Here is a 256,890-nt window from a genome sequence, read left to right as displayed (position 1 = left end):
CATCCTGTGCCTCAAAGTGCAGGCAACTTGGGTGTTGGAGCCTCACCTGACTTGGAAAAAGCTCTGCACGTTGAAAAAAAAAATAAAAAAAAAAGGATTATGGGGAAAGCAGCAGGAGGATATGATTTTTGGATGGCTTTCCCTCAAAGAACAAACTTGCATGTTGGGAGCATTTGGGAAGCAAAAAGCCTGTCCCTGCCCGTGAGAGGCTCCAATGTTGCTGCTGTAACACATGTCCGAAAGTGCTGGGTCTTGCTCCCATCTCAGTTTCCAGGTCCCAGCTCCATCACCTGCCTGTGCTCGAGGTCTTTGCAGCGTGGAGGAGCTGTGCCCTTCTGCAGCCTGTCCTCAGGAGCCCAAAGCAGGCATCTGGAAAAAGCCTTTTTATTGTGGGGTGGGGGCACCCGTCCAGATCCTTCTCCTCATCCTCTGGGACAATGTCACCAAACCCTAGACAGAGAAAGGAGCATCCTACTCCTCTGCCTCCATCACTGAAACAGCTTACAACGAGCATTCTTCAGGGGGGAGCCTCACAAACATCTCAACCTCACAAACATCCTAATACTGTCCTGGGGGAAGTCCTGGGCAGTAGACACGGCTGAGCACCTGTGGGGCTGTGATACTTGTTGCTGGACATAGCACAAGAGCTCTGGCGTAGACCAGGTGGCTTTACCGAGTCCTGCTTTGTGCACATTCAAAAAAAAAGGTCTATGCAAGCCTGGGTGAGCCACAAATCATCCTGTCGGCATGGGGTATCATGCTTCCCCACCAGCACCCACCAGTTTATCTGGTACTGGGATGGTAGGCTTGAAAGTGGAGGTTGTTTTGTAACCTTGCCTGTACCTGTGCTGGTGGTGCACAGCATCACGTGGGCTGGCAACGTGGGCAGGGATGCTGGGATTAGCGTGGGACCTCAGCACATCAGTGTGGAGATGTGGGGAGCTTGTGCATGTTCGGAGACCAGCAGCGGGGAGCAGAGTGGTGCACAGCTCCAGGCGGGATCCAACCCAGGGTCCCCAAGGGTCCTGCAGCACCTCCTCATCCCTCCAGTACTGTCCTCTGCCAGGGATTCCCACTAACTGACATTAAACTAACTAAACTGACACTTCAGAATTTCCTTTTGACCTGCAAGAGCATCTTCAAGAGGAACAGACATCCTGCCATCATTGCAAGAGGAGGCTAGAATATTTCTCCTTCACCCTGGTCCCCTTCATCCTGGTCCCACCCTAACACCCATATACAGTCCTCCCATATGGATATGAGCCTCATGCTGCTCAAGACGGGAGTTTATTAGCAAGAAAGGCTACAGAGGTACCAGGGCTTTCAGCAAGGGGGTGGGTTCATTGCCTGTCCCTCAGAGCTGCTCAGGTGCTACCATCTCCTTGGTCAATGTTTCAGGTATTAAATACCCCGGGATCAACCCATGACCTGCAGCTGTGATGGTCTGCTGAGTAGGAGTCATCCAAAGGCTCCTCGAGCTCTTCAAATCCCACCTTCAAACCCAGAGATGCAGGCAGAGGAGCAGTTCCAGCCCCGTGTCCCTGGCAGAGCCTCCCTCGCTGCCTTTCCACACTCCCATGGGACATGCTGGGCACAAGAAAAGGCTGGACCTTTTCCAGGTGCATCGGATGTGGTCCAGAGGGAAGCAATTCCCAGGCACAGACAGCATCTGCCCTCGCATCCACACAGACCACATTGGCACATTGAGTAAGGCTTGAGGGAAACTGGGCATGTCCCCAGGTGGGCACAAATCATCTCTCTTGAGCTTAAAGTCAACCAAGTCTGTTCACAGCTGGTTTCTATGAGAGGGTTGGGCAGCTGCAGGGAGTTTCTAAGGGTTAGGAAAGGGTCAGGGTGGCCGTGGTGTGATTTCTCCCACATTTTGAGCAGAGTTTGGAGGAAGGAGGCCCCCTCTCATTGCTCCTTACTTCTGCAGCATCACCAAAAAAATTCAGCTCATCCTGGTCCCCAGGAGGGTTCCGTGCCCCTTGTTCCAAGGCAGAGCTTAGAAACATCTTGTGTTAACGCTGCTGCAAAAAAGGGCGTGTTTTGCACCACTCGGTAACTAAGATGCCGTGCTTTGTACCAAAGTAAGAAACCTCGGTGGTGTTTCATAGCACAGCTAAAAGCCAGCCCCACCTTTCCTAGCAGGAAGGAGAAAAGACACTAGCCCAGATTTGGGCAGGGAGTCACCAGGTCAGAATTAAGCTTCTAGGCAAAACCTCAGCTCTGAGTTTCCTGGTCCTCAAGTGTTTTTCTCTCCCAGTTCCCACATTTACAGGCGTAGGCTGGTGCATTCAAACCAGAATGCCTGACAGCACCTGTCCCCATCCCACAGGACCTCAATACGGTCCCTTGCGCACCCCTGAGACCTCTTTGCATGGAGAGAGGGATCCTCCCAGCCCCCGCCTTTGCCTGAGAAGCCGTCAGGACTCTGCACAGCGAGGACTTGAAAATGCAGCTTAAATCGCCGCAGGGCTCTTCGTGGGTACCGCGGTCGGGGGTGGACCCCAGGGATGCAGGAGGGGCGTTGAGGGATGCTTGGGGAGCGTGGTCCTCACGGTGTCCCCGGGCTGGAGGCATCACTCACACACTCACACACACACACACACACACGTCAGGGGCTGGCTGTATCCCGGCTCCGCCCCCGCTAAGAGGCTCAGCGGCGGGCAGGGGCAGGCGCTGCCCTCGCTCGGTGGCGGAGGCAGCGCGGCTCCGCGCCGGCCACCAGCGCTCCTTCCCCGGCCCCGGCCATGCCCCGCTAAGGTACGGCTGAACCCGGGAGGGAGCGGGCCGAGGGCTGGGGATGCTCCGGGTGGCGTGCGATGGGTGGCAATGGGGGTGCAGCGGGGCGGGGTGAGGTGCGATGGGGGTGGGATGGATGGGGTTCATTAAGGATGGCAGGGAACCGTCTCCTGCGCCCGGATCCAACCTGGGGAAGGGGCTGGGCTCGGTGGGAGGGAGAGAGGGAGGGAGGCAGCAAGACCGCAGACCTGCCAGAAATGCCCAGCGACCCTGAGCCAGCTCGGCTCCTGCAGCAGGGATTAGTGTCTCGGTAATTTCTAGCTGCTGCTTAATTTAGCTTAGGTCACCTAGCAGTGAGGTGGGGTGCGGGGTGGGGTGGGGGTATTTCCCTCCTGTGCTGCGGTATGCAGCCCCCCACCCCTTTGCTCCACAGCCCTTTCATATTCCGGGATATGTCTGAAAGTGCTTAGGGATGGGGAGAGGCTGTTGGGGATGTGCCTTCCGTATGGGCCCGCTGGTGGTGCCACATGACCCCAGGTGTCCCCCCATGGGGTCCTGGGACCACCTCACCTCTTGGGCAGCAGGTGCTGCTCTTCAGAGAGCACCAGGAATTTCCCCTAATTGCAGCATAGCACAGCTTGTGTCCAGGCTGTGTTTTGGTGGTGGTGTGTCCCCTCTGGCTCATACTGGTGCTGGTAATCATTGCCCAGGACCATTTAAATTATTAGGACCATCCCTGGGCGGGGACGGAGAGCCAGCACGGGACAGGCAAATCCCACAAAGCAGTTTGCGTTTTGCTGCCTGGTTTGGGAGTAGAATGTTGCGCGCGTGGGCTGTGCTGGACCAGCTGAGCACAGAATCAAAGAACACTCTCAGGCTTTGCTGTTTACGGCCAGGATATCCTAACAAAGGTGGAACCAGCATCTCTTGGTGTCTCTGGGAAGACTGGGGTGTACGGTGGAGGACCTGTCTTGTAGGCAACACGCAGGGAGAGTTTGAAAAGCAACAGGCCAGTGGGTCTAAGATTGCCTGGTTGCCCCTGGCTGCTAAATCCCCCCTGCAGAAGGGGCTGGCAGGAGGTGGAGGTGGTCTTCCCACAGTCCTGGGCTGTTGTGTTGGTGTGAGAGTGCTTCTGTCCATAGGCTGGGCAAAAGGATGTCAAGAACCAAAGTGGTTTGTTGGTTAAGCTTGATGCAAAGTACAGGTTAAGTGCTTTGTATCCAGATGTCGAGGACATGTCTTGTGTTGCAAGCTGAGTCCTTGCAATCCTTGGAGAAGGAGGGGAGCCTCCTTCTCCACTGTATGATGCTACGGTCTCATCTCTCTTCCCATGAGGTGAGGGACTGCAAGGTCCCAACAGTGGTGGTGTGAAGGTATGGGATGGTTTTGCAGCTTTGGACTGAGCTGTGCCAAAGCTTCAGGCAAAATCCGCATCCCTGTGAGACCCTGGGCAAATTTCCCCCCTACATTGTGTCTAAACTATCCCAAGGACAGCAGAAGAGGGACAAACAAGGGCAAAAACCAGGACAGCACTTCCCTCCTGTTTCTTGACGGTCAAAATTGTTTTCACCTGTGGCTTTGCAATCTCTGAGCTCTGCTGATTTCCAAATACATTTTGTCTTAAAGAGTGTTTAATGTTTAAGTTGTGGTGATGGGCTTTTTCTTGGGGAGACTGGAGTAACTTCATGAAGTTACAGTATCTCCCCACTGACACCAGCATTTATGAGATCTGAATCCAGCCCAGGGATGAACCCCTTTTCCAAAGCAGTTTTATTTCTAACTCATTTCCCCTCCTCAGAGCAGTCGATTCATCTTGCTCACTATTAAGTTTCCACGGACCAGGGGCTGCTGTACAGTGTTTCTGTCTTACGCTGGCTAACTTGTGACTTCGCAATCCTTGGGTTGCCATGGAAAGGATTATGCTGTGATTAATGAAGGCATTGTCAGCTCGTAGTTGGTTGGTTGCTTTTTTTCTCTTCTTTTTTTTTTTTTTTTTTTTTTCTTTCAAAGCCTTTCCTGGAGCTGCAGAGAAGAGCTTCCAAGCCTGGCAGAAAGGGGCTGCTGGGAGAGGTGGCTTCAGGCGCTCGCAAGTCCCGGGCATGTTTTTGGTTGTCTGCACTGACACCATGCTCTCGCTGCCTCTGCTTGCTGCCAGATCAGCTCTGCCAGTTCTTTTTTAGGGTAAGAGAGGAGAAACGTGGACTTCTGTTGTTCACTTGGGGCAGAGCCAGAGGTTTCTTGCTCCCGAAGCAGAGTGGGACGAGTGTCACTGTACCAAGGGGCTGGCAGGATGTGGAGACAGCGTGTCAAAGAGCTCTGCACCATGAAACGCTCCTCTCTGCTAGGCAACGTGCAAGGAGAACCTGATATGGGATGAGCTGGTGTGTTTGTGATGGTCTTCCAGCTTCCCCCAGCCGAGCTGCTATGTAGAGACAGAAAGCTTCTCAAGACAGGAATGCCCCAGCAGTGTCCATGCTTAGGTTGTCCATCCATCCCCAGGTAGCACCCCCAAAGCCCATGGCGCCCAGAGTTGAGCATAGAGCCCCTGCTGTGAAAAGCCCTTGCAGTCAGGACACTGGGAGAGAGCGAAGCGCGGTTTTTCCCCCTTCTCAAGGGGCGTGCAATGTGTGGCAATCCAATGAAAAACAGCCATTTGAAGTAGATTGAGTGCCAAATAAACATGCAAAAGCTCAAAATCCAAAGCCAAAAAATCCTGGGGGACCTCTTAATTTCTTGGCACTGTTGTCCCAGTCCTCCCCAGACCTGCCCAGCCTGAGCAGCTCAGTACCAAACCCCACTTCTGCCTGGCTGCATATGAAAATTGGGTGCTTGATCCCATTGGCAGTCTCGGAGCAATTGGAGAAAGGCATTGAGCTCTTGGACCTCCACCCTAGCAAGGTCCTTCCGCAGCATGTCAGTTCAGCTGCTGCCATCCCCTTTCCTGCGTTTAACCTGGTGTAATAACCTGCTGTTTGCCCAGGGTACAGATGACCCGAATACAGTTTCCACATGCATGAAAGAAGTTAGAACTTATGCTTTAGGTTGATTATAGACTTAGAGGCTGCCTTGGGTGGAGGTTTCCACTGCTGCTGTTGCTGCACAGGCAGCCTGGTCTCCGACTTTAAGATGTGGAGGAAGGAAGACTTGCGAGAGGACATGCCCGAGGTTCTGCTGAGTGTTGGGAGAACTGAGCCTCTGTGAGTCCTGGTCTAGCAAAAGTTGTCTTCTCTTCTTCTCTGACACTGCGTTGTACGGTGGGAGCTGTGCTGGGAGGGGGCGTCACCCCAAGGAGGCAAAGCTGTTCCTGACTTTGGAAATGGCAAGATAAATCTGGGATTGTCACAGAGCTGGAGGGAGGATGGGCACAACGTCAAGGTTGGCAAAGGAGGATAAATAGAAAATGGCAGGTGTCTACAGTGCCTGCATGAAGGCGGCCGTCAAGGGCACCATGTAAACGTAGAGACTTTTAGGAATATTATGGTTTAGTCTCATAGTGCTTGCAGGTTGCAGCTGTGAAATACCTTCCACATGAGGGAGGTTTGCAAATGCTAAGCAGGACTCACCTGCCCAAGACACTGAGGTATAGGGAAAAGGTGCTCTGAGCCCAACCTGGGCTGTGCCAGACTTAGGACCAGGACCCATCTCTTGGGACCAAGGCCTTCTGTGTTCCCCAGGGTATCTGTCATTGTCCAGAGAGCACGTTTCACTCCTCTGTTGACTTATTTCAAGTAACGCAAAACAAAAAAGGCCATTCTGGTCCCTCCATCCCCAAAACGATGTAGGCCAGCTGGGGAGGATTCAGAGAAAGGAAGGATGGTCAAGGATCTGGAACAGCTTCCACACCAGGAAGGATTGTTTAGACAAAGGCTCCAAGCTGAAAAGAGATGGGGGAAGATATGTTATAGATCCTGGAAGATCATGCTTGCACAGTGAAAGCAAAAGCGGGATTTTCCTTAGTTTTCCTTTGTAATATGAAAATTAGGGAGCAGCAAATAAAACTAACAGAGAATGCATTCAAAGCAAAAAAACATAAAATAATTCACACAACCTGGCATCTGTGGTACTCCTTACTCCAGGACCTGTGGATTCTGAAAGTATCGATGGGTTAAAAAAGCACTTGGACAAATTTGTTGATGAAAAACCTCTCAAAAGCTTCAAAATGTATATATTAAAGACAAAAGGTACCCTTCTTTGGCTCTAGAAGTTCTTGAGCTGCAATTTATTAGAGTCTGGGGGAGTGTTACGGAGTAGTGCCACTAAATCTTCACCCTGTTTTTATACTGCTCCCTGGGTATCCTCTGTTGTGCGCTGTCAGAGAAATACAATAGATGGGGAGGCCACAAGCTGTGTCCAGTTCGGGCTTTTTTATGTAGAGCTCATGCTTCTGCTCACCAAGAGTTGCTCATGCCCTGAGACTTGCCCCAAAACAGTTCTTCTGAGATATTTGTCTCGCTACACGTCTTAGTTGTCTTGGAGAAGATAAGGTCTCAGCCTCATCACTTCAGTAGCAGTGCCATGTATCATGTGGGTCGAGGAAAATAAAGCCTGTTCTTTTCCTTTTTTCGTGGAAAATACTTTCATGCTGGCGAATGCAGAGAGGAACTCAATGGGATTTTTTGCAGGTTCTATATCAGATATTTTGCAGGTCATTAAGTAACTCCCACAAGGATGGTTATCAGCTAGATCACTGCTAGAAAGGATGGGGTTTGAGGGTGGTTTCCTGTGAATCCCAGAGCTGACCCATGCTGTTGTGAGCTTGAGGTTTGCTGGGCAAGTCAACAAGCTCGTTTTCCCTGCCCAGTGTGTGATGACATGGGGGAGTTCGAACTCCTGCGGATGAGAGAGGCTGGGAGAAGAAAGTGCTTTGCCTCCCGGTAGCACCGAGTTCCCAGTCTGGGCAAAGGTCCCACTGAGCTCCTGTGGGACCAAAGAACTTCAACATAACCGGGGTTGTTTAGCCTGGAGAAAAGGAGGCTTATTGCTCTCTCCAGGTACCTGAAAGGAGGTTGTAGCGAGGGGGGGGTCAGACTCTTCTCCCAAGGAACAGGCGATACAACAAGAGGAAACGGCCTCAAGTTGCACCAGGGGAGGCTTAGACTGGATTTCAGGAAAATGTTTTACACTGAAAGGGTTATCAAGCATTGGAACAGGCTGCCCAGGGCAGTGGTGGAATCGTCATCCCTGGAGGTATCTAAAAGACAGGTAGACATAGTGCTTAGCAATATGATTTAGTGATGGTTTTTGTCAGAGTTAGGTTGATGGTTCGACTTGATGATCTGAAAGGTCCCTTCCAACTTAGGCAATTCTATAACAGTGGTGCTGAAAGGGAAGGAGGGGAGCACCCACAAACCATAAGACCTCCCATCATCAGTGATAGGGTCCTCTCGCCTGGCTGAAGCTGTCAGGAGGACATGCAGACCTCCTTCACGAGGACTGAGGGGTACAGTAAGTGCATATTGTAGTGAGCTGCAAGGAGCCTTGCAAGTCTCGCTAGAGTGCATCAAACCTCTGCCTCCTTCATCTGATCCTTTGGGTGTTTTCCAGCATTGGTGCTGGTTGCCATTACATTGTGCTGCCCCAGCTATTTCTGTCCTGCTTCCTCTCATACCTCAGCTTTGCTGGATCAGTGCCATCAAGGCCAGCAGATTTACCCTGGGCTGAGATGAACTCCAGAAACTACACACACGCCCCCTGGGTTTGTCTCTCCTACAGCCTGCAGAAGGCTTCTATCTGGAGCAATAAAGGGGGTGGTCATTTCATCTGTAACCTTTGTGCAAGTGCCTTCCTCAAGCCCATTGAGAAGTTGCACGCAGAGGAACGTCAGAGTGAAGAAGATGGTCCCCGTTTGCCTTTCAGTTCCTCTGCTTGGCTTCTTGGCTGCCTTTAATCCCGATGGAACAACAGAGCCAAGATAGCCCAGACTTCTGTGATTTGCCTTTGGAAGTAAAGCCCAGGAAAAGCTCAGGCATAGCTGGCTTTATGCGTGTTGTTCGTATGTTGGGGAGCTGCAAGAGCCCAAAGCGGTCTTTGGCACAGACATGAGAAAACGTTCTATTGCTGGAATTACTGAAAGTCCCAGTGAGCTGTCAACGGTGTTACTGATACACCTCCCAAACATGCCCCCACGCCGGGCTGGGGGTGCTGCAGCATCCTTGAGCCAAAATAAAAAAGGAGGGACAAAACTCTCCAACAGTCCTTTAGGATTTCCTTTCATTTCTGCAGGCTTTCAGAGCTGCCAACTATCTCAGAGCACTTGGGGTGGTGAGACACAGCCCGCCCAGGGATCGGGATCCGTCACAGGAACGATTAGACCTTTTATGTAATTCAGTAAAGCGGTACATGGAGACTGATAAACAATTAATGAGCAGGTCAGCCCAATCTGCTGTCACGCTGGGGAGGTGTCTCAGAGCAGGTATACTGCAAGGACATCGTCCCTCCCATGTAAGAAACTGCTGCTCTCCAGCACAACAGGGAGGAAGCTCTGCCTGGTGATGCCACCACTGCTTTTGGGTGGTGGAGCAGGTCCTTGTGCGCCAAGAAGGAGAAGTTTCTGGGAGTGCAGCTGGGTTACTCCAGCAAAGCACTGAGATGCTGCTTTCTCATCTGCTAAACGTCATGCCTGCACCCAAAGCATCACAGAGCACCCACTAACCTTGGCCAAATCGCTGTGAGAGCCATGTCATCTCGGGATACCATGATGGGGGCAAATGAAGACTGCTGTTCATTCAGGTTAATTGCAGCAGTACAGATTAGGGTGGCGGGTAACAGAGGGTGAAAGCTGTTTGAGCAACCTTATTGCTCTTAGAAATAACCCTCTGGATCTCCCCCACTGCTGTTATATCTGTGGTTTTTGCACGCAGCAGACTACTGTTCGCAGAAGCAAACCAGGTCCTCTCCTCCCAGCGCTGAGCTCAGCAGTCAGGGAAGATATTAAGTAAAAAGGACTGGAACAGAAGTCAAGCTTTTCAGGTGCGGCTGTGATGTTGAACTCAAGCCCAGGGAGTGAGACTTTTCCCCAGCAAACACCCATGTCTTATGTGTAGCTGAGAGCAAACCACAAATAGCAACAGCCACCCCTTTCCTTGGAGGAATATCTCAAAATACTGCAAACAAGGGTGGGAGCGGAGCAGCTTGTTAAAGCTGGAATAAATTAAGTGCCTGATTAAAGCTGCCTCGCTCGTCTAGTCTGATTTCCATAGGAAACAAGGCTTGTGTGGTCACACTGACTGTCTCTTTAGATGTGTCACCTAATCGCGGTAGTTTGTTGACCAAGTTCATCCCAAATTTGACAGAGCTGTAGCAAGGAAATGCGGTTCCTAGGCACTTCGTAAAAATACGCAGGCGGGCGTGGTGGAAAACTAGCACCCTGCAGCATGGTGCCACCTCCCATCGGACACCAGAGTGCCCAGGTGGGGTGAGAAGGCCATCCTGGATACCCCACCTGCAGGAAAGTCTTCTTGGGGTGGCTATGCCCTATTGGCCATCAAGAAATCTTATTATTTGGAGGTTTGTGGTTGTAAATGAGGCTTTTGTTAGCACTTCTGCTCACAGAGCGAATTCTGTCATTATTTCTGGCCCTGCTTTTTAGCAGGTGGGAACTTGGCATGGAGCAAAGTCACTTTACCTCCTGGAGTTCTTTTACTCATCCAGGCTGCTTGGAGATGCACTGACTTTTACTTTATACCTGTGCAACACCTAACATACCATAGAACCATAGAATGGTTTGAGTTGGAAGGGACCTTAAAGATCATCCAGTTCCAAAACCCTGCCCTGGGCAGGGACACCTCTCACCAGACCAGGTTGCTCAAAGCCCCGTCCAACCTGGCCTTGAACCCCTCCAGGGATGGAGCATCCTGTGGGCAAGCCTCACCACCCTCGCGGTAAAGAATTTCTTCCTAATATCTAATCCAAATCTACCCTTTTATATGTGCTTTAGTCTGACTCGGCTTCGGCAAAGACCTATAAGCATGTCTTCAGCTCAGCCAGACGATGCCCTTGAGAGCACAGAGCATCCCGTGTGCTGAAGAACACCCACCAAAATGTGAAGAGGGGTAGATAGAGCAGCAAACAGTCCCCGTGACTCAGTTTCCCCAGCTGCAAAATTAGTATAACATTTTGCATGTGCAGCCAATGAGTCAGGGAGTGTCTGTCCCCCTCTCGTCCAGGCTATTACAGGGCTGATGTCTCCCAGCACTGCCTCACGCTGCCCTGAGGGATGTGGTGGTGATTGCACCAAAGGCACCCTGGAAGGGCAGATCAGAGCCTCTACTTAATTTGTATAGTCCCTGTTCAAACAAAACACCCTCTGGAGTAATCAGGAATCTCAGCAGGATAAACCAGGGCTGGTATCTTCTGATTTGAACCCACTTAATCCTACTAGTCCCTGCATTTGGAGGCTGACCCCACCCTCTCTGAAGGGCTGTCCTGAATTTCTTCAGGACCGTGAGAGATAAGAGGATAGTGTTGGGGCAGGCAGAGGGAGGATTTCACCGAAAATCCCAGCAAAGGGGTTCCTGCTGAGAAAAAAAAACTCATGGGATTATAACAGCTTCCAGAAGCCCTGCTCCAGCCAGTACTAATAGCACTGAAAGGAGAGAGACCACACAGCTGAGGCCAGACCATTAGGGACCAGCAAGAGTAGAGGGTGAGACAGCTGCTTATTAGGACAATTTAAGGACAGAGAGGAGCAGGAGAGCTGCCTTCATTAAAGGTGTTTCGGTCTGGAGTCATAGGCACAGACTTGGGTGTCTGCAAGGGTGTCTACACCTTCCTGGTTCTCCTGCGTGACCCCGGGGAAAGCCACGTCCTCCCTCTGCGCCTCAGTTTCCCTCAGTGTGAAATGAGGATAGCATCATCCCCTCCTCCATAAGTAGGCTGGGATTCATGAGAGGGTAACAAAGCCTAAGAGCTCGCTGGAGTGATTACTAAAACAGTGGCTGCAGTAAAAACTCTCTTTAATGAACTTTTCTATAGCAAAAAAACCCCACAACCCAGCAGTGTGTTAGTAATTAAGTTATTGGACTGAGATTATCTGGCGTTCAGGTCTTACCTCTGCCATACGTTGTCTGGGTAGGGGCAGATCACCTAGAGATGGTTTTAAAATGGAGCATTTAATGGGACTTAGAAAGACCCCAAGTACCTAAATCCCTCTGAAACCACTTCAGGAACAAGCTCCAGTGGGACAAATCACCTGACTTTCATTCTGGGGTCCTGGTCCCAGCCTGCAATGGGTGCAGTGCTCCTTCTCCTGCCCTCTATCTTGGAGCAAGGCCTGCGGTCTTAGAGATTCATGAGATACAAAGCTGGGAGGGCCAAGAAGATGATCCAGTCCAAACTTCTTCATAACATGGCCCAGTTATTCCAAACTGGAGCCAGTAATAGTGCATTGGCCAGAGTATATATCTAGGGTATATATATATCATTCTATATAGGGTATATAGAGACATATACACACCTTCCCTTGATTCTTCATGGTGGTTCTTCATGGTTCTTCTTTGTAGCTGCCTGAGCAACACAACCAAAGGGTCAACCTGCATCTGAGCTAAGGGCTAATGGCTGTGGTTCAACTGCAGGGCTGGCAGAGCTCAGATGGCCGAGAAGGTTGCTGCCTCCTGCACCTGGCCCAAAACAGGACATGCCACGCAGGAATCTCCTCCAAAAATCATGCAGTAGTTGTAAAACACATCAGCCTGAAGTCAACCGGTCTCTGTGTATACCTTCCGCTGTCAATGGGGGGAGTTGAGCGGCCCATGAAGGAGGAGGTCCATGGCCACCTAACCAACACTTGTTGGTCTGCTCATCCCATGCTAGATGGGTTTTCCTGTGCGTGGGTGGGCAGAATCTGAGCTCTGATCTCGGTACAGTGCTGTGCGGACATCCCAGTGTGCTCAGAACCAGCAAGGGGAATTCCAGTACAGCCCAGCACTGCGCAGTACAACCCTGCGCCAAGGAGGAGAGTCTTGAGAGCATGTTCATGGGCTAAATAACCCTCAATTTCAAATATAGACTTCATTTCTAATTTGTTCTTGTCAAGTGTCAGACCCTGTGGGTAGACCCTAGCAAGACTGGGAGTTCATCTATGGATAAAGAGATGAAGATGGATTTCAAACACCGTTTGGCCAACTTGCAAGTGCAGCATTTTGCCTAGATCAGCTCAGCCTGCTAGGTCTGGATTATGCTGAAATTACACCTGACCGCTTTGCAAAAGGATACTTTATTTGATTAATTATTGTGGCTGTTGAAAAAATACTCAGTCGCCGGTAAAGGCTGGTGCACAAAGGGAAATTGCCCTCCTTGGGAGGCTGCGCCGAGCTGGGATCGGATGCCGCTGTGGTCCATTGTTCTTCTCTGGCTCCATGAAAGCTCAGGGAGGGAGAAAAGGTCAGGTCTTTTGTTCAGCTTCTCTACCTGCCGGGCTTTTCAGGGGGATTGAATGCAGGGCAAATCAATTGAACTTCCTGCTGGAGGCTTAAAAAATTGATGCTGGTTTCCTGACTACTCTCAGATGAACAGAGGCTGCGTATTGATTCTCTGACTTTCCAGAGGAGGCAGTTTTCTGTGGTTTCTTGCTCTAATGTAGCCTTTTTGGCTGGGACCCTTTCAGATGAGGTGTCTTTCTTGGTGGTACTGCTACCAAGACCTTTCAAATGGTCATTTGAGGGCCAAACCAGTCCTGTAGAGTCAGCTAAGTGGTCTTTTTGACATATTTCCAGCTGCTCAAGGAGCACAGGAATGGCATAAATAAGCGGACATCCATGTGAAACCAGTCACCTCAGGCTTCCTTGGTAGTCAATGGGGAGAAATAATGGTGGCTTCTCCAACAGACTGAGTGAATCGGTTCTTGGAAGCACTTGTTTGTCCCCATAGTCCTGGAGGTGGTCTTGGTTGACTGGATCAAATGCCGTGGATGCATCTGAGCAGCTCAGTCCCAGTTTGGGTGTCAGGTGGAACTTAGAGCACACAATAAAGATTGAGAACCACACAGTCACCTAAACGACAACACTATCACTGGTGAGAGGACAATGTGTGCCGATTTGGCACAGAAAGCCACAGCAGAGATGTGTAATAATGAACTCCCAATCTAGGATTTGCATGCTGCTGTCTTACTCTGTGGTCTCCAGGCTTATGTGGATAAACACTGGTGACACTGATGCTGACTCCCAGCTCTCTTGTGGTCTGTGCACGTGGCCAGGAGGAGGCAAGGAAATGCTCAGGCATTGCTTCGCACCATTCCTAGGTAGCAAGTGCATCACAGGACGGGCTCTAGGCTTTGTGGACTCTTTAGCTTGTGTCTTGGGCTCTGTTTAAAGTCACATCCTGATGTCTGCAGTGTTTTGGGGTTAGTTTTGTTTCCTTTAATACTGTGAGACCTGTCCCATGAAGATATGGGGTCAACCCAGAGCAATGCATTCTTGCACCCTCAGCATAGCTAAACACACACGCGGTGTCAGCCTCACTAGGGAATTGTCTATCTTGTCCTAATCTGAAATTTGGAAGAGTTTGGGTAACTCTGTTAGGAGATTGGTACTGACATGCAGAGAACCAACCAGGCTCTGAGATCCCGCAGCTGGAGTTGAGTCTCCGTGGTCCTTTCCCCTACCGGTGCGATGCTTTGCGAAGGCGAACAGGATGGCAGAGCCTGGAGCCGTCACCACGGACTGTGATTAATGCCTGCAGCTCCTGGCGGAGGAAGGCACGGGGGATCACATTCCTTTCACTTGCTGTCTTTTAACACCCTTCAAACCCAGTCTCCGGAGAGATCTCGGCGTTTCATGGCGCCCTGATTCTCAGCTTGTGGAAATCAGCGCAGTTGCACTGAAGCCAGTCGTTTCTCAATCGTTTCATACTGCTTGGGGTCTGGCCAGTTAGGTGTTTACATTTTTAGCTGATCCATAGTCAACCTGACCAATGGGGAGAGCTCAGGACATAGTTTAAGTGGTCAATTTACAGGGAGAAGCCAGATTTTTCAGAAGCTTTCTGTTCTACCTGAGGTCTGTTGAAAATCAGGCCCCAATTTGGGGTGATGAAGTCTTTGGCTGGAAACTCTACCTACTGCACAGCCCCTGACACCACTCTGTCACTCCTGTTGAGTAGATTACACCCTATTTATTGGTGGTTTCAGTTACGAGCATCATTTCCCTGGTTTCAGTTGCACTTGCAGGATGACAGACTGCAGTGTGCATCAGCACTGCACTTTCTTCCTTGAGGTACTTGCAGGAAAAAAGCCCTAATGTACAGAAATGCAAAGTATCTGGGTGTCTAATGCATCAAGGATACTTCTACCCTGGGCTGTTTTACTGCTGTAAGTCACCTTGGTGCCTGCAGCAGCCTTTTCTCCCTTTAGTTATTTGGCTAATTGATTAGCAGGTTGGCCACGTTCTTCTCTGTAGGAAAGGTTGTTTGTACTTCGAGTAGCTGGAATTTTCTGGGTTTGGAGATCACAGATCTGCAGGATGACTGGAACATCCCTTTTTGTGAAACAAAGCAAAACAAAACAAACAACAAAACCAAACATAACAACAACAAACTACCAGGTCTTGCCTGGAAACAGCATCCGCCCACCAGAAGGAGAAGCCTGATGGGAGTACCCTCAAATCTAATTAGTACCTAATCCTGTGGCTCTCATCACTGAAAGGCTGAACACTGCAGGAATAGCTAGAGAAAAATCTGCATGTTCCCTAAAACAGCCCTTGCAGGCTGTTGTTTAGTTGCACGGTGTTGCATCCTGGACTAGACACCGAGGAGCCTTTCTGAGGATCCAGGGCTTCACAATTGACCTTTACTCCCCACTATCACCTACACCTTTACGTGTCAGATTGCAGATCCACCTGAATCTCTCTTTTCCCCTCAGTTGTCCAGGCGGCTGAACCTGCAGCTGATGGCGAGGTAATTCTTTACACCAAAGAGCACAAGTCTTGTGAGGAGCAGCTGAGGGAGCTGAGGGTGTTCAGCCTGGAGAAAAGGAGGCTGAGGAGAGACCTTCTCGCTCTCTGCAATGCCCTGAAAGGAGGGGGTAGCCAGGGGGGGTCGGTCTCTTCTCCCAAGGAACAAGCAATAGGACAAGAGGGAACGGCCTCAGGTTGCAGCAAGGGAGGTTTGGGATGGACGTTAGGGAAAATTTCTTCACTGAAAGAGTTATCAAGCATTGGAACAGGCTGCCCAGGGAAGTGGTGGAAGCGCCATCCATGGTGGTGTTTAAAAGACGTGGTGCTGAGGGACATGGGTTAGTGGTGGTTTTGGCAGTGTTAGGTTGATGGTTGGACTCGATGATCTTAAAGGTCCCTTCCAACCTAGACCATTCTATGAAATGCACCTCTTTTTCAAACCAGCTATTCCTCTGTCTCCTGATACCAGCATTCGCTGGAAATCTGTTGGCGACTCAAGGTCTGATCCAAAGGCTATAGGAAAAGCTTTTCTTGACTTTCAGTGAACTTGGATTGGATTTTTTCTAGGAAAACATGCTCTGTGCTGGTCACCTCCCGGGGCTCTCATGTTTTCTGCAGCTTATTGCTGTTGTGACCTGCCTTGCTGAGGTGACGGCTTCCTCGCATTCCTCACGTCACCTGTCAGCATGACCTCAAGCTGATCCGTCCGTGCGGAGGCGGCAATTAAGGTATAAACAAGGGAACTTTCTCAGCGCGGTGGCAGGCAGCGTGCTGGACAGGTGGTGCTCACCGTGTCCCCGCGTCTCCATCATGAGAGTCTCGTACTTGTAAAAACTCGGGGAGTGCCCTGTCCCTGCATGGAAAAATCAGCAAATACTCCGGGTGAATTACTGTTGCCATTGAATTAAGGGCAATGCTGTTGCTTTTAATGGGAATGCATCTTTTTCCCCCTTCAAAAGAGGTGATGGGTAGCAAAATCAGAAATCTGGATTTTACTCTCCATGTAGTCCATCCTGGATGAGGGGATAGAGTGCACCCTCAGCAAGTTTGCTGATGACACAAAGCTGGGGGGGGTGGCTGACACACCAGAAGGCTGTGCCGCCATACAGAGAGACCCGGACAGGCTGGAGATCTGGGCAAAGAGGAACCTTATGAAATTCAACAAGGGCAAGTGTAGGGTGCTGCACCTGGGGAGGAATAACCCCATGCACCAGTACAGGTTGGGGCTGACCTGCTGGAGAGCAGCTCAGCTGAAAGAGGCCTGGGAGTCCTGGTGGACAACAGGATGACCATGAGCCAGCAATGTGCCCTCGTGGCCAAGAAGGCCAATGGCATCCTGGGGTGCATCAAGAAGAGTGTGGGCAGCAGGTGGAGGGAGGTCATCCTCCCCTTCTACTCTGCCTTGGTGAGGCCGCACCTGGAGCACTGGGTCCAGTTCTGGGCTCCCCAGTTCAAGAAGGACAGGGAACTGCTGGAGAGGGGACAGCAAAGGGCTATCAAGATGATGAGGGGACTGGAACACCTCTCTCATGAAGAAAGGCTGAGGGATTTGGGTCTCTTCAGTCTGGAAAAAATACGGCTGAGGGGGGACTTTATCAATGCTTATAAATACTTAAAGGGTGAGTGTCAAGAGGATGGGGACAGGCTCTTTTCAGTGGTGCCTGGGGACAGGACAAGAGGTAATGGGCACAAACTTGAGCATAGGAAGTTCCACCTAAACATGAGGAGGAACTTCTTTCCTGTGAGGGTGGCAGAGCACTGGAACGGGCTGCCCAGGGAGGTGGTGGAGTTTCCTTCTCTGGAGACATTCCAAACCCGCCTGGACGCGTTCCTGTGCCACCTGCTCTGGGTGACCCTGCTCTGGCAGGGGGTTGGACTGGATGGTCTCCAGAGGTCCCTTCCAACCCTATGATTCTATGATTCCAGTCTGCACTGGAGGAGTTAGAAATTATTATTTCTTCTTGTGAGGATGGAGATATTTGTGCCACGGGAAGGGAAGGTGTAAGTGAATGGCCATTACCATGAATGTTTCAGTCCAAAGCTCAGACAGGGGAGGTGCTCATGTTCTAAGCAACACCCCAGGAGCTAAGCACTCACCTAGCCAGACTCAAAGTCTGGGCTCTCCTCCACCAAGGTGGGGGTTTAACTCAAGATACCTACTTCTCAGCAAGTCCTGGACAGCCAACCTGCACATAGGCTTTGAGGGCAATCCTCAGCAGGTAGAACTCATTTTTAATGCAGAAAAGGAAGACAAATGGAAGGCTACAGCGGAAGGAGTCAGGGATGTCCCAGGCAGCACTGGATGGCAGGAGATCAGACATATCTAAGATTTATCCAAGATGGGCTCAGAAACCATGGCAAGTGGTCTGAAGTCCTTATTGTGAGTGTTCGGTTCGCTGAAAAGCACAGAACTGATGGGAGTAGGTTGTAAGTGCCTTCACGCGGAGCAGATACCAGACACTGAGGCTCTGACAAACCAGTAGACACAGGTCGCACCACGAAGAGGGCCCAGCCTGATATCAAAGCAAGGACACATGCCTCTTGCAAAGAGTTTCCCAGACACGGCCTATCATCCTGGCCTTGCTCCGCTCCATGCCCTGGTCACCACTCCAAGCCAGGTGGTGCACGGGACCCTAGCATGAGGGAAGTGGAGGTGCAGCAGCGGGCCAAAACCCTGCCATATGAGCCCATCTGTGGGGTCAGCTGTCATTGGTAAGATATGACTGGCCTCAGTTGGGGAGCTGAAGGCAAATGCAGATGAGGAGGAGATAAATGCTTCATATTAAACACCAAGAATTATTTGACCTCTGGAGCTAATTACCTAGAGAAGTAGTGGGTTGTCTCTGTTGAGAGCTTGCTTGTTGATCAAGCTATCAGGGAAGACACTTGTTAGCCAAGAAGAAGATGGATGGGTGCCATATTCAGACTAATATCTTCTGACCTCCAAGCCCTGGTTCTGATTCCAGGCTCTAGGAAGAATGCAAAAATACGAACTGTCATACCTTCCCAAGCATGCCGGCTTCCAGCAGGACAAAGAGTAGAAGGAGTAGTGTGTAGTGACATTGCCTTCCTCCTCCCTGATCGCTGTCATACACATTCAGCGTTTAGAGATCTCAAAGACGGGTTTGTTGGTTTAACTTCATTCAGGAGCCATTGTTTTTCTTCCTGATCTAAACCCTGTTTTTGGTAAGGACAGAGATACTTCTCTCCAAGGGCGTAGGTTTGACCTTTTTATTCACCATTTCTCAGATGAAGAGCAAAATACATTACAAGATCTTTAGTTCTTCTCAGATCCCTTGTTGGAGGGCAGGAGGTGAAAGCAGCAGTGTCCAAAGAGCATCGATGTGTTAAATCTCTTTGCTCAGCTAAGGTGATATGTTACATGTCTGCCATTCAAGTGAAGTAGACATAAGGCAGTGAATGAACAGCCACCTCTCTTGTTTTTTCGCGCTGTGAAGTGCCCAGGGTGTTCTCCAAAAGACAGACTCTACACCAAGCTGGGTGCAGAGGGGGACAGGCCGTCATCGAATGTGAATGCGCACACCCCGTAAATTAATTATTCATTTCCTTTGCTGCATTTGCAGACAGGAAAATCACGTGGGACGTGGAACTTAAGGAGACAGGAACAGAATTTGCATTTGGACTGAAATACCTGAATTTCTCCTAACCAACGCTTAATGAGCGTGTGCTCTGGAGGATTAGCACTGCGGAGCGATCCCCCAGGCACTATGGCCAGTCATGTGGTTGGACTCCAGTCCTGAATTGCCAACAAGGAGCACAGAAATGCCAGTTAAACAGATTAGAGTAGCAACCCCCTTCTTTGCGATTGCAGGATAATGGTTTTGTCCAGGCTCCTCTGGCTTTCTCCCTCCAGAGTCAAGCTCTGATGGGTTCCTCTTGCATTTGGGGTCTCTTCAGAACCAGCAAGAAAGCCATGGGGGAGGTTGCTGTGGTGGAGACCTTGTACTGAGGCACTGCTTGACTTCTGTTGACCGCTGCTTGCAAGCAAGTGGCATGTATCATTCCATGTCACACATCTCTTTGTCTTCACAAGTAGTTTAAGAGATATTTTAGCCCCCTCAGCCTTACCCCCCTGCCTCCCTCAGATCCTCTGTTCAGATGATGCTCAGTCAGTGATGCCCAGAAAGCTGCAACATGAACCAAATTTACAAAAAATATGCCTCCCAGAGGGGTGCTTTTTTGCTCTTGTGTCACATGCGAGTGATCTGGGAGAGGTGCTGGGTACATTTTGTTTAGCCCAGCTGGTTTCCCATAGCACAAGCAGCTGTAGAGCTTCACATAGGCGATGAAGGTGGGAGTGAAATCCCTTATGCTCACCTGCTGGCAAGGACTGGAGGGTCCAGATGGCCAGTTCATTCCACCAGTGTTCCCATGAATTAGCAGGCAGATGATCTCCCTGGTGCTCGGACAAGCCCAATCCTTCTTACTGATCCCTGCGGGAAGAACGGAGGGCTGTCTACTGCTTCCCCTGCCCTTCTGTTTCAGGGTTTTCTCTGCTGAGCAAGCGGTGGGGAAAGCTGGCTGCCCGTTGTGTACAACCTCCCTTACAACAGCATCACAAGGGGACTTACAAGGCTCTGAATGAGAGCAATCCTGGTGGCTTGGGCTGAAGAATAGGCCTTCAGAAAATTAAAAAAAAACAACAAACACAACAGGCTCTGGGTACCAAAGTCCTGTTTAAAAGCAGCGTGTGCTGGGTATGTAAATACTCTTCCAAGCCTGGAACAACACCTACTCAGCATCACCACAGGCCAGGCTGGGCATGATACCCCCCTTCCGGGCAGTTTTTATGCCAGGAGCCAGGCCAACCACGTGGCCATGCTTCAGCAGCAGAAGGATGAATGGCTGAAGGAGCAGTTCTGTGACTTGAATCTGGTGCTCTAGCCCAGTCTGCCGGAAGAGATCCCCCATGCATGGCTTTTGCAATGGACACCCAGTGGGACAAGCTCACCTAGGCCATTTGGCTGATTAACATGCAAATCAATAATGACTGGAATTCTTAGGAATGACTTAGGAACTCTCCTGTTGGGTGAGATCTCTGGTTTTTGAGAGGGAAACTGAGGCAAGGAACTATAAGATGATTTGTCCACTGCAGATGTCCGTCAGCCAAGAACTCAGGCTGCTACCCAACCCAGTGTTCATCACTGCCCCTACGATCGTCATGTTACAGACCTGGGAAGGACCTCTAGAGAACCTCACCCAGTGCCTGCTCTGAGCCAAGCCAAGATTTCACTGACTATTCCCGGTGGAGGAGGCTCTTCAGCATCCCTAGGCAGTCCACCTCAGGGCTCACTACTTGGCGGGGTTAGAAAGTTATTTTCAAGCCATATGAGTTAAGGAGAAGAGGAATAATTTAATGTGCTACAGAGAAGTTTCAAACTGAGTATTAGGAAAATTGCCTCACAGCCTTTCAGATATTAAAATGGGTACGTGATTTTCCAGCGACCATCTATCTTATAGAAAAAGAAAAATTAATTCATTAAATATGGTCTGTGCCCAGAATTTCTCTAGAGAGTATTTCCTAATGAACAGTGATGCCTTGGCTGCTATTAGGATCACCGGCTCCTTTTCCAGGCAGTGCAGAGGGATCACGGAGATGATTTCAACAGCTGGATGTTTTCATTAAGTTGGTGAAGGCACTTAGATGGCAAACTGCTACAACTTTCAGTGGGGTAGTTATCCGCCTTCAAATATATGGCTGGTAAAAATGTAGAGGTGGTGCAGGGTGATTCTACCCTTCTACTCCACTCTGGTGAGACCCCACCTGGAGTACTGCGTCCAGTTCTGGAGTCCTCAGCACAAGAAGGACATGGACCTGTTGGAACGGGTCTAGCAGAGGGCCACAAAGATGATCAGAGGGCTGGAGCCCCTCTGCTGTGAGGACAGGCTGAGAGAGTTGGGGGGGTTCAGCCTGGAGAAGAGAAGGCTCCGCGGAGACCTTATAGCAGCCTTCCAGTCCCTAAAGGGGGCCTACAGGAAAGCTGGGGAGGAACTCTTGATAGGACGAAGGGGAACCGTTTTAAACAGAAAGAAGGGAGATTTAGACTAGATGTTAGGAAGAAATTCTTTACTGTGAGGGTGGTGAGCCCCTGGCCCAGGTTGCCCAGAGAAGCTGTGGCTGCCCCATCCCTGGAGGGGTTCAAGGCCAGGTTGGACGGGGCTTGGAGCAACCTGGTCTGGTGGGAGGTGTCCCTGCCCAGGGCAAGGGGGGTGGGACTAGATGATCTTTAAGGTCCCTTCCAACCCAAACCATTCTAAGATTCTATGACTTGGAAATGCTGTTGAGCCTTTGCAGTCCCTGCAGGAGCTAATGGGGACAAATCCTGCCTTTCTAGCTAGGATGGGAACATCTGTGTTTCCCACTGTGACTGAGAAGCTACAGAAAATTCATGCCGCAGGATCAGCACCAAAGATTAAATCCTACACTACTGAATGGGATGAGTGCAGTTGCTGCTGGCGGGGAGGAGAGATCGCTCTCCTTGCCAACGAGGAAAGTGTGTTGGGACACTGGCACAGGGCGTTATCATTCCTTTTTTTTGCAAGACTCTTTCCCATGTTGGGAAAGGGACATCTTACCTGGAGACTGTTGAGGAGGGATGGAAAGACTTTACTATGCCCTCCTGTCCCCCCAAGAAACGTTGTCCTTTTAGTGGGAAAAGCAGAAAAATGAAAATTATGGCTAAAACATGAAACAAAATATTTGGGTTTTGGGGGGACTTGGGTCCAGACTTGGGATAAGTCTGGACCACTTTGTCACTGTGAAGGGAAATGTCTTGCATCCTGCAAGTTCATCTTTAATCAGCCTTCACATCTCCAGTGTCTTGTGGAGGTTATATCTCTCGGAGTGCCTTTTTGTTTGCTTTTTAAGGCATGAGATTTTTTACCATAATGGAAAACGTTCTACGTTATAAATATAAAGATTACTGATTGCCACGTAGCAAGGATGACTTTGGAGATTGAAAGCTGCAGAAACTCAGTTCCTTGAAAGCGTTTTTTCACTCATACACACCAAACCCATTTCATGCTGGGAGCAACGTTGAAATGGCACCGCGCAGCAGCAAGCACAAACCCGGGAGCAGCACGGGGCCTTCCCATAGGAAATCCATCTGTAAATCACACAAAGGTGCAATTTGCACAACAGGCAGGGGCGGAGTGTGGAGACACTCGGTCCAACCCAGGTATTAGTCGCAGGTTATGGCGGAGGGCTTGGAATTTTCTTTCCTCTCTGGAAAGCAGTTTTGATAGAAAGATGGTAACCCATCCAGTCTTGCGGGCTGTAAGGACAGGGCTCCCCTTCTCCATGTGCTTTAATTCATACCACGGGATCTGATGACACGTGTAATAAATCAGCATCAATCTGTTTGTTAGGATAATCCTTGCTTAACTTTCTAGGACTCAGTTTACAAAATATTACTTGCATAAGCAACCTCCAGTCCTGGTCTCATTCACCACGATGCAAGCATTAATTTGGATGTACTAGAGGGTTGTCTCTCCCTGTTTGGAATTAATATTATGAAAGCGTTGGGAGTTTGAGTGCTCCTAGCCCTCTCCCACACCTAGGGGCTGCGTCTGTCCCTTTGGGGTTGGGACAGTCCCTGCGTTGGGTCTATGAGTCAGGGTGTCAGTTCATTAATTGCTGATTTCTTCTGGTTTAGGTCCATTCCTGGTGATTGCTGATGTGTTTATACAGGAACCATGGTCATTCTACGACAGGTAAGTGAAGCATTCCTGTCTTCAGCGTTTCTAATTTTACTCCATCACCCCAAGGACTAATAAAAGTCTTTTTTGTGGTGGAAGGGTCAAGTCATGCTATTTTTATCCCATTCTGTTGCCCTAAAAGGACTGTTACAAGATGCAGAGATACTCATTAGCCTTAATCCTTGATTGGCTTAGAGGAAATCATTGATCTGTGTGTGTAGTCCAGATTAACCTCATGCAATGTTCCACTTCTATTTTCTCATCTGGGATGGGCCAGAAGCTGCACGTGAGTCCTAGATATGCAGAAGAATAAAACAGCTTCTTGCCTGCCTTGAATGATGTAGTCAAAAACTTGATTTTCACCTTCCAGGAACAGTGCTGCTTTGGTTGTGTAACAATGGAATCCTTTCACGCGTTTAAAAAGAAATTGAATTGAAGAATTAAGTTGTATGGCAGGTCTCATGTAGATTCTGAAATAATTTAGGGCTTCGAATTGTAGTGCTTTCCCTGTGTCTAGGCATAACATGTCTGTCTTGCTCTCGGCTTCTGGGTTGTCTCATTGCCGTGTCTTACCCGGGGAGGAACAGCAGTACTGCCACGCGTCCGGGGTTGGGGCTGCAGATTGAGACTCAAATATGTCAACACAGTCAAGCATTGAGGCGATGGAGCAAATCTACCCAACAGTTTTGTTTCAACTCTGTGTCTGCCTTGGCAAACATGCTTTTGGCTGCAACTGGGCAGAAAGCTCTGGACCTTTGAAGCTGCATGCAGGAACCCATGTGGTACCAGTTTACACCAGTGACAAGAAGAGCTGATGATAGCTTTGGGGGTGGAAGGAATGTCAAAGATCTCATGGAGCAACTGAAATGCTCTTTACGGTGTTGCCCTGACCTACCAGTAGCTGTGGCCCAACACAACCACGTTGTAGGGGAGATAAGGAGGTCGGTCCTCCTTCCAAAAGGCACAGAGGTGTTGCCCTCATGTCTCAAGCTCTGACTGATGCATTTTGTGATGTCAAGGAAAACAAGTGGGAAATTAAAACAAAGTAAATTAATATGCTGATTTGGAAGCTCAGAATAACAGTTGTGGCTTTAAGAAATACCCTATAACAACTCTGGCTAAGGTGGTACCACTCCAGGCTGCCTGTAATGTCTCTCTGCTGGAGGTTACCGCTCTGTGGTTCAGCTGCTAGTTCATAGTCTTCTGTGTTGGTCTGAATTCACCATTTGCAGAGCTTTAGTCAAATGGACCATCTTCCTAGTTACCTAAAAACAAGGTGTCTCATCTAGGCAGGGAAGTAGGGTGTTTCTGAAGACATTTCCTTCCTGCCTGTCTTAGGGTGGGATGGATCTCCTTTCTCTAAGTCTCAAGCAAGACTAGCTTAGGCATTTGACATTTAAATCGACCCAACTGTGGGTGGAGAGTTGTGGTGCAGGGACTTCATTCTTTTCTTCTGTCACCTCTGCTATCATGAAAGTACCTTACAGCAAAGGGGACAAGTAGATGGCTCCAATATCTTCATCAAAGCACTTTATGCCCTCCATCTAGACACTAATTAGCCAGTCCCAGGATCTAGTCTGGGATTTGGGTCCTCATGAAAAGCCCAGGATGTGGTTGGTCTGGTGTGAAAACGGGCCTGAATTCTTGGGCTTTTACCTCTCGTGTCTGCAGTGTCACAGCAGCAAACCTGGAGCCGAGCAGGAGTGTTGCTGCCCTTATGCTAGTGGATGAGGGGTTATTTCTAGGATGTTACAGTGGAAGGAAAAATGTAGTGGTTATTTCTGTACTGAAAACTGGATGCTGGAGAATAAACTTGGAGCCATTTGGGATTGATGTGTTTGTATCGCCCAAGTATTCAAAGCCCATCACCTCCAGGCAGGTGTTAAAAGAACCCTTACAGTGAAGCCTTAATATTTGGTGCGCAAGTTCAGCCTCCTGTAGGTTTTTTAGAGAAGATACCCAGTGGTTTTCCATACAAACATCATTAGTTCATAAGGACTGAGTGTGGACTATAAGGAATCTTCAAGTGGACTCCTAGAAGTTGTCAACGGTATTTGATACATTACTTTGGGATTAAAGCTTCTTATTATTAAACAAGAAAAAACCTGCAGTTTTCAAAAAGCTCTTCCATTTCTTGTTGTTCCCGATAGTTTTGAGATTAACTCTCCCTGTGGGTTCAGATGCTGAGCAGGTGCTGACAAATATCAGGGAAATAGGCTCGTGTGGAACTTGTTGCTTACTGCAGACATCTCTCTGCAGCATGGATAAGGTGAGCCAAGGACCCCTCCATAATAAAACGAGGGAGGACGGCCGCTTGATAGCAGATACAGGCTCTTTCTGAGGTCACTTTATATGAGTTTGCCCCATCTAAAGGTCCAGTCTGAGCCCCACTTGAACCATGTTGCTCTCTGTAGTCCAAAGAGCTGCCGTTTATGGTGGTGCTTAACTGCAAGTAGCAACAATATACGTATTTTGCCTCCTTCAGTTTTGCTGAAAGATTTTGGAAATACATCTACGCTGTTCCTGATTGGTCTGACTTTCTCGAGATTTTTCCCTCTGCCTTCTCGTCTTTTTCTTTTTTATTTTCATTCTTGAACATGCACAACATGCTTACAGTCCTCCCCTCCCACCCCTTTTCGCCTGAAAACTTTCTCCAAGAAGATCGACCGAAAGAGCAAACCATCGCTCAGGCAACATCAGCGCAGAGCCTTTGGCCGCTACAGCTTGGTTTTCCTGTCTTTACCCAGCTATAAATCCGGGAATTTTGAAGATGAGCTCGTGGCTTTGCACCCCTTTCCACTCTCCCATCAGAATGGTTCCCACTAGGATCTCCCTCAGAGGTTGGCTCCGGGCAGCTGAGCGTGGAGGGCACTGAATGGCTCAGAGCAAGGAGGAGAAAACGCGCAGAGCTCCTGCCCTGTGTCTTCCACCCAGTAATTCAGAAGAAAAGCCAATATTGTTCCCCAGCAGGGGCCTGCAGGGAGCCAAACTTATCAGCTTTAGTCACTAGCAAATTACTCATGGCAAGTCCATTTCCATGCACAAAGAAAGGGAAGAAGAAAAAGGAAGGCTTCCTAAATTCCTGCCTTGGCAGCCTGACAAGCTCGTTTGGCTCCGCCGCACAGCAGCAGCTCGTTCCCACTTGTTCTGTCTTTTATTTAAAGCAGAGATGTTTTTAGAGCCGGAGTGGAGACCAGGAGGATGTGGTGGCCCCGGCTGCAGATGACCACAGCCTGGCGAGGGGCACATCGCTGCTCCAAGGAGAGGGCTTTGCCAAGGCCACCGCTGTCCTGGTGGCAAATAACAAATAACAAATGCTCGCCACATGGCTGTTTCTGCCAACTACATCTTCTCACTCATGTTGGCAACCCTTGTATAACCTGATCTTAAAGACAATGTTTCCCAATGCTGCAAATTTCCTGCCGCTGGGCCGGACCGACAGAAATTGAAACCACTTATTCCACTGCTAGGGTATAAATTATGCTCACAAAATTTAAGCATGTCATGTAGGACCAAGTTCAGCACCCCACGAAGCTCATCCACTAAACTCGGCTTGGCAGAAGATTGTATCTGTATTGCTGTGTTCTCCTGACCATGTCCAGACCACCTGAGGAGCACTGCTGCTGGTGTGGGTTTCTGACAGCCTTAGTGGTCCCCCAACCTGCTCCTGGGGTTATAAGGAGAGCAGTAGAAATAGGAATGAAAAGAAACAGTGGAGAACTAAGCTAAGCAGATAAAAGAAACCAAAGCTCAGCCAGAAATTAAGGTCCTGAGGGATCAAGCGCTGTTGATGTCTCAAGCTATAAAGCTCTTTTTAGTTCAACACCAAAGCAAGGAAGGTGTCTCCAACTAGTCTGAAGCTTTGCAGGAGCCAAGATTTGGTCAGAGACTTCATCTCTGCTCTCCTGGCTCGGCAGTGCTGCTGGTGGGGTGACTCTTGGGGGCAATGCCAAAACCTCGCGGTTTCTCTGCAGCCATCCATTCTGCAATGGCTGTGCCAGCTCTGGCATTTCTTTGAATGGAAAACCCAACCCCCAATGCAGCTTTGGCTTTAAACCCCGCAAAACAAGTCTTACACGAACGAGTCTGTCCTTGGTATGTTCATATCTGTGTTTTCTGAGGGTATTTGTGGCTTCCTGTTCTTGTGCCAGGACTAGTTAAAATTGTCCTTTCCCTTTCTTGTCATTTCACAGGTATTTGTGTAGAGAGCAGTCGCTTTCCTTCCTAGCTTCGGAATTGACCAAAATCCTACAAAACCCTTTTTTTTCCCCCACATAAAACAAGTTCTGCAGCTCTCTCGTGATGATGGCAGCCCTTTCTGCACCTGCTCTAGCTTAATTTCGTCCTGCTAAGACCAGGATTGCACATTGCACTGCAGGTGAAAGGGATTTGTGCAGTTCATTAATGAGCAGGAATAGATTTTGTGACCGCTGGTGTTTACAGCGGCTTGGTTTGATGCTCCAGGAGATGTTTTCCCTTGGTGGGAGTAAGAATAGCAGAGACCAGATTTTCAAATCTTTTCAGTCTCTGCACAGACATCTCCCAGCTGGGCTCTGTGAACACTGGTTTTACCTGGAGCTGACATACGCTATTTGTGGTGTTATTGGATAACATGCATTCAGCTTTGCTAAGTGATTCATTGCGCTATATATTTTGGTAGCAAGGAGGAAGGGGCGGGGGAGAAAAATCAGCCTTATTGTAGGTCTTCTCAGGGCTGATCTGTAATCATGTTATTACAAAAAGCAAAGAGTAAGTCCACTGTTTGCATTCTCTTTCTCATAAACACTGAATAATTTAAGTCTTCTCCCATTTATGCCTTGTATCTGTCTGATCTATGAGTCTGAGGCTTCCCTGGATAGCTGTAACGCAGCAATGAAAAGTCCAGCAGAAGCCAACCAAAGGGCACATTTGCATATAGATTGAAACATGAATCGTTGGGAGCCATTCATTAGTTGCAGTGCTCAAGACATTTGGCATTTTAACAGCTCTCTGCATCAAATCCTTTCCATCAAATTTATGGGACAATTAAAGTGCTGGGGTAGCTGCGTGCAGAAGATGAAGCTGCAGGCTAGGGAGATGTTCGTGCAGTGCTATGGCTGCAGAATATAAATTGCATGATGCCAAATAAAGGTAGAGTGAGCAATCTCAGCCCTGGCGTGGAGATACCTTGCCTCTGAGAGAGCTTGTCTGAAATGCACTCGTTCCTGCTTTTCGATACCTTCAACAAGCTCTCAGGATCTGTCTTCCCCAAAGTATACGCACTCAAACCTTAATCTATCTGATCTCAAGGTAGGGAAGGCTTGGAGTAGGAGCTGTTGTATGTGTGGGTGAGTTTAGTTTTGCCTTTTTAAGGGGCAGGAGCAAAATACCCAGCTGGTGGGTCATTCATGTGAGGGCACAGGAAACTTCAAAGGACTCAATAGCAAAATTTACCTTGAATTAATCTTGGAACCTTAGGTTTCCCCAGGGAAAATCTACGTCCTTGTGCAATCTACTCTTGCACAGCAGTTCACATATCATCTCATCTTCTGTCTGTCAGAGCCCTTAAAGGTGAGATTTAACTTGCTGAGACCCGAAGTCTGGAACAAGAAGAGATAAATTCAGCCCCTCAAACTGCCTCTTTCTCTTAAACGCATACTCATCATGGCCTCAGGTTGCACCAGAGGAGGTTTAGACTGGATATTAGGAAAAATTTCTTCACTAAAAGGGTTATAAAATCATAGAATCACAGAACGGTTTGGGTTGGAAAGGACTATTAAAGGCCATTTAGTCCAACCCCACTGCAACAAGCAGGGACATCTTCAACTAGACCAGCTTGCTCAGAGCCCCGTCCAACGGGACCTGGGATGTTTCCAGGGATGGGGCATCTCCCACCTCTCTGGGCAACCTGGTCTCACCACCCTCAGTGTAAAAAATTTCTTCTTTACATCTAGTCTAAATCTTCCCTCTTTTAGTTTAAAGCCTTGCCCCTCATCCTATTGCAACAGGCCCTGCTAAAAATTTGATACCCGTCTTTCCTGTGGATCCCCCTAAAGTACTGAAAGGCCGCAATAAGGTCTCCTTGGAGCCTTCTCTTTTCGAGGCTGAATGACCCCACTGCTCTCAGCCTGCCCTCATAGCAGAGGTGCTCCAGCCCTCGGAGCATCTCCATGGCCTCCTCTGGACCCGCTCCAACTTGTCAGGCTGCCCAGGGAAGTGGTTGAGTCACCATCCCTGGAGGTATTTAGAAGACGTGTAGACATGGTGCTGAGGGACATGGTTTAGTGGTGGACTCGTCAGTGTTAGGTTAAGAGTTGGACTCGATGATCTTAAGGGCCTTTTCCAACCTAAATGATTCTATGATTCTATAACCTGACTGTGACGAAGTCTTGCTGTTTGTATACGCTTTCTGAAAAGAAAAAGCCTGTAATGAATGTTGAACCTCACATGGCCATTGTGCACCAGCTGGTGGAGCTGGGGCCTGCTGGCCCTTCTAGCAACCCCTTTGTAAGAGTAAGGCTCGGGGAGAGAGAGATCAGAAATCCTTCATTCTCACCCACCCCCCATCCCACCCTGTATCTTACCCAGCAGAAGGGTTGATTTCCCTTGGGCCTTGCTCCAGCCATTGAGCATTTTCATCCAAGCCGTGCAACACAGCAGAGAAAAGCATCTCCCATCCCATCCCCACCCTCACACACCCGCCTCCCTCTGTCTCCCCTTCTCTCCCTCCCAGATGTGTGATACAGCTGTTTCCTGGATCATGGTGTCCATAATTTCACCAAAATCATGGCTTATAAGTACTTTAAAAAACTATGAACGTAATTTATTATTTCTTACTTATTGCTGTTATTTTTACTCAGTTCTCAGATGGGATATAGGGAGTGGCAGTTGGAGGGATTTGGGTAAAGAGTGGACATTTAAGCCAACATGGCTGCTGTAAAAAAATGTTTATGATATGACGTCCTTAGTGTAGTGTTGGACCATGCTTTTAATCTGCTCCTTGTGAGAATGGATGTGCAAGCAGGCAGATGGCTCTCCCTGTTTGAGGCGACCTTCCTCTTCATCAAATTCCTCTTGCAAAACTGGAAAACATTCAACAGCAAGGAATTAAAAGGGAAACCCTCAACATTTCATGGATTTGGGGTCACAGGCACATCTGTGGAATGACCCTGATGTACACTAGTGAAAGATTTGGCCCTTATGGTGTAAAATTAATTCCTTTTTCAAGCCACAGCACCATTTGCTAACACAGTTTGGCAGCTGTTTTCCTAGAAAAAACCAACTTAGCTCTGGCTTTCTGCAGTCAGGTTCAAGAAGGTGTGCGCAGCTCCTGGGGCCCAGGGGAAGGAAAGCAATAACAGACTTTTTCAATAGCACAAATTGAAAAATGGCATTTCTTTCTCAGGAGAAAGCTGAGCTGGGAGTGCAGAGAATATCTGCTGAGATGTCATTGCCCGGTCAATAAATAAAATAATTTTATTGGAATTAAAAGCTGACTTTGAAGACAGAATTCCAATGAAAATGTCAAAACGATATGCTCCATGTCAGTCGTTAGCCCTACTCAAATGTTTTCATGAAAATATTTGTTTATGTGATTTTCTGGTTGCATTTTAGGTTTTGGTGAAATGGCATTCCTTAAGGAAGATTTCCAGTAAGAATTTTGGAGGAGTAAATCTATTTTTAGTTGTTTTATAAATGTGACGAAAACAGAGGGAGGATTTGGACGTTTGCTAGAATACACACGAGAAGCCTGTTCTGAAAGAAAAAAAAAAAAAAGGCAGTTTAAGAGCAGAGAAAATTCAATACTATGAGTGAGACAGCCCGAGACGCTGGTAAGCCAGCTGGCACTTTAGATACTTCTACTGGGGCTTTCAACAGTGGGGAAATTAGATGAATAAGCGTGAACTGGGACTTGGGAATTTGGATGCGGATGCTTTTGCATTTCCATTTTGCCACTGCTGGGTATATGTACAGACGGTCTAGTGGTCAGCAGCCTTGACCGGCTCACGCAGGGGTTGTGCATTAGACCGTTGCAATGTAAGGGAATTGCCTTTTCCCTGTCCACATCTATGGGGATGTGAGTTTTGCAAAAATGAGAAGGTGATAAGGTGGATCAGCCCTCCTCTCCTTCCCAAATCACCCTTGCTGCTATCTGCAAAAGGGAGGTGGCATTGGCCGAGGAATGCAGCTGCTTTCTTGCACTGGTCAATCTTAAAAGTTTACAAGGATTTCATCCTCCGTTAGGCAATTTTGTGAAAGGGGAAAACTTCACTGGCTATAAATTATGTGGACTTCTGTTCCTGAACAGAAATTATTATAAAATTCTGAACAGAGCTACAGCATGCTGAAGTTGGGAACATATATAAAATGACCGTATTTGTTCAGACCCAGGACTGTCCCATTTGGTATTCTGTATCCAGACGGTTGGTGAACACCAAGGGACAAGTAAGCATGCAGTGTAAGTGCCTCACAACATGTTCCTATCCTTCGGCTAATTTCCTGGCCTCCACCTATGAACTTTCAGTTTGGGGATCTCCCAAGCCTGATGTGATTTATTTGATTAACAGTCCCTAATGTAGCTCCCTTCCAAGAGCTTGTCCAGCTTCCTTACTTCTCCAGGTTTCCTATTCACCTCCATTGCTTTTTGCTGAACCTAGTCCTTGATGACTTCGGTTGGCGTCCTCTTACTTTTGGACTGGAAGGCTATTTTAAAGAAGTATCTCTACAGGCTTGTCCATTCTGCCCTGGGCATCCACATGGTGAAGATAGGATGCTACACTAGATGGTCCTTTGATGGGCCTTAACCTTGCACACACATTTTCATGTCAATGAGGCAATTCCACTCACATCCTCATTGCATTGCTCCCCCCCACACTCTTTTACCAAGAAGGAGATGTCCTCCATCCTTTCCCCAGACTCACTTCAGCAGAACCCAGGAGAAAAAGAGGTTGGCTTATTTTCCATGCGGAAGAAGAAAGAGCCAAATGCTGCTTTTTTTTAAAGATTGGGGAAAATGCCTATCTGGGACAGAGCCTTGCCAGTGATTTGCACACCACAGCTCAGAAACCTTTCGTGCAGCCATTGTGAATGCAAAATGAGCAATTTATGTGCATCTCCTACCAGCCAGCCAGACGTTTTATTGCCAGCGCCATTGCTGGCAAATGACTCCTAAGGTCACACACTGCGTTTTCATGATCTGCAAATCACATTGTAAAGGCCTTTTACTGCCCCTTAACCCTATAAAATTGCTAGATTTGGTGTAAGGCAGACAGGCAGCCCTTTCCCATTAAGTAGATGCTTGAAGATAAACAGCATTTGCATCCAGCAAAATGCAGTGGAGGCATTAACCATATTTCCGTGCTGATACTCTGTCAGCCCATTCCTTACAGAAACGTAAGCATAATTAATATATCTATGTGATAATACCCTCGCAGTCTCAAAATCAAGGCTATATGGCAATTATTGAATTCCTCAAAACCAGTATAAAGTTGATGAGCGTTCTTCACATGAATTCATTTCCCTTTACGTAATTTAGGTTTTCGTGTGAGCACCAACCAGCTGCCTGTTGCTGGACCAGGATCTCTGCCATGTGAGGCACCTTGCAAACCCACAACAAAACCCAAAGTTTGGTTCCAGGAGTAACACTTAACAAAATCCATTGGTAATGTAACCCTTTTTATCGTAAAGCAGATAAAATGTGAGACAAAACTGCTTTGGAGGCCACATCCCCCTACACAGACTGGGTGGCATATGCAGAATGGACTGTCCAGGTAATAAAATACCCATGAGGAAAACAAGAAGTCCCAAGAATACAGGAATTAGTTGCTGTCCTAAAAGCCTCCAGAGCTTATTTCTTTTATGGTTTTATTCTTCTAGCTACCAGAGCTCAGCACGACCATATGAAAGTGTAATCTCACTGGCAATCTTAGCAGCTACCATTCCTTGATAATGTCACGTAAGAAATAGGTCCAACTTGCTTTTTCAAGCTGTGGCTACTGCTTTGTTTTTAATTGGCTGGTGATTATTTGGCGAGACTTGGATTTTGAAGCAGGTTTCTGGGTTTGTGTTTGCAAAAAAGGACGGATGTTCAGGGTCTGGCTTCTGATCACGCTCTGAAAGACAAGTCTCTCCGGTATGTGCCCAACAAGCTATAAACCATTAGCTGTAAAAACCGTCCCGAGCTCACAGTTTGAAGGCATCCACAGTGCACATCTGTACCTGTGCTGTTCCAACAAGGCAACCGTCTTGGGTCTGCCAACTACAACTGTGATTTGAATAGTGATGATTGTCCCTATCTCTGTCATCTTGTGCCAACCTAAACACTCCACTCTTTCTCTTTTTGGAACTTCTAGGTTAGGGTTTGTCTAGCTGAACTTGCTGACTGGTTCCTTCAGACCCTTAATGAACGTGGTTGGCCTCTGGGCTTCTTCCACAGCCTTCTGGAATTTCACACCTTCCACAGCCCCGCTGTGATGGTGTGAAATTTGGGATTAAAATGCACACTCTGTCATTCCTCATTCTGCTTCAGGTACTATTAGCATGAAAGTTGAATTAAAACCCACGGAGAAATCATCAGAAACAAAACTCCTGATGCACTTGGTAGTTCCAGAGAGTTACAGCAGATGGGGCTGCTATGGTGCTGCCGGGAGCCCACGGCGCAGCTCTTCGGCTGGTTCACCTCCTCCCCCAGAGGGACCCACCACCAGCAATTTGGGAAGTTTTCCAAACATGGTAGGAAAAGGGGCTTGAATGATGCAGGCAAGTGGTTGCAATTACCAACCTGCTCTGGCTTTCCAGTTCAAGGGTGGTCTTGCATGGAGCCAACCCTTGAACTGGAAAGCCAGAGCAGGTTGGTAATTGACCAAACCCATGAAGCAAGCAATGAAATATGGATGATTTTGCTGGGTTTTAATAAATACGAGTAGGATTCTTTTTATTATCTGTTTCTGGATGATAAAAATGTCCAGGTTCTTCACGTTTTCAAGATTGTTTTGATGTCTGGGCGTATCTTTTCTCCTTTTGGAAGGACGCTACTTGTATTGCAGGATCTCTACATCCTCATCGCTGGCAACAAAAGAACAAAAACCAGTATCAAGATGTTTTGCATTACAAGCATTGCCGGCATGAATTTTTGGTTTTCCGTTATGCTTTCTCCTGCCATTCATTCCTCTCTGGAGCTGGCTTTTCAAACACAGCCCTGGAGCAGTCCACTTCTCCCTTAAGCAGTCATATCACAAACTCCCTCAAGATGCTATTGACTGAGCTGCAAACTAACCTTCCCCCAGACCCCCTCACCCTCCTCAGCAACCAAGACAACTCTCGGTGCGTAAGTGTGTAAAAAGGGCAGTGCTGCTCAGATCCAATGTGGCAGTAAAGGAAAAACAGCATTACCCCACCTTCATTCCATATTTCCAAAGATGAGACACGATATTTTAGGTGATAGGGCTTGTCTAGACATATCAGTGCCACTCTGGCTAATGCAGACCCTTAGCACAGACACGTTTCTGCTGAGGCAACTGCATTTACGGGAGTATAGACTACTCCTATGTAGGAAAAGAATACATTTTTACTAGTTCTAAGCACTTAGTACTATGTCTACATTCCTGTTCATGCAGGAATAGCTGTGCAGGTTGCAATAGTCCCACATCTATTTCGTACACAGGAACTCATTGCAGGCTGGATCTCAGTGAGGTTGTGAAAAGGCAGGGAGGAGGGAAGGAGGACTCTGAAGTAAAGAAACAAAAGAAAAAGGATCTTCCCAGAGCATGAAAGATGAAGCTGAAACTCTGAAAGAGAATTTGACAGGTTGCATATGAAAAGCAAAAGAGATTTTTATTGCAGGTGGTGGAAAAAATCCTGGTTTGTTTCCCCAGCAATAGCATCAGGTAAAACAATTGAATTCACGTGGTTGCTTTTACGCTTCTTTGAACAGCTTTTCTGAGCCAGGATGAAAAACTTCCCTTCCAATTTACATTTCTGTGTATGATCCTTTTTTTATTTCATTTATTTTTCCCCTTCATCAGTAACCGTACGTTGGAATTCAGACTGTGTCCTTTTTGTGAGTCGTTCTGATCATGAAAAGGCTGTATGCCTCAGAGGCAGAAAAATGTTGGGTGGAAACACCTGATTACCTCCATCTGTTGCATCGTTCCATAGCTCTGGTGCTCATCAACTGGGACTCTTCTTTCAGGAATCAAATCAAAGAGCTCTCTGCCTTCACCCCCGGGGAATAAAGCCTCTGTCAGCATCGCTCGGCAATGCCACAGCAGATACCTGCTCCGCTCCCCGGCCGCGCTGCCAGCTGCACGGTCCTGCTGCTCTCCCTGCTCCTTCACCGGGGCTTTGCTGGTTGCCAGATGAGGCAGTTCAGGGGGTAAGCCAGCAAAACGCTTTGCAAAAACACATGAAAGTGTTGCTGCTGGGTTGGCTCCCTGAATCGGTTCACCGTGGGATCAAATCAAAGAACGGGATGGCAGCACGCATCTTAGCCGTATCGTCCGGCCAGAGGGACCTGCTGGAACCATCATCCCTCCCAAATTGTGCTCAGAGAAGGCGATGGCATTCCCTTAATCCCATCTTCCTAAAGTTTAACATGCAGAACAATATGCATTTAAAGGAAAATGTCCAAAATCTTTGCTTCTGGGTGGCTTAGGGCAAGTGGTTTCCATCGTGCCTCCTACTGCAAACTAGGGATGTCTTAGCCACACTCCTAGTTGTCTGGGGGATGGGGGTGACTGGTTTTGGGAGATTTAGAGAGGATTTGAGGGCTCCCAGTCTGGTACCAGTGCAACCTCTCTACTCCCAGGGCCTGAAGGAGTATATCTTGGTCTAACAGTATTAAATTATACGCTTCCATCCTAAAGTGCTCCCCCTGGATTCCTCCTGGTTTTATTTTTTCCCTCTCTGCTTTCCCAGATTTGTATGTCTTATGACTCCTCCGTCGTCTTCCTTTGGATTTCCTCTATTTGCATTTAGGACAGGGCCCCACCATGGGGCTAAAAGGCTCAGTCTTCATTTCCTGTTCCACTTCTGCGTCTTAGCAGATTTTTCAATCACATCCCGAGCGGTGGCCATCAGCTTTTTGTGTGAGACCTGGCAGGAAGGGCTCTGGCACGGCGTTTGGGTGGGTGACGGCCGGGGCCAGCCTAATCTGCTTGAAACGTCAACAGATTGCCGGATTCTCCGCTTTGCCCGTGGCGGTAATGCCCTAGGAGTTGCGGATTAAATCTTCTATCTCCGTGTTTGTCTGCACGCTTAAAACCCGCTCCTTGAGCCGGGATGTCCCGAACAGTCAACAACAAGCTCCTTGCCAAAAGCCAGGGACGAGGTCAGACATTGCTGGGAGCTGAGCCTTGTTGCACCACACTGGATTGCCCCTCTGCAAACCCAATTAAAACCATCATTATTGCTCCTGGAGTCTTTGACTACCCCTCAGCGCCAAATGGGAAAATGCTGGGACGGGTGCCATGCTTGGTTTTTTCCTTCCTGTCAGTATCAAAGTTACAGGATGAGCAAGCGGCGCATTGATTATTGAATTATTTAACGATTCCTCTTGCATCTCTGCCTTTGCTTCAGAAAGCCTTTGTGTGTAGCACGTTACCTTGTCTGACAGCTGGTGCCTGATGTGCTACGAGAAATTGGGAAGAGAATCTTATTTATTTATGAAGCAGGAAAATTATTAGTGTTACTGACTACCAGCGTGTGTGTTTCTTGCACGATGGTTTGTTGTTAAGGAGAAATTCAAGCTTTTTCTTCCTTTCCCACCTTTTCTCGATGCCGGTGGCAACTGCGCAGCTAAAGATGAGCGCACAGAATAGAGATGAGCAGTCCTAATTCTCCCCTGGGTGTCACAGCTGGGCATCCAGGAGAAGCTCCATTAAACTGAGCAGGGTACACCCATGTAACCGAGAGCTGAACTGAGTCAGATAGGTGATATCTAGAGGTGATATGTGTTTTTAGTAGAGCACGGACATTATACTGCCCAAAGGATTCAGGTAACTGTTGGAAGTCTGCATTGGCATAATATGCTGTGCTGCACCAATACGTTTAGGTTTCAGTCTGCTCTCCAAATGGCATTGAAATGTGGAGCTGGGGGAGTGCCTGTGTTTGCGCTTGTGTCTGCATACTCGAAGGATTTTCTGCTTCGAAGACGAGCGGTAAGGAAGTAAAGGGCTCACCTTGGATCTGGCTCTCCGGAGACCTGGGTAGGTGATTGTGCCTGTTTCCAAACAAACAAACAAATGAACAAACAAAACCACGGCATAAAGAGGTCATTTTACATCAATTGTCAGAGGTATGGCCCACAGATGACGTTTGGCCCACATGGTGCATCGACAGCCATTCTGCAGGACACCATCTTTCCTATTTTGGAAGAGCAAGTTTAGTGCTGCCGGGACTAATCGGTGGAGCGCTGCTGACCTGAGTCCACCAACAGCCTCTGATAATCAGTGATTTTCCATATCCTTCAGCAATTTACCTGAATATCAGCCCTTAGGGCCCCCCACACTAGGGGTAGGAGCCACCTTGGCTAGCTTTGGACGCCTGTACTCTAGATTTCTACCACTAAACTGTCCTCTTCACACACCCTTTTAGGTCAGTATCATCTGCCCTAGTTTAAATAACTGCTTTATGGAGAGGTGACCGTAGAAGTGCCTCTTTCTTTCTCTTGAATGTAGAATAGAATAGAATAGAATAGAATAGAATAGAATAGAAGTATTTCAGTAGGAAGGGACCTACAATTTTCATCAAGCAAAGATGTGGATATCTGGCTCAGAGATGGACACATGCACTGGGTTGAGTCCCACCTTACCCATTTCCCTGAATAATTCAGCATTTCAGTGACAGCTGCAAAACAACCAGCTCAAGAACGCCTCCTCAGCCCTGGCGGTGTCTGGTGCATTTTTCTGGGGTCTGAAAAACAGGCTGGTGCAAAGAAACCCAAGCTTTCATTAAATTAGGGGGTTCACCTGCTGTGAGGGTGGTGGCATTTCACTTTTTTCTCCAGCAGTGAGGTCCACACCACCACGGCAGCACTTAATGTGAGCTCAGGTCTCTGCAACAGCATAAACCTATTGCCTGGGTCACATCAGTTCCTTAGGATAAGCATTTGCCCCTTACTATGTGCGTGCACGAAGCGTGTCGCAGCAGGACCTTGATCTCAGCTGTGCCTGCTGCTGCAGAGGCGTAGTAAATCATCAGATCAGGGTCCAGCATGGCTCTGCGGGCTCATACTTCTGTCTCTGCCGCGAAGAGTCTAATGTTACCCCGGGGAGCTGTAATCCACACCGGATGGCATTGCTGACGGGCTGCCGGCCAGCTAAAGGTTTGTTTTCCTCCACCATGTCCCTCCCCTTATTGTCCTAAGTGTGTTTATTTGTTTCCCACATACGGCATAGCACATTCCCTTAGAAAAAGCATGCTGATAGGAGGCTTAATGCCGTTGCTCTGCCCCTTGGTGCATAGAGAAGGGAGGCTGGTTTCCAAGCCAGGTCATCCCTTCAGAGAGATGGGGTTTCCCGTTTCCAGGAGGCAGCACGGCCGGGCCATTCAGACAGACAGCCCTGCAAACGCCAAGTGCTGACGCGCCTGACTCCGTCTAACGAGCCCCCCGAAAATCTGCTAGCAGAGGAGCAATGCAAAAAAAAAAAAAAAAAAAAAAAAAGGCAATGGAAACGTGGGGAATTACAGACCTTCAGCAGCCCCAGCAGCAGGGAAAAAAATTAGCACGCTCGTGTTATAGGACTGCAGAGGCTGGATTCAGCCCTCTGGGCTTCCATCTCTGCTTTGCTCCAAGGATAACCCGGGGCAAATCGTTCCACTCCTCTGCTCCTTAGTTTACTCTTTGGCAGCACACGGAGGTACGCAGCCTCGGAAATATGGTACAGGGTGTAGCTGAGCCGTGATCGTGGTAAATACAAAGTGAGATAAATACATTGGCTGCTCTTTCTCAGACCTGCTGCTCCCACACTGCTCCAGTTACCGTGGTATGGCAGTGAGGAAAGGTGTGCTGATGAGCAAAGAGCATCTGTAGGACCCAGCTCAAATCCAAAGAGCCCATCCCATGGGTCCCTTTACGTACGTTTATTTAGTCCTTCATTTCCACATGTATCCTCTCATTGATTATTAGCTTTGATTGGACACCTATCTTGTACTTTCTAGGGGAGCAAAAATGCAGTTGTTTACAGCACTGCGTGTTCGGGTCATGCTGGAGGTAGACATCTCCCATGAGATTGCTATATTTGGTCTGTGTCTCTTTCTCCCTACATTGCTGTGGCATTTCATGTACATTTTTACTTGCTCCTTTGGTGGACTGTAGACATCCATCTTATTAATTTCTAACTTGCCTTCTTATCCATGAGACTCGACCTCTTCCTTAAATTATCCACCCAGCTACAAGAAATATTGTTTCAGGGTTTTGTAATATGGCTTAAGCCTACCAAGTTATTAATCCATTATCTGACCCTGGGTGAGGATTGCCGCACTCTTGTCACTGCTGTTCACTGATGAGCAGAAGTAGCTCGGTGTGAATTTGATGTACCCATCATGTATGGTTGTCCTCGGTGACTGTGTCCCATCAAGGGGACCTATAAAGCCTTTGTTCTTCTAGATGACTTTCCACCAAGAATGCGCCCTCTGCATCATGGACAAATGGATCCAAAACCCCGTGGAATCAAGGCATCAGTAGAGTTTTGCATTAAGATAGTGATAAATGAGAATGGCGTGGAAAGCTTAGCAGCTGCACCGCTATCCACCACTAACTAGTCTCTGGTCTGTACAAACGATGGTCTGTACAAACGATTTCCATGGAAGAGACTGACACCCAGGTAGCATGGCCCTAAATTCTCTAAATAAGCCGAAAAGCCCTTCCTAGGTGAAAATGAGAAATCTTGAGTGTATCTGAGACAGGATAGGAAAAAGCAAATCTAGGGGGACTGTAAAATGTCTTGTGCTCTTATGGTTGGGCCAGCAGTCCTGATTAGTCCTTACAAGAACAGTCCTCCCTACATAGAAGGAGGGATTGCAGAAGTGGGTCTGTGGAGCAGTCAGTGCAACCTCGTTATCTCCGTGGTCCTCATATTTTAGCACGTTGTCATCCACAGCCCAAGTGCCCATCTCACCTATAGGCACAGAGGCTGTGCTGCTCTGAACACCTTCCACTCAATTATTTAAAATTCAGTTGCTATGGATCTACTCAAGGCGATCAGTTTAAAGAAAATGCAGATGGTCTCTGGTTTTGGGTTCCCGCTGCGCTTTGGTTAATTTGGTATGTAAAGGTATTAGGTTAATTAAATGCCATGTGTTGCATGGGGACTGACTGCATTTGTGGATTAATAAGTACCCGAGTGTGTTCTGTGCTGAAAGTCCCTCAAGCTGGCAGATGGTTAGTTCACTGAGAAAGGAAGGTAACGGAGAGAAGTCTTGGGGAAATGAAGAGGTTTCCAGTTAATGCTGCAGTCGTTTTTCCAGAACGGGCAGTTGCAGTGTCCTTCATGTCTCTGACCAAGTATCACCCCTTACTGGAGAGACTGGAAGAATTTAAGTGAAGAGAAGCAAAGTTGCTCAGTTTGCTTTGAGACTTCTGCAGCACCAGTTCTATGGAGCAAGCATGCTAGATGGCCAGTGGAGGACCATGGCTGGTGCATGGAAATTTTTCTGCTAGGAGAAGATCTTTACCAAGACCCATATTGTGAATCAGGTCAGAGGGTGTCCTGCAAGCAGCAGGCATGGTCACGCTGGAGGTCTAAAGCAAAGCGACCACAGCTTCCTGGCATTCATGGTGGAATACACATAGAAAGCAGAGAAAGGGACAAATACCACTGTGAGATTTTGGAAATGCTGAAGAAGAAGAAAGTCGTTTTCATGCAGCCATGCGCTGAGGTGGTGGAAGATCAGGAGAGAGACCAGGGCAAATGGACACTACTCCGCAATGTCAACCAGGCCCTGAAGCCCACAACCATTTTAGCGGTAAGATAGGGGGTCCCAAGCTCTGAACGTGGCTGGGAGCTTTGAGGCCACTTTGAAATTGGTCTTGCTGTTTGATGGGATCCTTATACTGCTTGTGCCAGCTTCTCTCTCCTTCCTCCTGAAGTCTTTGTTCCCTCCCAAGCACTGCAGCTCCCCTGTGGTGCAATCTTCTTGCTCTTTGCACTTGGAAGCTCCTCCTAAAGATCCTCTTCATGAATTGTGTTGATCTGTGTGTGCGCCCGTGGTGGTGTTTCCTCCTCTGGCACTGCTGTTTCGTTGTCACTGCCCATAGCTTGTGAGGTCCTGGGGGTCTGCCCCAGAGCATTTGGAAGGACACTAGCACCCAGCGGCTGCATTGAGGAGGAGGAATTGCACCATGTTGGTACTGTGAAGTGACTGGTGGTATTCTCACTTCTCCAGTACTCTGTCATGTGTCTTGGAAAATAAACTACATCAGTCTAGGCATGAGGCAGGTTATGCAACTGGTAAGCCAGTCTGCCCGAGCTGGCAAATACGTGAATCGCCCCCATTTGCCCTGAAATCCCCGATATATCTGCTGCTTTTGGGGCTGATCCGAAGGCGATTGCATCAGCGGAAGGAGTGTAACTGACTTCCATGGGTTTTATATCAAATTCATTCAAGTCAGGGAAGGAAATAGGTCGTCACTCTTAATAAGTGATGTTATTTTTTGACTCCCTAGACCTTTCTGAGCTTACCGGCTTAGCCCATCCCATAAGACTTGCTTTTTTCACCAGTATTAAGAACTGCACTTTAATGTCTTTAGAAAGAGCATTTTAAGGGGACGAGCACTCTGTGCACTAGGCAGGCAAAACACAGGGATTGTCTTAGTGGTAGTGCAGTATCAATTTACCTTGGGGGGAGCAGGCTGCCTTTTTATCTCAGCTGTGTGGTAACAGAACATGTGAAGCAGGCTGCTTTTACAGCTATTCAGAATTAGAGATTTAAAAGAATAAAAAAACAGCATCACAACTCCTGTTTTCTTGATCGAGAGCAATGTTTATGCAGCTGATGAGGTGTCAGAAGGGCTTTCTGCTGAGCAGGGACTGAGAAACCTGCCTCCTCTCTTGCTGACACCTTGATCGAGTTACCCACCCTGTGCGTGAATTTTCCCAGCTATGCAGCGAGGATCACAGTGCTGAACACTCCGAAATGCTGTGAGAGTCTTGGATCAAAGGAGCTAAGAAATAAATATTAATATGAGTGGATTTATAATGTACCTGTGCGTGACTTACTGCATTCATTAGTTGTTTTTTGTTTTTTTTTTCCTTTTTAACTGAGTTATGGGATGTGGGGGTAAGGCAGCTAATGAGAAAAGGATCTGAATATAATATTTTTATGAGATGGGGAAAGATACTTACAACAGTGCTGTAGCACAAGCCTCTGAGGAAAAGAAAACCCAAACTAAGGGGTGGATCCTCAACTCCATGTAAGCAGGATGACTTTGTTAATATCCTAGGTGAAACCTAGCAAGCAGCTGCCAAGGGTGGAGTCTACCGTAAAACAGCTGGGGTCTCCTCGTGTGTAGTATTTCTCCATGTGTGGGTCCCTGGGTGTAGCCTTACATCCCTGTGGCACTCATGGGTTGGTCTCTCTCAGAAGTCCTGCTGAGCAATGACTTGGATGGTGAACGTTTCACCACGTTTTATATTGCTAGATGTCTCCAGTTCCCACTGCCCGGAGCGGACCTGAAGTTTGTTCATCAGCCCATTGGGTCAAACCAAATCTATAAATGCTCTGTCCATAGAAATGGTCAATAGTGGATGCTCAGAAAGGGGTTATATCTCAGCACGTGCAAAGCGATCCCTCCTATTTTTCACTTTCTCTTCTCCCAGTGCTTTTTCAGGACTTCAGAAGGTAGATACTGCATTTGCGTTGTGCTTAACAGGTACAAGTGGAGCTGCCCACCAGGGTTGTGGCATTAGGTGGGGCTGCAAGTTCACAATATTAAACTCAGATGCATGAAAAAGTACATTATCTTGCTTGATGCAGCATGCCTGACAATAATTTAACTAGGTGACTCCCAATTTTAGCACCTCTTCACATTGAGATTAGGGGCGGAAAATAATTCTGCTTTGTTTCAAAGAGTGTGGGCCCCACTTTTGGGTTATTTTGGGGTTTATTTCTGTTTTGAGGAAAACAGCTTCTTTAATAGCCTTTTTGCATTCAAGTAATTTAATATCCACAGAGCTGATGAGCAGATAGTCCCTTGCCCAGCAGGACTGACAAGAGGTCTGTAGGATCACTAGTGACATGGAGTGAGTGGATAGGGGTCAACTGCTTGCTGTGTCTTCCAAAACAAAAACAAAGAGGTCTCAAATGAAAGAGGTGACACACTTGAAGCACGCAAAAGGGCACAGCTTTTCACACTAATTGTAGTTAAACGCTTCCTTTGAGATTATGGATGCTAAAACTTCGCACAGCTTCAGGAAGCAACTAGACATACGGTAAATAAAATCCACTGAGAAGAATTAAATGCAAAGAGCCCACCTACATATCACTGTAGCTGGGAGACCTCGGGGAGGAGTATACGTATCTACCTCTCTGGTATGTATTTAACCCTTCTTTAGTCATCCCCTTTTCACCAGTCTCCAAGATGGGGGAATGTATATTTGAAAGTGGTTATCTGCAAGGAAAAAATGTGCCGCAAGCCCCTAGACAAGGTTTTCCGGAGCTGAAACCCATCTCCTAAGTGTGACTTTGCAGGCTTGTACATTGAACAGGGGGAAACCTCTAGCTCAGTTTTTCTGCCGTTGTCAATGCTCTGTAACCTGCTTGCTGGATGCAGTCTGTGGCCAGCAACCACTCACGAGCTCATGAAACGGAGAGCTAGTGTGTGCTGTGCGGGGCATGCCCTACTGCTGTTACCTTGCAGGGGGTTTCCTGAGCATCTGTGAAAAAGGGATGGTTTCTGGTTTGCAAACGGAGTCATTTGAATTGTACCAATGACTTGGGTACAAAACATCAGCAAGTTGTATCGCAAGGGATGCTGAACCTGAGTGTAACTGCCCTCTCTTTGGTTCCAGGGGGATTATGTGTGGATGGACCTCAAAACTGGACGGGAATTCGACGTCCCCATTGGAGCGGTGGTTAAACTGTGTGACTCTGGACAGATCCAGGTTGTGGATGATGAAGGCAATGTACGTACAAAAGGTTGTGATGACCTTTCTTCAGCTCTATGGGCCTGGCTAGGCCACGACCCATAGGGTCATGATGACTGACTTTGTCACAGTCTTCTCATATGTCCTTTTGGAATCAACTGTGCCATAGTTTTCTATTTGTAAGGGCAAGATAATGTGTCCCTACTTTTGTGGTGGTATTGTGAGTGAGAGGTTGAGAAGCTTCTAGAGTACAATGATAACGGAGGCCTCCAAAGTACATTTAAATAGTGCTTTGAGCAAACCTACCTTGACCTGCTGTTCCTCTATTGTTTTCCAGTCCTTTCTGACCTCCTACTAATACAGGATGTGCCCAAACACTGGTTCTCCTTCAATTTCCGACCCCTACTTGTGTGCAGTGGTGGCTATTTTAGAGGAGCATCTATATCACAAGCAGAGGGTGACCAGAGGAGGTTCTCTGTCCTTTATAATTTTTTTTCCAGACTGAGATAATTGTGAATGCTCTTTTTCCCTTCAAGGATGGCAGAAAGAGATTTGTTTCAGGAGGGTCATGGTGTCCAATTTGTAGTGGCTTTTGAAGCCCTTTAGAAGTGATCAGTCTAAATGACACTCTGCCAATAAAGGTGTGCTTTTGCCACTCCTGTGCATCCCTCTCTCCTATTCTAAATCATCTTTTCTCTGCTCAGTGGTATTTTGTGGTAGAGAGTTAACCAGTGATGTGAAAATGTAGTTGTGTGAAGAGAAGAAGAAACCTGCTATTTGTTAAAAACAACCCTGATGTGCTGGATGATACTTCTATCAGGATGGCTCGTGCCTCATGTCTCTTGTTTCTACAGTAAACCAAAAGATATTTTCCTTCTTCTGCTAGGAATCTTTCAAATTAGTCACTGCCGCATCCCAGGAATAGAAGCTTTGACCTCTGGGCTGATGCTCTCCCGTGTACATTCTTCCATCTGGTTCTTCTGTTTGGGGTGGGCTGTTTCTGTCTCTCATACCAAATGAGACACCACCCCAGTGGTATCTCACTTGCCTTATCTTCCTCTGTCCTCACTCTGTTCCCAGGAGCACTGGATTTCCCCGCAGAATGCCAGCCACATCAAACCCATGCACCCCACCTCCATCCATGGAGTGGAGGACATGATCCGCCTGGGGGACCTGAACGAGGCAGGAATCCTCAGGAACCTGCTGATTCGCTATCGGGAGCACCTCATCTATGTAAGTGTCCTTGCCACCTCCACTTCTTGCTCTGTACTGCATCCCCTTCTCTCCTTAGCTCTGGGGAACCCCCATGGGTGAAACCCTAATTGAACTGAGCATCTGGGTTTCTACCTTCACCTGGACCCAAGTGCTGGAGGGCTTCTACACTGTAGAGGACACGTTGCAGGGTTCATGGGTGTTCCAGTGAAAGACCCCATGAGTTAGGTAATAAGTACAGTCCTTGCCACTCGCTGTGTAGCCCTTGTAGAAGTTTTGGGCACATGCATTAACTTTCTATACACGCAATAACCAGTTCAACCCAGGCCATGTGCATGCTGTAGTAATCCTAAAGCAAAAGCCTTTGACAACTGCATGCTGGATGTGGTCCTTCTCCCACTGAACTCATTCAGCCCAAGTGGGTGAAGACAACAATTGCCAGAGGTGCAAGGGGTGGAGGAAGGACGAGGAGGTGCATGCATGAAATAACTGGGAACAATGAAGTGAGCAACTTCCAGAACAGCTCTAAAGTATCTCCCCCATCTGTGTTTATGACTTATTAGCTCTGGGTTGCCTGGGATCCTGACAGCTGATGTCTGGGGACAGCAGTGTCCTTCCTTAGGTCAGCTCAGTCATGTCATGTCCGGTGGACCCAAGTGCAGCCTTGCCAACCCCACCACATATTCAGAAATTGAGGGTTTTACAGGAGCCAGCCAGAACTGCATCTCTTTTCTGCAATAACATCACAAAGGCCACCTCCCCAGCAGGGCAAGAGTCAGCATTCAAGTCTCACTGCTGGTTTTATCAGTATGCCGTGTGCTGACATAGTCTGGTGCACTTTCTTGGGGCAGCAGTGTGTGTGTGTTTGCCACTACCTGATGTACTCAAACAGACTTCGCAAATGTGGAAAATGTGGTATTGCTCTCAAATCCTACAGTTTTCAGGAACTCATCTGAGTGTCTGCTGTGCCTTTGAAGGCCTTTTCAAAGCCACCTGGCAATCTGATTTTCAAAAGGCTCTAAGACTACTAGAATTTCAGGCCAGAGGGTACTGCAGTACAGTCTGACTTCCCAGATAGCATAAGCTAAGAGACTGTATCCAGGATTTTATCTGTCAAGTCTGCTTGTTCTGCTTGATGTCCAGTACCTTTTGAAAGGATGGTTTTGGGTTAGAGCTGGGCAACGATGGAGAACAGACCACTCTGTTACATACGGCTGACAGCTCCCTGCCTCCAACTCTTGAAGATATCCATCTCTTCTTTCAGAGTTGGATTTCAATGCTAGAGAAAGGAGATACGGCTGCTGAAAAGGCATCTCTAATTCCCCAAATCTTGGAGGAGAATAGAAACCCCCGTATTCATCTCTCACCGAGGCACCTTATTTGTTGTGCGTGATGCTTACGTCAGTTTAGAGAAAAAGCCATGACCAGAAAATAAATCAGATGTTAGATGAACTGAGTTACTCCCTGGAGCTCTCTTTAGGGAGCCTCAGCATTTATAATGATAAACTAACAAAAGTTAGCAGGGCCAAATTCATACTTGAGGTGTCTCCATGTGCACTGAGCACCCACGGCAGTCACCAGAGTTATCAATAGTGCCAACAGAGCCAAGACTGCCTTTCAGCTGTGCAAAAATAGGTGCCTGTCAGATGAGGTGATTGCTTTTGAGCTGGCTTGAGCTTGCCTATCATTTAAGAGTTTGTGTTGGAAGGGAAGTTCACGTTGGAGGTCTATAGTCCAACCTCCTCCGGCTCAGAGCATGTCCATCTTCAAAGTTAGATGTAGCACTCGTGGATAACTGAATTCAAACAACCAAGAAGTACAAGTAGCCAATAATTTGTAGTTGATTGGATCATTCGTGGAACATTTATCCATTGAGCACTGCCCCTTTTTCTCCCGTTTGTGGGCACCCTGCAGTGGTACCAAGTGGATTCCTGCAGCTCTCTCTTGCTCTCTGAGAAAGCTGGTGTCATGTTGGGTATTTTTTCACTGGTGTCCACGTGTCTCTCCCAGGGTCCCTATGTCATCAGGCAAGGGCCTGTTGCCTCACTAAGTGAACAGAGGTCCTCAGATAAGATTTCATGGGTGCAATATCAGATTACCTGTGAATAAAACCAGCTCCTTCAGTAAAGCTCTGCCTCTGAGCTCCCTCACCAAGCTATTCACAGGCATGCAGGGAGACGATGAACATGAACGAGCACTTGGCAGGGAGTTGTTTGGCAGCATCGTACTAATGAGGGCTAATGCAAAGAGTAGCTGCTAACCTGGAGGTGAGTGTGGGTGGTGATTTGGGCTGAAGTGACTCGGTAACCGTGCGGTTTCTTTACGAGTTCTTCAGGTCTGGTGGTGACAGTGCCATGGGTCCTACAGAGCAAGTACATAAGGGGTGGCCCCATCCCACAAAGGGATTTGTATGTCAGAGCTTCCAGTTACTGTGCCTTGATTGCTCCACACCACTAATGGCTTTGGAGTGCCAGCCCATGATCCTGGGTACAACACAGCAATTAGTGCAATCTCAAAATTACGTACAGCACAGAGCTTGATGGAGAGGCGTGTAAACCACCTCTGTCTACATGTGTGTTGTTGGATGCTCAGGAACCCAACTTCAGGTCTCATCTTTTAAGAGTGGTGGCACTGGGAGGAGTAGATTTGTGCTGAATGCGGTAAATATTGATGGCAGTTTTGCAAAGCCAAAGAACCGTATGGATGCCATGTGGGTAGGGGATACCCAGTATCCTGAGGTGGCTTTTTCCAGGGTGTAGTTTGCTCTGTCTTAAAGATGGTGAAGCTCAGTGTGACTTTACCTTCACTGCCTGAAAGGATTTCTGAGCCTGCTGAGTAAAGGGTGACTTTTCCAATGGGACTTCAGTCCCCCTTGTTTCCTCATCTCCTTAGCTTGGTGGAGGGTGTAATTCTGCTCTAATAAAATATAATTTTCCTTTTTCTCCCCCCTCACATTTTACTCGTAAGACAAACTGCGGTGGGAGGGTAAGTATGACTCTTGGCGCTGTCATTTGTAATCGCTGTCATGCCTGCCACTGGATCACTTGTTTCTGTTCACCATTGTGGCGTTCTCATTTACTTTGCACCACCATTGCTGCTGCTTCACAAGTGCACTGAGAGCATCATCCCCTTTGCCGCAGAGCTTGGCCCTCACGGTGAAGTTGTGACACTTTCCCAGAGCTGGAAAGGCCCCAACCTGTGAATGCGGTTAAAGCTGTAAGTGCTTCTCCGTAATGACATTAGCTTGGAGGAAAGAAACTTCTGCAGCAAAATGAGGAAAACTTCAACAAGGGCTTGCTGCCCACGGTTTGGCTTGCATGCACTGAGAAGCCACGCTGTATAGAAAGAGCATCTGGTGGGGAGTTTGGACTCCTGAGTAAGGTTAGAACTCCTTCTCTGGAGACGAAACCATTGACTGCTGCTGCTCTCTAAGGGTAGCCAAGACGCAGTAATGTTTGGTCGAGTTTTAACCCCATAAAAATCCAGATGAAGTCAGCCACGGTGTTCTGGGTAGCGAGGGAAGCAGGCTCAGAAAGGATTTGTTTGGGGCTAATTAAGATGTAGGTCATGCAGGCAGTAATGAGTTTGCACTGAGATGTGGTTCCTGTGCTCAGCCATGGCAGAGCCCCAGCCTATCGGTAAAGCTTTATTTTCCCAAGACAGGAGGGCTTTGCTTTCACCCAGCAATAGAAACCAGAGAGAGAATATTGGTGCCCTTTGGCCCCTCATCAGCAAAGTGGACAAAGTTTTGCTTGCCTTCAGCCGTGAGAACTGGGCAAATGGTGAGTACTTATCAACTAGGGAAGACCTACAAAAACAAGCAATAGTACAAGAGTTCATGCTGACGAAGTGTTTTGTGGATCACAAGGGAAGGGTCAGTGAGAGCATCCAGAACGCATTCCTGCAACTAATGGTTAACTCCTTTAAAAGTCTTGCTGGCTACATTTGGGGCAGAGCAGACCAGCGTGGCTGAAACACAGGGATTTCTGCAAAGGGTCAGTCTTTTTTGAGAAGAGGCTCAAGGAAGATTAGAAATGTCCCTAAAATTGACTTGGTAATAAATTATGACAAGGAAAAGAGCCTTTCAAGCATCTCACACAGGAGATGCTCCCAGGAAGGAGACTTGGTGTCCCTTGGGGATCTTGGTGACATGATCCCATTCAGAAATTGAGCTCATTCCTTCTCTGAGCTCTAAGCTTACCTGCTCTGTCCCTGTTGAAGGCTGCTCTGGGACTTCTCCGCTTTCTTATTTCAATGCCTTCTTCTTTTAACATCCATTCTATGCGATTTCACAGCCAATTTCTACCCTTTGGATTTGTGACAACTTTGTTCTCGAGCTTAAAGAGCTTTTTTCCCTTACTGGCACGTAACCCACTATTACAGGGAAGGCTATCATATCCTTCCTTAGTTACCACTGTAAATTCAAACCTCACCTGGGACTGAAAAGAAAGTTGCTCTCTGGTATTGGCCATGAGGCTAGAAAGTGTTGAGTCCCTCAGGGCTTTCACCATCCCTACTATAGGACACAGTTGCCACCTACTGGCTGCCTTTCAGCAAGCCTGAGCTGGTGGGGAAGTGTTGCGTAGATGGTGGCAAACAAATTGTCATCTCACTCCAATCGAGCCCTTTCCATCATGATCGAGGGATGCTGGGCTTGATGGGAGGAACTCAACCTGGGGCTTGTGTCTCCCTTTCCACTGCTCTCCCCAGCAGTGGTAGTTATCTTGCTGCTGTCAGAAATGAGGAACATGTCAGAGTTTTTTATACATCAGCCAGTTTGCAATATTCACAAAAAGAGGAGCAGCCAGCAGAGCACAGAGAGTTTTTCTTCTCCGCTCACAAGCACCTTGCCTTTGCCACCTTGCTGCTTTGTGCCAAAGGCTTATTGTTGGGTTTAGGCCATGCAGATAAAAACCCATAAGGATTATTTTTACATTGAAATTGTATTTTTTTTTCCCCTGGAAAGAATATATGCAGCAGTGAGGGCACCTTCACATCTGGTCCCACCAGGGAAGAAAAGTGAGATTAATCCTGTAACTTTAGTTTCCAAAACTTAACCTAGAGAAGGCGTCTTGGCTCCTTTGAAGTCATGGAGTGAAAGTAGCCTTCATCTCATGCCCCTTGGTTAGTCTGAGATGGAGCCCTGTTGACTCACTTGCTCTAGATACTAACTTTTAGACAGCTGAAGTTGGCAAAGGAGATCCTGAATATCTGCCTTGAGCTTGGGATGTGGCCAAGCCTCCCAACCTCAGGGCTGTGTCTGAACAAGGTGACAGAGGTCATGAGTTCTTTGGTGAGAAGCTTGAGAGAAACAGCTTCTGGAAGGGCAGAAATTTAAAAGAAAGACACCACAAAGGAAGGGTTTTGCTGCCCAAGGCTCAGGACAGCTTTGCTCATTCAGTGCAACAGAGAGCATGGGATGGACAAAAAGCCGTTTCCCAAAATGACTCAGAAATAGCTGAGAAGGGGCATGTTGGGACTTTATGGACCATATCAATGTGCAAAGGTTTAAATTGCAGCATGGAGTAGTTTGGTTAGACATAGATGGTAGAGAAGAATGTGTTGCAGAGGGAGGCTTAGCAGCTCTGTCATGGATTTATAAAAACAGGTTAGACAGACGTCTGTCAGGAGTGGTTTGGTTCCAGCTGGTCCTGCTTTGAGATATGGCAATCGTCTTCAGGTTTCTTTCATCTCTCGTTTCTCATAATTTGTGCAATGCATAGGTATGTATGAATATGTGCTGGCTCTGGCGGTATTTTTGCAAATATGAGCTTGACTTGAAACTCTGAAGCTTAACTGAGGAGCATCTGAAATAGGAATTAAGGCTTGAATCCATGCTGTGCATGAGCAGGGCTGAGTATGAACTGATTTAGATAGTTTGGGATATTTGTTACAATTTTGCTTCAGGCTCCACCCTGCAACCATCTTTGACTTGAACACCATCTTTCATCCAGCCGTTGAAAAGCCTTGATTTTTCTGGCCTTTGCACTCCATCCAAGCTGCCAAAGCCTCTCAGCTACATCTCACCGTCCCCATAAACCTTCATGTGCTTCTCCTCCAGACATACACTGGTTCAATACTGGTGGCAGTGAACCCCTACCAGCTCCTACCCATCTACTCACCTGAGCAGATACGCCTGTACACCAACAAAAAGATTGGTGAGATGCCACCACACATCTTTGCAATTGCTGACAACTGCTACTTCAACATGCAGCGCAACAACAAGGACCAGTGTTGTATCATAAGGTGAGTTGATGAATTCCCAAGTGAGCCATATCCTGAAAACGGATGCTGAGCACCTGCAATGTGGTTGATAGGGAGCAGCTTATCAAGCAGAATCAGAAATTTGAATGACCTATTAGATCTTCCATCCACATATTCCCAGTGCAGAGGAGGTCTCTGTTTGCAGTCACTGTTCCTAGTAAAGATGCTTTATTTATCAATCCTTTGGTACTTACCCTGCAACCCAATAGATCACATATTCATTTTTAATTTCAAATTTAAATCTAAGCTCAATACTCCTACAGCCATCAAAGATGTAGAGATCTATACATTCTGCACAAGAAAGGGCCTGGGACAAGCTTGAGCACTGGACCTGTGGTTGTTCATACTGCTGAACTGGTGTCTCCCTGCATGGCTCTGCTCTGGACTGGTCAACCTTGGGCACCAAGAAGTGCCTGGTCACAGTTATGGGTACAATTCACTTCAGTGTCTGTCCCAAATGTTGGTTCCCTCAGCCCTCCAATGCTGTCCTATCAAGTTTTGAATCCCCGGGCAGTCTTGGTGCCTTCAGGGCACCACCTGTTTCCAAGACGTGCCTGCTCTAAGTTTCATTTGCATAAAAACATTACTCTGGAGCTCCCCATGCATGGTATTTCAGATTTCATTGCATAAAAACATTACTCTGGAGCTCCCCATGCACAGTATTTCAGATACGAGGGACTGAAAAGGCCATGCAGTAATGATTACCTTGCAGGGCTAAAATAACATCATATGGGGCCTAGAAGAGAATCAAGGACAGGCATAATGCAGTGTGCCAGTGGCCAGCCAACCCTGAGAAGTGAGGCAATTGGGCCACGGGGGCAGGGCGCAGTCCCTAGTGCTCTTTTATTTAGCACCAGGAAGGTCCATTTAAATCACTTATACTGGTTACTCCATGTATTGGACAGGCCATAGACTTACAGCAAGGGATTTCTGCCCAGCCCTTCCTCTTGTACCATCAGAGGGCCCGCGCTGAGTGTGGTGCCCTACTCCAGAACTGCCACCATCGGTGTGACAGCCTGCGTTCAGAACCTGCATGGCAGGGTGACATGGTCAGGGCTTAAACAAGGGCATGCAAGATAACAGGAGTCAGAGTTCGGTGGAGAGAAAGCTTTGAGGAGTAACTCTTGCTTCTTGCCCCATGATCTTCTCCTCTCCTATCTGCCCCTTAGTTGGACATGTCTAGGGGACCTGATAAAGTGCCTGCCTCTAAAAGGGAGTGTTTCACAGTCTGCCTTCTAGTGCATTTTGGCAGCTCAAGACTGATGATGAAGCTACTCTGTGGGACCAACCAGCTCTTGAACCACAGGCTCATGGTCTGGTGATCATACCTGGAAAAGCACTGTCTGAAAGTGCTTCCTGACCTTCTTAGCACTGATTGAATGATGCCATTTGTTGGAGAGACCCAAACCCAAGCAACAGCTTGGGACAAATGGACTGTAAAGCAAATCTGGACCTTGGCTGGATTTGTCTGGTACTGTGTCCTACCGTTTCTCCTACAGCCAGTCCATGGGATGCTGGAAACCCATCTTTAGTGGCCTCATCGTACCTGTGTTAACAGAGGAGGCACGGAGACAGCAGTCCCTGTGGAGACAGAGAGAATGACATTGGCAGGGGGGCAGCAGGGCTTTCACTGACCTCAATTCCTGGTGTCTTTGCAGCGGTGAATCCGGAGCAGGGAAGACAGAAAGCACAAAACTGATTCTGCAGTTCCTGGCTGCCATCAGCGGTCAGCACTCCTGGATCGAGCAGCAGGTCCTGGAGGCAAATCCCATCTTGGAAGGTGAGGCCTCACATGACGGAGGCATTTTTTTTGCTGACAAAAAAAAAATAAATCAGATTCAGGAACCACAAAATATGGCCAGATGTAAGTCATTCTGTTGTATTTTGAGTTTTAAAAAGTGACAAAATTAAAAAGTGTATCAAAAGCAATGATGTAAACAGTTGTTAAACAGCATATTTGGTTTCTTTCCATCTGAATTTATTTTTCACAAGACAAACATTCTCTGATTTGGGCTCTTAAATTTTCCATTATTATTTTTGACAGCTGTTTTTGAAAGTTACATATTTCAGCTGACCTGAAAATTTTTTCAATTGTTTTATTCACTTAAAATTGAAAAACATGTTTTATCCACTTAAATCAGTATGTTTTTCCCCCAGAATTTCAAAGCGGAAGCCTGACTTTTACCTAATTCTCTGTGTAGTCTGGGATTTTAAAAAATGCTGGTAACCAAATACACAAATCTCTTTTGAAAAATCTCACCACCTCTTCCAGAGCTGGAATTATAACTGTATGCAGAACACCAATATCCTGTAAATACTGCATTCAACTGATTTTTTTTGTTTTGTTTTATTTGACCATAGTTGCAAAAATCCTATTCCGATTCTTTGCTGATTCAGCAGATGATGAGATTAATTAGACCAGAGCTTCACAGAGTAAGCACCTTGCGCTGGCAATACACGATAGCAAACCCCACCATTTCCTTCCAAGATCAGCGAACGGCAGCAGAATGCAGAAAAAGAAATAGAGGTGGTTCAAGAAAGAGCCAGATAATGAGAACTGGCTCATGGCCTTAATAGATAACATTAGCAAGCTGTTACTGTGGATCAGCCCCGCTGTTTTAATTGGATGTCTGTAAATTAAATAAGGGATCTGACCCTCTGGCCCCAGCATGGTGCCAGATGGACCTTTTGCACTTATGCAGAAAAATAACATTTTCCTTAAAGAATAACAAGATTTTTACCTCTCCTGCTACTCACAGAGAGCAGTGTTTTTCTTGGTAAATAACCCCCTGGAAATCAACGGAAATGCAAATATCCCAACTGTTTTCCATGCATAATGTTAGCAGAGCAGATGAGAAAGTCGCCGGCCGAGCTTTCCTTCTCCGTGCTCTGTTGCAGCTTCCTTCAGTTGTGGTATGAAGATGCAACGAGGCTCTCGGGGCACCGCAGGGCTGCCTGACCGCTGGCCTTGGAAAGCATCATGGCACGCACATAGGGTGTTTTGGAACATGCACTTCATCACTGCCAGGACTGAGGGGGAGAAAGGTTCTGTGTTTCAAATGCATCTCCATCACCTGCCAGCCATCCTGGAGCCAGGGCGTGCTGGCCAAGGCTCTCGTGCCAGTGGTCCACACCTACACAAAGGATGGACATGGGTACCTTCCTCTGCACACAGCCAGTTTGCAGGGAGGAGTCTCCCTCTGGAGGCTGGCTTGGTTCTACGTATTTCCCTAAAGGATGAGCTCTTTCCTTCCCCTCTCAGTCACCAAAATCACTCACCAGCAGCTCTGTCATTTCCCGCGCAGCGTCACCTCGCGCTCTGCAGCATCCTCCTGCCAGCCTTGCTCAACCCTCCTGTATTTCATCCGCTGCTGCCAAAATCCTGCTGTCCTGGCCCTTCCTCCTGGATAAGGTCGCCCCGTTCCCATGCCTCCTTCTCTGTGCTCCTCTCTATTTCTGACAACAGCCACCTGCGGTAAATCCTGTTTCCCCACACTGAGATGAAACTGAGCCAGCCAAACTTAAAGGAAAAAGTTTGGGGCTGATTTTACCCTCTCAGGCCCCCTCTTTTGATTATTTTTTTGCCCGTGAGACCAAAGCCGTGATCCCCCGTGCATCAGGTCCTCTCTAAGCCACTGCAATTCTTCCCCACAGCTTTTGGGAATGCAAAGACCATCCGTAATGACAACTCCAGCCGATTTGGGAAGTACATCGACATCCACTTCAACAAAAGGGGAGCCATCGAGGGAGCGAAGATTGAACAGTACCTGCTGGAGAAGTCCCGGGTCTGCAGGCAGGTAAGGTGATATATATGCAAGGCGTGGGAGCGGGCACTCGGTCAGTCGACCTTTGCAGTGCCATTTCTCCTCGCAGAGCTAACACTTGCTCTTCTACTGCAGGCCCAGGACGAGAGGAATTACCACGTGTTTTACTGCATGCTGAGAGGAATGACGATGGAGCAGAAGAAGAAGCTGGGTCTTGGGAAAGCCACGGACTACAACTACCTTGCGATGGTGAGAGCACAGCGAAGCAGAGGTTTGGTGGGGTGATGTGGTGAGGGCTTCTTAGCAAAGGAGAGAGAAGTGAGAGGTACTTCCTCTGCAGCCCCAGAGTCTGGCCCCATCCTCTTGCCACCCACCCTTTAGCTCTTGCTGAGCATTGATAAGATCCCCTCTCAGCCTGCTCTTCTCCAGACTGAACAGCCCCAGGGCTCTCAGCCTTTCCTCAGCAGAGAGATGCTCCAGTCCCTTCATCATCTTTGTAGCCTCTGCTGGACCCTCTCCAGTCATTCTTTGTCTTTCTTGAACTGGGGGGCCCAGAACTGGACCCAGTACACCAGGTGTGGCCCCATCAAGGCAGAGCAGAGAGTGCACTACTCTGCACTGTTACCCCATGCGCTGTGCGACCTCTTCACCTCCCCAGGGTAACTGCACAACCTGCGATGGCAGAGATGATAGCAAGGAGTACGCCAACATCCGCTCTGCAATGAAGGTCCTTATGTTCACCGACACGGAGAACTGGGAGATCTCCAAGCTGCTGGCTGCCATCCTGCATATGGGGAACCTGCAATATGAAGGTAACAAGACAAAATACAGGGACGAGGTCCAGCGCACTTCTACTCCTTATTCTGCACGGTGAGAGGGAGCCAAGCTTAGGGATGGAGGGCTTTATTCAGATCACATACCATGGTGCCATGTCAGGGACTCCGGTGCTTATCGTGGCATGTAAGGACAAGAAAGGGGGAATAAATCCACCTGCCCGCTCTGCAGGGCTGCCAGATTCTCAGTGACATCCACCTTTCCTGAATGTGGGGAGGTGGAATATGGCCACAGGCCATTCAGCAGACTCAGGTTTTGCAAGGAGAGGCTAATGGAGCATTTGACAAGCGCCTGTGTGACTAGAAATGCCTCTGTAAAGGTACCAAACCGCCCTGCTGTCAGAAATGACACAGTTGTTTAAAAAGCCTCTTTGGAAGACAGAAGCCTAAAGCACTTATATGCTAGAAATGTTTTTACCCCGTCAGTCATTTCAGGTGACTGGCAGAGCAGAGAACAGGTCCTTTGCAGCCAGCAGCAGTTCTCCAGCAGTCACATGAACTTTTCTCTCGCTTCTAAGGGCCATATTTCACCTGGCCATCACAGGGAGCCACTGCAGAAAGACCCTTTCCCACTCCCCATCTAACTTCTGCAGAGCTGTGTCCCTTGCTGACTGCTCTCCCTCTGCCTTTCTCCCCCCAGCTCGGACCTATGACAACCTGGATGCCTGCGAGGTTGTTCAGTCGGCATCACTAATCACTGCGGCATCGTTGCTGGAGGTCAGTGGCTCTGCGGTGCTGCTTGTCCCCTTTCTGGCTCGTTCCCATATTCCTAGTGTTGTGGCAAAGCTTCGTCTGAGCCAGGCTCTTCTTGCACCACCAGCTCTAGGAGGCTGGAGGGGCCCGGGTAAGCCATGTCTTGCCCTGCACTGGCAGCATGAAGGTGGGTGTCTTCATCTCAGCTGGGTATCTGAGCTCTCCTTCACATCAGTGGTGAGAAACAGCTGCTTTGTTGGCAAGTCACCCTAAAAAAGACATCCAAAATATCTCAGTTCCTAAAATGGAGTGTTTCCCTCATTGATGTAGAGAGAGTTCATTACAGTAACTGAGACAGAGGTGTCATCTATATGTGACGGAGAGAAAAAGACTTCACTGAGAGGTTCAAATTAGCAATTTATTTGGACTTCACTCACAGGTCCGGTACACCACTATTGCAAGTTTTTATGGCTATAATGGAAGAATGCAGTATTGCAACTTAAGGAAAGAAAAAAAAACCACAATTCACAGAGCACACTAAAAAGCGATCCCAAAAAGTAACAACAGAAACCACCAGCGTGCTAGATATGAATACCTTAAAGGAGTGCACAGATCACGATCTTAAAGCATGCTAGACATCATACGTATGTTATTGAATCACTTACCCTCTCTCTCAGGTAAGGCCACTCAGTCCCGGGAAGTTACCTGGCACAGCATCCTGGGCAAGGGGAGAAGAATCTCCTACAGGCCAGCTGTATCTTTGGAAGACTCCCCATTTTCCTCCCCAAAACTTTGGACTTAAATATCCTGTTTCAGTGACTGGGCAGGATTGTGCCTGAATGGATTGCACTATCTGGGCTGGTCATCTCTGGTGATTTGATGGCCCCTTAGACAGTGGTGTTTATTTTGTGATGTCTGGCACTCACACTCACGGAATAGTGGTGGGATGTGACTCAGGGCATTTCGTTTGTTAAAGGCACCATTTGGGTGCCAGTTCTTATTGTAATGCAGTGTTGAGACCACCCCCACCCCGGGCTGAGCCATTTCCACAGCTCCCCCCAAGTTATCTCTGCATAGATAGGGATCCATAAGCATCCGTCAAGGTGAGATGGAGCCGAGTCAAATAACAACTCCCCGCACCTCACCATTTTGTGCTCTGAAACTGGTTTGGCTGCGTGATCCCGTTCACTACACTGTGTGTATCTGAAGTGAGGTGAGATGACCCTCACCCAAACCGTCCATGCAGTGGCTGGAGCATTCTTCCGTGGCCTCCCCAGCAGGTATCAGGACTCAGGGACACCATCTCATCTCCACAGGCTGGTCCCAGAGTGTGATCCATAGCTGCCTGCAGGCTGTTTTCATGTACTTCAGGGGGTGGCCATTTCCCTGGCTTGATCTCAGAAGTATGAAAAGGGGTGAAGGGGATGCAAAGCTACATTCATGCTGGTAGGATACAGCTTTGCAGGCTTTGCTTTTTCATCTTCTCTCCCCACACCTCATTAACATCTCACACCAAGTCCCAAGAACACTTTCCATAGTACAACACTGTATAAAAGTGTTAATTACTCTCTCTGAAAATGCCTGTGGCATCGTTTGAGATATTTGCTCTGCACAGATAAGAAAAGTCATTTACCTCCAGCCATGGAGGGCTGCACTGTTCCTCTCTGGCCATGCACATTCAGGCCAGTAGCTCAGGTCACTGTAAGGACTTCTTGTGTTGTAAAGTCAACAAGTGTTTGGTGGTATCTTTGCCAGGTTGACCCTCAGGATGTGATGAACTGCCTTACCAGCCGGACTATAATCACCAGGGGTGAGACTGTATCCACCCCTCTCAGCATGGAACAAGCGCTGGATGTGAGGGATGCTTTTGTAAAGGTAAATCATAGGGCATTCCTGTCTGCTTTTGTTGATAAACTGAAGAAATCTGCCAGTTTTGAGACCAGAGCATCCACTGCACAGGAAAAGTGTCTCGTTCGGTGCCCATGTGAGCTCAGATGAGCAGATGGCCTTGAAACTATGTTCTCATTGGCATGCACAAGGAATTGAGATGGAAGGAGTCTAGATAGCCTGGTCTTCAAGGTATTAGCAATCTGGACTTGAGACTATCTATACTCAAAGATGACCTGTGAAAGGAGCCAGCATTCTGAAATGACTTCACCTCAACTTCAGGAAAATATCTCGCCTTGGGCCCCAAGGTTACATCCTCAGCTGCTATAAATCAGAGCAGCTCTACCAACACCTGTAACACCCACACCTGAACTGCAGGATTTGGGCATGTCTGCAGCAGTAAATAAAAAGTAAAACATCACAGGAACAGGGATAGAGCAGTTCAGCAGCCATCAGAGCACTTAGAGAGAGCAACACCTGAGGCTCTGGGGTGATGGGGTGGGTGTATATCACTGCTGTGCTGCTTGCAGCCCCGTGTAAGGTTGCAAAACAAGCACTGGAGGCATACTTTGGCCAGCTTGGTCCCCCCACTCTATCTGTGGGGAACTGGTAGATCAAGCTAGTTGGTTTGATACCTAACTTGTCTGCAAATTCAGACAGTGACTTACTTACCTGGTGGTGATGGGCTTTTGAATCCTCCTGGTAGCACTGCTGTAGCTTATATAAATTAATAACACTGTAAAACTGGAGTTCTGGAATTACTGAAGCAGCAATGACTGCTCCATTAAATTGGCAAGTTCAGCCAGTGCTTCAACATTTAAGTCAGCACCTTGTCCAGGTGAGATGTCCTCGGCTTGCCTAGCAGCGTAACAAGGCTCTGCTGATCTGTAGAGAGAGATGTTTGGAAACCAAGAAAAGAACTGTCTGGCTTTAGAGCAAGCCCATAGATCCAAAATCTGGGGATTTTGCTTTCAGTTGTCTTTTATCTAGGCCTTCAGATCCATTTTTCTTGACCTACGTAAGAGCTCTTGAAGCTTTAAACCGTACCAAGAGTCTGGCATAAATGTTGGTGAACATGTCCTCAAGGACAGTCCAGTTGCTGGCCATGCTTTAGGGGAGCCTGTGCCATCTGAGTGGTGCTACAGACTAGCAAGGTGAACTGACAACACGTCTCGGTGAGCTCTACCTTTGGAATGTTGCAGGGAATTTACGGGAGGCTTTTTGTGTGGATCGTGGAGAAGATCAACGCTGCAATTTACAGACCTCCTTCCCAGGAACTCAAAAGTATCAGGAGATCCATTGGCCTCCTGGACATCTTTGGCTTTGAAAACTTCACTGTGAACAGGTATGGAGCCTGCAAAAGAAGAAACAGGTCTTAACCCTCGTTCACCACCCCAAAGTCAAGGTCTTGCAGTCCTTTCACCTTTCCTGAGGTGAGCAGGACCGGACTGGGTGAAGCTTTTTTCTATATGAGAGATTATCAGAACTAATCACTTTTATGTTGCAGCAGACAATGTATTTCCTTTAGTTGTTTAAGTATTGGCCACGTAATAGCCATAGGAGGTAACCTCCAATTGGTTTAGACTACACAGGTATAATGTCTATAACATCATTTTGGGGGAGAAAAACTGATTATCTGAACCAATAAGGAAATTCTCATCCAGCAGCAACCTTACGGAGTGGTTGACAAGGTCTGAGAGTACTGCTTCAATCATGGAGAGAGATGGACAAAGATAAAGCATGGTGGATCTAAAGTGGCCTTTCCTTGACCTTCCCTCCACAGTTTTGAGCAGCTCTGCATTAACTTTGCGAATGAGAACCTGCAGCAGTTCTTTGTGCGCCACGTCTTCAAACTAGAGCAGGAGGAGTACAACCTGGAGAACATCAACTGGCAGCACATCGAGTTCACTGATAACCAGGATGCCTTGGACATGATTGCCATCAAGCCCATGAACATCATCTCCCTCATTGACGAGGAAAGCAAGTTCCCCAAGGTGTGTTTTGGGCTCAGCCCTGCTGCGGGTGACTCTCCTGTTTTTACCCCCTTTGCACTTTGCATGCTGGCACCTGTGAGAGGGCTGATCAGCCCCAAGTGCACATCCACCACTGGGTTGCTTATTCATAGTTTTTATTGCTCTGTCACATTTTCTTCCATGAGTACCACAACCATGCTTAAAACAAGTTGGTATTTCTGATGGAAGAATATTCCTGCAAGAGGCTCAAGAACAGTCTTTGACAAAGTTTAAGAGAAAATAATGTTAAATGTATTCCCTTTGGAGTGCTATCTTGAATATAGCACAGCATACCGGTGATGTTTAATCAATTTCTTTAGTTTCTGCACTTGAGATATCCCTTCCAACACATCTCTTCTCAAAATAAATACACATTGTCACTCAAGACAAAAAAAGAAATGTACTGTTGATTGGAAAATTATTTTAGTAGGACAAACCCTGGTTAAACATCAGATCTTTTCCTGCGTGCACAGGGTACGGATGCCACCATGTTACACAAGCTGAACTCCCAGCACAAGCTTAACACCAACTATATTCCTCCAAAGAACAACTATGAAACACAGTTCGGCATTAACCACTTCGCTGGAATTGTTTACTACGAAACAAAAGGTATGGGGCAGCTCCTGGGGAACTGCAGGTGTGAGGGGATGCTGGGGGGAAGGCGAGCTGCTGCCGCATTGGAGCAGAGCAGGATGGTCGCCTGTAGTAGTGTCAGTATGTTCCTTTTCTGGCTGCAGTGACTTGGACCTTCAGTGGTGCCTGTGAACTGCAGATGTTGGTGCTCTTTCACTCCTGCATGCCCATGACAGAATTGCAGTGCTTTGCACCATGTGCACCTTGATCCAGTCTCAAGATGTGCCAGTGTCTTCCTTCTCTTTGTGCCCCTTTCTCTGCCCACTCATTACCCTCAGTACCTCCCCAAGAACCAGTTGCCAGTAGCCCAGCAATCCAGAGGCTGCTTGCAGGGCGCATCCCGGCCATGTTGCACTGTGTCATCTGTCTACGTGTTGTCCCGTTATTCCTCTAGGTTTCTTGGAGAAAAACAGGGACACGCTGCATGGAGACATCATTCAGCTGGTGCATTCCTCAAAAAACAAATTCATCAAGCAGATCTTCCAAGCAGATGTGGCAATGGTAATGCAGGCGAGAGAAGATCTTTATTCACGGGGGTTGTTCCTGGGAGGGGCAGAAGATTTGCAAAGAGTCATATTGCTCTGATGCTGTTTGGGCTGTTTCCAACACGTTAATGTGGGCCAACCATCAGAAAGCGTTCATGCGGTGTCACGGATACATCCACACTCACACCCCCAGTTCACTGCATTCAATTCATCAAATATTATTTTGTGCTGTGACTGCTCTTTTCATAATTGTGTAAGGATGGGGACAATAAGGTTTGTGATTGTAGAAATCTGAGAGAGAAAGAGCTACCCCCTGCAGTTGAGTAGTCCAGATCTGGGTATAACAGAGTGAGAAGTAAAAACCAAATACTTGTGGACAAGAGCAGAACTTGTGGACAATCTGGCTGGCCATTAAGCACCACAGCAGGGGTTGGAGAGACCAGCCAACAGTCGTGTTTTACTGTTACAAAAACAGAGGCAGGTGACCAGTTACGAAAGCTGAACTTTAAGGTTCCCCTATCTAGATCCCAGTACTCCAGGAAGGTGTGTGCTTACTCCTGTCTCAGTGTGGGAGAAGACCACGTGTGCTGAAGATTTGGAGAAAGGCACAATTATTGTTTTAAGTCTTCCCATCCCATTTGAGCATTTATTACTAGGATACCAGCTTAAATGCTGAGATTAGCGACTATTTCACCCATCTCTGGAGGGGTTCAAGGCCAGGTTGGATGGGGCTTTGAGCAACCTGGTCTAGTGGGAGGTGTCCCTGCCCTGGAACTAGGTGATCTTTAAGGTCCTTTCCAACCCAAACCATTCTAGGCTTCTAAATATATGATGTTTTCTTGAGTAAGTTGAATATCTACATCTCCCTACTAAGACATCATTAGCCCTGCTCCCCAAATTAAAGTAGAAACTGTTATAAAATATCAGCCTTGCAGAACCTGAAAGTCTACACAGGTAGGTCACTATGGCCAAATCCCCCAGTCTTTCCCCAGGCAAAGCCATGGGACTGCAGAGAGTGGGGAGAAAATTTTCCAAAGCAACCAAGTTTTTTTAGAAGTTGGGGGTCCTGTCTCCAGTTGCCTGCTGTTGCCACTGATGATCCAAGGGACTTAGGAACTTTCAGGAGTACCAAACAGATATAAGCGCTGAATTCCTTTGCCTCCTAAGGGAAAGAAATGTTTAAATTCCCAAGAAATTTCTTTAAATAGGCTACAGCCACTTTTGCAAGCCTTGTTCATAACCCTTAGCCACTTAGTTTTGCTTCTGCTGAAATGAACGATCAAGATCCTTTTGACTTCATTAAGAACAAGATAACATTTATCAGCCCCAATTCAGCTACCAATTGGCATGATTCTCCCAGTGGGCTCAGAGCTGTCCCCAGATGTGGACACTCCTGCTGAACTAGGCGCTAACTCCCTGAGCATCAGTGCTGCCTTTTACTTTGCTTTTTATTGCTTGCTCCTCAACGCTTTTTATTTTCGGTGCAAGCTTTGCAGTTCACCTTGGAAGTGATTTCTTGCTTGTTCGGGCAGAGGGGAGACACACTCTGGGGAATCAAAGAGAGAGAGCTCTCAGGTTTACACAATCATACAGACTTCTTCACAGGAACACCTACCAAGAATCTTTAAAAGATGCTGGAAGTATATAACAGCAAAATTGAGATGTCCACCTGGGCTTCGCCTAGGACATGAGAGTGGAGACCTTTTAAAGCATCAGAGCACTTTTCTTGAAATAAACCTGGTGGTCCCTGTGCTTTGATACTTTAATGATCTCTGCTTTTCTTATTTGAATGAGAGATTAGTAACCTGACTAGCTTGGAGCTGGAAGAGGAAGAAACATTGTGTGCCAGCTCCCCTAATCATGCGTAATGTTAGTGTGAACTAGGAGAGCACAGATCCCCTAAACACCAAGCAAACAGAACTGCTCAGATGAGTAGGATCCAACGTGGGGCGGTGATGATTTTGCCATTGCTTTCCACCAAAATTCAATGACCTTTGCAGGCCCTTTCTTAAAACACATTCCCCAAAAGAAGGGGCAGGTGAGCATGGGTCATGGGAATGGACTGCGTGTAGCAAAGAGCTGGGGCAAAGGCTCTTCTTGGAAGCGTGCACACCTTCCCTGAGCATCAGTGAGAGAATCTGTGGAGAAATCTTCCAGAGACACTCAAGCCAGGTCAGTCAAATCTGGCATCTTCCCTTAGAAGGAGACAAATGGCTGCTTTGCTAAGGGCTAAATCAAATAATGAGGCGTTTTGCTCAACAGCTTCCAACCTTTGGTCATCAGGAGCTTATTGATGAGTTTATGGGATTTTGTGAGTCGATGAAAAGCAAGTCCATATCTGCTGTACATGCAGTCTTTCAAATGGGATCCTTATATGCCAGGAACTTGAGAGCGCCACACCTCAGAGAAGTTTGAAAGCTAATCAAGGGTGTTTATGTGAATATTGTAATAACCGTTTGGTCCCCAAAAGACCTAATATTTGTGCACAGTGAAACCTGTGTGGTGAACTGGGTACTGCTGGAGCACACGGGGCTGTGCAGCCTGATTTATACGTGCCCATGATGGAGGAGGTCTCTCTGCATGTGTTTGCTGAATCGGAACAGTGCTTTGAGCGGTGAAATGGTGGATTCAGTGGGAATTGTACGCCATTCCTCTGAGGAACCAGCCAATATGGTCTGACAGCACTGGTTGCTCAAGGAACAGGTAGAAGGAGCAGTGGGGGATGGAAACCAGTGAAGGGAAAAGCAAAAATTTCAGTTCTGTAGAAACTATCTGATCAGTTGGATTAAAATTAGGGAGGAAGGGAGGGACTTATTTAGAATTTTAGTGAAAACTTGGGTTTTCCCTGGCATCTTCCGACCCGCTGTGCATTGAGAGCACCGGTCACAAGGGAGCAGGGATGTGTGAGGGAAAGGAGTGGGGGTGGCTGAAACTGGTTGGATAATGAGTGAGGTTCAAAGATGTAGAAGAGTTGTTTCCAAGAGGCAAGAGCTGTGCAGTGTCAGCTCCCTCAGCTTCAGGGAAGTGAACATGGAGACAAAGGGGAAAAACCAGGAGGGGGACAGACAAAAATTTAAGAATTAATGCATTTTGTTCATTAAATATTTTAACAGCCAGACCTCCAGGACTAACAATGTCAGGTTCCCGTTTCAGTTATTCCTTCTTTTCACTATTTGCTCTTCTCTGTCTCTGTTTTTGTTTTTTTGGTTTTTGTTTTTGTTTTTTTTTTTTACCTGTGCTTCATGTAGTTTCTCTGTGGCTATGCATCCAGTACATTTGGCCAGTCGCCCTCGCCCACACCCACACCAAAGGTAAACTGAATACATGAGTTCCTCTGTTGTATATTCACCTCTCCTTGGCAAGGATTGTGCTTTGCTCTTGTCAGTTTATTCCTCTTCCTGCACTATCTATAGAGGATCCATCTCAAGTGACCAATGTGATGGAGAGCATTTTTACGCCTTGTTGAATAGATGCAGCTGTATGACTGTGTCATTGATTTCTAGGATTTCACTCAGAAGAGCTTTGTAATGATGGAAATTCGGTTTGGATAAAATCAGAACCAGCCCGAGCCAAAGTTTTGTGTTTTTCCTCCTGATATTTGAATCATTTTAATTAATCCCATCTGTGGGATTTGGCTGTTGTTTGTCATGGTGCCACTATTGGCTTCAGTAGGACATTATTCCTCCATGCAACTGCAAATCTGTCCCTGTTTTGTCCTTTTTGAGGCAGGAGGAAGATGACAGTTTGTGTGCGAAGAGAGACTCCTGGATTGCATTTCTGGGTTGCTTGGAAATGCCATCATTCTCCGAGCGGGGTTACGTCTTGTTCAGGGGAGAGCTCAAATCCAAGCCTTCAAAGACAATTAATATTGAACTTTGCCATGATCATCCAAACAGGCTCTTGGCACCTTTTTTAGGTCTTTTCTGTTGCACCTCCTCTCCTGACTGGTTCTGATGGCTTCCCAAATCTTTCTTGCTAGATATTTGGTCATAGGGTAGCATACTGTGTGCTAAAGGTTTTTGTGACATTAGCTTTGCGACTCTGCTCACGTTTCCGTGACAATCTTTTGATAGTCAGAGGATTATGATAGAGATGGACCTGACTTTCAAAATTCAAATCCTTGCATGGGGCTGAATTTCAACACTTCTTACCTCTGCAGCGTCTCGGGGTGTTCGGACTTGGAATTCCAATGAGGGGGATCTGACCCAAAATGACCCAAAGTCATTCATTCCAAAGCTGGACTCCTTCCCCTCCGTGTATCATGGTTGCAAATTGTTTGGATTGCAACATCTCATGGGGCCCTGCTCTAGAGTTGTAGCAATGCCACACACCAAAAAAATAAAATCCTTCCTGAGTTAGGATATGGTAGGATTAAATCCAGGAGAGAATTGGATTTAATCGGTCTGAAATGCCCAGGCCAGTCTTTTTCTCTGAAGACAACAACAGGAGATACAGGGAAATGGGAGACATAATACTGATGATTTCCGTGAGTTTTGTTGTTGTCAGAGTTGTTCTAACATTATAGCCTTGTGTTTTGTAGGTTTTCTAATGAATAATAATTGATCGTATTTGTTAGGCACTGAGGCAAGGGTGGAACAGCCAAGCCAAAAAAAAGATTTTTCCAAACATATCAACATCAGTAAGTTTTATAAAATGAGGGCGCAGTTCAAAATAGTGATACTCGACACTGTTACGTAGCCTGTGTCAACTTTGCATCTGAAGGCACTTTCCAGACTGCACAGCCTCTAGGAGAGAGACTGTCTCTTCACTATATGTCACTGCAGAACCTGCTGTGAGGGGACCTCAGATTTCGATGGTCACCTGGAAGCCACCTCAGTGATACTTCATATAACAAAATATTCAAACAAAAAGCACCATTTTTGTCAGACTTCAGAAAAAAGGCTGAGAAACAGCGTGTCATATTGGCATGGCCCATTATAGTGACCTTATAATCCTAAAGAGATGGAAGGACAGTCCTTTGTCCAGAACCTTTCCCCAAAGTATTGCTGATGGTACATGCTTCTCTCTACTTCCCTGACTCACTAATTCATCTTTCTGCATTTCCACCAAAGCAGGTCACCATCTCCCCGGCAGTCCTAGCGCTGAGCATGGACATCCTGGTGCACCATTCAGCCTTCTCCTTAAAGTGGGAGGAGAAGGTGCAGAGGGAGGGGAGGAGTAACTCCTACCATTTCTGTCTCAGTGACATTCCTCCTTGTACTTGCCTTTCTCATTGCTTCTATTTACTTGGTTTGAATGTTACAAAGAAAAAAACCCCGGTGATTGCCCTAGCTGGAGCTCTGGGTCTGTATTAAGACCATCCTACTTAACATAATTTTGGGTCCATCTTAACCCATTGAACCCGCAGGGTGCAGATAGGTTGAACAGGTTATTGCATTTTCAGCCCTGGGCACATGATAATGTGTCCGAGACACCAAAGGAAAGAGTCTGAATAGGTCCCTAGAGACTTTACAGCTTCACAGAGGTGCTGGGAAATGTCCTGATGCTCCAGCTGTGCCACTGGGAATCTTAGGCACCCTATGTTGGCAGAACATCCCCTTGTGTCCTGATGATGATCTGCCTTGACTTTAATGTTACTGCAAGCAGCCACGCACATCTCTGAACCTCCAAAGCCAGATTGGCTTGAGGTGTCAGAAAGAGGTGGCATTGAAGCATGTCTGAATGTCATGTTGGTCTGCACATCTTTCTGAACTTCTCTTTTGAGATGGTGCTCCTCTGTAAATCATATAATTCTCTTATTATTATTTTTCTCTTCTGCTCTTCTTCCTTTGGTGCTGAGCACAGGTCTCAGCACCTGTGAGGCTACAGCACCTGTGAATCCTGCATGTCCTTCCCCATGACACCCAGGTCATGTCCTGTTCTAGACTCTGTATGGACACCAGTGAAGAGAGAGTCTGTGGCCCAAAGATGCTACAGTCTCAGTTTGAAAGTTAAGACATGTCTGGCCAGGAGAAAAGCAGAATATATTCAACTCTTTCTTCTTCAGGCTGTGGGGACTGTGTCTTGAGCTAAAAAATGCTCCTCGTCTGCAGTAAAACCTGTATTTTCAATGCCTCACTAGGCTGTGTTGGCAGGCTGCTCCACTCATTTTTTGAGGCCATTTTATTGGAATAAGGGAAGTGGTGTGATTCTCCCCATGCCGGTGCTGAGGTGGGAGGAACCACGATGACTTCAGTGGTGTCACCCTGTCCCTGCAGGAGGAGGCTGGTGCAAAGCGCTCGCCTGAGGTTTCGTTGTGTAGCTGAGAGCCTGGTTACTGCCCACGTGGCTGGTGCCCACCATCGAGGGGTCTGTGCACAAACGTCAGGCCAAGGAAGCATGTGAATGACTGGGATGGTGCAGTCTTGACAGGAGGAGCCCAGACCGCTCTGACAATTTGGATAGGAAGACACGCTGCTTTCTGGCTTCTGTCCCTTCCCTCCAGTCCTTCCCAGCAAAAGGCTCTCAGGTGTCAGGTTGGAGATGGCACCACTGCCATTTTTGCAGATCTGGATGCCTGCACGGAAGCAATGAAAGGCATCAGCAACCTAGAGAGGGAGGTTCTGCTCTCTGGGAGCAAACCACTTGTGTTCCCTTGTAGACCCTTGTACCAAGTCTTGCACCCTTCCTACCACCTCGCCTGAAAAAGACCTCTCCCAGGTCTTTTGACAAAGCCCAAATTGACAAACCTGGCTAACATGCAGTTGCTTCCAACTTCCAGCCCTGCTCCTGCATCTGTTGCTGCTTCTAGCCCCTGTGGCTGTCCTTTCGCATTACACAGAGGTGACCCCTTGCACGTAATTAGCAAAGTGATAAGAATACATTAATCAAAGCTATCCAGACCAGGATTCTTGCTGAAACAGCCTATTCCTCATCAAGTCTGTGACAGAATGTGAACACCAAACCCTACAGTGCTCTGTAGGTAGCAGCTGCATCCATTAATTACTCTAGATTTGTTAACCATTTGTCCTTTGGGGGAGGATTTTGCTGGGAGAGATCACTGATAGCCCTCCCCCCACCGCAAGCTCTCCTGGACAAGCGGGCCAGGTTTTTCTGGTGTGTGCATGAGCTGGGTTTTCTCTTGTTGGAATTCCATGATGACTTTGTGTTTGTGTTGATTGGGTTTGTCTCATTATCATACCCAACCTGAGCTGTGCAAATCCCCTGCTCATGGCAGGGAGGATTGGACTAGATGGTGTTTATGGTCCCTTCCAACCCAAACCATTCTGTGATTCTATGAAATTCCTCAATTTTGGGGGGCGGGGGATGTTATCTGATAGGTTATTAGTGCTATACGATGAAGTGCACATAAAGGTTTTAGCAAAAGTAGAAATAAAACCCACCACCTTGCAAAACGTTGCAGCAAAGTCAATGGTCAATGCAAATGGGGACTTTGTGGCTCCATGCATGGCTTGACCACCTGAAGAGAAGAGGATGCTTGGAGGAAACGTGCATTAAAATCCTGCTGGAATCCTCCCTTTGGGAAATCCCTGGCCCATCAGGTCATGTCACAGTTTGCCCTATTTTTTTATTGGGAGGGAGTTGCGTCCTGGTGCCCAACTCTTCCTCCAGCCCACCAGCAATACTCACTGCCCCACGAAGGCTCCCTGAACACCAGGACCCTACGAGACGCACAGCACCACTGTGGCTGATGTGTAATGAGCTCAGGCGATAGCGACTGACACCTACAATGTTAGGGGGGCTTCATTTCATTTGGAGCTGGTCTAACAAGGTTCTCCTGGGGCAGGGAGAAGGGGCTATTAAGGGAAAGCACTCCATTCTGCTTTAGAAACCCTTTCCCCAAACTGGAGACTGGATTATTAAATTAACCAAGGGAGCTGAAACAAGCAAAATACTCACAATAATCCTGATTCACCCCGAACCCCCACCTCGTTTGGTCTAGTTAATATTCTTTTCCAAACACAGCAACTCAGATCTTTCCAGTAGTACTGGCTGAGGAACATAGACCTTACCAGCAGTTTCTGGAGCTGTTTCAGAGTCACCCTGCAGTGAATGAGCCCCTGGCTTGTTTTTCACCCTACACGGGTCTCTGGTCCTACACCCTAGGCATCAGGAGAGGCTCAGCCTGAGATGAGGAACCACGACAGTGAGTTGGTGTGACCATGCTGCCTTGCATGGGGACAGGGAAGCCCAAGCCGTTCCCCAAGGAGCATCCCTGGGCAAATGCATCACCCCAAGCTGCAATACACAGATTTTTGGTGGCCCAGAAGGGGCTGTTTGCTCTCGTGGGCAGATTTTCCTTACGGCTCTGCATAGGGCAGTTGGGATTGTCAGTCACACAGGGAGGCTTTAGCAGGAGAAATTAAATTATGGCACTTTTCCTCCCTGGGTAGAAGAGTATGGAGTGGGTTGCCAGAGTCCGGCCATTGCCCACTGGCAAGCTCACCGGCTCTGCCCTTGCCCTGCCGAAAGGCTCCACCACCCCTGGCCCTGCTCCCCGCTCCGGCCCCCAGCTGCCGCGGGAGGTTCCCGGGGACGTGGCCGGAGGGGAAAGGCACTGTTATCCTTTCATTTCCTGAGCCCGCTCTGCTGCGGTTTTGCAGGGAGCGGAGACGAGGAAGCGCTCGCCGACGCTCAGCAGCCAGTTCAAGCGGTCCCTGGAGCTGTTGATGAGGACTCTCAGCGTGTGCCAGCCCTTTTTCGTCCGCTGCATCAAGCCCAATGAGTACAAGAAGCCCATGGTAAGTCTTGCTGTTCTCTTTTCGCACGGGAATGCCCGCAGGGTCACTCTGCCCTGGAGTCGACGGAGCCAGGATTGACCCGGTGTGCTTAGAAAACCAACCTGCAAGCAAGGGAGCCACCAAAGGGTTGGCAAAATCAGGCACTTGCCTTGTGATCCAACAGCACCCTGAAACTTTTTGCAGAGGGGAGGTCCTGCCCCGGCCTTTCTTCCCAAGGATGATGAGGAATTTGTCCTGCAGCCCTTTCTCCTATAGGAAATGCCTCTGAGTTTCCATAGGGGGTAGGTGCCTCCCTACCAGAGACTTAGGCTGAGCTGTAGGACCCTTGGTTCAGCCCGAAGGCAGGGTTCAATGTTTCCTAAAAGGGATCCCCTTCCCATAGGGTTTTCTACAAAATCCTTGCTTCCGAGGGATCTCATACAGTTTCACCCCTGTTAGATCCCTCCCAACTGCTTTTTTTGCGAAAAAGCACAATTTAAAAAAGCAGAGGGGAAAAAAAAAAGGCAAACTAGCGCAGAGGAAAGGTGAGAGCAACTGTTTGGCTCTGATTCCCAGAGAGTTGCTTCGAAAGAAACAAACACTCTGGGGACCAGCTTTAAGGAACAAATGAAAGGGAAGGAGATGGACGTAAATCCCCCCGGCCACAAACTGCTCACGGAGGGGAGTTTTGCAGCAAAAGGGAGATGATAAGGTGGGTGCTGAACACCCCGATCCCACTGGAGGATTGGACCCTGGTGCTGTTAGCAGTCACTGTTAGCTGCTCACCACTCTCAACAGTGATGCTGCTTGGGGCGGGCGAGGTTTATTTAATAATAATTTCAGCTATATTTTTCTGTGAGTCGTTTTGCCTGTGCCTTTGAACTTCAGTAGTGGTTGATCTAGACGGAGCTGGAGCTTTATCTAAAGTTAGCACCTGTTAGCAAAGCTCAAACGAGTGCAAAAAAAAGCATAAAATACTGAATTTCAGAGCTGTTGAGGACAAGGAGTGGTTTTTTGCAACTTATTTTTGATGTTCAGTGAATTTAATGTGATGCGGGGCAAAAAGTTTGGTGGCGCTCTCAGACCAGTTTACTGTGCCCTTACCCTGGATTTGGTGAGCATAAAAAGGCACCTAATAGCACATTAATGGAATATTTGGGGTTAATATTTAACAATATGTTTGATCTGAGATTATCATCTGAGCTGAGATCAAAACAAGACCTTCTTTAAGGTCTTTAAGAATATGGGTGATGCTGAGAAATAGATGTACACCCTGAACTGTTTTTAACAAGTTATTCCCAATGCCCTGACTTTGAGCTACTTTTATGCCTGGAAGTCTGCGATTTGGTCTGGCATTTTGTCCCCTGTGTAATACGTCTGTATTTCATCAGCTCTTGCAAGCTCTAAGTCCTTGTCCAACCCATTTATTTACAAAACTTTCAGTGGGACATAAGAAAAAAGCTATAAGTTTGAAAGAATCAGACAAAGATTAATTTATCTCCCCATCAAGGTAATGAGTGGGATGAGCTAACGCTGAATGAGGGACTGTAGTGCAGTAAGATATGACTACATTTATTTTTGGCCTTGGTTTAATAATACAAAGAGGGGAAAAACGTCCCAGATAATGGTACACAGAGCTGTGCAGGGTGACTGCAAAAGAGAACATTTTCTGGGAGTTCATTTTCTGTCCCTGGCTTTGAAGGAAAGTGTACTGATAGTGATAGGAAATGGGATAGTGGGAAGTGAAAGGTCAGTGGAAAGTCCTGTTTGTTACTTTATGTTATTTTAAAACTTTGCTTCCTTCTAAAATATGCTTTGGGGGGCGGGGGGGGGAATATTGTTTGCATCAGGCTGCTGGCTGGAGTTCTCTGTGTCCGTCATCCCATGCTGCTGTTTCTGAGCATTGCTCTGTTGTTCTGGTTAGTCTGAGAGAAACGCAAGGGATGAAACAGGTCAAAAAAACATGCAAAGAAAGTCCAAACTGTCTCCAGCCAGTCTGTGTGACACGGGTGCCTCGTCAGACCTTGATGCCAGGAAGCTCACCGTTTCCCATATGTGCAATGACCTAACCCGACAGACCCTTGAGGGTTGTTTACAACCCACAACTGCTCACCTACCCTTCTGCTTCATGGCTGGGGGGCAGAGAGGAACACACATCTCTTTCCTCTGTGCCTTTCTTGTCCCCACTCCCCAATACCCACTGTAGATAAGGACAGATTGAGACCAAATCTGGATGGTGCTACTTTCTGCCTTCTCCTCATTCATCTGTTGTCTTCTCCTGCGATCAGGATCTGTCTTACATCACTCCAGCCTTTTCATGGTTAAGTGGCTGCTACAAGCTAGTCAAAAAGCTCTCTCCAAGGATGGGGAGATGGATGTATCCACAGGGCAGATCCACCTGTCCCAGGAGGTGCATCTGAGATACAGCGATAACTGAGATACAGGGATAACTGAGATACAGGTACATACCCATCTCTCCTCCCACACTTCAGGGAAAGCCTAGGTGACTCCAATTTTAGATGCTCACATCTGTACGTGCACAGGTGCTCACATTTTAGACAACTGAAGGGAGGGCAGAAGAGTAACACCCTGGTGGTAATTCTTTGGCCCAGGCTGGGGTTTACTGCCCCAACTTTCTGGGGTGTGCCAGCAACACACCACGTCTGCCTTTATTTTACACTTGTGTTGAACACTTTTTTGGATGCACCCAGCAAACGACATCAGGCTGCAAGAGGGTGCACTCAGGAGCTCCAGGATCCTCCTCAACATGCTAAAACGCTGAGCCAGCAGCAGGGATTTTCTTGAACCTCCCTTCAGCAGATCTGCCCATCTAGCACCAACACTCGCTATTCACCCAGAGGTGCCCAAAACAAGGGAGAGCAGCCAGGTTTCTTAGCAAACATCTGCAAAGACTGCATTACCTAAGTCTGCTGTCTGGCCTTGAAGTTGTCCATGGCTTGTCAGGAGCAGACATGGACACTGGTCTGAGATTTGTCCTTTCCCTAAAACCCTCAGCTGGTCTCAGTTCTGACATTTTAAGCTCCTCAGGTGTCCTCCTGCTTACAGGCTGGTTTGATGATAACAGGCTTATCTCAGAGCCTCGGCATCTCCAAGGCTGCACTCTTCCTTTATGTAACTTTGGGGTGTCACCTATCCTTAAGATCAACTGGTGTAGGTACCCTAAGACCTTTGAGTGTCTGAGCCTTTGCTGATATGGTCTTCTGCAAAACAGTACTTCCCTGCCCGTACAGGAGTGCTCTGACCATGCCAGTAAAGCTCCGAGCAGTGGTCAGAAGTTAATGACCATGAGTGGTTATTGCAAGGGGGACTGTACAGTTTGACCCTTGTAGATGCAGCATTGCTGCCTGTTTTCGCAAGGTGATGTTCACCATTGCACTCTTCTCTCCAGTTCTCCCTTCAGTCCTTTGTGTAATGTGTAGGGCACATCCAGTCTTGCAAGTGGAAATTAAAGAAATGGAGTGAGTGAAACACACTCAGCAGTTCATAGGATCAGGCCCATGACAGCCAACAGTCCTGTGTCCTTGGGTCCACCAAGTGAAGGATTTGGGCTTGACTTGGTTGCCCCACACAATTCGGAGTCCCCACTCTCTCATGGCCAATCCAGGCCAAGATGTGCAATCAAACCACCGTGTCCCGTAACCTCCCCAGCTGTTTGATCGGGAGCTGTGCGTCCGTCAGCTGAGGTACTCGGGGATGATGGAGACCATCCGGATCCGCCGGGCTGGCTACCCCATCCGCTACACATTTGTGGAGTTCGTGGACCGGTACCGGGTTCTCATGCCTGGGGTGAAGCCAGCATACAAGCAGGTGAGCGTCTTCTTCCATGTGTAACATTTGCTCTCTGGTGGGCTCTCCGGAGACATTTATGGGATGTGTATCTTCTCCACAAGCAATTACGCAGCATTTGATCCCCAGGTGTTACAGCAGTGCTCTGAGATTTCCAAGCAAAGCAAAAATGGTTACGGGGCTGGCAGGGACAGGGAGCTCAGCACTCAAGGGGCCATATTCAGCCTATCCCTCTCGCTCACCTTAAATGTGATGACAGTAAAGGCCCGGGAACCTCATTAGCAGAAAACTGCTGGAACTGGGACCAGAAAGGGTCTTCGTTGGGTTTGGGAAGAGCAATGGGTGAGGCTGGTCCTGGTGAATCCCACCCCCTCTTCCACCAGGGCGACCTGCGTGGGACGTGCCAGCGCATTGCCGAAGCGGTGCTCGGGAAGGATGATGACTGGCAGATTGGCAAGACAAAGATATTCCTGAAGGTGGGTGGTTCTCCGCATCCCCCCTGCCACCTGGGACCCTTGCCTGTGAAGGGGTCTCCTACCATCCCCTTTTCATGGCCAGACATGACCCTTCCCCATGGTCTCTGGGCTGGCATGGCAGTGGGTAGAACCTGGGCCAAGGCAGGATATTTGGGGCTGGTTTAGGAAGCGGTGGGCAGGAGGAAGCCCTGACACTTCGCCAGCACTGATGCATGCACGTACCCATACGGATGCAGCACACATACAGCACACGACCTTTTCCCTCCTGCGCTGAGCCACTTGACCACATCTCCCACCTTCACCCAAAAAGCACGGCAGCAGGAGGGATGTCCATGCAAAGCCCTGCAGAGAGAGGGACCGAGAGCTAACGGGCTCACTTTACTTTCTCCACGTTCTCGCACAAGCCCAGACGTGCCCACAGCCTCCCTCTCTGCGTTGGCCCAGCTTTCAGGGAGCAGCCCAACGTTGCAGGTTTCCTTCAGCCCTGCTTGCACTCATCTGTCCTTACAAACCCGCTCCTGCATTGCTCCAGGGAGACGAGAGGCTGAGCTGGCCAGAAACCAGACTGGAAGCAAAGGCTCCTCTTGAGCAAAAGTCTCAGCGGTAAACCCTGACCACTTACATCTAAATTCACCCCCAACCTCTTCGCCACTGTGAACACCCCCATCGCCTCCCTGGAAGCTGTTCCCACTCGTCGCTCTTTCCAAAGCCTGTTATCAAGATCTCACAGCTGTCAGGGCAGGAAACAGAGAAATCGGGAGGCCCCGAGGGGCCATGTGAGGTCGAGCAAAGCAGGAAACGCATGGAGCTGCCTCTGCTGCACCCAGCGCCGCAGGGCTCAGCATGCCGCCTCCGGGAAAGAAAGCCGAGTTACCAACGCCATGGGAGAGATCAACAGAAAGCTTGGACTGGTGCATCTGAAAGCCTCAGAGCAAGGAAAGTCAGTGTTTCAGGGAGATGTTTTGTCCTTAGGGTAGGAGGTGTTGCAGCCTTGGCTGGAGGGACCAATGTGACCCAAGCAGTCTGGAGTTTGTTTCCAAACCTCCAACGCTCACAGGAACTGCTCCCATGGCTGATGGTACTAGCAGGGGACTCTGCATGGAAGGGAAACATAATTTGGTTGTTTTCAGACTATATGCAGTTTCTGGATGCTCTGGTTCATTTGGGAATGAAGGCAGTAGGTCACTAGGGTTTATGTTAGGATTTCCCCAGTGAGTAGGTGGGGTGATACTTAGGATGTAAAAAGTCCCAAGGATTTATTTTGGGCCTCGTACCACCCTTCCTGCCACATGTCAAGCAGATGGAGAGCTTGAGAAATGGGTGGTGTGTTGTTTCCTCCCTCAGGACCACCATGACATGCTGCTGGAGATTGAGAGAGACAAGGCCATCACAGACAAAGTCATCCTCATCCAGAAGGTGGTCCGTGGGTTTAAAGACAGGTAGGTGTGAGCCCCACTGCCAGACAGGAGGTGGGCTATGGGGGATGCTTCACCCAGCAAGTGGCTCCTGAGGGATGCATCACGCAGTGCTCCTCTGACCTGTCCTACCTGCAGCTGGGGAGAGGGGAGTGCTGATGTGTTGGCACTCACATGCAGCAAGTATTGGAAGAAAACAGTAGAGGAAACAAGAGGAAAACTGCATTATCTTCCTCAAACATGTCCCTGTTCACTGCTGTCTTCAGGGGAGCTGGTATTTATTATGGCAATGCAGCAGTGGGACCCTGAGCCTGCTGAACGCAATGCTAAGCCTCCAGACTGTGGGGATCCCCACAAGACTGCAGTGGGGCCATTGCATTGTCCACTGTGACTAATCTTACTCTTCCCAAAGCCCAAGGGGTTCAGGACTCTTCCCTTTGTAACGCAGTTGCCACAGACTTGGGAGGAGGACAGGTAGTCCATGGGGAGCTCATGGCACAGTTGTAGAGGCAAGGGGAAGCCACAGCTGAGGTCAAGCTTCAGCCACGGAGGAGGAACAGTTCTTGGGGCTTTGTGCTTTTTGATTCTCCGATCCATGGCTGTGACTCAGGTTGTGCCTTAGGTTTTGCAGAAGGGGCGCATGCCAAATAATTCAGTAATCCTTACCACAGTAATCCCGGTGAGACCCCCCAAGCCCTCCCAAAGCAATTGTCCCCAAGGTGTCTCTATGCAGGATCAGGCCAGGCTAAGGAGGATGGGAGGTGAGAAGGTGGTGTTGTTGAAATTTGCTCTTGATCATTTGGGTGAGATTGGTTCCATTCTTAGGTGGCTGGGATTGAAGCGAGGAGGGAAGGCAGGGAGGATATTTCAGATGAGAGAGGAGGGTGCAAAAGGGAGGAAGGGACCATCCCAGCATCTCCTCCTCTGCCCATTCCCATAACCTGATGGGATCAGCCTGCAGAGACCTATCAGAGAGAACCCCTACAGACCTTTTTATAGAAGCGAGGAGGGCTCGGGGAGGAGACATTTTCAGGCAAAAAAAATTTGCAGGGTTTACTCCACCTGGCTGCTCAGTTTCAAATCTCCAAAGAATGAGGCCCAGGAGATGATGACTCGCGGCCAAACTGCAGAGGCAAGTGATTGAAATGCCTTTGCAGGTCCAATTTCCTGAAAGTGAGAAATTCAGTCCTGATGATTCAGAGATACTGGCGTGGACATAACTGCAGGAAGAACTACGGTGCTGTAAGTAGGGGGGTGCTTCCTCACACCTCTGCCTTCCTACCTCTTTCAGCTGGGACATACGTAAGAGTTTCCTGGCTCAAAATGCCCCGCTGAGTATAGAAGGGGGTGGGGTTGACTTTTATCAGCTGGAGTGATGAATGAAGGTTTGCTCTTGCTTCTTTGCCTTCTCATTGAAGAGGCCACCTGACCACCTTCTAGCTGTCCTTTTCCCCTGAGTTGGATGTCCATTGCACCAACTGGTCACTTGGGGTTTTAAAAGTCTTCCCCTAGCTTCCAGGTGACTGAAAACTCAAGAGCAGCTTCCTCTGAAAAACAGACTCCATCTTCAGGTGGGTTTGTATTTGGGTTTCTCCTCAACCTGGTCCATGGCCCTCTTCTCTCCCTGTTCCAGCTGGTTCTGACCTAACTGCGGATTATTTGGGAGGTGTGTTGGAGTCTACAGTGACTCAATATCATCCTCCAAGACTGTGACTTAGTAGGAATAGCCACTTCCAGGCTGGTCAGGATGCTGCCTCCTGCCGTGGAACAGTACCTTGGCTGCCAGGCAGGAGGTCTGCAGATGCTGGACCTCCATGGGAGCAACCGTCATGGCCTCAGGTAGCCTCAGGGCTACCTTAAGATGACCAGCCAGACCTCATGAGGCCCCTCAAGGGCAGAAGCTCTGTAGGACTCAGTGGGGAAGAAACTGCTGTTGTCCTTCCTGGGCTTTGGATCAGTGCAGCAGCAGGGCTTAATTTTTCCCCCCCTCTTGCAGAACCTCTCTCCCAAAAGCTTGTTCCTGGTGGGGGCTGATTTCAGCGGCTCTTATTTACAGCCATGCAAGAAGGAGATTAGCGATGTAAATCTGCTTAGGATGGGCGAGCCCCTGGGCAGCGGGGTGGTTTCATCCTGCCCCCTCTTGCAGATGCGGATCGGCTTCCTGAGACTGCAGGCCCTCTACCGATCCCGCAAGCTCCACAAGCAGTACCACATGGCTCGCCGGCGGATCATCGAGTTTCAGGCACGATGCCGAGGCTACCTGGTCCGTAGGGCTTTCCGTCACCGCCTCTGGGCTGTCATCACCGTCCAGGCCTATGCCCGGGGCATGATCGCCCGAAGGCTGTATAAGCGCCTGCGGGGGGAAGTAAGTACCACAGAGGAGAGGTCGGTCGTGGGAAACGGAGGTGGGGAGAGGGGAAATCAACAGTGCTTCTGCGTCACGTGCTCGTGGGATCAGTATTTAAAGACCAAAAAAGAATTTCAAAAATAAGTAGATGCCTATTCAGAAGGGCTCTTGCATTTATTCCCCCAGTATCATCGACGCCTGGAAGCAGAGAAACTTCGGCTGGCAGAAGAGGAACGACTCCGAAAGGAGATGAGTGCCAAGAAAGCCAAAGAGGAAGCAGAAAAGAAGCATCAGGTACATGGGGACTGATCTCTTTCTGGGGTTCCGTCTCTGTTTTCCAGGGACTGGTTTTGCTCCTTTGAGGGGAAATGCCAAAAATATCTAAGGGATTTCTACCCTGCTTGAGCGGTTTGTATTTAATTCACTAAAGTACTCTATGCTCCAACTAGTTTGAAGCTGCTCCAGAATTTCTGATCTGCTGCACAGGAATGCCAGAGATTATGGTTATTATTCACTTGCTTTTGCTATTGTATAAAGGGGAACTGGGACACTCCGTGTCTGTGTGCACATACATGGTTGTATAAGAGAAAGAAATAAGGTCAGTGAGAATCTCTGTGCATGGACCAAACCCCCTAAACAGGCAGCAAGGAAGGAGAAAACGCTATTGCTTTGTCCTTCTGCAATTAGGAAACTAAGGCATGGACCTGTCAGTGATTTGGGCCAAGTCGTGACACTGGTGTAGTGCCCCAAGCACTGGGCGGTCTCCCTTTCTGAAGCCAGGTCCCGCAGAATTTAGTGCCAACTCTTTGGAGGGAGCAGTTCAGTCATTGTACTTGTCCTCTTGCAGGTACGCCTGGCCCAGCTGGCGCGGGAAGACGCAGAGAGAGAAGTAAAGGAGAAGGAGGAAGCACGTCGGAAGAAAGAGCTTTTGGAAAAAATGGAGAAAGCTCGCAACGAGCCAGTGAATGACTCAGAAATGGTGGACAAAATGTTTGGATTCCTGGGGACAACTTCATCTCTGCCTGGACAGGAAGGACAGGCACCCAATGGCTTTGAGGTACTGGAGGCATACACGAGCCTACATATCACATGAAAGGCTTTAGCAACACATTAAATTGTTGTGGGGAGAGTGGGGCAATCTACAAGGGGGTCTCTGAAGGCTTCCTTCAAGACCAGGCTCTCCTGTGTGGCAGTACCACTATAAGATCACTGAGGACTTCTGGCCTTTGAGATCTTTTTCTTCGTGGTTCATCACAGCTCATGGCATTTAGCTCTTGGACACCCTTTCCCCACGCTAGGAGTGGGACCATGCTTGTTGCTTCTCCTACTGCTCTGGGGACATTCCTGGGCACAGGCATGTCCTTCAGGACTTGGGCTTTGCATGGGCTCCAGAGTTATATTTCATGGTCTTCCCTCCATCTGGCTTTTCCTTTTGGGTGGAAATCAGATGGACAAAAAAGTCAGGCCCAAAGGGAAAGGGTAGTTCAGTATCCAAAGCCATGCTGAGTGCCTGACATGTCCTCCCCTGTCAGGATCTTGAGCGAGCCCAGAAGGAGCTGGAGGAAGAGGACCTGGATGCAGCATTGCCTCTCCCTGAGGAAGAGGAGGAAGATCTCTCAGAGTACAAATTTGCCAAGTTTGCCGCCACGTATTTCCAGGGCACGACGACACACACCTACATCCGCCGGCCTCTCAAGCAGCCTCTCTTGTACCATGAAGATGAAGGAGACCAGTTGGTGAGGCAGGGGATTTAAAAACTCAAGCAGGGTAGGGTGGGTTGGAGCAAGCCTGGGGAACCCTTCCCCCAAAGGGCACCAGCCGTTTCCCTTTAGGATACATTGGTGTGCTCATGGTTTGGTGGAGAGCACAGCCCTCATCTCTTGCACATGCGTCGGTAGACACTGTCCCGACAGCGTGCTTTGAGCACTGGTAACACAACAAACATTAGGGGGATGTAGCGGTGAGTCTGTACCTTCATCTCTGTACCTTCATATTTGTGTTAAGACAATTAATGAAGTGCTCTGGGCTCAGGGCATGGACAATGAAAATTATTGAGCAAGTACAGCTGGAAAAGTTGTTTCTTACCTTGTCATATGCACCAGTGCAGAGGTAGCAGGGAAGAAATGCTTTTCCTATAGCCAGCAGTACAAGAGCAAAATCCTACTGAACTTGCATGGCTGTAATGAACATCATGTTGGCCATGAACTTGCCTTCACTGTCGTTCTCCTTCCCCTCTGCAGTGGGTTAGGAGCAGCCAGTCACTGCCTCTCTATAAAGCTGGCATCTCCTAGCCAAGAAGAAACCCCCTTGTAGGGTGCACAAATGCACTCATGATGGTATGAACACAGAACCTGAATTTGTGATCCCCAGCCACCGGCCTGCCTGGCTTGCTCGGATGGGATGTATGCTGCGGGCAAGACTGTTATGTGCGATGCAGGAAAGTGTTTTATCTCCTGCAGGCGTACAGGGAGACCACAGTGGTGATGCTGGTGCATTCAGCACGGCTTGACCGTCCCCGCCACTGCCCTGGTGTGAGCTAATGGAGTTAATCTTTCCTTTCAAATAGGCAGCACTTGCTGTATGGATCACTGTCCTCCGTTTCATGGGAGACCTCCCTGAGCCGAAATATCACACAGCCATGAGTGATGGTGGCGAGAAGATACCAGTGATGACAAAAATCTATGAGACTCTTGGGAAAAAGACCTATAAGAAAGAACTGCAGGCTCTGCAGGGAGAAGGAGAGGTAACTGCTGCGGCTATAAAAGAGACGCTGTTATTAGGTGTTGGATATTGAAATGCGTTGGAAAGAAATTACTTGTGGGGTTTGCTGCAGACAATCAGTTTGTCGACTTTATTTGCAGTTATGCTATGAAGGGACAATTGCCCGTGTGTCAGGTGTTGATCCTGTCCCTTCTTCTTCACAGGGATACCTGAATGTCCCCCAGCAAGACAGTAAGGGAGGTGCCCTGATGTCCTCATGGGGCTTGGATGTCTCTTCTCCTCCTTGTAGGGCAGAAATACATGGGGGGAGCGCGATGTCCTGTGTCATCAATCTCTCATTTGGAGATTTCTTTTTGATCTGCCCTGGGTCAGAATAGACTAAATTTAAAATGTGCCCTTAATCTTGGAGCAGGAAATAAAGAGTTACCAGGTGATTAAGCTGTGGAAATCCAAAAAAAGAATCCGTATTGGATCCTCAGTGCATTCTGGGATGTCACTGGAGGACTTTGTCTTAGGACCCCTCCCAGATAAGACATTGCTGTGGATAAACCACTGTCCATAGCGCTGATATGCTTTCATCTTTGGCAATGGCTTTAGTTAATAGGACAAGATATTAACCAGTATTGGGATTTTCTAGATGGCACTGTTGCATTTTCAAGAAGTTTTCTGTAGTATCATCTGGATAAGCCCCTGCGGCATTTGCAGAGATAAATTAACAAATCTCCGAATTTTTAGAGAGAGTGATATCATTCAGCGCTTTCAGTGAATTACCTGAGAAGGAGAGTAGCCTTACCTGGATTGTAATTCCATGAAAATATACAGCAAGAATCACCTTTCATTCCTTCTACCTGTCATTTCTTGTTTGCTTATTACAAAAAGGCATACTTTGGCCAACTGAGACATAGGTAGTACAGAAGAGAAGGAAAATTTAAGCTGTCATTTTTGTCTGTGGTTACATCTGCTCTGCAGAGTGCACAATAGTGCAGAGAGATGCCTGAGATGACCCTGAGCATCATGATACGCAAATCCAGGTTTACAGTACCAACTTGGCTTTATAATGGATATAAATCACCACAGCTGCAGGTCTCAAAGTGTTGATCTGGTGTAAAATCAGTCTTTCCAAAGCTGTTTAAATGGGGAGAGGGTAACTGGGTCAAAAAGTGAAGTGATTGCCCATTGTAATCCCACCAGTGGCATAAAGTTGGTATAAAAGTAGAAAGCCAACAATAACTTAATGATATGTAGTCAGTGCCTGGGTCTGTCTCACATCAAATTTATTCTTCTGAGAAATCTGATAGAACACAGAGCTGGTTAACGGCGATGAAACCTGTCCCTGAATCCTTGGCTAGATAACTTGCAGCTCACGAACTTGCTGTGCAAATGGCTCATCTCAGAGCATGGTCTTGCTCCTCTCATTTGCGATGCAGGAGCAAACCTGAATGGGATACAGCAGCACTGGGTGGACATAAGTTGAATCAGCCACTTGTTCTCTAGGAATGGAATGGAATGGAATGGAATAGAATAGAATAGAATAGAATAGAATATTGTATGTCAGTTGGAAGGGACCTACAGCTATCATGTAGTCCAACTGCATGACATCTTCAGGGCTGACCAAAAGGTAAAGCAAATTATTAAGGGCATTTATTCAACATAATTTTTTTCAGATGTTCCCAATAGGTAGTTTTGAGCTGGGGGAGGCTCGTTGGTTAGAAAGTGTCTACAAAATTCAGAGTCAGACCAAGGTTATCGGGGGGCACAGCAATATGGGTCCACACTTGCGTTTCCCACCAGCCTCTGAAATATCTCACTCTGTGCCCAGGATTAATGGCCTTTTGCGGAAGCCCAGGGGAGGCAGGGTGAGCATGTACTCGGGCAGAGCCTCACCACATTGCACTCCACGCCTCTTGCTTTGCAGAGTACTCACATTGACGGGCACAAGAAGAACAGTGTGCGGCACAAACTGGTCTCCTTAACACTCAAGAAGAAATCCAAACTGACGGAGGAGGTGAGAGGAGACGCTTGGCCGCCTGGCAGCACAAGTGCCGTTGGATTGTCTGCAGCCCTCTCTGACTCTCTTCTGCTTTTCCCTAGACAACATAGAACCAGCCCTCCTCTGGGTTTGGCGCTACCTGTCTCTCTGCCTGAAAGATTTAAGGAGTGTTTAAGGGGAAAGGTTGGCTTCCCGTGTCTCCTTGAGTCATTCTGCACCTCACGCCGGCCTCCCCTTGGCTCCCGTTCTCCATCCATCCAGCACCTTCCCTTCCCTCTTTCACAGCCCTCCATCCAGCTGCCGATACCTCCCACCACTCTGTGATGGTCTGAATGTTATCCCTGCTTTTAGTTTCCTGCCCTCCACCATAGCGTAGGTAGCAGAGATGGGGGTCTCCAAAAGCGCTTACCCATCCTCTGCTCCTCTCCAGCGTCAGAGAAAAAAATCCCTGTGGGAGCAGTTAGCCTTATCTGAGAGCTTTTGGAAATCCCATTCTAAAAGAGAGGAGCCATAAATTGGAGGGGTTTTTTTTTTGGGGGGGCGGGGATGAAAGCAATGCAAAGGCATCTTACACACTACCTTGTCCACTTCCAGAGCAGGGAACATCTCACCTGGCTGTAGCTGCTTGAGAGTGTGAAGAGTGCTCTCTGAGATAGTCACCTTCCTTCCTTTAGGGTCAGTGGGGAGAAATGGGACCCAATCCAGATTACAAATCCAGTGAACTCACTCTAGAAATGCCCGGCTTTCTCCAGTGGCTCTAAAGGGAGACTGGATTGACTATCCGAGACAGAGAGTTGGTAGGCAGATGAATGCCATCCCTGTTCTCACGAACAGCACCATGCTTATGCGCTTTTGGCTGCATCATTAGCATGGGGAGCGGGTCCATTTTGCCAGTGTTTTAATGGTTTGGGTTTTTTTAATATGGCTGAGCTAAAGGGGGAGGTCCTACTTGGCAAAGAGCGGGTGTTATTCCAAAGATCCTTGGTGGCCCTTTCCCAGCTGCAGGACCAGCTCAGAGCTGGGATACAAGGGTGTCATTGTAGAAAGCCTGGGCAAAGATGGAGCAGGTGGGAGTGTGACTAAACAGGACTGTTTTCAGCTTCACCATACGTGGTTAAAGCCAACAAAGTCAAACCCTCCCATTGCTGTTAAACTGCTAGATTGAAGAACTTCTGAGCCCCCTCCTGGCTGGTGGAGGAGTCCTCCTGGGGGAGCACCACACATTTGGGATGGGGTGGAGGGGAGGCGGGGGGGACGTACTAACTGGCTGTACTGAAAGAGAGCAATGTGTCTGGTTGGCAGGTGACAAAGAGACTTCACGATGGTGAGTCTACGCTCCAGGGTAATAGCATGCTCGAAGACCGACCCACCTCCAACCTGGAGAAGCTCCATTTCATTATTGGTAATGGCATCCTCAGGCCAGCCTTAAGGTTAGAAATCAAGACAAAGGCATGAACATGCCATTCTTTTCATTCCTCCTTCTTTGAGCTATTCTTGAGCTAATCAAATGATTTTGCTACTGCGTGCAGCTTTACAAAGCTCTCGTTATATCATTTTTCTGTTTGTGTTGTATAGTATGGGCTGGGTCATGTTTCTTACTGTCCATACCAGGCCTGATGGAAGGACCGCGCAGAAGGACTCAAACACTTCGGAAAGTGCTAGTGACTACTGGATTGGTTTTTTACTGCTCACTCCTGTTGTTCGCTAACCTTTGTTTTCTATTTGACCGTTTAGATCTCTGTTGTTTGTGTGACCGTTCTTAATGGCATACTACTGAAAAAAACCTCATTTCAGTTGCTAGATTAAGCATTAAAAAGTTGGAAAACGCCAAAGTACGGCCAACTGCACATTTTTGGTTTAGCCCGTTTATGTGCGTGTGTGTGTTATAAACAGTCCTTGCTTACATAGTCTCACACCCTTACACCCTTTTACTTGCTCACTCCAGGAACAGGGTGGGCATCCTCATCTGATGACCAGCTTCTCTCATTTTCATTTGCCCCTCCCAGTTCACCATGAAACCCCTAGCATTACTTTTCTGCACAAAGTCTGCTCTGAAGGCAGACCTGGTAGTGTCCAGTGGGGTTTCCAGTGGGGTTTGTCAGTGTAATAGGTTGGCTAACATTTTTGTTGCCTCCCATGTAGATAAGGAAGTACTGTTGTCCCTCATTTTGCATGTAAAGAACTAAGGTTAAAGTCAAAAGTGGGCATTAAATCCCAAATTGAGATACCCATGACTGTACATGACTTGACCTCTGCTGGAGCTGATCCCAACACTTCCAGAAAGCAAGTTCAGTCCTCTCAAGAGGAACAGCCAGCAAATGAAGACTCCCAGTGGATGGCCCTCTATGAAAATTAGTTTAGGAGACTCTCTTGGTATCACTGGGAAGTCTTTATGAGAAACCAGGGTAGACTCCATCATCTAGAGGTGATATTCAGCTGCCTGAACCTTAAGACTCCCCTTTATTTCCCTTTTTCTCTAAGCAGTGTCAGTCAGCTGTGGGGAATCTCAGCTGGTGACGGACGGCATTTTAGAGACAGTGCAACGATCAGGGTGACCATCATTAGGGCAGTTAAATTAATATCCTTGCGATTCTAAAATGGACTTTTAACTGTCAAACACATGCAGATGGGGACTGGCTGTATGTTGAAAAACAACACCTCATTAAATCTAATGTTTTGTTTTGTTTTGTTTTGTTTTAATTCCTATTCCAGGGATGAAATCTACTGTCAAATCTGCAAGCAGCTGACCCAGAACCCATCCAAAAGCAGCCACGCCAGGGGCTGGATCCTGATGTCCCTCTGTGTGGGATGTTTTGCTCCTTCTGAGAAGTTTGTAAAGGTAAATTGTAGATGATATTTGTCTTGTGAATTATCTGCCAATACATTATTTTTTCCATCCATGGGACAAGCTTTTCTCTTGGGTTTCACAGTAGAGGGAATCCTGGTCTTTATCTTTCCCAGGAATATAAAGTAACATAAAGTTCCTAATCAGAAAGAAAAGTGTATGTGATCCCAAGCTCAATGTCTTCAGTGGATCATATGACTCACTCCTGAGAAGTGTCTCTCTTTCCTGTGACTCTTAAGGGAATGCAGACAACCAATCAACCTGCAGTATTGCATCCAGCCCCAGGGCCTCAGCACAGGAAAGATATGGACATGTTGGAGCAGGGCCAGAGGTGGCCCCGGAGATGCTGGGAGGGCTGGAGCCCCTCTGCTGTGAGGACAGGCTGAGAGAGTCGAGGGGGTTCAGCCTGGAGAAGAGAAGGCTCCAGGGAGACTTTATTGCGGCCATTCAATACTTAAAGGAGCCTACAAGAAAGATGGGGATGAAACTTTTAGCAGGGTCTGTTGCGATAGGACAAGGGCTAATAGTTTTAAACTAAAAGAGGGAAGATTTAGACTAGATATAAGAAAGAAATTTTTTACACTGAGGGTGTTGAAACACTGGCCCAGGTTGCCCAGAGAGGTGGGAGATGCCCCAGACCTGGAAACATTCCAGGTCAGGTTAGACGGGGCTCTGAGCAACCTGATCTAGATGAAGATGTCCCTGCTCATGGCCGGGGGGTTGGACTAGGTGGCCTTTAAAGGTCCTTTCCAACCCAAACCATTCTATGAATTCAGATGATGCCTCCCGCACTTAGATGTATGAAGATGTGATTAAGTGACTTCTGGCAGGAAACTTGGTTGTGGGAGGCTGCAAGTGGAATTTGGGCACCTGGAATGGCCCACATTTCTCCCCTGTTTCTCACATGCAGAGGTCTATGCATTCATTCAAGAATCTACTGGCTTTGACAGTATGACCTGAGGCATGTACTCTCACAAAATTGGCAAGGAATAGTACTACACAGCTAATTAAAAATATAACTTAATATAAAAAATTGTACATAGAAAGGGAAGGGTTTAATTTACCTGGAAGTATGTTTGCTTATAACTGCTTTCTGCATACTACAACTTGCCCCACCACGTGTCATACATACTGAAAACGTCCAACTCCAAATAGCCACATGAGAGGTGACATGTAATGTAACTTCAGAAGCACGGTGGATCAGCAGGACTGAAGTCGGTGGGAGATGCTAAGAGGCTAACACACTTGAAAATCAGGTGGTTCTTAAGGATTTTCTTTTCTTTCCTGGGCAAAGTCTCTGTTTTGTTGCCTAGATTTGAACAGCCTGCCTTCCAAATGAGTTACACACCTAGAGTCTGATTAACACCAATGGATTGCTCAAGTCAATCCCGTGCCTAAGAGATTGGCTGGGCAGAAGACTCAGCACTGTGTCTTTGCTTGGCCATGACATGACAAGACCTCCTTTGTCCCTCTCAGATCTTTGAGTGCTGGAGCCTGGACCTGCTCCCAAGCCTGCTGGAGATAAAGATGTTCCATTGATTTCCACAGATATCAGATCAGGAACTCAGTCCTCAGCACGGAAAGAGCTGAAGCCAAGAATAGAAATCCCTCCTTCATCCCCAGGCCTTGACAGTACGAAATCTAATAAAGCAGATAAATCACTGGCAAAGTGGCAGAAAATTAAATTATGTCTGGAAATGAGAGCTGAGAAAGTATGCCACAGGAGGTTGTGTGGGTTTAAATCTTTAATAGTGGAAGATTATTTTAGGTGAGTGAAACACTTCTCAGAAATAATTTATGGGTAGCTACGAAGACTCAGACCTCGATCCAAAGTTATGGTCCATGCTGAAATACGTGGCAATATTCCCAACAGCTTTGGAGAGGGTTTATGCTGATTCTGCCCTTATTCATCCTGGGCAGTAGATCAGCTCTATTGAACCTTGGGCAAATGGGGCTGTTGGAGATGAAAGGCGATATTCACACGGTCTGATTTCAGATGCTTGTCTCCTCTTTACAGGACAAGGAAAGAGTTGGGCTCCTCTAGAGGGCAATGCTGAGGCCATAAGCCAGGGTTCCACTCTGAATCTCCTTCCAGAGAGGTTTCTGTCCCCATAGGGACCCTGTGGTGACCGAGGCTCATCCAGTATGAGTGTGAACACCCCTTGCAGCAGCCCACACTGTGGTTACCCTTCAAGCCTTGCAAACAGCAACACACAGGCGGTGACTTGGACAATGTCTTGGAGCTCCTCTGAGGCCACTGTAGTTATCCACGGGAATATCTCTGACACCTTCCAGCTTACGTTTTGAGATAAAGCATTCTCATGATGAAATGTTAACTCTGGCCCCCAAATTCGTGTGTTCCCATTCAGACTCACTTTTTTTGTTTTGTGAAAAGGAGAGGAATATTGAAAGTTTGTTGGAGTTCAGTGAACACTTCTGTTTTGAAGCTACATTAACCCAGGCCACCTAGTCCAGTCTGTTCTGGGTTGGGAGGTAAACTCCATGTCAGTCCCAGACCTTACTCTCAGGCTCTTAATCTACTAATACCGTGTTTTCAGGAGTTAGTAGGCAGCCAAAATCTGATTTACTGTGATTTACTATCTGATTTGCTATTACTGCTTTAAGCATGCAATAGCTACCGTTGAATGTATGGTAGCCATGCATTAACTATCAGCCTGTTCGCTAGATTTAATTTTGTTAACCTCATGCTTTTTTCAAATGATGCCCTAACCTCTCATTTAGCAGTAATTATCCACCATTTTAATAAAAGAAAAAGCATACAAGGGTAAATATCTCTCAGCATTTCTTTCCTATATTCTTCCATGCAGTGAATGTTGTATCAAACTCCTGGTTACTTTTCTCCTAAAACTTCTAGGCTCTAACTTTAATACCAGCAATATTATGGAAAAAAAAGATAAGAAATTTCAGGAGATGGTTGTGCCTTGAAATTGTTTCACAACGTTCGGAAGCATCAGTTATGATGGAACATTTTGAGAAGGATTTAGCTGATAATGAGGCAGCCTTCCATAAGTTTTCCTGCTCCCAAAGATGAAGGCCACGCTTTGGATCCCATTAGACACCTTTATCGCATCATATGCTAAGCATGGGGTCAAGGCACATAAGCACCACTATTCTTTGTACCTTTCTTTCAACTAATAATGGACTTTGGTGGGAAGGTTCAGTCACAAGGAAGGAGAAAGACAAAAAATATGTAATTACGTAGTTCATTATTAACAGCATAATTAAAACTACACTTTTACGCAGCATCAGCTGCTTGCAATCTTTTGCAACAGCTCCCGTCCATGTCACCTGGCTGTATTACATACTTATTTCAGAGTATCTCTATATGTTATAATCGATAGAGATATCTGTCTCCCTACCCATGTTATTTATGGACTGACAGTGTTATAGAGCAGTCTGTGTTACTGCAGGAACAGCTACGCATTATCATTCAGAGAACTCTTTATCTATCTATAAAGTCTCTCTGAAGAATATGATTTACAGAACTATTAGTCTTAGCTACCTTTTTGGCCGAGATATTTATGTAATATTTTTAAATGTATTATCTTTCATATCGTGGAAGTCACTGGATTTTCAAGACCCGCCTGGATGCAGCCCTGAGGGATGTGCTTTAGGCAACCCTGCTCTAGCAGGGGAGTTGGACTAGATGATCTCTAGAGGTCCCTTCCAACTCTGAAGATTCCGTGATTCCGTGATTCCCTGATTCCGTGATTTCATTTTCTCTAGAATAATGTGGTTGTGTTCTTAACATGCAGTGGACGGCTTCAAATTCTGGTTTAGGATCGTCTAAAATGCAATTTAAAATCTGACTAGAGGAACATCTGTTCAAAGTAATTGTGAAAGATCTTTTGTACTGGCAGCTAAGTGTTCTGAGTGGCATTTGCCTACAGTTCCCGTGGTTCTTTTACATTCTTACACGTCTTTTTCATTCACTCACATCTTTTTGGCCAACGCTCAATAACATTTTGTAATATAACCTTAAATACAGAGATAGAAATCAGTGGCGGCAGTAGCAGGAACAGAAAAGTGTCTGCACTAGCTTCGATCAAAGCTCTTTCTAGGTTGGTATTTTATCTGCACCGAGGCCAGAAATGCACAGTATAAGGACAAGGCAAAGGTGCAGACTGTCCTACTCTCAGCTTCCAGACATGTGGTGTAGGAACATCCTGAGCTTGAGCGTTATCACTGCCGTTGACCGTCCCAGAGGGCTTTTCTCCAATAAATCGTTGCTTTTTAACCTTTGCAAATGCTTTGCCTCTAGAGCTGATGGTCTAACCCATGCATTCCCTGCTGCCAACAGTATTTAAGGAACTTCATCAACGGAGGCCCCCCGGGTTATGCTCCCTATTGCGAGGAGAGGCTGAGGCGGACGTTTGCCAACGGGACAAGGACGCAGCCACCCAGCTGGCTGGAGCTGCAGGTACGAGCCCCTCCATCCCCTCCGCAGCCAGCTGGGGCTCAGGGTTTGAGCCTTTCACTGTCATGGGAACCACATCTCTGGCAGGACACAAAGTCGTGTGACAAAATGCTTATTTCTCTCAAGAATTTTCAGTTATTTCCAAGCTATTGCATTCCTCAGGCATCCTGGCTTTGCTCCAGAGTATGCTGAAGATCAATCCCTTTGGCTACATCAATACTTGTAAATTAAATGTGTTCGAGAGTGCTCTCGGGCATTGAGGCCAGCTGGCACGGAGCAAGCCCCCATGTTTGCTAGGAAACTGTCTTCCAGATGAAGGTGCCTGCAGGCAAACTGCCTACTGGGAATGGTCCCCGGGATTTGTTCAGGGAAATCCATAGCTAGAAGACGCACAGTCTGTGCCATAATTGCTCATTTTCTATGCTGGTTTACTAGCATAGACAACTGTGCTCCAGTGCCTGGGAGCATTCCTGGGCATGCTTGGATTTACTGGATTAGACACTTTGATGACTGAATGTATTAAATAAAAAATCTGGGACTTCCAAGTGCTTTCAGTGGCTGACTGTACATTATCCTGTTGAGAAGTTTGTTATGGTAGTATTGAAAAGCAGCCACTCAGTGGAATCGGGAATTAGAAAATGGTTACCACAGTTGGGTGGAAGAGTGTGTAGGTAAAGAGTCTCAATGGGACTGAAATGCACATGCCTTTATAAAGTTTGACTTTAATCCATTAGGCAACCAAATCCAAGAAACCGATCATGCTGCCTGTCACATTTATGGATGGGACAACAAAAACCCTATTGACCGACTCTGCAACAACCGCTAAAGAGCTCTGTAATTCTTTGGCCGACAAAATCAGCCTGAAGGACCGATTTGGCTTTTCACTTTACATTGCACTTTTTGACAAGGTATGTCTTAAATTGGGTTCCTGACTAACCCTATAAAAGAAGAGGGAGGTTCTCCTTGCTGTCACGTATCTTCCAGAGGGCAGAAGGACCCCGTGCTCTGAGCAAGCAACCAGCTTCAAGGTCAGGAAGGAACATTTCTACAGTGCAGATGCCAGCATCGTTTTCACAATATGAGTAGCCAAACATTGGAGCAGGGTTGCAGAGACACCGTGAAATCTCCCTCCTTGGAGATATTCAGAATTTAACAGCAGAAGGCACAGAGCAACCTGATCAAAGGAGGACCTATTCTGACCAGTGGGCTGGACCAGAAACCTCCAGAAGTGCCTTTCCATCTACATTATTCCGTGATGCTACATTCTTACTCTCAGTCAAACTACTTCAAGTTGAATTTTCAGTAAAAAAAAAAATAACAGCCTAGATTTTTACGCAAGGGAGGAACTACATTTAATTGTAAAGCTGGTGGTTGAAATTAAGCTTCCAAAACAAGCTAAAATCCAAAGTCCCATACCTGCATTGGCATTTAACTTGATTTACTTAACCTAAAAACATACCTTTTTTTCAGAAATTCCATTAAAAATTCCATAAATAAAGGAAAATATACCTAGGATAAAACTTTGTCATGTGAGACGACAGCTGCAAGCCAGTGAAACAGAATTATTCCTAGAGCTGCTGTGTAAGAGGATGAAGTGTATTCACACCTCTGCATGTGGCCACCTCTGCCTGTGGGTGGAGAAGAAAATGGTTTATACTCTGTCTTCTTGGTCTTTTATGAGGAGATACTCATCCAGGGATGTGCATTCTGAGGAGACACAGTGCTTTAGGCCACCGTGAGAAGACACAGGTGCTACATCTTCTCTAACAGGACAGGCTGTTTATTCTGGGTTGCTCTGATGCTTAGCATGGTTGGATCCAAGCCCATGACTTTGAAACAGAGCGTTTGAAAGCACAGTATGAATTAACAATACTTTATAATGCGACTGTTGGCTTTGCTAGTTCACGTCGATGCCCTCTTTTCATTCTGGTTGGGAAACTGGGGCTCAAAACAAAACAGTTCACCCAGCGATGCTGTAGACCTATTCAGTCTTGGCTGGCTAGTAGACATAGATACTTTGATTTATTTTGATTAGAAAGGAAGTCTGGATGAGTGACTCAGAGATAGATAACTCTACCTAGAGAGGTCAGCATTTAGTATGGTGAATGCCACATTTCCCTCTGCCCTGACTAGGTGTCCTCGCTGGGGAGCGGCAATGACCATGTGATGGATGCTGTGTCTCAGTGCGAGCAGTACGCCAAAGAGCAGGGGGCGCAGGAGCGCAATGCGCCGTGGCGGCTCTTCTTCAGGAAGGAGATCTTCACTCCTTGGCACAACCCGAGCGAGGATAATGTGGCCACCAATCTCATTTACCAACAGATCGTGCGAGGGGTTAAGTTTGGGGAGTACCGGTGTGACAAGGTAAGTGTCCTCGGCAACCACTGGTCTCACCAGGTTTCATCAAAGGGGATGAGAAATCTTCCTCCCTGAACACCTGCTAGCTTAGGGATTATGGTATTCACTTGGGAAACCGGAGCTGCAGGAATCAGATCCTCTTGGCTGGGGAGAGACCAGGCACTCCCATGTGCCACATGAGCACTCTCTGTTGGTGAATTCTGGATGCAAGAGTGAACAGCCGTTTCATCCATCAGCCTCAAATTGGAGGGCCACAAGGACCCTGTAACTAGATCGCCAGATCAGGAGTACACAGCAGGATCCTGTTTGGTGAATCGTGCTAACCCTTAGACATGAGAGATGCTTTTTGGGATATCCGGACGTACGCTGAAGGGACATTGGCAGCAGAAACCTATGCCTCTAGAGTCTCTGGGAGCTTACAGAATTATTCCAGTGTCACTGAAACAAGCCTCTCAAGAGACATCAAAATCACTGACAATGTCTATCACATTCTGTTTTGCTTGTGTTTAAAATCATCCAGGTGTCAATTTGAAGATAACTCTCTTCCCCAACACCTAATCATTCTCCTGTGGTCTGGTAGAGTCCAGTCACCTTGGGAACTAAATCATCTTTTCCCATCTATATTGCATTAACTGCAGCTCTTTTATCCTATCAGAAATCCTGCCCTTTCTTCCTCCCCTTCTCTTGCTTCTGGTCTCCTTGTACTATTATCTTTTCAGTATCTCATTATCATTTCACCCCAAAGTGCTTGGAATGTAGCTGCACCAAAGGACATTTTACAGTTCTGCATTATGCACAAGGGCTTCAGCTGCTGGGCTTCTCAAGTATGAGAAATGATGGGTACATACAGTTTTCAATCATTAAACTCTGTCTACCATAGCAAAACCACCCACTGCTGACTGCAGGCATCAGAAGCAGACTGAACTACAAGGAAAGACTGGGACAAACACATTCACACACAATACCGGGTCGCATGGTGCTGGTCCCTGAACACGTTCATAGAATAATTTGGGTTGGAAAGACTGTTAAAGACCTTCCAGTTCCAACCCCCTACCCTGGGCAGGGACACCTCCCACCAGCCCAGGTTGCTCCAAGCCCCGTCCAACCTGGCCTTGAACCCCTCCAGGGATGGGGCAGCCACAGCTTCTCTGGGCAACCTGGGCCAGGGGCTCACCACCCTCACAGTAAACAATTTCTTCCTAATAAATCATCTAAATCTCCCCTCTTTCAGTTTAAAACTGTTACCCCTTGTCCTATTGCTCCACCCCCTGACCCAGTGTGCCCCCTCAGCTTTCCTGGAGCCCCTTGAGGGACTTGAAGGGGCTCAAATTCTCCCCGGAGCCTTCTCTTCTCCAGGCTGAACACCCCGAGCTCTCTCAGCCTGTCCTCACAGCAGAGGGGCTCCAGCCCTCCCAGCATCTATGTGGCCTCCTCTGGACCTGCTCCAACAGGTCCATGTCCTTCTTATGTTGGAGGCCCCAGAGCTGAAGGCAGCACTGCAGCTGAGTAGAGGGGCAGAATCACCTCCCTTGACCTGCTTGTCATGCTTCTTTTGATGCAAGCATTCTTTTGATGTTAAGTCTTAGTCATAGCTTTTAGTAGTCAATCTCCTAAACTTTGGATGTGCAAAAAGCACTGCTGAACTACTGCTGGAAGGAAGCATCCCCACACCATTCTGAAGCAGCAGTACATCCAGCCTCCACAAAGAGCTCCTTGAGTGATGGAGGATGTTTGTTGAGGTGATGGGCTGGTAACAGCATTAACTTGTCTTGTTTGGCTCCCACAGGAAGAAGACCTGGCAGAACTGGCTTCCCAGCAGTACTACGTGGATTACGGGTCAGAAATGGTACTAGAAAGGCTGCTAAATCTAATTCCATCCTACATTCCGGACAGGGAGATCACAGCTTCAAAAACAGTGGAAAAATGGGCTCAGCTCATTATAGCTGCACATAAAAAGGTGAGGACAATAGATTACCTGGCAGGACCAAGGCATGCTACAGTAGCTTTGTGTGTCTTTTAAACATACATCACACATCATAGCCTACTTCTTGGCCCAGCCTGAAGCTAAATCAAAGAGAAAGAGCAGGGTTTGTACTAGCCGTATCCAGCTTTACCACTGATTTTGAGGCAAGATCTGACAGAAGATGACAACCTGCAGAGATTCACCATGAGAAGCAAAAGGCTATCTCTACATCTCATTCCTGTTACACAGGATTGTGATGTTATTGGTTGTATTACAGTGGCAGGTCATGTCTTCAGGCAATGTCAAGATCTTATTGTGCCAGGCATTGCATAAAACCTCCCTGACTTCCATAAGAATATTTCTGACACCCTCACACAGCGACACATTCCATAACTCATTACCTCTAACTCATGACCAGCCACGAGGGTTGGTCAGCCAGGCATGAGAATCGGCATTCATTTAACAGCAGGAGCCAGCTTCAGATTAAGACCCCTAAAATGTAAGCATCTCCGTGTGTGTTAGGAGTCTCACCCACCATTACTGTCAATGGAGACCCAGGGATGCAATCCAGTTGGATCTTGCAGGTCCTCCGTCAGCCTGTCAACTACATACAGAAGTCTCAGGTATCTGAGGATGTCCTAAATAAAGCTAGATGCCTATGCTTAAGGGCTATTGAGTGTCTTTAGTTTCCAGCTAAAGGACTGTCAAGCTGAAAGCTAGACATCTACCTTAGGGAAACCCAAAGTTAGCTGAGATGAGTCCCACACAGCCTGGTCACTCTAGATGGTTGCCCAGCCTTCTCAGAGTTGAAGTAGGAACCAAAATTTTACCAGGACTTTGTCCAACCTATCGCTTGTTACTTTGGGACTTTGGCCCTTAGCCTCATTGAGATCTAAATTAATATTAGTTCCAAGACCTTCAGGTGATGTGAATTGGTTTTGTTTGATCGCTTCCTGGCTGTAACTGGGTTTGTGTTTCATGTTGGTTGTAATCTGCTTGGTCTGTAGGGAATTTATACTCAGAAGAGGACAGACCCAAAAAAAGTCAAGGAAGAGGTAGTGGATTTTGCACGTTTCAAGTGGCCTTTGCTGTTTTCTCGGTTTTACGAAGCCTTCAAATTCTCAGGTGAGTCAGTAGAGCACATCCCCCGAGCACAGAATGCTCCAAAGCCAAAAGAAGGAGAGATAGGGACTCCACAGATAAGAAGACTTAGTGGACCATCTAGCTGATCTTTTTTAGATACGTCACTTTTTGGTGCATCCTGATCAGCCATGGCTCAAGCTATGAATTTGCCACTATTTCTCTTAGTAAAAATAACACTGAATTTTTTTGATCATTGCATCCTCCTTTGAATACACATGTCCTAAGGCCCTAGACCCTAGATCCTAAGACCCTTCATGAACTGATTGCATGTCTTGTCTTCAACCCAGGGCCAAGCCTGCCTAAAAATGATGTGATTGTAGCTGTCAACTGGACAGGGGTGTACTTTGTGGATGAACAGGAGCAGGTTCTCTTAGAGCTCTCTTTCCCAGAGATCACAGCTGTGTCAAGCAGCAGGTAAGGAGGAACAGACTTAGCTGGTGATCTCACCGTAAACCAGTCTTTTTCTAGGCTTTGCCTCTTGATGCCATTATCTTTCCTGTTTATGTCTCCTATAAAAATATATCCCAGAGGGGGAAAGCTGCAAGGGCAGAGTTTCACCTTGGCCACCATTAAAGGTGATGAATACACGTTCACCTCCAACAATGCAGAGGATATCCGGGACCTGGTGGTGACCTTCCTTGAAGGACTAAGGAAAAGATCAAAGTATGTGGTCACTCTCCAAGACAACCCAAACCCTGGTAAGTAAATGGCCCAGCCCAGTGGTAGACATATAGATAGATTAATTAGTCCCAAGGGATTTGGAAAAAAAAAAATCAAACTAATGGGGTTTTTTCTTGCAGTGGGAGAAGAATCTGGGTTCCTCAGCTTCCTCAAAGGAGATCTCATAGTTCTGGACCAGGACACAGGAGAACATGTGATGAACTCAGGGTGGGCCAATGGGTTCAATGAACGGACCAAGCAAAGAGGGGATTTCCCAACAGATTCCGTCTACGTCTTGCCTACAGTCACCATGCCTCCGCTGGAGATTGTGGTAAGCTGTTTTACAAAATGGCGCAACTTGATACAAAGCCAGAGAAGGTCAAAGCCTTCCTGAAGAGCTTAGGTCTGGCCAGAGTCTCCCTGATGATAGGGTGGAAAACAAAGTGGTTGAGAGAGGTGATAAGTTGTCCAAGGCAGAAGTGATCTCAGCCTTTCTTCTGGTCTTGTCACTTTGAACATCGCAAACTTGTGACTTGGAATATCCATGAATCCTGCAACATCCCTCCAGCTGGCCAGATTACTTGAAGGTGTATTTGGGATTGGAGGGAACCACTACATTCATGTATGGAACTGTAGGATCCAAAGCACATTATCTTCATTAGGAAATGATCTGCACTATGCAAACATTTGTTGTTCCTTGCATTAGTAACTGAGAATAGCACAGAGAAATTACAATTGCACAGTTCTTGCAATTAATTGGAATTAATGAGTTATTCACTCACTGTTCTTTTCATTTTGTATCTGCTTCCTCTCTCTGAATACATCATATATTATACCAAATATGCTGGGTGACAGAGATGTTTTCATCCCACAGGCACTGGTCACGATGACCCCCGATCAACGACAAGATGTTATCAGAACCTCTCAGATGGCAATTTCAGACAGTGAAGAGAGAGTAAAGCCATACACCTTGGAGGAATTTTCCTATGATTATTTTAGGTGATTTTTTTAAACCATGCTCGGAAATTATAAGAATAGGAATCTATCTCCAGGTAGCCTGGGAATCAAAAAATTCTTGGCTACTGGAAAAGACTGAATATCCCCTGTGTGATTTTGTACAACTACAACCTCGAGTTTTGGTCATGGTGTCTGAACTGTAGGTTTTCCACAGACAAGGTTTTATGAAGTATTTCTTCAGATTGGCTCAGCACACATTAAGTGTTAAATTTAGTATTATGTGAGAGACCGTCCTTAGTGGTCTGACATTCCTGTCCTATGATCCCATACACAGGCTCAGACTGTATAGGCAGCATTTGAATTAGGTGCAGGCATTTTCATCTCAGCTCCAAAGATTTAAACATGTACCAGCGCTGAATGCAGCTGAGCAGACCCGTCCCAAAACTTGCACTCCTGTTCAGATGGTGTGGGAATCCAAACAGGCAGACCAGATCCTCTGGGATGTCTTCACCCTGTTAGGCTTGTTCTGCCAGGCAATATTCTTTCAGTGTTGCTGCCCTGATGATCCATCACTATCATCCTTCCTCTTGTGGTTAGAAGCTTTTTGGGTAGGGAAGTTGTTTTGGTGTCAGTACTTGGGTACAGGGACTTTTCTGAATTGTTATCTTTGGGCAGAACTGGAGCTGGATACTTGTGAAACTGTACAATAAACTCCCATTTATCGTAAGAGTTCATTACCCAGGTGCTCTGAGCAACATTCCCAGGTGAAACAATGGCCACAAGCTGTCCCTTTTATCCCTGTAACCTCTCCACCTTTCCTCTTGCTTTGCCTTTGCCATCAGGCCACCTCCCAAGCACACCCTGAGCCGGGTCATGATCACCAAGAGCCGCGGGAAGGACAAGCTGTGGTGTTACACCCGTGAGCCCATCAAACAGCCACTGCTCAAGAAGATCCTGGGCAGTGAGGAGCTGTCCCAAGAAGCCTGCATGGCCTTCATTGATATCCTTCCACTGCATGGGGGAGCCCTTGGGCAACAAGTCTGACAGGCAAAGGGCTGAGCAGGCCCTTTAGGGCCCCATGCAAAGCCCATGGAAAGGTTTGTGGTCCCTCTTTAGGGCTTTGGGACTATGTCACAGGCTTGGAGGTGGGTCTGATCCCGAAATCTGTACTTAAGCATCCTTGAGACCTGAGGGGTGTCTGCTTCTTAATAAATGAGGGACATTGAGTCCTGTTGGCCCGCACTGCTTAGTGGTTAACTCACCGGCTCTGTTCTGGCTTGCTTCAGCTGTGTGTTTTCAAAATCTGCTGTGGAAGCCTGTAGCCCTAATCAGTGTGGATGCAAACCAGTCCACATGGCCTCAGGGACAGGGTTTGATGCCTGAATATCCCTTACTTGGCAAAATGCACACAGCATGGAAGAGATGAGGTGAGTGTAGACATAGATCCAATCTGTTGAAGTAGCCTTTTTTTTTTTCTTTTTTGTGGGGCTTTGCTCTAGGATCCAAACTTCATGGTCTGAACAGTTCTGTTATAAGCCTGCTACTGATTAATATTATGCTATTGCTGCTACTACTGGTTTCCTCTTACTAGCAAATAATTACAGGAGGAGGAGTTAAAAGAACTGGCAAAAAAAAAGAAGAGGACATTTACAATTTTATCTTTTTCCTTTTGCTGTGTCATACATGTTAATTTAGAAAACGGTGACCTGTTCTCAGGCAGAATAGTTGCAATATGACATGGTGGTGAAAGTCGTCATTTGGTCTGTGTTACTGCAGCTCCACTGGTGTGTGACACCAGCTGAAAATCTGGTCTTTTGCAGTGGTACCTGTTATGTGTAATCACATAACACATGATCACACGCAGCTTGCTTAGATCCACGTATCCTGACCCCAAAACAATTCTTTCAACCTGAGGTGATGCATGATGATGGGAGAGAGCTTGCTGGACATCTCCTAAAGCAATTTAAAGCCTCTACCGTACACTGTGCCCCCTCCACCAAGTTGAAGCCACTTCTGTAATCATATGTAGGATGTCTTTAATCACATTGTCAACAGAAGGGCTTCCCCAAACATCCTGGTTAGCTGGTCCTTGACTCTTGCCTCCCACCAGTGCTGAAGTACATGGGTGACTACCCATCCAAAAGGACCCGCTCAGTCAATGAGCTGACAGACCAAATATTTGAAGGTGCCTTGAAAGCTGAACCCCTGAAGGATGAAATCTACTGCCAGACCCTCAAGCAGCTCACGGACAACCACATCAAGTAAAAGTCATTCATTGTCCTTGGCTCAAATGCACTAGCCTGCGTTGGGCAAAGCAGATCTGGAGCATCCATGCCATGAGTGATTTTTTTATGTTCTGTGTCTCTCCTCATGTAGGTACAGTGAAGAGAAAGGCTGGGAGCTGTTGTGGTTGTGTACAGGCCTTTTCCCTCCAAGTAACATCCTCCTGCCCCATGTCCAGAGGTTCCTGCAGTCCCGGAAACATCACCCCTTGGCGGCAGACTGCATCCAGAGACTCCAGAAAGCCCTGAGGTACGGCACCAAAACACCTCCTAGTCCTGACTGTGCCACAGCATTCAAAAAAGCATTAGAAAATACAAGTAGGAGATATTTTGGTGAGTGGGGAGACAGTGAAAGCTCAGCCTCTCTCTGCATTCAACCAAGCGGAATGAAAGGGACATCGAGTAGAAGACGTCACTAGTAAACTGTCTGGGGAAAAAACAGAGATTAATTAAGTTGACTTTGTTATGCCAGCTCTGTTTAAGTCACTTACAACCTAAGCAAATACATATTCCCCATTCCAATTTTTCTTTCTTCTTTTTAGGGGGGAAAAGCCCCTAATATTAAGAAATTAGCCAAAGTTACTCAAAACATAGTATGTATTACAATGTAAGATTAAAACAAAGGATTCTTGCTTTAGTGCTGTGACACTTGCCACCTCCCGTTTTGCAGGAATGGATCCAGGAAGTACCCGCCCCATCTGGTAGAAGTGGAAGCCATTCAACACAAAACTACCCAAATTTTCCACAAGGTTTACTTCCCTGATGACACCGATGAGGTAAAGGGGGGAGAAAGAAATTCTTCTTTTCTGTCAGGATGGCTGTGAATTTTCTTATTAAAATCTCAGGATAGGCTAATATTGGTTCTGATTCAGAAAAGCTCAGCCTGGACCAGAGCAGTGTAAGAAAAACCCATCCTTATCTACCCTGACCAGCTCAGGGTTTGATTTACCGCAACTCACATTTTTCAAGATGTAGGTGCTGTGCTGGTGTTCACTGGAGGCTTTATAGTGTGACCCCAGAAAGAAGGAAACCGGGTCGGTTCATCTCCGTTTGCTCACTGGTTCACAAGCCTTGCATATCCGTTATTTTAGCCTAGACCAACAGATATTGTCCACCCAGCTCTACCCGCTGGGGTATCATGATGGGGCTCCTTGGGGACTGGTCAGACTATGGCAGCACTGGCAAGTAGGAAACTGAAATTATACATTCTGACCTGAGATGACACAGAAATCATACCTGCACTCAGGAACGTCTCATTAAGCCTCTTACACACTAATAAGGCTGATAGTTATATTGACGCCAGAGCAGATACGCATGTCCCTGCAGATACTGCTGTCATGCTACTGATTAGTCTTCCTGTGAGGCTCGCATCTCTCTCTCCTCCCTCATGCCCTTGGGCACAAATAAATTCCTGTACTTCCAAGCGTGTTTATGTGCAAAGCAGTGCACACCTGTGGAAGGAAAATGATGATTCCTCTCCAGCAGCTGCGTGTGTCCTTGTTTATCTGTAATGGAGAGTTGAAAGAATTGCTGGGATTTCTCATCATTTTGAGTATTGTTTTCTGTGTGACCAGCAATAAGCATGACACTGCCTTATACACATGCATCTGTGTGAGAGCCAGTAGAAGGAGGCAGTGGGGACTTCTGCACTGGATGGGTTTGCTGTGATCACAGAATCACAGAATCACAGACTGGCAGGGGTTGGAAGGGACCTCTGGAGATCATCTAGTCCAACCCCCTGCCAGAGCAGGGTCACCCACAGCAGGTGGCACAGGAACGCGTCCAGGCGGGTTTGGAATGTCTCCAGAGACGGAGACTCCCCCACCTCTCTGGGCAGCCTGTGCCAGGGCTCTGCCACCCTCAGGGTAAAGAAGTGCCTCCTCATGTTGAGGTGGAACTTCCTATGTTCAAGTTTGTGCCCGTTACCTCTTGTCCTGTCCCCGGGCACCACTGAAAAGAGCCTGTCCCCATCCTCCTGACACCCACCCTTGAAGTATTCATAAGCACTGATAAGATCCCCCCTCACTCGTCTTTTTTCCAGACTGAAGAGACCCAAATCCCTCAGCCTTTCTTCCTAAGAGAGGTGTTCCAGTCCCCTCATCATCTTGATAGCCCTTTGCTGTCCCCTCTCCAGCAGTTCCCTGTCCTTCTCGAACCAGCAAGCCCTGAACTGGACCCAATGCTCCAGCTGCGCCCTCAGCAGGGCAGAGCAGAGAGGAGATCCTTATGGCTATGGCAGTCACAGAGGTGGACTGGCAGAGGAGCATCACCCCAGTACAACATGCACCTGCACCAAGGGGTTGCTGAATACCAGCAGCACTGAGCTCCAGGCCAGTCTCTTGTGGGATATGAAATATGAGTCATGGTGGTTTGGTGATTCAGGCTAACACAGTCATGCATGTCGTGGTCAGAAGCTTAAATTCCTTAAACTGCTATGAATTGAATCTCTTTATGTGGGCAGGGCAAAACTGAGGCGATATAAATGCTGAGCACAGCTCAAAAGGCAAAACAGGGGCTGGGACCTGCACGCAGGTGGGACAGTCCTTTAGATATCCTATCCACATGTAAAGCAGGAGTCATGTGCCCTCTCTTCAGCTACCCAGAATTAGGCATTTGTTCTAAACCAGGCATCTGACCTCCTCATCATCAGTGGAGAGACGGTTGGGACAAATCAGTCTTGGAGGTATCTCTCTCTCTCCCCTCCCTAGACAAATAGCTCTGAGACCTAACTGATAGATTAGAAAAATCTCTTGTGTTACCTGAGGAGCCCTGGAAAAGCCAGCACAGGATATAGATAGGACATCACAAAGCACAACCGTACAGGAGTAGCATGGCTGAGCTTCTGCAAACGTCCCTTCCCATGCCTACAGCCACAGTCCATAATGGCATTGATTTCATTTGTGGTGGGCACCTAAATCCCTTCATGTGTCTGAGCCTAGAGTTCCTCAAAGAGAACATAAAGTGAAAATTAACCTTGAGATAGCAGTGGTGAGGATATTGCTTTCTTTGTAGGCATTTGAGGTGGAGTCCAGCACGAAAGCCAAGGACTTCTGCCAGAACATCTCCAACAGGCTGCTTCTGAAGTCCTCGGAGGGCTTTAGCCTCTTCGTCAAAATCTCCGACAAGGTGAGTGACCCACGCAGAGGCTGGAGTAGCCCTGAGGCACTCGGGGTGACACATTGGTGGAGCCAGAGCTATCTGCACCCTCACAAATGCATTTCTCTGCAAGTAGTAGGGTGTTTCTAAGTCAGATCCAACCTGCTAGAGGTGAGATTTGCAGTCCCGCGGCCCGGACTTACAGTAATCATCCCAAAGGGCTTAAAACACAGACAGACTAAGCTGTTGCTGAGTCGAATTTCTAAGAAAGAACTAAGTAAGAAAAACAAGCGTGCAGCTCGGAGATGCCTCAGGCAACTAAGAGAAATCTATGGAGATAGTCATCACGAAGGGAAATTAACTGCTCCAGTGAAACAGGAAGCTGCCATAAGGAGTAATGAGTGAAACTAGAGACAGAGCCGGCAGCAAGGTGCTGGCAGTGGCTTCCTCATGTCAGCAGTTTGTTACACATCAGTGTTACCGGGACAAAGCAGTGAGCAGTGACTACAGGAGACGGGGTAATGGCCAGCCCTGCCTGTGGCCTCTTGCCACTTGCTCAGCCTTTGTAACCATGTGCTGTGTCCCCCAGGTCATCAGTGTGCCCGAGGGAGATTTCTTCTTTGACTTCGTCAGACACCTGACAGACTGGATAAAGAAAGCAAGACCGGCAAAAGATGGTAACAGTGACTTTTCTCCATTGTGGGTCACAGAAAGCCCTCCTAGAGCCCTTCAGCCCTTTCAAACAAGGTTGACCACACAGCCTGCCACATCTGTTGGGCCACACTACTGTGGGTGTGCTGTCTGCACCAGCCCTGGGGACATCACCTGGGAGATGATCTCTCCAGAAGCAGCAAGACCTCTGCTCCAGGGCTAGACCTGGCCCCTGTGAGGACCATCTGCTGGCAGGCTGCTCTCCAGGGCTAGACCTGGCCCCTGTGAGCTCCATCTGCTGGCAGGCTGCTCTCCAGGGCCAGCCCATGGGGAGGTTTCAGTGATGGGATTCATTTCACCTTGCTGGCCATATCCACAGGGGAGCTAGCTGCAGCTCTGCTGAACGTATCAGTGGCTGCAAGACACAGGTGCCTCCAGGGTGCAATTCTTCTGTCCTGCATTAGATATGAGCATTATCATTGAAGTACAGCCATGCAAATGAATCCAGACACTCTTTCCATTTTATTAAAGCTTTGCAAGGGAAAGATGTGGTTTTCTGTACAAGGTCAGAGCCCGTTTGGCCTTGCCAGTGCCCCTGTCCCTGAAGGTTGTGATGGCACATGGGCATCACTGGCTTGCCAGCTGGTAGTTACAGTGTTGGTCTTACATGTCTGCTCCCTGCTTCCCTTGCACAGGTATAGTGCCTTCCCTCACCTACCAAGTGTTCTTCATGAAAAAGCTGTGGACCAACACAACGCCTGGAAAAGACTCGATGGCAGACTCCATCTTCCACTATTACCAGGTACTCCGGGAGCAATAGAATGAGAGAGTTGGGAGGAATTAGGAATGGGCTACAAAGACTTTGTCCATCTGCAGATGGATGAAGTCTTGCATTAAATAGGAAGAACTCTTGCCTTAAACAGAGCACTACAAAGAGCGCTGTTGAGTTGCATGGCAAGGAGCAGCCTTCAGACACTTTAGGGTAGCCAGCTCAGTTGGGATTTGGGCTAGCTGCTCTTGGGTGGGCAGCAAGAAACAGAAGAGAGCGTGTCCTGCTGGCAGCCTCAGCAGGGAGACCGAATTCAGAAGCATCCTGAGGGTTTTCATCCACTTCCATTCATGGAGCTAGGCTGTTATGGTCCCAGCAGCCAGGGAAGAAGTTACAGTTCTTCTGTTCATGTTTTTTCTGGGATTGAAGGGTCCTAAAGTGCTTCATGTCCCAAAGTGCTTTTCCATGCACACATCCACTTCCTGTGTTGTTGCCTGGATAAAGTGGTGTTGTTTAATGCTTATTAGCCACTTGACACATTTTCAGACATGTACAGTAATTTTTAAAATTAAAAAAAAAAAAAAGGCAGAAAATCCATTCAATTCCAAGTGGCCATTAATAGGAGTAGATTTCCTGGGATGAGGGAGGGTGAACAAGGTAGTTTGATAGCTAACACAGGGACCTCCTTGTTCCACATAATAGAAGACTGTTCTAGACCAGAGAGGATCTTTAAACATCTAGTGTGGTCTCAGCTGAGCAGCTGCCTCTCCACCACACTCAACACAACTGCTATGAGTGTTAACCGGGGACTGGAGACCTCCACGAACTCCATTTAATGTCTGAGGAGGAAGGTCCATCGTCATACCCTCTGTCTCTGAATCGTTCTTTCCTCCATGCAGGAGTTACCAAAGTACCTGCGCGGCTACCACAAGTGCACACGGGAAGAGGTCCTGCAGCTTGCGGCTCTCATCTACCGGGTGAAGTTTGAGGATGACAAGTCCTATTTCCCCAGCATCCCCAAGCTCCTGAAGGAGCTGGTGCCTCAGGACCTTGTCCGTCAGCTCTCTCCAGATGACTGGAAAAGGGTAAAAACAGCAGCTTGGGTCATAAGCAAGGCCTGGCTGGGGTAAGCCCAGTCTCTCGGGTGACTTGTCTGACATTCAACATCAAAATGGAGCTGCCAGAATGAGTGACCCATGGTCGGTCCCTCTTGAGCCTTAGCAGAGCTGCAGCCTCCCCAACATCACCAAGAGGAGGAATTGTATATGCGTGTTCGTACACACATGCTTTGCAGTGGGTTTTCTTTGTGCTGCCTGTGGCTGTAGTGGTGGATGCGGCTCAGGAGAACAGTCTCATGTAAAGGTCTGTTGTTTAAGGCAGACTACTGATTAGAGGGGTAATTCTCCCTGCTTTACACAGGGAGAGCTGTGGCACAGGTACAGACAGGCCTAGAGCCATAAAATAACATAGGTGCCTCACTGCCAAAAAATAGTCTTGTAAGTCCTTGCTGTTTCCTGGACTTGAACTCAGCCATATGCCTGACCAGCAAGCTATCAGCTCCTCTGGTCTGAAGGTCTTTCAGTCTCCTCTGCTGCGTAAAACTTCTAATCCCTTTAATGGAGTCACCAGCACAGCTCATCTAAGGAAGAAGGACCTGCCTTGGTTCCAGGCCCTGCTCCAGTGACCAGCTGTCACTTTTGTGAAGGGTTCGTTGGAGCAGAGACTAGACCTGACCATCTTTGTAGGACTGATGCTCCTTCCCTGCAAGCACCCCTGGTGCTAGGTAGTGCAAACCCTCCAGCTCTGTTGTGTTCTCTGTTGCAGTCCATCGTGGCATACTACAACAAGCATGCGGGCAAAACAAGAGAAGAAGCCAAGCTTGCCTTCCTAAAGATTATCTTCAAGTGGCCTACATTTGGATCAGCATTCTTTGAAGTGAAGGTACCTGTCCTTCTTGGGAGTTCTCTGGCAGCTTTGAGCCAAGGTCAGGAGCCCCGTATCATAGAGGGGTTCCAGGCATGCAGGGTTGTCCCAGTGTCTGGACCAGACTAGGACAATCCTGATCAAGCAGGGAAAGAGTGTGAGACTCTCTGTCACACTCTCTGATACACTCATTTATTGCTGCCCTGCCTCTTTACACAGACAGAGGCACTGTAGAGCTTCAGCATATCTCAGTCATTGGGTCTGTACTCAAAGCAGCGCTGCTGAAGAGCCAAGAGCCATTCTCTGTTTTGCCAAGGCAAAGGCGAGCATGTGGTTTTCCAAGGGACATGTCTGCATGCACCACAAACCAAATCCAGACCACCCACCACAGCACCATCAAAGACAGTAGAGGCCAGTAGTAGTGAAGTCTCTCCAAGTATTCTGGACGCGTTATTGCAACTCCCTCTTCTCAATGACCACACAGTGAGACTGGGCTGGAAACAAGTTGCTGAAATTACTCATCAGTTCCTTGAACTTGGGCACTCCATTTTCTGTCATGTCCATCTTAGATGTCATAAGGGATCTGATTATAACCTGTGATTTTTCCACCAAAAGTGACTTGATAGCTAAGAAATCTGTGTCAGGGCCAGGAGCTGAGGCCCTATCCCCTGTGCCCTACCTCATCCATGGAACAAATTGAAGGTCCTCATGGCACAGGGCTGGGAGAAGGGTTTACCAGCAGGAACAAAACTGAATGTAAAGATCAGAAGGGGACAGAGCAGTGTAGTCTTGGCCTGGAGGTCCATAGCAGCAGGCATGAGGAGGAGCAGAGGGACTGGAGGGGAAAGGAGACATCTGGAGTTTGCCAGCTTGTCCCAGCTCTTCCTTGCCAATCACAAGGAACTCGATGCTGCCAGCAATTCACCTACTGGTTATCAGGCATTTAGGAGATCCATAGTTAACTAAACAGCCCTCACTGTTGCTGATGCCTTAATAGACTCTATATTTGTCTTTAAAGGATAAACTGGATAGCAGTTAATGGGACACCAAATGCTGGCAGGAGAAAACAGGGAGAGAGGAAATAGGAAGGGGTCTGATACGGCGTGACACTTCCCCTAACCAGTTCTTCTCATTTTCAACAGCAAACTACAGAGCCAAATTATCCAGAAATCCTTCTAATTGCCATCAATAAACATGGAGTCAGCCTCATCGATCCTAAAACCAAGGTAAGCAAAACTGAGGTCTTGGCCAGATGCTCCTGATCCCACTCCCCAACCCCTCAGAGAGGTCATCCCAAAGAGCATGTTGTTCAGAACTTCAGGAGTTCTCATTAAGCCTCGTTAGAAAGGCTGGAGAGCCGGAAAAGTTTCTGGAAGCAGAACTTCACTGTTGTACAGAGCCAGCCCAGCCCTTTTCAACAGGAGATGGATTGTGAGCATCAGCTGTTAGGGCTCTGTAACTGAAGGACACACACACTCCTTCCTTAATCCTTTCACAGATATTAGGACAGGAGCTAGTGTAAATGAACTCCTACTAGTTCCTTCCACCAGCCACAGGGTCATTCTAGTGCAGCAGTCCTCCACAAGCGCTGGAAGATTCACAGTCTTGCATCTCACTGCTATTCCCATGAGACCATAATACAGTCTTATCTCAGTAGACATCCTTGGTCTGCTTTGATTCAAAGCGAACGAGGAGATGAGGGGTCCCCACAGCCCGTCATGAAAGTCGAGGCTCTTGCGTGTTGATTGTCAGTCTTGTGTTTCCACCAGGATATTCTCATCACTCACCCCTTCACCAAGATCTCCAATTGGAGCAGTGGCAACACGTACTTCCATATTACCATCGGCAACCTGGTGAGAGGAAGCAAGCTGCTCTGTGAGACCTCCCTGGTAAGGGGCGATAAAGATTATTGGGCACACTTAGACCAAGTCCTGACTTTGGCGGGCAAAATTTAATGCTTCCAGCAAATTGTGTCTCAGGGATTCTCTGGGCTAAAAGTGGTCTCTTAGAAGAGCCCCTGCTGTTTTTTTTTTTCTTCTGGATTTCCCATAGCTCTGCTCAATGGATCAGGGCTCTCACTTGGTCCATCATCCAACTTAAGCAAGACTGAGGTGCACTGCTCCCTGTCACTGAACTGAAAAGCATATTAAAGCAGATGTGGGCTCAGGAGCCCTTTTACCGAGAGTCTTTGCCCAGCTTGTCCCTAGTAACAGTCACAGCAACAAACCTTCTCCTAGACTATCCCAAACCCAAAGCATGAAGGCTAAAAATTCCCACTGGATTAATTGTTATTAACCTGCAGCATTCAGTATTTTGTTGGACTTTTGAAAATCCAGGTCCCACACAAAGCTCCTTAGGTCCTTAGGCTCAGCAGCATCCTGGGACCGTGAGTTCCTGCATCTCAACACTGCAAATTGTGTTTGGACTGTGTTCCTTGTGGTGGTGTCATTTCACCCAAGGAGAATAGTGGAACAGGTCAAAATGTACCTGAAAACTTGAAAGTCAACAACTGGTAGTCAGTGTGTTCAAGAGGCACGAGCCACAGACTGTAAACTGTGCTCTAAAGGCAGGTAACACCTTCTCTCTCTCCTCAGGGGTACAAGATGGATGATCTTTTGACCTCATACATCAGCCAGATGCTTACAGCCATGAGCAAACAGAGGAGTGCAAAGGGTAGCAAGTGAACTGCAAGAAGCCACTGGCAGGTGGCCATGGGGCTGATTCACCAGCTGAAGCCTGTGGGATACCCATGCAGCTGGGGGAGCACCTTTGCCTCCCAGATGTGGAAGATGAGCCGAACACCATCAGGGAGTTCGCTGGACTCTGACCTTGAGGGCTCAAATCCCACCTCCCCTTCCAGCGAAGACGACTATCTCTGACCTCCCGTTCTCCTTCCCCACCCTGCACTCCGACTCCATCTTACACCTCAAAGATTTCCAGGGGACACCACCGCTCTCAGACAGTGACTGAGCAAAGACACTCCGGCAGGAGGTTTGCCTGAACCCAATGGTTGGCATCGCAAAGGCTCTTGGAAGAGGATTTGTCTGTGTGTGTGTCTGTGTGTGTGTGCATGTGCGTGTGTGTGGCTTGGTTTGGTTTGCTTTTTTCTTAAGTGAGAGCTCTCAGGATGCTAACGGCTTTTGGTGAGGTTATGGGCATTTCAGGTTTGAAGAGGAATAACAGAGCCCCAGCCTATGCTGGAAAGCTGTCCAGTGAACACTGAAGGGCTTATTTTTTTGACATTACAAAAGAACACATTCTGTTCTTAAGAAGGACAGAAAGAAAAAGCAAGCTGGGAGGAGCACATTTTAACTAGGAATCAGAATAAACAAACTACTGATCGAACAGGATAGAGTACTAAAGTGCGGTCCGTGCAATGCTGGAAATATTTAAAGAACAAATTTTAAAGTTTTGTTTCTTCTTCTATTTATTTTTAAAAATATTAAAAAGGAAAAAAAAAAATAACCTGCATTTTGTGCCGGTATCTGGATGCTGACTTGGGGCTGAGGGCGACCTGCAGGACAATCCCTTGCCCAGGGATTCCCCAAGAGCCGTGATTGCCGGAGGCTGAGTAAGGCACATCTTTCCCAACTTATGGACTCAGCTGGAAGTGAAGCTTGGAAGACTAATTATCTCCTTTTGCCCCCTGTGCTCAGGCAAATTAACCCTGGGACGATCTTTACTGCAAGCTTCAACATGGATGTAGGGGTTTTGAAGTCCCCATGCTTGGAGGACCGAGGCCAAGCCTGTGTTGAGCTATGATTCATACAGAGACTTGGACATCAGGGTTGGAAACAGCTAATGATTTTATTGTGCTTTTGTGTGTGTTGCTGTATAAAATGGCTCTTTGCAAGTCCCAGCTGGACCTGAAGCACTCACAGCGAGGGCAGGCCCTTGATTTCGGTGGGCTTTTCTCCATCTTTGGTTGGCTGTACTAATCTGCTGTCTGGTTGTTCCACATGACACCACGCAGTGCGGACCAGCCTCCTTTGAGCAGAGATGGGACCTGCCAGCACAGAGGAGGCTGAAGCCACGTTGTGTTTGGGAGGGAAGGAGGGGAAGGAGCCTGGGATGCCTTTCTAAAATCCAGGCTTCAAAGGAGGACGTTGCCTGGGTGTGTGGCAACACGAGGGGTGGGAATTGTCCACCAAGACCTGGTGCTGGTGTCACTAACACTGAGTGGAGCTCAGTAGATGTGGGAGACCTCTCTTGGTCCTGTGCATTGGGCTGAGTTTGGCTGCTTTCATAAAATTCCATATTGTAGGGTGTCGTGTGTTGTTCTGCTGCTCAGCTGGGCTCGGTCGCCCAACAGCATGGTGTGCCAGGCAGAGTCGGCAGCACTGCCTACCAGACTTCAGGGACCGTGACATCCGACTGGGATGTAGCAGTGACTTTGGACCTCGGTTGTTTCACCAAAGCCAACGAGGTACTGCACAGAGACACCCACCAGCCAGACAGGGCTGCTAGGGGATCTTCCTCCACCACTCCCCCGCCCAAGGCACTCTGGTGATGGGAGCGCGGTTACACCAGCCAAGGCTAGACTGGGAGCTGAGCTGCCTTCTCACCATCCCTCTCTGATGCATCTCTCCCCTCCCTAGCTGCCAGGACCCAGCTGTCCCAGGGATGCCACCTGTCCTTAGACACATGCCCATCATCCCCACCACCACCACTGCCTCTGTGAGCCTCCAGACATCCCTGCTTCCCACAGCAAGCTCAGTAGACAATGTGGCATAGCAATCTCTTCCAGCATTGTCCTGGGCCAGCTTGCCCGCGCCACCACCCTCGTCCCTCCACTCACAACTCTGTCAGCCTCCCACGCACCCCACCGTTTTGGGGGTGCCGGGACTCTGTGTGCGTGTGCCTGTGTGTCATATGTATTAGCGTCTGCTGCCCTCTTTGTATTCACACCAAGCAATGTAACATGAAAAACATATGTCCAAGCGAAATACTCTAATTAAAAAGCATCAAGTGGTTTGTGGGAGGCTGTTCTGCACTGCGCGGTTGTGGTGGTGTCTGCACAGGGAAGGGTGGGATCAGGGCTCCCAGGTCCTCATTGGGGACAGGACTTCTCCTTGCAGAGTGGGACTCTCTGGTGAGAGTATCCAGCAACGGGGAGCAAATCATCAGTGTGCCCGAAATGGAAATTAAGAGAAATCTTTTCTTTTTGGCTAAAAAACACTGGTGCTCGGGGAGTCTCCATTGCTCATTCTCTAAGACAAGGGCTGGTTCCTCCACAAAGGCCAGTTTTGAGCTGAATCCCTGGATGTTGGAAGTACTGGGTGAAAAGTTTGTGTGTGGGAGTCAGACTACCAGCCACGTGCTTAACGGCGTTGCCAGGCCCTGCTAGCTGGGAAGGAGCAAATTTATTAGCTGACATGTGACAGGGCGTAAGGCCTGTTGCCCTGAAAATGCACAGGTCTACGCTCAGGAATCTGAGTGCCTACAAGCTTCCCACCACTGTAAGGGACAACTTGGGGACAAGTATCACCAAATATCAGCGTGTAAAGAAAAGCAGCTGTTCGTAGACATCGGTGCTCCACTGAGAAGGATCATTTATGATGCAGGTCTCTCCAGACTGTAGCACAGTGGGATTGTGTGAAAGCAGGACATACAGATGTAGGGGAAAGGGCTCTGCCTCCCAAAACACAACTACAAAGGAATGTAAGCTGTGTCCCATCCAGCTACAAACACACCCTCTTTCCAGGATCACGCTGATCTGAAGCAGGATATAAGCTCAGCAGAGAATACGGATCAGCTTTTAAGTGCTTCTTGACACATTAGCCTCCTTTAATGGAATCCTACACCCAGCACATGATGAATAACCACGGGAGCGGTTCAGAGAGAAGCAAGCTTCTTATCGGCCCGCAAGCCTGCTGTCAATTTGCAGAAGCTTAAGCAAGCTTCGAGACAATTATTTTGAGGTTCCAGTCTCTCACACCACCCCGTGGCTCAAAGGTTGCTGTTGCTGTCTTCAAGGGTCCAAGGTGGTGTTGGAGGGAGAAGATAGTAAAGGTGGAAAAAAGCATTTGGTCACACAATTTTTACAGCCGAACACTTTGACTGGTACACTGCATGGATATATGTGACACCATCTGGTGATGGAGCAGCTACAAACTGCGTATTGCTTACAACGCACTGAATTAATTGTATTAAACACGTAACAATGCATGGTAAAAACGACGACATTGCTATACCACACAACATATAAAACAGGACATGCTTAACCCACGGGGCACCTGGAAGCCATGAGAAAGGATCAAATTCCCAACGTTTCCAGGTTTGAAAAGGGACATGGGCCAATTTTCTTATTCCAGAGGTTATTTGTTTAACAACTTGACCATTATCATCAATTTTTAAACAACAGTTCGAATCATTTAATTTACCACAAACACCTCCTTCCTCAGCTAGCAGGTAGTCGAGAACCATGCGGTGTTGCAAAATTGCGGTTTGCGTTTGCGTGGCCTGGGCTGCCAATAGATCCAGGGCGTGAGCAGTTTCATTAGGAATAAGTTCTAAAACAGCCTGGAGTCGAATTACACGGTTTCGGTTATAAATAGGTTCTCGAGCACCGCTAATCCTCTCATTGGGGTTCCGGGTGGCTGGCCTGTAATGTTCAATGGTTCGCTGGGGCGGGGGGCAGTCATCTTTCCCCCACTTTTGTCCACTTCCAGTGGTCAGACCTGTTTTAATAGATCGCTTGCTCCCTGTGAGATCATCGTACAGTTTAACGCCTGAATGATCACCACCATCTTCAGGCAGTAAGAAAAACAAGGGGCGAATTACTCCAGCATAACATACTCCAGTCCAATTTGCTGGTAACAGTGTGCGTGCATGCTGACCGCACACCCAGTAGTGGCCCTGTAAGGCTCGGGCACCACTTTGAAATAGACCAGTGGATGTCCACGGGGATTGGAAATAGGTCGAATTGTCTACTCCCAGAGGGTGGTACAAATCTCTAATTTGATCTCAGGTTAGGTCTATGACTTTACAAGACCAGGCACCAACACTAATTTTTCAGCTACATCTAATACTGATATTGTAAGGTACTTAATATTGGCTTGTGAGCAATCAACAGGCTTACAATCAGCAGTGAGGCAGTCATCTGGGTCCAAATTGCACTTACTGATTCCCATACAGACACCACCTTTTTGAGTTAGATTTAGGCAATATTGACCTTGAGCCAGATATTGGATTGGCCAGGGTGATGGTCTACTTTCTTCCCAATGGGTATCATTTTTGACTTTGCTGTAATTGCTTACTAGCCATTTAGGAGAGATGGGTCCATGGCCAGCTTTCCAGGACAAATGGTCCTCCACACACCCAACAATTAGTAAGGTTAAACATAGGGGCTACGGATTTCCCTAAGGTTACGAAGTCATTTTCCCATTTGAGGTTAGCGCTTAAGGAACTGAAGCTTCCCCAGGGATTAAGGGCAAAGAGAACGGTCACCCAAAACAATTTCTGCGGTGATATACAATACACCCTAAAAACACAAGCAGAGCAATTGTTACCAGTACAATGCAAAATATTGATATCCACATGTCTCTTCAGTATAGTCTGCGATGGAGTCTCCTCCAGCGGGCTGTTCCTAAAGAGACAAGAAAAAAGGAAAACTGCCCTTGGTTCAGGTCGGGAACCGGGTTTACTGTTAGTGAGTAGGAACCACAATTCCTTGTTCTTGTAAGTCTTCTAGCACTGAGGCCATTGCCACCCATGCCCCTATGGGTAATGGATAGGGGGGAAGTAACAGCGCAGTTTGTAAGAGCCTCATGTCTATCAGTGGGGCGCCAAAAGCCCAGCTTCCTCCCTTATCATCTATCAGAGAGAGTCAAGGCAGCTTGAGCGATAATGTTTCGGAAAAATGAGCATTTTTCTTCAGGATTAGAGGGATAACTCATCTTTGACAACATATCGCCACCACTAGATGACTCGGAGCCCCATACTTCCCTGCTGTCCAAGAACAAACTTTAGCTTCCCCTGAATTTAAATACAGCCACTGTGGGCATATCTTTGCTTGGGTTCAAGAAGAGACTGGAAAAATTCATCAAAGGGAAATCATCAAGAGAAATCACAGAAGCTGTAGCTGGCTCACACCCGCTTCTCCCATCCTCAGCAAGCAGGACCCTGCACCACAGACAGAGAGGCAGGGGGCTGCCCCATATAGCCCCCCAGACTATGAGAATGAGGGTCTGCAGGACAGAGCCCTGGACATCATGGCAGAGGTCGTGGGCAAGGCTGTGCTTGTGATCCAGCAGGACCTGGCACAAAGCACGGATGCGGCGAAAACGGCACCACCACCTGCAGCACCACAGGACAGTGAGTCTGCCTTGGCTGGAGAGCCTTGGGATAAGGCAGCACAGCCCCTCTCGTCCCAGTGGCACGTGAGCATGAAGAAAACCTGGCTTCTCCCATGGCTGAAGATGATGGCAAAGGGGCCAGCACAGCCATCGTCTCCCCAGAAGTGCATGAGGATGAAGTGGCTGCTTCAGTGGTTCAAAACGCTCTGGCACAAGCTGGCACACCCGACTTTGACCCCGCAGCACAGGCAGAGAGCCAGGCACCTGCCCCGCACGGCCCCACCGCCTCCGACAAGGCTCTGCACGACACAGCCCCGTACATTGTCATGGAGGTCGTGGGCAAGGCTGTGCTTGTCCGCCAGCGAGAGCGGGCACAAAGCATGGACACTGTGGCAGCAGCAACAACGCCTGCAGAACCTTGGGACACCGAGTCTGCCTTGGCTGGGGAGCCCCGGAGAGAGGCCAGCACAGCCCCTGTCACCCCAACAGCAAAAGATGAAGTAGACGCAGCAGCTTCTCCTGTGGCTTGGGACCCTCAGCACCAGGTGAGCCAGGCACTGGGCATCCTGAGGTGCCAGAGCCAGGCGCAGCACCCGGGCTCGGTGCGGCAGGGAGATGCCTGGTGCTCTCCGTGTCATCCCACCGACATCCCCTCCCACACCTGCCCGTGCTCTTGCTCTTCCCGTGCAGGTGCCCTCCGAGCCCAGCGATGAGGCACAGCCCTCCTGCAGCTGCAGGGACGTGCCCGAGGATGTCCCAGGTAGGTCCCCGAGTCAAGGGCAGGCCTGGCCTGGCCATCCCGGCGAGTGGCACCCAGGGCAGGCAACCAGGCAGCACTGTGGACATGGGGACTGGCCGTGCCCTGGCCAACCCTCCCTGGGAAAAGCCCTCGGTGGCAAGGGGCTGGCAAAAGCTTGCTCCTTGCCTGCCCAGCCCCTCGCCTACAACTCTCCTTCCCCCGCAGGCATCGCCACCCTCCAGCGCGCCCCGGCTCCAGAGCGACAGCCCTCCCTCTTCAAGAGGGCGCTCAAGGCTCCGCGCGGGGCTTTCCGCTGCTTCTGCATCACGGGAGAGAAGGAGCAGTAGCGTCCTGCGGCCAGTGCCCGGCGCGTCCCCGGAGATGGCGCCTGGCCCTGAGCCTGCGCAGCATCCAGAGGGAGCGGCACGGGCAGGCAAGCAAGGGATGGGTGCATGGACGGCACCCCAGGCATTCAGCTGCCCTGAGGACAGCGTGCTGCCAGCCTCCGCTCGGCTGTGGACGTTTTCTGAGGCCAATAAAAGATGATGATTTTACCCCAGTGCTCGTCTGTACCTGGTCCGTCGCAGGAGAAAGACTAGTGACCAACAACCCCAGGTCCTTTTCCACCAGGCAGCTCTCCAGCCACTCTTCGCCAGGCCTGGAGCGCTACATGGGCTTGTTGTGACACAATTGCAGGACCACAGCCTACGAGGCTCTGCAGGACGTGGCCCTGTGCATGGTGACAAAGGCTGTGGTCAGTGCTATGGCTGTCATCCAGCACAACCTGGCACAAAGGAAGGCTGCAGCAACAGCAGCAACACCACCTGCAGCACCACAGGACATCGAGTTGGCTTTGGCTGGGGAGCCTCGGGGAGAGGACATCACAGCCCCTCTTGTCCCAGTGGCACGTGAGCATGGAGAAAACCTGGCTTCTCCCATGTCTGAACACCACCACAGTGGGACCAGCACAGCCGCTATCTTCCCAGCAGCGCACGAGGATGAAGCGGCTGCTTCAGTGCCTGAAATCCCTCCGGCAGAAGCTGGCGCTCCCCACTTTGCCCCAGCAGCACAGGCAGAGAGCCAGGCACCTGCCCCGCGCAGCCCCACCGCCTACGAGGCTCTGCAGGACATGGCCCTGTGCATGGTGACAAAGGCTGTGGTCAGTGCTATGCTTGTCATCCAGCACAACCTGGCACAAAGCACCCAGGCTCTCAGAAGGGACACCTCCCACTAGACCAGGCTGGCCTTGAACACCTCCAGGGATGGGACATCCACAGCTTCTCTGGGCAACTTGTTCCAGTGCCTCACCACCCTCACAGCAAAGAATTTCTTCCTGATATCCTATCTAAACCTACCCTCTTTCAGTTTGAAACCATTACCCTGTGTCCTATCATTACACTCCCTGACAAAGAGTCCCTCCCCATCCTTCCTGTAGGCCCCTTTTAGGTACTGGAAGGCCACTATAAGGTCTCCGCGGAGCCTTCTCTTCTCCAGGCTGAACAAACCCAACTGTCTCAGCCTGTCCTCACAGCAGAGGGGCTCCAGCCCTCTGATCATCTTCCTGGCCCTCCGCTAGACCTGTTCCAACAGGTCCATGTCCTTCTTGTGCTGAGGACTCCAGAGCTGGACGCAGTACTCCAGGTGGAGTCTCACCAGAGCAGAGCAGAGGAATGGGAAGCTGTCTCTGCAGACGAGAAGCCCTGTCTCTCTGGGTGAGGAAGGATCCCTGTTAGTGGTCCTCAGCAGACTAGATCACCAAAATGTAACCCAGGGGCTGTATGTGTGACCAAAAGTATGAGAAACCCGTGTATTTGTGTGTGCTGCACCAGGTAGCTATGAAGCATTACATATTAAGAGCTATAAGACACCAAGATAGTCCTTAGGTGGATGGCAGTCAAGTGACTGAGCTACAGAAAAGGACGGACGAGAGAGAGAGACTAAAGAGGGAAGTGTCTGAATTGTAAAATTCTCTGGCCAACGCTGAGAGAGGGAGCTGTGGTGAGTTCTGGGCCCTTGGGTGCATGTCGCTTCTTTCTCAAATATAGTTGCATTATCGCAAATTAGCTTTCCAGTTTCAGTGCTAAGGTGCCCTCTTCACCTTTTCCCGTAATTGCTGCTACCGTAGATTGCACCCACAGTTGAGCTTGAATACGACTAAAAGATAGAGAAACATTATTTTGGGCTGCACCAAGTGCATCCACGATCAACTGGTGGTCCCTTTCATTAATTCTTTCCCACTGAGGCAATATATCACATAAGAGCCACTGGTTAGTTCCCGCTGCTGATAGGGAAGATTGCAGTGGATGTTCTGATTTGTGTAAATTACTAGTTGCTGAGCTTATTTTGTTTGCAAAAACTTTAGCACCCATGCTATTCAATACCCCCAATCTTGTTCCTAGGATACCAGCCACGTCTCTTCTTGAACGTTTTGGAGAGGTGAGGGTTCGTCCATGCAACCACACTAACTATGCAGCATAAGATGTAGTTAAGAATGGTGAGCAAGAGATATTAGTTGCAGAGATATTAACCTGCTTAGATAGTTCCACTCGTTTGAAGGGACCACGATGGGTTAAAGAACATTCGCTGTTGACCTGTATTTTTGATCAGATATGTCCCCATTTCAAAAATTTGTGGGGATAGAGTTTTCTTGTCCTTTATAATTGCTGTGGACATTAAGTGATGTGTGATAGATGTTGTTGTGCAAGGTTCAATCATGTCTATTTAAAATGTAAATGATAGTCCCATGCCAGGGCAAGCCCAAATACAGGCTACCAAAGCAGTTTGTACGAAGGTTAAATTGTGCCAACGTCTTGATTTTCTTTCAGTGGCACAGTGTGTTGTATCCCATTTTGTTGTTGGGTTTGATGTAGTGTTGTACGCAGAAATTTCGTATGCCTTTTCATGGGTGGACCCACTGATGATCTGGCACCCTACTTTAATTTCTTCCCCTGCTGTTCCCTGAAGTAGGGAAACTTTAACATAGGCTTCATCTTTGTACCGGCTCCACTCATTCTCTAAGAATACTTTAGTTCCACGCATGACCACGGTGGAAAGACTTAGGAGTTCCCTTACCACAGAGTGTTCCCATGGTCCCGGTATGCTTTCTATGAGCTGGAGACCATGGCCACTCTAGGGTTCTTTGACCACAGGTTAGGAAGAGTAGCATTGTTAGCGTTTGGGACAGTAACAGGAACACAGCATTTCCGTTTGCCATCCTGCGGGGCGCTTTAAGAGAAAATAGAGACTTGTTTCGGTGGGGAGTGTTTGAACAGGTTGCCCTGTTAAAAAGAAGGAAGAATCCATCGTGCATGAATTCTGTGTTTCCCACCGCTGCTAATGGTAGCTTCCCAGTCAAGCAGGCCACGAGGTTTAGTTAAGGTCACAGGCACAGTACCTGTGGGTGGTAAACCAACCATCACAGGCTGTCCTGGCTGTAATGTTGTTGGATATTCTCTTTTTCCAGTGGATGCAGTGCTGAGCTCAGTTTTTACAAAGAATGCTTAGCTTCCAGGGCTTCCAGTGGGCCCGTATTGATTATTTAATTGATGGAACAATTTGGGAAGTCTCCTATCCCATTGAGTCTCATGTGGTTTGAGATTCCTTTTCAATAAGCTATTAGCTCTTTCTACCATCTCCTTTCATTGAGGGTAGTATGGGGTGTGGAATACCCATTAAATTCTCTCTTGTTTTGCCCAGTATTACACTTCCTTACACGAAAAAATGTGAGCCATTATCACTTTGGACAACATCAGGAGTAGGTAGATTTGAGAACCAAAATGGTCGGCAGAGGAAGGAGGCTTCTTTCAGAGGCCAAGGTGATGAAGCAGAGTCCTTAATTGTTCCGTTTAATTTTCATCAGAGGGGAGCATGGTCACGGTGAGGGGCCTGGAGAGTATGGCTCAGACATACAGAACACAGTCCTGGATGGGGGAGCTGTCTGTTACGTTCGAGGATCTGAGAGCTCTCACGGACACTGCTGGACAGGCATTGGAGCCCGGTGCTTGGGTCGGACCGACCTGGCAGAACCATCCTGCCATCTGAAGTAACGCATACTTCTGTACTGAGATTTTAATAGCTCGGTCTGCATCACCTTTGGCTTTTGGTGGCTGTCACCAATCACCTTCTTATTTTCCATGTGCCTTAGCAGAGTTTCTAGGAGGATCTGCTCCAGGATCTTGCTAGGCACAGAGGTGAGACTGACCGGCCTGTAGTTCCCTGGGTCTTCCTCTTTCCCCTTTTTGAAAATGGGGGTCGTGTTTCCCCTTTTCCAGTCAGTGGGAACTTCACCAGACTGCCACAACTTTTCAAATACCATGGCTAGTGGCTTGGCAACTTCATCCACCAGTTTCCCCAGTACCTGTGGATGGATTTCATCAGGTCACATGGCGTTGTGCACCTTCAGGTTCCTTAGATGGTCTCAAACCTGATCTTCTCTTATAGTGGGCGGTTCTTCATTCTCATAGCCCCTGTTTTTGCCTTCTGTGACTTGACCATGTGGTTCGAGTCCCTGCCAGTGAAGACAGAGGTGAAAAAGTCATCCAGTATCTCAGCCTTCTCCATATCCTGGTTGGCCAGGTCTCCTGTCTCCTTCCTGAGAGGGCCTACGTCTTCCCTAGTCTTGCCTTTACCCCTGACATACTTATAGAAGTTTTTCTTGTTTTCCTTGATGTCCCTGGCCAGATTTAATTCTGTCTGGGCTTTAGTTTGGCTAATCTGGTTCCTTGCTGCTCGAATGCTTTCTCTGTCAGTATATAAGCGAGTGAGCTGCTTTGGGGGCCAAGAGCAGAATCCAGTTTGACCGGCTTTGCAGAGGAGGGTGGGAGGGCGTTGGGGGCTGCGGGGGGGAAAGCAGGGAGTGGGCAGGGTGTGTGGAGCCTCCGCAGAGGTGCGGGATCTGGTCCTGTTGGACCCTGAAGTTCAGGAGGCTGGCACACACTGGGCTGAACTCAATGTCTGAGGTGGTCTGTGGGGGGAAGGTGCTTTTCAGACCCTGCATGCCCACTTCAAGTCCAGCTCTTCTTTGGGCACTGCTTAGAATAGTTGTTAAGTAATTAGTCATACAAACTAATCAATATTTACGCCATGTACAGCACAGGAGCAGGATGCTGGGAAGCTCAGGAAGCGCAGCCAAGGCAATGGCCAAGTGCCATCCTGGGGATGGGCAGACATGGGCACCTTGGAGTGAGGCCAGAGGGGGCCTCGGCTGGTCAGGAGCTGGAGAGCCGGAGGCACGCGCCGAGGGTGTGGGCTCTGCTGGGCCTGGAGAAGAAGGAGCACGGGGCCAGAATGAAGACCCCATAATCCAAGGGGAAACAGCTAGCAACCTGTTGCATCACTTAAATGCACACAAGTCTACGGGGCCACATGGGATCCACCCGAGGGTACCAAGGAAGCTGGCAGAAGTGCTCACTAAGCCACTTTCCATCATTTATTGGCAGTCCTGGCTAACCGGGGAGGTCCCAGTTGGCTGGTGATTAGCAAATGTGACTCCCATCTACAAGGGCTAGAAGGAAGATCTGGGGAATGACAGGCCTGTCAGTCTGACCTCAGTGCCGAAGAAGGTTACAGAGCAGATCGTCTTGAGTGCCATCACGCAGCATATACTGGACAACCAGTTGATGAAGCCCGGTCAACATGGATTTATGAAAGGCAGGTCCTGCTTAACCAACCAGATCTTCTTCTATGACAAGGTGATCTACTTAGTGGATGAGGGAAAGGCTGTGGACGTTGTCTGCGTAGACTTTAGTAAAGCCTTTGGCATGGTTTCCCACAGCATTCTCCTGGAGAAACTGGCTCCACTGGAGCCACTTCGCTGCGTGGAAGGCCACCTGGGTGTCCGAGTGCAAAGAGTAGTGGTGAAAGGAGTGCAATACAGTTGGCGGCCGGTCACAAGCCGTGTTCCGCAGGGCTTGGTGTCGGGGCCAGTTCTGTTGCATGTCTTTATCAACAACCTGGAGGAAGGGATTGAGTGCGTCCTCAGTCAGTTTGCAGAGGACACCAAATTGAGCAGGAGTGTCGATCTGCTGGAGGGTCAGAAGGCTCTACAGAGCAATCTGGACAGGCTGGAGGGATAGGCCAAGGGCAACAGTATGAGGTTCAGCAAGGCTAAGTGCCGGGTCCTGCAGTTGGGTGACAACAACTCCATGCAGTGCTACCGGCTTGAGGAAGAGTAGCTGGAGAGCTGCCTGGCAGAAAAGGACTTGGGGGTGTTGGCCTTCTTCTAGAGATGGACCAAGCACAGATGAACATTGGGGCAAAAATCATCATCTTTTATTGGCCTCAGGATGGAGGTGCTCAGTGGGGGCCGACGAAGGCAGAGGTGACCCAAAGCTGACCACAGGGGTATTGCATCCCATGGGCATCGTGCTCAGTGTAAAAGCTGAGGGACCAACAGGTCAACCTCTTCCTTCAATGGCCGGCAGCCAAGGAGGACTCTGATGCTGGTTTTGCATATATTGTATTTTTCCCTTTTTTTCCTTATTAGTATGGTCATCTTTATTGTTACTGTTAAGATTTCATTAAAGTAGTTTAGTTTCTTTTCAACCCATAAACCTCTGTCTGCCACCTTCTCTCTCCCTTCTCTTCTGGGAGGGGAGAGAGGTTAAAGAGAGCGTGTGTTGTTCATGTAGTGCCCAGCCCAGCCCAGAGCACAGCAGGTTTTTACGCCTCTGTGCCTCTCCCCACCATGGTGCCCAGCATCGCCACGGCAGGGCCGGTGGTGGAGTTTCGTTCCACTGGGGCCGCGGGAGCCGCGCTGGGGTGCGTTGTGGGATCCCCCGGACAGAGCCTCAGGAGGCGGGTGCAGGCTCTGCCCTGCCCCATGGCGCACACCACCACTCAACTCACACACTCTCCACCTCCTGTTTTTGCTCCTCATATACCTCCACAGGAGTGGTACCCACAAAAAATTATGAATCAGCTACAGATGCAGGGCATGGGGATGGGATTTAACACCATCAGCAGCATCCTCTCCCCATGCTTCATAGATCTGGAGCTTCTCTACACCAACCTGTCAGCCCTTTATCCCTTTTTTAAAGGAGGCTGCTGCCTTTTTTTTGCATTTCTAGCCTCCAAAATACTCCAAAATTGCAACTTGAACAGGTTTGAGCGCCTCTCAGCACAGCTAATTCTGAAACCCAATGCTTCCCTGTCGCCATTCACTTGTGATTGTTTTATTTAGCAAAAACACAGAGCTGCATGAAGCTCATGTATAAGAAAATGTCTCTAGCATGATTTAGGTAGACTACTATTTTCTTCCCCTTTCCCAGTTTGCTGAAATAAGAACAAAACAGGATAGGAGAGCTAAAATGTATTTAAAACATCACTTGCAATTTACAAAAAATGTGTTCTTGTTATCCATTCAAGTAGAAATTTATGGCTTAAACCAGGGAGATGTTCACATCTCCCTTGCAGAGCAGGGCATAGACCCCCTTCTCCCTGTACACCAGCAGCCACTGGGAGAAATTAAAACCAGAATAAATCCCAGGGTGCAGAGCAGCTATACAGACCTTTCCAAGGGAAAACCAAACACGACACTTAGTGGGACCAATTCACATTCAGCTCAATCCTTCTGAAGAAAAGTGTTGCGTTACTAGTCATAGGTCCAGTAGCTACATGGCCAAGGCACCAGAAAGTCCTTCAGCACACGTGGGAAGAGATGCCCATACCCACAGCCAAGGGGAAGAGACTGTCCTGTTAGGGCCTATGGTGGGGCAAGAGTGGGGAGAAGGAAAACCTAAGATGCCTCTGCCTGTATTATAAGAAGGTACGGACCCTAGTGACCCAGCCAGCAGCACTTGACCATCATGGTGAGGCTGGTGCACTCTCAGGGATGGAGAAGACCTGCAAGGAGGGTGGGACTGTGTGGAGAAGAGGCTGGTCTGATGGGAGAAATGTGGGCAGCTGAGAATAAGGAGGACTGGAGGATGCTCAGATGTTTGCAGCATGTGTAAAACACAGCTGTGGAAGCAGAGGGCTTACACACGGCAGGAGGGATCACTGTGTCCTGTGGGATGACAGTGGTCTCAGAGGGAAATGGTGGCTCCCATGTGGTTGCTGCATCTCATCACGGTGCACAGCTGCTTCGTGGCTGCAACTCCATCCGTGCTGCCCTACACCCCAGGGATCCCTGCCAGGCACGGGATTGCAAGGAAAACTGTAGGAGAGGAAGCTCGGTGCTCATCTCCGGCAGGGTCATGGAGGCAAATGGCTCCTCCTCACCAGGTGGATCTGAGCCCTCCCAGCTGGCCCCCTCGGCAGGCTGGGGTTTGCCTTGCAGGAAGGGGCAGCAGGGGAGGTTCTGCTCTCCAGTCCTCATTGAGATGGCAGGTCCACATCCCATCCCTGCCTGCGTCAGGCCATGATGGCAGGCATGTCGCTGAGCTCTGGAAAAGAAGACACAGTGAGCTACCGAAATATCTGCAGTTGTTTTGCCAGCCGTCATGAGCAAACAGAACCTGGCTGAAAACGCGTGCAGCCCAGGTTGGGTCATTTTATCTGGATGACAGAGCTCCATGGGGACAGAAATGTGGTGGTTGGGAGGGTCCCCAGCCGATCCCACCCTGCCTTGCAGACCCAAGGTGGGTCTGCAAGAGGTGCTGAGGACCTCTGGGCTCTCTTTTCACAGCATCACAGAGTAATGCATAGAATCATAGAATCATTTAGGTTGGAAAAGACCCTTGGGATCATCGAGTCCAACCATCAACCCCACTCTACAAAGTTCTCCCCTAAACTGTTGGAGGGGATGTCTGGAGGTCTCTGTCCCAACCTCTGCTTGAAGCAGGGCTAATTACATCGGGATGCTCAGGGCTTCGAACATCTCTGAGGGCAGATATTCCCTACCTGGGCCCCTGTTCCAGTATCTGACCACCCTCACGGGGAAGATTTCTTTTTTTCCTCTTTATAGCTAGTCAAAATTTCCAAGGCCGCAGCTTGTGCTGTTGTTACTGCACATCCAAGAAACATCTGTCGTCTCTACACTGTCCCATTAGATGGTTGCAGACAGTGATAAGACACCCCTTGACCTTCTCTTTCACTGTGCAAACCCAGATTTCAAAAGTCTCCTCCAGCTCAGCAGCCCCATTGAGCTCACTCCCATTTGTTACAATCTGCTTGGTGCTGGGGAGTGGGAACTGGACCCAGTGCCTAGATGTGGCCTCACCACTGCTGAACAGAGAGGAGAAATCACTGCCGCCTGAGACTGAGACAACCCAAGATGCAGCCGTCCTTCACCACAGCATGGGCACCCATCACCAACCCATCCATGAGGACCCTGGTGCCTCCACGGAGATGGCCTAAGCAGGATGGGGCTCTTGGCTCTCCTTGCTCTACTTACCTGTCCTGAACTTGTTGTAGGTGCCGCTCTCCAGCACCGGGCCACCATCATGGGCACAGCAGGAGAAACTCCGCTCTCGCCACCTGCATGGGGCAAAGCACCTGGGTCAGGCCACCGCTTGCTGTGCTTCCCCTCGCAGCTCCCTGGTTCCCTGGACACCTTTTTTCTAATTTTTCAGGGCAGGAACTCCCCTGGTATGTTGGGACTTGCTCAGGTCCTTACCAAGAAGGGACTCCAGTGCGTGACTGATGTCTAAGCATCCACACTTCACATGCACAACAGCATTTTGAAGGCAAGCTTGTGACTAAGCCCTGTTTTCTAAGAAAAACTTAAGAGCTCAAAAGCCCCAGAAATGTTTGCAGCTGCTGGTTCCTAAGCAGCCAGGGAAATTTTAAAATTGTGATTTCAGTGCATTCACAAACCTGATAAACAAGACCAGGCAGGGCTCTCGGGCACCGCCGATGGCCCTTCACTTCCAGCAGGGCTGGGAATGCCCTTGCTGCAATGTCAACCCAGAAGAGGTTGTTATTTGACGGGATCAGAAGCATCTGCAGAGCCCTGGGAAATGCACGTACAAACGTGCCTGTACAGCCGCTAGTTCATCACCTGGCCATACTGCAGCTACTTCATTTCTCCATCCTCACAGCACAAAATTAGAGCTGCCACCCTCTCCTATGTCAAAGCAAGTCACGGTTGCAAGCAACCCAGACTGCTCACCCACGAGCTTCCCAAACTTTCCTCTTGCTGTCACCTGCAGCACAGTTGTGCTGCCAGCACCCCTACAGAAAACACCCCTGGGCTGGGTGGTCTGGTCCTTCCACCCATCCACAGCTGGCCAGCTGAAGTGCTGAGCCCAGCATCTCCTGCTTTCCTCAGTCACCACCGGGATAAGAGCACAGGCAAGTTCCTCATCCAACCATGGTAGAGCAGAGCATCCAGCAGCCCAACTCAACCTGCTATAGTGAGCCTGTCCCGTGAATCACAGATTTCCCAATTATTAAACAAAGGCAATGTCTTTGACAGCATGGGAGGAAACAAAATGTGGTGTCTGTGACACACTCAGACATTTTCACATCTGGGAGGACGCATTTCCTCAGGGGCTCTGGCATATGCAGACAGAGAGACACGGGGTGCTCAAATATTTAACAACATTGAGAGCTTTCCTCCTAAGTCAGTCCAATGCAACAGTGTCTACACAGTACTAATAGAAAAATCAGTTCCTTTCTCATCATCTTGAGAAAAGGTGATGAGCCCATCATCTTTTTGGTTGGCTTTTAGCCAACAGCTGAAAGCCCATCAGCTTTGATAACTGGTCTATGTTGCTATTGTAAATCCACCAGGTCTCCACTGAATCCTGAGGGTAGGTGACGCCTGAGCTGCCAAAATGGAAAGGGAAAATGAGAACAAGCAGGAGAAGCAGAGAGCTTTTTGGAGACTTTCAGGGGTTTCTTCTAGTTCCTGAAGGAAAAGGTAATATTCTCAAGAGTAGTTTTAACCCTTCAGATCACCGGAAAGCATCCCTCCTTCCCCCCACCTGGCGCAAAAGATCGGGTTAGGATGGCCATTAGCAATTTGGTAGTTACCAGTGCAGAGCAAAGATGAGTGAGATGAGGAGCACAGAGGTCAGATCTGTCAGGATCCACATGATGTTGTACTGCTGCGGAGTCTGGAAGAGAACAACAGAGGATGTGTCCACCACCAAGGACCCCGAAATATGCAAAAAAACTTGCCCAAGCTCTTTGTTGCTGCTCAAATATGCCCATTTGGCTGCCTGGTTTGCATGTGCAGTAACATCCCTCAGGTGTTTAAAGCATTTGGTGGCATTTCAAAGTGGCCACTCACTAGTGGGTGTTGGTGCCAAATCATCACCCTTCATTAAAACAGGGCTGTTGTGTGTCCAAGATGATTGTACCACATCACAATAAATATAACAGGGAACTCTTGTTTGTACAGGCAGACCCTTTAGTTCCCTCTGTTTCCCTCTAACATTAATGTCAACTGGTGGCATCTCATTTTCCCTGGCAAAACTGTCCTTTAGTGAACACCGCGGAGGGTCTGGGGTGGCTCCTGCTTTAGGTCTAAGAGCATCTGAAGATTCATCCTTAGGCTGGACCTCCACCCACCCTCAGAATGGACTAAAACACTGTAGCTGTCTGGATGGGAGCACCGTAAAATCTACTTCAAGAGTGTGAAACCAGTTATTCAAAGTAGTAAACTTTAGACTCTGGTGGGAACAGTGCCCCAGGTGGTCCTTAACCCCACTGGTTGTCCAAGGTAGACTAGGGAATAGACAAATCATGTGAAAAAAAATCCTCCTAGCAAGGAAGGGTTATTTCTATGGTTGTTTCCCTCGGGCTTGTGGAACGAGACCAAATTTGAGAAGGGCAGTGGGAAGCCCTGAGAAATGAAGAACAACTGACATCAATAAGGTGTTTCAAAAGCTCAGAAGTGTAAATCCTCGTGCATCAATTTGTGCCCGGAAAGGCACTTCCTTTCTCCCCACACAAGTCTGACTTCTTTAACCTCATCTCAAGCCCTAAGTTGCAAATCCTAATAAGCAGTGTACTTCTACCTCAGCCAAGAGAAAAGAGGAGAAGGGTATGGTGATACCTGGAGTGGCTCAGAGATTCCAGGTAAGCCAGGTTTCCACTCAGGCCCTTTTCATGCAAAGGGCCTTTTATCCATGTATGAACTGGCTCATGGTCTCCAAAGATAACCATGAACATCCCAACTCTAGTTCCTACTCCGGGAGGTGGATGATTTTCACTTACCATAAGGAATAGTGGCTGGCTGAGGTTCTTCAGCGTGTGGACGGCATTGGTGGTCACAGAGTGTGCCCCAGAGCACCACGCCAAGGAGAAAAGCCATGGCTCATTTACCACATAGAGGTTGGTGGTGATGTTTACCTTAGCATATGTCCTTTAAAAGACCAAAAAGCAATAGGCTTCATTAAGAAAGGCAAGGAGGTTAGTACTTCCTTTGCGCTGAATCAAGGAGAGACAGCAATTTTCTGCAGGAAATGCTTGCTTTGGGACCTAGGTAAGGAATAGAAAGGAAAGTCAACCAGCCAATAATCGATAGTTCACAACTGGCCAATGCAGAATAGCTGATCTGCTAGAAGCAAATGCAGTTAAAATGTCCAAAAGGTCAAAACTTTGTTTACCCTTCTACCATACAGATCAGTGTGATGATGCGTTTGTAATCTCCCAATAGTGTGTTCAAAACCACCTCGAAGCTAGCTACTCGTTTGTTATTTTTGCTACATCAACTGATCATTTTTCAAGTTCTTATAAACTATTGAAACTTAATATGAAGTAAGCTCATACTCTATATACTGGAAAAGGAATGTATCATCAATATCAGCATTTGCAAATCTACCCAGGATCTACCCAAATGGATCTACCTAGGATTTTACATCCTGAAAGAATTATCATTGAGAAAGCATGAATACTACTGTCATCCAAAGGATTAAACTTTTTCTTTTCTTTTTTTTTTTTAGTTAGATTTCATTGTTTTTGTGCACGGGAAAGAGCAAAAAATTCTATTTATAAAAGGACAGTTGGACAGGTAAGACTGGTTTTTCTTTTTTTTTTTCTTTTTTTTTTTCCTTTTTTTTTTATATGAGAGAATCATTTTGAAAACTTCTGCAATAAATGTGGAGCCTTCCACTGGAGAGATGACATTTTCAGCATGTCACAAGCTACAGAGTACTGGCAGTGACAGAGACAAGAAATGAAGTCTCCAAAACACCAGCTACAGGAGGGTGATGGTCTCACCACAGCACTATGCACTCACACTGATGGTTGTCAAAAGCCATGGGATGTTAAATAATTGTTCGTTGTCCATGGTTCGGTGTTGGTAGAACTGGGGATGGCATGAACAGAAAGACAAGAAATCAGGAGACAGCTGTGTTCTTTATTCAGAAGACCCTTAGATCCTGGTCAAGTAAATATGGACTTGGGGGCAAGGGGGTGATACCTCTCAGCCACACACATGGTCAACAGTAGGAGTGAACTGCAGTCCTGCACCCCCAAAATGCAACAGGAGTGGCCACTTGATCTAAAGGGGCTCTTCTCAAAATGCTATAGATCCTGGAGCTGGTCACTGGAGGGAGACATTGCCACACGTATGAGGCAAACAGACTCCAGATGCAGTCCACTGACTACTTGAGGCTGAAACTGCAACCTACCGGATATCCTCACTGGACATTTCAGTGTAGGCCAGATTGAGTTTGACAATATTATCCATCAATAGGTCTTCAACTGGGGCCTTACTGCCCATTGTCTGCTGAAACCCAGGAGCAACAGACTGAACAAAGGACCTCATGTCGTTCTCCAGCCATAGGACCTGCAGGCAACAAGAGGACCCAGTGAATTCCCAACGGACTTACTAATATGCCTTGCCCTTCACACAAACCCAGTAAAGATAATGTCTTGAGGGGCTTAACCCAGCCTGTCACATGACATGCTTCTTTCAATGATCAAAGAACATCAGGATGCAGGGTTAAAACTTGCAAGTCACTTTGATCAAGAAATAAATATTCACTGTTCCTTGCTTATCAACTTAAAATCAGTGAATATGTTTCACCCAGCCTGACAAAAGATGCGGTGTTTGAAATGAATGAAAAGACAGCTTTGGGTTATGGGAAAGGCAACAGAAAATATTCTGTTCTCTCATTGTCCCAGCATGGGGGAAGAGATCTTCAGCAGACACAGATCACCATAACTCCCCGGACATCAACGGGTACAGAACCTGATCCACATGAGTTTTGCATTCATCCATTGCCAGGGGAAGGAGGAAGGCAAAGAAGGCTCCCGACTCCATGTATTTTAATTTAAGCCAGGAGTTTCTCTGCACTGTATAAAATAAGCACGGGTGGCAGGGAATAGGCTGCCAATTATTACAATGATGAAAGGATGCTGTTTGGGGGGCTAAGGCATTAGCTGGTATATACGCTGACTTATTTCCCTGTGCTGCTGTAGCGTTATACCATTTTGTACCTCCTGAGGTACCAAAGGTAGGAAGATACTCCAAATGATGCCTCTTAAGCGAAACACAAGGGACAGGACTTTACGCAGGTGAAATCATGCAGGGTATGACCCCAAAGTCCCAATTCAGAGAGCAAGAAAAAGGGATATGGAGGAGTGATGCCACCCTACCAGATGGGGTCTAATCCCCGACTCATTGAGGATGACTTCCAGGGTTCTGTTGATCCATGAGTTCCTGTAAGGATGTTTCTCTGGAGGGCGGTAGAGATCAAATATCACAAGTTTATTCTGACTGTCTGCGAGGCGCAAGAAATTACTTAGCTTGTAAATTGACTGATTCATTGCCTGGTTTTGATCTGCCCTTGACAGTGAGCCCATGCATGAAAATGGTTTGTCCTAGAAATAAACAGATATAAAACAGGAAATCAATCAGGCATTCACCTCTGGGAGTCGGCTGCATGCAAAAAGCTCGTATCTCTGAGAGGGAAAAAGTTTGACATCAGCCCTCAGCAGGTGACGATATTTTTTTTTGCTTAGCTCTGCTACCTGAGAAACAGAGGAAATTAACCCAGGCTGTGACGACACTGCTTCTGGGACCCAAATTGCATAGTTCACAGCTAGCTCTGCTGTGCTTCTCTGTCCCACCGGGTTATCTGTGACTATTACACACAGCATCTTGCATAAGTAGCTCTTGTCTTCTTCCCTCAGCCCATGTGTTCTGCTGCTGCCATGATAAGGAGCCACAAGAACACCCAGCAGCCAATTCTTATAGGTCTCCTAAGCCTAACGGACAACTGGACAAAGCAAGGAGACCCCAGCTGAAGAATTTCTTTGAGTTTTGGCTCAACCAGTAGTTCCTCTCCTAACATTCACGCTATTAAGTAGCAGACAGCCTGTGTCTCTTCCACATCCAGTTGATGATAGTCCTTTATGGCGCTCACCTTAAGGAACCACGTTCCAGCATTCAACTCCTGCAGAGTATCCCAGGAAAATAACGCGGCATTTTGAGCAGTGTCATTGGGGTAGACCTCCTTGATGTTAGTTGTCCTCCTCAAGGTGCTGTCATGCATGAGGAAAGGAACCCCATCATAGCTGTTGGAGAGCAAGAGTTCAGGTCACCTGGCGTGCAGGTTTGTTCATGGCATGAGCAGATTCATGCCAGGTCAGAAGAATATGTGGGCCACCGTGAATTCAGCCGTAAGGCCTCCCTCAGCACAGAGGGTGGAATAGGGAGGAAGGCTGAAGCTCAAGACACCAGGTTATTTCCAGCTTAAATATTGCTGGATGACCTTGGAGAAGTCATGCCTATCTGTGCCTCAGTTTCCTCAGGGGCAAACTGGAGATGGTGGCATTTATGCCTGCCAGCACCCCCCCAAAATAGATAATAACTTATGGTTGAAATCTTTTTTTGCTGACACCAAAGTGGTTCTATGGCTTTCAGAGGACTGAAGTCTAAATGGCTAGTGATGGAAAGGCAAAATTCTCTCCTCTACATTAGTAGAACATCTAAGCACTAGTATTTTTCTCATTCAGTGCCTGGAGACTGCGCAGCCTGCACAGCATATTAGCAATTCATGGCAATGAGTCCCTGAAACAAAGGGAATTAAAGATCTAATAATTAGGACAATGCTGTCACAAGCCTGAACACAATTTTGTGTTGGTTTGTAGGCCTCATATGACCCTCTCGTCAGACTAGGGTAGAGACTTGTCTTTATAGTGGAAGTCAGACTAGGGTAGGGACTTGTCTTTATACTCTGCAAAGCATTTAAAATATACTGTAGAAATAATGATTGTTAGATCAATAGCTACAGCTTATCGACTTGCCTGAGAACAGCCATGCCCTCCAGCCTCTATCATTGGACGTCAACGGAGGGACCCTGACCCAGTCATCAGTAAAACCTAGTTGCCTGGAATTGCATGTCTCCAAAGGCAACTCTTAGAAGAAGAACGTATATTCTGTGAGATGCGATGTTTTCTCCTTACCTAATGGTGACATCTGTTTCAAGACCATCCGCACCATGTTCAATTGTCTTCTGAAATGACATCTCAGTGTTTTCTGGTGCCAGCTGAAAAAAAAAAAAAAAGCACATGAGCAGATCACTTTCAACCACGCTCTGGACGACTCTATAAGTACTTTCTGTCTTTTTGTAACACCTCTGGTTTTTATTAAGGGAATTGTTCCCTTACAGTCTAACAGTCTAACGATAGACTGTTGTTAAAGTCTACTCATTGTTTTTTTCCACTTTAGCCACCAAGCCCATCTTGCCCCTCAGGAACAGCGCTATGCTTGTTAGCAACCCATGCAGTGATGCCTTTGGCACGCAGCTCCGGATGGAAATGTCTCCCCTTCCACCCTCCACAGATTTCATGGAAAAAACCCCAAGATGATGATGAAGGCAGCAAGATGCAGGAGGAAGGAATGATGTAAAATAACTTCTCCAGACCTACCATTGGTGCTCCACGGTGTCCAATGAGGGCTGGCTTTGGTCCGAGTGTCCCCGTCTCTCTGATGCAAGGAGAGTACATCCCCAGAGGTATCAAGAAAAGAAAGAGAAGGATAGCCAGGTATGGACCAACAATTATCACCTGAACAACTGAAAGAATTTGAAGGAGGAAGGCTAGAGTTAATTCACGTGGTAATGTACGGGTTTGCCTTGCGGCTTGACTTTTAATACAGCCCTCCAGCTAAGTAGCTGCTGGGCTTTGTCCCATCCCTTTTTCCATCCCTTCTTCCCCTAATTTTCACTTTCTCTCCAAACAATGCAATCCAGGAAAACAAACTAGTCACTAGTCAAAGCCAGGACATGGGCTAAGTCAGTACTGCAGGTTTTGTGCTTTAATTACATCCCACTATGCCTTACAGCAAAACACGGCCTTAATTTCTTTTTCTTTAGAGCTGGTGCGAAGAAATATCTCCCATCTCTAGAAAAACAGTGCTCAACAGAAGGACGCTAATTTTTTCTTACTTAGATAAGAACAAGCAGTGTTTTGAAGTTTCATTCACAGTGAGGAAGAGGACGAGCCTTTCTCCTTCAACTATATTACATCCTCTTAAGGTGAATACTTTCCTAGTTCATTCAGATTGCTGTCAGTGACCTTCTGTGTGTGACCTACAGAATCCTACAGACTCTGACTGCATGGGCATTGCATCTCAGAAACTTGCCAACTCATTACCTATGGTCTTCTCTGGAGTCTGTTGACACATTGCCCAAGAGCCCCAGTGAGCCTTCACCTCAGAGAACAAAACAGTTCTTCTGAGAAATCAGCATCTATGTACCAATACCTCATTCTTAAATGGGTACCATCACCCCTCTGCACCTTGTGCCAGTGGCTCTGAAGGAACTTGGGCTTACACCGAGCCGATGGATTGAGCTGAGTCCATTCGGTATAGGGGACTGCAATGTCTAGGTTCCCAGCATATTCCCCCCCGCCAACCTCCCCAGATGTAGTTCAGTAAGAAAAATCCTGGCCAGAGAAAATATGCTTTCACCAGCCCATTCTGCCTTTGATTTTTATTACAAATCAACATCTGCAGATGAAAGTCATGTAGATAATTCTAGCCACGTGGCGACAGTAGGTCAGAGCAAAACAGCCAGTCCCAGAGCCAGGCTCTGCTGCAGTTGTTCCTGGCATCTGGCCTTGTCCTTACACTACTTGGTCATTCTTCTCAGGGGTGGACAGGAGCTTCCCATGAGATAACACTAGGAACTGTGATCAAAATGCTCTTTCCCCTATCTCAGATGGCTTCTCCTGAGATGCACTAGTCTGAAGTGGATTGACTGGACTGGAGGTCCCTTCTGAGACAGCGAAGCTGAGTGTAGCAAGCAAAGGTCAGCCAAGAGAGCTGCCACCTGCTGCTTTCTCCCACAGAGGACTGAACAAACTTCCATGCATGACTCAGAACATGGGTACTCCTGCTAATCTCCTCTGTCTCAAGGCAGGTCACCACCTTGGTATAGGCTGAAACTCTGCAAGGGAGCATGCAAACCAGTAACACACCTGGACAGCCACAGGACAGTGCACAGAAAAGCCCCAGACCCACTAATTTCCCTGGGATACACAGAAGTTAAAAGTCTCCTCCAGCCGGAGTGCAGGTGTGGGAGGAACGGGCTCCTGCACACCTGTTTTCCCACACTCGTATGCATCTTTTGTCATACAAGGAGCAGAAAGCAGAGCTACTGTACCTTTCTTATCTGCTCTGATGGCATGAAGAGCCACGGGCCAGGACAGGAGGACCATGATGGTTATTGCCCCAATGTGGAGATAGGGAGCTGTGATCTGGCAAGGAGAGAAAAGGATTTTAGTCAAAGGATGAAGTGTAAAGACAGATGGAAACAAACCCCAACACAGCTACAGCCTTCCACCTGGATGGGCTCCTGCTGCAGATACCAGCAGTTCAACCTTCCTCCCACACCTGTGCTGGATCCACCAAACTTCTCTGGAGTTGGAGGAGAGATACATACGCCCGGCCAGCCAGGCTGAGGAGGGCTCCTCACTGCACTACACACCTCCCCTTTCTCCTAAGTCAGCTGAAGGGGACATGGCTGTCCCCATCCATACACGATTGCCGTAACTGCTGTGCCATAATCTGAGAACATTTTCCAGGGACCAACCCCTGTAATCCAATCTAACCCAATCCATTCCTACCCAGGTAATAGTCAACTCCATACCACACTGCAGCTAAATCATAAACTGGTGTCAACAAACCTGAGTAATAAAATCTGTTGTTTATATCCGTATGGAACTAACTATTGTGGTAGAAGAGAAGTAGTTCACCTGGTACATGTGTGATCATGAACTTTACGAGATTCATGTGCACCCTGCAGTACCTAGTTTCACACATTATTGATATATTCCAGAAAAATCATTCATTTTCGCTTATTTCAGAGCATTTAATTCCCTTGCATTAGGGCTAATTGCATTTTTTCTCCTTTTTTTTTTTACTTCTAACTCAATGTGTAGATATTTTTCTTGATTTACTGACAGAAAACAATATATTAATTTAATGCTTATGATGTATTAGATAATACCCACTTCTGGACAGATATAGTAATTGGACTTGATTTCTTTCATACTAAAGATTAAACAAGATCAGAAGCTAAGAATTGCTTCTGTGCTTATCATGAATGCATGAGTAGAGATGGAAACCAAGCAGAAATAGTTTGTCACTTGTAAAGACACTGAATGAATGTTGGTATGACACACTTTTCATAAAACTAGGCAAATCTGTGTCAAGGAAACCAGCTCATCATTCCCTCATGCTGAACAGAGCCCCGTGGCTTCTGTTCCAGCTGGAAGTGAGAGTTATTTAGGTATGTGCTTGGAAAAAAGCTATCCAGATGCAAGCCTTTCCTATTGCTTAGTCCATGCCTGATTGTGTAAGCTGGAAGGGTTGAAGAAAGCATCAGTCACCGAGAGATGTTACTGCATGTGATGCTGTCTGCCCTGGACACTTGATGCCAACATCTTTCAATCAGAAGTGGGATTCAGTTGCGTAAATAGAGGTGCCATCTGAGATGTCCAGGATATTTGAGATAGATAGCTTTGCAGGGCTAATGGACAGGACACAGGATCTACAAGAGACTCATGTCCATGTGAAATGTCTCAAAGGGCATAAACACCCAAAACAGCATCTGTGGGGAACCCAAGGAGACACATCTTGTGTCTCCTGCTCCTCATCCACCTCCCCTGAGGTCTGTAAGGGGCAGGAGAAGCTGATGGTTTCTCATTACCCTTGCCAGTGCTTAGCCCAATGGTTACCAAATTCTGTAGAGCAGGAACATGCAATTAACCACACCCTACAAACACCACAACTGTGATTCCTCTTCCAGTCCATATGCATTGCTTTCCCAACATTCGCAAGCAGTAAGCCACGTGGGCGAGATTTGATAGGCCAAAATAAGATCTGCAAGGCAGCTGTGTAGTCAAAGGCTACCTAATTTTTTTATCAAGCATTGGAACAAGCTGCCCAGGGAAATGGTTGAGTCACCATCCCTGGAGGTATTTAAAAGATGGGTAGACGTAGTGCTTAGAGATATGGTTTAGTGATGGGTTTTGTCAGAGTTAGGTTGATGGTTGGACTAGATGATCTGAAATGTCCCTTCCAACCTAGGCGACTCTATGATTCTCCGATTCTACTTCTTCCTTCCCAGTATATGTGGGGACCTAGATGCTCAGACACTGAACATCACTGGGCAGCTCTTGCCTCCATCTTCAGATCTGGTGAGAGCTGAGGAGGCCAGCAGACCATGCACTCTGACCTTCTGCAGCCCACAGGTTGTCCCACCTGACTGACACCAGCTTTCCCCACGTTCTCCCCAGAAGCTCAGTGCTCTCCTGCCCTCAGGAGATGAAGCTCTTCTGAGTCACACAAGAATGAAATTGTGCTAATGCTAAAGCTGCTGAACTGGCAGGAGCCGACTCGGGAGAAAGTTCTCGCTCCAGCACCCTGCCAGCCAAAGGGCTATGATTTACCTGCCCTGGGCACCTGGAAATTAACAGTACACCTACAGCATTTTTGCCGAAAAAAAGATGTGATTTCCAAAATTGAGACATGTAACATCAAACAGATAGCTTGAAATTCAGCCTCAGGTTTTGGCTTCCTTTCTCCCAACAGAAATTAAATCATAATAGAAGTTTATTCAAAACCACATACCCTGCCAGGAAAACCCATGTGAAAAACACCCATCATATGGAATATTTTCTACGAATTACCACAAATTACTTCTATAAGCAAGTTGTTCTTTTAAACATATCTCCCATCCCCTTTTACCTGGAATGACAGGCGGACAGTTTTCCATTGATCTCCCCAGAGTATCGATAATATGAAGAGAGCTGTGATAGAGAAGCCCAGGACAAGAAAAGTCCCAATCTGGCAGGACAAAGAAGACATAAATCAGCTTCAACAATCCTGCACAGGGTGTGCCATCCACTTGTCTCACAGGCTTATTTAATTAAACAGCTTGAACTTGATCAGTTTGGGATGCATGAACTTGACTATGTCAGTTCAGAGACAGAGAGAGATAATGGGACTAAAACCAGACCAACAGGGCTATCGATTGGCTTTTCTGTATGGCAAGCCTGATCTTGTCGGGGACCCAACTAAGTCAGCCCTCAGGGCTCCTTCTCTAATCACTGGAGAACAAGAGGAATTTCCAGAGGTGATCCATTCCCTCTTGCTTTATGATGGAAGATGCCTTTCTCTCTCTCTGTTGATTGTAGACGGAGCCTAGAGGATCAGCTTACATTAAATCGCGAACCTGCAGATGGCTAAATTCAGAACTGATGAATTCCACCCAAAAGAGACAGCAACACAGCTTCCTTATGCTAGGAGCTGCTTTGCAACAGGCTTCAGCAACTGCAAACTCTCCCATAATTAGGAGATGAGAGTTCACTTTTTAACCAAAAAAGTGAGGAGGCAGCTCAGTCTGTTCTTCGGCCTCTTGCTCAGTCTGGTACCACCACAGCGGTGATGGCAAGCTCTTCTCGGACATCATCTGTCTGCTGAGAACTAAGTGCCAAGTAAAAAGGGGACGAAGGGCCTAAGCATTCTTCAGGGGGATCCTACAGATCAACACCTCAATAATCCATCCCTAACCTCTTCCACCCAAGGATGCAGTCTCATGCAGTCCCAATTTTTTTAATTGTTCTACATCTTTCTGGTTCTTCTGGAAGCCAATTTTCCATAGTAATGATGACTGTGTTTCCATTGCTTAAATGACGAAACACAGGATAAAGTATGTGCACATTCAACGATTCCACTGCAAGATTTGCAATCACTTTACATTCTCCCCTAAACTGTATGGATAGAAACTATTTTTGAAACGCCTCATGTAACCTCAAGAATTTCTTAAGGAAGGTGATTCTGATGCATCATTTTGCAGCAAGAAGTCTCTGAGGATTTCTTTCTGCACCTTCAAAACTCCAGGTGGCATTTCCCAAGCCATCCAAAGACCAAAAGGCATAAGGCACCGGGATGCCTTGGAAAAGCCAGATTTCTCTTCTGCAGAGATAGCGGACACTTTTTTTACTGCTGCTGGAGCCTGCTACAGAAAATTACACCGTGTTTTTCATGGAAACTTTGCTTTTGTCTTCATGTTACCACATGTAGACGTGTCAAATATAGACACCTTCACCTGAATGAGTCACTGCAGGCTCCTTTTAGAGTCACTGGGGAAAAAAGGTACTTTAGGTGTGATTCATCTCATCTTAATTTAGATGTCTATGACCAGCTGGAAGAATTTGCATCCTCACAGGATTCTTTTCCCTCCACTGACTGCAAAGGGAGTTTAGGTGATCAGCTCAGGTGGAGACATCATCCTCATGGTGTCTAAAGTCTCCTAAGATTAGGCTCTTCCCTCTCTTCCTTCTCTCCCAGAACACAATTTTTCATGCAGAGAAACACCACAGATTCAATTGTTTTAAAGCATGGATTGGAGTTACCAGAGAGCCCTGAATCTCCCACCTTGTGACTCCAGTGTAGGTACAGCTGCTGACCTTCTGCAAGCAAACACATCGCTAGGACCTGGGAAATCAAGGAGAGATTGTTTGCATCCTGGTAGAAGATGGCGAGGTGTGGTCAGTGAGGTACTTCTGGAATTACCTTTGCACTTTACACTAGGTCTTCCTGCACAACATCAAGGCTGTTAGCAGGACAGCTGCATGGAGAGAAGTGTTTATTGCTACAGTGAAAACGCTTCTGAAATGGCCAAGCACATATTAAGGCTGCCCTGCAGGATCAAAACCCTTTCATGGGTAACAAATAATGAGGCATTTTGGGGTACACACTTTTAATGACTTTTCTTTGTTAATACAAATTCTGAAAGATAAATGATGGCCAGGGTCAAGTGCTATGGTATGAACCAATACAGTACTCATCTTGCCTATTTTCTGTGCATTTTGTGTGATTAGAGGCATACCAACCGTGGGAGAGAGGTTGGAGGCTACAAAAATGCCTCCAAAGTGCCATAAAAATACAGAGCAGACAGTAAAGGAGACAATGCTTCCTTAGCAATCACAGGAAATGCAAGAGACGAGCACGTCTCAGAACAGCAAAAACTGTCTTGGAGATTTAAAAACTCTACTTTTCAGTGGCTGGCACTTTGCTTCCCCTCGACGGCAAGTAGGAAACCTTGGGGAGGGCACAAAGCAAACCCCAGCCAGGGCAGGGGACAAACCAAGAAGCTGTGAACACCAAGAAGACAAGGATAAGGAAAGCCAGTCTATAGCTCCGATGAAGAGTTTCTTCAAGTTGTCCTTGACCGAAGCAACTGATGCACCTGGTGATGAATTTCACCAGAAGTACCTTGCTGCGTGAAAATGCACAGGTCTACGCTCAGGAATCTGAGTGCCTACAAGCTTCCTACCACTGTAAGGGACAACTTGGGGACCAGTATCACCAAATATCAGGGTGTAAAGTAGCTGTTCGTAGACATCGATGCTCCACTGAGAAGGATCATTTATGATGCAGGTCTCTCCAGACTGTAGCACAGTGGGATTGTGTGAAAGCAGGACATACAGATGTAGGGGAAGGGGCTCTGCCTCCCAAAACACAACTACAAAGGAATGTAAGCTGTGTCCCATCCAGCTACAAACACACCTTTCCAGGATCACGCTGATCTGAAGCAGGATATAAGCTCAGCAGAGAATACGGATCAGCTTTTAAGTGCTTCTTGACACACTATCCTCCTTTAATGGAATCCTACACCCAGCACATGATGAATAACCATGGGAGCGGTTCAGAGATAATTGAATTCCTGCGGAAGATCTTAAGCCAGCCCCATTTAAATAAGGAATTTCACAAAAAAGAAGAAAAAAGACACTTTGCCCCCTTTCTGCAAGAAATGTTACAAAGACCCATTCCTTGCCTAAGGTACAGCCAAACACTTATTTCACAGGCCATGCTCAACCTGACCCTCCCCTGCTACCGCAGTACAACTTTTGTATGGATGATACATCACACCAGGGAATGCCATCGGAGGGTGAGCTCATTTTTATGGATGGAAACAACATCTCCTTATCAGCTTACAAGAAGAATAATCGACAGGTTTCATCCTCAGAGGGTGAAGAAGGAGCTATTGTAGTTGTACCACCGGTCACCGCAGAGGGGTACATCTTGCTGGACCCATGAGGTGACATGATGTGGACAAGGTCTATCCTCTGTCTGCTCTGGCACAGCCAGCTTGAGTTTTCTTTGCTTTCCATGAAGCTCTGAAGCTTAACATCTCATGCCACAATAACCTAGCTTCATCCTGCTCCTCAAAAGATACTTCAGGACCTGTCCAATATGCCCTTCCATGGAGAGCAGCTGCCTTTAGCAATGTCCCACAAGCTTGCACTTAGAGCAGGACTTCCTCAGGCAAAGGGACAACCAGCTCCACCTTCCACACTTATCCTGGGATTGTCTAGTACAAGTACACAGACATGTGGGTTTAGGCTAGAGCTAAGGTCCCTCTCGCCAGCCCCATCATCTCCCTGAATCTTACAGTTTCCAACACTTGCATTCTTCTCTTTAGTATGAGGTGTGGAAGTGTCTCCCTCCCACCATTTACCTGCAAAGTGGTAATTAAGGGATGCTTCCGTGTAGCAAGAGAGATGGATTTGCTGCAAGGGGAATTGCACCTCTGTCTCCCTCTTTTTGTGTGGACCAAAAAAAAGCACTGACGATAAGGTTATGCTGCGAAAAGGATGGACAACAGACCCTTAACCCCACTCTGCTTCAGCATGGGAATGACCTTGTGCTGATTTCAATACTGCTGGTGAGGTTTGGGCAGGCTCTGAACAAACCACCACAAGGACACTGAGGCAGACACTTAGACGCTCGGCTCACCTAAAACATCTGCTCACTTGGATGTTCACAACAGCAGAATTCGGCTCTCTACATTCACTTTCTGGCAAAAATGCAGAACTCAGAACGTCTCTGCTACCATAGTCTCTTAGGGATGGGGGTTTGAGATCCCTTTTTGAACTTCGGTGCCAATGTACTATTGTGAGTTCTTTCTTAGCCTACAAATGCAGAGGCCACAAAACATCTGAACTTCTTTATATCGTGCAGTCACAAGTCGCCTCCTCAAAATCCTTGGAACAAACACGGTTGAACCGCAGAGAGAAAAATATTATGTTGGTGTTTAAAGACTGAACAAGAAAATTTTTTTCTTCTCCACTGAACATGTGCAATTAGACCCCCAGCTTAACCTTTTATCTCTAATGGGGATGAGAAAATTGTCTTGCAGAGTGATAACAATTGAATTAATTGAAACTGATTGTCTGAAAAAATTACAATGATGCATGTGGACGGAGAGCGTCTTTGCGCAGACAGCAAGTGCTTTGTTGAGCAGCCTTTTTTTCAGCCGCCGGTGGCTGGTGGGCAGAAGAGTGTTTGCTTCAGTGGTTCACAATAATGTCAGGGAAGCAGGCATGCAGGCTCCAGTTGGGTGCCATCATTAAGGAATAGGGCATGGCGCTCACAGACAAAACTAGACCAGCCACTGGTTGCTGTAAAATCTCTCTGCTCCAACAAGGGCATCAGCGTGCTCAGTTTTCTGATATGACGGGCTGCCGATGCAAAACATCACAAGGAAGCATTGCCTGGGTGAAGGTCTCCAGTCCTTCCTGCGACATGTGGGAGGATAGTCTCTATCCAACACTGTTCAACCAGAACACAGAATGTAATTCATTATGGGGGCAACCCATTTGGCCATCGATTGTCCAAAATGTATTAGAGTGATCCAGCTATCGTATAGTACCCACAATAATAGATTTTTTTAGATGTGGAAGAGCTGAGTTGCACTTATTAACCTGTGAAACTCCTAGTGTTTTGCTGGGTGGTTCATCAAAGGCTACAGTGAAAGGTCAGACACTGTGAAGCTCTGCAAACAGCGATGGCAGATTCCTGGCTGAGAATGAGCTTCCCTGCTGGGATGAGCACGACCAAGCCACAGTTGTCATCACAAAACCCCGCGTGCAGGCGTGTGACCTCTGTGAGGCCTTGCGTGCTTTGAGATAGTAGGAGCATGAATGGTGGTGTTGATTACTTCCCTTGCTCCTCTTTCCTTCGAGACCTAATCCTGTTTAGGCAAAGGTCTGACATTGTGGGACCCCACTGCTCAGCAGAGCTGCATGCAGCAACCTTGCCAAATGAGACACGATGATGTGGTGGTGCAATGAAGCAAGGCAAGTGCCCTTCAAAATACCCAATAGCTTTGGGTGGGTCACTTAACAGCTTCATGAAAGCAAGGAGCAAATGGACCTTCACTGCAGGGGCTGTCCCCAGAGCAGAGGCACCTCTGAAGTGTTTCTCTTGTAGGACTTGTCTGACAGTGTCCAAACTCCTTGTATTCTTTCAGGTTTACCTGTGTTCCAGCCTCTTGAGGAAGGCAAGTGCTGTTAGCTTCATCAGATAGAACTGAGACACTGAGAGGAGGAGGACATATCTTCACAATGAAGAGTGGGACGAAGACTGAACTGAACCATGCAGGATACCGATTTCATTTTGTATATTCCATCTACCTTTCTGACTTCCCTTTGCCCACCACTTGCAGCCACCACATCCATGCTGCCAAAGACATGAAACTCCTCTAAGAAAGTCCACTGCTTGGACACTGGCTGATGTTTGGATCCAGACAGAGCACGACCAAGCTGACACATTGGCCCCAGGGGTCTTCCGGCTCCTCAAGCCCAGAAAATCATATAAAGTCCATTTCTAGCATGTCCATGATGGATTAATCTGATTCTGAGGTGACCTCAGATCCACAGCCTGATGAGGTATGAACTCAGAGGTATCCATGTCACACGGGCATCTGTGGCAAATCTCTGACTTGACCAAAGTAGCACTGTAACCACCAAACCACCCACACTGTCCCACAGCCACTGGGAAAGCCAGGTAGGCTTTGCTGAATAATAGACGCTGAGCCCTACAGCCACCAGGGTGTCACAAAATATCCTTGTAATTAAATATTGTTATTTGTCCTACTCAGAGTCCACAGCATTTATGATGCTATTGATCACTGTGGGCATGGCCAAGCAGCTGTCCTATTTATCACTTTGACATTTTATTGCTAGCACTAAAATAAAATCACTATTTATTTGTACTTCTGCAGGGACAAAGGACCCCAGAAACCTATTGTGCTAGGCACTGCATGAACAAAGCAATAAGAGATTTCCTGCCATGAGCGATTTACAGGCTGACTACATGATGACACATCAGGGAATGGGTAAGAACAGCAGGAACTGATAAAAGCTGGTTGTCTTGGTCACAGAGCTGAGTCAAAGCCATAACCTCACGCCCAGCACCTGGCATTTCAAAATGAAAGTTGGAGCAGGCATGAGACTGCACGTGGACTCCAGTCCCTGGAGCTAAAGCGATTTCTTAGTGTATAGCTCTGGATGTAGAGGGTGGAACCATAGACATGGATATGTCTTTATTTGGAGGGTCCCTATGAGAGAAAGGACAGGGAAAAAGGATAACTAGGTAGAAATTTTAGGAAATGCTTGCTTTTTGGTATGTTTCCAGTAACCAAAGCAGACAGCAGATCAGAAATTTAGAGAAAAATCCACAGGATTTGGAAAAGTGAAGTTTTCAGGAACATTTTTTTGGGGCGTAAACTTCAGGAGCATTTTGTGACCACATCTGCAATCTCTACCTGGAGAGGAACCCTCCAGCAAAACAGAGAGAGTCAAGGCAGCTTCAGTGATGATGTTGCAGAAAAAATGAGCATTTTTCCTCAGGATTAGAGGAATAACTCATCTTTGATAACATACCACCACCACTAGATGACTCGGAGCCCCATACTTCCCTGCTATCAGAAGAACAAACCTTAGGTTCCCCTGCATCTAAAGCCAGACACTGCTGGCACATCTTTGTTTAGGCTCAAGAAGCAACTGGAAAAATTCATCAAAGGGAAATCATCAGGAGAAATCACAGAAGCTGTATCTGGCTCATACAGCCCCGAGCTGAAATTGGTCATCCGCAGCTGGACATGGGGAGAAGGTACCATAAACACTCATCATGTTCCCAGTCTTGCCCAGGTAGCCACTGTCTTGGGATCACCCATGGGGCCAGGCTGAACTTTGGTCTGACACGTTAAAATCATCCCTGTGTTTACTTTCTAGGACTATAAATCGTGGTCAGCTTACGAGGAGCGTTACTTACCAATAACAGCGTGATGTACATGAACAAAATTGCAGCTACGATCAGCAGAACGAGAGACCAGAGAAACCAGAATCCCAGGTTCCCATAGTTATACCTAAAAAGCAATAAAATATTGTAATAGCGTTTGAGTTTTGCACATGGACTGGAAGGGAACAGCAGCCCTGTTCCTTGAAATTTTGAAAGCAATAAAACAAAGAGGGCGGGAGGAATAACCTACCCTGTAACATGCAAAAGTGGTTAAGAGCCTCCTTCCCCAAATCTGGGATTGCATTAGCCACCAGAGTAATACCCCAATGTGCCGGGGTAGTAAAATACAGGACCACATTGATGGTCTTGCTCCAAAGAGTTCCCGATCTGACTGTAAGACACAGCACCTTGCTGCAGACAAGGCAGCCTGGAGAAACTGCAAGATAACGTGACTCCAGCCAACAGCCCACCTTGTCTGCCTGTAGTTGTGTAGGGCAATGCAGCAAAAAGGGGATCCGAGTCAGGTTTTGAAGGAGAAAACACCAGCAAGCTGGAGGAGTTGCAGAGGGGTTGTCCAAGGAGAGAGAGACAGAGAAGGAAGTTTTACGCTTTACCCAAAGGCTCAATAACGATGAATAGTATTATTACACCTTTCCTCCCCATAATATTTGAGCTGTTTCAATTTAGTTTTAGGGGCTAGATTTGCATAGCTTTTACCTACATACTGCAGAAGGAGAGGAAATCCCTGCCAGTTACTTCTTACTTCCGAGCCTGGGAACTGCCATTCTCTTTGCAGTGAGATAGCTGGTGCAACACCTCTGATGGCAGCCACCACATTTCTTCAGAGGGAACGGAAAGGGGGAAAAAAGACTCAGAGAAGGAAAGGGAAGAGCTATTTAGTCCCTTTCACTCACAATTTTTGTGATGATGACTCTCACCTTTCTCCCAAATTCTCATTTACACCTGAAAATTGTAGCCAAGCAAAGGGCAGAGCCTTAGCACCTCTGAAGTGCCTGGGCATTCCATTTGGATGTTGCAACAAAGATTTTAAGGAGCCAAATCTTTGGCTCAAGGCTAAAGTGCACTTCTGCAGCACAGCTGCTGGGGAGGGTGGACATCTCTGCCCAGACACCCTGGGGACCTGGAGAGGAGGAAAAGCTGGTACTTACCAGTCAAAGTTATTGTAGTCATTTTTCGCTTCACCCCACATGTACAGAAAGACGAGAGAAAAGCAGAAAGCTCCAACAAGCAATGGGAAAAACACGCATTCCCGCTGGAGAGGGAGAGGAAGGACAAGTGGTTAGAGCCTTGTCTACCCCGCAGCAAGCAGAGCAAACGGCAGATGCTTTTAGGCTGCCCCTAAAACACATGGTTTGGTGTGGGACATCCTGAAGTAGACATGGAGAGGACTTCCCTCCCTGTACGCTGTGACCAGGAGAATATCCTCAAAAGCGTACTTGTCAGTATTTATTTTCAGGGAAAACGGATCTCCTGACTTCACAAATTAACAGGATTTTAACCACCTCACATGAGAGGGAATTCCAGCCCTCTTTGCAATCCTTACTGCACACCCATTCCAAATTTTACTTCTTTTAATTTGATCCTATGGGTTTGAGATGGTTCGCTGGCCAGGAGGGTTTGGTGCAAGGTCCCTTCTTTGACACCACGCCTTTGTTAGCTGTGTGGTGGCACGGACAAACTGAGCCTGCCATGGAAACACGGCAATATATCGATCAGAGACAAAACCCAACAACCCAACAGATCTCAGTGGGCTCCAAAGGATGCTGGGCAAGGGATGCCTTCAGCCCAGGACATCAACCACTTGTCAGCTTGTGCCGATCTATCCCTACACAGAAATCAATGTTTGTGCTGATTTTGAGCTAATTTACCGTCTTGCAGCAGCATTTCCCAGGCTCAGTCTTTCTGCGCTGGTACCGCTTCCATCGGCAGCTGTAGAAACCAGCCAGGCAGGAGATGAAGGGCTGATGCTCATACCTCTGTAGCAAGCGCCGACGTACCACCTTCAGCTTCCCAAACTTGAGCCTCTTGAGGCTGGTGGAGCTGGCCTCCATCTGAGTGGCTTTATCTCATCTTCCTCCTGAAACAAGACCACAAGTTTTATGGGGAGACTGTGACCTTCCTTTTGGGTCTTTCTTTTGGGTAAACTTGTCATATCAGAAAAAAGAAGAGAGGAAGTTTTCTCAAGAGGATGCTGCAACCAGCAGGGAAGTGTGCTGAGGACAGCCCACCCGATTTTATATACCTAAGTGAGAGGTCTAACAGAAAAGTGTGGTCATTGCAAGTTCCCTCAGCAGTCAGTGGTTCTCCTGGTTGCAACTTAGGTGCTCTGGATCCCCTCTGAGGGAACCTGTGCTTCCTTTTGACTACAAAGGGAGCTCTGGGCAACGAAATCGCTTGCTTAAGCACTCTGTGCAGATTCTCAAATTATCTCAGGTGAACCTGAGCTTAGCCATGGGAATTAATTCAACATCACCGTGACCTGTCTGCAACCTGCTACCAATTTAACTAGTTCTTGTAGGAAAGGGACTAAAACTCTCCAGGTACACAGGTGTCTTGGTCTGGCAAAACTGCATCACGGCAGAGACCAATCCCTTAAGAAAAAAATATCTCCTGATCAAAATAGCACAATAAACAAGCAAAACTTGGTACTGTTTTTCAAGGGTAGAAAGAGTAGCCGTAAAAACGTACACGTGGGAGATCTGTTCATAATCAAGATTTTAAAGAAAGAATTTGGTGGTAAAATGCAACCGCTGTAGTTAACAGCGAAGCAAATAGCACAGGGGGCTGTGCCAGCAAAGAGCCATTCACGCAGCAGGGAACTATCAAGACCGCAAGGAAAGATTTAGAAAAGTCTTGCATTGGCATAAAAAGAAGCACCATAATCCAGCATGTCTTTAGAGTACAGAGATAGCCAGAGATATTTTTCTGTTGCATTAAAAAGTGCCACGTCCAAATTCAGGCACATCTGCTGCAAAGTCCTGGCTTAGGACTCCAATTTCCCTGATTTATCTGATGTAACAGCAGTCATTCAAGAACAAGAATGAACAACTTGCTGCACTATACACACGGATGAAAAACGCACACATAAATTGTTTGCAAATAACTCGGAGCCCGGTGTTTCTTTGCAGAAAACAGTGGATAAATCCTTGCAAACCGACACTTCCAAAAAAAACTGATCAGTTTGTAGAAGGCGCAAGTAAAACAGAGACACAAGACACAAGTTAAGTCTGAAACGACGCATCCCTGGTGCCCTTTCCAAATATCCCAGCCTATTGGCAGCTGGAGTGCAAGGAGCGAGGACGGAAATGAAACAAAAGGGGGTTCGGTTTGGACAACTACAAACTGAGCAATGTCCAAGCATGCCATGCCCTGAATGCCTTCCTGAGACAGACGTGTCTGCCTAGCCAGGACAGGCACAGGGAATCACACACCCTTGGGCATGGTGGGGTCAAGCCATCCCTAGAAGCTCAGCAGTGTCGGATCCTGACACCAGCAGGTCACCCCATGGTGAAAAATTGATGCCAATCTCATGTGGCAAGATGGTGACCCTGGTCTTGTATTACTCAGAGCACAGACGGGGGGATGTGGGCATGATGCCACTGGCAAGTGGTGCAGACGACAGCTGATCCTGCTGTCTTCATCAGCTGGCCTAGAGTACACCTGGCACAAACCCAGCAATTACCAAGTTACCCCAGACACTTCTTTTGGATATATTTGAACTTTCTGAGGTCTTACCAGAAGGCTGTCGTGTGCCATGGGGTTGTTACCTCCTACAAGGACCCCTAAACCATGAGTTTCCCTATCACCAACCCACAGCATCTGTTCTTCCCCAGCCCTTCTCCTTCAGCAACAGGAACTCAGGACACCAGATCGAAATCAGCAGTTTTGCTGGCAGAGGCCATGAGGTTTGCTATTCACATTCCTGGTGCGGGCACAAGGCTCACATATCAATATTCACCTAGGATCACACAGGATTTGATAGGAAAACAGAGATTACAGAGACCTCAAAGTAGTGTCCCCTCCATCTGGCTGGCTACAGCAGCACGTCAGGTGTTAAATCTCAGCGTCAGTCTACCCCTCATAAAAGTTGTCAGTGATGGAGATCCCACCAGCTCCCAAGACAGGCTAATTCAGTCCTAACTAGCTTTACTATTAAAAGTTGGGGGCCTTTTTCCCAACACCTAGTCTCCTGAAGTACAGTTGAAGCACGTTACTTCATGCCCTGTTCATGGTGGATATAGAGAACAGCTTAAACTTTTCCTCTGTTACGTATTTCACGTATTTACATTTGGATGTCTCCCCTTAAGCCTTCTCTAGCCTGAACAATCCCAGTTTTTCCAGTCTTTCCTCGTAGTTCATGTTTTCTCCTCTTCAGAATACGCTTGTATGGAGTCCACAGCCACCTGCTATTTGGGATTTTCCTTGCACTTCCCATGGGTTTTGGCACATGGTAGGCATAACAGGACATGGCGAACAACCCACAGCCTCTCCAGGGCAGACTGTTGGTGTGCCCATAGCACGAGCTACTCAACGCTGGCAGCATTCAGCTTCTCTCATGTATCAAGCGCATCACCTGGCCTCGGTCATCCGAATGCTTAAATAATTCATCCTGAACTCTGCTGAGGAACGAAGCACAGGAGATGCTTGGGACATCAGACAAAAAGGGATGGTTGTGTGTAGATGCAAAGGAAAGAGTTTACAGGCATAAGGAACATCAGAGACAACTCACCAAGTATATGGGCTACTTCGCTCTGAAGGCAGTGACTCCTAAGAAGAGCTCGTCTCCCTCAGCAGCTCTGTGGGATGCCAATATCTGTGATATATTTACACTGTGCTGTCGCTGGTAGCAGCAAACGCTACAGTGGCGACTCCAGGAGAAGTCCAGGAGAAACCCCTCTTAGTGGTGACAAGTCCCATGTGAGGAGGAGGAAGACAAAGGCAAACACAAGGGCAGCCAGAAAGGTTCTTCTCAGCTTATAATGTACTCAGATCTCCAGGCACCCCTTTCTTCCCTTTATCTGTGACCTTCCACACAGGCAACACTCCTTCCTTTTTACCTCCACTCCTTCTCCCAGGTTCCTGCTCTCCGATGCACCTCCATGCAATCAAATATTGTGATTAATTTAATGCAGGGTCCCTCTTTACACCTCAGCTGCCCTTCAGGTTCTCCATGAGCCTCCATCCCACAGTTTCATCCTTCCTCACAAATTACCAGCCTGCTGTTAACAGCTGCGGTGGGGCTTCCAGAAGCCATAACACCACCTCTCCCAAGGTCTGGCTGAATCTGCCATGCCTCAGACCCCATCAAACGTTGAAGCACTTGAATTCACAAGCATCTGATCCTAACGATGGCAATATCCCAGCATCTGGACCCAGCAACCACCTAAAGGGGCAACCACCACTGCAACATAGGGTAGACGTAGAGGACAAAAGACAGTAGGTCTACATTAGGATTTGGAGCAATTCAGTCATTGCCAGGACATAGCAAGAGGTCTCACACTGCTTGCATCTAGATTTGAAGCAGAGTGCTCCTAAAATTTAGAGGTCATCCACAATCCCTGCCCACCTCCACCAGGCAAAGGTAAATGGACAGAGGAGGGAAACAGCAAACCTGAATCCGTTCACCGGGAAAGCCATGGGAGCACAGAGCAAGCAGGAAAACATGCATCAGCAGGAGAGCAAAGTTTAGGACTCCTTAGCAAGTGAGCCGTGAAAGCCGTAACATCTGTTTTTCAGCTCCATAAACCCAAGGGCTCTCGGGTCTGTCCCTTGCAAACAGAGACTTTGTTTGCCCGCAGATAAGAGCCTTCGTAATCGCAGGCAGTTGAACAGGGCTGCTCGTTTCCCACTGCTTGACAGCGAGTGAGGAAAAGTATGAGAAATAGCCCCGGGGAGGGGGGTGATGGAGGAAGGAGCAGGGAAGAAGAAGCAGGAAACACGTTCAGCAAGCCGAGCTTGCTGGAGAGGCCAGTGCGCAAGTAGAGAGAGCGTTCTTGTCTTTTTTGGCTCTGTAGAGCTAAGGCTTCCATCTTTCGAGAGGTAAACAGGTACGGCAGCCAAATTTGGCATTGCCTTATAGCTTTTTCCTTCCTTAAGTCTTTCTTTTTTTCCCCTTCTCCTGCACCTACCCAGCTTTCTCCAACACAATGTCCTACAACACGTGAGCAGGTGGGTGCAGGGCTCATTTCAGAGATTACAAACACACTTCCCAGTCAGCTGCAAGAAGAGAATTGGGGAAAAAAATTATGTGGGTACCAGCAGCCATGTGAGGGACATGGAGATCGTCATTTCTCAGCACCTAAGCATGGCCACCTCGTCCTGAGAATCTTGATGGCGTAGGAAGACAGGAGATAGGATGCCCATTTTGCCCATACCACCATTTCCAAGGGATTTGGAGAAAAAGTGAACCCCATGGTAGGGGAGGGAGATGGCTTGAGCCTGAGCTGAGCCTCTCCAGCACCTGCAGCTCCCTTGCGTGGAGCCTTCTGGTGCTATCCCACCATTCTCTGGGGCACCGTTTCCTGCCCTTCCACCTGGGAGTCTTTGACAGCATCGCACCAACAGATGCAAAGGAGTGAAATCAACCTCCTGGCAAGCTGTTGGTTGATCACCATGAGCTGCACATAGACCTTGCCACCAGTCAGAAGAGCTCAGCAAAGAGCATCCCCTACACCTGCGTTTCTGCCCAAGGCACAGCCTAGGATCCCTTTTATTTCACCATCATCTGCCTGCAGTTTCTTTTCAGGGAATTAATGAGGTTTAGCACAGGAAAGGAAAAAGAAGCAAATAAAATAAAGCTGGTCATAATCTCCCTATGGTAGGGTACATACTCTATATCCTTTCCTTTCCCTGGCAGTTGTTAATTATAATTTATCATTAAGACTTTCAACAGTTTCTTTGTAAGCCCTAATTATACCTTACTTCTGTGTGGGATCCCAGGGAGTATGTGGCACCTGGGACAAACAGGTGCAAAGTATGTCTCATGAATTGATTAGCTGTTGGCTTTAAGGTGAAGATCACAGCCATTAGCGCTAAGAAAAAATAGGGCTTCACACGAGAAATAACCAATTAATGCAGAAGTCAAAGGGGTCAACTGCTCCTGCAGTAGCAGGGACAATATTTCTCCATTTCATTTGTTGTGGTACCTCTCCAGCATGCAATGTCTATGGTTTTGAAAGCTATGGGGAGGTTTCCACCAAGGTTTTGTAATACGCCACCACCACATTTTGAACGGACACAAATAATCAAGCCCGTTTCAACCAAATTAACCTACAAATACAGTCAAAATCCTGCATCTATTAGGATTGCACAGGGACTTAACCCAATCATAGAGGACTCTGTGCTACAGTCTAAAAGTCGGACACCCAGCAGAAGCTGTGGTGGAAATGGGTGGTGTGTCCTGCTCAACAGTCCGTCCTTCATCTGTGCTTACATGCAAATGCTTTAAGGCAAGATCTTCTGAGCCAAGCAATTGATTTTGTGGGGCCAGTTTGACAAGCCCTTGAAGAACCTCCATTGCTGGGGGTGAGTGGTATGGGTTGGGTAACACTGCTGCCAGCCCCAAACTTCTCCACATACCCCTGCATGGTGATGCAAGCCTCGCTCCAAGGTGGGACCTATTCACCTTAAAACAAAACCTGAATTGGCCATGAGAATTTAGGGTAGAAAAGGCACCTTAATCCCTGTCTTTATTTCAGAGTGACTATCACAGGAAATAAAGCTCCAAAGTAGAACCACATTTTTGCACAAATCACCTTTTCCTCTCCTCCAGACTGTTTGGTGTCTCTCCTTCAAGGTAACTTTCTCTCATGCTTGGAGCATGTTTGTCCCCAGTGTCTGGTCCCCAGGGATGACTCATTATCCACAACCACTTGCAGAAACCTCATTTAATCATAATCATCGTCATTAGAAATTACAGCTGGTTTTCTTCATCTTCAAAGCACTTTGCAGGCTACGTTAGCAAATGTGTGCCCAGGAAATGATTGGCCAAGCCTCAGAGCGTTTACAATGGATTTTATAGAAAAGCTTTCAGCTTCGTATGGGAACAGGCAAGGGGGAATTTTCGTGTTTGTAAAAGGGTCTCACGGCGCTGCAATAGATTTTCCTTCGTGCCTGCTAGGAGCAAAATGAGTGTTTTTAATAAAGCTGGTGAATAGTAGCTTAAAGAAAAGAAAAAAGAAAAAAGGAGAAAAAGGAGGGATGGAGAAAGACTTTTCACAAATGCCACAGTCTTGGCTGGACTCAAGCATATTCCCATCCGTTATTATTACTCAGAAACTTCCCGGAAGGGCCGGGTGGTTTTGGTCCTGCAGAGGTTTGCGTGCCACCAGCATCCCTCTGTTGCAAGGAGAAAAGCTGTGGGTGTGGCACAGATGGGGAGGATTTCGGCTCGGGAAGCTTTCCTTTGAGGGGGAATGGGAGGTTATTCCCAGCACAGCTGTTCAGTGGGGTCTAGGTTTAAATTATTTTTGGCTGAGAGCTGCCTTCTAGAGAGGTTCACCTCATCTACCTTCTAGAGATGTCCTCCCAGCCCTGCTTTTCTTCTGGAAGATCTTGCCCACCCCAACCACCCTTGTAGAATGTTGCACATCCCTCTTCTAGAAATTCCCAACAGCCCCAGCTGTCCTTCTAGAAAATTCCACTGCATCACTCAAGCAAAGGTGGCTACCCACCAGCCAGCCCTGTGTCTCCATGGTCCCAAGGACTAAAGCTGATGTTGCTCCATCATGGTAGGTCCAGGTGATGAGTGAGCAGGAGAGGTGCCAGCTCTTGCTGCTTCAGGGAGGGGACACTCCAGTCCCAAGGGGAGGAAAGGGTGACCCATGTCCAACCCAAGGTGGTCTCCTAGCCTCAGGTGGCAGCAATTGCTGTCAGCTTTATTGCTGGTAACAGGGGAGAGGAGATTCTGCCTGAGGATAGCAAAGAAGCCTCAAAATCCAGCATCAAATGCTGATCCAAACACAGCAGAATTTTGTACTTTCATGTCTATTTTCTCTATTTTCCTCTGTACTAAAACATGGATAGGGCCCAGTTGGGCCATGGAAAGGCCTGAAAAACTCTGGCATATCAGAAATCTCATTTTAAAAAATAGATATATTTCAGGAATTGCTTTCCCAAGGTGTATTTATATAGCTCTTGGTGTAAGAAAGCTCTGATCCAAGAACAAGATCTACAGGCACTTTCCCAGCATCACAGAAATGGGCACGACGCACAAGCAGCTTTGGCCCTGTTGATGCCAGACCCATCAGCAGTGTCTTCCCTCTGTTTCCGATCCTGAGCTCCTTCATATAGCTGATATATAACACATAAACTTGTTATAGCCCCCCTTACCTCAGTCTTGGAGGTTCCTTGTTTAAGGATGGCCAGCCCTTTGGGGAAACTGGTGTCCCTCCTCTGTGCAGTACAGGTGGACAGAGGCAAAAATTAGCCCCAAAAACGGTGGCCAGAAACGGTGACCTTCCAGCTGGGACAACATGGAGACCATCCACCACCCAGACAGATGTTGGTCACAGCTGGTATCAGCAAGATGTCCATGTCTAGGTGTCATTTTGCTTGCCCAAAGAGGGAATTAGGAGGACTGGTGAGCCCATACCTGCAGGTCAAGCTTGAAAATGGAGACTCAGCGTGACCACTTCAGCATGGTCAACAGGAGAAGGGAAGAGTTTTGTCCTCGCCATGCTTGTGGCCATGCAACATCACCAGCAATGATACGTGCAGCCAGGCTCAGCTCAGCCCCGTGCAGCACATGGGGCACAGCCCCGGGCTTTAGAATCATAGAACCAAGAGGTTGGAAGGGACCTTTCAGATCATCGAGTCCAACCATCAACCTAACTCTGATAAAACCCATCACTAAACCATATCTCTAAGCAAGCACTACGTCCACCCATCTTTTAAATACCTCCAGGGATGGTGCCTCAACCACTTCCCTGGACAGCCTGTTCCAATGCCTGATAACCCTTTCAGTGTAAAAATTTTTCCTAATATCCAGTCTAAACCCCGCCTTGCCCCTGGGTGGTCTGCGGCTTTCTAAGAAGTCCCTCTCCCACCATTGAAATGCCACCATGGGGAGGCAAAAAAGTGTTTCCATGGCTCAAAGCCTGCCTGGGGAGGCAGGGGGGAGGAGGAATAAATCCCTTGAAAAAAAAAAAAGAAAAAGGAGCTCAGAAACGGGGAAAGGGGGGGGAATATTTCTTTGAAGATAAATCCTACTTTGTGCAGTTCAGCATGCCCTGGCTTGGGTCCCTCTCTGCTCCTGTGAATGCCTGAGCGGCTCTTTGTGCCCTGCTGTTAAGGGGAGATGAGGAGATTGGGACGCGGCATGGGGGACCCTCTCCGGCCCCACAGCCCAACCGAGGGCAGCACACCGCCGCGAGCATCGTCTCCAAGGGAAGACTTTGTCTGTCAGCCAAGAGGAGGGAAGAAAAGTGGTTTGCAGATCACATACCTCTGCCCGGCAGCTCTGCAGAGCGCTATTCAGCCCAGACAAAGGATGGGGGCCCTGGACGGCCACCGCGCCAAAGCCCCCAGCGCTGGCCCTCCCCCAGGCTGCGGGTGTTAAAGTTCAGACCTTGGAGAAAAACAGCCCTGCAAGAAGGGGAGGAAAAGGGAGGAAAGGATGCTTTCTGTGCCACTGGCCAGAGGTTTCTCTGTTTAGTTATCTACTGCACCCAAATGCATCAGGGCTGGCCCATTTTTGCACCATAAGAATGTGGTTCTGCTGTTCCCAGAGGAAAATCCTTTCTAGCTAATTAAAACTGCCATGTTTCTGCCTAAGCCATCTCCGAAAACTTTTGAACATGCTTCAGAGCAAAAGGATGGTCTGACACACAAGATCCATGCTCAAATCCCCTGACCTACCACCAACCTACGTATGCAGTGGAGCCATCACCCAGAGCCTCAGTTTCCCAATTTAGGGTTTTGCCAACAGTGCAACAGCAGTAGATGAGGACTGTAGAGCTCATTTGTTAAGGGGAGATGAGGGGACTGGGACGCATCGTGGGGGACCCTCTCCAGTCCCACAGCCCAACCGAGGGCAGCACACCACCACGAGCATCATCTCCGAGGGAAGACTTTGTCCACCACCCAGAGCCTCAGTTTCCCAACTTAGGGTTGCACCAACAGTGCAACAAGAGCAGCAGATGAGGACTGTAGAGCTCATTTGATTTTTATGCATCTGCTGGTGTAAGCCCTGGAGTCTGCTCAGCAAGGCAGAAAGATCAGTGAGTTTCACTGTGTGGAAATCACCCCACGTAGACAATCCATGGGTAGAATCCCCAGGCCCCAGGACACCCAGCGCAGTCAGCTCTGCTGGATCAGCGCCCAGCAGCACTCACATCCCAGCAGCCTGGAGACAGGGAACCATTTATTTAGTTGCAGAGCTTGGGGTGGGTGTTTGCATTCCTCCTTTGGTCTTCCTGGAAGAGCAGTTGGACTCATCTCCTCTGTGTTTGAATGGTCACCCTGAGCTCCTGGTACAACCAGTGAGATGTGCACAACTCAACTCCTCCAAGAGCAGATATCTAAATAGGCCAGATGAACTGTCCCACACATGTCCAGAGTTCCAAGGCACAAACCCAGCTCAAGACAAAACTCAAACCACTCAGCCCAGCTCAGCCCTGTGACCCTTACAGCTCCAAGGAATTTCTCCATCCTGGCCTTCACAAGCTTCACAAGCTGCCTGGGTATGGGAACCAAAGCCCACGCCTACCTGGACCTGGAAGACACCTCCATAGTAAAGAGGCAGATGTCAGCTAATGGAATGAGGAAAGTGTTTCCCAGGATCAGGGAGAGCCAGGTACCACCAAGCACATGATGGACCTTGCCCTGCTCAGTTTTGTCCTGCTCAGTTCAGCTCCTCTGGTGCTGGGAGCCAGCCCTGGACGTCTGTGCCCAGGTCAAGACACAAGGGCTCTGCAGTTACAGCTGGCAGCGACAAACATGCTCCGGCTTGGTGCCAGGAGCCATCAGGCGAGACTCTGACGTCCCATACAAGCTCTCATGACACCAACCTTAGTGGCATTTCCAGATGACAATGTTTTATCCCCTGTAGATTGTGTTTTACTTCCTTCCAGCCCACCAAGCGCCTCTTTCCAAAAAGTGGTTGCTGCCACATGCATCTCACCCCCCTTCTCCACAGGGACAGAGGTGGACTGGGTCACTTGTCATCCAGCCAGCAGCATGGAGAGCCCAAGGACACCTCAATGCCAGTGGGTTGTCTCCCCCTTGGCTGTGGGTCTATCCCTGCTGACGTACAAAGGACAGCCACAGAAATTCCCCATGCAGGGTTACATGAAGCAGTCATGGGGACCACAGATGGTCCTGTGGGTAAGACCACATGGAAGACAGCAACGGGCTTATTGAGGGCAGCAGTTTCCAACCCTACAGTGCCTCATTCTCACAGAAGGGACAAAAAAGTCATCCCCCAAAACAGCATTCACCAGGAATTGCAGAGGAATACGGGATAGGATCGGCTTGGTAACAGGTTGCCAACTGGCAGCAGGGAGGGAAGGAAGAAGTCACAATGATAAAGGACCAAGATAGGGGCCGGATAGTCTGGAGGACGGAGAAGGTGAAAGAGTTGGTGTCATTCACCTGCCTTTCTTTCAGGAATTGGGTTTTGTGCAATCAAAAATTCTGAAAGGTTTGCAGGGAAAGAGAGCACTTCGGAGAGAGCCACCATGACCCCACAGCACCTTTCTGACCACTTTAAGGCATGAATCAACTAAAGCAATCACGGAGCAAAGGTCAGTCAGTAGCAAGTACATCTGAAGAAATAAGGAGTCTTTTAAAAAGCAATTGCTCTTGCCAGTTTCCCCCCCTTCCCCCTTCTCTAAAGTGTCTTTTATTTCTCCAACTCTGGAGACCTTCCAAAATAAGTTCAGTGATTAAGAGCAGCTGCCAAAAGGACCGGACTGAATCATGTGGTGGCAGCCGGGGCTGCAGGAGCGGAGGATCGGACCAGTTATTGTCACAGAGACTCGGTGCTGGACGAATATCTCTGGGACTGAAAAACTTCCTGGGGCTTCCAGCCTAATGAGAGCCAATGGAGGCTGGAGAAACAAGGAATTGCTCACAGCTGCATTGGAGAACAGAGGAAATGAGGTGGAAGAGTAAGGAAGGGACTGACTCCAAAACATTTCTACACGAGCGATGAGGCTCCAGCCTGAGCATGCAGGCATATGGTGATGCTCTAAGCTGCTCCCATGCTGTGCCCTGCTTGCAGACATGTTCTTCCTTCTTCTTGCACCCAACAGTGGAGTTGACATCGAAACTGCCCCCATGGGCAGCAGCCACGACCTCATCCACACATGTACACACTCCCCCGACCCAACCCTGCCCTGTCTCCCTGCCTGCTGCTATTCTAGTGCACCACCATCGCTGTCAACTTCTTGCCTGTGTCACTTTTCCATGCAAGCACTGACTAAAGAAAAGAGCTGGTGTCCTGTGATGGCTCCAAGAGCCTTCCCTTGACACCAGACCTGCAGAGGACAAGTCCCAGGACAGGGTTCCTCATCTCTTTCTTGCCACAATGTCAAGTGCACTCACATAGATTACAACTGCCCGACCACCAGAAAGGACCTGGGCCAGGAGAATGGAGAGTCCATCCTGACCCTGAGAGCAGGTCGTCATCATGCTTAAACATTGCATCTTCCCTGGGGACACCACAAAGACCAGCAAGGCAAACAATGACAGGAGAATAAGACCAGTATGAAACCAGGACAGGAGCATGTTGAACGTGTTCAACCCTCTAAAGTGTCACTGTTTCTTCTTCCCTCCTTTTTTCCTGGAGAATACAAGAAAGCGTTGAAATGCAGCAGATGCCAATGTCCTGCTGGTGGGGAGAGTCACAGGGAACATGAGCTAATGCCACCCTCTGTTTACTGGTACCTTATCAAACACACACCCTTCAGCCATCCAAAAGCAGCCAGCCATGGCTCCTCCTTGAACACGGCCGGGAGAGCAGTGTCCAGCACACGAAGAACAGGATGAGGATGAGATGCTGAAGAGATGAGCACCTGCAGACAGGCTGCTCAGCTCTCTCACACCAGGTGCGCGGAGCTGGAGCAGAGGTTGCAACATGGAGCCAAGCCCGTGCTGCCCTCAGGGCTCAGCCTGCCATGGGGGCATGGTCCAGGCTGCATCACAGGATGTGTCTCCAACCTGCTCTACCCACGCCAGCTCCCTTTCTTTCCTTCCAGTAAGATCTGGAGCCTGAAGGATCTTCCCACATTCTTATCCTATCTGCTCTTCTAAAAAGTAGCCAAGACCCTCATTTATCTCACACCACAGAGGTGTCTGGGGCAGTCCTACAAGCCAAACCATGGTCATCACTCCAAGATGAGGTACAGACCTCCTCCTTTTTTTTTTCCTATTTTCCCCAACATTGGACACTTTTAAGAGTCAGCTGGGTGGGGTGATGGGCCATCTTGTCTAGACCGTGCTTTGCCAAAGAAAGGTTGGAGCAGATGATCCTTGAGGTCCCTTCCAACCTGGTATTCTATGATTCTATGATTCCTTCAAACTGTCCCAAGACCTGGAGTCAGATTTGGACCAAAGCATGCACAGCGTTGCAGTCTGCAGGGAGCAACCATCGCAGAGCTCCCTCCAGCATGAAGCCTGTCCCCTACGCAAAGCCACCGAGCTGGGACACTGCCACTGGGCAGGATCTGCTCCATGCTGCAAGGAGACAATTATCAACGCTTAGAAATACTGAAAGGGTGGGTGTCAGGAGGATGGGGCCAGGCTCTTCTCAGTGGTGCCCAGTGACAGGACAAGAGGTAACAGGCACAAACTTGAACACAGGAAGTTCCACCTCAACATGAGAAGGCACTTCTTTACCCTGAGGGTGGCAGAGCCCTGGCATGGGCTGCCCAGAGAGGTGGGGGAGTCTCCGTCTCTGGAGACATTCCAAACCCGCCTGGACGCGTTCCTGTGCAACCTGCTCTGGGTGACCCTGCTCTGGCAAGGGCTTGGACTGGGTGATCTCCAGAGGTCCCTTCCAACCCCTGCCATCCTATGATTCTGTGAGACAGGAGCGCATGTGTCTCAGCCGATGGGTGGTGACTTCTGAAGGCATTTGCACACAACGCTTAAGCGAGGGCTTCTGGGGTCTCACACAGCAAGGAAATTAAGTGCATATTGCCAAAGGGCCACCAACTTTATGAGAAAATTCTCTGTCTTCTATTTCGTCTGATATTTTATCACACTAAGCACGGCTGTACGGTAACAACCTGCACAGAGGCACTTTGTAAGCTGCAGGTAGTCTCACAATAAGCTACAACCACCAAATTTAAAGAACTGCATTTTCATTACCAGAAATGATGCATAAAGCTCAAAAGACACCATTCGGTCACCTCCTCGGTCCAAAGTCACGGCATAAGAAAGTCACAGGACCGGTCATGAAACCCAGCTTTGTATTTCTCTGCAACAATTTCTAATTCCCCTGGAAATCTTGCACACCTTTTAAACATTTCAATAGCAAAGTTGGAAAGGAAGCGACAGCTTTGGCTCCCTTCACATTCAGAATATTTTTTTAATTAAAATCCAGCTGGTCCCATGGTACATTATGCTTTTTTTTTTTTTTTACTGTTGTTAAATGCAGCTTAAAAGCTTTGAGCAGCTGTAGGAAATTATTTCCCTTCTCTCTTGCCCTCCACCTGGCGTCACGTGCCGGAGGATAAGTCCTGAGAGACGCCGTACTGCGAGATCGGGATTCCCAAAGAAAGCGTGGAAGTGAAGAGGAGGTGATGTACACCACGGGCTGGACCTCCAGCTAATCAAAGTTTGCACTATCCAACCCAAAGTTTGGCCTGGTGCCGGTCCCCAGGTTCATGTCAGCTGAGCACCCGACCCTGACTTAAAATTCACTTTTTCCTAGAAGTGAAAATTCCCCCGTTTCTCTGCCAGTTATGGTTATGCCTATAAATAATGTGGAAGTACTCAAATAACAGCAGCAGACTAAAGCCAGGGCCAAATCCCGCTTTCAGGATTTCCCACTTTCAGCTGCTCTCCAAAGAGTTGCCCATCAAAACTCCCAGGGCGACGTGCAGCGGCGGGGCAAACGTTGGACCAGAAGGTTGCTTCCAGCCTTTCCAACCAGGTCCTGATTATTTACAGCTGTTCCCAGATGTTACCCTTTCACGGGTTATTTGTTCCCGGGTCGACCTCCCCGTTCACACGCTAGGCGAGCTCAGGGGAAGAAAGAGAGAGGCTCCTTTCTCCCTTTTACTATGGAAACAGCCCTTTATCCCAAGAATTGCAAATACTCGGCCGCCGTTTCCCTCCCACCGCCGCCCCAGCTCCAGCGACCCCACCAGCCACCAACTGCTCACGTCTCATCCCAGCTCCCGTTTCTCCCTTAGACAGGTCACAGCCAGACCCCGAGAGCGAAGCCGGACCGCTGGGCACCTTCTCCTCCCCGACCAGCCATCAGAAACCTGCCCCCACCCGCCCCGGCTCACAAATCACCCCCTTCGCTCCCCTTTTGTTAACAGTTCTCCCCATTCTCCGTCTCTTTGGGCTTTGTTTCTCGCTGCAATCCAGGCAGGAGCCGGCTCAATCGCCCGCTGTCGCATCCCAACCAACACACTCCAAAGTCCAAAGGAAAAAAAAAAAGGAAAAGTCAAAGAAATCCGCCCCCTGCCCTCCCTCCACGGTGCGAACTTTTAGAGCAGGCAGGAAAGAGCCGGCAGAGATGGGTTTCACCAGGCAGAAGCATCTTTAAGAGTTAGGAGAGGGGAAGTAACTTACCTCGTCGGGACGCACATGGAGGGGTTATTTTTGCTTTCTGCCGCACTCGGGTTGCTGTGTCCTTTGCTTGTGACACTCCGGGACCCGAATGGTGGCACCGCTGTGTGACACCCAGTATTAGAGAGGCTGCTGGAGGCGGCCCTCCCACGGTAGGAGGGGCCACGTGGGGCTTAATAAATTCAGTTCCCAAGGCTGGAAAAATTAAAATCTCATCATGGGACGCGGGCAGCTGCTCACCGCATGGCGCGGGGAGACGGCGGGGACTTGCGGGTGAACCGGGGTTTGATTCATCCCTCACCCACCCAGAACAGGAGAGGCTGGTATTCAAATCCTGCCTTGGCAGAATTAGGTGACCAAAGGATGGGGTCCAAGGAAATATCCCGAAGGAGATTTGGGCAAGACGTGTTGTCACTGACCCTCAGAACTAAAACTCTTGAACCTCCTCCACGAAAATGTTTCCCACGGCTGGAAGTCCTGGGGCAGGAATCCGCTGCACCAGATTTCTGAGCCACCCCAGATGCAAAACCTGCTTATTTTACTTATTTTTTGCAATGGTTTGGGGCTTTAATATCTAAATCCTATTAGAGACATAACTTCCTTTGGAGGGGGAGAGGATGCAGGTCAGCACAACAAAAGCAGTTTGTGTGGCTGAATTTTGTAACCTCCAACGTGCCCTGGACTTTCAGAGAGGCATCTGCAAAGTTTCTCGGGTGAGGAAGCTGCACAACCTCTTGGAGCTCCTCCTTCTCCAAAAAAGCTCTTTGCTGCACAAGAAACCCTGGAGGGCTCTCCGAAACACCACTGCTGCAGTCTTTTCATCCCTGCCGTCTCTCCCATTGGGATTTTTCTTGTTGGCTGAAAAGACAGATCGGAGGGTCCCTCAAAAGCAAAATCAGGAAACTGCCCCTGCAAACAGGGAGGGGAAAAACAGGGCAGCAGCGATGCCCCGGCGGCTTTTGGGCAGCTCACATTACAAAGAGAAACTTTAAATTAGAAGATGAGCTACAGAGATGACAGCCTGGTTCACTCTGAAACCTAATGACGAGCAGAAGGCATATAAAAGTTCCACTTTAAAAGCAGTAACTGCTAATCCTTACTTAGCACTAGGTCCTAAAATACCATCATCTCCCTTTGGAATCGGAATATTAAATAAATGAGGGAACCGCAAGGAATGAAAGTAGAAGCAGCTGTTTTTATGGCTGATCATCTTCCAGCTAATGCTCAGCTGGCTGGAGAAAAGAGGCATGGCACGGGATTGTGCGTGAGCCTCCAGAAATATTACTTGCTTTATGGTCTGACCCCTGGAAACCTGATAAATAGTGTGGGAAAGGGTGAGATTAAGAAGGCTGATGGCTCTGATGAGGTGTAGGGAGGAGCAACAGCAGCTTTTCAGCTTTTCCGGGTGCCCTGACGTTTTAATCTCCCAAATTGATCCACTGGATTTTTCTCCTTATATATTTGTGTCGAGCCCAGCCTCATCCTGGGGCCACGCTAAGGTCCTGAAGGTCCATGCCCAGGGTGGGCATGGCATGGGGATGGCCCAGCAGGTTTGAGGAGTAGTGGAGAGCCCAGAGGGCCCAAGAGCTTCGCTTGGCTCTTGAAGGCAGCAGCAAGATCGGCGCTCCCCGAAATACCTTCTGAAGGGGCTTCACCCTCATCCTTCCCCGGATGGATCAGGAGAAGATAAAAACATCCTGCCTTTCTTCCAGCTGCTGCATCCTCATGGCATAGATGGACTCCAAGGGGGATGTGAGGGGTAAGAGGACAGGGTTGAGCAACATTGTCAGCGCAAAAAAGCTCCCTGCAGTGGAGGGAAGAGCCGTGAAAAAGGTCATTTGAAACACAACCATAGCCCCACCTCCTAACAACAGTAGAAACCCCCAAATATCCCTTTTCTCTCCCCTAAAATAACACCATGGTTTTGTTTTCTTCTGGGTACAGAGACGCAAAGCCTTCAGTGCCACCGTTTGCTCTGCAAACTCTGGCGAAAGGCTCACCATCCAGGCAGAGGCTGCTCTGGCTTCAGTACCTTCAGCTCAGAGTCCACCGGTTTATCTATCTCAATCGCAAAATCCTCGCCCGGTGTCCCAGCCGGCGTCCTCGCCCTGCCGGCAGCAGGTAACGAAGGCAAGCGAGGATCTGCTGGAGCCCTGTCACCGGCCAGCCCGACCTTGGAGTTTATGAGCCCATAAAGAAAATGCCTGCGAGGGACTGGTGCCATAGAAACTCACCCCGAGGATATCGGCAGGACAGGTCAGCCTTGAACCCCGGCGAGTTTTGCCTCTATTGGTATCAGGAGAAGATAAAAACAAGGAGGAAATGGCACAACGAGGGTGCAGGGACGGTTCCCCTACCGAGCTGCTGGCCACGATGAGGAGTATTTCATCGGGAAATACAAAACTTCATTCCTCCCAGCCCAGGTCCTACCCCGTTTGGGACATTTGTCCTCTTGCGATGCCCTGCCTTGGCAGCATGGAGGGGATGGGGTGTCCCCCCCTGCCCCCAAGCACGATTGCAGAATGTGCTGCTGCAGAGCCTTGACAGCAGGTGACTCACGCAGGTAACGACATCCCCGCGAGATTAATTACAGAAATGGCACCATTTATGGCGTTGGCGTTTCCAGGAATAATAAGGGAGGTGGGGGTAAGGAGGAGGAGATGACCCGAACTGATCCAAACCTCAGCCCTCGCTCTCCCGTGGGACGGCAGCGTGCTGGCACAGACCCCGTGGCCATGGGCGAGCAGCGTCTGCCTCTTGCAGGGAGCAGTATCCCACTGAAAAGCAGAAGCACCAGTCGGTGAAGGCACAGAGGATGGGCTGGGGGGGAGAAAGACCTTGGGTGGCTCCAAAGCCCGTCATAAGAAAGCTGAGATGCCACCAGACCCGCAACGGGTGCGGCGTGTCCAAGTACAAAGATGCTGACAGCCAGCTTCACGCTGAGCCCAGGGGGACGAGGCTGCAGTGGGGCCTCTCTCCCCATCTCCCAGCCTGAACCCTTGGATACACGGCTCTGAAACATCAAAAATCAGGGAAAACATCAGCCCCTCCCTGAAACGTCGGTGCAGGAAAACTCAGGGCAACACGGAGGCACCGCGCACATGGGGAGCAGCAGCTTTTGCGCGGTGCTGACAAGCCTCCAGGGAAGCCAGAGCCTGACCCTGCTCCTGCATCCCGGGATATCTCCTTCTCCACCATTTCTCAGGCTGCTTGGATTGATAAAGCTTATTTTCAAGCCCGCTTGTTCCCAAGAAATGCTGCTGTCCCTTCCCGAGTGATGGCAGCGGCCGCGAATAATGGTTCAAAGCCCATCGAGACGTGCCAAAGACCCCGCGGTTTGTTCTGGAGTGTGCGACCCACCAGGTGCAAAACTTACCCCGAGCGTTAGAATTTAAACTCAAAAAAAAAAAAAAATCAACAAAAAATTACCAGACGGCTACTGCTGAGTCCTGGGGCTCAGAGCCGGGCTCTGAGCATCGTTTCCAAGCGAGCTGCATCCCTTGGGCAGGCAGCGAGGAGGGACCAGACAGATTCATCACGCACCCTGCCCGTGGGGAACCGGCCCCCCGGCACAAAAACAAGCCGCGTTGTGTGGATGGAGGGCAACCACGGGAGCTTCACATCATCCTTCAAAGCGTCCGGCAGCGACAAACTCTCAGCCCCTCGCAGCCGTTGCTGCAGCAACTCCGCCGCCCGCTCTCCCACGGCGGGGCTGGCGCCACGGGCCGCCTGATGCAGCGTTGTGAAAAGAAGGGGAGAGGCGGTCCTCACCCTTCTTCTTCCATATTTTATGGCTGTCCTTTATGCGATGGCATCGTTTTGTCCTATCCTGGCAGAAATCAGGGGGTTGCAACCCCCTCGGAGGATGAAAGTTGAAGTGCCCCAAAGGGCCACAATAGTCTCAGAAGGGAAAAGCAGATGCGAGGACCAGTGAGGAAAAAGAGGGTCCAATAAACCATCCCTTGGCCAAATGTGTCTGCGCCCAAGCAATGTAAGGTGGCAAAGGGTGCGAGAGGACTGTGCTGGATGTTAGGCGTGAAGCACATCGGGGTTTTGTTTCATGATTGCCGGGGGCAGCTGCTCTGTGCTGCCTCCTCCTGCCTTACGGTCCTCTGTGGTGGGTGAATCTCACAGAATCACAGAATGATACGGGTTGGAAGGGACCTCTGGAGATCATCTAGTCCAACTCCCCGGAGGGACCTGGAGGACCGTGTTAGTCCCTCCCCTGATGGAACACCCCCCAAGTGGTGGGGACACCCCGCTGCTTCTCAGCAGGGTTGTCACAGCGAGGTCCCCTCTTTCCCGGGGTTATAAACCACACAGGACGCCCTGCAGGGAACCATGCAGTGTGTGATGCTCCTGAGCCCCGATGAGTTTTGTGGGGGCTCAGATTTAATGCTCCATTTTGGGTCAGCAAAGGTGTTTCCCACCACTCAGGCTCTGAAACCAGTGCTGTGCTCCATCTCTCCCAGCCCAGGCCATGATGCTTTTTCACCGTGGAAGATCTTAGGTGGCATTTCTTGTCACCAGGATGAGCCCAGAGACCTCACCAGCCACTTCTCATCCTTCACATGGGTGGGTGGCCCACGCAAGCAGAGCCAGGCTGGTCAGAGGGAGCCACCATTGATGAGATGTCCCTTCCCCTAAAGCTCTTGCACCCGCCTGGTCATACTCAACCCAGCCTCCCCAGTGCAAGGGAAAAGCAGAGATGGACGATACCCAGTGTGGGGACACCACCATGTCTCTCTGCTCCAGCATCACCACTGACCTTGTGCTGGTCCTCCCTAGGCTGGGACCTGCCTGCCAGCTTCTTCATGGTGGCAAATGAGACGGGACAACTTGTAGTGTCCCTGGGTTGAGCCATTCCCAAAGCCTGGCGTGCTCCGAGGTGCCTGCAAAACACAAAGACACATCTCTCACAAAGGTGAGGGATGGGATTAGAGACTGGCGTGTTTGGGAAACACGGGGCATAGAAGAAAGCAGTGGATGCTTCCCACTTGAGGACCATCATAGAATCATAGAATCGTTTTGGTTGGACCTTTAAGATCATCAAGTCCAACCATTAACCTGACACTCACCACCACTACCCCATGTCCCTCAGCACCGCGTCTGCCCAGCTTTTAAATACCTCCAGGGATGGTGACTCCACCACTGCCCTGGGCAGCCTGTTCCAATGTTTGACAACCCTTTCTGTGAAGAAATTTTTCCTAATATCCAATCTAAATCTCCCCTGGGGCAACTTGAGGCCGTTTCCTCTTGTCCTATCACCTGTTCCTTGGGAGAAGAGACCAACCCGCCGTCACTACCCCCTCCTTTCAGGGAGTTGCAGAGAGCGAGAAGGTCTCCCCTCAGCCTCCTTTTCTACGGGCTAAACACCCCCAGCTCCCTCAGCCGCTCCTCACCAGACTTGTGCTCCAGACCCCTCACCCCTCATCCACACAGCCATGAGCTTAGGGAAAGAAAAGGAGGAGCGGGACTGAAGGGAAAGTGTCTTGCGCCCAGGTCACTGCCCTCCTGCACAAGCCCAGCTCCCAGGAGCAGCCTTTGAACATTTCAGCTCCCCACTGGTGAGAAACCGCAGGGCCATTACTTGCCCACTGCCCTTCAGGGCATGATCCAGGCAGACTTGAGTCCTGGCCACCATTACAGCCACACACATAGCCAGCGGGACCCTGACCTTGACTGCCAGCAGAGCTGCTAGCCCCAAATTTATGCAGGCTAGTAGTTGTGGGGCACAAGGTGTGGGGTGAGGGACGGGTCCTGGTTCACTTCGCCCATGGCTGCGTTCAGAGGGGACGAGCCTCTACTCAGTGGTGCCTCACAGCCTCTCCCAACCCTGCGAGCACAGTGGTGACATGGCCCATGTCCCTTACCAGGCTTAACCAGTACCTGGCCCACCAGAAAGCCCCACCAGATCCAGGGTGTCTGCAGACACCCATCCTGTTGATGTACACAGAGAATCATAGAATGGTTTGGGTTGGAAGGGACCTTAAAGATCATCCAGTTCCAACCCCCTGCCCTGGGCAGGGACACCTCCCACCAGACCAGGTTCTCCAAGCCCCGTCCAACCTGGCCTTGAACCCAGGACTGGGGAGCTGCGCTGCGATAGGAGCAGGGAGCCTGTGCTCGATTGCTCAGATGTAACTGTTGGCCTGGGAGGGACACGTTTCCCTTAGGAGGCTGCCGCAACACATAAGTGTAATTAATAACTTAAAAATGGGAGGGGAGCAGAGCTGGAGTTAGGGTGATAGCAGGAGAATGGACGTACTGGGGCACCAGATCCCGTGTCACAACCACCTCCTCATCCTTGCTGGTGCCTGCTGGCTGCCTCCAGCGTGCATCCGCCAAAAGAAACATAAAAAGCTTCTATTTCACGTGTCTCATGGAAACCGAGCACCACAAAAGGAAACGACTCCCCAGAGCAGCTGCCAGGAGAGGGCATTACAGCCCCAGCAACGGGCAAGGACCTGCCAGTAAAGCCCAGCGAGCTCCCTGCGCACCGCTGTTCAAGCCACAGGTCCTCCTCAAAGATGAGCTTGGGAACCGAAACTTGGATGTCTTCTGGGTGCTGCTAAAAATGAGGGATGCAGTAAAAGCATCACCTGCATGGGGTGCTGCAGTTTTCCCCGCAGCGTGTGTTAAGGAACAGCTCTTCTCCGTCGTACCAACCAGCGCATTGCTGCTCCTACCGCTAATTCCCCACTTTTGCTCCCAAATAAACTAATGTCCCGCAGTCACAGGCAGAATAACTGTTCCCACTAGGATTTAGCGGCCACTTCACTCTGTCTGGCTCAGACCTGAAGGTGTGTTCCCCAGACCTTCTCCATATTTCCTCCCTTCTTCTCCCTTCCTTACATCAGCCGGTCTAACGCAAGGCATCACCCCTCCCTGTAAACCTCACCCCGGGGTCACACAGGAACTAAGAGGACAAGGCGCTAAATTTAGGAATGAAGAAGCAAAACTTTAAAGACCTGGGGGAGGTGCCACAGAAATAGCAATAATTGCACCTGTAGCCTCAGGAGACCCCTCTGAGATCATCACACGGGGGTTTCCCTCCTGCGCAGATGGAAGAAAATCAGGCATTGGGAATAGAGAACCGGAGCTGGGATGTATTTTGCAGCCAGGACATCTTGACCTGGACCGCTGCAGAAGCTCATCTCCTTTGCCACGTGCCCACCTTCCCACACACACCTGAGTGGGTCCTTCCTTTTCTATGTGTAAAAGGTGCAACCACAAACCTGCTGCGCACGCGTGACCGGTTGATGAGAGCGCTGCCAAACATCAAATACTGCTGGTTTGGAGCCACAATGGACAGGCACCAAGATTTGAAAGGGTGACCATGCCCGGCCCAACTTCATTAGGTGTTCCTAATTGGAGATGTGTTGAGCCCAGTTTCATAGACGTGTTTGGTTAAAGGCTGAAATCTTCAGAATTATTTAACTGACTCTCGAAAACTGATTCAGCTGTTAAAAAAAAACCCCTCACTAATTATTTAAGTCCATTTAGGAATTCACCTTTCAGGAAAGCTCACTATGGCTCTGAAGAACCTTCAAATGAGTTCTGCTTCACTGAAATCAACATCAACCATCTCTTAAAGCCTTGAAATCATTCATTGTCCAACATCTCCCACCCACAGCAACTGCTGAGCAATCCAATTAAGTTCATCTCAAGGGGAGTGGCCTCCAAGACAGAAAGCACCCCCCAGAAATCATGGGAAATGGTAGCTAGTTAGAGTGTTCGTCTTCCATGGGGCAGGAGGTAGAGCCACCAAACACTAACCCAGTAGCACTTTCGGGAGCATGCTACCAGGATCGTAAGTTTGCCTGGTACCCTCCGTTGTGAAGCTTCAAAGGAGGAGGAGGCGGTGGCCATCCTGTTTGGTTTCCTTTCTCTGATGGGACAAAGACATCCAACATGGGTTGCTACTACATCACGGCAAAGAGAATTGCCCACAACGCCGGCCAGTGGGGCTGAAAGGTTCCTCTTGCTCAAGCAACAGGGCCCCTCATCTTCACAAAAAAAAAACAGAGAAACTGGTCTTTCCTGAAAAAGAGCTGTTGGGAAGCAGTCTTCAGCTAGAGCATCTGTTCTGGGCAGAGGTGATTTTATGAAGTAACACCAATTGCCTTATTCTCATCGGTTATGTTAAGTCCCTGTGCAAGGTGTTCCTTTTACTTCCAGCGCCCTCTAAAATCTGGCTAAGCACCCAAGCTGACTCATGAGAGCTCGGCAGAGCTTCCCACTGCTGCTCATCCCCACGTTCCTCAGAGGCTGAGCTCAGAAAGTCATTACAGATTCATAGAAAGGTTTGGGTTGGAAGGGACCTTAAAGATCATCCAGTTCCAACCCCCTGCCCTGGGCAGGGACACCTCCCACCAGACCAGGTTGCTCCAAGCCCCGTCCAACCTGGCCTTGAACCCCTCCAGGGATGGGGCAGCCACAGCTTCTCTGGGCAACCTGGGCCAGGGGCTCACCACCCTCACAGCAAAGAATTGCTTCCTAAAGAAGAGTCCTCTCAGCACTGGGTTGGGTTTCTCGGACTTCAGAGTAAAACATCCAGGTCAGATGCTTTACAAGCAGGAGATAAACTGCAGGAGGAGGGTTGTGATGGCACACGTGTCCTCCCCAAATCACGATGTTCCTGCTCCCTGCTGCAATGAGGCGCTTGAGCAAACAAGTACGTAGGATGATAAATTCCTGCTCTTGTCATCAGCCTCATCCTACTGATCCCACAAGAAAGAGTGATGCTGGGGAAGGCGGCTGTAGGTACCCATCCCAAACCCTTCCTTGATTTCCTTCTCCGTACCCGGACACCAAGCTCCACCTGGGGAGAACACAAGCATCCAGGAGGCAACAACTTCCCTTGTCAGCCGCTTCCTCCTCAAGCTGTGGTCTAGATCCTGCTTCCAGACTGATGTTTCTCAGAGCATTATCTATGTACAAAAAAGTTAAAATAAGTGGTAAAAATCACACTTGCTGCAACAGCTTTTGGCTTGATCATATAAGATCTCACTAATCTAAAATAGGTCAGAGAAACACAACTCCCCCTTTAAGCACCCCCACTCAGTTCTGTTGTCACCGCAAAGGTCACGGAAACAGCAAGTGGAGGAGAAACAGGTAATTCATTCAGGTTTTATTTGAGTTTTGTTTTTTAAAGTGGCTGAGCTGACCTCGCACATTAAACAAACCTGGCACTACAGGAGACTTACGCCGAGGCGGTACGAAGAGAAACACATTATCTTGCCGGTTTTAAAATGGCAACAGCCCCGGTATTTCCAGGTGGAACACGACACAAAGACAACTGTCCATAGACGAAAGCTGCAGTCAGAAACCTTTACAAACAAGGCAAAGCTTGGTGGCTGCTGACACAGTCCCAAAGCAGCGCTGGTCGTGAAAAGCCACCGTAGCGACGCTGCAAGGCAAGAGGGAACGAGCTGCTCGTCACCCACAGAAGCCTGTGTTAAATTTGCTTCTGCCGTTTCACGTACCCGTGAAATGGGGCATCTCTCTTCAGCTCCTTGGCACATCAAGGCCATCTCCTCCGTTCTAGCTCCCACTTTGCCTTTTCAGCTGAGTTTTGTCATTTTTGCAAACCTCCTGGATTAGCTCCAGCTCCCTTGGCGCGGGCTGGGACTCAAAGCCATCTTGCAGCTCCAGCCTCCACTTCCAGCCCCTCTCCCTTTCTGCTCTCCTCCTTCAGAGACGTTCCTGCCTCGAGACGCAGCCGGCTGCTGTGGCACTCCTTGAGTTCCCTCAGCAATTGCGCAGTTGAGGTTTTAACCTTTGCTTCATCCTAACCCAACGCTCCTCGGACCAACTCCATCTTCTTCCGTAGCTCTTCCCACCGTTTCTCCACAGGTGTCCATTTGGGCGGCGACTTTCTGTCCTGCTCCCATCCCTATCACTGTTTCGTTATTGCTGGTTATTCCCTGTCAAAGTTGGCAGCCGCTTCTCTAAGATCCCATCTTTGGCATTGCGAGCTGTCATTAGCAACAAACGATGAGATCCTAGAGCATTAATTATCCACACGCTTGATCCAGTTGGGCTTACGACCCCAAAACACATCTGCAGGCTCTCTACCACTGTTGAAATAAGAAGCCGTTAGAAAGTCTCGCTGTTTTATGGTGGGAAGATGAATGGAGAATCAGACTTCACCTTCAGCAATTTTAACATTGAAGATGTCGCCATCCACTGTACAAACGGATTATGCAAGCTCTTAATTAGGAATGAGATTCAAACAAATATTATTCTTGGACTTTGGTCTGGACCAATTTTACTGTCAGACAAGGACAGCAAGTTTTAAGGAAGCGCGTACTTATCTCCGGGCCCTTGCAGTCTGCTCTTGCTCAGTACTTTTGCTGCAAATGTGCCCTACTTACACCAACCCGCGACATTTTGAGAGACAGATGGATTCGGATACTAACAGAGATCTCGGCTAAGAAGCGACAGCCTTTTACACGCCTCCCATTTCTGACCAGGCAACATTTTCGGCACTTTTTCAAAACCAGGCCTCTGAAAAGGGGCATCAAGTTGGAAACAAAACACTGCGGCAACCCCAGTTGCTTCACAAAATAGCAGGTTTTGTGTCGATGCGGTGTTTACCCCTCAAGCCTCTTCTCCAGCCCTAACCAAATCGTTTAAGTCAAGTAAGTGTCTCCATGGAAACCTCCTTTCTCAAGGAGCCTCCTGGCTGGAGGAAACCGTGCACCCCTTTTGTTTAAAAGGGGAAGGCAGTTTGGTAGGACCATAAAGCCCGTCTAGAGAAGAGCCTGTAACGACTCATCAGCCAGATTTATGTCCTTTAAAAACTACATCCATTCAGTTAAGACATTTCAGGGATGGCTAAAGGTGCGCTATCGCTGCTACAACCAAACTAGCAAGTTCTGCCGGCCCCTCCATCCCTGCCCGGGCTCCATCCTCTCAGCATCCCACAACCGTCTCTTGGTCCCAGTGAACTCCAAATCAACGGTTTGTTTAAAGAAAACCCAGAGCTAAAGTAATACAAATCAATGCCCATTCTTGAAATATAGGAAGCGACTTGTCGAAGTTACTAATTGCTTCTTAAATAAGACGATCTGTGTTTTGGAAAAGATGATGAGTTTTAGGCTCTCCCTCCTCCAAGCCCTTTGTAAAGCTTTAGCATGCTATATCATTGCTGGCATAGGATTGCTTGAGATCCCTCAGAAACAAAGCCAATTTTCTGAAAGGATACTCAAACAATTGAATATTTTATGTTCTAATATAGAAGAGAGACTTTAATATTAATAGGCAAATAAATAATTAAGGGCTGTGATTAAAAACGGTTTCAACTCAGGCGACTCGGTTCATAGAGCAAAAGTAAAAGAAAAAGCAACGCCATCAAAGAAGTTCTCTAGTTGGAGTCGCTTTCAAATCACAGCAGAGTTGAGATGTTCTGAGAAAAATAAGTCCCAGAGATTAATTTTTAAGTCAGAGTCGCTTATTTGAGAGGTCTCTTTAGACAGGCAAGTGCTGTAAATGGCTACACAAAAGACAACACAGGTGCTGATGCCGGGCGATGCACAGATGGAGAGTGGAGGAAAGGATGTATCTCAGAAGAACAAAAAATAATCCCATTCTCATAAGCTTAAGGTAGTTACAAAATTTTTTGAAGATTTTCTTAGTACATCAAAACACGATGTGCGTGTTGACTTGAAACTAGGTCCAAGCATACTGCAGCTGTCGTCCCCTTTTCCCACCCATCACAGGTGGGGGAAAAAAAAGCCTGGGACAAGATGACACACATCTATGGTCACAGCCTTGCAGCATCCCAGTGGAGAATGAAAGGCTTTTGGCAAATCCCCTCTCAAGCAGCCAACAGAAACCAGGCAGGAGCAACTCAAAGTGGAAGTCAATGAGACAGACGCACATCACTACCATAAGAAGAAGGATAAACAGTCGTTCCTGTGGATTCCTTTCCATTATGCAACAGCAAATCCAGAAGGGTGACTTAAGCACACGCAAATAACCCTTTTTACCTTCTCTGGGGAAATTGAGCAGAAATCCTGCTGCAGAAAAGTAAGTTCCCATGCGTGCTTGCAGATAGGGTATACCTGCATTAAGGTTCTCATCTCAATGGGACGCAGAGGAAGGAGTGAGGAAGGGAGTTAAAAAGACATTAAACACATTTGTGGGTCCGATTTAATCCTGTGCCATCAAAGAGTCAATTGCCAAATCCGTAAGATGAGAGCCATGCGAGATCTTAGATCACGTGAGATCTAGCCCCTAATTCCTTTCTTCCCATGTATGCCATCTGAAGTCTTCCAGAAGAAATATAAACAAAGTCCTTATCAAAGGGAATTATTGAAGGGTAGTGGCCTTCCATTTCGCCATCTCCACCTAAGCTCCAAGCAGAGGAGCTCATCAATAGCTCCCCATCCCTCTCCAGGCTGGCAGCTTTACTGTTTTGCCCAAGGAATTCATCCTTAGATACAAGCTTTGCGAGGGGAAACTCTTAATATTACAGGGACATGACATGTATATACAAAAAGGGAGAGAGGCTGCAGATTTTGGCAACGGACTTCAGACTTGAGCCTCGTGTCAAACAGTGACCACCCTGGAGCACAAAGGATGGGAGAAGGCACCACAGAAGCAAAAGACCTCACAAACTCTTACCTACGCCCGGTAAAAGTAGTATAAGAGCTGTCATCTATTATGGAGCGAACAGGAAAAATAGATTTGAATTAAACCCCCGGCGCTGGGAGGAAAGGGCTGAGCCAGCAGCAGGTCTCGGCAAGAAGCAGGAATGACTTTCTGTGCCACACAAGAGTTCTGGTGGGAGATGAGCAATTACTCCAGAAAGGGTTTAAACTCACCCCCGTAGATGACTAAAGCAGAACAGAGAGAGCAGCTCCACCAGTTATAACACACATCTTTTATCAATTTTCTCTAGGTATAAAGTTACTCCCTTGAGAGCCACTTGCTATGCCAAAGAACTACAGAAAAAGGGGCAAGAGACAAGATTATATGACCTCACCCAACACTTTCCAGCTCCCAGTGACAACAGGAACAATAATCTCATCCGACAGACTTGTCTGGTGACAGTGCATTCTCCGATCCTTCCTCAGCCCCAAGTTAAGAAACACAGCAGTTCATTTTATTAAAAATCAGTACACAGTTGAACGTAAGCCCAGTGTTTACAACCAATCCCTCTAGTAGTTCCAGGTTTCCTGTTGTTTTACAGACTATTAGCAACCAAAGGAATCAGTAGCATAAAGAAACCACTATAATTTCCAAAAAAAAAAAAAAATTAATGTCCCCACGTCTCCAAGAAAGCAGCATCCACGATTAGTTTGTTTTCCATTGGATTTCCTCTAAGAAACAAGAGTTTTCAACATCATTTTGCAGGCAAATCTTATCTTTATAACAGTAATTGCTCTGTTTGCTTTACCATACAGGGCAAGGGTCTCTAAGAAGCCTCACAGCGCTGATAAAATAACCCTAAAAGAGTTCTCTGTCCATTTTTCCTGCGATTTACCTTCTAGAACACCAGTAACGTTTGAGATTTGTTTAACTAGATTAGTTGAAACTAAAGGGGGAGGGGTGGCCCTAATTTGCACAATTTGGCAAAAAGGTCATCCGTGAATTGACTTCTCCCATGGCTGCAGGAAGCACAGAGAGGTCTTCTCCATGCTCCCTCAAAGCGTCCAAGCAGGGCTGCAGGAGGTACGCATATTCACATCCTCGTTCCCCTTTCCGTTGTTACAGCTGTTCACGTTTCTGCTGCCTCCTCGAGTCATCCAAAGCACAGTGGCGTGATAGCAGCTTGCCAGAAGCAGGAAAAGTCCAGCCAACAAAAGATTTAATTTATTAAGATAAACATGGTCTAAGGCTCCACGTTCTTTTTTAAAATAAACACAGTAAGAAAGAGGAAAACCAACCGGCTTCGCTACGTGTAGGTCAGGTTCAGACGTTCTCAGAAAGACCTTCTCAACCATACAAAAGACCCTTCCCCTCTCGCCCCCCGTCACGAGGATGGGAAGACAACTCACGATGTCAAATCAACCGTGTCCCTTTGCGTGCCCTTCCACACCCAGTGAACAAAACCCCTGCCACCTTTCAGGCCAGATCAAAGTTTTAAGCACACGCCTGTGAAGAAGGAGCAGAAGGGGAGAGAGGCAGGTAACTCAGTCTCTGAAATGGACACCTAAAAGTCTTGACGCGATGACTGCGTTGTACTCCACCACTTTAATGGTTGTTCTTGGCTGCCTCTTTAGCTGCAATGATCAGAGGAGTGAGACTAGACAGAGGCTTTGCAATTTTCAGGAACTGGTGCTAGGAAGACAAAAAAAAAAAAAAAAAAAGAGAAAAAAAAAAGTTAAATTTTTCAGAACGCGCCCCAGCAGTCTGCTGGCTACTCAAAATATTGGCACCTAGACCCATATGCAGCCTAAAAACCTACTCCAATCTCTGAACAAAGGTGAAACCAAAAGGTCATAGAATCATAGAATCATCTGTTACCACCACAAACTTTTGGGGCTTGCCTGAAGTGATGAACAGATTTGCACCCAACACATGTAAATTCTCCAAGACTGAGCAAAAGTCAGCGAATTCCCCTGGGGAATTATAAAGAAGTCTTGCAAAATCTATAGTGGAATTGTGCGTGGAAGGACGGTGTAGTGAAAACAAGCTGTGCGGTTCAAACACAAGGCACAAGGCTTCCTGCAGGAATCACCTCTCGTTTCTCCCTTCCCTGTTGTCACAAGTCTAGTGAAAGCATTGCCTTGGCCTTCTACGGATAGTAGAGATTTACAAAGCAGCTGAAATTTAGGAGAGCAGAAACACAGAACCGTTCAGTCAGTCTCCTGTACAAGGTGCTCTGCTAAGTACAACAACATTGATTGCCCAGGGAGGCGGTGGATGCCCCACCCCTGGAAGTTTTTAAGGCCAGGCTGGACGGGGCTCTGAGAAACCTGGTCTGGTGGGAGGTGTCCCTGCCCATGGCAGGGGGGTTGGAACTAGATGATCTTTAAGGTCCCTTCCAACCCTAACAATTCTATGACTAAACAGCCTTCAGATGAGAGTGAAGGCATGCAGGGCAAGTTCACAAGCTGTTCCGAAAACAAAAAGCAACTATATCCCACAGGACTTCTGAGCATCAGAGGGGATCAATCACCCACGGCAACATGCTTCAGAGAGGGAAGAAAATCCAAATAATCAGAGGCTAAAGGGTGGTTAAAAACAGGCAGAAACACTACAGCCAAAATGTTCTCCTGCTCCAAGGAACAGAACGTTACTGCTTTCTGGTATTCTCATCAACACTTATGAATACTTAAAGGGTGGGTGTCAGGAGGATGGGGCCAGGATCTTCTCAGTGGTGCCCAGTGACAGGACAAGAGGTAATGGGCACAAACTTGAACATAGGAAGTGCCACCTCAACATGAGAAGGCACTTCTTTACCCTGAGGGTGGCAGAGCCCTGGCACAGGCTGCCCAGAGAGATGGTGGAGTCTCCGTCTCTGGAGACATTCCAAACCCAGCTGGACGCATTCCTGTGCCACCTGCTCTGGGTGACCCTGCTCTGGCAGGGGGTTGGACTGGATGGTCTCCAGAGGTCCCTTCCAACCCTATAATTCTATGATTCTGGGGCTGGAAAGTCAAGGAGAAAAAGTGATCTTTCAGCTACTGCCATTCTGCCAGTGATTACTGCTTCATCACAGTCTCAGAAGGCAGCAACACATCCAAAGCTGAATCTACTACACAAACTAGCGGAAAGAAAGGCAAAAAAAAAAAAAAAAAAAAAAAAAAAAAGGGGGAACTGTCTCACAGTTGAAGACTGAGTGCCCCTGATCACAGATTTATTTTACAAAGATCTACATTTCCCACCCCTATGGTAAATTTGACAGAAGGAACCACTCCTCTCATCTATCTTGGTAAAAAGCCTGCTAGCTTGGCCCTCCCTTTTCACCAGAAGTTCAGACTAAGACACCAGGTTTTCAGTGAAATAACTGTTGATAGGGTGATGAGACACTGGAACAGGTTGCCCAAAGTAGTTGTGGATGCCCCATCATTGGAAGTGGTCAAGGTCAGGTTGGATGGGGTTCGAGCAGCCTGATCTAGTGGGAGGTGTCCCTGCCCACGACAGGGGGGTTGGACTAGAGGATCTTTAAAGGTCCCTTCCAACCTAAACCATTCTACGATTAAGATATCTCACAAGCTTTGTTCCATCAACTCTGTAAGGAGTAATATCTGGCAAAATGTTGTAACACCAAACTGCTCCAGTTAACGCAAGCCATGCACGTTCCAAAGAGCTTTGGGACCCCTCCACCAGAAGGGAGACAACCAGAACATCCAACAGCTAGAAGCCCTCCTCCTGTCCAAATAGGAACAACCATGGCCAGACCGTGACAAGACACACAGGTATCAGGGCCAGCTGTGTGAAGAAGCCATGGGAATTAAGGGGCTCGGCATTTGGCAGGCCTGGGGCACAGCGATTATTTGAGGTTGGCTCCAGAACATGCTGCACAGCTGCCGCTATTAGTAAGTGCAGCATAAAAAGGGAGTAGTCTGTTAACACTTTATTATAGATTAAGGTTTTGGGGTTGTTTGGGCTTTTTTTTCTGGCAGGTTACCTTAGCAGTGCTTGTGCCTTCAGCTGATGCAGTATTTAAGACGCCAAACAAGATCTCTCCGTAAGCCTGGCCTCGCTCGGCATTGCATGATTACATCGATTCAGCCCTGTTCCCCATCACCTACCTGTAGCAGCTCTTTGGCAGAACCTCTCTTTTCCACGTCCATTTCAAGACAGCGATTTAAGAAATCTCGGAATATGGGTGAAAGCTTTTCCGGATTCTGCAGTTCCGGAGTCCCGTTAGTAGCAATGAGATAGAGGGCCTAAAGCAAAAACCAGCACCAAAGAAACAGGGGGTTATGAAGGTCAGATTCCATCTCTGGATTACAGAGACACTCATTTCTTCTCTCCCTTCCTCCAGTTCAACCAGGAGGAAGGGAGACCCACCTTATCAGGGTGGCTGATCAATGCTTAAGTTCCAGCCAACAGAATAGCTGCCAGCCCTGTTTTCATGTGGATGGGATCCAATCCTTTATTGTTTTACCCTCCTAATCTGGGTTTGGATCCTGCAGCCCTCTCAAGGGATTAGGAGGACAAAAACCAACATTCCAGGCTGTGTTTACATAGGGAAGTCAACTGGCATGACTCTACCAGTGCTAGACTCCTGCAATAACTATATCCTCATGGGAAGGTGGCCCTGAATAAACAGGAGATTTTGTTCTGTTGGTACTTTCCCTGAGTGCACAAGGCCTAAAAAGTCAATAGGATAAAGATGCAGTTGGCTCCTTACAAAAGATGTCCAGGAGACCCTCAAGCAGCTTTTAACCTCCTGCAGAAACAAGTTCTGGTACTGCTTGGGGATGAAGCATTCACACACACACCCCTTTTGAGAATCAAGGAACTCAGAATTCATCCATTTCAGGATTTCATGCGAGGAACTTCCTGGATGGATTTTCAAAGGAAACGGAAACCTGTGAGAGACTTGTTAATATGCAAGCCCTTTGAGCACATCACTCGGCACATCCCATGGGAGCAGTGATAGCCTGGGAATTGGCAGAAGTTGAGTTAAATGAGGCCAAAGTACTGCTACGTAACGACCCTCGTTTAACTCGACACCCAGTTTCTTTCACTCTTCTCTGCTGCTGCTCTTCTCTCCCAAAAATCACTTACAGTGCAAGAGTTGGAGACAAAAGTTAAAGAGAATTTTTCTAGATCCCTCATCCTCTGTGTTTGAAGGAGAAGCCATAAACCCAGCTTATATTAAGTGCAGTTACATCCCTACAAACCGACAGCATCTCCCCTTTCATTAAAAACTAAACAAGGGAAACATCAGGAGGCTTAAACCCTGTCTAAAGACTTAGTAAGCTTGTAGTTTTATTTGGACCATGCAAGGAGGAACAATCCGACAGTATGAAAAAGCTCCGTTTATAGAAATAGTAACGTGTCATGTTTTTGTACTTAAGGAGAACTGTTCCCCACTCACAAGGCAAAAGGACTCAAGAAGTCAACTGCTTTGGTGCCATCAGGTAGTCTTTCTGCCCCTATCAGTATCTCCAGAAAGTGGGGCATTACGAGCGTGCATGATTTAACTCATCACAGCTGACCAGAAGGTCTGCAACAGGAAGAACCCACACCTGGGCTACCCAGAGCCGACTATGGCTTTTAACTCAAACTATCCCAATCTTCTCACTGCAGGTGGTGAAACCACGCGGAGGATCCACCTGCTTCCTTTAGAGCCTAGTTGCACCACCAGGCCCAGTGAAGACGTGAGGGCAAAAGATGCTCGCTTACTCTCAGAGGGTTCTCATTGAGGTAGGGAGGCTCTCCTTCGATCATCTCGATGGCCATTATCCCCAGCGACCAGATATCCACTTTGGGCCCATAGGCTTTCCGCGTCACCACTTCAGGTGCCATCCAGTATGGGGTCCCCACCATGGTACTGCGTTTGCTCTGCTCAGGAGTGATCTGGGCACAGAAGCCAAAGTCAGCTGGAAAATTAAAGAAACAGAAAATCAGCAAGTTTCTCCAAAAGCAACGCTTACTGATGCCAGAGCTGTAGTACAAGTTACGCTGCCGCAACGTCTGGTTGCGACCATGAAAGGAGGGGTGGTTTTGGGGCTAATCTAGAAGACGGTGTTGAGAAGTAAGTTTCTAGATCTGCCTCACGTGAGGCCATGAGGATTACAGAGCTGCTGACGCGCTGACGTGCACGACGGGGGTCAGTGAATAACCGCATATGGATGTTGAGACACTCGACCGCGTTTGCAGCATTATGCAGCTGTAACACACTCCGTAATATATGGTCTAAAGACTGTTCCTGGCTGTGTGAAAACAGAAATTAATGCACAGTCTGATCTAGATGCACACCCCCAACCCACATGCTTACTATATTGTCTGGTGATATTTCAGTCCCAGAAGATATTACTTCCCCAGTAGATATATCATCCCTCAAACAGCATTTGCTTTAACAGAGCAAACAGTGTTCAGGCTGAGTCTAAAGTACTTCAATTTATACTCATTATTTTCTTCGAATAGACAGAAAGACGGAGAGCCTTCACACAAAGACTGCCTGGGCCCTGTGTCTTCTTTGTATTTGACTTACCAAAAGGAAACAAATTCTGTTCTTGGGAGCCCAGCAGAATCAACACAGCAAGATGCACCGCCCATCCTGACCCCCTGTGGCACCGCGGGTTTAATTTTAGGCAGAATGATGACAATTAAACTGATCCCTAGCTGAGTTTTCATCAAGGCTAACAACCAGGAAAGGTACATATGGTTCATAAACAGAGAAAATTTCCAGCAGAGCCAAAAAGCAGCTCAAGTCCGGAAGGTCACTGCATCATAGCCACAGGGACTTTTTCTAACTTTAAACTACTGCCCGGTACCTGCACACTGTGCTCAAAGAAGTTACTCCATAGGAACAGAGCACTTTGGCCCCGATCAGCTATTCGTCGCCAACACTCCAGAGATCTGACTGTACCAAAGTACAGCTTTAGTCTAAAAAGCAATTATGTGCAAAAAAAAAAAAAAAACAAAAAAAAACAAAAACCAAAAAAACCCACCACCTTCTTACTCAGCATATCTGCACTGTGTGAATTTTGAGTCATATCTGCTGTCACTGCCGACAAAAATAGATTTATTTATGCCTGTTGGGTGCTAGCCAACAGAACTGAGAGGAAGAGAAAGGGAGCGCAATTCTGTTAAAGCTATAGGTGGAAGATGATTATTCGCTGGTTTACAGACTTATCTCGGCATGGGCAACGACAAGCGCAACAGCCACCTTAGCACCCAAGGGGCAGAACAGCCTCAAGGTCTTCATGACTGGTGATAACGCAAGGAGGAAATAACATTTAGAGTCCAGTCTGGGTTGGTGTTGTAAAATTAAATGTTTTCTAGTTACACAATTTTCAATTCTCCCTCCACTCCCTCTGCCCCCGAAGTACCTGCAGTATTTTCCAGATGGCAGAGATCACTCAAGCACAAAGATTTCTGGCCCTACGCCTTCAAATCCAGCTTTCTAGACTGGAGTAGCATTAAAAATACTGTTATTTTAGTCCACAAAAAGAGATGGCCCAAAGCTAAACGAACCCCAAACCTCACTTCGAGCCTGGTATCAGTTCACAAGGACTCAAGATGCTTGTGAATCTCCTTTAAAACCAATGCCACAAAAATACCTACAGGAGCATTTCTACAGCCTCTTCATTGCCACATCATCAAGCCTCTCCAACACCCGTCTCCCCACCAGGCCTGGCCCATAGCAGGTAACAGGCCTGGGTTGATAACTCAAGTCATCACCAGTGCCGTTCCCCGCGTACTTAGTTTGACAGAGCCATCCATTCCCAGCAGGATGTTGTCACTCTTGATGTCTCTGTGAATCACTTGGTTTGAATGGAGGAATTCCAGAGCTTGGAGACACTGAAAGAAAAAATAAAAATAACGGAGATATTCTTACTGTGCATGAAATTATTCACCAGTCGCAATTAGCCAACTAACGGGCTCTAACAACACGCATTTTGAGCAGCAAGGGCTTAGTGTCCTGGAGTCTTTCACATATTCAGTATGTGCAGGGCTACAGAGAGATATCCCACTGGGATCAGCAGGCCCTAGGAGGACAAGTTAGTCCCAAAAGACCTGGAGAACAGGCATAACCAGGGGGATTCCAACCCCATTTTGCACTCCAGTGAGTGCAGTAGGGTGAATTATATTAGGCTTGCATTGGGATTGTATGCTGCAACCTCCCAGACGAAATTCATCCTCTGAAAGGGTGACCGTTGCGTTACAGAAGCTGGAGACAGCTATTCCTGTGGAGCCAGCGACAGGTCGTGGAAAGCCCGTGACCCCTTCCCAATCACAGCTCCCTTGGAGCGCGAGTGCCGCTTTACCTCTCGGCACACAGCTGCGATCTGTCCTTCGTCCATGCAGGTCTCTGTCACGACATCTGTTAGGGAGCCTCCAGCCAAATACTCCATGACCACCCAGAGCTCTTCTCCTACAAGGTAACTGAAGAGCCAAAACCAGATTTTAAAATCAGGAATTATGAGCATGCCACTTTTCGCCTATCCAGAATGCACTGGGTTTTAAAGCTGTCTTCGAAGTGCAGAGAAACCACGAGGCTTGAGCAGTGTATCCCACAGTGCTGGGGCACCAGGTACTCGTGGTGCTTTCTGTACATGGGACCACAACTTGAATGAGCAGAGGGAAGGATGAGTGCAGAAAGTCGACGGAAGAGCAGGCTACAAGCTTCTGGGCCATAAAAGACAGGCTGAATTTTTTCTGCCACAGAAAGGGCCCAGACTAAGATGGAGATCCAACCTTACAACTCCTGCTGCCGCTGGGAGAGAAGAGCTACTAGTCACGGATGGGGTCCAATACCTGGGGTGCAGCCCAGACATTTGGCACCTAGCATGGCTTTTGAGGACCCTTGCATCAGAAGAGGTGGCTGGGAGCTGCTTCATCACCGCTGGCATCCTGCTGTCCAAAGCAACCACCCACTTCGCCTAGGCCCAGGGACGATCCTGGGAGACACGACGGATGGCCGCCCGCGAACAACCCAGAAAGAACACTTTTCTTTAAGCATCACGCATTTGAAAATCCCCTCGACCCTGTTTTACACTACCAAACTAATTTGGGATTTTGTCTGAAAAATTCAGAACCATTCATCAGGGCTAATGAGAACATCTTGCTGGATGCCATAGCAATTCTAGAGACTTAAAATAAAAAAGGAAAGCCCAAAAGGGCAGGGCTAGTCCAAAAAGACCCATAGGAACTCCCATAGGGGAGGAGACACCTGAGGTGGGGATGAGTTTTCTCAGCCATTTGGGATTTTCTTCTCTGCCGGGAGGGTGTGTGCTCATGTCTAAAAGCAGAAGACCCGAGATGAAGACTTCAGCATTAACTCATTTTTAAAAAAATCCAAACAACAAACCCAAACCACCAACCACTTCTGCCTTTTTGGGCCCATCTGGAAAAACATCAACACAATCTTCCATGACAGATCCATCAGGATGACACATTCCTGAAGGAAGGAATCATCAGCTTGAAAACCCACCTTTGCAGCCCATTTTCAAAGGGAGCAGACGGATGAGTCAAGAGAGAGGGCTGAGAATCTAACTAAAAGCTTCTGCAGGCATTAGAGTTCAGCAAGCAGACGTTTGCTTTGCTCTGGAACGCTGATCCTACTGAAGAATGAGTAGTGAATTTGCTGAGAGCCAACGGCAAAAAGCAGGACAGGTTCTAGAGAACAATGAGCTAGAAGGCAACAGTGAAGGAGAAACAAGTTAAGCTCAACTTGGCATGGAAAGTTGATCCCTTGGAAGAGAAAGTTCCTTGGAAGGCACCATTCTGTGGTTCTGTGAAAGCAGACAGAGATGTGTGAGACATCACAGGAGTGGGGAGGAGGTACGCTTTGACCCCAAAAGGACACACTGCCTACACCTGAGCTGACGAAAAAACTCCCCTAAAACAAGAAGTGTAGTGTGAGCTGTGTGACCAAAGTGTTTCAGTTATGGAGAGCTTTTAATATTGGAGACAAAGATGGTATCTTAGTTTGGTGATGCTGAAGACTATGTAGGGAGACAGTGCCTGGTGTCTCTTTCAGGTTACAGAGCCCAAGGACACAGGGCTACGCTTCCCGAGCAGAGACGTCTCCAACTCGACTACGGAAGAGAAGCTGATGCACTGGCAGTTTTTTCCCCAGCATCACAGGTGCCAGCAAAAGCAGTATCACCCACACAGCAGCCCCTCGGAGTGACAGAGGAGCAGCAGAACTGCCTTCAGAAGTACTCCTGCCACCTCTGCGGGTCATCTACCTTCTAACAGACTCTGAAAGCCGCTCCATCCACCCCCTTCCCTCCTTCCCCTGTGCTGCTGCTGCTTCTTCATCACTCCTGCCAAACCAGGCTCTCTCCAGATTTTATCAGCACCCTCTCCACAAACCAGCATCACCTTGGACATCACAACGCTTCCCTTCATTACCAGTAGCATCCTCTGCAGCCCAAATCCACTTGACGGTAAGGACGGGGGCAGAATGGGCTCCACCGCTCCTGCGTGACAATCTCAGGCTGCACATGCTGGGAGCAAGCTGGTATCGCTCCGCAGCCAAAAGGGATGGAGCGAGCCAAGAACCACACTGCGAACCAAAGCTGTGCCATGAGCAGCCAAAGGCATGTGCCAAGACCCAGGCACCTCAGTAATTGATTGATCTGACATAACACGCAGGGAGGTGGAATTAATGGTGGCTCCCCACCAGCTGCCACTGAGCAAATGTCATTTCAGAAGACTGTTGTGCTGTCTCAAGGATTTTTTCGCTCTCTTGCTGCAGCAGAGGCCACTTCTAGTCACTGAGCTGCCTACTGGAGGTGTGCCTCAAAACCACACTCTCAGCAGTTCCAGAGACACCACCGGGAAGTCCATACACCTACGTGCTGCTCTCCATGTGACATCGGGCATAGCATGGTGTCAAACATTGTCACCCACAGTCACCTTCCAAAACAAGGCTGGCAGGAAAAACAAGCTAATTAAAGTCTTTGAGGAAGGAAGAGGTGGTCTACAGCTTTCTCTTCATCCTTCTGCAAGAGCAGGTAATGTCTGCTCCTGTAAGGTGTTCCTCAGCTTCCACTTAGATACCTTAGGAAGGTGTCCACCAAGCCCTTCCTATCACAAACACGCAGCAGTCAGTCATAGTCCTTTTTGATTGATCAACTTTATAAAATTTGGTTTTGCTCAGAAGAGGGAAATCATTCGTTACAGATTTCTGCATCAGTAACATGCCTCCAACATGCAAACATGAAGTTAGCCTGGAAAGAAATCAGTGTTTTCTCGTAGCATGACTGTTGGACATCTTCAGCTTTATTCATTGTCCTTCCAAGCCCCAGCTGAATTTGGGGTTGGGGTGAGGGGAACAGCGGCTACTGCTTAAAGTGAGGATTTGCAGGGTATATTAGGTTAAGGAGAGTTCTCTGGAAAGAAAGAAACCAAAGGGCAGGAGTTGTTTTTTTGCCTAACAATGAGCATCTGATACCCGTGTTGACATGGCTGAGTGTACAAGCAGGGCTCTGTGGGCTTCTTTCATGCAGTAGAAAGAAATTGGCACCTCGAGAAGGTAACTCAGCACAAGTGGCTGCTTGTCTGCACAGGAAAACTAGTGTCACCGTCTTCAGAGCTGGATGCTTCTTATTTCAGCTCTTAAATACAGCTGAATTCGGCTATGTCGTTATTTTAAGCGCCACAGCACATCTTTGTGCAACACTGGTCACTTACACTGTGGCAGAAAAGCCGTCTGAAGCATAAATGCACTACTTCCACAGCGATGTTTGTTTTGGGATGACAGTAAAGCTGTCAGACCTCTCAACCACGAGCAAGTAGGTCACGCAGGTAAGAGGGAATAAAGCACAGGAAACCTCTGCGTAAGGGCAGGAGCCGAGGCAAAAAGAAGCAAGAGAGGTGGTTTATACCGATGACTACCTTGCAGCTCCCATGAGGGACTCAGGAGGGGAGAGGCCGTCAAAAACAGAACCGCAAAAAAGAAACCAGGTCGCACAGTGGCACACGCATCCTTCCTCGTCCTTCCTTCCGCGACAGCAGCAGGCAGACGCCAGCAAGCGGCGTTCAAATATCAGCTTCATTCAGCGCTCAGGAAGCCGACAGGGACATTAAGGCCAGGCAGGAGGGACGCGGCTCCCCAGCAACAGGATCCTGCAGTTGCAGAGCTGAAGCGGCACGACAGGCACGAGAACCCCCGCGTTCATCCCCGCTGCCGCTCTGTCCATTTGCGGCGCTCAAACAAAAAGCTAATCCCTCCGAAAAAGATTAGCGAGAGAAAGCGGAGGACAAAAAGCAGCAGCTTTTGTTGCTGGAAGTTTGAACAAGAGAGCAGGACCTTACAGCTGGGATGGACTGGGTAGACGAGGCAAGTGCATGTACTCAGCGATGCCCTCTCCAAGGGGAAGAATGTGCCTCTCAAACGGTTTTGCCAAAACAAAGCCTCTGATCAGGCGGGAGAAACAAACAGTTGCAGCCCAGATGCAATTCGTAACTCTTCTTTACCGCTTGTTTCATTTCACACGGGTAATATCCTTCTGCTCTTCCTAAGAAGAGGGCGTCTGCCCAGCACCACTCCCCCGTGCCCGCACCCCTTCCACAAAGTTTCAGGAGCAAACTTTCTGTCCCTTCAACACGGCAGCTCTTTACAGCCACGCACAGGACGCAGCACCGTATAAACTCAGCATCGCAACTGATGCTGCAGTACACAAGAAGTACTTTTTTTGGCTAAGACGTTAAAAGCCTGTTAAAGAAACCTGTTAAAGAAAGAGCTGATAAGATTTTATTATACATGCAGAGCAAACAAGTGTGCAAACACGCTCTCACATTTCCAAAACAGATTCTAGGTCACATCCCTCCATTGCAGCTTCCCAAAAAAAATGAGCTGCCAAGATTAAAACCTGCAGCTCGCCCTCTCTGGGCACTCTTTACCCTACAATAAGCCAAACCCGCAGTTCCCCAGGACGGATGGATTCTGACACGAGTGCAGCAGACTGAAAATCCTGCTGCAGCTCGACTGGAACTACCTCTATCTTCAACATAAGGTGAACGACACCAGCCTCGACGCAACGCGTCGATGTTACATTGATGAATTCAAGCCACCGTGCAACGCTTTTGCCCATTGGGCTTTTGGTACGCCCCAGATTTCAGCGCTGACGCTTTGCGACTGTTTCCTGGAGTCTGAGCAGGGGAGATGTAAGAATTTCTCGCGCTTCCCAAGGCACCTCCCTGCCCCAAAGAAGCACATTTACCAATTTCTCTTTCCGAAGCAGCCAACCTCCAAACAGCGGGTGATGGTGGCGCTGCTTCCATCACCGTTACGTACAGCATTAACATCCTGGGGGGAAGAGCTCTCACTGCCACGTTTGTTTGCAGACTTGGGCAAACAAAGGGGCTTGAGCTACAGTGACCAGAATTTTCACAGCTACGTGTTTATTTTAAAACCAGTTCACCCTCAGCGCAGCAGCCTCCGTGCTGCTTGTTTCTGCTCTGTTATTGTCACAGTCCGAGGGACATCAGCTCAAGCAGAGCAGGTCTGTACACAGATAAGCTATTAGGTGCAGCTCTTGCAGTAAGAAGTGGGGATTCAAGGACGAGCTGTCCCACATGGACGTAACATACCCAAGGCTGAGCGGGAGTGCCACGGCATGTGTATGAGCCCCCCCAAAGCCCAGCTTTGAGCAGGGATTAACCCTGTTCCCTCTGTCTTCCAAAGGGTTTTTACGTCTCTGCCAGGTCTCCTTTTCTCCCTCGTTCACACCCAAACGAAAGCAGCCTCGCCTGGTTACGTGCCGCATGTCATTCACCTTCGTCGCTCTTACGCTACTGCGCAGAAAACGTCAGTGGACAGACACAGGGACAAGATTACCCTCTAACCCTGGAAGCAGTTTGCTCCTCCGCAAGCAGAATGTCGGCATTGCTCAGTGGTAGAGAAAAGCAGAGGAAGAGGAAAGAAAATACAAATAGCACAGTTCAAACTATTTCTATTTCTTCCCTAGCAGCAGGAAGGAAATGGCTTGTTGTGTCAAATTTGGAAAGCAGAGAGCTGAAAAACAGAGTCCCGACAGCAAACTGCTACTGTCTTTGCTGCCAGCATCTCTAAAGCGAGCCTAGATACCCTGCTAAAACCCATTCAGACACCCGTTTCTCCTGGGATATGGAAAAGGACCACCAAGCCACCCACACCCCAACATGGCCACACGCGTTAAACAACGCAAGGTTGTCCCATCCCTGCATTAAGCTGCGACGGGATCGCTTAAGACAGTGACAAGGAAGTGTCTTCCCCAGTCCCTTTGTGAACTCTTCAAGTCATGACATACCTGTCCAAGTAGTTGACAATGTTGGGGTTTTTGTTTTCCCTCATCACAAGGATTTCATTAATAATCAGTTCTTTTTTGGGCTGCTGCTGCAAATTCATCTGTTTGATTGCAACCTGCAGTGAAGAAAGACCAAATAAAGCATTATTGCGGGAGTCCCCTAGAAACCTGCCCGTACCACTGTCGATTATTTAGTCCCACATTCACATGAAGGGGGAAAACACTTTTTCCATCGCGGGTTGCTCAGCCATTTAGTAACTCTGCGAGTTCCTGCAGCCAAGTCTGTTTCCACACCTGCTGGAGGATACTTAATGCCAAAAGGGACAAGGGGAATTGCTGTTTTCATCCTGAACCTCTAAGTCACAGCTGGACAGCCGTCTCCATCTACAGCTTCTTGGTAACAAAGACGAGATCCCCTTACTCTCGTATGGACTGATATGTCAAAACCTTTTTATTTCTTAAAGGATTCTTATTAATCTTTTTTTTAGATTGGATGTTTCTGGAAGTTGGGTGATTTTTCTTCTGCTCTTGTGCAAATTTCTGCTGCTAGAAATCTACAGCAGGGCGGCCATCGCAGAATCACAGAACGGCGGGGGTTGGAAGGGACCTCTGGAGATCACCCAGTCCAACCTCCTGCCAGAGCAGGGTCACCCGGAGCAGGTGGCACAGGAACACGTCCAGGCGGGTTTGGAATGTCTCCAGAGACGGAGACTCCCCCACCTCTCTGGGCAGCCCATGCCCGTGCTCTGGAGGGTGGTATTTACGCTCCATGCATGGAGGGTGTAAATAACGTAGCCTGAGCTTAGTACTTCAAGGTGGTAATTCTATTTCTTTCTGTCACAGCAAAACCTGGGGGAAAGAAGCACCAGCGTTTAGATAAAAGGCTGAAAATAAGTGAATTGGATTCAGCTTTATCCCCGGCCATAACTGAAGGGCAACAGGGACGGATTTGTCAGTTGTAGTCCTCCGGCTCTGTAGCTTTCTGCCTGCTTCAGGACACCTGCTCTGCAGGTATATACACAGAAGGCAGGAGGGTACAACGTGTTTTCAACACTCGTGCTCACCTCGCCACACTCCCAGTACTTCGTGAGAGCACCTGGCCCTCAGACAAGCCGTCAAATCAATAAGGCCACTCAGCACAGCAGGAGGAAGAAACACTTCCACAGACGTTACGACCCAACTGTATTTGGGACAATATTTAGGCAAAGGGAATGAAATGTAATTATGCCTTCACAAAAACTGCCACTTGCAGGGAAAGAGGCCTAGGCGAATGGAGGGGAGCCAGTAACTCCAGCTCACAAAAGAAAGGATTAAAAGGAAACAAGCCACGGAGTGCCAATATAGACGGATACAATTAGCATTTTGATACTATAGCAGGGGCGACTACAGAAAAATCCCAACACATGAGAAGGCAAGAACAGACAGACACCATGCTGGTTTTCCACAGTATTCACCAGGGCTGCCAAACAGCACCTAAAAAAGACAAAAACAAAAACCCCATGCTGCCCTTTATGCAAGACCAGAGAGGAGAACGAAGGACGAAGAAGAGGGGGACGGCATTTGAGGCAGATAAAAGAAATCCCAGACCAATGCTGAGGGAGCTTCAGAGAGGCTCCTGTACTTCCTCACTCCTCTTCAGAGGTAGACCCACAGTCCAAGTGCATATGGGGGCCTTTTCCTTATCTAAGACCATCCCATGCATTAGGACACAAAATAAACAGCTGTAGTTATACTAAATCATAGAACCATAGAATCTTCATGGTTGGAAAGGACCTTTGAGATCATTGAGTCCAACCAAACACGCACAAAAAAACCCCAAACCTACAATCTCTGTCACTACAGCATGCCCTGAAGTGCCAAATCTAGATGGTGACTCAATCACCTCCCTGGGCAGGCTGTTCCAGTGCCACCATTGGTGAAAATCTTCAGTATTCTTAATCCTGGGAGCTGCCCAAGGCTCCCGTACAGCGCAAAATCAAGGAGTTTCCTTCCAGTGTTCCCAAAATGTGCTGCCATTCACTGAGCTCCTTGAGCTCAAAGGGTTGGTAGCAGGGCGCTTCACAGAAAGGAACAACGTGCCAAGGTTACAGCGATGCCGAACGCAAATTTAAAAATCCAGGGCCCAATCACACTAGCGTAGTGGGAACGATTTAAAAGTCTGCTGTAATATAAGGGTTCAAAAATATTCCCATGTGAGTCAACGGAGGGGTCCAGAAAGAAAGCAGAAAACCATCAAAAGACTTCCTCCTCCTGGAAACTTTCCCATTGTTTCAAAATAAATGCAGCGCCCCTTCCTCAGAGGCTGCAATTAAACGGTATTAATTCTTCAGGATCTGGGAAAGGGGGTGACGGAGTTTCATCCAAAAGCACGGTTATGAAATCTGCTGGTGGACAACCCTGACGTTGTATAAATGCAAAGCAGACGCGCATTGCTGCAGACTTCCATAAATGTATTTGGAATAATGCATACACTTTCCTCTGTAAAAATCCTCCACCTAGCAATAATGGTTTCCAGAGATGCTGCGTCTCCGTCACTCCTAGTTTATTATGCAAGCAATATGCAGGGCACTTTTCAATATTCGGGAGAGGGGGAAAAAAAGACAGACAGACGTTCCTTGTCTCTCAATTCAAGGGCAGAAAGCGAGTGGGCAAAGGGTGGGAGAGGAACAATTTCTATGGAAGTCACCCAGTATAAGCATAGGAAGGTAGCAGGTAGTAAAGGAGCAGAGGGTGTATAAAAGAGTTTAAATGGGGACAGGCAGGAACCCTGGGGATGAAGAGAGAAACTTCTACTGACGAACCATCCAGTCTGAACATTTGCTTCTGGCCTTTGCGGTCACAGAAAGATTCTTTACAAATACAGAATGATTCAGGAATCAAAACGTTGGAAGTCATTTTTTCCAGTTGTCGGCTCAGACCATTTGACCATGCCTCGTTAGTAAGGAAATAAATACCTCATTAAAAATAAGATGTCATGAACCTTTGAAAGATGGTCTTTATTTTGTAGCATCAACTTGAACTTTTAGCACACAATCCAAAATCCACTGCTGTGGTGTTCTGGTAGCACTTACCTCCTGTCCTGTAGCTATATCTATTGCCGTGTAAACTGTACCTGAGGCTCTACACAAAAGAGAGAAAAGGAAAAGAAACACTTATTAGCGCTTCGGAGCAAGGCTGAGAGCTGAACACATGCCCCTTCCCACTTGTCCCTTTGAAGTGCTCTCAGTCCCATTCCTTTTCACACAGTAAATATAATCCGAAGTATTTCTGAGCCAAGGCTGCCAATGGAGCAGAAGCCAGAGAGTTTAGGGGGAACAAAGCTCCTAATAAGGGACAGTATGGTCACCTGAACCCTTGCTGCTGAACCACCGACTTAGCACAGCTTGTAGGACCGGGAGTTGATCCCATTTCAACTGGCGTGACTGCACTGCCCTGGCTTGCAGACTGCCCAACGTGATTAGAGAGGAGAAAGGATCAGCTGAAGTAAACAAACGTGGCATTTGTAGCGAGGGGAACGGGAGCGTGAGCCTCAGCACACAGAGCCGACCGCAAATCTCTCAGTGAATTGCACTGATTTGCCTCCCTATAGCCTCCCCCCAACCCCTGTTTTCCCCCTACCTTGCTAAGAGGGGCACAACACCCGCATTAAGGAGAGTTAATTCAGAAAACAAATCTGTAATTTGAAGACTGTCTTACAGTTCCTTCCCTGCTGGCAGCTGCATTTAACAACCTGACCATCTAATGACATATTTTCTTACTTCAAAACACATTCACGCAAGAAACCCAGTCCCTGTGACTCAAAACTTTGCCAGGAAAGGGAGAAGAGCAGGAAAGTGGGGAACCCATCAGAACAACCAAAACCCCCCAAAAAATACAAAAGAAAAAGAAAGCAAAATAACAACCAACTCCAAAGCATCACCAACAGCTTTTCCAGCAAAGTAACTTAGCCTGGTTTCAGTGCTTCCTTCTTAACGTAAGGGAAGGTACAGGACAGAGAAGGAGCATATACCAACCCTTGTCCAATCTTCTCAAAACACGTGTACTTCTTTTTCGGATCGCCCACACTCACAATACTTCCTACAAAAACAAACAAACAAACAAACACACAAGAGAATTTTGTAAGTACTTTTTTGTACAGATATAAGAAACAACTGTACTTTAAGAGCAGCCCCACGGCCACAGCAGAACCTGCTGTGCTTCGTGAACCACTCGTCAGAAATCCAGAGGCACATGAACACCAAGGAAGTCCTCGGTTATAACCACACGTACCAGCTGCGGCATTCCCCTCCCACAGGTATCTCCCTTCAGAAATGGTGGGACACAGACATGAAGTACATTTAATCTTCACTAGCAGACGGTGAGTGCACACTGCCAGGCCCAGGATGGGAACACATGGCCCTCACACGTGTAAATACAATTATTTGCTGGAAACCTGCAACTTAAAGTCACTCCCAGCTTAAACGCACTGGATGATCTAGGATGCTCCTGCACCGCAATGTCCTGGGGTTGGGAACTGGATGATCTTTAAGGTCCCTTCCAACCTGAACCATTCTATGATTCTATGATCTAGTTCCAACCCCCTGCCCCGGGCAGGGACACCTCCCACTAGACCAGGTTGCTCAAAGCCCCGTCCAACACCTCCAGGGATGGGGCACCTACACCATCTTAGAGCTAAGTCTGTTGCAAATCTAGCCAAAGATTTTCCTACACCGCAACAACTTCTGGGAGAACATACCGGCACAAGCGTAGCCATTACTGACCCAATGACTGGGTTGCAAGACTCAGGGGGGAAACTAGAGAGACCCTTCAGAGCCAAACCTCCCCTGGCCTGGGCATCATTCAGCCGCTGTTCGAGGAAGCCAACAGTCAAGTGCAGTTTTTAGCAGCAGTTACCGCGCGACTGCAGCATTGCTCTGGTTCTGGAGAGCAAGCCGAGGCGATCTCAGCTCATTCTCCCCTAACGTGGCTGTTCAGCCAGAAGAAAGTGTAGCACTGCATCCCTCGGAGGGAAAAGCACTTTGCCTGGTGTTCTGCAACACTCTGGGGCGGTGAGGGGCCGCTCAGGCTCAGGCTGGATTTCTTATCCACGAGGAACACAATGTTTTCTGTACAACGGGAGGGAACTCTCAGCACGAGGACAGGCTGCGAAGACGCGCTGGAGTCCTGCAACTTGCATGGTGGGCTGCCAGGGGGTAAATTCAAGGGGTTCAGTCTGGAGAAAAGAAGGCTCCGAGGAGACCTTGTAGTGGCCTACCAGTATCTTAAGGGGGCCTACAAGAAAGCTGGGGAGGGACTTTTTAGGATGTCGGGTAACGGTAGGACTGGACGGAATGGATTAAAACTAGAGATGGGACGATTCAGACTGGACGTTAGGAAGAAGTTCTTCCCCATGAGGGTGGTGAGACACTGGAACAGGTTGCCCAGAGAGGTGGTGGAAGCCCCATCCCTGGAAGGTTTTAAGGCCAGGTTGGACGGGGCTCTGAGAAACCTGATGCAGTGGGAGATGTCCCTGCCCATGGCAGGGGGCTTGGAACTGGATGATCTTTAAGGTCCCTTCCAACCCTAACAATTCTATGATTCTACGAAACTGGAGGAGCTGACAAAAGGAGCATCACTGAAACACAGCACGCCCTGCAAACATGAACTGATATTCATAACACCCCTACGGCAGGCAGGAATCGCACCCTTTTGAGGCTGAAGAAATCGGAGCCAACAATTCCTAGAGCTCAGCTGGGAGCAAGTCTCCTCTCTAACAGCGCCAGGGTGGTTAACAGGATCAAGGGATGTGGAGCTGCAGCTGAGATGGTGTCTGCAAGTCACTCGAGCTGCCAACATATGGTGCTGCTTTCACAGGGGTCCAGGGCTGAGCCTAAACAGATGTATATTGGCAAAGAAACCGTTCGTGGTCATTAGGCCAAGAAATCCAGTAGCCAGCAGAGTAAGAGCAGGCTATTTTCAGACACTGCTGGAAAGCGGCCAAACCCACAGGGTTGAGGGCAGAGAGAGGTAAAGGAAGGGAACACGGCCCGTGTTTGGAGAGGAGGGTGGGAAGAGAAACGTGACGATATAAGCCGCACTGTACAATTACGGAAGCAGCGCTGCCTGCCCCGAGGACAGGCATTTCTGAACAAATGTTCGTAAACCTTCCCTCGAGGCCTGACACAGGCCAGAAGTTCAGACTGTGAGACGGTTCCCCCAAGGCCAGTGCAAGAGGCAGCTGCCAATCTTGCCCCGTTTAACGCCGCCGTCTGTAAAATGGGGCAACGTTTCCCCCCTCTCAAGAAATCAGGCGAGGATTCATTAACGCTTGTTCCGATGCTGTGTTAATGCGGAGCGGTGGAGATTTATCAGCTCCCTTTTAACCTTCGCACATCTTCAGTATACGTAAATACATATGTGCTTTAAGATCTTAGTCATTTCATTCACGTCAAACCAAAAACATGCAAGGCTTGCGTATCTTTGTACAAGTACGACCCCACTGCTCTCAGCGGAAAAACCACCGGTTTGCAACAGGACTCAGTTTCACTGTGTGTTTCTTCAGACTAGCTCACATCTAGAAGCTGACACCTAACAGCGGCCACTGAACTCCACACCCCCACGTACATTTATAACGAAACCCCTCAACGCTAAAGAATCAGTTCAGCACCGGACGCCACTTGCTGGAGCACGCACGGTGTCAGAAGGTGTATCTGCCGCCCAAGACTCCCAGGAGTAGCACTTTCATTTCTCTTCATTACCAAAGTGAGTATATTTGTATCAGAATAGCACCTTTTTTTTTTTGTGCCACAGTCTCGGCTTGCTCCACCTAGTCACAAAAATGGCTTGGATCCTTAATGATGGAAAGGTCCTGCTAATTAAGCGGGCGAAGTTGCTGTTTTGAAACAACGGGTATGAGTTTTCCAGTAGCAACCAGTTCCAGTTAACATGCCATCAAATTCAATTTAGGCTTTATTCGGAGGAATGAGGTACCCGGATGCCGTTTTAATTTATTTTTTTTTAAGTTATACCCTCAGATGAAATTTTCCTTCATCTAGCTATTAGTCTTTGCTTCACAGAATACTGACCGTTAGGGGTATAATCTCAACCGAGGAGACCAGCCTGACCATAGGGGTGCTAACGCAATTTACATCAACTGACAAGCAAGGCATGTATGTAATTAATACAGGATTAGTACTTCAAAGAATTAGAAATGCTCTACCCTAATAAAAATTGGCCCAGGCTGAAGAGAGCAATCAGTTGCACGGAAGAGCGGGTTCAGCTGTTGGATGTGCCACAGCATAACCCAAAAATACCAGGCAGCAGAGGAGCACTTTAGAAGATCCATGAACTAAAGGCAGGGGCTGTTAAAGACACTAGGACACAAGAGAGAGACGCGTTTCTCGGAAACAGCTACTAATTCGGGTACCCACACAATGTCAGGGCACTTAAAAATAACCAAGTCACTTTACATCATGGTATCGGGGAAGGTGAATTTGGGGCTGCATTCATTTTCTCTCCCTTTTTTAGACACAGAAGGAAGTTCTGCTCACTTTACATCTAACATTTCAATACCAACATCCCTGCTCCAGAGCTACAGACTATCAAGATGTGGAACAATCCCAGACCTCATAGTTAAGTTGATGTTACTTATTCAGCGCTTGTTTTGCAGAGCCTGAGGATCTGTAACTCCCCGGGGACTTCAGCTGGCACCACAGGTGCTCAGCTTACATTTATGCTCCCTCCTTCCATCTGCCCCCGATTTTGGCACACAGTCACAATGCAATGTCTTCAGCAAGGGATCTCAAAATGGGAATGTCAAAACATTTCAGCGTATTAAGATTTTGAGAAACCAACACAGCAGGACCCGGAATTTAAATTTAAAAAAAAAAAAAAAAAAAAGACATACTTAATTTTTCCAAGATCTCTTCATCTGACATTTTTGGCTTTTTCTTTTGTTTCTCCGTGTTCCTGACCAGCATGTCAGGCACCGTGGTGCTGTTTTCCGAAGGAGAAGAAATAGGAGAAGTCGCCACATCCCTGGTAGGAGGAGGAAGGGGGTCTATCACAGAGCGGGTGTATATCTAATTTTGTTGAGAGAAACACACGTATTAATACAAATCAGATGAAGACTTAAAGACTTCTATTCATTGTTATCGTTCTTGTTGTCAGGGATGCATTTCTATCGCTACTTTGTTAGCAAGCTAATGTCACTAAGCAAGGACTCTCTTGTCCCCCCCCACAACCAGGCAGGTGACAATACGAAGGTGCTCTGCCAGAAGGAATGGCTCCCCCCCTCCTCCCTCCTGTTCCCAAGGAGGGCTCAGCACCATGCCATGCGTGTGACTGCAGCGGTGGGGGCTGAAGGAAGGATTTCTGCTCACAGATTTTGTGTGTTCAGGGCGCGGAGCTATCACAGGGGGTGGAGCTGCATCATCTTCATCGTCTTCATCTTCGGACACTGAGGGCACTGCAGGGGTCTCAGAGACAGCCTTCACATTCTGCGTGTGGTACACAAACAGCACCAATAAAAACCCTATCGCTTGTTACAAACAAAATCACAAACCTTGGATTAAGGTCCTAACAGAGACTGCATTGAAGCAAGGGCAGCCCAGAAACCCCCCCGCAGCCTGGGCTGCATCCCCAGCAGCGTGGGCAGCAGGGCGAGGGGGGGGATTCTGCCCCTCTGCTCCGCTCGGGGGAGACCCCCCTGCAGTGCTGCCTCCAGCTCTGGGGCCTCAGCACAGGAGAGACACGGAGCTGTTGGAGCGGGGCCAGAGGAGGCCCCGGAGATGCTGGGAGGGCTGGAGCCCCTCTGCGGGGAGGACAGGCTGAGAGAGTTGGGGGGGTTCAGCCTGGAGAAGAGAAGGCTCCACGGAGACCTTGGAGCCCCTTCCAGTCCCTCAAGGGGCTCCAGGAAAGCTGGGGAGGGACTCTGGATGAGGGAGGGGAGCCATGGGACGAGGGGGAAGGGTTTTCCACTGCAAGAGGGGAGATTGAGCTGAGATCTTGTGCAGAAATTCTTTGCTGTGAGGGCGGTGAGCCCCTGGCCCAGGTTGCCCAGAGAAGCTGTGGCTGCCCCATCCCTGGAGGGGTTCAAGGCCAGGTTGGACGGGGCTTGGAGCAACCTGGGCTGGTGGGAGGTGTCCCTGCCCATGGGACATATGATCTTTAATGTCCCTTCCAACCTAAACCATTCCATGATTCTATGAAAATTAATAACCAGAACAGGCTACACCAGAACAGTTACAATATCTGACAAATTCGAACTCCAAACATCCTGAGCCTTCATGGGAAACGGCAAGGACAATCCGGCACTGCCCGACTCAACTGTTCAGACAGAACCTGTCACCTGCTTGTGTGACAGCAATCCTCTTCCCAAGGACTTGAGACCCACCTGAGCTCTCTCACTGCCTGCCCAACACCCGCACGGCGGACCCAGCAACTCTGGGGACAACATCTGGATTTGGACATATTTGTCCCTATTTATGTTGCCTCTCTTTCTCACTGCTTGCTTCAAACCCCGACCATGCAGACTGGCAATTCCAGTCTTTAAACGTTTTAATTTGCATCAAAACCTTAATGTTTCCTCTACAAGTTGGGAGATCAAATTAATATCAGCTTTGGTATTGTGACTGAGAACTAACTAATGAGAGAATCTGGAAAAATCTTTTCAAATCCCTTTTAAAATTGCTTTCTAAAAGAAAATTTTATAAAAAATAGGAACAATGATTATTTTTTTAAGAAAAGATTTATAACTGGTTAAAAAAAAATAACCAGAATTTTTTGCAATACTGTGCTTAGAGCTCAAAGCCACTTTTAACCTTTTAAAAATTTGAAACTGGATTTGAAGTTCATGGCATCCTTCACACTATAAACATTTCAAAATAAACTTGGCGAGCTCCTCGAGCCACTAGACCAGTTCTGCTTGTGCTCCTGCTTCCAGGCTGTTTATCATCAGTTCCCTAAGACTGGCAGGGGAAAAAAAAGGCCTTAAAATAAAGTTCTCTTCGAAAGAGGGGGAAAACAATGTAGTTTTTCACCAAACGTAACATATTTGACGTCATCAGCATCCTGACACATAATTCACAAAAAAGCTTAGCCTGTTAAAAGCATCAATAAAAAACACTTGGAAACTCCCGAATATCCCCAAAATTAAAGGCTACTCAGCGTCTATCCAGAAACATCAGGCTATCTCAGTAGACTAGTAACTACTGCTTTTTTCAGGATTTACTTTAAAATCCAACAGCTCGGATATTCTAAGCTCCTAAGGACTGACCTACAATTACACGTAACAACAAACAGTGGCAAAAAGGTTCCCCTTTTCCTTTCGCAGAAAGTCCTAAAGGGCCAGATCCAACTACACCGCCTCCCGAAGGGAGCAGAACAAGCCAACTCTAGATAGTGGCACGGCAGTGAGAAAACGAGAGCTGAGGGAACTGTGGAGGTTTATGAATCATCTTCAATTGAATGTTTTGTTTCTTCTATCTCGCGTGTACACAGAGAAACATATCGCGTCTCCTAACAAAGCAAACAGGAGCGGTGCCTGCCCTGGCAAGGACAGAGTAAAGGTCCAGCAGAGAGGAGGAAATCCTTTTATTTCCTTTTCTGATGGAGATTAGTTTGGTTAATCAACACTAATCAAACAACATTAGCTTTGGTCAATCAGACCTTGTAGGTTAGTAATTAAGTTTTTTTTATATCACAGATGTTTATGCGGACATATAAGACCTGGGAGCAGAGCGGTTATCAAGTTCTAGGTACAGGAAGAGATTGAGTTCTATGAAAACAGAACTATTTCAACTCATTAATTCAACACTTTCTGTTCACTAATAAAAGCTACTCCTGCCTACTTGATGCTCCCCAGGTTGAAAAAAAAGCAAAAAGAGCATGCCTGTTTTTATAAACGTGTATTCACATGCAGATATAGAGTTCAGACTTTAACAGACTAAGCGAGGTAAAAGTTTACGTGTAGTTAACTACTTTATGCAAGTTTTTAAACAGACAGAATGAGAATATAAGGCTTACCAAGGTATTTGATGAATTGTAATCCTCTGTCGATTTATCTGAAAGAGACAGATAGTAATGCCGTTAGAAATGAGTTGCAAACGCAGCAGCAGTGTGGACTGGAGAAAGGGACACGCTCCCTTCAGAAGGGGCAGGAAAAAAGTCTGCTCCCAAACCTAGGCATTACCTCTGGCTCCCCAGAGCAAGCGGACAACCGGCAGATATGGGAATAGAGGGTAAAAAGTTCCGCAGATAAATACAGGGGCCCCAAATCCCTGCTGCAGGAGGGTAGAATTTCCCAATGCGACACCTGAATGAATACTGTCCTCCGTCCATATACACAAGATATTTTCAATATTTTTCAATATTTTCAATATTAAACGGGCTAAATCACCAGCAGATGTGCTGCGGCCAGCCCAAAACCTGCAAGATGTTCAATCTCAACCACCTAAACTTGCTGGAATAGCAACAGAGGACCCGATGAATCAAATGGCAGGCTTCTTGTTTGACTACCCAGGCACACATGGGGAAGATTTGTGCTTTCATACCTGCCTGAAGCCTTCCTAATTAATACCCGTTCTGGTGACATGGTTATATCCCCTTACACAAAAAAACCAAACCAAACCAAAAAAAAAAAAACCACAAAGCAGGAGCCCTCAGCACAGGAAAGACATGGACCTGTTGGTGCAGGTCTAGAGTCCAGAGGAGGGTCACAAAAATGCTGGGAGGGCTGGAGCCCCTCTGCTGTGAAGACAGACTGAGAGAGTTGGGGGTGTTCAGCCTGGGGAAGGGAAGGCTCCGGGGACGCCTTATTGTAGGCCTTTCAGTACTTAGAGGGGGTCTACAGGAAAGATGGGGACAAAATTTTTAGCAGGGTCTGTAGCAATAGGACAAGGGGTAATGGCTTTAAACTACCAAGGACAGATTTAGACTATAGATAGAAGGAAGAAATTTTTTACAATGAAGGTGGTGAAACACTGGCCCAGGTTGCCCAGAGAGGTGGGAGATGCCCCATCCCTGGAGGTGTTCAAGGTCAGGTTGGACGGGGCTCTGAGCAACCTGATCTACTTGAAGATGTCCCTGCTCACGGCAGGGAGGCTGGACTAAAGGCCCCTTCCAATCCATGATTAATATTTAGAAAGAGAAGGAGTTAGAGTTGAAAGAGAAAAAGGAGCGGAGGCTGCAGGAGTCCTCCAGTGGGCAGGTAATCCATACAAAGAAGGCACAAAACCTTAGTAGCTTTTTTAGAGGAATGCAGCCAGCAGTTATCAAGCACCTGGCCACTAAGGCATATTCCTCAATCACGGCACACCGGAGCAGACACTGTCACCCCAAGCACGCACGAATCAACATCCACACCCATGCTGGAAATTGAAACTGGTGCAAAATTTAACTGCCCGTTTTTTTCCAGTGATTTTCATCACTGGGATCCCAACACCAGCGCTCTGGGTTCTGCCTTCCAGATGCTGGCTGTAAGCTTCAGAAAAACTATGTGATTTGGGATTTAGGCAGTTGACTGAACTCCTCTTTTGCACCTCTGCTGGGCATCAGGATTAACAGAAGAGCATTTTAAAGGAAGAGGGGTGCTTGGGCAGCCAGAGAATCGCATCCACGTTTTCCTTGAAAAGACAGATCTACTTGTTGATTAAATGAAAGAAACCCCACAATGACTAAGCAGCTGTATGAGATGATCACCACGTACCTGTGAAACTCATGTACTTCTGGCTGTTGGAGATCTTCTTGGAGTTGTAAAACTCCAACACGTCCAGCACTGCCTGGGGGTTCTTCTTCTGCTCCGACTTGGTGATGTTGGAAGTCTGCAGTAAACGCGCCCATTGCTCCGGCATTCCCTGCGGGGAGACGTACCTCGTTAGCTCACAGTCAGCCTAACACGGGTGACAGCACACACACCCGCCACCACGGCTCTGCCAGGCAGCTTCTGGGCTTACTCAGTGCTGTGAGGGTAACTGGGAGAAAAGAAGAGAGGAAAGGAAAAGAGGCAGTGGATCGATACTAGCCACTGTCTTGTGTTACAAGTCACACGTTCCTTGCATAGACATGCAAATGCCACTCTGCTCACGGGGCTCTGGGTGAACCCCACATCCTTTGAAGACCAAAACTCAAACGACAGAAAGGAGCAGACCCAAATGCTGCAGTTCAGGAAGAGCCTCAAGCAAAGAAACCAAACCCTTTATGCACAGATATACGCATATTTACATATATCCAAGAAAGACTACAGAAGTAACACACACTGTATAGCATGCAGGGGAGGTTCAGGATGGATATTAGGAAAAATGTTTCACACTGAAAGGGTTATCGAGCATAGGCTCGATAGGGACAGAACAGGCTGCCCAGGGAAGTGGTTGAGGCACCATCCCTGGAGGGATTTAAAAGCCGGGCAGACGTAGTGCTTAGAGATATGGCTTAGGGATGGGTTTTGACAGAGTTAGGTTGATGGTTGGACTCGATGATCTGAAAGGTCCCTTCCAACCTGGGCAATTCTATGATTCTATGATCTAGTGCAACGAACATGCAACATTCACTTGGGTCTTCTTGTAGCACTAAAGGTTCTTTGATAATAGTGGTTTGGTGCCTATTGTAACCGGAGCTGGGAAAGCAGAGATGTCAACCTCACATACGAAGCTCTGAATTTCATTACAGGGACGTCATTTCAGCCAGAAAACAAAGACATCTGGAGTACGGCCTGACTCGTGCCTTTCACCACCAGCAAGAGTCACAGTTTGTATAGACGAAGCGGCAAGGGACAAGACAAAGGGGCAAGTTACGCTCCCTGTTCAAAAGGCTGGCTAGATACGCCACTCAGGTAACGCCACACTGGTAGATCTACATTAACCTGGGCAAGTCTAGAGGCTGACATGCAAAACACAACTGTACACACGATTCAGGTTAGGAGAGCAGAGTCCCTGAAAAAGAAGAATATTAAAGAGGCAAAAATATGTACACCTTCTGCTGCTATTAAATACTATTTCGTAATCAAATTAAGAAGAATAATATGATGAAATACAACTCTGTCTTCATAGCATTTTGCACGTCAATAAAAAAAAACCACCATAAAAGCATCTGACATCTAGCCTTCGGGCAGCGCACACACATTCTGTCACAAATAGTTACGCACAGTTGTGCGTGTCCTGAAGGGGAGCTCTCAGAGCCCCATTTGGCGAACACAGACTATGCTGGAGGCCTAAGCCAGCTCTAGAAGAGGAGGGGAGGGGAAGGGAGGGCAGATATACCACGTTTTGCTGTCCATATCTGCCAAAAAACAGTAACGGAAAAAAGTTTGCTGGCAGCCTGGGCTCCTGGGATGAGCCAAGTTTGACAAACAGTCTCTCAGCAAGAATTAGTGGGTAACCTCTGCAGATGTATTTCAGAGGAGATCAAACTAGATGATGGTAATAACCTTTCCAGCATTACTATATAAATGATTAATGGGTCCTGGCTCCTCCCAGCAATAAGCCAAACCACATAGTTCTCTTTTCCTCCGGATTCACTTACCGTGAATTCTCCCGTGACTGCATCAAACCCCACATGAATCGTGTGTTCGAAGTCTGAAGGGAGGGAGATCTCCGGCCGCTCTTTCTCTTTCTTTTTATTGGCTGGAAGAGACAAGAACAACAACAAAAAAAATTAAGTCCATCGAGAATTCAAATTTCCCCAATAGCTTCCAATTTACCTACCCAACCACACCCCACTTTTGCTAGTTACGGGATTTCGATCTGGGGCAGAAAACCAGCAAGTTTAAAAACTTTGTCACCTCACTTCAGAGCAGCCCCAGCACAGGATTGGGACAACAAAAGGACAACAAAAATCAACGTCTTGTAACCCAGGACGAGCTCAAGCCAAGGAAACTGATATTTTGGGTATGTCAAGTATCAACCGGTAGGGCCAGGCTCAATAGCACAAGAGCTATTTACCTGAAATATTCACTCAAACTTATACAAGTCAGAGTCAAAAGCACTACAGCAGCAGTTAAGTGGGAGCCATGCAGTTTTGAACACGTTTTTTTATTTGTTGTTTTAAGGAACTTTAAAAAAAATATATATATTATGCGCTGTTAAATACACACTCGCCTCTCATATTAAGACAGGGACAAGATTGACTACAAATGCTGCTTATAAATTGCTTCCTGCATCCTACATTCTCAAAACAGAGTTCATGAAGAAAACCAAATATAACGTATGAGCTCCTGCTACACAATCTTACATGAGCAAAACCATTTATATTCTCCTGCTCACCGAAGGACCTGAATGTGGTTTTAATAACAAGCTTTGAAGACACAGAGCAAGAGGGCAGAATGTGGCAGGTGAGGGGCACAAGTCACGAAGAAACAGGAAAGGAAATAAATCAAAGCAGACGCGCTCTGCGAATTTTCAAGTCAAGTCTTCAAACAAGATTATCGTCCTGCCTTGGATTGAGTTCATCCATATTCATGACATATTAAGGACTCCGCCTTCCTTTTAATATTGGCTGTATTCAAGAAGTTGAGAGCAGTTTAAGGAAGGACCACGTTCTACTCGGCTTTGCTGCTGCTCGCAGTTAAAAAACAAACAGAGCCAGGAGAAGGTGACTAAACCACTTGCGTTTCTCAGCTGCTACCTTTTATATCTAAAGCCAAACAGAATTCGTTCCGTGGCTGACATTCCCCAGTGCATTTTTGGCAACATGAATGCCAAACCCCAGGTATTTCAGAAACCTGTGACGCTAATACTCGATATTGCAATTATTTAAGACGCTGCTGGTGGTTAGTTGTGTAGAGATGGTCAGGGCTTGCCCCGAAGGACCGAATCCCACTTCCTTCAGTGCCAGCTCTGGCACCGTTCTCTGCATCATTACAGAGTTACTGTTGCACAGATTAATTTTGGATCAAAAAAAAAAAAAAAAAAAAATCAGATGCTCCATTTGGGACACGAAGCTGGAACAGATTGTTTTCGATCCCTCTTTCAAACAAAGGGGACGGGGGAAGCTGAATCGCAGAAGAGCGAGAGAGTTGCCAAGGGGAAGGAGGAGAGAAAGCTGCAATGCCGGAGGAGCCATCACAGAGGGGGGAGCCGGGAGGAGACAGAAGCAGCTGCTGGTTAGCAGATGGTGAGCATCTGCAGCATGGAGGCCTTGCCAAAGAAGGAACAAGCCGCTGCATCCAGCAGGTAGGCAGAAAAAGCTGCGTGCGTTAGCGGTGGATGGAAAGCAAGAGGAAAAGAGAGGCAGAGAGAGCCATCAGAGGCACCATATTCGGGCCACAGGATCAGTCCGTTCCTCCGAGCCGGAGAGCAAGGCGTCAGCTCAGCCTCGGAGCCCACCACTCAGGCGAGGAAGAAGAGGGCACAGGGATTAGCACCACTACGTGGGAACGCTGCACGCGTGACGCACACCCGCAACGTGGGCCAGGACGACTGCCACAGTAGGTTTGAATGTACCCCTAAAAACGCCCAAGGGCATGACGAAGTTGCTGTTCAGAAGTCAATACACTTAAGTGTTTGGGGTTTTTTTTTTTTATTTCTACAGCCCAAGCTCCCTGCCGCACACCCAAATCCCAACAAACTTCTCTGGAACCAGCTGTTCCAGTATCCGTTCAACCAGCAAACCGAGCCGACTGCTGACTTATCCAAAGCGGGAGACGATGGCCCGAACGAGCCTCAGCTACGCACAGCAGTAAAGACGGTTCTAGAAGGATTGATTAAATAACATAATGGCCTCTGTCATATCAAAGCTCCAGCGCTCTGTTCATGTTCGACAAATAGGTAGAGAGTTTCAGTACGGCTACGCTGCAATACAGAAATAGGAAGAGGTTTTTCTGCATTTATGGCTTATTTTGTTCTCCTACACCCCAGCAGTTAATATTCTCCCAATTATCTTAGTTTCCTGCAACCGTTTCCTACGGCATCTCAACCCTTTGCGTTTTCCCTGACTCTCAAGAACTCTTTGGGGCAGCCACCGCAAACTCACGCTGAAGATCACTTTGCCTTGGTGATAACATTACAGCGCCTGAAACCATAATTGCTCTGTATCCTTTTTTTAAACCTGCCCGCCTGCCACTCTCAGGGGTTTATAGCACCCAGACTGAATTCATCATCATTTGAACGCGCATGAAGTTGGCACGTGAATTCACAGATTTTCCTCCAGCAGTCCCAGAGGACAATGAACTTCCAGAAGCTTTTGATCCAAAATCTGACAGATCTAAAAGCCTAAACGTATTAAACCATTAATGACATAATTGCTTTTTGTAGCAGGTATTTATGTCATAGCAGGAGGTCGAAGACAAAAAGAATTACAGATGGGCACTCCCAATCTTGCTAAACGCTTAATCCCCCTCCACAGAGATTATATTATCCTTGCAATGGAGTCCAAAAGCCTTGAGGAATCTCAAATTAAAAAAATAAAAGAGAAATCATATATCTGTTTAAGAAGGCCTACCTACCACCAAGTGCGTTATTCCCACAAACACCTTACCACCTTCTCATTCAAAACCTCGCACGTTTGACGCTGTTACAAGAGCCACCCACAAAGTTTCCTTATGATGCTCTGGCAACTTGAGCTGCAACTAGGAAGCACGAGGTCCCACTGTAAAATAAGCCCGTGAGCCCATCCTGAAGCATAATCAGATGGGAAAGGTCTTCTCCACTGGTAAGGTGGAGTGAAGCATTCCCTCTGGTCACCATTCAAAGGGCTCCCGGGTGCTCCAAACTGTCGTCTTGTGGGTAAAAGATGAGCTCAGAGGCGCTAAATGTTCCACGTTTAAGCCAAATTCATACCCTCAACTAGGACACCGAGGAGCCCCGAGCCCAAAAAACTTCAGATGTTCACAACACCTGGTGAAAGCAACAAGTCACGCAAGCTCTGCACCCGTATGACCCATCCAGTAGTAAGGCGACGTGTTTTTTAAATCGCGGTTTTGGGGTTTAGGCTGGGACAGGGGAAATCAGGACTGGAAAACACATCCTAAATTTTGCCGGCAGAGCATGACACCTCCAAAGCAGCCGGGCAAGGGCACAGAGCTCAGTGGAAGTCTGCAAATGTGTATGGGGCCCGGGATTTAAGCCCCATGTGTCCTTTATGGCTCTCTTCACGCACAGGAGTAGCGCAATGGAAAAGACACTTTTGAAAGCGCCTTCAGCTAGAACTGCCCTTCTTGACCCAGTAAGCTGTAAAAGATGCCCTCAAGATGTCCCCCCTTTGTTGGCTTCCCCTCTGATCTGGCCCCACAAGCTCTCAACAGGTCTGTGGCCTGCTCCACAGCAGGACTCCACGCGTTTCAGCTGCACTTTGGCATAAAGTACCACCTCTTCACCGTCTTTCCCACCCATCCTTTGTAGAGTGCCTGCTCCCGTGCTGTTCCCTGCCCGGCATAAAGAGCTACCACGTCTCCGAAGGGATTGACACCATCGACTTCAGCAGCTCTCAGGCTACAGCATAAAAGCCCACGTCCATATTCACTAGCGAAATTAATCACCGAGCATTTCAGCTCTTCGCAGGCTCTTTGCAACCCCAGCAGAGGTTAAACACAAATCTCTGCCTTCCCTGCGTAAAGATCCAAAGGTCCACGGATTTGCCCCAAATTACGTTTCTCGAACGGAACAGAAACCAACTCCCCTTTCAGTCCAGCCAAACTAACAAATAACACCCAAATTATTTCAGGCACAAACTACAGAGAGGTGGCTGAACACCTGGGAATTTCATTAACATTTAAGCAACAGGAGACACCGGGAGTTCAGTTGTCACCATGAGATTAGGAGGAGTTTTCAGAAGATGAAAATCAACCCATCTGAAATGAAGGCGACAGCGTTAAAGGTATTTTTTGCTCGACAGGAATTAAAGGACAGAAGCAACCATTCTCGTTCGGGCAGGTGTATTGCAACAGAAGGCTCTGCTGGGCTTGGCTAAACAAAAATCTCTCATCTCCTGAAGCATCTGCCACGTTGGCCAACCTTCAGCAAACGCAGGCATCTCCAAATCGGAGGCAGCCTGTCTGCTGATTTTACCCAAACCGTTCACTTTTGCAGCTCTCCTTTAAAACCTACTTCAAACTGGCATTTCAGGTTGCATTTCTTTTACTCTCTAATAAATTTCAGGTGATTTCTTCGGTCCCCGCAACTGTTGAGCCTCGAGATTTAAAAGCTGCACTCCCTTCTTTCTTTTCCCTTGTGTCTTCTTTAAGCGGACACAAAAATCCTGCAGCTCTTTAGGATTAACAATCATAATTGCAAGTTCTAACCAAGATCCGGCAAACTTTTAACATCGAGTTCATGGGTTTCTGCATTGCATAATCAAAAATCCATGTTTGTAAAACAATATAAAGTTGCCAAAGGTACCAAACAATAATAATAATAATGAATGCTGCAGTATTTTGTGGAAAATGAACCTACGTCTTACTTAAATTAGTGGAAGTGGCACTCCAATTAGTCTTTTTTCTAACAAATTTAAGGAGACAGCCTGCCTCCCAAAGCCCAGGAAGCTGAAGACATCAAGGCTTGACTTTAGTTATCCAGTGTCCAGATACCATTGCAATGCAGACTCTGCAAAAAGCTGATGTATTAGAAAGAGGAACTCAAAAAAAATAGGTCAGATATAAAAAGAAACCCGCATATATTAGGGGATAGAGGCTTTTTTTTTAACTTACATCACTTCAAAAGATTCATATGGGAGAGAGTGAGTTTTTTAAAATATTCTGATCTTAAAAATTAGAATTTCACGTACAGTTCACAGCTCCTATCTCCCTTTCCATCTGTTTCAATCCCTGTAACAGGAGAAAATTCCTTCAGATCACAAGAAATGTGCAAAGAATTTGCAGTAACGGATTATTCTTAACAGCAAGTAGACAATGACTGACCCGAACACCAGACCAACCATGCAGTAACATACGACAGGCCTGGCAGGAGATGGCCTGTTAGTCACGCTTAATTCAAATTATTTGCTGTTTATAGCAACAAACAGGCAAAAGACCTCCCTCTGCTCCCCAAAATGACCAAGACAGTCACACAGGAAACAAACAAACAACATTTTCTAAAACCTAAACCATTAGTAAGCACCAGGTGCTTAGCTGAGGTCATTCAGAGCAACATTCAGGCAGAAGGTTCAGAAGAAAAGACAAAATACTATACTTTTATCTCCTGGTAAAATAGCTCGGTAAAATCGGTCCTTCCTTTTCTTTTCTTCCGGGTTGGGAGGCAAAGGTTTTGAGCCATGGTTTAAAGTCCCGGCATCTTTGCTGCCCGATCCGATCATAGTGCTGGTATTTCTCATCGGAGGAGCAGGCGGTTTGTCTTCTGTTTCGACTCCATTGTTAGACATCTTCAGCTGGGGAGGCCGTTACTAGGAACAGGAAAGAGAAAGAAGCAGCGTTATTTATTTATTTATTTATTTATTTATTTGTTGTAAACTAGAATCCCACACTGCCAAATAAACCACACACGGGCATTTGCAGACTAGCCTGTAACCTCGTATCAACACAGACCAAGCGTCAGCGGGACAAATTCTTTTCGAGCTCCAAGTTTTTTCTGTTAACAGGACTCTGTTCAAGCGTTTGAGTTATTGATCATTAAGAAAAGCCTGTTTCAGGATACAGCTGATTCTCAAGGAAACCACGGAGCAGAAATGTAGAGTGGGGATGAAAAGCAGTAAATACCAGGCAGCAAAGATACTCGAGAGGAGCCAACAAGTTGCTGAGCTCGAAAGACCTCTCAGTTCCATGCTCGTTCCACTAAAAACTACGTCAAAATGTTTGTCTCAATCTCCAGCACATCAAAAGAAGTATGGCCAGCAGGTCAAGGGACGTGATTCTGCCCCTCTACTCCGCTCGGGGGAGACCCCACCTGGAGCACTGCGTCCAGCTCTGGAGTCCTCAGCACAGGAAGGACATGGACCTGTTGGAATGGGTCCAGCAGAGGGCCATGAAGATGATCAGAGGATGTCCTCTGTTGTGAGGACAGGCCGAGAGAGTTGAGGGTGTTCAGCCTGGAGAAGAGAAGGCTCCACAGAGACCTTAGAGCCCCTTCCAGTCCCTCAAGGGGGCCTACAGGAAAGCTGGGGAGGGACTCTGGATCAGGGAGGGGAGCCATAGAATGAAGGGTGATGGTTTTAAACTGAAAGAGGGGAGATTTAGATGAGATCTCAGGAAGAAATTTTTCACTCTGAGGGTGGTGAGCCCCTGGCCCAGGTTGCCCAGAGAAGCTGTGGCTGCCCCACCCCTGGAGGGGTTCGAGGCCAGGTTGGACGGGGCTTTGAGCAACCTGGTCTGGTGGGAGGTGTCCCTGCCCAGGGCAGGGGGGTTGGAACTGGATGATCTTTAATGTCCCTTCCAACCTGAACCATTCTGCGATTCTATGATGCAGAAAGACTGAAGTTTGCACTCCAAGAGTTTCGATCCAGCCGCTAAAAAGCTGCTGAACTGGTTCAGAGGCAGAGGTGGCCAGGAAGCCGCAGAGCTGTACCCACGTCACCTCAGACGCAGGGCCACGGTCCTCGCTTGGTCCTAAGCCGGCCCCGGCCTTTCCCTGGTAGCAGCAGACTTCAGGCACAGTTCAAACCGCCGGGAAGTCGACTGCATTTTGTTCTGTTGGAAGGGTCAAACAAAACTAGATCCCCAACACACACATAAATCCCTACGTAAATAATCCCTGCTGTGCGGATTTAAAGACGGAAGCTTTGGAACAGGGTAATAGATTATTCTGCAACAACTAGCTTGTTCCACCCAAATGAGATCAGCGTTACTCCAGACACAGCATGGCTGCAGCGAGATCCTTCTGGAAACCGGAATTAGTCTGCATTATGTTCTCAAAAGAAAGTCGGGAGTTAACCGTAGAACAAAGGCCAAAGCAGGCACAGTTTCTGTTTGGGTGGAAAAAGCAGTTCAACAACTTTATGAATTTCACAAGCAGTAAGGGAAGACGTTTCGCTCAGGGAGAATTACTGGGTGGCCGAAAGTCAAAAGCGATTTGCTCTTCGCAAGTGAGAAATCCGGTTTCAAAGCCAAGATCACTGCTGGCTTCCAGGGAGCTGCTTCTCCGTCGGCCGGACCCAGAGGAACCACACTGGGTCACACTCCAAACAGATCCCGCAACCACACAACGGTCCTACGACCGCACACACACCACCCTGGAGGTCTTCAAAGTCTTCTCTGGCCAAGCTACTGATGCTCAGCATTAACTGGAAAGATTTGGACCCGGGGTAGGCTGCTCTCAGAGCTGCAGGGAGTTCAGAAAGGCGAATGCTGCCTGCAGAAGGCACTCAGCTGCAGCACGTTGGACTTTGCTGAGAGCTGCGGTTCCCTAGCTGTCACTGGTCTCCAGCTCCACCTTCTCCTCCACTTATTTGGTTCCCGGTTTCTTCACGCTTGCTTTTAAATGGGAGAGCTGACAGTACTGCGCAGCGCACAAGGCTTTGGACAGGCCTTCACACACAGGGAGCTTTGTGAGAGGTTTGACCCCAGCCCCGCTTGCTCCCAACACAACCGTGAGACGGAATTCTAAATGAGAGACTAGTACGTGGGGTATTGATTTTAACGACGCGACAGTTTGGGAGGGGCAGGGGGAAATTAGCTGCGCGTTCGTCTGGGCGTCTTCCGGCACGTGCCCTGCGCGTCTCCCATCACTCATGGCTTCGGTCAAAAACGGAGCAGAACCAGGCGACAGCCGGAGCGCCAGCCGTGAAGCGGTGCAAACGACGACTCTCCCCGTCTAAGCAGTGGGGAAAAAAAGTCTAAACTCAAACCCAACTGGTAAATTTGGCAGCCACTGCTGCGCACTAGACCTGTGCGACATGAAGATATTGAGGCCTCACCGACGGGCTTTGCGCAGTGTCGGTACTGAACCGGCACAACTAAAGCTTTTGAAAGGACGTAAGCAGAAGGGCCATGTAAAGAGATGCATTCTTTGCATTTTTTTTTTTCCTTATTTCTTTGCTTATTTAACCATGAGAAAGCAAGTTGCTGGGAGGGTGCTAGGAATACGCTGCAAACAGGGAAGCGGAAGGAAAATGAAGGTTAGCAGCTATGTGCCGGCCAAACGGCCCTCCCCGAGAGCAGGCACCACATTTGCTGCTGTAACACCCTGGCTGACCCCCCCAGGGGTTTGGATAAAGGTGCATCCAAAGATTCCCTCACCGGCCAGGACTCCTGGAGCTGCAGGCACGGCTGAGACAGCAGGGGAGATGATGGATTGCCACGTTGTTGGGTCCCTCTGCCGCCGAGCAGAGGCGAGCAGGTGAGAATCGGTGCTCGGTACCTGCCCGTCCGAGGCACGGGGCTGAGCAGGGGATGGGATGAAGTTCACTGTGTTGGGGAATGGACGCAATATCAGACCGAAGGACGGTACAAGGAAGAGAACAGAGCGGCGCGTGGCTCCAGGCTGGGGAAAAAGAAGTGAGAAGAGGAAGGAACACCCCCCATCCCAGAGTATAGGCAGAGGCTGGCCTAGTGCTGGGAGAAGGAAAAAGAACACAGGGGAAAGAAAAAAAATATCCAACACCAAAAAGACCATGAAAACATAAGAAAAACCTCTGGATGTCAAGCATCCTCACCCTCAGTTCCACCACTGCAGAGCCCTGGGGACATCCGCTCACAGTTTCTTCAATATAAGAGGGTTTTTCAAAATCCCTCAGTCGGAAAGGACGGCGTGCAAGTGAATTACTGTTTTACCGCAGGGCTGGAAACACTGGCGGTACAAGCTCTTGTTTATTTTATATTATTCCCTGAATGAGCAAATAACTGCCGAGAAGTTACGTAGTTTAACAAACAATATTGTTTTACACCTATTTGGTAACTGCGACTCTCAGGTGGGCAAAGCCTACAATACACCCTCTCCTTTCTTCTCCATCGCTCAAGCCCCCAGACCGTCCTCCTCCTTGAAGTCTTATGTTTGGAGTAATAAGAACTATTTAATCTGTTTGGAGATGGGGGGAGGGGCGAGAGAAATGTCTCAACCCACAAAACCGAGAGACTGGTTCTACAGAAGTTATCCCCTGTAATAGCAGCACTATCCCAGAGAGTTCCCAAAAGCCTTTTCCCACTATGTGTTTACAGGGAAAACCAAAACACCTGCTTACGCGAGTCCTCTCCCTGTGACACAGAGACACAGTCTACCCCCAAACTCAACATCGTTATACTTCAAACGTCTGCTGGCTTCAAAGCGCGTGGATGAAACCCCGTCCTGCCTGAATCACACCCCCCCTCTCCAGGGCTTTTACGGCCGAGCTGAGCCCCCAGAGCACGGAGCCACACCAAGTGGTTACAGAGGCGGCCGTCTCCCTCGCCGTAGCCTAGCTGACTGCGCAAATTCTCTTCTTCCTAAAATAATCTCCTGCCAATTCCCACGTAAGCGGGCTTTAAACAACCGTCCGTCCCCCCACCACCACCCCTTGTGTAGGCCCTGCTCAAATTCAGGGCACCAGGCAATGGCTTCACCAGCCGGCATAGCATCAGCGTTACGGCACCGAAGCGCCTCGATCCATCCTAACAGGAACGCAAAGCGTCACCGGACCGAGCTGCTTCCTTCTTCGCCCCAGCATGACTGTGCTTTGCAAAATTCGCCTTCTGTTTCCGCGGCATGATTAAGTGAGCAGTGGAAGCGATGAAACAGCACATGAACTTTTCAACCGCAGCCAGACGAGGGAATACCGTTTAGCTGCAGACGCAATTATTCTCAACTACTACGTATATGAAAAATACCAGCGCTCGAACCAAACCCCACAGCCACCACTAGGAAGGCACGGCCATAATGCAGCGCTGTTGTTTCTGCAGCCGTTTGGGAGTACGGGAAGTTCGAGTTGTTTCAGCGCACAGTACTTTTTTCTTTTGAAGTTTTATTACATACTGCAACCTAAGTCAAGTTACAGAGGCCTTCAAGTGCTCCCTGCTCCTCCCCATCAACTTTTGAAACCCATTAGCTAAATTAGATTACTCCAGCCTCCGCAGAGCCGAGCGGCAGACCTGATAAAACGCCTTTCACACCTACAAACCGCTTGTGCAGACAGGAAGGAGTGACAGACGACCACGCGCAAAGGGGACAAGAGGCTCAGGAAACCACTTGGCGGTTCAAGAGAGGGCAAGCGGAGGTACGGAACAGGAGACGGCACCCACGGGTGCCAACAGCGGCAGCCAAGAGCCGAGAGCACACAGACCCTTGTCTGAGCCGCCTTCAGTAGACGTGGCTCAAAATCACGACGTTTATGGCTGTAGCTTCCCTGTAACACAGGCACAGGCCCAAGAGCCATTCTTCTAGCCGAGTGGGACCCCAACGTATGTGGAGCCTTCTGGCACTGCTGCGTGTAACACACACACAAAAAAAAAAAAAAAAAAAGAGAGAGAGAGAACAGAGATCCTCTATTTATGTCATTTTTCCTTCTGGTAAACCACATCGTTTCAAACCTGATGTTCCACGTTGAACTGTGAGTTTCTAGCAAGCTGGCTGTGTTTCCTTTGCATTCCTTAGCGAGACAGGCAGATGACTGATTGCTAAACCAGAAAGCAATTAAAAAGTCAGAGGAGCTGAAACCTACGCTACAGTAGATTCCATAAAGATAAGTATGTCCAATGCATACTAATTGCTGGAGTCAACACGAAAACTCATAAAAGAGCCATCTATAATTCATGCAGTCTGGCAAGACAGTAGCTGGAAGTTACTCACTACAACTTAGAGATGAACAAAAGTATATTGAACGAGGGGCGGCGGGGGAGATGCTCAGCAACCGTTTTCCCCTCTCTGCCTATTACCAGAAAGAAACCTCACATTTTTTCCAAGATGCTATTTTTCTGTTGTTGCCAGGGTGAGGAAAGGGCGTCTTGACCTTTAATTAGAGTTGATCCTGATCAGAACAAGCGTTTCACTCCTGCACCACTATCCCTGCCGCCTTCCACCCCACGGCTAGAGGTTGCTTGTGCACACACAGAGTTAAAAAAAAATAAAAAATAAATCTCCTTTTTCCTCCTCGTGCTGCCCAGGTGGGAAGGAGCAGGGGCTGTCCCCTGCTCTCTACAAACACACTGCGGGCAGCAGATTCCCTCCCCCTGTGCCACTCTTTCATCCAAATCCCAGCAGAAAATTAACGGCAGAGTTTACCCCCTGGGTTTTGACACAGGATGCAAAAGATACTCATTCGTTTTTTTTATTTTTCCTTTATTGCTTTACGTGGGACTAAGTCCCAAACACAGTTTCGCATTGAAGGAAAGGCATCCCACACACGTTCCACCTGGAAGAGAAGCAAGAGGTGTCCCTTTCCCCCACCTGACAGCGGATGGGATCTGGGACACGTGCGCACACCCTGAGGGAGGACAGGCTCATCGTCACATTTAGAGGTGATTAAAACAAAACAAAACAAAACAAAACAAAAAAATCCCAGAAACTGTTGCATTTAGCTGTCTCCCCAGGCAGTTAACTGCGCATCTGAGCGCTGCGCAAGTGTGCCAATTAAACAAAAAAAAAAAAAAAAAAGTCAAGGGCCATCAGTGCATCAGCCCAGACCCAACATTTACATGTGAATTAAACAAAGCCCCAGGTTTTCATGAAGTTCTAATAAAGAAAGAACTACAGTTCAGCAGCGTTTGCCCACCTATCTTTAGAATTTACCTGCTAGACCCCTGCAGGTGCTGCCACCACCTAAAGACGCAGATGAAAACCCTAAATTAGATGAAGTGATAATCACTCAACATAAGTATACATTTGGAAGGGAGCACATCCACCGCTACAGCCGGAGCAGGGGGGTGTGAGGAGGGGGAAGGAGACACGCTCTCGCGGCAGATGGCCAAATACCGCCTGCAGCCTTGCTCCCCTGCCAGCGTTATTTCCATAGCGCTAGACACAAAGGATGGCTGACCAGTTCCAGCTCAACAGGAACGCTGGAGGACTCCACGGCTTGGGATTTTAAAAGGCAAAAGACTGGAGGGTCCTTTTAAAAAAAATAATTAAAAAAAAAAAAAAAAGCCTTTAATTCAACCCCAACTGCTCAGGCAAATGCAAGACCTGCCGGGTGGGATTCCCTAGCCCGTATTTTGCAGGAGGACACGGACACCACCGACTGCAGCGGGCACCACCTCTGGGCAGCAGAGCTGTCAGACCTCCTCCTCGGCAGATAGATGTACCGTTGTACCACACAGATATGCCTCTAAAGAAGAACAGACTAATTATAACCGCTCGATTCCTAGCAACGAAGCAGAGTTCTCCTTTCACTCAAGTTAACGAAGCTTCTTTCGGTTTTGTTTTAAATAATCCAGGGCCGGCTTTCGCCAGCCTCCACGGCGTGGGCCCGTGCAGGACCGCCCTGTCACTAACCCGGATACACGGAGGGGTTCAGCAGCACTGAGGCAGGTCAAGCCCTTTCCACCAGATTAGGCTTCAATCCAATACTGCAGAGGCAACGCCAGCTTAAATTGCCGTGTTTCAACTTCACTTCGGCCGTTTCCTGAATAACTAGCAGCGTCAAACGATAACCATTTCGCGGTCAATGCCAGCTATGCCCAGGTACCCGGAGTACACCACGAACTGGGATTACCGGTGCTCCAGTCGGGTGGCTCAGGCTTTGAGAGCTGCAGGGACCAGCTCCGGCTCTGCCCATCCCCAGGCAGCAGCCGCTCGGTTTGAGTGAGCGCTCACCCCATTCCAACGGCGTTTCCGAACAGCCCCACAGAAAGAGATTACATATTAAAAAGAGAAGGGGTGGGGGGTAAAAGGGGGTGGGGGGGAAAAGGCGGTGGGGAAGGGAAGTCCGCGCTGAGGCAGAAGGAACCAAGAGTATAATTTTCCAAAGTTCTCAGTCCACAAATCATCCTCCTTATTTCCTCCTCTCCAGGCGTGCTGTCCCCCCGCCCCTGGCTACGTGCCTGAACAAGGCCGTTGGCTGGTGCAGATGCCGGGACAGGCTCCCTTTCCCAGCGGTGCGGAGCGGAGCAGCCTTGGCTCCGGTTCCACTTGTGCTCGGAGGAAGGCAGGGCTTCAACCGCAGGAGTCGAAGCAGCGACGGGAGTTAGAGCTTGCTAAGCAGGGTGGGAAAAATAAAGGCCTCCTGTTAAAGCACACCCAAAGCTCATAGAAGCAGGTTTCCCTGGGGGAAATCTCGCGTTCCAGAGGAAATGACTGGATGCAGTATAAATAAAATATATTAACACACACAGTTAAACCCATCCCTGCAACTGTTCACCTAACTTACTTGGCTCTAAACCCAAACTGCACATTAGCGGCAACAGCAACTGAAAGGAGCCGAATCATCCATCATTTTTCCATTCGAAAGTTTCCAATCCAGAAGACGAACATCGAGCACAGGCCTCAGAATTAAGCCCCCGCTGTCCCCTGATGTGGAATAATTCCTAGTCGACATATTCACATTTGAAATGCACATAGGTATTTGCAAAAACTGCGCCTTGTTAAATGCAGAGATTTGACCTTTGCCATTTAGCAATGGGGGTGGGGGGGAAGAAATAGGTCAGAAAATTCTAACACTGTCATGTCAAGTAAAGAACATCCCACAGGCACAGAAGACACGGTCACGCAGTGGTTAGCGAAAAGCCACAGTGTGTAAACAGCAAAAAGTTTGCATTAAACTGTAAAAGATGATTTTTTTCCTAAGGAGAAGAGACACGAAGACAGAGACCTGCAAAGAGGAAACCGATGTTCTCAGGAGTAGAACTCATCCAACTCCTCTCTTTGCTGGGAAACGAAAGGACAAGACGACAACACAAGCATCGTTAGTGGATGAAGCCATCCAAGAGCCTCAATTAAGACTGAGGGGGAAATGCCAAAAGAGTTCAGCGCTAATTAGAAATGCAAACATTTATCATCAGGGTAGCGCTCGCCTCTGTGTATGGCTCCATTGTGTTCAGGGCAGCTAACGACAGTAGGAAGCCCCGTGCTCCGTCGTATTTATGTAACGACTGGCAAAGCTGTCACATTCCCTTAATTGCTAGCCAGGATTTTCATCCTGGCAGTAGTTTTCAATTAAAGGAAATCGCAAAGACTGCTTCAGTTTCACATTGCTTCGCTACAGTTCTGGTTCTTCTTCAAAGCTGGGGAAAAGAGGAAGAACGAATAATTCTCCCAAGACAGAATGAGCGCTGCGTCAAACACGAGCTTGTTGTAGACAAACTGAATTAAGAGATAAAGAGGGAACGGCCTCAAGTTGCACCAGGGGAGGTTTAGATTGGATATTAGGAAAAATTTTTACACTGAAAGGGTTAGCAAGCATTGGAACAGGCTGCCCAGGGAAGAGGTTGAAGCACCATCTCTGGAGGTATTTAAAAGCCGGGCAGACGTAGTGCTTAGAGATATGGTTTAGGGATGGGTTCTGTCAGAGTTAGGTTGATGGTTGGTCTCGATGGTCTGAAAGGTCCCTTCCAATCTAGGCGACTCTATGATTCTATAAGGAGAGCACCATCACACAGTCAGAACTGAAAGACCTAATTTAGCATCAGTAAAGACAAAAAAAATTGAGATCTGCATATAAATCTGCTTCAAGTTTGCAATGATTACTCCTTCTGAAAGGGGGGAGATTGAGAGGAGATATCAGGAAGAAATTCTTCGCTGTGAGGGTGGTGAGCCCCTGGCCCAGGTTGCCCAGAGAAGCTGTGGGTGCCCCATCCCTGGAGGGGTTCAAGGCCAGGTTGGACGCGGCTTGGAGCAACCTGGTCTGGTGGAAGGTGTCCCTGCCCAGGACGGGGGGGTGGGACTAGATGATCTTTAAGGTCCCTTCCAACCTGAACCATTCTGTGATTCTATGAATTATGATACATGTAATGCTCCAAAAGCAGTTCATTTCAAAGGCAAAATGAAAAAGCCTAAGGTAGCTTGGGGTTTCCACCTAATCGAGCTTTCACAGAAAAGCCTCCTGCGCTGGTAGAGCATCAGCGCCGTGTTTATAATTACATGCCATCTAGCAAAACCCCCAATTGTACCTAGTTTATAATCCCAGTCCGTACCGAAGTAGGCGCAGCGAGGATACTGTGGCAAGGTCTCGCGTTCCCAGACTTCCTTCCTTGTACCAAATGGACTGCGGAGCATTCGCCAGCCCATTAAGAACCATCATCATTTAATTTCATGAGCAGCAGTTTGGTTTTAGGAGGTACCATCAAGCCTTTTATCACATCGTTTACTCGGATCCTGATCACACTTTCTGTATGTCAGCAGAGAAAAGAAAGCTCTACAGGGCTGGTACAAAGGATCTGCTCTTTCTGCAAGATATTACGACACAACCCTGCATTAGCGCTCGGTTAAATAAAGCCCATCAGCCAAGTGAACTATTTTTACTCCATTGAATAAAAGGAAATGTAAGAACATCATTTATTACAGAAGCGGTCCCGTTTTAAGGCACTGTGTAATTAGGAGTAGGAGTTAATAACAGGACCAGGAATAGCAGGCAAGGTTTTCCTCAACATCTTTGTGCAAGTCTTTCTGGGGCATGGATCTTCTTATCCCGTGTTCCTGCTACAATTACCCAAGCAGCTTTAAGTAGGGCGCATGGATCTTCACTGCTACCTCATTCCTTCTCCTAGAATCACAGAATGGTTTGGGTTCGAAGGGACCTTAAAGACCACCCAGTTCCAACCCCCACAGGCAGGGACACCTCCCACCAGACCAGGGTGCTCAAAGCCCCATCCAGCCGGGTCTTGAACGCTTCCAGGGATGGGGCAGCAACACCGGCTGCAGCCACAAAACCTAACCCAGAGGAGACCGATCGAGCTCCTTCGCACAGCCCTGTCAGCGCCTGCAGCAAGCGGCTCGCTCCTTTCAATCCAATTCCCAGCGGACGAGGATCTACATCATAAAATCAGCAACAATATGAACTGCAAATTCAGCAGAATTTGGATTTCACTGATGGATGGACTGCCAGTACGCATGTTTTATTCATCTCAAGACTGCTTTGTCAAGTTGGTTGCATCTCCCTTCTGTCCTTAAAATGCTAAAAATCATTTTATGGTCACTATCGAGCAGCCAAGAAGCTCAATAGAGAGTGTTGTCCCTTTTCTAAGTGCTGGCCAAAACTCAACAGATTTCCAAAACGAAGACAACAACCAAAGACTGATGTTCTAGGAAGCTGTATGAGTCAGAGCGTCTTGTTCCGTATAATATTCCCTCCCACCGCTGTAAGTCACCTTGCTGAAGTCCCACGGCTACTTCCCGCTAAGGTCACCGGCGTGTGAATCAGCCTCCCTGTGAGAGCACCGCACGCAGCGGATCGAGACGCAGAGTTTTCTGATCATCCTTCCGTAATTCCAATAATTCAGATTCAAGGACGTTCACCACCAGCACGCTCTCCTAGAGGTTCCTGCTCCGTACCCATAACCCTAAAGCTTCCTCAGCGTTCAGGCACTCAAACCAATTCTCATTTCAGCCTCCAGCCCGTGTTACCAGCCCACGCTCCCTCTCTCTCCTGTTGTAAATCCAAGGCAAGAGAGTGTAAAATGAGATACTTAGCTAAAACACTACAATTTCACCTCTCACCCCGACAGTAACAGCTCTGTTTGCTATAAAACTGATAGAGCAGCTATTTCACAGCCCACAAGAAGTGTCGGCGTCGACCCCTAAGCATACCCAGGAGGAATGCAGGGGGCTGCACCTCCCAAACCAGTTTTGCCCCCTCTGCTTTATGGCATTTACACCCTGCCCCACGTAAGCACTGCCTCCCTCTTTACTGCAGCTCACATTCGTACACCCACCGTGGCACAACCCGCGCTGACTGTCCCCCTCTCCTGCTGGAATCATAGAATTAGGGTTGGACTTTCAGATCATCGAGTCCAACCATCAACCTAACGCTGACAAAGCCGCCACTACCCCGTGTCCCTCAGCACCACGTCTGCCCGGCTTTTAAATCCCTCCAGGGATGGTGACTCCACCACTGCCCTGGGCAGCCTCTTCCAATGCTTGACAACCCTTTCAGGGAAGAAATTCTTCCTAATATCCAGCCTAAACCTCCCCTGGTCCAACTTGAGGCCACTTCCTCGTGCCCCATGGCCTGTTCCTTGGGAGAAGAGACCGACCCCCCCTGGCTGCCCCCTCCTTTCAGGGAGTTGCAGAGAGCGAGAAGGTCTCCCCTCAGCCTCCTCTTCTCCAGGCTGAACACCCCCAGCTCCCTCAGCCGCTCCTCACAAGACTTGTGCTCCAGACCCCTCACCAGCTCCGGTGCCCTTCTCTGGACACGCTCCAGCACCTCAGTGTCTTTCCTGGAGCGAGGGGCTGTCCTTACACTCCTCGCAGAGGGATGCGGTGAAGTGAAATACACTGGCTGCGGGAAAGGAGATCCCGCAAATCAACCCAGAAACGAGCAAGACCCGATGGCTTAAGTAAACCCTCTCCTTTGCAAGTACGAGGTTGCTTCTTCCACTCCTTCTTTCCAGCCGTTTCCTTTGAGCTGAGTTTTCCTCCATTCCTGGTTATTCTTGTACTGCTGGTATTTGCAGGTGCTGATTCACAGCCTCCCAAGATACGCAGGTTTGGCTGCTTTCAGCTTTAAGAAAAATCACTTCAGGCTGGAAATAGCTGTTGTTTTTCTGTGAACACTCTTCAACGTATATCTAGTTTTATCTGAGGGTACTTTAACTAAAGCCTCAAAGTTTTATCAGTCTCTGTTGCTCTATTAAATATTATAAAACAGACATCAAAATTTGTGGCCTGCCATTGTGCTAGGTCCCTTTTAGCTTTAAAAATAGAAGTTGGATTTGAGCCTAATATACATTCTTTAAACTTCTAACACGGTTTGAATTTACAGTCCCATAGGTGAAACTTTCCCCGAGGGTTTCAATCCTTAATAAGATTAAAAATCTGCAAAAACGTAATGCTTTTGCTCTGACAAAGCTGAACCGAGACAGCTCAAATAGAAGCGGTCAAATCCCAAATCCCAACTTTTTGAAACGGGCTCTCAAAAAGCAGCCCTGAGCAAGTCAGCCCGCAAGTCTGTTATTGTAATATCTTACGTTATATCAGCAGACTCTTTTCAGTGGTTCCCAGTGACAGGACGAGGGGTAACGGGCACAAGCTGGAACATAGGAAGTTCTGATGAAATATGAGAAAAAACTTCTTTCCGGTGAGGGTGAGAGAGCCCTGGAACAGGCTGCCCAGGGAGGGTGTGGAGTCCCCTTCTCTGGAGACTTTCAAGGCCCACCTGGATGCAGCCCTGAGTAACGTGCTCTGGGCAATCCTGCTTCAGCAGGGGAGTGGGACTAGATGATCTCTAGAGGTCCCTTCCAACTCTGAAAAATTCCCTGATTCCGTGAAACGGCTTCTCTCTTAGATCCAAGATGATGTAGCGTTTCCAGCCTCTGCTCCGCTGGCTCCCAACCTTCCCTCCCCCCCCCAGCGCATCTGTATTCTGGGTATTTCCTTGGAGAGTCATTAACTGCTCCTTCCTCAAAGGCTGAGATTATTGGCATTTTTCTCAGACTAGATTTCTAAGCGTTTGAAAGACCTGTCGGGACAGAGAAAGAAATAAATACAGAAAGATACCAATTCATCATTCTGTCAAGACATTGCAGGTAAAGAGAAGACCGAAGTTTGGGCTAACGTCTTTAAAGACCGTTTGCTATCGTCTTGCGTGCCTGTTATCATTTACATATCATTTCACACTAACGTCGGTGTCCTCAGAGGGACAGGGTGAATTAGAATATCAGTACCTCTAATCTAGGAGGCGATTAGAGCAACAAACAACAAACCAGAGCTGAACGTATGCTCAAGACAATCTAGTTAGAATTCTATTTTAATTAAAAATCAGTCAAATAATCGTATTATCCCAAGGATTGCTTCAGGCGTGGTTTCAATCCAGCACACTTTTTTTTTTTTTTTTTTTTTTTTTTTTTTTTTTTTTTTTAAGTTCCATACCCAGAAAATGATCGAAAAAACCCTGTAAACTACCAGAGGGGTGCATTCTGTACAGGTTCCTCTCCCAGTCGGAGAGCGCAGGAAGGCTGAGAAATAAATGTTCCAATGTCAGTCAGCCACTTGCTAAGCCGCTTAAAAGAAGAAATGAAAACTAATAAAGTAAAAGAAGCATATATCCCAGGCCAATAAATAGTTTTCCCATTTTTCACCCCACTACCTGCAAATATAGTCTCGAAGGACACCTTTTATTTATTTCCTCTTATTTCCAATCCTTTGCCTCCTTTGTCAACGTGTAACATGCGCCTCTTCTACAGCTGCGCAGTTCACGTGGTTTTATTTGAAGAAAAAAATTAAAAAAAAAAAAAAGAGAGAGAGAGAAAGAAGTAGTTCAAAAATCACCTTTCATTTCTGGATTTGCTCTCACCTGCCGCGTGGGGCCCTGCCACATAGCATGAATTTTACCCAGAGGAGACGGCAGCGGCACAAGCCAGCGCAGCTGCCAGAGCCCCTTCCCTGCGGGTATCACTGCACTGGGGCCCCGGGGCAGACGGCGGAAGGAGCAGGGCAGAGGCAGAGCATGTAGTACAGGAGAGCGTGCTTGTAGAAACACGGACATACACATATACATACACACACGGATCTGCGCATGCACGTATATCGCTTGCACCACCCAAGCAACTCGCTTATTTTGTTTACTCCCAGTGAGAGTGCATCCTACGACCATTTATAAAACATAACTATCCTCAAGTGATACAAAGTGCTTAAAAAAAAAAAATATATATATATGCTATAAAGCACAATAGACAGCTCTGAAGTCGCATAATTTGGTATTACGCATTGCCAAGTTACTTCTGTAAGTATACATACACCGGGTCTTGTTTCTACTAACCCCAATCCATATTGATTTAAAAAATAAACAAACCAACCCCCCAGAGGCATATAAACGAGGTTGTTGCCCAAATCCACGCTGACCTCACACATGCAGGTCATTCAGCCACTGCCACTCGCTGTATGGAAACACACTTAGGAATTAAAGGAGAAAAGAAAACGAAGACACTTCTTGAGCCCGTTTCCTCTTCCAAGACACTTGTGGGCAGGAGGGAGGGAGGGCCAGGCAGCTCAGGAGGGTTAACCACACAATTTCCCTTCGGGCTTGCGCTGAAGAAAGAAGAGATTCAAGGTCTTCCAGTTCCAGAAACAGAAATCCTCCTCTGCGGAAATTTTATTCTACCAGGTCAACACACAGAAGACAGTGGTGGGTCCCCAGCCATCTCCTTCACCACTCCTCATCCTGCCGAGCCCTCAAGTCTGCCAAATTCAAACTCCAGATGGCTTACTGGGAGGTAGAGAAGATGCCAACAGACAAAACTAATAAAGTTCCTGAACTTGGACTATCTTCACGTTATTTATTTTTAGCATTTGAGTGTAGAAGCCCAAGGACCTGGTGAGTAGAAACAAGTTTCACTCATCCTAGTATTTAGTAGTAAGAGTAACCTTCAGCTGTGAAGCCCTCTTGCCTCCTCCACTGCCTGCATCCCTCCAAAACCAGTAGGAAATCAGGGAGGATGTGTTGATAGTGAAGGTCATGATGATGAACTGGGAAGATTTTCCTTGTTAGAGGTTCTACGACCCTTAAACTTTGAGAAAGTCTGCCTGAAGGGACAGAAGCTCACTCCCTGCTGCCAGGTCAGGGCGTAGACGCAGAGCAGTCGCCATGAATATGCAGAAGTGGTGGGTGAGCGTTTCTGTTCCCCTCCCCACTCCCAAAAGAACAACAGTTGGAACAACTTTTAGACCTTTACGCTCAAGGAGAAAATCCTTACAAAGCAGCTCTTGCAGGCAGAAGGCAGGAAGGTCTTCGTTTAACCTGGCAAGTTTTTACAGTACGTGGTCAGAAAGCCAGAGCAACGTGGCTTCGCCCGTATGCGGGATTAAGCATGACCCCCAACGTGGAACTGCGTCACAGTCCTGCAGGATCAGGATCACCACGGTGCTGCAGCTTAGGGGTCACTAGGGCCAAAGCCCATCTCACCTGCACACGCAAACCCAGCGTGGAATATTGCGGCATGAGGCCACCAGACCATACGGAAGAGCACCTCTGAAGACCGACTCACCAAGACATACTCAAGCCTGAAGTATGAGGCTGACGGAAGAGGTGATATTTGCTCTGAGCCTTTTCTATACCACTAGTGCTTGCACAACACTAATTACGACAGCCGACAGCAGCAGTCACTCTGATGGGAGGGCCAAACAAGAGTGATACAGCTGTCAACCGCATTCAAAGATTCAAATCCTTAAGAGTTCATTATTTTGGGGCTGGAACACAATCCATCCAGCAAAATACGCAGGTTTGCAGCTTTTGTAGGACAGAATGCTTCAGAGAGTTAAGTACAGCTGACGCAGACATTAAAAAACTAAGCCCGTTTGCCTGTTTCTCAGGGGGATTTAAACAGCAGGTGAGTGGGGCTGGTCTGTGGGACACGACCCTTTTTTATTTCAGCTATTTAGATGCAAATTGCTCCCCTCCCTCCCCCTCTCAACACCATCTGTTAGCCCAGAGGTTTAGACTGTGCCTAGGGTGTAGGTTTTGGGGGAGGGGGATATAGATAAAGCACTGAGAAAATTTCAGTCGATGCCCCGATTTCCTCTGGGGCACAATTTAGGGAGGAGAAAAAAAAAAAAAAAAAAAAAAAATCACTTTGCAATACTAATAAATTACAATAGGATTTTTCACTCATTCTACTGCATTTTTCCATCGACCCCATGGATTTCCTACCCTAGAAAGCACTCCCTGCCCAGCTTTCGACCAACGAGCAACATTATAGAGTGACACAGCAGGTTGCTATGGTGTTAGCATAAGGCGTGAGCTGGTACTGCAGGAAGTACCAGAGATTCAAGGAATTAAAGTCTTAAAATAATAATGATGAAGGCCTTCACTACAAGGCGCAGTATTTCATGTTCTTTTAGCGCTAGGGAAGTTACCTCACCTCTGTCTGATTTTCCCCAGTGAACAGCAAGGTACTTTCAAGAACTGTTGAGAGATTTGATTCATTAAATGCTTCACCCAGGAGTCTTCATAAAGGAAAACTATGGGTGACGGCACAGAGTATGCTTTCAGGAAGCTTAAAGACAACACAGTATTAGGAGGGGTGGCTGGTGGACCCGATGGGTGTGCTGCCACTCAGAGGGACAGGCTGGAGAAATGGACCAACACCAACCTCGTGAAGTTCAACAAAAGAAAATGCAAAGCCCTGCTGCTCGGGAGAGCTCCAGCACAGACCGTGAGCCAACCGGCAGAAAAGCAGCTGTGCAGAGAAAGTCCTGGGAGACATCAAGTTGACCATGAGCCTCCAAAGTGGCTTTGCAGCAAAGGAGGTCAACAGCATCTGGGCCGCATTCACAAACGGGCCAAGGAAGGTGATCCTTCCTTTCTGCTCAGCCCTGGTGGGACACATCTGGAGTGCTGGGTCAAGTGCTCTCCTCCCCAGTAGAAGAGAGACATGGACATAATGGAGAAGAGTCCAGCAAAGGTCCACATTGGAGCATCTGACAGATGAGGAGAGGCTGAGAGTGCTGGGACTCTTCAGCCCGCTGAAGGAAAAGCTCAGGGGGATCTTATCAACGTGCATAAATACCTGATGGGGGTTAAAGAAGATGGAACCAGGCTCCTCTTGGTGGTATCCAGCAACAGGACAAGAGGCAATGGGCGCAAACTGAAATACAGGAAATACCATTTAGGCGTAAGAAGGAAGGGGAAAAAGAACAAACACACACACAAACCACAACAAGAAACCAAACCCATTTTTTTCTGGGGGGGAACCAAACCACAGAGCAGGTTGCCCAGAAAAATCATGGGGTTTCCATCCTTGAGGGTGCTCAAAAGCCCTCTGGACATGCCCCTGAGCAAACTGTTCCAGCTGCCACCACTTTAAGCAGGGGCTTGGACTAGACTATCCTGCAAACCTCACCAGTTCTGCAATTGCAAGGCACAAAAAGCGGCAGGGAGTCTCTGGGGGAGAGAGGTCCCCAACATCGTTCTAGCTACTTATCTGAAACAAGTAGATTTTCAGTCAGTGGCATCCGAGGCCCCGGTTTAGTGATGAAGACAAATTAAAAGAGGTGAAAAGCGACAACCTTGCGCAGAAAAACCAGTGAAAGAGTTGGGATCAGTACTACAACACCCTCCCTCTGAGTTTTCACGTGCGGAGTGCAGTCCTGGTACTTGGGAGCTGCAAGTACCTCATCTGTGATCTTAGAGGCGCAAAAGGAGGGGGGAAAAAAGCGCGAGTACTTCTTGTTTGCTCTGCCCACCTCCAATCGCTCCATCACCTCTCTAAAGGAAAGGCACTTCAGGTAGTTAACAGAGCACAACGGCATGAAAAAAAAAAATCCCTTCCAGGTGCTTCTGCCACTTCAGTTACCACAGGAAACACATTCTCAGTTTAAAAAAAAAAAAAAAAAAAAGGGCAAAAAGAAAAAAAAAAAGACAGAGAGAACTGTGTATGCAATCCTGATTGGAAACTCAATGGCAGAGGGTAAAGGGGGACACGGAGGGATGCGAAAACCCTTCCTCCCCCTTGGATCCCAGATGATGGGATGGAAGAGCTCTCTCCAGCTTGAAGTATGAGTAGGTAAGAGACCACCAAAGGGGAAGCGGGGACGGAAGAAAATAATACAGCGTGGGCTTCAGAGCCCCAACTGCAGCTGAGCAAGTTCTTTAGCTGTCCTTGCTCAACGTTGAAGGCTGGCACCGAGACGGGATCAGGCGGACTTTAATGAGGATGCTCCACTGAGGTGAAGGAAAGGAGCTCTTAACTTTGGCTGGGAAGACTTCCTGCCGGACAAGGTTTGCACAGCAACGTTTTTTTTAAAGGGTTTTGGGCCTTTTTCTTTTTTTACTGTTGGGATATTGTTTTGGTTTTTTGAGTGTTGCCAACACAAACACAACGTTTTCCTCTTTCTCGCACTGACAGAAGAAGCCAGAACACCACACAGTCTCAACTATTTGGACCCTTCACGTGCCTACTTCCAAACTATTAACTTCTAAAATACACGGAATTCAGTATCTCTTACTGGAAAGCAATATTCTGGCAAAAGTTTCGGGCATTTCACAGAAACATTTTCCTAAAAAAAATATATTTAAAAATCAATTATCTGAACAAACAACGTTTGATAAATTTGTGCTGATATTTTGAAAGAATTTTAAATTTTCATTGCAAAATAAAAGTGGTTGCATTTTCTCCATTTATGAAAGGTAGAGTTTTCAGGTCATCGGCGTTTCCCCTAAAAAGTGAGTCTTCTTTATGAACTGCTCTAAATCACCAGCTGATTTCTGTTTCCAGATCTCTGGCGTTTCACCAACCTTACTGAGAATCAGAAGAACGGTTACTGGAAATGGTTTTATTTAACCGGCTTCTTGTTCACAAATCCAAGCGCATCTATAAATTTTAAAGGCTGCAATCCTGCACTTTGATCTGCAATACAAGCACGAATTCTCAGTCTCCTTGACTTTAAAAAGACAGAAAGGTCATCTGTGATAGCTAAGGGGTACTTGGCCTTAATGCCAGCAAGCCACCCACTGAAAACAGTGGGAGTTTGGCCTGAATTAGGATTTTGGGATTTATCCCGTAATGCCTTGTAACACTTCCCACACAGTACTACCTGACAGCCTCTGAAAACTGGCAAAATGTGAAGGACGTGCGACAACATCCGACGGTGAGGTTTCCCAGGGTGGTATTTTGTAACAATGGAATTCAACAAATAGGTGCCTGCATATGCACATATTCTCGCAATTCCGCATTAACAGGAGGTTTGGCATCCTGATTTTAAAAGCACAGTGGCTAAAAACACAACTCCAAAAGCTACTCACTGCCAAACGCACCAGACTTCTAAAAGGCAAAAAAAAAAAAAAAAACCAACCACAAAGCAGTTGCATCCGGAACATGACTGAACTTGTGCAATAATCCCCGGCGTTTGGTTCCCTGCTATCATTAGTGATTAGATAAGCAACACCAACAACCGGCAGATGCTTTTCCAGCACCACCTCCCAAATTGTCATCTTCTCCCACTGATACCTCCACAACAGCCCTAAAATAACTGCTGCCACCCCCAGCGCGACCTGGGACAAGGCGGACAGGTTTACAGCCGAGAAGCATCGAGGTCTGAGAGCTAATCGCTACCCACAGAGCGCCTTTGTGCCCAGATCCAACAGCATGGATGCTCCGGAAACCAGTCTGCCATTAGTTGATGGTCTTTCCCATCCCTGTTCTACATTCTTACCTGGTCAATATTTTGCTTAGTTAACTATATGCCCAAGTTGAACGTTTTCCCCCCGAGGGAAACACGGCTCTCAGCCGTGTTCAACCCAATCTGACCTCTGTCCTGTCGTGAGCCAAGTAACACGTACTCCAGGAGCCAAGGCCTTCGTACAGTATCGCTGCTCTGAATGGGGGGCCTGGATCCTGCCCAAACTGAAGTTACCGATTTCACTGCCAACAGCATGGGGTCCGCAGGATCTCATCCTTAAACAGATCCTTTATTTGGATCCCTGGAGGCAGCAGGGGCTTGCACACGACTGGATCGACACACCTATGGCGCAAGTCAGATCGCATCCCTGTAATTAATCAACGCAGCAACTGGGACACAACGCGCAAGGATTTGGTACAGCCTCTTTAGCCGTCACAGCAGCTCCCTGACAACAACCAACAGAAAAAAACCCAAACCAAAACAAAACCAAACAAAACTGAAACAGCTTAAAAGATAACCAAGGGACGGTGGGTCTTTCAGGGATTGAAACGTGGCTCATTTTGGACCAAGAGTCAAAACTAAGCACACGTGCTGCTGAAGAGACAAGACGGGTTCCAATTTAAAAGCAGCATTTAGTTACCAAATGACACAATGTCTTCCGCAGATTAGTTGGTAATGCTTGCATTTTACCCTGAAACTAGTCATTTTCTAAGATGATCCAAACGCAGGAGAAGGAAAGAAGCCTGACTCAAAGAAAGAAAAAATAAAAAGGCAGCAAAAAAAAAAAAAAAAAGTCCCACAGTTATCATGTTTATGACTTACATTCTCTAGACAAGAAATCTTTGGAGCAAGCAAAAGCCTGTCTGCCCTCCACTTCACAAACCCTCGATACCATAATCACATTTTTAAAATATTGCCTTCCTTCTGGAATGATGCAAATTAAAAGGCGTAAGTAATTCTCTGACATACTATTGAAAACCACACGCCAACACGAAATAGCAATTTATTGCATGCAAGCCCATTAAACTATTACTTACAGCGTAATAAACAGCAGCCGCACAGACACCGCTGTCACCGCTGAGCGGAAAACCTAGGAAATTCCTCATCCCTGGCCCCTGGAGTTCGAGTGAGAGAAGCTGAACTGCTCCTGGTCGGAGCGGGGTTTTGTCCTCCAGAAAGACGGCAGTATCTCAGCTAACACAGCAATTGTCCTGTAATTATCATGCACGTTTTATAGTCAATAAAGCAAAAGGGACCCTTAACTTCAAAAGTTAAGTTTTTAAGACAAAAGCAGCGGAAAGCTTTTCAAACGATGGCTGTGGAAGGACAAAGAGAGGAGACCGTGCATTTATATTGGTCAGTAAGGCGCTCACGGTGACAACCGTGACTGCAGATGGGCAGGGGACACCAGGGTTGACAGGCCACACTGAAAGTGGTTTTATTTTCAGAGGGAACGCAGTTGTCGGGCACTGAGAAAGAGCCCCAGAGGAGAAGGGAGGCGGGCAAGCCTGAACGAGACACCCAGCTGGCTCCACAGCCCAGACAAAAGCTTAGGTCTCTGAAGCTTTTTTATTTCCCCGTCCTCTTCCGGAGTTAAAATCGGGATGGTATCAGTTCCTCTTTCCCAAACGAAAAGCCCTCTGAGAGCAAACCAGATTTCGAAGCTTTCTAACAACTAGGCAGGCCACGCCGTCAGAACTTGCTGCTCAACACGTACGTGCGAGCGTTCAAGGCATTCACAGGGTAGTCCTGGGATCACAGCAGAGCTACAGTTGGATGTTCTCCAGGGGTATTTTAGGAGAACAGAATCAAATTGCCGCACAAACATAACTGCCAAGTTTCGGTCTAACGTTACAGCAATTTGCTTGACGTGTTTTATTTCAGAGGACCGACTGCTGGAGTAGTATTTTGTTGTTATTAATGCGTCCAAGTCCCTTAACGCAGTGTTCGTATCTTTGGTAAGGGACAGGATTCCTTCTTCTTCAAGTCCTGCTTTTGGTAACAGAAAGCGTTACCGATTCTTCACACAGTCTGGAAAAAAAGACTGAGTTTAAGGCAGTTCTTAGCGAGAAAGACGTAGAGAAGCAGAGGACGTTCAGTCCTCTGCTTTCTCTTCCAGGAGTGCATTCAGAAAGCCAGCCTGCAAGACACTTGCTGAGTATCTGCTCGCTGCATTACCTGATGTTTTCAATTCTTGCAGCCCACGCGGAGCCGAACCATCCAGGAAACAAGATTTCCCTGCCTCCAACTCCGCACTATTTAAGAAAGGTCAAATCCTGACCCTTTTTGAAAAGGCTGTCCAGAAAGACGTATGCAAGACTATCATGTTTCTACGCTCCCGTCACCAAAGCGGTCTGTCCAGCTCTTGCCCAGTGCAACTCTCCGTTTCCAAGCCTTGCAGGCGTCTCGCAGCACCCCAGAGAACAGGCTCAGACCGTCCGAGTGCATCGATACGCGTTCGGACCATCTGTTAAACCCACAAGGCATCCCCAGTGAGAAGATCCCTGAAGAGCAGGCAATCCGTGTTCAGCAGTGAGTGCGATTTCCTCTTCGCCGTCTCTTTTAAAAGATATTTTGGTCCCAATTCCCACAGAATTGTAACGTCACTTAAAGAGGGCCTTTTTCGGCTCACAGCGCCCCATGAGATATCAGGTTTCAGAGTAAAGCTGAGCTATGGAGAAGCAAAGTCGCTTATCCATCTTGTTTCCATTACAGAGCAGGGAACTCAAGTCAGGCTCTTCAAGCTGGAGGAAAGCGCCTTCTCCACCAGACAAGGCTTCCTGAACGTAGGGTTAGAACCTGACATTCATTGACAGACATGATCGGGGCATCAGCCCCCGGCTCTTGATTTGTTCAAGGTGTTTGTTTAAATCAAAGCAGCCGCTTCTAGGAACAAAGACCGAAAGAGTATTTTTGCTGACAGCGTAAGAATCTGTTTTAGTAGAATATTGAGTTCGTTAGACTCCGCAGTAGCACGTGAACTGTGCCTCTTCAAGATTTCAAAGTAAACAAATCGGTGAAGTTTTAATCTAGAAAGCGAGGAGATAAAAGAGATTGAAAGAGATTACAGACCCCTAAACCAATTACAAGAACCGTGTCATTCTGTAACACTGTTCATAAGCATTCAGCTCAAACCTTCAGAAGCCTGTCATCTGGATTGGTTTGGTTTTGTTTTGCCTTTTTTTAAACATGAAAGGGCTGTGTCCCAACACTGAGCTTCAAGCCTAAGAGCATTTTTGTCGGAAGATGATTGACCATAGCAAAAATCAAGCTAAGGAGCGTAAAAAGTGGCTTCAGCTCTATTTAGCAGGTGTATGCTTCCAAGCACCAGCTTGGTAACTAGGCTGAGCATCCACAGACACAGGAGGCACCAACCATAAGTCAGAGGAGGGACTAGTCCCAGTCTACAGTCACATGGAGGCATCAAAAATACGTTGGTTTTTTTTTTTTTTTATCCAGCTCTCTGAAGTTTTCTCCTTTCTTAAATCCCTGAAGAAGGGAATCACTTCTGCTCTATTCTACTTTGCAAGGGATTCTCTATAAGCAGAAAATCCCCCTTTCCTCTTACTTTTTGGCAAGATACTCCTGCAGGAAGAGCTATTTTAAAGGGAGTTTGAGTTTGTAAGAACTGCACCTTCCTACTCCACAAACGAGACGAAATGCTCCAAAGTCACACTCTGTGTAGTGACAGCACTAAAGATTTTACCAATTTCCTCAGAGCCCTGCGGAGTCTACGAAAACCACGTAGTGATCAAATCACAAGCACCACTGACCCCCATCAACCTCACGGGCCGGGTGGTTTCTGAAAAACAGGCCACAGGTGACCTCCTAGCCTTGAGCAAGAACACGGTGGTGCCAATGCAAAGGCATTGCAAAGGTTAACGATAGCGTCACTTGAGCAGAATCCATCCCACAGGACAACAGTTACTGCTTATGGATCCCAGGAGAACTCCATTGTGGAGAACACTGTGGAGAACAATCCACTGTTGTGGCTGCCCCATCCCCGGAGGGGTTCAAGGCCAGGTTGGACGGGGCTTGGAGCAACCTGGGCTGGTGGGAGGTGTCCCTGCCCAGGGCAGGGGGGTGGAATTAGATGGCCTTTAAGGTCCTTTCCAACCCAAACTGTTCTGTGATTCTACTGGAGATATTAGAGGAAATATTCTTTGCACACACAAAGGTGGAAATGGCACCAAACTCTCAAACGCTCCTTTGCTTGCTCTTTTACTAGTTACAGAAAATCCGCAGCAGCATATACTTTGCTACAAACATTAGCCACTCATGTGCGCACCCTGGGCTCCAGGCAGCTTGACATGCCTGCCCATGGTCCAAACGCGTGGATTCTTGAGGTACAAAGCCAAGCACAGAGCCAGGTGACAGAGATTTCAACGTGATACCACTATCTCAACAGAAACTCCAGCGCAGCCCCAGCTTCCTCCAAAAATGAAAGGCTTCCGTGAGACAATTCATGCAATTAAAGCTACACACAGCCTTAAGTCACTTGCTGGGTCACGAACCAGCTGATTCTAAGAATCTTTATGCAGGCTGCTTACCCAGAAATTAACCTACTGCCTTGGAAAGCGTTGCTTAATTTAGAAGAGCGATTACTTACAGCACCTGCTGCGAGCCTCACAGCCTTTGATATGCCAGCTTCTCCAAAATGAATGCTAAGTCTTCTAAAATTATTTACATAAGTAATTAAGGAAAGAACTAAAAAAAGAGACTGCTAAATGTATAACATAACAATCAGCTGGGTTTATCAGCAGCAATTGAAACTATAATTTCCAAAGCAAATAGCACAGGCCGCGCGGTCGATCCTTGCGGCAGACTCGCCTCCGAAGCCAGGCATAACACAGAAAACGCCTTCCACAGGCTACACGCAGCAAATTGCATATGGGCACGCCACCACCGCCCCAGGAGAAGCTCCACACAGCAGGAGAACCTTTGCAAAAGAGGTGTCCTGGCTTTAAAGCCACATTACCTGTAGGCTTTAAATTTAAAGCCAAACCCACAATAGCCTCGTCATACAAGTGCAGTGCCTCTTGCAGTAATTGAGTGCGGAGGTCAGCAGGCAACAGAGGGAGGAAGAGAAAGGAAGAAAGGAGGACTGAGGAACGGGCTCAGTTCTCAAGGCCTTAGTCCTCCAGAAGTTTCAGTTCACATCTACATCTGGGGACAAAATAAGTCCATGGGCCCTGATGGGACGCAGCCACGAGTGCTGAGGGAGATGGCAGATATCGCGAGGTCAGTCTTGATAATTTTTCATCAATCATGGTGACTGGGAGAAGCGCCCATAGACTGGAGGAAAGCAAACGTCACTCCTAATCTTCAAGGAGGAGGACCCAGGGAACTGCAGGTGGGCCTACTGGAACCTCACGAAGTTCAACAAGGAGAAGTGTAAAGTCCTACACCTGGGGAGGAACAACACGACTCCTATATACGCTGGGGGTCACCCAGCTGAAAAGCAGCTTGTCAGAAAAGGACCTGGGGGTCCTGGTGGACACCAACTTGAACATGAGCCAGCAATGGGTCCTTGCAGCCAAGAAGGCAAACGGTATCCTGGGCTGCGTTAGACAATGTGTTGGCAACAGGTCAAGGGAGGTGACCCTTCCCCTCTACTCTGCGCTGGTGAGGCCACACCTGGACTACTGGGTCCAGTGCTGGACTCCCCTGTACAAGAGAGACACGGACATACTGGAGAGAGTCCAGCAAAGGGCCACAAAGATGCTGGGGGGACTGGAGCACCTCTCCTATGACGAGTGGTTGACAGAGCTGGAACTGTTCATCCTAGAGAAGGCTCAGAGGGATCTCATCAATGTAAATAAATACTTGCAGGGAAGGGTGCAAAGCGGATGGAGCCAGGCTCTTGTCAGCGGCGCCCAGTGCCAGGACCAGAGGCAACGGGCACAACCTGAAACACAGGAGGGTCCCTCTGAACGTCAGGAAACACTTTCTCAATGTGAGGGTGACCAAGCACTGGCACAGGTTGCCCAGGGAGGTTGTGGAGTTTCCATCCTTGGAGATATTTAAAAGCCGTCTGGACACGGTCCTGGGAAACTGGCTCTGGGTGGCCCTGCTTGAGCACAGAGGGTTGGACCTGATGACCTCTGGAGGTCCCTTACAACCTCAACTAGTCTGTGATTCTGTGAAGACACGTACCTAAAGGTGTAGAGGCACGAAGAGCCCTTCCAATGGTTTCAGGAAGCAGTGCAAACCTTTACCTTATTTGTCACTACCAAATGCACGTTTTTATTCTGTTTGAAAAACAATGACATTTCAGTAACGGAAACTGAGACGTTGGATGCTTCCTTCCAGGGCAAAGAAGAGTTCAGAATTAAACACGGAACCCTTTCCCACACAGGTCTGCCTCAGAGAGGAGTCGGCCCACTCGCTCACGTGCGCAAAAGTTGGAAGGAATTCAAATTTCAGGGCTTATTTCTGTGCCTAATCAAGACAGAGGTTATTTGCAAAAATTCAGCTGGGATCCTAAAAACCTCCATCATGCATTCAGAAGGACTTTTTCAGCAGCTTGAAAACATCTAACAGCATGCCTGCTACCTCCCCTGACCCATATATATCAAACTAAAAGCCGCAAGCGGCCTATACAGAAAGGTTTGCCTCTCAGGAGGTGGAACAAAGAACACAACATTCCTGTCTGAGTGCAACAAAAACAGTTTGAACAAGGTTTCAAAAGGTCGCAGTCATTACAGCCTCCCAGAACTAGAGGCACCCCGTTGCAATTCAAGCTACGCAGCTCATCTCTTTCAAGCCCAAAAAGCTTGGCTACGTTTGCAGGTCTTTTGGGGACACTAAGCAAAGTACCGGAGTGCCTCAGCTCCAGACACAGGCTGTCTCTGAAGCCAAAGAAAACCAAGTAAAACTCAAAATATTGAGGTTTAGGAGATCTGTGCGGGCAAAATCTCACTTCGCCCATCACTTTACAGCCGTGCAGCAGTCCAGAAAGCATCACACTTCATATTATTCCTTAGGATGTTCTTATTTCTTTGCTTATGGCTTATATATTCAAGCATCTTCTAAGCTGTGCAGCTTTCAAAAAGAACCAACTATCTGCTTTTTCTCTGCACATTGAATTAACAAATGCTTGGAATAAAGAAATACTCCAAAATTGTTTTGGAAGGGAAAATGAGCAAGAGTTGCTGCAGAAAAGGATAATACTCCTTTCCCTCCCGGCCAACTCTTTCTGCCTACACTAGAGGCTCATAAAATTTCGGGATCTTTTTCCTGAATTTTAAGCAAGCCACAGAAAACCATCCTTCCATAAAAGTGTCATCCATCCTCAGTGTCAAAATGTTACTGAGGCGGGTGAAGGCACAACTTCTGCTGGGTAACACAGAATACCTGAAAGCGCACAACAGCTCCGCTGCCCGTGTGTAAATTAAGGACACAGCTTAAGTGAGTTGAGAAAGGTCACACAAATTTACAGCAGAGGAGAAACACCAGGTGGGTTTCCAGACTTTTGTCCCGCTCTGGGCTTTCTGTTGCCACCCTCCAACCCCCTGCTAATTTCACAAACGACTCCAGGTCAAGGCACAGCGCGGGGATCTGCTGGCGGGGGCAGGCTGCCAGGCAGAAGCTGCTGGGTCTGGTACCACGCTCGGAATGGAGACCGCGCGGAGAGCGGGGCAGGAGCTGGCTGCACTCTCCCATCCCTACCCACCTCCCGTGAAACTTCGGCACTGCCCACTCTCTTTTTCCTTTCCTCCTGAATGAACCTCACGGGTTTGTTCCCGGTTCAAACTCCTCAGTGATTACAACACTTTACCCTACTCCCTAGAGGGCACCAGTGCCGCGAAGCAGAGATTTGGAACACTGCTCCTGGCACAGCTTATTGGTGTTCTTGTTCTGACCACCTATACCAGGGATGGGACTTTCATTTCAGGCCTCTCTCAAAAAAAAAAAAAAAAGCATTTCATCATCGGGAATTTCTCTACTGTTTCTGCGCTCTCAGGTGCTTAAAGCCCTCGGCGCTTCCTCTCAGATTTACGCGACTGACACTGACCTTGTTCCCCACTTCCCTCATCTGACACCAGGCTGCACCTCTGTCACCTTCCGCTTGAAGGACAAGCTCCAACCTACCAACTCGCCCCGCAGCAAAGCACATCCGAGCAGCGGTAGGACCACCGGACGCCTTTCTGTCTAAAGTGCGCTCGTTCACGTTGCTCTGCTGAACAGCTGAAGAACATCTATTCCAACCGGCTTATCTTTGCCCAACCTCCGTGCTCCTCCAAAGTGTTTCCTCCTTTCACAGGAGACTGATGGCAGTTGCCCATCAGCTGTGCACCGCTGCAAAGCTCCAGCACCACCAGCTACTTCCCATCAATTTTAAGTCCTAAACACTTTTCAGATTGATGGCATGAACTACCACTTCAAGAAAACTTTAAGGGTAGACCAGCAAAACCCTCCTTTGATTCATGTAAGATGATTACTTATTTTGACAAGAGAACCCAAATTTCTAGACATTCTCAGGGCAGAGAACGGCGGTACGACAAAAACAACATGGACCTTACTCAGTGGCATCAGTGTTTGAGCCTGGATTAACACAAAAAAAAAGGAAAGTTATCTGCCTTTTTTTATCATTGGATGCAATAAACAGAGGTGCCAAACCTCCCCACGGTTTTGGCTTCAGAAAAAATAATTGCCAGCCACCACCAAGTTGAGCAGGACACACGAGGTCGCAACTGTGCGGTCTGGCAACAGCCCAGCTTCTTCAGAGCACCACAGCGAGATTTTGGTAACAGGGCAGTAAAACCACCTCCAGTCCGTCAGACGCTCTGAAAGGGATGCTCACTTCAAGCGCCGTAAACAACCGGCAGATGCTAACGGCGTGCCAGGTTTGACTCACAAAATTCATTAGCATCTTTACAGAGTTTGTGGTTTGTTTTTCATATTTCTCTTTGTGCACACTGAAAGAGATCCTCTTTTATTTACACGCCCTGCTCCCAGTACTCCAACAATTGAGTTTTAACATCTTTATCACTTCTTTCTTCTTAAGAGAAAACAAACAAACAAACAAACAAAAGACCACGCGCACACCCTGGATTTTCCCTCCTTAATGGTACAGAAACATCTTGCTCATCTGCTCACCATCCCTTTCAGGCTTTACAACTGAAATCCAATTTTAGTTGACAGCACTTAAAAAACAAGACCGAGAAATACACAATGACCTCAAAGAGGTTCATTTGTGACTCCCAGCGCAGTTTGGTTTCATTCTTAAAGACCGAGAGACCCACCTTGACCCAGTACTGCCAGCACTAAAGCCGGAGCAACTCGACTGGCCGCTGGGGACGGCACTTCGATCGCAGCAGGCACTGCTGCGCCAAGGAGGCGGGTGAACCAAGCGTTGCAGTGTGACACCCTGGCACCGGGCATAGCGGTAGAAGTCATCGAAGACAGACATCAAGCCATGGTTGAAAGGGTCTGGAAGCAGATTCGCATCCCACTTGGGCTTTTCCCCCTACAGTGACAACAACCTCATGCAGAGTTGCAACCACCACCCCTGTATCTGCCCAGAAATACAAATCAGTAGCCCAAAATAAAGGTCTGAGGAGGCAGTCCCTTTGTATCAGTTCAATCCTCTGGCTGTCAGCCAGCACAGAGCAAGTCCCACAGGTAGAGAGAACCTAAGAGAGATCAGAATCAGGCCTCCCATCGGTGAGACAACGGATTCCGCTGGCCGAATTCATCAGTCCCTCAGGGCTGTTTTCACTCTCTCATGAGAATCTGGGATATAGTTATGTAAAACAGATTCCTCGCCCTTAATTAAAATAAAGTTCACATGCACACCCTGCTGAAGGCAGCATTTAAAAAAAAAAAAAAAAATCACTTCTGAGAGGGGTAAGTCACTTATAATTAAAAAAAAAAAAAAAAAAGTCTCAGCACATAGACAAGGGAGTGTCAAACGCTTGGCCGCCACCTGGATAATCACTTCCTATGGAAAGCTGCAGAAGAGAGCGCTGGGGAAAGGAAGGGTCATGCAGACTCTCTTGCAAAGGCAACGCAGGTGGGATTCGCCCTGCATGGGTGAGAGCTGCAAAGCCTGTCACCAAATCCCACCTATTCCGAGGCCACAAGCAGCAATTCTCCTTTACAGCACTAGTATGCTCCCGCGTCTTTTTTAAAAATCAAAGCTCACCTTGTTTTATCAGAAGTTCCCTGGCTGTAATAGCACGGGAGCTGACAGACGTTTCATATTCAGCTTTACCTGCTGACTTTAACATTTAAACCTTGCCCATGTTCCTCCCCTCCTTCCCAAAAGGAAGAGTCCCAGCTATTTTAGCTTCACCTTGGAAGGCAGCCCATCTCTCTGACCCTTTTAGCTGCCTTTCCGCAATGCCGCTGTGTCCTTCTGGAGATGTGGAGACCAGAACTGCACATCACGCACAAGATGCGGGTGCATCAAGCATTTATACTGAAGCAAAATGACACCCTTCATCCCCTTCCTGATGAAGATGGTGGCTTTTTTGGTTTCTACTGCAGTGATGTTTCCCACTCCATCCCGAGAAGTGAAATCATCCCGAGAAGTGAAATCATCCCCAGTTTTTTTACTTCCTATTTTATTCATGCAGCTTTCAAACTACTAAGTTAACCTTTTCTCCAAACTTGTAGGAGCTTAAGATCTCAACAGAAGTTTTCTGAAAATCCAAATATACTGCACCCACTTTAACCCTTTTTTTTACCGACATCCCACGGAACTTCATGGAGTAGGGCAGCAGGATTTTCATTTTCAGAGGCCACTCTGACTCTTTCCCAACAGTTAACATTCATCTATGTTTTCAGAGAGCCTTCTTACAGACCTTTCCATTCCCGGTGGCGTGACCCTCCGGTGGGCTGTTCCCAGGATCCCCTCTAGAGCCCTTTTTTACAGATGGGAATTACATTGGCAACTCCCCAGTCCTCTGGCACGGTGGCCATCTGTAGTGAGAAATTCTACAGCCTGGCCAGCAGTTCTGCAGCTTCCCATTCAAGTTCCTCAGGACTCTCGGTTGAACGCCATCCAGCCCTGGCGACTTATTAACATCTAACTTATCTATTTGGCCTAATTTTTTCCTTTTGTAATTATCCCAAATTAGTTTCTCTGCTCTGTTGGCTACAAAAAGCGCGCTTGGTGTGGGAATGTCCCCAGTACCTTCAGCAGCTAAGACTTGATATTCTCTGCTACGGCTTTATCAACTCCAAGTAACCTTTTTACACCCTCGTCACCGAGCACTCCCCAAGATACCCTAATCTTAATGGATTATATCCTTATGTATACAACACTCGTGTCCTAATGGCTATAAAAAGCAAAGCCCTAACATCACAGAAGGGCAGTCCCAAGACAGTTTCGCCTACCTGCTGTCCCCGCTCTCCCCCTCATACCAACCTGTGCCCCGGCACGGCCGTCACCCCGCTTTTCCTTCCTGGTGGAGGTTTCCGATACCACAGAGAGATCAGTCAGACGAAACTGGGTCACCACGGTAGCCCCACGGTAGCCAGCTCCGCGTTAACACAGAGCGATCCAAGCACTAACAATGCAAGTTTGGGAGAGGAGCTGCTGGGACCTCAGGTGGGGTTTCTGTCCGGGCTCCTCCTGCTCCGGGAGCCCGGCACAAACGGGAGGTGACTTTTGTGCCACGTGATGACACTGACAGGAGCCAGGCAATCCGAGGTGCAAAAAACTGCAGGTCTAAATGTTTTACCCTGACTGAAGTACTAAAGCAGGCACTTTCCTCGCTGCCACACAAAGTGTTTCTGTTCCTCACCAGCACATCCCTGAAACACTCGCAAATTTAATAAAAATGCTCCTTTCAGACGAGGCCGTGTGCGAAGCTGCCTGCCTGCGCAGGCACTTGCAGAGCGGAGACCAAAACAGTTTCCTTCTTCCACACCCTCCATTCCTTGGCATTTATACCCTTCAGAAACCCATAAACAGTCCTGCCCTCCTCCTCATTTGATACAACTACACAAGGATATAGCTCTTTTATCTTCTTTTTGCGCCAATCCCTCCAGCCCCAAAGTCATTTCTGTTGCTCTCCTTCCATTTCCTCCTCTTTATCTGCTAGAAAGTAACACGGATCAAAGGCGGCAATTACTTCAGGGAACAAAAAAAAAAAATAAAAAAATCCCCCAACTCCTCAAACTGATTAGCAACATCAGACCCGATTTTCAGAAAGATATTTGAGAGTTTTTTTAAAATACTTGACCAGCTGAGGCGCCAAATCCCAGCAGTTTCCGAGGGAATCAAGCACCCACGCGTTTTCTGGATTCCCACTCGATGCTTACCCGCGTCTTTGAGTATGTAGCCACATGAAAGACTCTGCGTCTGTTCTCAAGGTTAGGCTCTCTAAGTGCTGCTAAGACAGTCCCTGAATGTTCCCACTGAAACCCACAGGAGAGAGTTATGTCCCCGGGTTACAAAAAAAAAAAAAAAAAAAAAAAAAAGTTAAAAAAAGAGAGAGAGAGAAAAAACTCCCCACAACTTTTTTTTGTTCCTTCATGCCCAGCAGATCTTACCGAATACCTGCTGCACAGTTCCCGACAACATAAAAGTTTTTCATCTTGTTTTTCGTCTTGGCTATGAGTTCTGAGGCACAAATGTTGCCAAAGTCTTTCTGCAGACATTTCAGGGTATTCAGAGATAACGCGACACTACGCTATTCAAGAAATACGTTTTCCCGTTCCTCCCTGTGCCCGCCGCTTCTGTGTTTGCCCTTTACACCTGCGTGACAGAAAAAAGCCTGTTACTCCTCCAGCACAGCTGTGTTTTATGCTCACCGTGAGCCTTTACGGGCAGCGTTTAGGTGGAAGGTGACAGAGACTCTCAGCATCTCCGTGAATAAGCCACAAGCGTTCGTACAAGAGAGAACTCCTGCACTGCAGCACTTTGATTACGAACCGAAGGGCTGCGAGGTGGAAGAAGCAGAGCTAAACAGGAGCATTATTTCATAACGTTAGTTAGTGACCGTCAGCAGCATTAGTAACTTAATTCCATCTTGGATTAAAACTATAGTTCCAGTTGGACACCAGCAAGAAGTTTGGGCCCAGGGGACAGCTTACACCTGCTGGGGAAAACATCCTTTCCATTCCGAATTATCTTTTCAAGATTACAGGGAGATATATAACGCTTACAAGAGGTAAGACATTATGCAGGTCCAAAAAAATCCCCAAAGCGCTCTGCCACGCTAACAAATGAACCCACCAGGTGAAGCATGGAAGTCCCTACAGCGTGGGACGGATTGCAGGCAACTGCTTTCCCATTGAATCAAAGGAGGATCCAGAACAGCACGATGAGAGCCGGCAGAAATACAGGATCCCGTTGTGATTTTCCGTCAGGCTCTTTCTACCAAATACATTTGTTAAATGTATTTTAACATTTAACATTTAAATGAGGAGTCAAAACCCATTTTCATAGAATAGAATAACAGAATCATCGAGGTTGGAAGAGACCTTTAAGATCGAGTCCAACCATCAACCTAACGCTGACAAGTGCACCACTACCCCATGTCCCTCAGCACCACGTCTGCCCGGCTTTTAAATCCCTCCAGGGATGGCGACTCCACCACTTCCCTGGGCAGCCTCTTCCAATGCTTGACAACCCTTTCAGTGAAGAAATTTTTCCTAATATCCATCCCAAACCTCCCCTGGCGCAACTTGAGGCCATTTCCTCTTGTCCCACAGCTTGTTCCTTGGGAGAAGAGACCAACCCCCACCTCTCTACAACCTCCTTTCAGGTAGCCGTAGAGAACAGTTCTGTACGAAGGACTCTCAGATACGGAGCACAAGCAGGTCCATCAGGAGCTGACTGGGCAGGTGGTAGAGGTTCAGAGAGGTTGGGGATAGAGGAAAGTAAGAACAAAACAACCAAAATAAAAAAGCTGTATACGGTGGGTATCACAATGACAAGACAAATCTTTCAAGAGCAAAAAGGCACTTACTTTGTAAGCTAATCCTGAGAAGCCACCGGATCTAGCCACATTGTCCGACAGTCCTTACAGCCAGGTTTCAAACCTCCAGTCAGCTCCGGGATCTTTTAATACTACACCGCAGCTACATTCCCTCACACAGCTCTGTTAAGGTTTCTGCCAGGTCAGCTCACAGCCAAGCGCTGAAAGGGAAAAGCACCCTTGCCTTTGGATGGCTGCGTGCCACGGTGAGCTCAGCTGTGTCAAGCTTCACCCCCTGATCGCAGCCTCCAAAAAAGAAAAAAAAAAAACAAACCAACCAAACAAAAAAAAAAAACCACGCAAGCAAAGAGCACACTTCCAGCAGGTAGAGAACCCTCCTGTCCTTTCATCACACATTCGGTCTCCAAGAAAATGCAAGTTCAGAGTTACGCTTTTAATATTAATTTTGAGTTGACCACATCTAAAGGAAAACAGCTGCCAGCAGCCACATCCTCGCTTTATGGCTTTGTGATGGGGGGGGGGAGCCTGGTTTTTTGGGAAAAAAGCAAACACAAGCTTCTCATCTGTTAGTCAAGAAGAATGCAAAGTCAACCACAGACTCATTCCTTCCAAATTTGTAGTTAGTTCATTAGGAATTTAGGATCAGAGCCCTCACAGAGAGGTGAAAGAGGCTTTATGCTGAGACTAGCACAGGTTATGCTTTAGACAGAAGTCTTTTATCTGGCCAGCAGACCAAGAGAGGTGACTGTGCCCCTCTACTCTGCTCTGGTGAGATCCCACCTGGAGTACTGTGTCCAGCTGTGGAGCCCTCAGCACAAGAAAGACATGGACCTGTTGGAACAGGTCTAGCAGAGGGCCATGAAAATGATCAGAGGGCTGGAGCCCCTCTGCTGGGAGGACAGGCTGAGAGAGCTGGGGGGGTTCAGCCTGGAGAAGAGAAGGCTCCGGGGAGACCTTATAGCGGCCTTCCAGTACCTGAAGGGGGCCTACAAGAAAGCCAGGGAGGGGCTGTTTGCAAGGGCATGTAGCAATAGGACGAGGGGCGATGGCTTTAAACTAGAGCAGGGCAGGTTTAGATCAGACATTAGGAAGAAGTTCTTTACAATGAGGGTGGTGAGACCCTGGCACAGGTTGCCCAGAGAGGTGGTGGAGGCCCCATCCCTGGAGATGAACTTCAAGGCCAGGCTTGATGAGGGTCCGAGCAATCTGATCTAGTTGAAGATGTCCCTGCTCACTGCAGGGGGGTGGGACTAGATGACCTTTAAAGGTCCCTTCCAACCCAACACATTCTATAATTCTATGATTCTTTCACTGCTCATCCCCTTCACATCCCAGTGAAAAGGAAAACAACGCTAACAAGAGCCCTGCCACAGAAGGGAAGTGCATGAATCCATGAGGAAGGAGGAAGACAGACCACAGAGATCACACATGCTCATCCTACTGGATTGTCGATGATTTACCTACAGCTACGGGGAGCGCAGATGGAACAGAACCTCAAGACTTCAAAACCAAACACAGCTACACCACATGGCGGGTGAGATCACCTGGCTGAAGTCACTCCTCCGCGATACTGTGCCAGAACAACGGGGTGGGATTCAAAGAGCAACTGAACATCACCAGATATGACAGACATCCACTGTAATGCTAAACTTAAAGCTTGATGGCAGAAACAGATACACCGTTAAGAGCTGAAACCCACTTGCTGCTCGGCCAGGTGAGATTCTTTTAATCTCCGTCACCGTTACCTCCTCGACTGCACACTTCAGTGTTTAATGCTGCCGCATGTCAGCACGTCATCAAACATTTTTGAAACAAACCAAAAAAAAAAAAAAAAAAGCTCACACCAACGCTGCTGGTGGCATTTGGACTAGGTCCCAGGATGAATAAGTACTGGATGAGAAGGCAGGAAGGGCTCTTGCAGGATGTACCTCGCATTAGAAAGGAGGATTGGCTCTTAAAAAAAAAAAAAAAAAAAAAAAAAAAAGGGGCATCTAAAATAAAATCGATGATGTGAATTAGACAAAGAAAAAAAAAACACGATCCCGATGATCCCCTCATCAGCTGCGGGAGGTAAAGGAAACCAAGCTGAGACCATTTCAACATTGGTATTTTTTTAAAGTGGCCAGTAACTTTAAAAAAAGACATTGCACACAAGAAAAGACATTTTCGGTTAGACCAAGTAAATGACTAAACACTTAGAAATATGGCCTGCTCATCACTTCTGAATGTTTTCCCTTTTGCAACCCAAGGACTCGTTTCAGAGAGACACAGAACAAACGAAAAAGCCGGCGCTCAGAAGCCTGCAGGGAAGAGGTAATGAGATTCCTGATCATTCAACCTACCCTGGCCGCCTTCTCCCGCCCTGTCCCCCCAATCCCCTCTTCACCATGAGTAAATCTGAGACAAGTTTGGGGGGGGAGGGTGGTTAATACGAGCTGGCAGGATGCCGTTTCAGCAAGTATAACTTCCATGTGAGAGCCCGAAGTCCTACTATGACAGTGCAGTGAGTCACTTGCTGACAAGTCATCGCGGCGTTTAGATGCTGGGTTTGAATTCTAACAAATGACACTGTTTTGCTTCGTCTAAGGGAAGGATGTGCCTTTATTGAACCTAGAATTCAAACGCCACCCGTGACCGACAGCCTACGCAGAAAGATACACTGGTTGTGTTCTACTTTCCAGCTTTTAAGAGAGCCCCGAAGGAATCCTGAGGTTTTGGGCTTTTTCTTCTCGAAGAAAGTCCTGCTTCTGCCATTCCCGGCCCTACCCTCACCTCCTCAGCCTTTCTAAAGGAAATCTACGCATTTAAATATTTCCAGATATCTCATCAGCAAAACTGCCTGCTTGACAGAGGCAGGCAATGAACGAGCCTAAGGCTTCCTCCCCTCCCCAGCCTTCATCCTCCTCCCAAGCCCTGAAGAGGCTGCTTCTTACCGGGGTGGAGGACAAGGCATCTTCCCTCCCGGCTGCTCATCTGGGTTCTCCCAGTACCTTCAGCATCACAGATGTGCGAGGACTCTGTATCTCATCAATTTTAGGGGTGGCCAGGGAAAGTAAAGATAGGCAGGGAGACAAACAACATTAACGCAGAAAGGCAAAAGGAAAAACCTTTTTTCGGCTATTTTTGAGATATAAGTAAGGAATGGAGACACACAACAGAAAGAACACAGAAGTTAGTTCCCACAAATACACAGCAAGTTAAGTCTATTACGATTGTCAGGGCTCCCAGATACGGAAAGAGAGACACCGGTCTGCCACTGGAGGCTACAGCTTCATCAAGGCAAAGTGTCAGTTTAGTTTTGTTTGTACTCTTCAAAATCCGGTTCAGGAACATATGACAGGGATTAAAAAAGGCCTGGAAAAGTTGTTCTAGTCCCTTTCTTTCAGACTCTTTTAGCACGGACCTGGTAGCGGATGAGAGTCCTGCTGCTCGGTGTGAATTTGGTACAGCTTTTTTTTATTGTTCTCTCTGCTACCTGGGGAGTCAAAATTGCGCAGGAGAAGAATTTGTAAGACACACAAATGCAAGAGACTGCAATTTTTACCAGACACCTTTTTACCGAGGCATATAGGCTGATGCAACAACCAGAAAGTCGATGAGCGAGAAATTGAGATTTTTTTTATTAGATTAACATAACTGTGATAAAATACTTGTCGCTGGCGCTGCAGTTCCCCCTCCTTCCTCCCCTCACGACTTCTCTGGCTGCCTGTAACGCTACCCAGTGAAGATTTCCCTGGTTTTGGAGAATTAAGTTATAATGTTAATAACTTACTGTAGATACCCTCACTTCACCCCACAAAATTAGGAACTGGAGGCTCAAATCAAAGCCTCTCTGTGCTTAAATCTCATTATTTATGTCTTCAAGGCACACTTGGATCAAATTCTGTCTTTCCTCTCTGCAGACAGGAGTGGGAGAAGTCTCTTTTATATGACACAGATTTTTGCATAGCTTTCACATCTCCAGGATCTCAGAGCTTAACAGAAAGCATCAAACACCTTAACACACACCCACAACATGCATACATTTTACCAAAGAACCTTACCAATTACTTTGATTATCAGCAAGCGGATGGTTTAGATGAAGGGCTATGCGGCATTAGCACCATTCATGTCTAGGCCACCCCTTTGAGTTCAGCTCCCAACGCTTTTTCCGTTATCATCTGCAATCTGCTGCGATCCCGATGCCAGAGAAGCGACACTGAAATTCCGCTCGCATCTTATTCCAAAGCGGGACTGAAAACGAGCACAACGTCAGGGCAAACAGGGACGCGAACTATAAGCTTGCGGTTTAACATCTGGTGGTTAAACGGGAGAGTTTGCTCTCCTGGGAAGCACGGCAAGAAAATTCAATCCAACTTCTGCGGAAAAAAGAATTAGCAGTGACCAAGTCCACGAGAAGCACCATCCACTTCACAGTCATTCCAGGATCTTCGTTTTACATCTTCATCTTCCTCCTTGGAAGGAAACTGAGTATTCCTAGAGCAACTTCTTACTTCAGCAAGAAGTGCCATGAGTCAAGTGGCTCAGACCCTCTCAAGCAAATCCTTAATTAAAGGTACAATTTTTAAAAGCACAATACTTAGTAAAGTATAGAGACTCACACTGGAAATCCAGCTTTAAGTCATTTAAGGTGCCACAAGGCAATTAGATCTGCAGCCTGAAAATTTCTGTATTATGGAGGCCATACGCACATTCCTGAAGAATTAGGAAAAACGTGACACTTTTCCTTTTCATGAACCAACGTTCCCTTCCACAAACTTGTTCCTTGAATTCCTGAGCTTGGATCAAAGGGTTTCCCCTCTATATGCACCTTGTTTTGCTACAGATTTGTCCAATTTGCTAAAAATTAGCCAGTATATGAATATCTGCCTTTTAGGTTTTGACCCTAACTACAGTGACATCAGCCCAATTCTACTCTGATTTGTATCACTCTCAATTGAAGCAACTTTCAGTACATAATACTAAGACTAAGTCTTCCAGTGCACTAAAAACAATGTTTTACCAAATAAAACACAGGCAAACTTGAGTTCCACTAAGAATTAACACATTCTACAGTTTCCAAAGGAAATGACACTAAAATTTGTGTCGAGTGAGGCACCCCTGAAAGGATAAGGACATGTGAATTGTTCTATTTCCAGAACTGCAAAATGTAACGGGGGTTTTTATAATTGAGTGTCTTATCAATTTTAATGAACTTATCAATATTGCATTTCAAATCCTGATGCGTCCATTTGCTGCTAATTCCTTTTTGTTCTACGGTCCTTTGCGCTCCCTGGTCTTTGCAGCTGTTACCTCACCGTTAAATCTACCTTCTGTTACGAAGGGACACCAGAGTTCAGACTCAGGCCAGCAGTTTAATGAACTAGAAAAGCAAAGGATACATTATGAGCCCGGCCTCTTCTTTTTTTCCCCCCCTTTACCTCAACACATGCTGGGGTTACAGAGCTCAATAATGGCCTCAAACACACACTGCACCTCAAACGGAGGTTAGCAAAGAGCCTTGAGCTAAAACAAATCCAACAGCTTCAGTAGTACAGACAGGATTGGGAAAGGGGGGTTGGAATACTCCTCCCTGCTGGTGCTGCTGAAGGAAATCAGCTTTTCCTTCATCCCGAACAAGTCTGAACTACGGAGGCACATGAATTCTACGTTCAGCTGTGACTTCAAGCCTCTCGAAAGCACGACTGAAATAAGACATTCTTGAAATACCTACTAAAGGCAAATGATAGATTTAGCCTGGCACAAAGCCCATAGGTTGAACTTGAAACTGCATCACGTTCACTTACAGATAGCTGGGGAAATTAAATCCAAGTTTTAGAAAAGGATTCGCTTCTCTCCTCTTTCTCCAGAGGAGTTTGGGTTAAGTGGCCAAGCCATTCATATTCTAAGATCAGCAGAGAATGTGCATGTGGGAATACGTAGGGTGCAGAGAATAATCTATATTGGAAATTCTTTATGCTAAAGAAGTGATAAGGTATTTCACATTACACTAAGCTTGCTATATGTAAATGAGAAGAAAAACCACATGAAGCAAGCCACCGGTTCAATGCAAAATGTTTCTCACTCCAGCTCCTATTTCATGAATAGAACAGAAGCCCTGAGAAATGGGCTTCGTCTTGTAAGAGGCATCACCTAAAATACTTTTGTGCCACTTACAGTCATTAAGAGAATGGATAGTTCAGAGCCCTACTAATGCTCAGAGAAAGTAACTCAAAGCCCCGAAGTGTGACACCTTAGCGAGCCAGTCCGTCAAACTGTGCCCTAACCTTTTGTATTTGATTTTCCTTCTCTCTGCTGCCATCTGTGAAGTCACCGAATGCCATCAGCTGTACACCATGGACAGACACACTGTCACAACACGCAGCAAGCTCTAAGAGCAGGAGACAATGCCTTAAGGTAAACTTGCATGACTCCCCCCGCCCCCAAACCACACACAACATCATAGAATATTATCTATGAATCCTATGAATAGTAATTATTTTCCTCTTCCATTCCCTGTTTAGATGACAGGTATGGACTGACTTTATGGCGAAAGAGAACAAAAGGCACGAAAGAAGGCTTTACACCCCACTGATGTGCAGCACGTACTTGCCACTTGACTTCCTCGTAGTCGCACAGCTGCAGGCCCACCTAGATCAGGGAGATGTTTGCAGCTAGATGTCGTCTGCTTCAAGGTAGTCACGATATATTACGTGCATTGCCTCTCACATGGCAATTGGGATCACAAAGGGCTACTGTAGGAGAAATTATTTCTTTTCAGGAAGCACATTTGGTTACTATTTCTGCAGTCTTCTGATTTGGCCTGCTTTTCCAAAATTAGGGCCTTTCTTCTATCCTATTACCTTTTTTTCCCCCCGCTCCTTTTTTTAAGCCTACGATGATAAAAAGATGCCTGATTTGCCCCCACTTCACTTCACTGACTCCAGACAGGAACTAGGAAACAGAGTGACTTTAAGGCAGTTATATCAGCTTAAGAGTGAAATAAACTAGCTATATACAAGGTCAGAGTGCAAGAAGGAAAGAAACCATGGAAGGGAAGTTATTGTTTAACCTGCATCTCAGACTAGACGCAAGAGAGAGAGAAAAGCCATCGTTAGCTACACGACTGGAAGGCCGAACACTTGGATTGCCAGTTTGCACAGCTATTCCAGCACCTAGACAATCTACCAGAATTATATTAGCACATAAAGCAGAACCGAATACTTCCACTTTTTCTTCAAATTCCCCTGGAAATGCACTGAATCAGAACGGCCTTTTTGTTTCCCCTTCCCCCAACAAGCAAGCGCTAAAAGGAAGGGAACTCGTGAAAGCCATGCTGCTCGAGTGCTTTTGCCAGCGGGTTTGTTAGCGGTGCCGCCTGCCCCCATCCCCGCAGCGAGAGGAGTGAGCAGAACTCCTCTCGGCCACCTGCCGCCACGTACAACGCAGTACATGGGGGACAGAGGAGGCCAGGGCGACTACAAAGACAGATCAGCATTTTCAGAGTGCAACTCTCTGACCTATTTTAAAACACCAACCTCAGGACAATATGTACCGTGTTCTAAAAAGGCCTTTTCCTCTCTCACGATCACAGTGGGCGCGTGGGGAGACTTGTTCAGCTCTGAGCATCTATGTTTTCGGCTCCGAGCATCTGTTTTCAGCTCTCAGCATCTCTGTTTTCATCAAGCGAATCCCGTGAAGGGCCCTGAAACTGTGACACGCGCCCCACCGCCACATGCCGAAAAGGAGACAGAGCGTGGGAGGACCTGAAGACCCGTCTAGAGCTCTGAGGATGTGCCTGAGGAGGAAGAGGAGAGAAGTGAGCTTCCTCCCCTGCACAAAGCCAGGAGCAGTCACCACCAGTGGCAGCACCGAGTGTTGCCCCTCACAGCCATAATGTCCACATCTACACGTGCAGTGCCCCAGTTCAGAAGTTTCAGGCTTGCGCTTAAATTTGAGTAAAAACCCGGTTAGCAGAAGCAGCGTCAGACATTTTTAAGCTATTCATTCCTAAAGAGCATCACATGCCTTATGATCAGAAGGGAAGAAGCGATCACAGTGACTTATGTGCCACATGAGTGGGCATCTGCTGACAGTCCCAGTTCCGCCGCCACCAAAGGGAACGGACCCAGCCATTCCCATCTCTGGGAACAGGGGTGCAAAGCAGTCTCCCCCCCCCCCACCCAGGTGAGAGCTGTGCATGTGCCTAAGACGAGTCACGCACAATAAAATTATGTTCTCCATAAAAGCAAGCCCTCAGCATCAAGCAGAACATGCCTGTATTCTCCCCGGTTCCTATACAGGCCAAGACATCAGGCTGAGAAAATGAGTTGAGCTCCTTGCCAGGCGTACAAAAAGCCTCTTTCACACAATACGATTCTGGCACACGTTATTCTTTTGCTTTCCCGTAGAAGTAAAAAGCCAACCAGAGAAATTCTTGTACCTGTCAAAGGGATAACAAGTGACTAGGCTTTAAGGAAATACGACTTCTGGTTTTAGTTGCCCGGTTTCAGTCTGTTTCTTGTCTGTCCTCACAAAGAGTGGTTGTTTTTCAGATCATTTACAAAGTCTATTTCCTTCTGTTATCTGCTGCTGACAGGATGAACTGTAAACCCCGATCACTTTAAGGGTGGAGCTCTGGATCATTTCTGTATTTTACTACTGAGAAAAGTCTATTTCAGCTTTAAGAATATAAAGGAACTAGACCATAACACCTAGCTTTTGAAATTACAAAACTTCCCACATTGAGGAAGCAAGACAGGTGCACAAAAAGGAGAAAGAAGGAAAAAAGCTCACTCATCTGTAAAAAAAAAAAACAAACCCAAACATTAGTTAGCAAACCAGGTGAAATTCATGCACTTGTAGTCAAAGCTTTGAGAAAAGTTCTGCACAGACCTGCGAAGGGATAGGGATACATAAGAATCAGCAGCAATCAAACAGCTCTTTGACCTCTCGGGCAAAATGAGCTAGCATCAGTTTTCAATCCAGTGCGTGCAAGGCAGTCAGAAACACAATAAACAAGCAATATATTTTCACTTGGGGAAGTTACGCTGGACTTGTCACACGTTTCTTCCAACGTTCCCGAGATGCACGGAAAAGCACGAATCAAAAACCTTACGTTGCCCTACTCTTTTCGTTTCTGAGCAACAGCCAGAGCACGCAACATTCCCTAAAACCAGTCAAAGGATTCCCACTGTCATGCTACAAAAGCATTTTCCTCTTCAACTTTATTTTCGGGTTTCATTTCCAAGTTAAAGAATGGTAGTTATATCATCCCATTTAAAGAACCTGGTCCCTCCCCACCCGACTCAGAAAAGCTAAATACCCACCCAGCTTATCAGTCTCCAGTCTTAAACTCCAGCTTTATTACACAGTACAGCTAAGAACAAATTCTGTCCCGTGGCCCAAGCGCAATCCAGAGTTTAATAGATTTATTCAGATTTCTACTGTACCTTCTGTTCTCTGTGCAGAGATGAGCTTTACTTCTCCGACTTAAAAACGCCCAGGGAAAAGCAATTTCTAAGCATCCAGTGGACACGCACACAGAAGCTGTTCCACAAGGAGGAGTTTTTCCAGCCTTATCCTAAAAAGCCGTGAGCAAGATTAGCACGCCCACACCAGGAGATGTTAGAACAGCAGACACGGAAAATGCTCCCTGCTTTTGCCAGGTAATGTGTGCAACACCAGGAAACTCCAGGTACGGAGAAGGGGGAGGTAGTTCAGCGAAAGGCACCCATGAGTCACTGTACAAAGAGTAATTGCAAGCAAAGAGAACAAACACTCTTCCGTCTGTGCCCGACACAGCCATTTCACCCAGCTACAACACCCGCTTTCACTTTGAAAAGCTTGGCTAACTAAACAGCTTTTACAGTTGTTCTAACATATATATATATATCATAATCACCATGTACAGTATATGCCTCACAGGCGGTAACAGGTCCCCAGCAAAGAGCCCGGTTTTGACATTTATTTATAAATCTTGTTCCTGAAGAAAAACTCCTGGAGGTAATGTCGGAATAAGGATCAAGTAGTGCTCAGCAGGAGCAGATGCACCGTGACACGCACACGGATGGAGCCAGCTATTCCCAACAATCATGAATTTTAAGCCCGCTGGATAACAAAAGCAGCAAGAACGGGGATTGCAGGCAATGGGAGAGCTGTCGACTGGGGGCATTTCCGTGCACAGTGGAAGAGAGAAGCGCTCGAACCCCTGAGGGCTCGTCCTGCTGGTGCTGCCTCCTCTCCTTCGAGCTCCCAGGAGCATCCAAGAGCACCCAGCGGTGCCACCCATCTCACGACGTCCCTTCACTGCGACCCACTCCCCAGGTGGGAGCCCCTGCTTTGAGCAGGAGGCTGGACTAGGGACCTCCCGAGGTCCCTTCCAATCTGAGTTATCTCACGGTCTTAAGTTCAGCATTGCTTTTGAGTACTTTGAAAGCAAAAAGCCACGGATTCATGCACGCACACGGGCGGAAGGATGCGGGGGCGGGGGTGGGGGGTTAGAAGACACGCTCCCCCCTCTCCATCCCTGCGCATCAGCCACACAAAGCCCGGGGCTGCATCACCCCATCGCCCAGCAAGGGTCCAGCTCCTCAATTCTTTGTGTTTGCCCGGAGCACCCGCCCCCTACAGCCGAAGGCAGGACGGGGTGCTCGGCACAGACTCTGGGCTGAGCCCCGATTCCCTCTGCCCCGGGACCCCAACCATGCGGCCCCAAACGGGGCGGGCGGGGTTGGGGGGGGGGGGGGAGGCTGAAGCCAACTGCCTTTGTTAAATGAATGAGCCGGGGAGGCAGGAGGGGGGAGGCAAGCTGGTACCCCCTTCCTGAAAGAAAAGGGCGGGGGGAGGCGGGGGGAGAACAAACCCAGCCGCTCAACCCCTTTGCAAACTCCCCGGCGACAAAACAAGAAGCGAGGAAACCCCCCTTCCCCGGCCCGGCGGGACTCACCTTCCGCCCGCCGCAAGGTGCTGCCCCGCTCGCCGCCCGCCCGGCCCCGCTCCGCTCCGCTGCGCTCCCCGAGCCGCCCTCCCGCCGCCCCTATTGTGGGCCCGGCGCCGCCTCCCTTCGCCCTCCCCGCCTTGTGGCTGCCATTGGCTCCGGGGGGGCCCGCCCCAAGGTGGGCAACCGGGCACGGGGTGGGGGGGCAGGAGCCGGGGAGAGGGGCAGGACCCTCCCGTTTCCTTCGGGAATGGCGGGGGGGGGGGGGGGGGCGAAGCATCGCAGCCGAGTGGCCCGGGATGAAAAGTTTTAGGTGGGGGGAAGGGGAAGGGGGGGGGGGGGGTTGGTACCTTCCCGGTGCAGCGGATCTGGAGCCCGGAGCTTGTTTCGCTCGGAAATCCTTGGAAATCCGTCGCCGGCACCTGGGAGCTGCGGGCCGTACCCGGCTCCTTCGGAGGGCAGAGGGAAGGAGGGAGGGAGCGGCGTTGACCCGGGACGTAAAAGTCTTTTCGTGATCACGCCATCAACGGAGCAACGAGGCGGGGAGCTATCACCGGCAATTCCACCCTTTGGAATGACTTTATTCCTGTTATTTGTATCGCACCGTGCTCTGGCGGAGCTCCATTGAGCTGGGGACTGCGTGCGCGCAGACCCAAAAAAGGCAAGAATTAAATGGGCTCCGCTCTCGCACAAGCCGAGGCGTCGGTACCGTAGACTGCAGGGATGCGTTCGCTCTCCCCGCCATCCAAAGCTCGCTGGAAACTTGTCACCCCGGTGAACAGGAGTTTTGCGGCTCAGCGTTTGTGCTCTGCCGAGAGAAGGGGGAAAAAAAGAGGAGGGATGTGATTGCACAGACGCCCGGCTGCACCGCTCTCCGGAACAGAGCACCGGCACGGTGAGGTTGTGTATGTGGAATGTACAAAAGTAAAATGTTAAGCGAAGCAGGCAGAGGCAGACAAAAAGGGAGACAAATAATACAGGTCACCAGCCCAGACCTGACTGTTACACTGAGATGGCACTGGCCCAGGTTGCCCAGAGAAGCTGTGGCTGCCCCATCCCTGGAGGGGTTCAAGGCCAGGATGGACGGAGCTTGGAGCAACCTCATCTAGTGGGAGGTGTCCCTGCCCAGGGCAGGGGGTTGGAACTGGATGATCTTTAAGGTCCCTTCCAACCCGAACCATTCCGTGATTCTACGGTGTGCCCGTATATGACAGGTTCAGACAGTGCTGCCACAGTCTTGCCCTTCCCCCTTGTACCAATGCTTATCAGCTCCCCGTGATAAAGTTTGTTCGGGAGCTAAACCAGCAGAAAATTAACCCCGCAAAAATAAACAAGTGGAGGAAGGGAGAATGCGAGCCTGGGGAAGAGCTGGACTGCAACAGAGCCGATCTCAACCAGCTTAACCTGTTGTGGAATTGCACATTTAGAATTGCGTCCCTCTGTTGGATACGTTTAAAATTGGATTCAAAGCCACACACACAGAGAGACTGGGTGAACCCCACAGCCTGCGCTCTGGCTGCAGCGTAAAGGTGCTTATGGCAGTACAGGGCAGCGTATCGGTGTCCTCAAACCAGGACAATGGGTCACTTCGCTTCGAAGGCAGCCACGATCAGCCTGTGCCAAGGATCCCACAGTTAAGTGGGAGCTGGGGGGGGGGGAAAGGAGGAGAAAACCGCGCAGCTCAGCTTGAACGCCGGATCCACAAAGGGGGCACCATCAAAAAAAACCAAAACCCTGAAAACTTACCGTTCAGCCCTGAACTGAGACCTAAAGAGCAACTTCCTTTTGTACTGCACTTGAAACCACAAAGCCTTTTCAGAAACAGGGATGCACCCTGATAATCTAAAAAATAAATCTTGAAGCCAGGCAAGAGAGCGGTCCAAAATCCTCATAAACATGCCTCGTTCGCCAGGATATTTTACCAAATACATTCATTTAACCGCTTGGAGAATGGCTGGGTGAGGCAATGGCAGGGCTTGACCTAAGGCCTGGTCCGTGTACGGCTGGTGCAGTGCTCTAACAGCCCCCGCTATGTAACTGCGCTTGTATCGCATAAAGGTACTTAAAGCAGCGTGAAATAATCAGGACTTTAATTATAGGTGCTTTTAAAGCCACTTCAAGGTGAAAAAAGACTTTATCTGTACTGAGATTAACTCGGTTCAGACATTGTTTCAATTAAATCTTCGTGGGATCTCAGCAGAACACTCAGAACTGTATTCTCACGTTTAGTTATTATCCTACTCTGTAGTGATACGGCATCTTAAAGAGATATCCTGAAGGGACATCCTGGGATTACGATACAGTTTTCTAAATTTACCCAGATTTTAAGGCTCCTTTTTCTGAAGCTATTGCTGGATGTTTCAGAGGGAGCTCCCAAACAAAAGGAGGGAGAGGCGTTTGGGATGTCTATGAACCACATCAGAATGGGATACCGAGCTACTGCTGCAAGCCAGAATTTGGTACTTGAGAAAGGAATGAGTGAAACGTAGATCATTTTATTTGCGTTCTAAGCACTCAGAGCAGAGAAAGTGCTCAGGGGGTTTTCAGGGAAAGGATTTGTCTTGTACTCAGGATAAAGTCAGATGGCCCTTTTCCAGTAGGAGAGGGAAAAGGGGATTCCTTACACCTCAAAAGGGTCTCTTGTGTTCTGTGGGAAGAAGCCTGGCACCAGGCCCCAGCCTCAAAGACCAACTCTGTTGAACAATCGATTTTACAGCGATCGTGTGAGAACCGCGTTTTCCTCCCTTTTGGACATACAGCAGAACGAGCAGTCCGGCTGCCGTAGGCCACAGCCTGACCATTTCTTTTTTGTCAGCAGTACCAGTATTGGTAGTTCTTAGCCTGCATCTCTGCTGCTGAGCTACCCCCTGCGCTGTGCCAGCACAGCTACGTCACGGAAGGGATCAAGGAGCTGGTCTTCCAAAGGTTTTCCTGGGTGTTTTTCAGCCAGATCAAATCCCCAAATACCTTGGCTGACAGAATGCAGGGGCAACACAAGAGCATGTGAAACCACAGAAGCTACATCTCAGCTGAGGGACAGTAACGTGTTATGACATACCAATTTAGTCACCTGCAATCATCCGTCCCCTCCTTTAATCTGCTCTAGCAATTAGAGACAAATTGGCCTCAGCCTACAAGGAAGAAACCAGAGTTCATGAATGGCTTGAAAACTAATTACAAGTCTCCAAGTCTTAGTAGTAAGGCAAGGACTGTAAAAAGAAAAAGAAAAAAAAAAAAGAAAGGAGTAATATAGTCATACAGCCCACAATTATAAAGTTCCTCGGCCAAAGATCTCACTGCGAAGATGCAGAAACAGCAAGCAGCGGCAAGCAAAACCGAAGGTGATGGTGGGTCAGCATACTACTGCCTGGAGGTTTCTCACCCAGTAAATCAGAAGTCAGTCCAGCAAAATAACGTTGTTACAGTGGTGTGAAGCGATGAAGAAGACAGACTATGATTCATCGCTGCCCTACATATCGTATAAGCTTGTACAGCTCTGCAAAATGTACGTAAAACACTTCCAAATCAGAACTATCTCCTTCTCATACTACTTTGTCCAGATAACGCAACAGACTAAAGCAGTGGGGAATGTGTTTCTGGACACGAATCCTTGATGCACAAATGTTTTCTCTAAACAAACATACAAAAGCACGTCAGCAATGATCTTTCATTTCCTCAGTAAGTTTTAGGGTGTTCTAGCGCCAGAAAAGCCAAGTAGCAAAATAACAAAGGGGCCAGAACACCTGACTGGTGGAGAGCAGCACCTGGTTCCTATCTCACATACCCTGATGGTAGACGGTGTGAAATATCCATCACTGAGGAAGCTCGAATCGGTTCCAAAATGTGTGCAAGTAGCACGTTACACCTGGTGTGTATTTAACACGGACATGTATTTCCTACCATCCTGGAGAAAGGTTTGCTAAGATTTCTGTGCCTAAAATCAGATCAAATACAGGGGTAGGAACCCGGGCTGCCGTTTTAGCAAAGACGGCTCTGGATTACACTTGTTTGATCTCAGCACTCTCTGCTGCTTTATCAAGTGAAATCGAAAAATCCATCATCTTATGCGCTACCATTTCTCGGTATTTGGCTATATCCGGTTGTTTCACTCTGGATACATGGTTAAAGCGTCATAGCGGACAGGTTCCCACTTGCCGCTTGGTCCTTCATTTCTGTATCGAGAGGCTCACAGTAAAGAGCCAGGACCT

The 256,890-nt window shown here is 47.9% G+C and overlaps 3 protein-coding genes across 16 annotated transcripts; 1 reads left to right on the top strand and 2 right to left on the bottom strand.

The window, feature by feature from the left end:
- The first annotated feature begins 23,319 nt into the window (after positions 1–23,319).
- On the top strand, positions 23,320–111,670 carry MYO7A (myosin VIIA). 3 transcript variants are annotated; one of them, XM_054187872.1, is made up of 48 exons: positions 23,320–23,363; positions 44,336–44,449; positions 45,491–45,643; positions 51,684–51,868; positions 53,545–53,666; positions 55,541–55,683; positions 55,786–55,899; positions 56,309–56,462; positions 57,124–57,200; positions 58,932–59,051; positions 60,266–60,408; positions 60,847–61,057; positions 61,549–61,684; positions 62,103–62,209; positions 70,758–70,895; positions 74,544–74,702; positions 75,065–75,157; positions 76,502–76,596; positions 77,730–77,814; positions 78,719–78,937; positions 79,106–79,213; positions 79,767–79,976; positions 80,452–80,655; positions 81,486–81,662; positions 83,556–83,645; positions 84,933–85,060; positions 86,343–86,469; positions 90,797–90,916; positions 91,648–91,821; positions 93,047–93,274; positions 95,055–95,225; positions 96,239–96,356; positions 96,662–96,788; positions 96,903–97,072; positions 97,175–97,365; positions 97,909–98,033; positions 98,834–98,991; positions 100,099–100,252; positions 100,368–100,523; positions 100,944–101,049; positions 103,286–103,399; positions 103,959–104,046; positions 104,716–104,822; positions 105,689–105,874; positions 106,614–106,730; positions 107,855–107,938; positions 108,482–108,601; positions 109,307–111,670. In XM_054187872.1, the coding sequence occupies exons 1-48, from the start codon at positions 23,346–23,348 to the stop codon at positions 109,394–109,396; spliced, it is 6,534 nt and encodes a 2,177-aa protein (XP_054043847.1). In that variant the 5' UTR covers positions 23,320–23,345; the 3' UTR covers positions 109,397–111,670. The 3 variants fall into 3 exon arrangements, with proteins under 3 accessions (XP_054043847.1, XP_054043848.1, XP_054043850.1); XM_054187873.1 differs by lacking the exons at positions 23,320–23,363; positions 44,336–44,449; positions 45,491–45,643; positions 51,684–51,868; positions 53,545–53,666 and adding an exon at positions 55,249–55,361; XM_054187875.1 differs by lacking the exons at positions 23,320–23,363; positions 44,336–44,449; positions 45,491–45,643; ... (10 more) ...; positions 62,103–62,209; positions 70,758–70,895 and adding an exon at positions 71,209–71,586.
- An 11,408-nt stretch (positions 111,671–123,078) lies between these two features.
- GDPD4 (glycerophosphodiester phosphodiesterase domain containing 4) lies at positions 123,079–161,030 on the bottom strand. Its single transcript, XM_054219979.1, has 16 exons — positions 160,957–161,030; positions 146,076–146,284; positions 145,356–145,459; positions 144,220–144,313; positions 138,535–138,594; positions 136,843–136,941; positions 134,255–134,348; positions 132,519–132,664; positions 132,054–132,136; positions 131,012–131,162; positions 130,242–130,466; positions 129,272–129,429; positions 127,854–128,001; positions 126,666–126,748; positions 125,083–125,165; positions 123,079–124,132 (listed from the first exon to the last, which is right to left on the bottom strand). The coding sequence occupies exons 2-16, from the start codon at positions 146,256–146,258 to the stop codon at positions 124,101–124,103; spliced, it is 1,743 nt and encodes a 580-aa protein (XP_054075954.1). The 5' UTR covers positions 146,259–146,284; positions 160,957–161,030; the 3' UTR covers positions 123,079–124,100.
- Positions 161,031–174,045: 13,015 nt separating this feature from the next.
- On the bottom strand, positions 174,046–253,212 carry PAK1 (p21 (RAC1) activated kinase 1). 12 transcript variants are annotated; one of them, XM_054192696.1, is made up of 18 exons: positions 252,692–252,774; positions 251,196–251,326; positions 241,795–241,964; positions 225,256–225,333; positions 207,932–208,142; positions 202,332–202,432; positions 200,521–200,668; positions 198,840–198,877; positions 196,196–196,312; positions 195,721–195,895; positions 191,849–191,912; positions 190,907–190,955; positions 187,839–187,951; positions 181,863–181,980; positions 181,296–181,395; positions 179,272–179,468; positions 177,666–177,803; positions 174,046–175,245 (listed from the first exon to the last, which is right to left on the bottom strand). In XM_054192696.1, the coding sequence occupies exons 5-18, from the start codon at positions 208,119–208,121 to the stop codon at positions 175,159–175,161; spliced, it is 1,635 nt and encodes a 544-aa protein (XP_054048671.1). In that variant the 5' UTR covers positions 208,122–208,142; positions 225,256–225,333; positions 241,795–241,964; positions 251,196–251,326; positions 252,692–252,774; the 3' UTR covers positions 174,046–175,158. The 12 variants fall into 12 exon arrangements, with proteins under 12 accessions (XP_054048671.1, XP_054048698.1, XP_054048690.1 ...); XM_054192723.1 differs by lacking the exon at positions 241,795–241,964; XM_054192715.1 differs by lacking the exon at positions 251,196–251,326 and having other exon boundaries at positions 252,692–252,716.
- Positions 253,213–256,890: the final 3,678 nt, after the last annotated feature.

This window comes from Rissa tridactyla, chromosome 1 (assembly GCF_028500815.1).
Source record: "Rissa tridactyla isolate bRisTri1 chromosome 1, bRisTri1.patW.cur.20221130, whole genome shotgun sequence".
Lineage (NCBI taxonomy): Eukaryota > Metazoa > Chordata > Aves > Charadriiformes > Laridae > Rissa > Rissa tridactyla.
This window is presented reverse-complemented; position numbering and strand designations above follow the sequence as displayed.

Coding starts and splice junctions, on each gene's coding strand:
- MYO7A (XM_054187872.1), top strand. Junction 98,992..100,098: donor AGCCTGCATGGCCTTCATTG/ATATCCTTCCAC, acceptor CTTGCCTCCCAC/CAGTGCTGAAGTACATGGGT. Junction 100,524..100,943: donor AGACTCCAGAAAGCCCTGAG/GTACGGCACCAA, acceptor CCCGTTTTGCAG/GAATGGATCCAGGAAGTACC.
- PAK1 (XM_054192678.1), bottom strand. CDS start 208,121: ATGTCTAACAATGGAGTCGAAACAGAAGACAAACCGCCTGCTCCTCCG. Junction 195,896..196,195: donor GCCCTGAACACACAAAATCT/GTGAGCAGAAAT, acceptor CAACAAAATTAG/ATATACACCCGCTCTGTGAT. Junction 175,246..177,665: donor CTGCCAAAGAGCTGCTACAG/GTAGGTGATGGG, acceptor TTGTCTTCCTAG/CACCAGTTCCTGAAAATTGC.
- GDPD4 (XM_054219979.1), bottom strand. CDS start 146,258: ATGGAGGCCAGCTCCACCAGCCTCAAGAGGCTCAAGTTTGGGAAGCTG. Junction 136,942..138,534: donor ACCTACACTGGAGTCACAAG/GTGGGAGATTCA, acceptor TTGTCCTGCCAG/ATTGGGACTTTTCTTGTCCT. Junction 134,349..136,842: donor CTGTCCGCCTGTCATTCCAG/GTAAAAGGGGAT, acceptor TCTCCTTGCCAG/ATCACAGCTCCCTATCTCCA.